The sequence below is a fragment of the Schistocerca nitens genome, chromosome 3, assembly GCF_023898315.1.
Source record: "Schistocerca nitens isolate TAMUIC-IGC-003100 chromosome 3, iqSchNite1.1, whole genome shotgun sequence".
Classification (NCBI taxonomy): Eukaryota; Metazoa; Arthropoda; class Insecta; order Orthoptera; family Acrididae; genus Schistocerca; species Schistocerca nitens.
The window spans coordinates 824,156,971-824,445,328 of NC_064616.1; the positions used below are offsets into that span (position 1 = coordinate 824,156,971).

Sequence of the window (288,358 nt, forward strand, 5' to 3'; positions counted from 1 at the left end):
AGGGAGGTAATGACAGTGGCACGTAAAGTGCCCTCCGCCACACACCGTTGGGTGGCTTGCGGAGTATAAATGTAGATGTAGATGTAGATGTAGACACTAGCGAAAATAAAGGGGGATACAATAGTTGAAGTCTGTAATGAGCTTTTGATTTCAGACGGTTCACGCCGTTCTACACGCCATCTGTCCGATGGCGCATACGAGGTGTGGCTAGAAAAAAACCGGACTAGTACTGGTGAAACAATAAAACGAATGCAATAAGGCTGAAAGTCGCGTGGTCTGTCACGTGACTCTCGCTCCGCCTACTGCTCGAGTTTCATCTGCCTCCTGCACTCAGTCTGCCCGTGGCGTCTGTTTTAAGTAGTTGACGTTTTGTCTGTGCGTCGGAAAATGTTGATTGTACAGAAAGAACAGCGTGTTAACATCAAATTTTGTTTCAAACTAGGAAAATCTGCAAGTGAAACGTTTGTAATGTTACAACAAGTGTACGGCGATGATTGTTTATCGCGAACACAAGTGTTTGAGTGGTTTAAACGATTTAAAGATGGCCGCGAAGACACCAGTGATGACACTCGCACTGGCAGACCATTGTCAGCAAAAACTGATGCAAACATTGAAAAAATCGGTAAACTTGTTCGACAAGATCGCCGTTTTACAATCAGAGCAGTGTCTGTGTAGTGGACTGACAAGGCAGCCAGTCCACAGAGACGGGTAGCCGAAAGGGCACACGTACACACACGCCGACTGGCGCGAAGTCTGGAACAGGAAACGTGATGAATGTGATAAAGAAAAGAACGTAGCTACTAGAACACTTAACTTTTATATCGTCCTTTGGTATACAGCATTCTTGATGATACAAGTGAGACTCTTGAGATACATGCAATGGTACAAATGGCGCCTTGCTAGGTCGTAGCCATTAACTTAGCTGAAGGCTATTCTGTCTATCGGCAAATGAGAGAAAGGCTTCGTCAGTGTAGTCGCTAGCAACGTCGTCGTACAACTGGGGCGAGTGCCAGTACGTCTCTCGAGACCTGCCGTGTGGTGGCGTTCAGTTGCGGTACTGCCGTGCCAATTCCAGCCGTCGTCGCCGATGAACATTAGTAGTGATGGGTGCATGAACCAGGCGTCTGCTGCTTAGGTTCTTACGCAGCAACGTTAGCTGAACGGTTATTGAAGACACAACGATGGTAGTGCTGTGGTTTATCTTGGTGGTCAGTTGCTCTATAGTTGCAAGTCTCTTCGCCCGTACGCATTTCCACAGCCTTCGTTCACCCCTGTCATCAATAGTGCAGCATAGTTGCCTCGACGTAGGTTTTGGAAAGCGCCATTTTGCCAAGCACAGTATACTTTAACCACGGCAGCTCGCGAACAGTTTACAAACTCACTGTTTCAGAAATTCTTTCACCTTTGGCTCGAAAGCCAATGGCCATACCCTTTTGGACGTCAGATAAATTGCCCCGTTTCCGCATTACGACAAGGACTACACTGTTCGCCACATCCCCGACACGCTTTATATACCCTCCACTGCTAGTGCTGCCGCGTGCCGTCTGTGAGTGCCTATTGCACGTTGCACGTTGACGTCGAAAATGGGTGGAGGTCTCAGTAATGTGACCGGACTGTGTAATTAACCCGCCATTTCTCTATTAAACGAACCCTCATACACATCTTTCTAGGCATATCGCATCTTTAATAAGAAGGTTGTCCAGAAAGTAAATTCCGATCGGTCGCGAAATGGAAATCACTGGGAAAATCCGGTAAAGGTTTGCACAGATGTGTTGGGCAATGTCTCTAGTATTCCCGTCGATCATGTCGCGTCGCTCTTTTCAGTTTTGAGTGAACGTAAATATGCGTAGGAAATAGCGTCTCCCGCCAAGTACGAGTGCCTGGTTAGAGATTTCGCCTGTGTCACGCAGCCCACATAACACAACTGTCTAGCAGTTCTTTCTTCATTCCAATTCTCGGCCGCAAAATGCAGGGGCAACGAAGACGCTCGTGCAAAGTTTCCGATGAGATGTGTTTGATCACCCACAATACAGCTCATAATTGGCTCCCCATGAGTCTCATATCTGCTCATAAGAGCCGCTGGCTATGAAGAGAAAATTTTTCCACAGACAACGAGCTGCAGACCAGTGCAGATAACTGGCCGAAAGCACAGGCGGCTGATTTCTATGACGAGGATATTGGTTAAAATGGCTCTGAGCACTATGGGACTTAACTTCTGAGGTCATCAGTCCCCTAGAACTTAGAACTACTTAAACCTAAGTAACCTAAGGACATCACACACATCCATGCCCGAGGCAGGATTCGAACCTGCGACCGTAGCGGTCGCGCAGTTCCAGACTGTAGCGCCTAGACAGCAGGCTGAGTCGACAGCAGGCTGAGTCGATCTGGGGCTGTCTTGGAGAGACTGGAACTAAGAAAAATCCTCACCCATACCCGGAGTTAAACCTGGGACTCCAGGGCCAGAGTCCAGCGTTCTACTCACTACACCACCACGACCACTAGTACATAACGTTTAATAGTGGAAAAGCAGCTATAGTTACACAATGAAATTTTTGAGCCGCGCGGGACTAGCCGAGCGGTCTCAGGCGCTGCAGTCATGGACTGTGCGGCTGGTCCCGGCGGAGGTTCGAGTCCTCCCTCGGGCATGGGTGTGTGTGTTTGTCCTTAGGATAATTTAGGTTAAGTAGTGTCCCATAAGATTTCACACACATTTGAACATTTTTGCAATTTTTGAGTGCCACGGCTGTTCGATTTGCTAAAGAAATGGGACAGGGATAAGGACAATAAACAAAGAACGTATCAAAAGAAGACACGAAGTGTATGTAATAGACAGGCATAATTATGGCAGTTTTGTTAATAAAGTCAGTGTCGATGGCAAATATTTTTATGTTTTATGCAACAAATTTTGTTAATTTCGGTTCGTTGACCATTATCAGATCATCACGACGACAACTATCTTATATAGGACGTTTCACAATTCGTGTTACTCACTTCTAGAAGTGGTAGAGGGGGTTTAGTAGATCAAGTTTTACGCAGGAAACCTTGTTCGGAAAAGTCATCCAACGACGCTACAGAGCGTCAAAGCTAAAAGTGCTTGTACAGGTAAATGTGTGTATTCAGGGGAAATGGAGAAAACCTTTCAATAAGCGTTGCGATATCGGGAAAAAATTAAGTTTTTAACCCAAGTTCTTCTTTAAACATTTCTCTTGTGTTTGTTTGTTTTGGTCCACCTTGACATCGTTACCGACGTTATGCAACCTTTGTAAAATTTTGGGTTTTTTAGTGTGTGATACGTTTGGGGTACGGTGTTGCTAGGTTGGGTGTTTATTAGGATTGCAGCGACGAAAGTTTCTCTTTACGTTTAACTACAAACGAATGAGAACGAGGAGTCTGAGTAGGTAAAACGAGAATCAAAAAAGGAAAGGTCAATTAAGGAATAGAGCACGGTGTACTGTTGACAGTGTCTCACCACAAGGAATTTATAGAGTCAGATTCAAAAGAGAGGTCCTGGTCACTAACTTAAGTGGATTTTGAGGGCACACTAGAGACATGGATCGCAGTTTATACCCACTTATGTAATCTGTTGGGACATCGTACTCCGCGTACCAAATTAACCCTAGCGTTTTGTGCGACATGTGTAAGGTTCAGACATCTTGCCAGTGACTCTGGAGAGTGCGCTTCGTTAGCCATGTGATATAAAAAGTAGACACACCTAATGAGCAAAGAGGACGTGGGTCAGCAGTAAAAGCTTTTACCTAGGAATCGTAGTTGAAAGCGCATTTGAGTTTATTGGGCATGTCTGGGCAGTACGTAGGATTAAGTTTTGCGAGAGATATGGTTTCCATTTCACTATCTGAGGGCACTCTGACCATATCTAAATTTTCCCTCCTTTCTGTATAATTTTCGGATATTATTTCAATTTTTCTGGTTCTTGGCAATACTATTAGTAATACATAATAGGGTAAACTAAGGTAAATCTGACATAGATCTGGAGTAGTGATTCATTGTTTGCCTGTATGTTATTTTTCGTGTTGCTGAATAGAGGCTTTGGTGCCACACTAGAAGATTATTTTTCTCTTATTCTGAATTACTTGATACGTGAATAATGTATTTTTTGTGATTCAGTACCGCATTCTAAGTGGAGTTAACTGTTTCTTTGATCGTTTTAATCATTGTTATGAAACTAAGACTATTGAAAATCAGAATGGTGAGAAGGGCAAAATGTTCTAACACAAGTTCTAATGTTTTGGACTGTGTAGGCAGTCAGAAACATGACACTGCTGCCAAAGATGTAGCATGTAGCATTCATAATTGTGTCCTAATTTGTAATTTTGTCTCTGTTGATCTTGAGTAGTAACATAATATTTCTTCCTCCTCAAGGTGAACGGAGTTAATAGAAACGGTTGCGGTGGTAGCAAGTAAATTCCATGTGTGTATAAGTCTGGTTGTATTTCAGAATCTGAGTTTCCTAGAAGAGTTTCTGAACCAGTGTGTTAATTGATAGATGTAAATGTTGGTTGATCAACAGCTGAGTGTATACATTTTCATGTCCTCACAGTGAAGAATTTTGCCGGCCGCGGTGGCCGTGCGGTTCTGGCGCTGCAGTCTGGAACCGCGGGACTGCTACGGTCGCAGGTTCGAATCCTGCCTCGGGCATGGGTGTGTGTGATGTCCTTAGGTTAGTTAGGTTTAAGTAGCTCTAAGTTCTAGGGGACTTATGACCTAAGATGTTGAGTCCCATAGTGCTCAGAGCCATTTTTTTTTTTTTTTTTGAAGTGAAGTATTTTTATGAGTCATTTTTATGTTCGTCATGAGCATGATCTCTGTGCTATTACCTTTCTTGTTTTTTCTGGGAATCTACATCTAAATCTACAGAATGGTGAGAAAGGAACCTATTTCTTCTATTGTCTTGTTAGTGATAGTTTATGTTTGTTTGGTTTGGTAAGATGTGGATTCAACAAGCTGGCTCATGCTAGCGATTGGTTGATAAAATCACGTACTTTTTCCTTGCATGGTTGTGAGTTTGATTATAACGAGCAGAGTTGGATATTTTTTGCGATGCCCCCTGTCTGATTTACCTTTATTGTGTTTTCTCTAATGAATTTTTGTCTTCTCTTGACGATCTGAGAGTTATGTTGTCTCGGGGAACAGTATGTTCTTCTCTTACTCGATTAATGTTTGAAGTAATGCTGGAGGGAACTGACACCATGAGTCCTGCAGGGCTGTCCATAAATCCGTAAGAGTACGAGGGGATGGAGATCTCTTCTGAATAGCACGTTGCAAGGCAGCCCAGATTTGCTCAATATGTTCATGTCTGGGGTGTGTGGTGGCCAGCGGAAGTGTTTAAACTCAGAAGAGTGTTCTTGGAGTCACTTCGTAGCTATTTTGGACGTGTGGGGTGTCGACTGTCCTGCTGGAATTGCTAAAGTCCGTCGGAATGCCCAATAGACATGAATGGATGCAGGTGATCAGACAGGATGCTTACGTACGTGTCATATGTCAGAGTCGTACTCAGACATACAGCATCAGGGGTCCCATATCACTCCAACTGCACACGCCCTACACGATTACAGATCTTCCACCACACTGAACAGTCTACTTCTGACATGCAGTGTCGGTGGATTTATGAGGTTGTCTCCATACCCGTACACGTCCATCCGTTAGATACAATTTGAAACGGAACTGGTTCGACCAGGCAACATGTTTCCAGTCATCAACACTCCAATGTCGCTGTTGACGGTCCCAGGCGAGGCGTAAGGCTTTGTGTAGTGCAGTCATCAAGGGTACACGAGTGGGCCTTCGTCTTCGAAAGCCCATATCGGTGATGTTTCGTTGAATGGTTGTCACGCTGACACTGGCCGAGCATTGAAACCTGCAGCAATTTGCAGAGGGGCTGCACTTTTGTCGCACTGAACGATTCTCTTCACTCGTCGTTGGTCCCTTTCTTGCAGAATCTCTTTCCGGGCTCAGCGATGTCGTAGATTTGATGTTTTGCGTATTCCTGATATTCACGTTTCACTCGTGAAATGTTCGTACGGCAAAATGCCAACTTCATCGCTACCTCGGAGATGCTGTGTGCCATAGCTCGTGCGCCGACTATAACACCACGTCCAAACTCACTTAAATCTTGATAACCTGCCATTGTAGCAGCAGTAACTGATGTTGCAACTTCGTCAGACACTTGTTGTCTTATATAGGCGTTGCCGACCGCAGCGCGGTATTCTGCCTGTTTACATATCTCTGTATTTGAATACGCAGGCCTATACAGGTTTCTTTGGCCTTCAGTGTATTTTATTTTATTTTTTACAAGTGTGCTATGTGGTCTAGAGACCGTGAGGATATTAATGATGGATGGCGTGAGGTGTGTTTATTTGTGACATAACAGCTGCCAAGTTAAGGTTTGTTTCGATGACGGATTTCACGAGAGAAATGAATATCCGGGATGGTTTGGTTGTCTTTAGTGGACAGTCAAATATAGACGTTGAGTATTTCAGTCAAGTCCTTGTGGATGTGCTCTAGTTTTCTTAATCCCGTATTGTATCGTGCTCCAAATTTTTAGGTTTTTGACGTCCTTAAATGGGAGGAAGAAATGAGTTACGTCGTCGTTGTTAGTGAGATGAAGCGCGGTTGAATTGTATCCATCCCGATGAGCACTTGGACCTTATCTACGTAAGAAATGTGAGAGGATTTTTGTGGTGCATTGATATCCAGTGACAAATGTTCACATGGGCCACTTATTGAGGCAGGTTAGCAATTTTTTGTGTTTTTGTTTAGGAGCTATGAATGAAAGGGGATTTGTGTTATTTGTATGCAAGTTTTCCAGCTTTAAACGGATCTGTAGGGATGGTAAAAAACTTTAACAATGCGATTCCCAATATAGGAGCATGGCTGTCAACAGCCTTTAATTAAGCCTTAGAGGAGATAGCATCAGCAGACTGCACATGAACTGACGCTAATGCAGTTTTTTCTCTCCAGTCAGCTTTATGTGGGCAACCACCATGCGGATGAGAACGGAGTCACCAGACGATAAATTTTAAAAGTGGAGGAACTTCGAGGAGTAAGTGAGTGTAAGCACAGATCGGCTATGGAGAGAGATGCTATAAATCAAATGAAGGTAAAATGTTCAAATGTGTGTGAATTCGTATCTGACCAAACTGCTGAGGTCATCGGTCCCTAGACTTACACACTACTTAAACTAACTTATGCTAAGGACAACCAACACACACACCCATGCCCGAATGAGGACTCGAACCTCCGGCGGGAGAGACTGCGTAATCACTGACATGGCGCCTCTAACCGCGCGGCAAATGAAGGTAAATGTCAATGCGAGTAAGAGCATGAATAGAGAAACTCGAGATAATGATGCATGAGTATGTGAATGAATAGGCTATAATGAGGAAAATCATCTGGTATTGATTTTGTCAACTGTGTGATTGCCAAGGTTATTAAACTGCGATGTTTATTTTTCGTCTTTCGTCAGTTTCTTGCAGGTCCAGTAACTAAAATTTTTTTATTACAATCTGAATTAGCTTGGCGTCACCAACTGGTGCTATAAAGGAAGTTGAGAGGAAGGAAACAACACGGACTGGAGAAGACTGGATAACAAGAACAAGCCTGCCCGCATCTCGTGGTCGTGCGGTAGCGTTCTCGCTTCCCACGCCCGGGTTCCCGGGTTCGATTCCCGGCGGGGTCAGGGATTTTCTCTGCCTCGTGATGGCTGGGTGTTGTGTGCTGTCCTTAGGTTAGTTAGGTTTAAGTAGTTCTAAGTTCTAGGGGACTTATGACCACAGCAGTTGAGTCCCATAGTGCTTAGAGCCATTTTTGAGAACAAGACTTTGCACAAGAGAAACGCATGCCATTCTTGATAAAATTTAGCGGTGATGTTGATAGTGTCTCTCTCTCTCTCTCTCTCTCACCCTCCTATTTTCATTGTTCCTGTAATTTGGGCATTATATTGCTTAGTTTATGCTTGACAGTAATTCTTAGAAAGCATGAATCGAGGAGATAGTAGTTTGTTTGTATTGTAACTAACACATTAACGAATCTCCTGATAACAGACTGGCCGGTTTCGAAGTCTTGACACATCTTTTATCACGCCACTCGAACAATACACTGAAGCGCCAAAGAAACCTGTATAGGCCTGCGTATCCAAATACAGAGATATGTAAACAGGCAGAATACAGCGCTGCGGTTGGCAACGCCTATAAAAGACAGCAAGTGTCTGGCGAAGTTGCAAGGTCGGTTACTGCTGCTACAGTGAAAAGTTATCAAGATTTAAGTGAGTTTGAACATGGTGTTATAGTCGGTGCACGAGCGATGGGACACAGCATCTCCGAGGTAGCGATGACGTGGACATTTTCCCGTACGACGATTTCACAAGCGCACCGTGAATATCAGGAATCCGGTGAAACATCAAATGTCCGACATCGCTGCGGTCGGAAAAAGATCCTGCAACAACGGGACCAACGACGACTGTAGAGGATCGTTCAGTATGGCAGAGGTACAACCCTTCCGCAAGTTGCTGCAGATTTCAATTCTGAGCCATCGAAAAGTGTCAGCGTGCGAACCATTCAACGATACATCATCGATATGGGCTTTCGGAGCCGAAGGCCCACTCGTGTACCCTTGATGACTGCACGACAAAAAGCTTTACACCTCGTCTGGGCCCGTCAACACTGACATTGGATTGTTGATGACTGGAAACATGTTGCCTGGTCGGACGAGTCTCGTTTCAAATTGTATCTAGCGGATGGTCGTGTACGGGTATGGAGACAACCTCATGAATCCATGGCCCCTGCATGTCAGCAGGGGACTGTTCGAGCTGGTGAAGGCTCTGCAATGCTGTGGATCGTGTGCAGTTGGAGTGATGTAGGACCCCTGATACTGTACATCTGGGTACGACTCTAACAGATGATACGTATGTAAGCACTCTGTCTGATCACCTCCATCGATTCATGTCTATTGTGCATTCTGACGGACTTGATGAATTCCAGCAGGACAATACGACACCCCACACGTCCAGAATTGCTACAGAGTGGCTCCAGGAACACTCTTTTGAATTTAAACACTTCCGCTGGCCACCAGACTCCCAGACCAGACATGAACATTATTGAGCATATCTGGAATACCTTGCAGCGTGCTGTTCAGAAGAGATCTCCACCCTCTCGTACTCTTACGAATTTAGGGACAGCCCTGTAGTATTCATGGCGTCAATTCCCTCCAGCACTACTTCAGACATTAGTCAAGGCCATGGTACGTCGTGTTGCGACACTTCTGCTTACTCGCGGGGGCCCTACAGGATATTAAACAGATGTACCAGTTTCTTTGGCTCTTCAGTGTAAGATAATCCGCCCCCGGTAGCTGAGTGGTCAACGCGGCAGAATGTCAATCCTAATGGCCCGGGTTCGATTCCCGGGCGGGTCGGAGATTCTTCCTCTTAGGGACCGGGTGTTGTGTTGTCCCAATCATCATCACTTCATCCCCATCGACGCGCAAGTCGCCGAAGTGGCGCCAAATCGAAAGACTTGCACCCGGCGAACGGTCTACCCGACGGGAGGCCCTAGTCACACGACATTTACATTTATTTTTTTGGTGTGGGGTAAGTCTTGGTTCTAGGCCCAAATTGTAATCCTCATCTGTCCCATGTTCACTTCATTGTGTGACATATTTTTAGGCCCATATGGAGAATTAAAACATTAACAGTCTGTGTTAAAGACATCATTACAGTTTTAATTCCCATTTTTTAATTTAAAAATTATTTCTTGTGTGTACATGGACTACCTAATGTGACGACTGTCGTATAGGACAGGCTAATCTTTATTTGACTACAATTTATCTCCGTTACTAAGTTTTTCTTTCGTAGTTAACTGTTATCTTTGAATTGCCATAGGTTGTTAAATCTGTATAGCAATTAGTGGCTCCCTAGGAATTTCTCTTTTTCCTCTTTTTAATGTGTAGAGCATACTTAAAACAATGTCACTAATTATTATGTTAACTTTTGTGCAGAAGGTGGAACACGGAGCGTCACGTACACGCGCGATCACTGGAGGCGTACGTCATTGGCAGAAAACTTTAGGCCAACCCAGTGCAGCAGTGTGTCACTCCACAATGGAGGCCAGACCTGCGACCAGCTGTTGCAGAACCATTTCAAAAAAATGGTTCAAATGGCTCTGAGCACTATGGGACTCAACTGCTGTGGTCATAAGTCCCCTAGAACTTAGAACTACTTAAACCTAACTAACCTAAGGACAGCACACAACACCCAGCCATCACGAGGCAGAGAAAATCCTTGACCCCGCCGGGAATCGAACCCGGGAACCCGGGCGTGGGAAGCGAGAACGCTACTGCACGACCACGAGATGCGGGCAGAAAGTAAACTTTTCACTCGAGGGAAGACTTGAACCAAGGACCTCTCGTTCCGTAGCTGCTCACGCAAACCACGGGACCACGGCGCTCCTCAGAACCATTTCCTCATCTAACAATAGCTGTGGACAGTCTACGGTACTTAGTAGAGATGCACCACAACTGACATTCCTTTTTCCGCTTTTGAGAACCATGAGCCACTCACGGATGATGAAACAGTTGCAGAAGCATAGCCTCATCTGATGACGCACACTGGTACAGTCTGCTGCGCTTGTACTCGTTCTGATATATAGAACTACAAGTTCCAGAGCATTAACGAGGAAAATGGCCACATAAGCCCGTCTTTGATTCGGTTATGGCGTCATCCACGCCGCTTCATCATGAAAATACATCGACGAGGCACTTGGGCAGCCATGCTCATAGAGAATTACTCGACACATGGACATTATGATACCGAATCCATGATACTGCAGAAGCGGACACCGGGCCGAGTTAGCCCTTCTGAACTGAACCACGCCACATTTCCATGCCAATGTGTCTGTGTTTGCAAACAATAGTGTGCGTCAAAATTCAGTACATTTGACGAGAGATGGGTCGAAGAGTGTTGAATTTCTGTTCTGTTTTCTTTTCGGCAGCCAGCGGCCTTGCCGCAGTGGTGACACTAGTTCCCGTCAGTTCACCGATGTTAAGCAGTGTCGAGCTTGGCTAGTATTTGGATGGGTGGCTGTCCGGGTCTGCGGAGTGCTGTTGGCAAGTGGGGTGCACTCAGCCCTTGTGAGGCCAGTTGAGGAGCTACTTGACTGAGAGGTAGCGACACCGGTGATGAAAAGTGACAACGGCCGGGAGGGAGCTGTATGCCCCTCTGTATCAGCATCCGGTGACGCCACAGGAGTGGGGATAACATGGCGGCCTGTCGGTACCGTTGGGCCTTCAAGGGCGGTTGTGATGGTGTTTGTTTTGTGCTCTTTTCTTTTTTCGTTTCAGTAGGCCTGTAACAGAAATGACTGTATAGAAATGTATTTGTAACTTGTATGCCTCGCTCACCTATTATTGGCTTTGACTCGAATTTATTTTGTGTAGACTTTAACTGTGACTTACTTTTATTCGTTGCTTCACATTAATGTGCGATGTTGAATTACAGTTACTGTAAATAAAGAACCTGCTTCAGGGGTAAAAGTGTGGTCTCGGTACAAGGATTTTCACCTGTATGTTGCAATTTATTCAAAAGGTCTCTATAGTGATTAGAAATAGCAATAAGTATTTAAATTTTCGATACAACTATGAAAATGTGGTTTGTGATTCTTAATCACAATGGTTTTCTGCAAATGGGCTTGCTCGAAACTTTGAAAAAACACAGTACATCCAATTTTCTGCTCCAAAACGTACAGTTCCTTCAATAAATATAACACATCAACAGAAGTCAGTAGAAAGAGTAGAGCATACGAAGTTTTTGGGTGTACAATCATGCTCAAAAGTATCCGAACGACCTGAATTGCATTTCGTCTGATTCGAATGCAACCCACATAACCCAGCTGTCTAGCAGGTCCTCTAATCGCTCCTTGGTACAGTCGTTTGACTATTGAAAATGTTTCCAACAAGTCACCACTAGAAAACACTGCTCTGTATCGCAATAACTCAAGATGTAAAGTAATACTACGATACTAAAAATATAAGGGAACACCTTATCACAGATAAGACTGTCCTTAAGGCTTGTAAGCTCACTTTTATTGCAATAAATGACATACCTGAAATGTTACCACTCTCATTACTACGTCAGGTAGGTAATGCACGTAGTACGTTCGTCGTATTCAGGATTTCCTCTCCAAAGTAACATACCGTACTTGTTATTTAGCACAAAATGACATTACAAATTTAAGTTATTCACGAGCAGCTAGTTGAGAAAATGTATGAACTTCAAATGACACGACGAACCGTCTCGTTCTGCATATGGATTCAAACCCAGGTCTGTCTCGTGTTACAACGGTTCAAGGAATCGTCAGTTCTAACCGTGGCAGGCGCCAGCGTGGGCGAAGATTTTTTCGTGGCCTATTTTATGGAGCTGCGAATTACCAGAAAAAAATACTGTAACGAAATCAAAAGAAAACCTTCACACATCAAATCCTCTTGGCAGCTAGACTCAGTAAGTTGTGTTAATGGTCACAGATCTCGGCTTACTGACTGACAAGCTGCTTCACAATACAAGCGTATCTGAAGAAATTCGAATCGACAGTCAACGATACGAAATTCAATATTGTTCTTCACTTAAGACTCACAAGCCAGGGTGATCAGTACGAAGGAAAAGAATTGATAAACAAATCGCAAGAAAATACATTCAGATCATAGTGCAATGGTGAAAAACCTACAATGCTGCACAACACGTAATGCCTCTTTCCGCTGCTGACAAACAAATTTTCGGTTTCTAGGAATACATAGCTTTATTTATGAAATGCCACATTTGCATACCTGTTGAGTATGACACAGCATACCAATTAAACACAGACCCAATCGAAATCTAAGTGAGTAATATTTTACTAATTCGTGCCGATAGAGGCACGCTCGTGTTCAGATACTCAGATTTATTAAAACAGACTTTCGTCGTAAGGTTATCGTGCGTAGTTCTATTTCATTTCTTATAATACAGTGCTCAATTTTCGTAAGGTTTCATTTAGTGTTGTTAAAACAATATTAAACGTGAGAGAGAAATTAATCATCAACGATATATGCGAATCCTCTGAGGTTATCTATAACAGTCTGACAATGCACATGCAGTTTATTGATTAATTATACTTTTGAGCATGACTGTACATATAGATGAGAATCTTAATTGGAAAATTCATATTTTGGATCTTCTAAAGCGACTAGATTCAACAACTTTTGCAATCAGAATAATTGCCAATTTTGAGGAAATAGAAATTATTAAGCTAACATACTTTGCATACTTTCACTTTCTGATGTCATACGGAATAATATTTTGGGGTAACTCAACATTTAGACAAAAAGTATTCATTGCTCAAAAGAAAGTGGTTAGAATAATGTGTTGGGTTCATAGTCGCACATCTTGTAGGTATCTGTTTACAAGATTGGGAATTCTTACAACAGCCTCACAGTACATTTACTCACTAATGAAATTTGTTCTCAACAACAGGGATCAGTTTAAAAACAATAGTGACATTCATGATTGTAATACCAGAAAAAGAAAGACTTACGTTATCCTTTACTCAACTTGTCTTTGGCACAGAAAGGGGTAAAATATGCTGCTATAGAAATTTTCGACAAATCACCAGATGAAAAAAAATGTCTGTCAGACAGCAGTAATAACTTCAAAAATAAATTGAATTTACATCTCCTTGACTACTCCTTCTATACCATAGATGTATTCTTGTATAGGAATAAATAAATCTATAAATATAGTATATGCATTTTGTGCCATTTAAGAGAATGAGGTAAATAACAGAAATATTAATCTTTAACTCTGTATTGAAATCTTGTTTCATATGTGCATTTTTTGTGCACTTGACACGTTCCACATCATAACGGCTACCGTACCGTACGATTGATCAATGGAACACGCAACCAACTACCTAACTATCTAACTGAGAACATCGAATTACACTTGTGTTACGTATCAGCTGATTAGACGATGTACATGACAATTATTATTGGACACGATCATGCTAATTGCTGGACTCCAATTTGCGGTTATGTATTTTCGAGAATGGTCCACTAAGACGACGTTCACTCCTATTTCACTTGTTCCTTACGGACTTTGCCGAACCAATCTACGGCTAATTTAAGTGCACTTCAGTGTTCCTAACGGGAAGTTCTCTCACTTTATAATTTATTGCTCACGTTAATGTGTAAATATTGTTTTCTTGATTATATGTGTGCCTATATGATTGTAATAAAATGTGCCAAGACTTTTAATTTAGTAGTTAGTTGAAACCCCCTTTTAATTATTACTTTAGGTGAAACTTCCACCCGGGACTTATTTACAAAGACCATTCTAGTCATATTGTTTATCCATTGCACAACAGAATCGCTTACATATGTAAGTTCTTGGGGACTGATCTGTTTCTCGGTCGTTCCAGCCGGTGCATATCATTATAGCAGTCAAAAGGCTTGCTAGTTCCGTTGGCATCTTACAACATTTTTTTACTTTGCTAGAAGAAATAGGCTAATAATGCACTAACGTGTGGATTTGAGACATATATGAAAATGGGTATATAATATCTTTGAGCAGCAAAGTGACTATCATAGCTCTGCAAATCCGCTTGAAAATATTTTTTTTATGGTGTAGTAACATGTCACAATGCTGGAATCAGTAAAACAGATATTAAAATAATGCAGGTGATAGTTAAGGTAGAAAATAAAGGTCTCCACTTCAGTAGTACGAGTGACATAATTAAAGAGGCACTTTTTGAAACCCCCTAATTGTCTCCCATTGCGACCGAGATGTTTGAAAATTGACTAAAAGGTGCCTACAGCCTTCTCCTGTAAGGGTGCAAAAATTTGGCGCTTTGTGACGTCACATTCGGGTTCAACGACGCTTCAAGCAGCGAAGTATCGACACATGCGAAAAATCAGTCAGAGCTCAGAAGTTCGTGTGAAGTGTGAGGTGGATTAATGATGTCACATTGACACAAAATTTCGCCACAGTTATGCTCAACGCCACAATGGACGTGTCACACAATGGGAAGGGCGTCACGCTTCCTCTTATCCACATTTCACGCTCTCCTTCGACGCCTCTGCTATGGAGATCAGAACCGCGACTCCCAACGTCGAAATGGCGCGATTTTCCTACGGGTGGCAGAGGACAACATTGTAGACACACCGTCGCTCGCAATCGACACGAAAATGCTTCAGGGGGTAGGATAAAGGGTGTCAATAAAACCACCCCTTTCATTGGGGCTTTGATTCTCACACACTTCGCGGTCGAAAACGACATTGCACACTCCGATGAACAACAGGACGGCGTACTCCAAAATATTTGACACTCTGGCACCCCCAGGCGTTCCAGCCCCACTTTACGTTCATTGAGGGGCTGCATCGCCGTTGAATGTGATCACACCCTTTGCAGTGCAGGACGACCGTAATTTTTGCTATTCCCCTTCAGAACCAATCGACGAAATTTGAACGTGGTCCGAGGCAGCAGCAGCAAATGGTGCTTATGCTTTATCAGCTCTAGTGTTGCGTCATCACCGGGGGAGAGGGGGGGGGTGACACTGACACATGTGTGAATAGAACGACGAAGTGTCCCTCTAAAAAACCCCGTTTCGGCAACACCCTCAGGGTCACCCGGCCACCTTTACTGTCAATTTTAAAAATATACCTCTAAACAGACAACCTGTTAGGTAGTCATAGGTAGGCATCTAGAATCGGAGGGGTGTCAAGGGGTTGCCTACCTTCGGGCGTGTAGGACTAATCCACGGGTTTATGTGTACAGGCACATTTTTAAAATTCTCAATAAAAGTGGGCCGGTACCATGGAGGGTGTTGCCAGTCTGTTGGGTGTTAGGGGGAACCTTCGCCGATTTATTCACAGATATATGTGTTCACCACCCCCATGCTGGTGATTACACCACAGGAGGATACGAAGTAGGGTGGTTGAAAAAGCATAAGCACCCTTAGTTGCTTCGGATCGCGTTCAAATTTTGTCCAATGGTTTTGAATGGTCCCCAGTGGTTCCAACCTGCACACGATAGCAAAAATAGCTGCCGCGCTCAATCCAAAGGTGTGCGATCACGTTCGGTGTGGGTGCAGCCCCTCAATAAACTTAGAGAAGGGTTGAAATGTCCAGGAGTGTCAACAGGGCCAAAGGTTGTTGTCCTGTTGCTTATCGCACTGTGCAATGTCGTTTCCGACTGAGTAATGTGTGGGAATCAACGCCCCAACGAAAGGGGTGATTTTTTTCACGCCCTTTATGCCACCCCCTGAAGCTTCTTCGTCTCGATTTTGAGCAGCGGTGTGCCTGCAACGTTTTCCTTGGCTGCCCATAGGAAAAAAGCGCGATTTCAACCTTCGGCGTCTCGGTTCTGACCTCCCTCGCAGAGGCGTCGAAAGATGGGGAGAAATGTGTGTAAGAGGGAATGTGACGATCTTATCTTTGTGTGATACGCCCACAGTGGCGTTGGGTTGAGCTATGGTCTTTTCTTCGCATGTGTCGACACTTCGCTGCTCGAAGCGTCATCGAACCCGAGGGTGATGTTGCAGGACGCGAAGGTTTTGTGCCTTTACGGGAGAAAGTGGTAGGCACCTTTGAGCTAAGTTTCAAACTTTTGCATTGCAATGAGACACAATTACGGAGTTCCGAAAAAGTGATCCTTTAATTGTATTGCGTAGCGTAGAAGCGAGAATCTTAAATATTACCTCATAATTTAATGTGTAAATAGAATGAAATAAGTATTTTCTTTGATAGCTGTAAATCTGCTTGTTATGAAGAATGCTTTGCTTGAAAGTTATTTGCTACAAATGGTAACTACGTGTGTAGGTGTGTAGTTGGTAAAAAGTAATGAATCACTGCGGTTCTTTTTACCTTGAAAATATGATTTTAAACTCCTGTTGTATTGTACATTACTTTTCTGCTTTTTATCCTTTCTTCAATACTTATAACCAAGCACAAACGTTCTAAAGCTATCCCCACATCGATGTAGCGTATGCACACGATTTCTACAAAGGATTCATTGCATCTTTAACTCGTAGTCTGCCCAATGAAATTTTCTCTAACGAAGCATTCTGAAACAAGGCAGCACGGTGTGAAAATCTTGGTGTCACCGAGTAGTGTACCAGACAAATTTAACGTGGGAACGTCTATACTACAATAAGTTGCTCGTTTTCGAAGTCACGTTTTGGTCATAGATTTCTGTTTGCCCTACGCGGCACTTCTATACATTACTTATAAAAATTCGTCGAGGGATATCAAACAATCAGCCTGTCATAAAGTACTGCTTAGCAAACCAGCAAGTAGCTTAAATACAGTAATATTCCCCATAATTTAGGAAATAACACTCTTGGAGCGACCGTACATGGTTGACACCCTGAGTTGTTTGCACATCAGCAGGAAATGTATTGCTTGTCGTACTGTCCGCCCGATGGGACACGTCCACCGCTATGATATCGATTGATGCCTGAGTTAGAATTGCAGTGGCCCGATCGATAGTGTTTCTCCTTAATGAATAAACATATTAAGGGGCTTCTGTTCGCAGGTCATGTTCAAAAGTACCCTGAATTCCTATTTACTTTATGTGGGACCATAATAACATTAAGTACAAAAGCAACCATTTCCTTTCGGGCTGTTAACTGCTACATAATAAATCAGGGGATTAATTCTGAAAGATAATGTTTTAGTTGGTAAACATGTTCAAGATAAACCTGTTAATTTATCAAATTACAAATAATGTAACGGATAGGGTCCAGGTAATATCGAAAAAGTTCATAGAAAGGCAGCTCGTTTTGTACTATCGCGAAAAAGGGGAGAGACTGTCACGGATATGATAAGCGAGATGGGATGACAATCATTAAAACAAAGGCGTCTTTCGTTGCGGTGAAAGTGCCCTCCGCCACACACCGTTGGGTGGCTTGCGGAGTATGAATGTAGATGTAGAAATCTTGTCATGAAATTCTAATCATCTCTCTCCCCGAAATTCCAAGATATTTTACCGACTCTCATCTGCATTGGGAGAAATGACCATTGTAATAAAATAAGAGAAATCAGAGGTTGCACGGAAAGATTTGGGTGTTCATTTTTGCCATATGCTGTTCGAGAGTGGAACGGTCGAGAAATAGTCAGAAAGTGATACTGTGAACCCTCTGCCAAGGACTTAAGAGTGAGTTGTAGACTAATCATATAGATGAAGATATAGAGGTGTAGATATAAATGTAGAACAACCCACATTACACCTGAATTAAGTATCTGTCCAAAGTGACTGAATAAATCGCGTGTCCGAAAACCCAAGGAATGAGTGAACATTTTTCCTTGTGTTATTGAACGACTCTGATCTTCTTCAACAGCCATTGCTTTGTTGAAAATTTACTGCTTTCTAAAGAAACAATACAATGTCATGGCATTGGCAACGCGTAGAAGGTGTCCGCATTGTAATAGTGGTAATAAGCCCTTTTAAGTTAATAACAGAACCACAAGTATGTCATGACAATTACGCACAATCACAAATTAATCGATGTTCTTCACAGTATGAATCAAACCGCACGGATTATTTTCACGTATTTAACTGACTAACCGAAGGATTCTCAAATCCTTAGGGTCCAAACTGTACACGTCGTAGAGAATCCTGAACAGACTAGTTTCAGATAAGTATTGTATTGTATTGTATGGAACTGAGGACCTAGAAACGACGGAGAGGCTTCGTCCCCGCCGTAGCCGGCAGTGGTACACAACCCCACAAAAGGCTAAAGCAGTCCACTCACCCCACCGCCGCCCCACACCGAACCCAGGATTATTGTGCGGTTCGGACCCCAGTGCCCCCCCCCCCCCCCCCCCCCCCCGGGAACGTCTCACACCAAACGAGTGTAATTATGGTGTACGCGTACGAGATGAAAGTGTTTGCGAGGCAATCGTCGACATAGAGTAACTGAGGCGGAATAAGGGGAACCAGACCGCATTCGCCGAGGCAGATGGAAAATCGCCTCAAAAACCATCCACAGACTGGCCGGCACACCGGACCTCGACACTAATCCGCTGGGCGGATTCGGATTCGTGTCGGGGACCGGCACGCCTTCCCGCCCGGAATTCAGATAAGTAACTAATGGTCGAAATTAAATACTTAACTTCTTATTGACGTGAACATATTACTTTATAGTAGCAATTTAGGCTCACTGCAGCTGCTCAAAGTGACGACCACCACTGTCATTGCATGCGTTACAACAACGTTCTCTCTCAGCAATCCTTGTTGTCAGCTGTAGAATGAGACAGGCAGCTAGAATTCTTCCAACCAGTTACTTCCCAGTTTCTATTTGTAGTTATACATCAACGTGTCCATGTAATGCCACAGGAAAAATTCTTAGGAGTGGGTTCCGGTAATTGGTTGAACCGGACGGTACTTCTGCGTCTACGTCCATACTCTACAAACCAATATGAAGGGCATGGCAGAGAGCACTTCCCATTGTACCAGTTACTTGGATTTCTTCCGCTTCCATTTACGCATGGAGGGCAGGAAAACTGAATCTTTCAATGCATCGATGTGTGCAGTAATTCAAAAATGGCTCTGAGCACTATGGGACTCAACTGCTGTGGTCGTAAGTCCCCTAGAACTTAGAACTACTTAAACCTAACTAACCCAAGGACAGCACACAACACCCAGCCATCACGAGGCAGAGAAAATCCCTGACCCCGCCGGGAATCGAACCCGGGAACCCGGGCGTGGGAAGCGAGAACGCTACCGCACGACCACGAGATTCGGGCGGTGCAGTAATTAATTAAATCTTATTCTAACGATCCCTACGGGAGTGATATGTAGCATGTTACAGTATATTTCGGGAATCTTCATTTTAAGCTGGTTTTATAAACTTTGTAAGTACACTTTCTCAGGATAGTTCTCATTATCTTCAGAAGTCTGCCCCAGCAATTTCTTCAGCAGCTCTGTGACACTTGTCCAATGTGAAACAAACTTGTGACTATTTGTGCTGCACTTCTCTATACATATTCAATATCCTTCGTTAGTCCTATTTGGTACGGGTTCCACATACTTGAACAGTTTTCTAGGACTGGTCGCTCTAGTGATTTGTAAGCAATCTCCTTTTATGATTGATTGCGTTTCCCTAGTACTCTACCAATGAACCGATGACTGCCATTTGCTTTACCTATGACTGATCCTATGCGATCGTTCAATTTCTTTACCCTGTCCTACTGTGTAGCCGAGCTCGCAGTCTGCCTTCGGCGGTGCTACGGCACGGACGTCTGTTTACGTCCCTGCCGGAGAAGTTCGCGCTCGCGCAGTTGTTTACCTCTTCGGCGTACTCGCGCGTTTAGACGACTCGATATAGAATGGCACATGCATACCGAAAGTCGACTCTCAAGATTAGTTTTTCGAATGAATATGCGAGACCGAAAGCCTACGAAATAGAAAGGTTCCTACGGGACGAAGTTAAACTTGACTACAACGAACTTATCGGAATCCACCTCTCCATAGTGAGCAGTGTTGTTTACGTCAAGCTGATTAACGATGCAGTATGTGACAGAATCATCCGAGATACTAAACATGGACTCAAATTTCGGCACTCTGATGGACATGTTGGAGAAGTAACTATTGATCATGCAGGACTGGGCTTACGAAACATACGTATTTTCGAACTTCCCTTCGAGGTTCCGTCTGACTTGGTCGTTGACGCCTTACGCCCATATGGAAGAGTGCTTAGCCACGTTGAGGAAAAATGGTCCAACTTCACGACTTACCACGTTCTCAATGGGGTGCGTCAAATCAGAATAGAACTGACACAACATGTACCCTCGTACTTGTTCATCGGCGGATGCAGAGCTATAGTCATATACGATGGACAACCCAAAACATGCTCAGGCTGTGGGAAAGAGGGCCACGTCCGTTCCGAATGTATGCAGCGGAGGATAGTGCAAGTTACAAACGGCGAACCCGTACCTCCGTCCACGTTGACGCCGCTGCCACTAACGTATGCGGACGCATTTCGAACGGATCCCATCCCGAAGAATGACCAGCTACCAAATCCTGACAGTTTACGGCAACCGACTGCGGCGGGGACCGCCTCCAGTGACGAAACGACGCACACCTCTGCCGCTCCGGCGCCGACGACGCACTTAACCGAGCGGAAAGGATCGGTAGGAGAAATGGAAATTGATCCTGCTGTTGTGCCGACAGCTGCTTTCGTCCCTGAGCACCGGGAGTCACTTCCGCACTCGGATACGGAGGCGCACACGCGCAAACAAGGATCGCCGAAGCGCCACAAGAAACGACGGCTAGCGCCGTCGGATACCTGCTTACTGCAGTCCACGTCAGACGGACTTGGGTGTAACGTCGATACAGTGCATCCGGATGCGCAACGGGAGGTTCTACCTCCCACACAGCAGTACGACGCGAATTATGCTACACAGGGGTTGAATACAGACACACCGGACGGAAAGCCGACGGAAGGAGTCCCTCCACCCACCGCAGCACCGCCACCGCCTTCGGTCAGCCCGGCAGGAGAGACACGACGGGAGCTGGACCTCCAGCACAGGAACTGGGCCGACGAATCCGATACTGACCCCCACACCGACGACCTACCCGCAATGGCGAGTGCTGCGTCCACAGGATGTTAACCGCGCAGAAGATGCAGACTGACGCACAGACAGCATGTCACCGGGCAGAAGCACACAAATTAACATAAGCGTTCATGTGCGCTTTACGCACTGAGGAACAGCGGCAGGCATATCGAACAGCCTCTATTAATATTAATACGATCAGAACGCCTGTCAAATTGCAATTATTACAAGACATGTTGCATGCGTCAGACGTCGACATCGTTCTGCTGCAGGAAGTATGTGTTGAGAGCTTCCCCGACCTATATGAGTACGATACGTACATTACACCTACTACCGACGGCGGCAGCGGAACAGCGATACTTCTACGTAGGGGCATAGTAGCCGAGGACGTGGTGTACCTGCCGTCAGCGCGAGGACTGGCGCTCACAGTGCTGGGAGTACGGGTCGTTAACATTTACGCACCGTCGGGGTCAGACAGACGGCGCGACCGATCCCGATTTTATGCATAGGAGATTGCAACACTATTCTTAGGTCGGTATGAACATGTCTTATTTGGAGGCGACTTCAACTGCGTGCTCGCACCAAAAGATCAACACCCACGTTATACTTCGTGCCCGGAGCTGCGGCAACTCATACAGGACATGAATCTCATTGATACATGGGAGAAGATACATGGCGACAGACGTGGATACACCCACGTCACGAGTCACTCTGCAAGTCGTCTCGATCGCATCTACGTAACACGTCGTCTCGAACCTGCGATCCTCGATGCGGAATTGTGGCCTGTCGCCTTTTCAGATCACATAGCATATATATGCACGGTCTCCTTGAGTCGTCAACAAGTGTGGAGGAGTCGCAGTGTTTGGAAACTGAATACAGCACACCTTAGGGAACCTGAGTGGAAACGCTTAGTCGAAGACACTTGGCATGTGTGTGAACGACGCCTCCCGACATATCCGACGACGTTACAGTGGTGGCTGGAATGCGTTAAGCCTGCATTGCGCCGAGCGTTAATTGCATACGGAAGGGAGCAGATGATGTGGCGGCGATACACGACGGAATTTTATTTCACGATGCTCCGCGAACTTTCTGTACAAGCACCTTCACAGGAGCGTCGTGCAGGTATAAAACGAGCACAGGCCCAAATAATTTCCATAACGCGCCGCCGACTGGAGGGTGTCGCAATCCGTGCAAGGGCCTTTGAACGAGTCCGTGGAGAATCCCCGTCGATGTATCACGTTATCAGAGAAAAACAACGTAGTCGCAGAACCTTAATACAGACGGTCGTACTGCCAGATGGTCGCCGCATGACAACGCAAAAAGACATTGCCAACGCTTTCGTGGAACACTACTGTCATCTCTATGAAGAAGCGGAACACGATCAGGCAGCCTTTCATGAGGTCCGACGAACGCTCTCCGCGTGTCTCGACGAGTCGGCCAACCTGGAGTTAACAGGTGAAATCACGGTTGACGACGTAATGGAAGCGATTGATAAGGGAGCGTCGCACAAATCGCCGGGGCCCGACGGGTTTCCGTTAGAGTTCTAGCGTACATTTAAAGATCTCATGACTCCACGATGGACTTCCATGTACTGCGAATTGATATCTCCCAACGTGCCTCTTCCGCCCACCTTCGTGGAAGGAATGATCATCCCCATCCACAAACCATCTGGCGGCACAGGGATACAGGCCTACCGGCCACTGACCCTTCTTAATTGCGACTACAAGATCTACGCCAGGATACTTGCAGCACGCTTTAAACGCGTGATACGCCAAGTGATTTCACTCGACCAAACCCAGCTAGGAGGAGCTAGCAATATACAAACGGCACTCAGCGACTACCGCGATGTTATCGCACTGGCTTCAACATGTCGTCTCCGGGGTGTATTGGTATCGATAGACTTCGATCGCGCATTTGACAGGCTGAGTCATGCTTATCTCACGGACGTGATGACGAAAATGAAGTTTCCGGAAAGTTTTGTCACCGTCGTCATGAGACTACTCCACGGAGCCGCATCCAAAGTGCTCATCAATGGACGCTTGGTGGGGTCCATCACCATCTCACGATCGGTCAGACAAGGGTGCCCGCTGTCAACGATATTGTATGCCATCGCTGTCGAGCCGCTGCTTTGCGGGCTCCGGAATCGACTCCAAGGAATGACGATAAGGCACAACAAGTTTATATGCCGAACATACGCAGATGACCTAGTGTTTTTAGCACGGTCAGGCGACGAGGCAAGAGCGGACCTGCATTGGATTAATTTGTATTGTATGGCTACGGGAAGTCGCCTGAACATGGCAAAGTCGGGAGCGATGAACATCGGGAGAGGACTCCCGACAGGAAGTGTAGCACCATTACAGCCGATCACCACGATGAAATGCCTAGGAATTATCTTCACTACAGACGTTCGACGCACGGCGGCACTGAGTTACAGACATCTTCTGCAAACAATTCGTGCGAGTGTCCGAAGTCACAGGTTAAGGGCACTGGATATGATACAACGGGTCACCTTTGCCAACACTTATCTAGCCTCTCGCATCCCCCACCTGGCACAAGTTCTTCCTATGCCGGTGGTGTTGGCCCGCCGAATCCTGGCGGCACTAGGATATTTTGTGAGCACAGGTCTGCTTTTTAAGGTAGGATACGAAACCCTCACCCTTCCTCGTAGTCGTGGAGGTCTTGGACTAGTCCACGTACGCGACCGAGCAGTGGCTATTTATGTAACCACGATGATAAAGATGTGAACACGACACCAGACAAGTCTGACGGGCAGCTTGATAGACGAACTCGCTCCACCTTCTCGTTCGGCTCCGGTAGCGGTGGCTCACATCTCACCATCGCTTGCCCATATGCGAACCTTCTTTGTGGAACACAGTTATGTACATATGGAACTACCAACTACCAGGACGGCAACGGCACGTGATATATATCACATCTTGACTCGACGACGGCCGAATAATGCCGTAGAGCGCCGCCAACCAACGGTTACGTGGTCAGTGGTATGGCGTACAGTGCACCACCCACACCTTGATACGGGAACGCGCGCACTGTGGTATCAGGTGGTCAATGGGAAATACGTGACTCGTTCCAGGTTGCATACAATTCATATGGCGGACGAGCCACTGTGTCCGCAGTGCAATGTTATAGACACTGAGGAGCATCGCCTGATATGCGGTCCTTCGGCGGACGTATGGTGTTTGGTCAAAAAAATGATCGCCTTCCTCCTTCGGGTGGGGCCGCAAACAATAGAACCACGCACACTACTTCTCCCAGATAGGACGTATTATCCCCGAACGAAGACAAACGCAGTGACTTGGATTCGAGGTTTGACTGTGCGTTATCTTTTCCGAGACGGCAGTAAGAATGTGCTTGACTTTTGGGCCTTACTACAGGAACATCACTCACAGTTTATGAGACATCCGAGATATCGATCATATTACGCAAATTTTTTAGGGAGTGCCTTGCTTGATCCCCCACCCAGTCAGTTGGGGTGTCCCGGGTAGGAGAATGTAATTATTGTCTATAAGTATCAGAACAAGAATGGACCAGGACAGTGGAGAGGATCCACAAACACACGTGAAGACGTACCCGACACCAACGCGAGGTATGACGGGATTAGCGAGGTACGCGCCTAAAAGAGGAACGTAGAACGTTTATGTTTTGTACTGACAGAAGCAGGATATTTTATTTTATTTTTTTTCACTATTATGTAAAAAAAAGTCCACTTATTTACGTTTCCCAGAAAAATTTTATTTTATAAAGTCATCGTCTTATATATTTAAAGAAAAAGTGCTAGAAGCAGTTTATGTTTCTTATTGTTACACAAAAAAAAATTGTTAGAGCAAAAAAAAAAAAAAAAAAAAAACCTCGCTAACGCACGCTTGTGTGGTGGCGCTCGACTCGTAGGTACGCCGATTCGAATCTCGGTGGTGTAATTTTTTTCAGTATTTGGTTGGCCGGGAGAGGAGAGATGGTTTCTAAAAGTGCCTCATCACCAGTCTATGCGTCAATGTCCTGGATTAAATTCAAAACTCTCCGCAATGTGTTACGATGCGAGGGCATTGCAACTGTTGCTGGTGCTCGGTCCGTCGGATGGAGACTTTAAGATCAGCGGGCCTATTGGTGCTATTCAAGAGTAGTATTATACTTGCCGACATCAGGTTTCACGCTCTGCTTTCTCTTCAACCATAAAAACACAAACCCGACAGTACACTGGAGAAGCACTTTTCACAGTCATCCAGGCGACACAGATACACACTTGACTCTTCATAATACGTCGGAGGAAGGGAGTGACAAACCACCTCGACTAGGACATTGCCCAGAGCGACGATGCAGCATTCCAGCATCGGATCCTCCTGTGTGTCTGTATTAATTGACGGATTCCAACTGTGATTCGTTGATACTGTAGTTTTCTCGTTTTGTGAAGTGCAAAAGTTAATATTTCAGAAAATTTAAAGAAAGTCGCCAATCAGTGCACCACCATGAAATCTTTGAAGATTCGACTGAGTATTTGTCCAGCTTTTTTCATACAGTACATCGCTGTAGATGACTGTACTCGTATAATCTGCGAATAGCATGAGATCATTAATACGCACTTAATACTATTAAAGTCCAGTAAATATGGTCTCTAAAGTGCATACGTTAAGAGCTATGAGCACTTATTCATCTTCGCTACTGTGAAACATATCTCTCTTCTACTGAAGAAGTGCTCATAGCTCTTAAGTAGACATTTAGAGCACGTGTTTACTACACAATACTTTCTTGTTTTAGTGCATACCACATCCTCCCAAAATATTGAAAGCAAAGAACATGCATTATAAGAGATCTACTTCACAGTGAAAAGGTATGAATTTTAGAGCCCATCTTTGCTAGGATTTTTTTTTCTTGCTTCGAATGATCGTTCCTGTCATACCCCCGAAAACTGACTGTTTCTCCAGGGACGTCCTCTATAGTTGACGCTGGGCATATATCGCCTATAACGTGAAATATATTTTCCCGGGTGACTTTATAAATCTGATCAGTTCAATTTCAGAAGGTTCTATTCATCAAACGCTGCTTCTGAGGGTAAAATCCAGTTTTTGGCTCTGTGCATTTAATCTCCTCTTTGTAAGGAAAGCCATTTATTTCAGATGATTCTTCCGTAGTGATACAGTTTCGCTGATAGTAGCACAGATGTAGTAAGTGCACCCCGCGGGCGAGGCTTTGCGGCTTCACCAATTCCGCCAACCGCCTGTACGAACTGAGGATGACCTCTGAACCCAGACGGCAGGAGTCATTGGTGCCGACATGAGCAACAATTTGCAGTCGTCTGCACCCAGTGCTCTCTATCACCGCCGGCAGGGCCTCCTCCACATCTCGGATGAGACCCCCCGGCAAGCAGACAGAGTGAACACTGGCCTTCTTCCCCGACCTTTCCGCTATTTCCCTAAGGGGTTGCATCACCCACCTAACGGTGGAGCTCCCAATAACTAATAAACCCCTCCCCCCGTGTGCCTGCTCGGACCTTGCTGAAGGAGCGGCCACATGTCCACTCACAGGCAGAGCGGGCGATGCCACACGGCCAACCTCCACATTTACCCTCCGCCTCTTGCGCCGCGAACGCCGCTGAACCCGCCACTCCCCTTGGGGAGAGGGTGGCCCATCCGCGCCCGGTACCCGCGAAGATGTATCGACAGCAGGGACAGTGGGCGAAGCATGTAACACCTGGGGTGTACTATGCGACGCACCAGACTCCCCACTGCCGCTACACTCCGAGGCAGCAGCCTGAAGACGGCTGACCGCGGCCATCAACACGTTCAGCTGTTCGCGAACAGTGGCCAGCTCCTCCTGCGTCCGTACACAGCAGTTATCATGTAGACGGCTTTTCAAAGAGTTTGGTATTCCATATATGCATGTATCACATTTTGAGGAGAATAGTGATGTCCATAGCTACACTAGATGAATAAATGACATTACTGAAGCTGTTAGTAGCTCAGAAACGACTTCAATTTTAAGGTACAAAGATCTTCGACCATTTGCCCAGTTGTATGCAACCTCTTTCAGTTATAAAGGAAATTTTAAATCTAATGTGAAATCATTCTGCGTGGACAACTATTTCATAGACGAACATTTAATGAAGTACTCGTAACATGAGCTATACCGTGGATCGAGATGTTTGTTCGCGTTGTCATATTACTGAGAGAGAACGGCAGCATGTTACTTTTAACAAAAAAAAAATTACTGTAGTCAAATCCTCATACAAATTTTTAATAACATTTAAAGAATTTAAGTGTCTTTAAATGTGCATTTGACTGCAATAAAATGTATTAGTACAAAGATGTTCACTTTGTTGAGAATTTATGTTTCACATGTAACACGATGCCAATGTCATGTTTAGTATTCTGTAAATTGGCTGCATGCAGCAACATACATAAAGAGATTGTGTATACGTAGCTTTTAAAATGACTCATTCCACGTTATTTCGATAGACACTTTGCAAAAGATCTGTAGGACATGTAACTATCTTACTGACTATGAAGTCTTGTACTTATCTTACACTGTTTCATGACACTGATTTGTCTCTGACGACACAGCAGTCGCCAAATGCGTAGGCATCGCACAACTATGTAACTAAATTCAACAGCATTACTTCCATGTTACCAAACCCTAAAATATTATTTTCTAATGAGTTTTATTTGAATTTAAGAAAAGTAAATGAGCAACAGTTACTAGATAAGATGATAATACGTCTCACGAATTTATCTCCTTGCATAGTATTGAATTTTTCTCACGTTAAAAATAGGTTGCTAGGGCGATGATTATCCAACTAGCTATTGCTAGGTATCGAATTGACTATTACGTGTTAGCTTATCTCTCTCCAGCTAAATGCTTGGCGTGTAATTTTTACAGTTTTAGTACGATGACATCGTACCTAACTGAAAGGTTTTTGTGGCCGGCCGCGGTGGCCGAGTGGTTCTAGGCGCTTCAGTCCGGAACCGCGCGACTGCTACGGTTGCAGGTTCGAATCCTGCCTCGGGCATGGATGTGTGTGATGTCCTTAGGTTAGTTAGGTTAAAGTAGTTCTAAGTTCTAGGGGACTGATGACCTCAGATGTTAAGTCCCATAGTGCTCAGAGCCATTTGAACCATTTTGAAAGGTTTTTGCGTGACAGCCATAGCAGACACACGAGCAAAGCCTTCACTGTGGGTGGGATTCGGAATGCTGGACTTCGAAGAGCGTTGACACCAAGTTGTGATTCACTTACGTTTTTCACAAATGAAATCGTCTTGGCGACGTTTATGGAGGGACGAGTTGCGGCGGTACGTGGGCGGAGGCCAGCACGGAACTAAACGAACGTGGGAAAGTGCTCGATAATTACATACGGGGTGGCCGGCGCGACGTTAATTGTCCAGCGCACAGACACAGATTTAAAGCAAGTCTTGCCGCGCGGGCAGCTGGCTTTTCATTCCAGCTTACCGCTGTCGTAACACAACTTAGTGTTTCCTTGGGGAGAGGTTCGAGTTCAGTGAACGAAAGGGCCCTGCTGCAGGTGGTGTACAGATCGGTAAGGCTGCTACTCATGTCAGATCATCGCACTGTAGACACAGTGTTCATTATTTGTGCTGTGAATATAAGAAATGTGTACAAAGAACTTAGAATACTAACTAGTGCTTCTAATTACGAGGGTAATCCCAAAAGTAAGGTCTCCTATTTTTTTTATAAACACATAGACCTGCTTATTTCTACAATGGTTTACATCAGTGTACAGCTTGAACATTTAGCTATTTTTCGACATAATCGCCATTTCTGTCGATGCATTTTTGTAGACGCTGTGGCAGTTTTTGTATGCCCATGTCATACCAGCTCACCGCCATGCTATTCAGAAAGTTATGAACCTCTTCTTTCACCTCGTCGTCGGAGCTGAATCGCTTTCCGGCCAAATGTTCTTTTAACCAGTCCAGAAAGTTGTCCTGCTCGGCTGCAAGGCGGTGAAGAAATGCGCGGGAAGCACCAACTCGTTGCCGCATGTGGTCTACAGTCAGCATGCATGGCACCCATCTTGCGAGCACCTTCTGGTAGTTCAATGTTTCCGTTAAAATTATGTGAGCGGAGCTTTGGGAAACCTCAGGAACCAACGTGCAGAGATCATCCACGGTGATCCGCCGATCTTCACGCATGCTTTGCTCAACCTTCAACACCGTCTCCACAGAAATTGACTGTCTCCCTCTCCTTTGTTCGTCGTGAATTTCGGTGCGACCAGCTGCAAACTCTCTACACCACTTACGAACATTTTTGACAACCATGCACGACTCACCATCCTCTTCCGTCAATTGGCGATGGATTTCAATCGGCGCCGTGCCATTTGCGTTCAAAAACCGAATAACTGCGCGCAATTCGCTCTTGGCGGTAACTTCCAACGGGAGCTCCATTCTCAACGGATACCAAGCCAAGACTGAGCGCCAGAGCGCGGCGTGCGCATGTTTACACTCAGCGCGTGAAGCACTCTTCATAACAGTGTGACCAACTGCCACACAAACAGAGTTCTGTACTTACAAAAAAATAGGAGACCTTACTTTTGGGATTAACCTCGTATATTTATTACTTAACGAAATTGTTTAAGACAATACGTCAGCTTTTCAAACCAATGTTTCAGTTCACAGGATCGAAAATAGCGACAAGTAAAATCAACGTAACGAATTTCATACCAGAACTAATTGATTTATGTAAAAACTAGTTGAGTACTCGGCGTTGGTTGAGTATATACAGGATGTTACAAAATGGTACGGCCAAACTTTCAGGAAACATTCCTCACACACAAAGAAAGAAAATATATTATGTGGACATGTGTCCGGAAACGCTTACTTTCCATGTTAGAGCTCATTTTATTACTTCTCTTCAAATCACATTAATCATGGAATGGAAACACACAGCAACAGAACGTACCAGCGTGACTTCAAACACTCTGTTACAGGAAATGTTCAAAATGTCCTCCGTTAGCGAGGATACATGCATCCACCCTCCGTCGCATGGAATCCCTGATGCGCTGATGCAGCCCTGGAGAATGGCGTATTGTATCACAGCCGTCCACAATACGAGCACGAAGAGTCTCTACGTTTGGTTCCGGGGCTGCGTAGACAAGAGCTTTCAAATGCCCCCATAAATGAAAGTCAAGAGGGTTGAGGTCAGGAGAGCGTGGAGACCATGGAATTGGTCCGCCTCTACCAATCCATCGGTCACCGAATCTGTTGTTGAGAAGCGTACGAACACTTCTACTGAAATGTGCAGGAGCTCCATCGTGCATGAACCACATGTTGTGTAGTACCTGTAAAGGCGTTCTAGCAGCGCCGGTAGAGTATCCCGTATGAAGTCATGGCGGTGCATCGAGGAAGTACAGTACATACTGACGAAACTAAAATGAGCTCTAACATGGAAATTAAGCGTTTCCGGACACATGTCCACGTAACATCTTTTCTTTATTTGTGTGTGAGGAATGTTTCCTGAAAGTTTGGCCGTACCAACACCCTGTATAGGGAGTCCCCCCCCCCCCAAAAAAAAAAAAAAAAGAAACCACCGACAGTGCTTAGTATGTTGTGCGGAAAGGCAAATAGATCGATTTTCGAGAAGGAACCCATATACGGAAACGAATGTCTTGGGTGCTGGAGAGCGAACGGTTGTGACGGTTTGTTACGATTCGTTTTGGTGTGTGCACACGCAAGGTATGCAACCCTTTAGCCATCTGCGGATGGACAACCGGAGCCTAATAAAAGCCCTGTGCTTGCGCTACATCCCCTCACACAGCTCTTGTGCGTGTCGTACTGCGGACCTTTTGTGGCCTACCTGTGCAGTAACGTTGTTGAAAGCAGTGCGACATGTACCAGTACACAGCTGCGGAAGAGAGATTGTATGCGGAACGTTTTCCAAATAGATGTACCCCACATAATGGCCATCGAGAGGCCCCTCAAAGAAGCCGGAAGTTGCAGGTAGGTATTTTCTACCTGGAGTGTGTTCATTGTACTGTAATGTAGTAGCACTTAGTGCTTGGTACTTGCGAGTACTATGTCCAGTCTACTATTTGTCCTTTAGTAGGTGCAGAAACGTGATGCGCGTCGTCCAAGTTCGGCTCGAACACAACAGTTGGATGAGGATGTACTAACAATGTTCGAAGAGGACCCAGCCACCAGCACTTGTCAGGTAGCACAGGTGCTGCGCATGGTCAAAAATGCCATGTGCCCAGGTGTCCGTGAACACCAGCTCCATCCAGACCATCTGCAGAAAGTCCAGGCATACTGGAGGACTGTACCTACGACGCTTGTAGTACGCGCAGTCGTACGAACAACAATCCATACTCCAGCCAAAATTCCCGAGCTTGGTGCTATTCACGGATTCATGTACGTTCACTAGAGACGGCACGCTGAACTTGTACAACATGCACGTTTGGGCGGATGAAACTCAGCGTGCGCAGATGATTCAAAATCACCAACACAGGGTCGGTTTTAACATCTGGGCCGGGAAAATTTGTGACCATATCATTGGGCCACATCTACCGCCAAACAGACTAAAAGGACCGATCTACCTTACATTTAGTAGAGATGTTTTGCTTGCCCTAATGGATGTAGCGCCACTAAATGTTCGCATAGACATGTCCCTCTGCCTATCTCTTCCTCGAGCATTCTCTGTCCATCTCTTCCTTTCTCATTCTCTTTCTCTTTTCCTTTCCTCCTCTCCCCTCTCTCTGTCCATTTCCCCCACCCGCTATCTCTGTCTGTCAACCTCCTCATCCCCCCTTCTCCCTCCACGTTATCACGTTCATCTTAATAGGATGCATGGTTCTTACTCCCACAGTACGTCTTTTCAGTTCATGACTAATATGTGTGCCAAATTTGGTTGAAATCGTCACAGGGGTTTATGGTAAGATTTTTACCCTTGACTTTGCCATCGTACGTGCATAAACTTTTTTTCATTTATCATTTTGTGGGGTTGTCAGCGAATAAAATTTCGTAGATGTCTAAAATTATGTGTAAAGTTTGTTCCATGCCACTAAGTGCTCCCATCCTCAAATATTGAGTGATTTAAGTATGACTTTTCACGTGTCGTGGGCTACACTGTTTTGTCACCACCACCCCGTTTGTAGGCAGGTAGTTCTTAGCCCCACAGCCATGATTTCCAGCCAGTAAATCATATGTGTACCGAGTGTGGTTGAAATCGGTCCAGTAGTTTAGGATGAGATTTGGAACATACATACATACATATACTGTACATGTCCATCCGTGTTTATAATACGAGGGTTGCCCAGAAAGTAATGCACCCCTTTTTTTTCCTCAGCCGGAAACAATGCTACAAATGCGAAACGTTACGTATGTATTACTTGAAGTCTCCTGAGTGAGCACGCCAAGTTTCCGTCTCTTACGACAGAAAGCGTAACTGCAGGACAGTTTCAAAATGGCTTCTGTAGGTGATGTAAGTTACAAGCAACGTACCGTCATTGAATTTCTCACTGCAGAGAAAGAAACTGTGGGGAATATTAACAAGCAATTGTGCAAAGTGTATGGATCATCTGCTGTCGACAGAAGTACAGTTAGTCGCTGGGTACGAAAGGTGAGGTCATCAGAAGCCGTTCGATGGAGCTGCACGATTTGCAGCGGTCGGGGAGACCACCCACGCTTGTCACACCTGACAGCCCTGACCTAGCACCCTAGGACTTCCTCTTGTTTGGGCCATTAAAGGATGCCATTCGTGGAAGACATTTTGGCTTGGAATACTTGGAGTACAACAGAGAGTACTGGACTGCTGCAAAAGATTCCTTATGGTACCTTGGTTCCAGACAAGCCGTCTTCCATCTCAACTAGAAGAAAGAAGCTGCTTAATTCTGACGAGTATTTGTTTATTTGGGCCTAAGTAGGCAATAACAGTTGTAAGATAAAGATTGTAGGAGAATGTATGTTGTATTATAGGCAATAAAACATCTTTAATCTATGAAATGTTTTATTTATATGACCTTGAGCCCCAAAAATAGTACACATTGATCTTGCCAAAAGCCGAGAAGCGATTCTTCTTGATGTTGTAGCTCTCAGGGGCACTCTGGGATGCACACAGTGTCTCTGGCTATCTCTTGGAGTCTCTGTGACCTTGAGCACAGTGGTGGAAATATGCTTTTTTGCTGCTTTATTGGTCGCGCCTGTAAGGCGGATCACGTGCTGGCGGCAAAGTTCCCCGCGGTTCCTACACCAGGGCAAGGATTGCTACCGAAAGGGCATACACGCCCTTGTTTCGTGCTGGAGGAAGACCGCAGAACGGGATAGAGATTACGTGGATAACTAGGGTGTCTAGATAAAACATCATTCATTCGTGTGTGTAAGTCTCATTATGTTCAATAAAGAAATTTCGAAGAAAAACAGTGCGGTGCAATGCTTTCTGGGCAACCCTCCTATGTATGGTACGGATTAATGACATCACTTAAAAGTAATTGATATATAATTTTTGGCACCTGTACATCTTAACTGCACTAACTGTCTTGATGCATTGGAAAAAATACATTATAAACTTTTCTTTCCACGATACTTGCCTAAAATATGTTACGCATGCTTCACTTGTTTATGGAAATTATTGAACAAACTAGTAAATGAAAATGTGTTCCTGTTGTGTGACTCTTTCCACATCCAATAAGAGCACATCACTTACGATATTCGCAATAAGCAGTCAATTTAAACACGTAAATTCTTGTGTAAAATACACTGACAGAAAAAATCGCAACACTAATAAAACAAATTTACGAAGGTCGTCTTGAAAGTAATGCCTGCTATATATCACGGAGGCAACAGGAGGTACATAAACCACAACAACACAGCTGAATAAAGCAATATTTCAGCTACAGACTGTCGTTTTCCACACAGTCACCACCATTCGTTATGCACTTACGCCAACGATCAACCAGAGCCTGCATGCCGCGCTTGTAAAATCGGAACTAGCTGAGGCTAGTCACTTCCTTACAGCTTTGACAACAGCGTCCGAGTCTTGAAAATGTTCGCTACGTAGTCCATCTGTCAGAGTCCGAAAGAGTTGGAAGTTTTGACCTTAGTGTTTAGCACGTCGAATATCAAAGTCGAAAGCGTCGAAAGATTTGCCGAAATACCAAAAGAACATAACAGGGTCTCTTGTTTGTCCATAGTTTGCTTTAGTTCATCACTTAATTTTATGAGAGCAGTCTTTGTGCTACTATTTTTCTGGAAACCAGACTGGTATTCATCCAGAAGGTTGTTTGATATTAAGCAGTTGGTAAGCTGTTCACGAACTACACTATGTGGTCAATAGTATCCGTACACCTGGCTGAAAATGACTTACTAGTTCGTTGCACCCTCCATCGGTAATGCTGGAATTCCATTTTCGCAGGCACACGTTCAATCAGGTGCTGGAAGGTTTCTTGGGGAATGGCAGCCCACTCTTCACGGAGTGCCGGACTGAGGAGAGGTATTAATGTCGGTCGGTGAGGCCTGGCACGAAGTCGGCGTTCCAAAACATCCCAAAGGTGTTCTATAGTATTCAGGTCAGGACTCTGTGCTGCCCAGCCCATTACAGGGATGTTACTGTAGTGTAACCATTCCATTACAGGCCGTGCTTTATGAACAGGTGCTCGATCGTGTTGAAAGATGCAATCGCCATCCCTGAATTGCTCTTCAACAGTGGGAATAAGAATGTACTTGAAACATCAATGTAGGCCTGTGCTGTGATAGTGCCACGCAAAACAACAAGGGGTGCAAGTCTTCTCCATGAAAAACACGACCACGCCATAACACCACCGTCTCCGGATTTTACTATTGGCACTACACACGCTGGCACATGACCATAAAATATGAGTTTTCTCACCTCCCACCTAAGTGTCATAGGACTTGCAGTGGATCCTGATACAGTTTGGAATTTCTGTGTAATGGTCTGGATAGATGTCTGCCTATTACACATTACGACCCTCTTCAACTGTCGGCGGTCTCAGTCAGTCGACAGACGAGGTCGGCCTGTACGCTTGTGTGCTGTACGTGTCCCTTCACGTTTCCACTTCACTATCACATCTGAAACAGAGGACCTAGGGATGTTTAGGAGTGTGGAACTCTCGCGTACAGACGTATGAGACAAGTGAGACCCAGTTACCTGACCACGTTCGAAGTCCGTGAGTTCTGCAGAACGCCCCATTCTGCCCTCTCACCATGTCTAATGACTTCGGAGGTCGCTTATATGGAGTACCTGGCTGTAGGTGACAACACATTGTACCTAATATGAAAAATGTATGTTTTTGGGTGTGTCCGGATACTTTTGATCATATAGTGTAAGTATTCTAAAAAGTTGCTCATTTGTTTTGTTTTGAAGACGAGCTTCCGTTCGTTTAGTAAGCTAGTCATTGAGGCCCCAGCTCTCCCCTAGTACAGAGCTACAGAGAGGCAAGTTAAATGTTTATATTTGCCTGTCTTTTCCTCGTAGTATGTTTTTTAAATTCATTGCGTGTACGGTTTAGACTGTGTAAGCCTGAATTTTGTAAGTGTAAATTTGGGCAGTCTGTAGCGTAGTTTTCATTTCTTCTGAACATCCAGTTACATAGCTCACTGAGGCACCAACGTCTGTAGGTGGCTCATCACGAAGATGGCAAGTTGCACATATAGTTTTCTGTCTGCTTTTATAGTTTACTTCTTCGGTTAGTCTAGCTAGGATGAACAGTATGTGTGCTTGTTGTCTGCTGACGCAGGAGCAGCTGGCTGCAGTTCGCGAACCGCTGAATGCGCTTCTGGTTACGGTCAGTCATCTTCAGACCGCAGCCTCGGGGTGTAGCAGTGGCGCAGAATCTGGCGCGTCGCTTGGGGCGCCTCAGTTGTCGCTTGTTTCTCCCACGGTCTCTGCTGCCGAGACAGCTCCTAGTGTACCCGACGCAACGTATCTGCCTTCGCAGCAGAGTGAGTGGTGGGTGATAACGCGTTCGCGTCGCTCGTGGCTGATGGCCAATGTGGAGACTGGCCGTGTAGTCTCGCCCATTCACCCTGTGAGTGAGAGGACAGGTGTCCGCTGCTTCAGCATGGTCCGGAAGGCACATTGGGGAAGGGCTTTACTACACTACTGGCCATTAAAATTGCTACACCACGAAGATGACGTGCTACAGACGCGAAATTTAACCGACAGGAAGTAGATGCTGCGATATGCAAATGATTAGCTTTTCAGAGCACTCACAAAAGGTTGGCGCCGGTGTCGACACCTACAACGTGCTTACATGAGGAAAGTTTCCAATTGGTTTCTCATACACAAACAGCAGTTGACCGGCGTTGCCTGGTGAAACATTGTTGTGATGCCTCCTGTAAGGAGGAGACATGCGTACCATCACGTTTCCGACTTTGATAAAGGTCCGATTGTAGCCTATCGCGATTGTGGTATATCGTATCGCGACATTGCTGCTCGCGTTGGTCGAGATCCAATGACTTAGCAGAATATGGAATCGGTGGGTTCAGGAGGGTAATACGGAACGCCGTGCTGGATCCCAACGGCCTCGTATCACTAGCAGACGAGATGACAGGTATCTTATCCGCATGGCTGTAACGGATCGTGCAGCCACGTCTCGGTCCCTGAGTCAGCAGATGGGGACGTCTGCAAGACAACAACCATCTGCACGAGCAGTTCGACGACGTTTGCAGCAGCATGGACTATCAGCTCGGAGACCATGGCTGGGGTTACCCTTGACGCAGCATCACAGACAGAAGCGCCTGCGATGGTGTACTCAACGACGAACCTGGGTGCACGAATGGCAAAACGCCATTTTTTCGGATGCATCCAGATTCGGTTTACAGCACCATGATGGTAGCATCCGTGTTTGGCGATATCGCGGTGAACGCACATTGGAAGCCTGTATTCGTCATCGCCATACTGGCGTATCGCCCGGCGTGATGGTATGGGGCCATTGGATACACGTCTCGGTCACCCCTTGTTCGCATTGACGGCACTTTGAACAGTGGACGTTACATTTTAGATGTGTTACGACCCGTGGCTCTACCCTTCATTCGATCCCTGCGAAACCCTACATTTCAGCGGGATAATGCACGACCACATGTTGCAGGTCCTGTACGGGTCTTTCTGGATACAGAAAATGTTCGACTGCTGCCCTGGCCAGCACATTCTCCAGATCTCTCACCAACTAAAAACGTCTGGTCAATGGTGGCCGAGCAACTGGTTCGTCACAATACGCCAGTCACTACACTTGATGAACTGTGGTATCGTGTTGAAGCAGCACGGGCTGCTGTACCTGTACACGCCATCCAAGCTCTGTTTGACTCAATGCCCAGGCGTATCAAGGCCGTTATTACGGCCAGAGGTGGTTTTTCTGGGTACTGATTTCTCAGGATCTATGCACCCAAATTGCGTGAAAATGTAATCACATGTCAATTGTAGTTTACTATATTTGTCCAATGAATACCCGTTTATCATCTGCATTTCTTCTTGGTGTAGCAATTTTAATGGCCAGTAGTGTAGTTATCTGGAGCTCCAGCGTTAGGCGCGTTATGGATCCCCTTAGACAGATAGCGTTCAGGGGTGGAAGAAAGCCAATTTGCACTCGGTGTGTCCGCCGGGAGGCCTCATGCGAGATGCGGAGGCGGCCTTGCCTGCAGCTGGGTTCAGTCGTCTGCATGCTGTGGTTCACGTCGGTAACAACGACGCCTGTCGCGTGGTTTCTGAGTTCGTCCTCAGTTCATACAGGCGGCTGCCGGAAGTGGTGAAGGCTGCTGGCCTCACGCACGGGGTGCAAGCAGATGTGCAATTTGCAACATTGTTCCCAGAGGTTATCGGGGTCTTTGGTTTGGAGCCGAGTGGAGGGTCTCAACCAAAGGATTCGTCAACGCTTTGACGGTCTTGGTTACAGATTCTCAGACCTACGTTATCGGTTGGGAATTTGTAGGAGTCCTCTTGCTACGTCAGAGATGTGCTACAGAAAGGAAGCTTCTACTCAGGTAGCAGAGTACTTGTGGAGTGCACAAGAGCATTCTTTAGGCTAGGCGATTGTTTGAGGAACTCTGATGTACACTCACCAGTTGTTAGGCAGCAAGTGAAGTCAGACCGCGTTCAGAGTAGACACTTCGATCGTCAAAATTTTATGAGTAAACTGTCGAAGTATTCGTAAACAAGTTCCCGAATTTACTGCTCTTCAGGAAAGTTCTCGCGCTGAAATTATTCTCGAGACCAAGAACTGGCTTAAAGCCGAAGTGGAAAACTCTGAGATATTTGGCGAGCCATGAAATGTAGGTCGGAAAGTCGGATTAGAGACCCTAGATGGTGAATGTTATTGCAGTTGACAAAAATATTGTCTCTATTGAGGTCGAAGTTGTGTATTACAGTGAAGTTATCTGGTCGCGCATAACAGGTCTATGTGAAACCAAGTTAATTGATGGATGTTTTTACCAGCCACCCAGTTCTGCTGTCAGTTCTACAGTAATTCAAAGAATGTCTATGGTCAGTAGTGCGTAATTACCCGTATCATGTATTACCAGTTGGAGGTGACTTTAACCTACCGACAATAGACTGGGATATCTACAGATTCATTGCAGGGAGTACAGACAGACAGTCACGCGAAGACACTTCTGAACACGTTTTCTGAAAAGTATCTTCAGCAGCTAGTTCGGCAGCCCACACGCAATTGAAATAACTTAGACGTTGTAGTACAAATAGGCAGAACCTTATCGGCAAGGTCAGTATAGAAACGGGGATTAGCAATCGTGATGTCATTATAGAAATTATGGTTAAGAAAGTTAATAAATCAGTCAAGAGGACTAGAAGAGTGTTTCTGCTAGGAAGAGCAGATAAGCAGTTGTCAGAATTTCACTTAGACATTGAACTGACATCACGTAGTTCCAGTAAGATGGAAGTAGAGGAATTATGGGTAAAGTTAAGAAGGTTGTAAATCGTGGTTTGGAGGTGAGGCCGGTGGCCGCTAGAAAGATGCAATACCGAGTCTTGCCCAGACAATCGCGGATGTAGTTTAAGTGTCTATCTACGTGGATATGAGTTTCTTGTCTACTGCGACAAATACACCACCTCCATTTATCAGTAGCATATCCTTTCCATATGCAGTTGAATTTTCGCCAAATATTTTAGTGCTCTTGGTTTTGGGCATTAACCAGCGTTTTGTACTTAGTAAAATGTGAACCCAAAATCTTTTTTAGAAGTGCTTCAGACCCTGGCACTTCATTGCAAATGATTCATCAGTTCTTTTCTAGGATTTTAATATTGCCGCCTATGGCACGCATTTCTTTGGAACTTACGCTGACAGTTCCCTATACCCTACGGTTAATGTTATCTGGACTAGATGCAACGTACCCTAATCTAAGAAGACCTTGTGTGCAACACGCACACACACAGTCAGTTTCCTGGGTATCAGCCCATGATTTTTAGTGCACATCTGGCCCATTTACGGAGACCCTACAGTTCTCAATCTTATGGTGTGAAGACAGGAAGTCGCAGCCTAACATTTTACAGAACTTTCGAAGTGTCTGGCTCAGTCCTTCCACTCGACTTAGAACCAGATCACCACGATCAATACTGGGGACAATGCTGCAAATTGTGGGCTTCATTGAAACTCCGTGAGCTTTCTAACAGTGGCTGGTGTAAAGTGACAAGTGTCTTGTCGAATTTTCACTACGAAATAAACAGACATTTACTAAACAGTGTGTTTGTGATGATTTTCTTTTTCTTTTTAGACGAATGCCATGCTTGCTCACTTCATATACAGTACGTCTAATAGACAACACATAAACTTTTAAGCAAAAAACATAAGTAACACAGTAGACATTTCAACACGCAGAGGACTTAACGATGTATTGAAAATTATTGACAGAGTACATCCGGAATATTATCTTCCGTATATGCCCCAGCCGATAAGAGACACGCTCATAAAATGTAAGGATAGGGTTTGAGTCGCCAGTTAACGCACCGTTTTAATTTGTCACAGAGTTGCGTTAAAGGACAGAGGTTATACTATTATTCCACCACTTCGGGAGTGCATCCGGGATATGATTAAATCCTGTTGCAATATTTCAGCTGACAGCCTTTCAGCCATTCTCAAGATGAGTCGCTTGCAAGAATTTTAAAGCACTTTACACTGCGTAGTAAACGCGCACGCGTCAGAGATAACACTGTTGGCAACAAGAGCGTCGGTTATAGATGACACTTTACGCGTCTAAAAATAAAACAAAGCAAGCGCAGATTCAGCGGCGAATCCACAGGACTCACCAAATATTCGGTTGATTATTATCGATGGCAAATGTTGAAATGACAGACAGTGAAGGCCTAGAACAATACTTCATCTGAGAGCGCAGAAATTAAATGAGGGGTTCCTATGATTTGGCGAGCTGGAAATCCTAGTCTAATTGTATTTCCACAGCTTCCTTGACCACTGAATCCTAGTAGGATGAGGCTGTGGCCAGTATCTTGAGATTCCCGTAATCCATTTCACGTCTGTGTTGTCAAAGGAAATATTGCTCTAAGTCTTCACTACCTGACATGCCAACATATGTCGTCCATAATAAACCAACTACTTCTTAAACACTTTGGATTCGCTGATTCTGCGCTTTCGTTCTTTTACTCTTACATATGTCAGTTTTTATCCTCGACTGGCGCTCTTGTTGGCAACTGTGTTATCTCTGACGCATGTGCGTTACTCCACAGTGTAATGTGCTGCAAATATCTTGCAAGCGAGTTACTTTGAAAATGGCTGAAAGATTGCCAGGCGAAATGTCGGAACAAGATTTAATAACGTCCGGCTGCACTCCCTGAAAATGATGGTATACTTTATTCGGCGGGAAAACATCAAGAAACACAGATATTACACTAGTTGCATACAGACTCGTACATGACGTATGTCGTCTATGATTCAAGTAGTGGTCAACTACAAATTCATATCACGATTATCAAATACGCAAAAGCGGATCCTCCAGTGAACGCAGAATCATGTTGTAAAGGGGTATAAATACACTGATAAGACAAACATAAAGTAATTCTGTAAGTAGGCTGTTTCTGTTTTCTTATTGGTAACGCCACGTAGCGCTCTGTATGAAAATCACTGGCTGTGTTGCGTGCAGTCTGTGGCTAGTTTGCATTGTTGTCTGCCATTGTAGTGTTGGGCAGCTGGATGTTAACAGCGCGTAGCGTTGCACAGTTGGAGGTGAGCCGCCAGCAGTGGTGGATGTGGGGAGAGAGATGGCGGAGTTTTGAAATTTGTAAGACTGGATGTCATGAACTGCTATATATATTATGACTATTAAGGTAAATACATTGTTTGTTCTCTATTAAAACCTTTCATTTGCTAACTATGCCTATCAGTAGTTAGTGCCTTCCGTAGTTTGAATCTTTTATTTAGCTGGCAGTAGTGGCGCTCGCTGTATTGCAGTAGTTCGAGTAACGAAGATTTTTGGTGAGGTAAGTGATTTGTGAAAGGTATAGGTTAATGTTAGTCAGGGCCATTCTTTTGTAGGGATTTTTGAAAGTCAGATTGCGTTGCGCTAAAAGTATTGTGTGTCAGTTTAAGCACAGTCATGTTTAATTTTTCAAAGGGGACGTTTCATATGTCGACCCTTAGCCGAGGATACCTCACTGGAATCTTCTGATTTTTTCTTGTAGTTTGTGTAATTAGTGGAGCCTTTGTTTATTGCTAGTGCGTAATTGTAGAGAGAATCTCCTTTGTAGTTGCAGTCTTTCATTGTTGTTGTGGCATGCATGTAAATTTGCACCAAGTATTTCGCAGCTGCGCTTGCAATTAACGAGATATTATTTTCAGTGCTATGTTAATGTGTTCTCTTATTTTACTCTTCCAATTGTGTTTTTCTGTGTTATTGTGACAATAATGGCGTGTGAAAAACGTAATACTAGGCTCCAAAGTAAGCTGAGAAATGACAGTGAAGACGAAAGCAGTGTGTTAGCGCCACCGAGCAATGAATTAACTAATGTTCAAAGTAGTAATTTGGTAATTGTGCATAGGGAAATGGAGCGGACGGCAAATAATGGTGTAGACAGTGAAACAATTAGTGAACAGGGAAGCATTATCGATCGATCGGTCAGCAACAGTTCGCCTCAGGAATCCGAAATGACAGGACACAATCTTGCAAATACTGTAGATTCAGGTTTTGGGTCCTCACCGTTTTCTCAAATAAGTCAAGATACATTTTCTGCTTGTCAAAATATGAATGTTGCCGGTGCAACTTCACTGCCGAAAAGCACTGAGGAACATGTTTCAGACACCAGTGCATTGTTATTACAGTTAATGCAACAAATGGGACAAAGGCTACAAAAGTTAGACACAACGCTTGAACAAAATGGGACAAAATCTTCAAAAGTTAGAAACAATGGAACAAAATCTTCAAACGTTAGACACAATGGAACAAAATCAGAGACAAACACAGCAAAAGCTTCAAAAGTTAGACACAATGGAACAAAATCAGAGACAAACACAGCAACACTTAGACACAATGGAACAAAATCAGAGACAAACACAGCAAAAGCTTCAAAAGTTAGACACCACACTTGAACAAACACGTGAAGATTTAACTACTGAGTTACATAACATTGAATCGAAATGTCAAAAAGTCTGTAATGACGTAAAAACACAGATTTGTGAGCATTTTCAACCTATTTTTTCGCTGCATGAAAATGCATTACAGAATCACGAAGCAGCCATAAAAGAACTGCAAACTATTGTTCATGAAAATCATGAGACCTTGCAAGCTAAATTGACTCAGTTACATCTACCGATTCGGTTACGCAACTTGCAAAAACACAAGAAAACTTAAAGGACACAGTAGATACTCTGAAAATTGGTTCAGAAAGACACATGGAGGAAATTAGTTCATTATCAGAGAAAGTAGTTGAACTTTCGGATCAGCTAAATAATTTATCTACGAAGGTAGATGATAATCTGAATGACACAAAACCGGTAGTCTTTAATGACACAAAAGAGCGCGAACAGATTAGGAAATTCAAACAAAATCAGAATCAAATTAATACGCAACACCAAAGAGAAATCCGGGAAGTACAAGATCAGCTGACACAGGTAATACAAGAATTACGTATTTGAGAGGACACTCGCGCCCCAATACGGGAAGAGGGAGATAGAAATACGGAACAGCCACAAAATAATAACACAGCGCATTTCGGAAATTATGAAAGAAATTGGCAAGGTGCACCGAATTTTGAAATGGAACCGCCGAAACGACGTAACAATGACCGATATGCGACTCGCCGACATGATGATTTTGACTATAAGCTGTTCATTACTACACGTAAATTTAAAACATTAAGAATTCTGACAACGACATTCATCCACAAGCGTGGCTCCATCAATTCTCTCATTGTTTTCCTCCAAACTGGTCATTAGAGCACAGATTAGAATTCATGTGTGGCTATTTAGAGAATGAACCAGCTGTAAGAATGCGATCGGTCATCCACGATTGCCACAGTGAAGGAGAATTTTACCATGCCTTCCTCTCAGCATATTGGTCTCAAGCTACACAAGACCGAGTAAAACTTAGCATCATGATGATGAAGCACTCTGAACAATCTGAATTTTCCAGTCTTGTCAAATATTTTGAAGACATGTTGCATAAGAATCAATATCTTTCAAACCCATACAGCCCTTCAGAACTCATCCGCATTTGCTTAATGAAATTGCCTGAACATTTAAGAAACATTGTTTTGGCAGGACATTGCAAAGACGACATTGAAGCTTTTCAGGGACTCTTACAAGAATTAGAAATTGACACAGACAGTCGCGGGATGCGAAAACAGGAAAACATTCACTACAGGTCACATCCGTCACAATTCCTTGACGAGAGAAACAATAACTGGACACGACAAGTCTATACTTACAACGCAAATCGTGACCAAAACAGACACCACCCATATGACAACCACTGGCAGAGTAATAATACACTCCTGGAAATTGAAATAAGAACACCGTGAATTCATTGTCCCAGGTAGGGGAAACTTTATTGACACATTCCTGGGGTCAGATGCATCACATGATCACACTGACAGAACCACAGGCACATAGACACAGGCAACAGAGCATGCACAATGTCGGCACTAGTACAGTGTATATCCACCCTTCGCAGCAATGCAGGCTGCTATTCTCCCATGGAGACGATCGTAGAGATGCTGGATGTAGTCCTGTGGAACGGCTTGCCATGCCATTTCCACCTGGCGCCTCAGTTGGACCAGCGTTCGTGCTGGACGTGCAGACCGCGTGAGACGACGCTTCATCCAGTCCCAAACATGCTCAATGGGGGACAGATCCGGAGATCTTGCTGGCCAGGGTAGTTGACTTACACCTTCTAGAGCACGTTGGGTGGCACGGGATACATGCGGACGTGCATTGTCATGTTGGAACAGCAAGTTCCCTTGCCGGTCTAGGAATGGTAGAACGATGGGTTCGATGACGGTTTGGATGTACCGTGCACTATTCAGTGTCCCCTCGACGATCACCAGTGGTGTACGGCCAGTGTAGGAGATCGCTCCCCACACCATGATGCCGGGTGTTGGCCCTGTGTGCCTCGGTCGTATGCAGTCCTGATTGTGGCGCTCACCTGCACGGCGCCAAACACGCATACGACCATCATTGGCACCAAGGCAGAAGCGACTCTCATCGCTCAAGACGACACGTCTCCATTCGTCCCTCCATTCACGCCTGTCGCGACACCACTGGAGGCGGGCTGCACGATGTTGGGGCGTGAGCGGAAGACGGCCTAACGTTGTGCGGGACCGTAGCCCAGCTTCATGGAGACGGTTGCGAATGGTCCTCGCCGATACCCCAGGAGCAACAGTGTCCCTAATTTGCTGGGAAGTGGCGGTGTGGTCCCCTACGGCACTGCGTAGGATCCTACGGTCTTGGCGTGCATCCGTGCGTCGCTGCGGTCCGGTCCCAGGTCGACGGGCACGTGCACCTTCCGCCGACCACTGGCGACAACATCGATGTACTGTGGTGACCTCACGCCCCACGTGTTGAGCAATTCGGCGGTACGTCCACCCGGCCTCCCGCATGCCCACTATACGCCCTCGCTCAAAGTCCGTCAACTGCACATACGGTTCACGTCCACGCTGTCGCGGCATGCTACCAGTGTTAAAGACTGCGATGGAGCTCCGTATGCCACGGCAAACTGGCTGACACTGACGGCGGCGGTGCACAAATGCTGCGCAGCTAGCGCCATTCGACGGCCAACACCGCGGTTCCTGGTGTGTCCGCTGTGCCGTGCGTGTGATCATTGCTTGTACAGCCCTCTCGCAGTGTCCGGAGCAAGTATGGTGGGTCTGACACACCGGTGTCAATGTGTTCTTTTTTCCATTTCCAGGAGTGTAGTTACAGAGAAAGATCGCATTTGCGTAGTAATGAATATGACAGATATTACCATAGAAACAGACAATATGGGAACAAAAACAATTATTATCAAGGGAGACAGAATAACTTCAGGCGCAACAGTTCAGCGTGCAGTTACGATTCCGGGAGAAATTCTCCACCACATGACCGACAAACAAGAAACAATGTAAACTACCGACAAAACGACAGACCTGAATTCCATCAGAACTGGCGGGATTCAAACAGAGCAGGGCACTCTCAACAAGGTGAATTTGTAGAAGTTAGGTCTCCTAATCCCAATAACGACGCACGCCAACAAAGAGACAGACAATGACTCGCACCGCAGGCAGCCACGTGCGCCGGCTGGCTCAGGGAAAAATAACATAGATGCTAACCTTGAGAAAAATTTTAGCATTCTTTACCGATGTACCATATACCACATGATAATTCCACTGAAGCTGAAACTCTGTGTACTAGGAAGAGTAAAGGTTTACACCACATTTCACATGTAAAACCGTGTATTGAAAGATAATCTGCTTTTTAACTTAGTCTTTGCCATAAAATTTTTCACTTTACATTACTAGTATGCTTTGTTAGACTTAGAAACTGTTAACATGCAACAATGTTTGAAGTTAACTAACCAGTCTAGAACCTAGGGAACATATTTAGACAGTATTTACAAATGCAATGTTATAGTGAACAGACGACACAGTGTTATTGTGTGTACATTCTTGCTTCTTAGTTGCACGATTACGTAACGACTATAAGGCTCACATACTTAGAACATATACCGGCTCTGCTAATGAGATTTTCATGCAACATTTTGGTTTACTTGAAAATACATTCTGGATTTAAAGTACTTTCTGTGAGATACCAGATGACGCAGTGGTTAGATTCTGCGACAGCTACACGATTTTATCACGACGCTACTAATGAGTGACAATTTACAATGTTGCTTTTGCGGTGTTTCTGTTTTATGTCTGCACAGTTTTATGTATTATTCTGGAAAGTAAAACATGTTTTAGTAGTAACTTTTGTGGTATAGCTACAATGAGACAGCCTTTTCCGCAGCACAACAATACATTACATTATGGTACTTTCTTGATCACGATAAGGTACGTAATAACTACGATATCTATACGCAAAGCATTTCACTTTCGTTTATGATGAGGTAAGTACATTGACTTCAGCAGAACTTTGTTTACAGAGGACAATAACTACGACAGTTCCACAGATTATCTTACAACAAGAAGCACAGTTTAGCACTACAGTACACGTATTTGAGTGATTAATTTTGTACTTAAAACATTTATTTTTAAAGATTTTTTAATTAAAATGATACAAAGGTTTTCCGTGATACATTTCATTCCATTGCTGTAATCTGTAACACCTGAGGGTATAATTACATTAATCCTCAGGGGGGTACACGCGTACTTTGTGTACCATGTGTTTGGCAAGCACAAGGAGCCCTAGCTAATATGGTATTTGCTTATACAACTTTACACTTTGGTACCAAATTTCTCTAACACATAAATTACACAGCTATCTGATCATTTAACTGAGAGAGACAAACTTTTTTTTTTACTATGTCAGTGACAGATGTTTACGCAATTACACAGTTGGATAACTTCACACTTAAGTAATTGTATTTTGTCTGTACTTTGTGAACTGTTCATATTTTTTCGGAACCATTGTGATACTATGAGAGCTTTGAATGATATATTTGATATGGGATCATGATTTTCATAGTACGTTTGAGATAGATGACACTATTTAAATGAGCAGAGAATTCTCCTTAGGTTTTGAAATTATTGCAGAAAGCTACGATGTTTTCAAGATTTGACTGAGGTGTTATGATGTTATTATTATGACGACGATGTGTATTATGCTGCTGAGGTATGTTTATGATCAATAAGATGATGCTACCGTATATGAGGAATTTGATTATGCTACGTATTTATTATGATGAAATATTGGAGAAGTGTCGACGAATACGTATATGAATAATGAGTAGTGGTTAGGGACTCTGATTTGTGGAAAAGGATGTTGGAAACCAAGAATCGTACTTTAAGAGTTATGAAATGTGTGTAAATGCGTGATTGTATCACAGTGCCGACGAAAACTTTTTGAACACTGTTATATTCATAGGATTTTGTTTCTACACATTTGTAATGCAAATTCTCAGCCTGTGAAATTTTTTTATATGAAACTGCCACTGTAGCGGAAACTGCTGTCGTAAATATTTCGGTAAGAAAGTTAAGTGACCACCTGCACGTAATGCGTCGTGGGCACCCAACTGCGCAACAGTCGCCTGGAAAAAAGCCATTAGTGTGTGCCTTTCAGAGGCACAGGTGGAAAAAAAAGGGCCATTATCCTCGCTATTGACATTTCTTTGCAGAAAGCATCGCAAATACGACACGCTCATTACTTGGAAACATGATTACTCGTACTTTGTGCTACTTACTGAAATGTTTATGAATTGATGGGAAATATTCGTACATCTGCACACCTGATTATGACAAGTGTCTTTCTACGAGAATTTCTACTGACTTATGAAATGCCACATAGCTGTTGAATGATGTTTTTATGCTTTGGTTTGCGTAATTGCTCATTTCATTTGATATCTGGTTTACAGCTGTCTTGCAGCATTGGTTTCATAAAATAAGATTAAATGCATTTGCTAATGTGAACACTTTCTGTCAACAGATCTATTAAAAAATTATTTTATGATCCACATTCTTCGAAAAAGGAACTCTTGGAATGGAAAGAGCAATAAGAAGGGACTAATAACAGTAACTGCATATATAATTTTCTTTTCAAGTACTTGGTAATTTTTTGTAGAATTAGTTTTTGTGGTGCACCACTTTAATTACATAGACATTACGATGTAAATATACATTTCCCTTGTCTGCATTGTTGTCTTTAGTGTAATATTTTTTTTTTTGCTTGAGCTATGTCATGTTTAGATATAAGTTATTGCATTTGCTGCTGCTGTTTGCCAGGCATAGTGCTACTAAATTTCACTTTGTATTACTCTGTTAAGCCAGTTTTACTACGAATTTATTTTTCTTGTTTGCTGCGCATTGCCTTATATTAGTTATAATATTGCATTTGCTTTGCTAATTTATGCTGCTTGCTTTGCCTTTTGTATTTTTTTATCATTGGTGTTTGTGTTAATTGTTTTGTGCTGCTGCATTGCCTCGTTCCTTAGTTTAGCATCTGAGCTAAGTATATTTAAGTTACCTCAAGATGGGGTAGGCTATATGTGAGAACGAGTTGTGATGAATTGGAAGAAATGCATTGGGAAGCTATAAGAAAAGGGTTTGGTCAAAATGAATTTTGAAAGAGGATGTGAACAGAATACAGAAAGCATGCTTGGATAGGATTTTTTTTGGTGGAAACAAATATTGAAATAAGGGGAAAGATCTACAGAACGAAGTTTTAGGTTGGACTGCAGTACCAAATGTTACACTGAAAACAAACCCTGCCCTTTCCTCTTTTGTTATTCTGCTACGTGTTTGTGTACTCTTGTATATTTGTGTTTTTCCTGTCTTTATGTGTTTAGCTGATATGAGTTATGTTGTGGAATTTTTCTAATAATATGTTATTTTCTTTGTAAAGATGTTTAGACATTATTTACTCTGTTTTGTTTTAATGCTCATGTGGGAAGTTGATGTTTCAAAAGTTATTCTGATCTTTCATATATTTACTTATGTCATAATTCCTGTAACACTGATGTATATGTCTATTTCTATTCTTTTGTAAAGCCTGTTTTACTACAAATGTTATCTGTATTGTTATGTTCTTTAATGATGTATTTCGTACCTTTGTAATTGTATTCTCATGTTATAAAATTGTAATTGACACCAGTTCATCAAATTAAGTAACTTGTAAGTTACATTTCACTGTACACGTTTCTGTTGGTCATAGTATATGGACAATATGTGAGAAGTACGGACTGATAGTGTTTGCACGTGTGTTAATAATTCAGCAAGGGACTGGATAACAGCATTGCTGGTTCTAAGGACAATTCCAGAAACTTTGTGAGTTCACAAGTGGTGGTTATGGACTTGCTATATTATCCGCAAGACTCTTCAATGGTGATTGTGCATCTGCACAGTCACAACAGATGGCTGCTGGCCATCTCTACAAGGACTACAGTGGGTCTGCATCTTTGATGACCCACCAATACGATTATTTCTACAAGGACTGCAGTGGGTCTGCACCTCTGGTGGCTCACCAATACCGTAATCTCTACCAGGACTACAGTGGGTCTGCTCTGTGATGACCTACCTACCAATATTCTTCAAAACGTCGAATGACTCTGCGGTGGGTTTGCTCTGCTGTGGCCCATTACCTGTCTGCATGTCAAGAGTCAGCACTGTCTTTCCGTTGGAAGGACAACACTACTTCTTCAAGACTGCATGGAAATCCACTACTTCCGTGTGCATTGTCTTTTACTGCTCAGACTTTGAGAAAAGAAACGGCAGTTTTACTGTGATGAATGATCAGGACTGTCTTTATGGACTGTGAGAAAATTTTAGCATTTCACCAACATTGTATCAACAAGTGTGTGCATTTGATTTCTCTGTTACTGTAACTGTGAAAATTTTTTTAACAAATATGTATTGGCCAGTGCCCAAAACAATTTGTAAAATTTTTTGTGGGGAGCATGGGGGCTATGTAAGTAGGCTGTTTCTGTTTTCTTATTGGTAACGCCACGTAGCGCTCTGTATGAAAATCACTGGCTGTGCTGTGTGCAGTCTGTGGCTAGTTTGCATTGTTGTCTGCCATTGTGGAGTTGGGCAGCTGGATGTTAACAGCGCGTAGCGTTGCACAGTTGGAGGTGAGCCGCCAGCAGTGGTGGATGTGGGGAGAGAGATGGCGGAGTTTTGAAATTTGTAAGACTGGATGTCATGAACTGCTATATATATTATGACTATTAAGGTAAATACATTGTTTGTTCTCTACTAAAATCTTTCATTTGCTAACTATGCCTATCAGTAGTTAGTGCCTTCCGTAGTTTGAATCTTTTATTTAGCTGGCAGTAGTGGCGCTCGCTGTATTGCAGTAGTTCGAGTAACGAAGATTTTTGGTGAGGTAAGTGATTTGTGAAAGGTATAGGTTAATGTTAGTCAGGGCCATTCTTTTGTAGGGATTTTTGAAAGTCAGATTGCGTTGCGCTAAAAGTATTGTGTGTCAGTTTAAGCACAGTCATGTTTAATTTTTCAAAGGGGACGTTTCAATTCGGAAGACTTATGTGCGGAAACCTGTTTGTAATTGCATGCTGATGGTCATTTGTGGATGTTGGTACCACTAAAAAGGTCCAGAAGAAGTTAGCAGTGATTTGGGTTTTCTGTCAGTTCTTAAATCGCTCAAAGAGTGTAATGAAATAATCCAATGCAAAAGAAAAATATCAATTTCTGTCTCCATCCTTGTAAAAATTTGAGAGAGATCTTAGTGTCTAATGTCTAGATTGCCCATATGACCTGAATGTCTCGTAAGCCTTCTCCTCACACGAGTAACTTAATTAATTAACGGCCACACGCTAAGTAACAGACGCGACACAATTGAATAAATGCAGTGACTTTCTGTCTTACACCGCCAAGAGAAATGATTTTGGTATTCCTTTGTTCCAAAACAAATCCAAAGTGAAATAGAAAACAAAATTCAGGTCAGCGTAGCCCGTTTGCATCTTAATTTACGCCAACGTCTTACGTGATTTTTCAGTTAGCGCCTGCAGCACTGGCAGAATGTTAGCGGCGATATGGAAGTCTGCAGGCGAGTAATTAAAGGGGGAAGACTGGGATATAATTTCCACTTCATTTATTGTATTGCAGCTCTAGTGAGTAAATGCAAGGTAATTTTCATAAGAGAATCAAAGAACTTATAGAATTCCATTATAAAATTAGCATTAAACTATCAGAGTGCTTTAGACCGTTTAAATTTTTGGGTAGATAGTGAAGAACCGATATGATAAGGAGGAAACAAGTAAAATCAGTAGTAGGGAAGGTTTACAGAATACTTAGATTTGTTCGAAGTATTCTCAGAAAGTCCAGTAAAGGAAATCACAGACAATAGGCTAACGCAAAGACATTGTATAATTTTTTATTTCGTCCGTCCCAGTTGCACTGATAAAAAATTCAGCTGTAGTGGTTACCGGTTTCTGGCTGACACGTCCATTCTCTAAGCACACAATTTTCTCTAAACTGTAAGTATTCATACAATATGGTGCCAAAAGGCATGAACAGCTTCTGTACAGCGAAGTACAGGGTGGGCAACAAGTATACAGTCATTGATCTTAGCCTATGTGTCCGTTGCAACTGATTGACACAACCAATAATTGCTTGCGTAAGGGCCGGAGGTGGACCAACGCGTTATTGACTTAAGCCAAATAATAAAGAACGATCTCATTTATAGGGTTTAAATAATTGCAAGTGCTTTGTATAAGACCTGCTGTAATTCCTGTATAGACGTAAAGAACCGAGGTAAAATATCAAGCAGTCTAGAAAAAAAAAAAAAAAAAATGACACCTAAACACGGAATGGAACTCTCGAATTCTCTGCCTCGTGATGACTGGGTGTTGTGTGACGTCCTTAGGTTAGTTAGGTTTAAGTAGTTCTAAGTTCTAGAGGACTGATGACTATAGAAGTCAAGTCCCGTAGTGCGCAGAGCCATTTGAACCATTTTTTTGAACTCTCGAAATCGAACGCTGTAATGCAAAATCCTTCCCCCTGCACTAACTGAGCAGCACAGTTACACATCATTGAAAGAAAATACTTATCGTACATGTGATTATAATGTTGCCTTCCTCTGACGTCCATTTTCTACCGAAAATGTGCATGGTGTAAAATTTTGTTAGAAACATTTTTGTACCGATGGTGAGTTGGCATTGGCGAGTTCCTGTAGAACTTCACCTGCGTTCATGTGTAGTCCCAACAGCGAAGTTTAAAGGAGGTGCTGTTACAGTATGAGGTGTTTTTCTTGGTTAGGTTGTGGTCCCCTCCTTCCACTAACAAGAACGCTAATTGTCGGATGTTATGAACACATTTTGCAGCATTTTGTACTACGCGCGGTAGAGGAACTGATTGCATCAGAATGACAACACACCCTGTCATAAAGCTGTATCTGCGGGGCAAAGTCTGTGGAAAATTCAAGAAATCGACTACCCCCCCACCGTCTCGGTCTGAACCCAATGAAACACCTTTGGTATGAGTTATAACATCGACTTTGCTCAAGATTCCAGCATCCAACATCACTACCTTGTCTGTCTCCGGCTCTTGAGCAAACTGGGCTGCTATTCCTCCACAGAGATTCATACACATCACTGAAAGTGTCCTCAACAGAGTTAAAGTTGTCATAATACCGAAGGTTGGACACATCTAGAGGTCGGTCTTTCACGAAGAGGAACGGGCCACTAAAGTGAACAGAAAGAGTTTTCCGTTTCTCTTCAGTCACAATAGGTCTCGTTCCTGGGAATGTTCGTTCACTTCGGTCATGATAGGTCTAGTTCCTGGGAGTGGTCGATCACTTCGGCAGCAGGAGGTCTCGTTCCGAGGAATAGTCATTCACTGTTCACTCCAGCCAGTCTCGTTCCTGCATCAGTCACGTTCAGCTGGTCTCATTCTTCAGTCTAGTTCCTGCGTTTCTGGTACTGCCTTGGTATCGTTCCATCGGTTTCGTTCCTTTTTGGGTAGTCACTTGTTTCTCGTTACAGTTCAGTTTATTTACAATTATCTAATTTCCATAAAAATTAGAGTCGTTTAATACATACATGTTTTTTGGGAACAAAAAGAATAATCTACTTATTTCTTCGTCGTTTTGATCAACACATATTTATTATAAGGCAAGTTTTTTTTTATTCAAGCAGAACGAGCAGCCTTTTATTATACGTTATTTACGTTTCATCTGCTTGATTTACCGACAGCATTGTAAGATACCTCTTAGTTTACACAAACTAACGATGTTCGCATATCTTCCAAAAAGAAAACATGACACTTAGGGAGGTCCTATTTTTGGAATTTGTTTGTTTCTTTGTTGGGCCCATTAGTTTGGTTTCTTTGCACAAAAAATTAATTGCGTGTGGTTTTGGTTCAGTATCAAAAGGGGAAGCGATTCCTTTACATTTGAAAAGTGATAGATTGGCGTAAAATCGTATTTACTTTTTACCTCAAAGAATATTGTTCAGACGCAGCTTGTTAATCAAATACTTTTTTACTTTCAACTTAACTATTAATACCATATTGCTACATGAACTTTAATAATACAACATGTAAATTTACTATATCTAAGCGTGTTATGACGAGAAAATCACATTTTATTTTAAGCATACTTATTCTTCCGTAAAATCTCTTTATTTGCTCTGGAACGATGCGGGAATACTCAGTCACAACCAGAAGTATATAGTTTCTGTGCCTCGTTGTTTCGTAAATTATTTATTATAGTATTCTATGAAGTTGAGGATTGTCTCAGCCGGATATTTTACAACTTTTTTTTCAGCCACTGTGAAGAAGATGTCTTAAGAAACTTGTCACACACATCAAATCTGTTTAAAGATACTGTTATTTTATTAGAAACGAACTGTTCAGCCCCCTTAGTTGTAATTTTCTTCTGTTGGTTCTGCTTCACTATTGAGTGTAGTAATTGTTTCATTTTTGATTCAGGAGATTAAGATGACAGAATAGGGGACAGGAATCAAAAATAACTTTTCAGGTTTTGTACAGCCACAGAGGGGGTATCACTATTGACGACCTTGTATAAAATTTTGAAAGAATGCTGGTATCCAAATACCGTGCTTTGACTTATAAAGCGACAAAGGACTATGCTTCGACTAACATACTGGTAAGGAAAATAAAAACAGAACAAACGGCAGGCTCTTCTTGTGGTCGTTATTCAACTTCATCACGGGACATATACTTTTTCAATAAATAAATGGCTTTCGCCATTCACTTTGCACGATGGATCCCCTTAGAGCACGGAAAAATATTCCATGAAATGGTTCGTTGGAAAGAGAGTTCGCAGTTAATTAAAAAAGACTATCAGCATAATCTTCTCGCATCTTATGCCTGGAAGGTAAATACAAGAGAACTTCTTCCAAAATGTTTTCAATCAAACACACGTACGTCTAAAAGCGTTTGTATTTTACGCTGTTTTGTTACATACGAATGATTTAAATAAAATAAGCATTCAGCGCGAGTTTCAGGGACTAGTAAGTTAAATGACCGAAATATGAGTAGAATTATCAGCAATGAGTCATTAGAGAACTTTATGTTCTTTTATTTTCACCTGCACTTGTGTTTAAAATTTATGTTTTAGGCATATCGATAGGTCTTAACTGTTAATAGCTGCCTGTGCTCGCTCAGAATTTCTCTTTCTCAAACAACTGATGATTGATTCCATGCTTTGAGCTGATGACTGATCAAAAATGTTTTTTTAATTGTAAAGATTTTCATAGTAATGATCCGTGCTATGTCGTCAAGGTTTAGAAAAAAAAAGCAGATCTAATTTATTTTCACGTATGGCGTTCGAACGCTCAGCATATTTATGTAGTTGACTTGTTGCTGATACAATGCTTCTAACTGTAGTACACGGTTTCTCAACTCCATTGTTGGAAGTTGTGATTTTACCAAATAAACCTTTACTTCCCACACAGAGGGCTCTGATGCTAACTGTAAAAGAAAAACTGTAATGTTGGTTTGACGTATGTGAGTTCCCTTTAGTGATTTCATGCTATTAATAGCCACGAAAGTATACAGGGTGTTCCAAAAGTGCTGTAACAAACTTCGAGGGGTTTTGGGGGGTGTCTTACAATGTTGTCTGTTATTAAGTGAGCGCTACTGATTGCTACGATCGCCAATGGAGAAGATGGAGCTACCTGCTGCGCAGAAAGGCTGTATCTCCTATAAATGCGATGCTTTGTTGCCTCTGTGGATGGCGGTTTCGGAGCCGTGTTTCTATTGGCAGTTCATTTTGGTCCTGGAACCCTCTAAAATCTCCAATATTTTTTGGTATACAGCAGAGAAATAAACTGCAGATGGAAATCTGTGTCCGATACCGTCATCCACCAAGGCATCAGAGTATCGCTTTCAAAGGAGAGAAAGTCTGTCTTCGCAGCAGCTAGCTACATCTTCTCCCACTGGCGATCGTGGCAGGGAGTCGTCATCACTGAATAACTAATAACAGTACGAGACGTTCCACCTGCGGTACGTCAGCGTGCAAAGTCATGTTTGCTGCCGAAGGTCTGGCCTGGTGGCAGGCGTTGGTGCCTCTAACTTTGACTTCTGTAAAGTCGTTGGGTCACGTATCTTACCGGCCGATATGGCCGAGCGGTTCTAGGCGCTTCAGTCCGGAAGCGCGCTGCTGTTAAGGTCGCAGGTTCGAATTATGCCTCGGGCATGGATGTGTGTGATGTCCTTAGGTTAGTAAGGTTTAAGTAGTTCTAAGTCTACGGGAGTGATGACCTCAGATGTTAAGTCCCATAGTGCTTAGAGCCATTTGAACAATTTTTTTTTTATGTTTCTCGACACTGGTTCCTATCGTCGATATGTTCCTCGAGACACCCTCCACAAGCCCCCGGAGATTGTCGCAACATTCCTGGTACACCCTGCACATAAGTTCCTGTAACCGAACTGTAGAGACAGTACTTGCTACTACACTCCTGGAAATGGAAAAAAGAACACATTGACACCGGTGTGTCAGACCCACCATACTTGCTCCGGACACTGCGAGAGGGCTGTACAAGCAATGATCACACGCACGGCACAGCGGACACACCAGGAACCGCGGTGTTGGCCGTCGAATGGCGCTAGCTGCGCAGCATTTGTGCACCGCCGCCGTCAGTGTCAGCCAGTTTGCCGTGGCATACGGAGCTCCATCGCAGTCTTTAACACTGGTAGCATGCCGCGACAGCGTGGACGTGAACCGTATGTGCAGTTGACGGACTTTGAGCGAGGGCGTATAGTGGGCATGCGGGAGGCCGGGTGGACGTACCGCCGAATTGCTCAACACGTGGGGCGTGAGGTCACCACAGTACATCGATGTTGTCGCCAGTGGTCGGCGGAGGGTGCACGTGCCCGTCGACCTGAGACCGGACCGCAGCGACGCACGGATGCACGCCAAGACCGTAGGATCCTACGCAGTGCCGTAGGGGACCGCACCGCCACTTCCCAGCAAATGAGGGACACTGTTGCTCCTGGGGTATCGGCGAGGACCATTCGCAACCGTCTCCATGAAGCTGGGCTACGGTCCCGCACACCGTTAGGCCGTCTTCCGCTCACGCCCCAACATCGTGCAGCCCGCCTCCAGTGGTGTCGCGACAGGCGTGAATGGAGGGACGAATGGAGACGTGTCGTCTTCAGCGATGAGAGTCGCTTCTGCCTTGGTGCCAATGATGGTCGTATGCGTGATTGGCGCCGTGCAGGTGAGCGCCACAATCAGGACTGCATACGACCGAGGCACACAGGGCCAACACCCGGCATCATGGTGTGGGGAGCGATCTCCTACACTGGCCGTACACCACTGGTGATCGTCGAGGGGACACTGAATAGTGCACGGTACATCCAAACCGTCACCGAACCCATCGTTCTACCATTCCTAGACCGGCAAGGGAACTTGCTGTTCCAACAGGACAATGCACGTCCGCATGTATCCCGTGCCACCCAACGTGCTCTAGAAGGTGTAAGTCAACTACCCTGGCCAGCAAGATCTCCGGATCTGTCCCCCATTGAGCATGTTTGGGACTGGATGAAGCGTCGTCTCACGCGGTCTGCACGTCCAGCACGAACGCTGGTCCAACTGAGGCGCCAGGTGGAAATGGCATGGCAAGCCGTTCCACAGGACTACATCCAGCATCTCTACGATCGTCTCCATGGGAGAATAGCAGCCTGCATTGCTGCGAAAGGTAGATATACACTGTACTAGTGCCGACATTGTGCATGCTCTGTTGCCTGTGTCTATGTGCCTGTGGTTCTGTCAGTGTGATCATGTGATGTATCTGACCCCAGGAATGTGTCAATAAAGTTTCCCCTTCCTGGGACAATGAATTCACGGTGTTCTTATTTCAATTTCCAGGAGTGTATTATGAGCTTCCGTCAAAAGGGGATGACGACAATGGTGGTCCACGCTGGTCGCAAACCTGTTTGATAATATGTACTTCTCCATTCAACCTGCTCTGGCCTGTCATTAACTATCTTGCGACCACTTACCCGTCAAGTCAGAAGACTAATGTTGTGGTGCTTTCTGATAAGGCATTCAGCTAATAAAATCGTAGTAAACAACCTGTCTACATTAGGTAATCATTGGATTTTTCATGCAGAAGTAATACTTCTACATCTACATCCATATTCCTCAAGCCACCTGACGGTGTGTGGCGGAGGGTACCTTGAATACCTCTATCGGTTCTCCCTTCTATTCCAGTCTCGTATTGTTCGTGGAAAGAAAGATTATCGGTATGGCTCTGTGTGGGCTCTAATCTCTCTGATTTTATCCTCATGGTCTCTTCGCGAGATATACGTAGGAGGGAGCAATATACTGCTTGACTCCTCGGTGAAGTTATGTTCTCGAAACTTCAACAAAAGCCCGTACCGAGCTACTGAGCGTCTCTCTTGCAGAGTCTTCCGCTAGAGTTTATCTTTCATCTCCGTAACGTTTTCGCGATTACTAAATGATCCTGTAACGAAGCGTGCTGCTCTCCGCTGGATCTTCTCTATCTCTTCTATGAACCCTATCTGGTAAGGATCCCACACAGGTGAGCAGTATTCAAGCATTGAGCGAACAAGTGTACTGTAACCTACTTCCTTTGTTTTCGGACTGCATTTCCTTAGGATTCCTCCAATGAATCTCAGTCTGGCATCTGCTTTACCGACGATTAATTTTATATGGTCATTCCATTTTAAATCACTCCTAATGCCTACTCCCAGATAATTTATGGAATTAACTGCTTCCAGTTGCTGACCTGCTATATCGTAGCTAAATGATAAAGGATCTTTCTTTCTATGTATTCGCAGCACATTACACTTGTCTACATTGAGATTCAATTGCCATTCCCGTCACCATGCGTCAATTCGTTGCAGATCCTCCTGCATTTCAGTACAATTTTCCATTGTTACAACCTCTCGATATATTACAGCATCATCCGTAAAAAGCCTCAGTGAACTTCCGATGTCATCCACAAGGTCATTTATATATACTGTGAATAGCAACGGTCCTACGACACTCCCCCGCGGCACTACTGAAATCACTCTTACCTCGGAAGACTTCTCTCCATTGAGAATGAGATGCAGCGTTCTGTTATTTAGGAACTCTTCAATCCGATCACACAATAGGTCTGAGAGTCCATATACTCTTACTTTGTCCATTAAACGACTGGGGAACTGTATCAAACGCCTTGCGGAAGTCAAGAAACGTGGCATCCACCTGGGAACCCGTGTCTGAGTCTCGTGGATGAATAGCACGAGCTGGGTTTCACACGTTCGTCTTTTTCGAAACCCATGTTGATTCCTACAGAGTAGATTTCTAGTCTACAGAAAAGTCATTACACTCGAAGATAACACGTGTTCTAAAATTCTACAACTGATCGACGTTAGAGATATAGGTCTATAGTTCTGCACATCTGTTCGATGTCCCTTCTTGAAAACGGGGATGACCTGTGCCCTTTTCCAATCTTTTGGAACTCTACGCTCTTCTAGAGACCTACGGTACACCGCTGCGAGAAGGGGGGCAAGTTTCTTCGAGTATTTTAATTGTTTTTCTATCCCTCTGTCATCTATTTCGATATCTACCATTTTGTCATCTGTGCAACAATCTAGAGAAGGAACTACAGTGCAGTCTTCCTCTGTGAAACAGCTGTGGAAAAAGGCATTTAGTATTTCTTCCTTTAGTCTGTCATCCTCTGTTTCAGTACCATTTTGGTGCCGGCCGCGGTGGCCGTGCGGTTCTAGGCGCTGCAGTCCGGAACCGCGGGACTGCTACGGTCGCAGGTTCGAATCCTGCCTCGGGCATGGATGTGTGTGATGTCTTTAGGTTAGTTAGGTTTAAGTAGTTCTAAGTTCTAGGGGACTGATGACCTCAGATGTTAAGTCCCATAGTGCTGAGAGCCATTTGAACCATTAGATCGAATGGAAACAGTCCGACAACAACACAAACATGCCGGTTTGTTTCCAGCCGAACCTCCTACAGGCATCGCCTTGTCGTGTGGCGCTATTCTAGCTTCCAGAGACGTAGGCATCGACTTAAACAGCGCTGCCACTTCTCTTCCCTGCTAAATGCCTTGGTATTCCACCTTGCGTATGTCTGGGACATCGTCCGGCTGCTGAGAGTCGTTTCACATTGCCAGGTAGAACGAGGATCATCACACACATCTTGTGAGCGGCCAAGTCATCGCCAAGTGTATCCATAGCTCACTGCCTCAGTGTACTTCGTCTTTAAAGCGTCCGTGAGCTTACTGCCTCGCTTGACTCTATCTTCAGTCCAACCTCGAGCAGCCCACCACTCTTCGCCGACTTCGTTTGTATAAGAACATTCCTGTGTAACATCATTGATTGAGTCAGAACCAAGTAGTACGGACTTACATCCCGAGAAACTGTGTTATTGTGGATGACTGACTTTGAGTTTGAATCAAGAAGTGTGGACTGACGTTCCAAGAAACTCTGTTGTTGTGTTTGTTATATTTAATAAAAGTACAATTTCTCCTTGGGACATCAATTGGAGCGCGTTGTTCCTCTTGGTCATGAACATTGCACACCCCATATTAATGACCACTAATAGGCGTCCAGTTGCTTTTGATCAGAGAGTATATATACTTTTCGCCTTAGAAAAGGACTTAGACAAAACATGTGTAGAACTTGGCCGGCTGCGGTGGTCGAGCGGTTTTAGGCGCTTCAGTCTGGAACCGCACGACTGCTACGGTCGCAGGTTCGAATCCTGCCTCGGGCAAGGATGTGTGTGATGTCCTTAGGTTAGTTAGGTTTAAGTAGTTCTAAGTTATAGGGGACTGATGACCTCAGAAGTTAAGTCCCATAGTGCTCAGAGCCATTTGAACCATTATTATATTTTTTTTTTGTAGAACTTGGTCAAATAGTAACAATACAGAATCGCAGCAAACCACTGTCCCGCCGTCAGGAGAAGAGGTCTATCGAACGTCTGCCCTACCGTACCAAACGTAATGAAATGTGTAACTCAGGTACGGTTTGTTCGTTTATTATTGTGACTGCCATATGAACTGCTAAAACTGTTGACCTTGAGCATTGTTGCATCCTATAAAGTATCTCGGAGAGATAAGGCAGCATGATGAATTTCATCTGGTGGTGGTGGTGGTTAGTGTTTAACGTCCCGTCGACAACGAGGTCATTAGAGACGGAGTGCAAGCTCGGATTAGGGAAGGATTGGGAAGGAAATCGGCCGTGCCCTTTCAAAGGAACCATCCAGGCATTTGCCTGAAACGATTTAGGGAAATCACGGAAAACCTAAATCAGGATGGCCGGAGACGGGATTGAACCGTCGTCCTCCCGAATGCGAGTCCAGTGTGCTAACCACTGCGCCACCTCGCTCGGTGAATTTCATCTGGACTTACTGCAGTACAGGCCTGTGTTATGTGGCATTTCATGTCTTAGGAAGTCGTTGGTGTTTCCTTGCAGACTTCATGTTTCAATCTTCCCGTTAGATAAAAGTTCAAGGGTGGTGAAGGAGCGGGCCATTTTCTGTTTCCGAACGACCGATCCAATGATCTCCAAATACAGTGTGGTTATAATTAAACTTTCGCTTCATGAGCCACGTAGAAGGAAAAATATTTACCATATGGGTGCCTATGATTCGTAGGACTGCTGTTCAGGCTGTGTGCTGCAAGATTTGTCTTGTTAGTAGTATTAGTCTCATGGCTTGCCGTTAGGCGCCGGTACTCGTATGTCGATGTAGGGGATAGAACCACAGGCACCAGTATACATTACATTTGTAAACAGTGAGTATGGGTGTGGACAAGATGAGCAGGACATTACGCGTAATGCTGTTTTATCAAAATAGCGGTAATTGTGCTTCTACTCTTCTCGAGTATCGATGCATAAAGGTGTAGGAAGAGGCCCTCTTTCCGCACCGCCATTGTAGAATATGATTCGCAGGTTCGAATGAACTGGCGATTTGGTACTTGCTCCTGGAGAGGACGACGGCCAATTGTGCTAAAAAATGTTGAAGAAGCTACTGTTTCCATGGATGAGAATGCTGGACGACATGTGCGATCTTCAAGCATTATACGGACTGTGTTACAACAGCTGAACATTCCATGGTCCACCGTTCGAGAAGTAACGAGGACAATTATGAAATGGTACCTCTAGTGCGGCTCCAGCCTGTTGTGGATGCGGATGGTCGCCATAGTGAGCAACGTTTGTAACTTAGAACGTAAACGTGGCGCGCAATTAACAGATGTTAGTTTTTACAAATGTTTCCACAAAGATTCATTGTCTTACGATCACTCATTTTTCATGCGGGCCCTCTCAAGTAGCGAAAGCTTAATTATACTGTCCATTCACATTAATGTGACAATCTGTCAAAGGCCTGAATAACCAGCTTTTGCAGCGCTGATCGTTGCGTGACGTCAATGAAGTTCTGGAAGGTACCGACAGAGGTGTGGAGCCATGCCAACTGCTGAGCTAGGTTTCTCGGCTTAGGATCCATGGCGCGAACAGCCCGATCGAGGTGGTCCCACAGATTCTCGATTTTGTTTAAATCCAGGAACATTGATGGCCAGGGGAATGCGGTAAAGAAATCCTGGTGCTCTTAGAACCGTGCACGTACACTGTCAGCTGTGTAACGTGTTGCATTGTCCTGCTGGTAGAGGCCATCGTCGCGAGGAAGAACACAATTCATGTAGGGTGGATATGGTCCCCGGGGATAGATGCTTACTTGTGTTGATCCACTGAGCCTTCCAGAATGACGAGGTCACTCAGGGAATTCCACGAAAACATTCTACAGACCATAACGTTCCCTCTCCCAGCGCAGAAACTTCCAACGACTGTTGCAGGGCCATATAAGCCAACGGCCATCTATCTAGTGCAGCATAAAACATTGTTAATCTGAAAAGGCCACCTATCGCCACTCAGGGGACGCCGTGTTGTGGTGATAGCGTGCAAATTCCAGCCTTCGTTGCCTATAACACCAGTCAGTATGTGTGTATGAATCAGGTGCCTGCAGTAGAGGCTCATACACAGTAACGGTCGCTGAACGGTCGTTGAGGAGACACTGTTGGTAACCCCTTGCTTCAAAAAAAAAATGGTTTAAATGGCTCTGAGCACTATGGGACTCAACTGCTGAGGTCATTAGTCCCCTAGAACTTAGAACTAGTTAAACCTAACTAACCTAAGGACATCACAAACGTCCATGCCCGAGGCAGGATTCGAACCTGCGACCGTAGCGGTCTTGCGGTTCCAGACTGCAGCGCCTTTAACCGCACGGCCACTTCGGCCGGCCCCTTGCTTCATGCGGACAGTCAGTTCCTCATGAGTGCCCCTAGACATTTCCGCAGCCGTCGGTCACCCTTGTCATCTATGGCCCATGGTACACCACAGTTGCGTCGGTGCCAGTTTTGGATAGCGCCAGTTTGGCATGCAGGTATATTTTAACCACGGCGGTACGTGAAAGTTTACAGTCCTAGCCATTTCGGAAATGCTTACACCCTTGGCCCGAGAGCTAATGATCATGCCCTCTGCATTACGACAACGACTGCAGTGTTTCTCCATATACCCCCGACACGTTTTGTATACCCTCCACTGCTAGTGCTGCCACCAGCCGTCTGTGAGTCTTTATGGCACGTTGACGCTGAGCAAAAGTGGTGGTCGCATTATTGTGACTGGACCACGTATAACCACCCTGAATTCCATTAAGATCTGCAATCATCTGTGCTGAATGAGCGGGACATCCGCCATGTCGGTACCATATGGATTGTTTTAAGTTCAGTGCGATGTTTTCTAGTAACTGCGGCAGCATAACTATTAGGAATTGTAAATACTTGTGGCTATTTAGAGTCTCATGTGACACGGGGATCGCATCTCGTGGTCGTGCGGTAGCGTTCTCGCTTCCCACGCCCGGGTTCCCGGGTTCGATTCCCGGCGGGGTCAGGGATTTTCTCTGCCTCGTGATGGCTGGGTGTTGTGTGCTGTCCTTAGGTTAGTTAGGTTTAAGTAGTTCTAAGTTCTAGGGGACTTATGACCACAGCAGTTGAGTCCCATAGTGCTCAGAGCCATTTGAACCATTTTTGACACGGGGATCACCGATGCGATTCATGAAAAACCGGCACCACACTCAGCGAGGTTAAGGAAGTTACTAATCTACTTCTCTCTACTGGCGTGGTTTTTAAATAGACCAGTAGTGCATATTTCGTAAATTGATTCACCTAGCTCTGTAAGCGATGCTTCATCCGTGAACAAAATCATGCACGGAGAAGCTGCATCACCTTGCAGTTTTCGTAGACAGCATTCGTAGAACCGTAACCGAATCCGAATGACACTCCTATGAAGCCATCGATGGAGCGAAATGTGGAGAGATGGAATGCCTGTGTGAGCTGACTCACTCTCTGTATACGGTTCGTCCAATATGTGCCGAGGCTGATTTTATTTCTGCCGTACGTGCGCAGTGTTTGCGGTGGCAGCTTGAACTAACAACTGTAAGGAACAGAAATGCATTCGGTCATTCAGCTGTGTGCAGGTAGTGTTAAGCAGTGGAAATACACCATAGCTTATCGAAACCGTTGTGTCACAAATCAAAATGGAGCAACATCTCTAAATCAAGTGTTTAAGACATTCTCCAGAATACTTTGAAGAAGAGAAAAGTATGTGCAAATGTTTTGAACACACCTTGACTCCCGGACAAAAACAACGAACCTGGATGCCTGCCGCTCTTGACTGAAAAGCAAAATGCGTAAAATTATTTTCTAGAAAAATATCATCACAGTTGACTAGACATGGTGTTATCGATGTGAACCTACCACAAACCTACAAAGCGCAGAAATTCACGTGAAGGGCCAACGCTTTGACGACATAGCCGACATGCATGCCAGTGTGACGCCCGAGTTGAACGACAACACCATGAAAGACTTTTCTAGCTTAAGATAGTAGTATGAATGTTCTGTACGTTGGCCCTCAAGTGAGGAGAGTCTATATAGAACATCTGAAGCATTAAAACAACCATTTCAATGTTCCACTATTTTTTTACTAATCTAGTCTCGAAACTTTATGGACTGATGTGGTACTCACCTGTGAATGAGCGTTTCGTTCGCATGGATAACAGCTGAATAGGCAAATATCCCGTAAATTATTAATTCCATTCACTCTCTTATTGTGGAAGTAATATAGGCAACATGTAACGAACTAACTAACTCTCATGTGAATTTGGCATCCGCTGTCTCAAGGCCGCCAGTAATTGCGTCTCTAAATATGCATTTGTTGCCGTAAGTTATAAGTTTTGGAAATGTTAATACAGACGTTTTGACGGAATTATTCGAATTTTAAAACAATAATGTTTCTGCTGTTATCAAAGGCTTGAAATTATGCAGACGTCTAGATTTAGAATGACAATAAGAGAGAAAAATGTATTGGGTCATTCTTTTGCAATCTGAACGACATAGATGGTAATATATCTATAAAAAATGGTCTTCTTATTTCACAATAGGGACTACACATTAGCGTAAAAGTTATTACTTTCCTTTTTGTTACGCTATGTTACCTGTTAACAAACCAAACTTATAGCTTTATTTATAATAATCTGAATTTTGAAAACGGCCTTATTATTTTTAAGGTGTTTCTATCGTAAAGAAGTTCCAGAAAGATTTATTTCCTTTTGGTACATTTGAAGCGCCAACGGCCTTGCTGCAGTGGTAAGACCGCTTCCTGTCAGATCACCGAAGTTAAGCGCTGTTCGGCTGGGCTAGCACTTGCACTTGGATGAGTGACCATCCGGTCTGCCGAGCGCTGTCGGCAAGCGAGGTGCACTCAGCCCTTGTGTGAGAAACTGAGGAGCTACTTGATTGGAAAGTAGCGGCTCCGGTCTCGTAAACTGACATACGGCCGAGAGTGCGGTGTGCTGACCACATGCCCCTCCATATACGCAGCACTGAGGATGACACTGCGGTTGGTCGGTACCGTTGGGCTTTCCAAGGCCTGTTCGGACGGAGTTTAGTTTTAGTTTACATTTGAAGAGCTGTGATAGACATTTCTCTCAGCTAAATTTAAATTCTATGTGCCTGCTTCCATAGCCGAAGCAGCTAACGTACGTTGGTGTGGTAGAAGTAGAACCAGAGGAAGGCTGTACTAATCCGGTTGGTAGAAGAGATTTTCGTCTGTAGACATTGGAGGGCAAGGAGAGGAAAGTTGCAGAGTTAGAGCTTCTAATCACCAAACTGTGATCGCGCATCGTGGTTCAAATGGCTCTGAGCACTATGGGACTCAACTTCTGAGGTCATTAGCCCCCTATAACTTAGAACTAGTTAAACCTAACTAACCTAAAGACATCACACACACCCATGCCCGAGGCAGAATTCGAACCTGCGACCGTAGCGGTCTCGCGGTGCCAGACTGCAGCGCCTAGAACCGCACGGCCACTCCGGCCGGCACGCGCATCGTGGATAACAGTCCAAACTTCTCCTAGTGTATAGGCGTATGCCAATTACAAGGCTCTACTTGCATCTTCTCCATGCTGCCTTTTCTAACAGCAACATAAAGGTGAAACTCACTGAAAAAGCGTTCAGCAAACCTCCACCAACAGTCAAAGTTGTAGCTTACAGCTACCACTCTAGGGAGTATCATGACCGATACAGGGATTAGTGACCACAAGGTCGTAGCGAGACTAATCACCACAACATCGAGATCCACGAAAAATAAACACAAAATCTATATATTTAGAAAGCAGAAAAAAATTCGCTTGACTCCATCTTAACAGATAGTCTCCACTCCTTCCCAAGTAACTATGTAAGTGTAGCCCAGACGTGACTTAAATTCAAAGAAACAGTATCTGAGTTAACTGAACGATTATACTGAATAACTTAATAAAAGATGTTATCGATCCTCCATGGTACACAAAACAAGTTAGTTCACTGTTACAGCGCGAACTTCAATGTGAGATGCTTTTAACAGCTTCCACACCGAAACTCTGTCTCGAAATCTGTCAGAAAATCCAAAGAGATTCTGATCGTACGTGACGTACACTAGCGGAAAGACGCAATCAATACCTTCACTGCGCGATAACAACGGTGACGTTAAGGATGACGGTGCGTGTAGCGAAGCAATTTAAATCACTTAATAAAGGCAAGACCTCCCGTCCAGATTGTATACCGGTCAGTTTCCTTTCAGAGTATGCTGGCACAATAGCTCCGTAGTTAGTAATCATATAGAACCGCTCGTTCGTCGATATATACGTACCTAAAAACTGGAAAGTTGCACGAGTCACACCAATACTCAAGAAAGGAAAGAAGTAATCCGCTGACTTACAGACACATATTGCTAACGTCGATTTGTAGTAGGCTTTTGGAACATGAACTGTATGCCAATGTTATGACTTGCCTCGAAGAAAACGATTTATTGACAAACTGCTAACACGGCTTCAGAAAATATCGTTCTTGTGAAAAAGAACTAGCTCTTTATTCTCACGGAGTAATGAATGCTATCGACAAGGGATTTCATATTAATTCCTTATTTCTAGATTTCCAGAGGGCTCTTGACACCCGTTCCTCGCAAGAGACTTCAAATCAAACTGAGCACCTACAGAGTATCGTCTCAGTTGTGCGACTGGTTTCGTGATTTCCTGTGAGAAAGGTCACAGTAACTGCGGAAAACAATCGAGTAAAACAGAAGTGATATCCAGCGTTCTCAAAGGAAATGTTATAGGCCCTCTGCTGCTTTTAACCTACATAAATCATTTAGGAGACAATCTGAGCAGCCCTCTTCGACTGTTTGCAGATTATCCTGAGGCAGCCTATTCTACTATGTACCTAGGAATTATCAACAACTTAAATTGGAACGATCACTTAGATAATGTTTTGGGGAAGGCAAACCAAACACTACGATTTATTGGCAGAACGTTTAGGAGATGCAACAGGTCTACTAAAGAGACTGCCTGGACTACGCTTATTCGTCCTCCGCTAGAGTAATACTTTGCTTTATGGGACCTTTGCCAAATGGGATTTATGGAGCACATCTAAAAAGTTCAAAGGAGGGCAGCCCGTTTTGTATTATCACGAATTAGTGGAGAGAGTGTCACATCTACATCTGCATCTTCATGATTACTATGCAATTCACAATTAATTGCCTGGTGGAGGGTTCATCGAAGCATCTTCAAGCTATTTTTCTACCACTCCAGTCTCGAACAGTTCGTGAGGAAAAAGTACATTTGAATCTTTCCGTGCAAGCTGTGAATTCTCTTATTTTATTATGATTATCATTTCCCCCTATTTAGATGGGGCCAATAAAATGTTTTCACACTCTGAGGAGAATGTTGGGGATTGAAATTTCGTGAGAAGATCCTGCCGCAACGAAAAACTCCCTTGTTTTAATAACTACCACCCCAATTCACGTGTCATATCCTTGGCGCTCTCTCCTCTATTTCGCGATAGTACAAAATGAGCTGCACTTCTTTGAACTTTCTCGATATCCTCCGTCGATCCTATCTGATGCGGATCTCATGTCGCACGGTAATACTCCAAAAGAGGGCGGACAGGGGTGGTGTAAGCAGTCTCTTTTGTAAACCTGTCACATTTCCTTTACGTGGTCTACCAATAAATTGCAGCCTTTCGTTTTCTTTCCCCCACAACATTATTTAAGTGATCGCTTCAATTAAGTTATTAGTAATTGTAATCCCTAAGTACTGAACTGAATTTACAGCCTTTAGATTTGTGTGCTTTATCCTGTTACCGAAATTTAGTGGATTTCTTTTGGAACTCATGTGGATGACTTCAAACTTTTCATTATTTAGAGTCGATTGACACGTTAACAACATAAAGATATCTTGTTTAAATTGTTTCGCAATTTGTTTTGATCATCTGATGACTTTATAAAAAGGAAAATGACAGCAACATCTGCAAATAATTCAAGAGTCTAAAAGAGTTACTGAGACTGTCTCCCAAATCGTTTATGCTGATGAGGATCAGCAGAGGGCCCATAACACTTCCTTGGGGAATGACATTTATTAATTTTGTTTTACTCGACGTCTTTCCGTCAGTCACTACAAACTGTGACCTTTCTGACAGCAAATCACGAATCCAGTCGCACATCTAAAAGGATACTTCATAAGTAAGTAATTTGATTATATGTCGCTTGTAAGGAACTATGTCAAAAGTATTTTGGAAACATAAAAATATAGAATCAATTTGACATCCCCTGTCCATAGAACTCATTATTTCGTGAGAATAACGAGCTAGTCGTTTTTCACAATAACGATATTTTCTGAATCCGTGTTGGCAATTTATCAATAAATTCTTTTCTTCGAGGTGGTGCTGGTGGTGGTACGTATAGGGCGTACAACAAAGATGTCATCAGCGTCTGTACTCAATTAAAAGAGTATAAACGAGGTTATGAGTTGTCAGAAGCATGGAATAAAATGTAAATTAGAAAACAGAATCCGCAGCCATCCTGGGACTGCTCCACTCACACTGTCACACAAAACAGCAAAAGTCGGATGCCTCAGAGCAGAGTGTGAGCAAAATACATATGCTACAATCACAGAACACCTAAAATAGTAGAACAAGGAACTGTGCCTACTCGATCAATTTAAAAACAAACGATGAAGCAACTATCCTAGATACTCATTAAAACCTTTTACCTAGGACAGTATAGAGAAATCAGACATCTTCTTCGCCTAGTGCAAATCGATTTTAACTATATGCGTCTGTAATTCATCGGATTGCACCTATTTCCTTTCTTGGGTATTGGCGTGACCTGTGCAACTTTCCAGTCTTTGAATACCAATCTTTCGATGAACGAGCGGTTCTATATGAGTTATTGTGTCAGCATACTCTGAAAAGAACCTGTCTTCTTTGGTGAAGGAATTTCTGAAAACTGTGTTTAGTAACTCTGCTTTAGTGGCACTGTCATCCATAGCATCACCATTGTTATCGCGCAGTGAAGGTATTTATGCATCTTTCCGCTTTTGTGTTTCACATACGACCAGAATCTCTGGATTTTCTACCAGGCTTCAAGACAGAGTTTCGTTGTAGAAATTATTAAAAGCATCTCGCACTGAAGTTCGGGCTAAATTTCTGGTTGCAGTAAAACTTCGCTAGTGTTGGAGGTTTTGCGTTCTTTTAAATTTTGCATGATTTTCCGTTGCTTCTGCAACAGTTTTCTTGTCTTTTTTGTGTACCATGGGGGATCGGTACCATATCTTATTAATTTATTTGTTACGTAACTATCAAGTGCCGTTGATACTATTTCTTTGAATTTGAAACACATCTGGTCTACACTACATAATCAGATTGGAAGTAGTGGAGACTGTCTCTTAGGAAGGTGTCAGGCGAATTTTTATCTACTTTTTTAAATAGATGTATTTGGGTTTATTTTTTGTGTGTATGGACATTATGGTATTCAGTCTCGCTACAAGAACCTTTTGGTGACTAATCCCTGTACCGATCATGATGCTCCGTATTTGCTCAGGATTATTTGTTGCAAACAGGTCAAGTATGTTTTCGGAACCATTTACACTTAGAGTCGGCTCGTGAACTACTTGTTCAAAATAATTTTCTGAGAACGCATTCAGGAAGATTTCGGGCTACTTGTTAAAGAGATTCAAGTTTTCTTTGAACCGTTAAGCAACTTTATCATTCATCTAAGTAGCGGGGGGGGGGGGGGGGTGTTCTGTAAAAGGGACCAGTTATAAATTTATTCTGGTTGTCATGTATGAGTATAACCCCTATCCATACTAATTCAATGGAACCATCTACCTCAATTACACTACAAGCTAAACTACTTCTGACAGCAATAAACACTTCACCACCAACTGTGTTTACTCTATCCTTTCAGAATACGGTTAGATCCTTTGTAAAAATTTCCGCTGAACTTATTTCCAGCTTAGCCAGATTTCCGTACCTATCAATATTTGAGCTTCAGCGACTTATAATAGCGCTTAGAGCTCTGGTTCTTTACCAACACAGCTACAACAATTTACAGCTACAATACCGATTGTTGCTAGGTCTACTTTCCTATGTGTTTCCTGTACTGATGCCCTTTCTGTCGTTTCCCGAGGCCCTCTTTCCCAAGAAACATCCCAGTCCTCTCTGCACAGCCCACACTACCCTTGTAACCGTTTCCTGTATGTATTCGACCCCTGAACTATTAAGCGGAACCCGGAAACCCACTACCCTATGGTGGAAGTCAAGGAATCTGCAGCCGACACGGTCGCAGAAACGCCTGAGCCTCTGACTTGTACGCTCCACTCGGCAGTGTACCAGAGGAGACATTCGGTTCTGTCGACGATACTACAGATGGTGAGCTCCGCCTTCATCTCGCAAGCAAGAAACGAAGTCTTTACCACTTCAGCGAGACGCCCGAAACCAGATAGAATGACTTCCGATCCAAAGCAACACATATCTATAGTTTCAACATGAGCCACCGTCTGAAGTTGACTGCACCACACCCTGCGCTCTTCATGGATCCGGAAACAGCCTTTCCACATCTGGAATGACTCTTCCCGGTATGCACAGAGAGTGCACAGTGGATTCGTTCCCCTCCGTGGCAACCATATCCCTAAGGGGCCAGTCACGGATATGATAAGCGAGTTGGGATGGCAATCATGAAAACAAAGGCGTTTCTCGCTGCGCCGAGATCTTTTCACGAAATTTCAACCGCCAACTTCCTACTCTGAATGTGAAAATATTTTTCTGTCGCCAACCTACATAGAAAGAAATGATCATCATAATAAAGTAAGAGAAATCAGGCCTCCTACAGAATGATTTTTACCACGCACTATTAGAGAGTGGCACGGTAGACAAATAGCCTGAAGGTGGTTTGATGGAGGCACTTAAGTGTGAATTGCAGAGTAGTCACGTAGATGTAGATGTAGATACAGATGAAAATTAACCCAGGGCCAATAATATTATTGCAAAATCTATACAAAAATCACACTTGTGTGTACTTCTATTCTATTGTATCTGGGTGATCTCAAATAATAATAATAAGTCTTCTGCTATATTTCCTGTTGATGCAACTGTAACCCCCTGACCTTTCTCATGAAAATCTTAAAAGAACGGCCGGCCGGAGTGGCCGAGCGGTTCTAGGCGCTACAGTCTGGAACCGCGCGACCGCTACGGTCGCAAGTTCGACTCCTTCCTCGGGCATGGATGTGTGTGATGTCCTTAGGTTAGTTAGGTTTAGGTAGTTCTAAGTTCTAGGGGACTGATGACCTCAGAAGTTAAGTCCCATAGTGCTCAGAGCTATTTGAACCATTTTTTCTTAAAAGAACTCTATGTACTGTGTGACCTGACGAATGCTGACACTTAATTTCGCGATATTTTTGACCTGATAGCCTAATCTAGCTTTAACAGTTGCCCTCCATCTCTCTCATTAGACCTACCAAGAAGAAAGATTCTTCACTTCTGCTACATTTCATTTCTGACATAGCTATAATTTCAGAATAAGGACATGCATTAAAAATGTACTCCAATTTCATGTTTATAAATTTACTCAAAACCTGGCTGTTTGAATTTCTGAAGAGTTCCGATACTAAGAAGATTATCTAAACACCAGGTAACACCATATTCTATAAAGAAACGAATTCACATGTATAAAACTGGTTAAACTTCTGATTACTTTGCAGATGAGATGATCTCTTAAATACACTGCTCAAAACAATTAGAGGGACAAGAATTTGATAGTTTGTACCATGTACACAGCCAGCGATTAAGATGTATGATGTTGCTCTTAGTCTTCCGACGTGCTTAATTAATTAGAACAATCCTCTACGATACGTGTAAAGCTGTGGCTTAGTGGCAGTATTGAAAAGTATCGTGTTATGTCAGAGAGTGAAATGGATGAACAATGTCTCACTCTGCCATCTAATGAGTGTAAGTAACGAGTGCGTCTCTGTACTCTTTGTGTACGTTTCATCAATCAACATGAGGCATCTGATTGAGTTATGACGTGCAGGGCAGTGGCATTACTGCAGGAAGGTTGGAATATTCGTGCAGTGTCTACAGAGCTTAATTTGGCTTCATTTGTTGTTTGGAAGATTTAGAAACGATTTCGTGAAGTGGTACACACACAGCAAATGAAGGGCAACTAAGAAAACGAGAAGCATCGGCCAGAGACGGCCGATGTGTGGTTAACTGTTGTCTACGCTGGCGTACTGCGACTGCCCGGGACCCACAAAATGATGTAAGAGCAGCAACTGCTTACAGTTTCCGTGACCAAACAACACGCAACGTATTCCGAGACACCGGCTTAAGACCAAGAAGACCTCATAACGTCCCTCGATTAACTGCTCGGCACATGAGAGATCGACTACGATCTGCTGAGAAACATAGACACTGGCAATTGCGCGCCACTGACGTAATGAATTGTTTTACCTCCTCCGGTTAACACGATGCGGCGGACTTATACGTGTATGTCGTCGTCATGGTGAACGTTATAATGAAGCAGCAGTCCTGGAAATGGACTGACCTGGTTGTGGCTCAGTCATGGTGTCAGGGTGGCATCACAATTCATGGGCGATTGGTTCTTCAGATACTCGGAGGCCGACTTAATGCTCGGAGGTACGTCAACGAGATTGTACTGGACCATGTTATGCCCACTGCAGTTTTAATGGGTCCCCAGTTTATCTTGAAACAAAAAATGTGAGAGCGCATTCAGCAGCAGCCACGATGGAAACGTTAAAGGAACTCGTGATTCAAAAATTAGACTTCCCTGCTCCTAGCCCTGACCTCAGTCCTATTGAGCATGTATGGTTTATAGTTGATAGCCAAGTTCGTGTCTTTCTTGCAGCACCTCAGACTCTTCAACAACTTCCGGAGGTCCTTATTGAGGAGTGGAAAAAAATTCCACATGAAAATGTTCACAGACTTGTCAGGAGCATGCCACAAAGATGTGAGGCGGTAACAGGGGCATATGGAGTGCCTACCAGATAACGATATGTCTCTTTTCGTGTCTTGTGTGACTTAAGGAGCTTTCAATTTAAATTAGGTTTTCATTTCCCGGAACAAGTTTGTTTCAGTCCAAACATTCCTGAAAAAGTAATGCAGGTACTTAAAATGTTGTTTCTCTAAGTGTTTTGACGTGCACATTTGACGTTAAGCATGTAAGTAAGAAAAAGTTTAGAAAAGGTTTGATATTATGTGTAAAGTTTGTTGTAGATCACTGAGTGCTTTCATTATTAAACACTGGATGAGTACATCCTGGACAATTTTTATCCCGTCGAAAGCAAATGCTAGTTTTTCACGCATCTGAATATTTATGACGTCTTATCTCTTGACCTATGTGTCGTAGAATGATATAATTTGGCAGGTACATTCAGCGGTATATGCGGATGCTATCCGCAATATACGAGGGCTATTCCGAAAGTAAGGTCCGATCGGTCACGAAATGGAAACGACTATGAAAATCCGATAAAGCTTTGCACAGATGTGTTGGGTAGTGTCTCTAGTATAACCCCAGTTAGCATCACGTCGCTCTTCTCATTTCTGAGCTCGCAGTGAGTGCGTAAAGATGTCTAGAAAATAGTGTCTGCCGCCAAGTACGGGGGCCTGGTGAGAAATTTCCCCTGAAGCTATGCAGCTAACATTACATAACTGTCGTGCTGTTTCGTCTTCAAGACAATTCGCAGCCGCATTCTGCAGGGGCAATGAAGATGCTCCTGCATCGTTTTCAAATGGAAATGTGAGATTACCCACAATACAGCCCGTAATTGTCTCCCTCTGAGTTTCAGCTCAGGTCACATGAACCGCTGGTTATGAAGACAACATTTCGGCACAAGACAACGAGCCGTAGGCCAGCGTAGAGAATTGGCGGAGAGCACTGGCGGCTGCCTTCTATAGCGAGGGTATGGGAAAGTTGGTACAACGCTACGATACACGTGTAAGTCGGGTCGGCGACTATGGAGATAAGTAGCTGCAAGGTGTATCTAACTGTTGCAAATAAAACATTTTTGATTTTTACCGTGGTTTCCATTTCGCGACCTATCGGACCTTACTTTCGGAATAGCCCTCGTATGTTGTGAATAGAATTCATAGTAAATAAGCAATAAATTAAAAATCAGTATTAGAGCATGAATAGCGGAATGTAGTAAGCGGTAAACCTTCTTCCCTTCATCGTTTTGTGAAGGGTGCCAGCGAGAAAAAGATTCGTAAAGATTTGAAATAATGTGTCAAGTTTGTTGTAAATGGATAAATATAACCTGGGTATTGTGCGCACTGAGTTACGCTGCCGTAAGACATACACTCACAGTTTCTATCTGTTAACTTGTATTACTAAGTTAAATCACGAAATAATGTAGATGGAAAGGTAAAAATTGACATACATACTTTAAATGACGGGTTTTGTTGCAACCAAACAAAGAGCACAAAATGACCCACAGATGGCACTTCATATGAGACAAAAGCAATAATGAGCGGAACAACTGATTTTTATCAAAGACGATGTTTTTTTACAAAAGCTTACTACGTCGGCCGTCATTCATCAGTAATACTTGTAGTCGTGGGGCAATGTCGTGAACATTACTGTACAGCGTATCAGTATTTTTGGAGAGAAATAGTCGTCAGATGGTGTCTTTTAGCATCCCTAATGAGGTCGAACTATCGCGGTAGACTTGAGACTTCGGGTAACCCCACAACCATATAATCATACGGTTTGAGATCTGGGGAGCTGGGGGGGCAGGCAAGACGGACGTTGTAGTTCAGCAGACGATTCTCACCAAATGGTATGTGCAAGAGATCTTTCACTCGTGTGGCAATATCATAAAAGACGAACCACGCCGCAGGTGTTTATCCAGCTAGGCTAGGAGAGATCCGACTCCCTCTCTCACTACTGCTCATTTTATACACGATTCGCATGCGCCACCACTGACGAGTTGCTGTCCACTGTCATCTATTGGCCAGTTTTTGCACTCGCTTTTGGTTTCAAGAAAACTTCATGTCATTTCAGGCATGTGTGTCAATTTCTATATCTCTACCTACGTTATCCCTTGAATTACACCATTTTCAAAAGTTAACGGAGTTTTGGGTCACCCTGTGGTTCAAGCCATATCTCTCCCACTGGAAACTGTGGATGTCCATATGAAAGAGTGTTGCATGAATTAATCAGTCTTTACTCAACTGACAAATTAATACACGTTTCCATAATGCCCTTATTTTTCCCATGTATTCTCATAACAATGAGTTTTCGTCAATAATATTGGCACATGCTAAGTTTGTTTTGTATGCAGATGACGCAACGTTACGATAAACAGAAAAAAGTGTATACGTTTAGAACCCCCACTACAAACAGTTGAGAATATGTAAGAAGTTTCTACCTTACATATGGATATTACTATAAAATAAATTCAATAGGGACGAACATACCGCAGAACTGGTGAAACGACTAAACAAATATTTATTCAGGAGATTTGCATTATTCAGGAACTCACAGTTTCGTAAACTTATTAGCAGTCATAAAAAAATGTTGCTGTGTACAAAATATAGATTAAGAGCAAACTAAAGATTTTATTGGCGGCTGATTCATAGTATTTCATCAATAATTTCTTAATGGAAGCGGTTCATGTGTGTATTATTAAAACCTCAAAAAACAGGAGTAACGATCAGTATGTAACTTACGCAAGTCCTCAGCGCAGTGACGAAACTGTGTAAGGTTTCCCAACGGCTTCTTTTAATTATTTTACTGCATCATTTACGATAATCGGTTGCAACAACCTTGGAATTACCTTGGGCACTGTAGCATTTACATTTTTGTGATAAGCTTCGTGAACATTTTTAATGGAATTATATAAAAAGTACTTCTTTGCACATCATTAACGGCCTTTCCCCTAGGGCATATGGAAAGAAAATTACCATATCATTGCTCTTGTAGGCACTATAAAAATGTATTATTTACTTCTGTTTCTGTGACATGTTCCACATCTTCCATTATCTTCTAATTTTGAGTTTACGGAATTAACAGTATATATAAAACAATCGAATTTAATCTAATCATATCACGCCCACAAAATCTACAGCTCCAAGGGATAAACATATGAAGTAAAATACCTCGCCAACTAGTACAGTCATTCCTGTGAAAGAAAAAACCTAAAACCTCTATATGTTCTGTTAGGCTGATTAACGTGTGATAACAGCCACGAGTATCGCACATGACGCTAGTTTTGAAACTGAAGGAAAATATCAACACACCGCAGGCACTTAAAACGCGGTTGAGGATCAGTTGCCGTTTGAAAAGGTGTGCGAGTACGAGAACCATGTTTTATCTTTCCTTTAGTACGCCGGCCGCGGTAGCCGTGCGGTTCTAGGCGCTCCAGTCCGGAGCCGCGCTGCTGCTACGGTCGCAGGTTCGAATCCTGCCTCGGGCATGGGTGTGTGTGATGTCCTTAGGTTAGTTAGGTTTAAGTAGTTCTAAGTTCTAGGGGACTGATGACCACAGCAGTTGAGTCCCATAGTGCTCAGAGCCATTTTTCCTTTAGTACAGTTCTAGTATTGGGATCCGTGTGACATCGAGTTGAAGAAGTGGACCACAGTCGTGCTGACATACTTGTTGCTTGCAAGTTCAGACAGGATGACAATATTACAGAAACGCTCTGGATCATACATAGGATTCTCTGGGGAAAACCTGACACTCTTCTTGCAAAATTATACTATGCACACTTACAGAATCAATGTTTGAGACTGCAAGATGATTCTACTTTCTACGTTTCACGTCTCGCGTGAGGACCATAGATATAAGCTGAAGGAAATCAGAGGGACTCCGGAGGATGCTTCAAGGTCGGCGGCACTCATTTCGAGCGGCAGCTGTGGCTCACGATTTTGTACGTATTACCTCAGCATTTTAAATGATGTTACACAAATTTAAACCTCTAAATAAATGCACACTATAATTGAATTTCAGCTAGTCATCATCCATTGTTGGAATATACGAGGCCTGCTCAGAAAGTAAGCTCCGATTGATTGCCAAATTGAAACCACAGTGAACATCAGAAATGTTTTACTTGTAACAATTAGCTACACCTTTCAGCTACTTCTCTACGTAGTCGCCGTTCTGACTTAGACTTTTGTCATAGCGTTGTACCAACTTTCCAATAGCCTCATCATAGAAGGCAGCCGCCAGTGCTTTCCGCCAATTCTCCACGCTGGCCTACACCTCGTTGTCTGTGTCAAAATGTTGTCTTCAAAGACAGCGGTTCATGTGACCAGAGATGAAACTCAGGGGGATACAATTGCGGACTGTATTGTGGGTAATCTCACATTTCCATTTGAAAACGATGCAGGAGCATCTTCATTGCCCCTGCAGAATGCGGCTGAGGATTGTCTTGAAGAAGAAACAGCACGACAGTTATGTAATGTTAGCTGCATAGCTTCAGGCGAAATTTCTCACCAGGCCCTCGTACTTGGTGGCAGACACTATTTTCTAGACATCTTTACGCACTCACTGCGAGCTCAGAAATGAGAAGAGCGACGTGATGCTAACTGGGGTTATACTAGAGACACTACCCAACACATCTGTGAAAAGCTTTATCGGATTTTCATAGTCGTTTCCATTTCGCGACCGATCGGAGCTTACTTTCTGAACGCCCCTCGTAAGTTTCCTCTAAACTTGTCTCCGTATTACGATATTGAGCTTTCCATCTCCAAGTATAATCCAGTTCCATACTGGTGTATTGAACTGATTTACCAGTAAGTTCATTTTGTCCACTTTCTGTCGGTTCTTGTGTCTGTGTGCCCCGCCCATTTTGTACAACACGGTCCAGTTACATTAATGTGACCACCTGTCAAAAACGTGAATAACAATCTTTTGTAGCGCGGAACGTGCAGGAAGAGCCTCAGTGAGGTTCTCAAAGGTGCCGACAGGGATGTGCAGCTGTGCCGACACCAGTGCTGTAGCCAGCTGCGGTAGGTTTCTCGGTTGACAATCTATGGAGCGAACAGCCCAATCGAGGTCGCCCCCAGATTCTCGACTGGGTTTAAATCCTGGAAGTTTGGCGGCCAGGGGAGTACGGTAAACTTATCCTGGTGCTCTTCGAACCACGCGTGTACACTTCGAGCTGTGTGACACATTGCATTGTCCTGTTGGTAAATGCCATCGTGCAGAGGAAACACAAACTGCGTAGAGCGGCGGACATGGTTCCCAGGACGGATACATACTTGTGTTTATTCATTGTGCCTTCCGGAATATCAAGATCACCCAGGGAATGCCACGAAAACATTGCCCAGACTATAAGGCTCCCTCTTTCGGCCTGGATCCTTCAGACGATTCTTGCAAGGTAGTACGCACCAATGGCCATCTGTCGCACGGAGCACCGGAAAATGGTCACCTATCGCCACTCAGTGGATGTCCACGACGGGCGTGCAAATTCCAGCCTTCGTCGCCAATAAACAGCAGTCAGCACGGGGATATGAATCAGGCGCCTGTTGTAGAGGCCCTTAAGCCGTCGTCACACAGACCGTGCTGTCGAACGTTAACGTTGAGGGTGCAAAGTTCAACGTGCTGCTGAACGCTCAGGAACGATGCGACTTGTGCATACGGTACGTGGGCCCCAAAGTGGTACACGCGATCGCAACGCACTCCAGCGGCAGTTGAGGGATGTTTCTAGTTCGTAAATCACACTGTTTACTCAACGGGCGCGCGTAAAATTCCCACGTTAGCTCTATTAAAACGCACATTTCCTCCATCGTCCACGAAAAGGAAAGTACCATGTCCAATCAATAAGGACACAGGCTTATAAAAGTTCCATTACAAACAGTTCGGTACAAATTTGGAATACTTCTCCGCATAAGATAAACATTATTTCATCATTCCCACATTTTAGTAAAACCCCAAGGTCAGTCTTACTTGATCACTGTTCCTACCCAGTATCAGAATCTTTGCAACATGTGAATTACGAAGCGTAAAAGAAAAAGGAGCAAAATATCTTTATACAAGTAGCGCAAGCTGTCCTGTAGATTAAGCCAATCGAACAAAGTCACCCCTCAAAAAAGGTGAACTTATATTTACATCAAATATTATAGCATGTACTTATACTAAACTAATAATAAAGTATCACAACCTAATAAAAACGCGAATGTTAGGAAAAATATTTGAAAGAGTCATGAGGCGAACCACTGCTCCAACAAAAACCCATTGCTGGTCAGAGATACTACTCAGTACGGTAAGCCAACAACACCCTTCTTTTAGCTAATCATATTATCTTACCCCTTACTAAAAACGTTAATCGTAGATAATTATGTTACTAATTGAAATTTAATTATAAAAAATTGTACCAAGAACAATGCGTTTTGGATGGATCTTCACTGTGTCGCTGCTTTCAAATAGCCTACTCTCATAATACGCAAGTTACAATAATTCTTTTGCCACGAATATGATGTTTATTGGAACGAATCACGCTAGTAACAACGGGTCGCACGGGAAAGCGGTCTGCGTGGCGCCACCTGGGGAAGGTGTGTTGCCTTCCGAGACTGGGTTAAAACCGCCAGGAGACCCTCTGATTCCCGGAAATCTTCAGACTGTCTGAAGTGCTCTGTGGCTCAGAGGAACCTGAGTGGGGCGGGGACCGTAATGTCCTATCCCGTGGCCTTGACGTGGTCCCGGCGCTCAGTAACCCCCCTAGATGGGGTGAAGCTAACACGGGAAGGGCCGTTCATGCATGACATTAAACGGCTAGCCCTTAACTGGGTGCAATCCTCACTGAACCGCACTGGCCCACCGTGAATTATCAAAAGCGGTGGGTGAGACATGGTCGGCCATGATCCCCCAGTACGTGTGGAGGCCCTCTGGGGAACGTAACTCGGGTTTGAGTGCCGCACCGTCTCGATGATGTCAAACTCCACAACATAAGACTCGGGCCATACCATCATTTTATCACATCATCACTCTCATAACACCTCCGGGCTGTGGAACGGTGAGGGTTGTCGTTGTGTCAAGGAAGGACGTTAAACTCCCGTCATGGTAGGACGTTAAACGCCCCCAACCCAAGGCGAAAGCGAAGGGTGCGTGGCACAGGGGGAGCTGTGTCTGAGGGACTAACCATCTGTCCCTCAACTCGCAGGGCACAAGACCAGCTGGTGCTCTGCATGCCGGCGACCTCGTTTGTCGGCGTGGGACCTCGGGGCGAGTCGGCAAGTGCGCTTCGCCGCGCCCGTGGTTAACCGGGGCGTGTTCTGCCAAACCCAGGGGGTGGTGACATCGCCTGGGCCAGGTTAGCTGGGTCCAGACCGTCGAACGAGTGGGTGACCGGCCCGCCACCTGAGTAGGAGCGGGTCCTTGGCCTGCCGGTGGGAGCTCGGGGTAGTAGGCGGCGAAGGGCGAGAAGTGCATCCGCTTCTCCGGAGTGCGGGGTGCACTTGCCGAGGAACACTGGGAGAAATCGTCGGTGACGGGGCCACTGAAGGGGACCAGGACACTGGCAACGGTGTGCTGAACTCGGCGGCTCAGAGATGCCCTTGGCCTAGGGACGAGGTTGGTGGGCGAGCTGCATCTTAGTCCCCCCCCCCCCCCCCCATGCCAGAGGAGCCGGTCCGGGGTTAGAGACGGGCTCCCAACCCCCTTTTTTTATCGCTTGTCAATCATGGCTGAACCAGAGACAAGCGAATCGTGTGCTTCCGCGAGAGCTTCGATGCTTTCTGCTCCCGACCCACCGGGGCAAATGGAGGATATTGATGAGAGTGTGACTGAGAGACACAACAGAATCACACAGCTGTTGGAGTCCAACGTCAAAACCGGGAAGATCAGCCAAACCGCTATTTTTTTTTTTAAGTAACAACGGGTTTTCCAGTGATTCTCAATTTGCTGGTGCTCAGAAACGGCATATATACATATAAGCTTGAAATGAATGCTAATATGGTGCCTCACAACTCTGTACCGAAGGGAGACGGCGTGCGTGTGACGTAGGTGACGTTGGCCATGTCATTGGTCAACGCTCAGACGCACGTTCAGAATATCTGACATGCCAGATATTGCTCTGCACGTTCGGAAAGACTCCCGAACGTGCTATTTCACGCTATGACGTCAGAAACTCGGCACGCTCAACGCTCAACGTTCGGATGCACGGTCCGTGTGCCGACGGCTTTACGCAGCAACGTTCGCTGACCGGTCGTCGAGGAGACTGTTGGTAGCCCATTGATTCATCTGGGGATGTCAGCTGCTCAACAGGTGCACTTCTATTCGCCGTTACACATCTCCGCAACCGACGTTTTCACCCCTGTCATCTATAGCCTGTGTGCACCATAGATGCCTCGGCGCCGGTTTTGGATGGCGTCATTTTGTCATGCATTATACATTCGTGCTCATAAATTAAGTATAATCCTCATACATGGTGAAACAACGCTCTGGTGGGCGGTTTGAGGGTTTAAATCACCTCGGGGTATGACCATGCGGTGCATTTGACCTGCGGTCGTCGCACGGTGGCGCTGGCAGTAGTCCACATACGCAGAAGTGTGTTGGTGTATGTCAGAGTACGGTGCAGCGAGTAAGTGTGCAGACGTTTTCAGACGTGTTAATGGTGACTGTGTGTTTAAAGTGGCTCAAAGAATACATATTGATGACGTTATGATGGGTAGAATACTAGGGCGACTGGAGGCTGGTCAAACACAGCAGGTCGTAGCACGAGCCCACCGTGTGCCACAAAGGGTGATCTCAAGATTATGGCAACGACTCCAGCAGACAGGAAACGTGTCCAGGCGCTACAGTACGGGACATCCACGGTGTACAACACCACAAGAAGACCGATATCTCACTATCAGTGCCCGCAGACGGCCACGGAGTAGGCTTGCTCGGGACCTTACTGCAGCCACTGGAACAGTTGTCTCCAGACACACAGTCTACAGACGACTGAACAGACATGGTTTATTCGCCCGGAGACCTGCAAGGTGGATTCCACTGACCCCTGGTCACAGGAGAGCCCGTAAATCCTGGTGTCAAGAACACAGTATATGGTCATTGGAACAGTGGTCCCAGGTTATGTTTACGGACGAGTCCAGGCATAGTCCGAACAATGATTCTCGCCGGGTTTTCATCTGGCGCGAACCGGGAACCAGATACCAACCCCTTAATGTCCTTGAAAGGGACCTGTATGGAGGTCGTGGTTTGATGGTGTGGGGTGGGATTATGATTGGTGCACGTACACCCATGGACGTCTTTGACAGAGGAACTGTAATAGGTCAGGTGTATCGGGACGTCATTTTGCGCCTTTTCAGGGATGGAGTGGGTCCCACCTTCCTCTTGATGGATGATAACGCACTGAGCTGCCATCATGGAGGAATACCTTGAAACAGAAGATATCAGTCGAATGGAGTGGCCTGCTTGTTCTCCAGACCTAAACCCCATGGAGCATGTCTAGGATGCTCCCGGTCGACGTATCGCTGCACGCCCAAAGCCCCTAGGACACTTCAGGAGCTCCGACAGGCACCGGTGCAAGAATGGGAGACTATACCCCAGCAACTGCTCGCCCACCTGATCCAGAATATGCCAACCTGTTGTGCGGCCTGTGTACGTGTGCATGGTGATCATGTCCCATATTGATGTCGGGGTACATGCGCAGGAAACGGTGGCATTTTATAGTACATGTGTTTCGGAATGGTTTTCTCAACTATCACCAATACGGTGGACTTACAGATCTGTGTCGTCTGTGTTCCCTATGCGCCTATGCTATTAGCGCCAGTTTTGTGTAGTGCCACGTTGTGTGGCAGCACATTCCACAATTGTGTGTGTGAAATCTTATGGGACTTAACTGCTAAGGTCACCACTCCCTAACCTTACACACTACTTAACCTAAATTATCCTAAGGACAAACACACACACCCATGCCGGAGGGAGGACTGGAACCTCCGCCGGGACCAGCCGCACAGCCCATGACTGCAGCGCCTTAGACCGCTCGATTCTGCAATTATCCTTAGCTTATGGGCATGAGTGTATATTAACCGACCACGATATAACTGCACTTGGTCTCAGGTGGCTGTTATCGGAAAATCATAGGGGGACGTTACGGTAGACAAGTACAGTGGTGACTAAGGAAAACGCATCGAACTTTGAAATATTTCAAGACAGTCGTACGTATATTATCAAGTGTTTCAGCGTGTCCTCGTGAAATATCACGATAACCCAACAGAAGCTCCCTCACTCCCAGATGCAATAACATTGTCGTCGACTAGTACTTTAACCACGGACGCACGCGAACATTTAAGAATTTAGCCGTTTCGGAAATGCTTCCAACCCAGGTACATGCTTCCAACCTTGGCCGGAATCCAATGATCGTGCCCTTTTGGACATCAGATAGATCTCTCCGTAACGACAGGGAATGGACTGTTTTCCGCGTCTCCCTCCTCCTTCTGCCCCCACCCCCCATCCCCGACACGCTTTATATACCCTCCGCTGCTAGTGCTGCCAGCTTCCGTCACAGGGTGTGTGACTGGACCGCGTATGACAGCAGTTCAAAATGGCTCTAAGCACCATGGGACTTAATATCTGAGATCATCAGTCCCCTAGACTTAGAACTACTTAAAAAAGGATATCACACACATCCATGCCCGAGGCAGGATTCGAAACTGCGTCCGTAGCAGCAGCGCGGTTCCAGACTGAAGCGCCTAGAACCGCTCGGCTATAACAACAGTCACGATGGTATCGTGAACTAAAAAATTCAAATGGCTCTGAGCACTATGGGACTTAACATCTGAGGTCATCAGTCCCCTAGAACTTAGAACTACTTAAACCTAACTAACCTAAGCACATCACACACATCCATGCCCGAGGCAGGATTCGAACCTGCGACCGTAGCAGTCACGCGGTTCCGGACTGAAGCGCCTAGAACCGCACGGCCACCGCGGCCGGCTATCGTGAACTACTTGCATTTTTATAATCTATTTATTCGTCCCGACTCGGGATCCCCTACATGTTCCTTACGTGGTTTGTTCGTCATTTCCCAGCTTTTAATCGGTTTGTGCCTGTAAGTTCCATTGTTCACAGCCATGAGTTGAGCTACCTCACTCTCCTTACGTTTCACTCATATTTATACATCTACATCAATACCCCGCAACCCACCTGACCGTGTTTGACGGAGGTTACTTTTAATACCACTAACTGATCCCCCCGTCCCAGTTACATAGAAAATGTTGTGGGGAAGGCTAACCACAGGCTGCGTTTTATTGGCAGGACACTTAGAAAATGTAACAGACCTACTAAGGAGACTGCCTACACTACGTTTGTCCGTCCTCTTTCAGTATACTGCTGCGCGGTGTGGGATCCTTACCAGATAGGACTGACGGAGTACATCGAAAAAGTCGTAAGAAAGGCAGCACGTTTCGTATTATCGCGAAATATGGGAGAGAGTGTGACAGAAATGATACAGGATTTGGGCTGAAAATCGTTAAAAGAAAGGCGTTTTTCGTTGCGACTGAATCTTGTCACGAAATTTCAATCACCAACTTTCCCCTCCGAATGCGAAAATGTTTTGTTGACGCCGACCTACATAGGGAGGAACGATCACCACGATGAAATAAGGGAAATCGGAGCTCGTACGGAAAGATATAGGTGTTTATTCTTTCCGCGCGCTATACGAGATTGGAATTATAGAGAATTGTGAAGGTGGTTCGATGAACCCTCTGCCAGGCACTTAAATGTGACTTGCAGAGTATCCATGTAGATGTAGATTCGCTAATGGCGCGTGGGAAGAATGACTGTCAGTAAGCCTCTATATCAGCACCAGTTTCTTTAATTTCCTCATTTCTAGAAATTTCGATAGCAAACTTTGCTTTTGTGCGGACTGAACGATCCCGTGACGAAACGCGCCGGTCATCGTTCGGTCGTCTCTATCTTTTCTTCCGGTCCTATCTGATGAGGGTGCCATACTGATGAAAAATACTCAATAATCGGTCGAATAAGCATCCTATAAGAGTTTCTTAGTGATTGAATTACATTTCCTTAATTCTCTTCCTATGAATCTCAGTTTGGCCTCTGCTTTTCCTACTGTTTGCTTTATGTGATCAAACTAAAAGTCCACTCCGGGCAGATACTTCTAGATAATCAACGGTATTTAATCTTTCGACAAAATGTTTGGTACAGTGTCCATTTTCCATAGCAGTTATACAAATATTAGTTTGTAACCGAACTACCATTTTCACGTTTTGTTTATCCTCCTCAGTCCTTATGTAGCATAAATATTACATGTAAGTTTTATTTTTTCCTGTTTCAGAGAACAAACTAAACTCGCTTCGCCCGACTTCAGCATATACATTACACTGTCACTAGCTTGCTGGATGTTCCCTGCAGGTGGCAGTGTCTGCCTGAAGAAAGCATTTCTTCGGGAAATAATTTACGTTTGTTTTTAGTAATTTTTGATTAGATTATGTTTAGAATTTGCTGCAATATCCCAATTTACCTTACTGTGTCGAATAAGTGACTATTCATTCCATCACGCCCAGGCAATATTTTTTTTTCAATATATCACTAGGTCTATATTCATCAACGACCTATACTTTCACATTTAAGCTGCACTGTTTTCATACCGTAATTTTTGTGTGTTTGACATCGAGTTTTATAAATATTTTACATAATTCAGCTATTTTCTAACATAAATAATATTCACTTTGATCATGTCCTAAAAATTGGTGAATCAGACCAGTTTTTAAAATTCAGTAATTTAGTTTTATTTCTTAGCAGGACAATGCACTGACCACCAATTCATAAAATCTAAGCTCAGGACTGTGGCGGTTAGGAAAGTTTTTTGTTTTCAATTTTCTCAAAGTAAATCGAAAATACTTTCATTCTACTGTTTTTTCATTCAGTGTCTATCTTCTCAAGATTTTCTATTGGCCCAAGTACGCGTATTTACCAACAGTCCCAGTTCTATCATTGGTAATCCTCACTGACTTCTTTCCTTCATACTGATTACCTATTGTTGACACAACAAACACGCTTTAATGAATCATGATGCGTTGTTTTAATGTGCATAGATTCAAATGTCACTGTGATTTAATTTTTTTTAAACTAAAGTTAAAGGGACTCATTGCAGTATTCGATTAGGGCATTTTGGTAGAGACGGTGCCTCCCGTATTTGTAAGTTGTGGCAGCTCTTGACAAATGGACAAATACTCGTACATAGTACGAGAGGACTAGAAGGCCGCGCGAGGTAGCTGTGCGGTCTAAGGCGTCTTGTCACGGTCCGTGTGGTTCCGCCCGTCGGAGGTTCTAGTCCTCCCTCGGGCATGGGTGTGTGTGTGTTTTTTCCATAGCGTAAGTTAGTTTACGTTAGCTTAAGTAGTGTGTAGGCTTAGGGACCGATGACCTAAGTAGTTTGGTCTTATAAGACCTCACCACGAGAGGACTAGAAAAAGAAAGCTACACATGTCGTCTTACGCTAAGACCATTGCGCAACAAAAATGGTGCATTGTCAGGACTGAGGACAAGTTCGGGCTTTTCTGCAGAGAGAGTTCTGTAACGAGACGGATAACAGGTGCTTCATATTGTGGGAATAAAATGGCGAGGCTACTGGAAACATACTCCAAACGCGAAGTACGGGGGACAGTGGATTCTTGTGGGCAAAATGTCGAAAGTGCGGACAGATTCACCTTGAAATACTAGCGGTGCAGGAGTAAAATGCAATGTCGCGTCCATCCGCAGCGAAATGGCGGCAACAATTTGACCAAGTCCGCGAAAGCGTGGGCGAGACAGTGCAGATCTCCACCATACGTTTTCCATCTTGATGGCAAGCTGAAAGAACATCCGGGGGAAAGAGATTTTCCAACGATGAGGACGTTCACATAGCGGTTTTCGAATGACTCCGTGACCAATGAGCGGATTCTGTCTTCGCGAAAAAGAACGATTGGTAGGACGTTCTGGCCGTTATTTACATGGACTTCGAAGCCATGAAGACTAAAGACGTGGAAATTTAATAATTTTTTTAAAAGCTTTAAGAGTTTTCACATGAAAAGCTCGAAGACATTACTTTGCAGCACGCTCTCGTTCATGATCACGCAATACATATTTATACTTGCGCATGCGCTATTACTGCAAGTTTAAAGGAGGACTCGAGATCAGCACCAGTAAGATCGATATAATGTATAATCGGTGTTATTTATTTGAATGCGACAGCATCAAAACATCCTACCACCCAGAATTACACAATGTATCTTTGCACACTACTGTCACTATAACGAAGCCAGTACAGCGTAGCACGAATAGCTATGGCGCAGTGCAACAGTCGGATGTTACGTTCAACCATTTAACATACACTCATGTACCTGTGACTCGTGGAAGTAGTCATGACATTTTGCAGGTACTAGCTAAGTATAAGTACAAAATTAGACGATATAACTAATGTGATTGACGTCCTGAAAATACTATACGCATCCTTTAATCTTTCCCTTTACAGTTGTGATGCAGATTAAATGATCAACTGCAATCATTTTCTCGCCTGTCTGTTCCATTCTAAGGTTTGTGTTAAAAGAAATAATGTTGGTTTCCTTCCTTAAACACCAAAATTTCTCCATCTCTTCTATTTCACCGCCCGCATCTCGTGGTCGTGCGGTAGCGTTCTCGCTTCCCACGCCCGGGTTCCCGGGTTCGATTCCCGGCGGGGTCAGGGATTTTCTCTGCCTCGTGATGGCTGGGTGTTGTGTGATGTCCTTAGGTTAGTTAGGTTTAAGTAGTTCTAAGTTCTAGGGGACTGATGACCATAGATGTTAAGTCCCATAGTGCTCAGAGCCATTTGAACCATTTTTCTATTTCGACGTTGGTACCTTGTAGACCTTAGAAGGACATTGAGTCCTGCGCTTATTAAACAGTTATCTAATCTTCACCCCACAGTAGTACTGTACTTGCTGGCAACCCCGTACAAGAATATGTTTACATATTCATTTCTCAACATAGTCACCATGGCGACAAACAGACGAAATTGATACCGTCACAGTAAAATGTTTGACTCTGTTGACGGAACCACAACCTCACCTCTGCTTGCATCGCTTGATCAGTACGAGTATTAAGGTTAAGTCCTTGACGGCATTCTTTAAGTTTTTGAGACAGATGAAAGAAGACTGGGACCAAGTCGGGACAGTATGTGAGATTATCGATGACAGTGAACCCAAAGCATCGGATGGTTGCAGATGTCTCAGCACTCGTGTGTGTTGTGACATGGCCACACTGAAGGAATGGGTGTTGAATGTGTGGACGAAAGCATCGATACCGGCCGGAGTGGCCGAGCGGTTGTAGGCGCTACAGTCTGGAACCGTGCGACCGCTGCTGTCGCAGGTTCGAATCCTGCCTGGGGCACGGATGTGTGTGATGTCCTTAGGTTAGTTAGGTTTAAGTCGTTCTAAGTTCTGGGGGATTGATGACCTCAGAAGTTAAGTCCCATAGTGCTCAGAGCCATTTGAACCATTTGAAAGCATCGAATTCGAAAATCGATTACAGCGCGCTGTTTCTCACGCAACAACATAGTTACGTTACGCACCGCCATATTTTGCGCTACAACTCATAGCCTTCTAGTGGCAGAGGGCTGCAAATATATAAACATGAAGATTAAATTTGTAGAAAGTAACGTTTGTTTTATCTGAAAAGCTTTAAGTGTGTTCACATAAAAAATCGGAGACATTACTTTTCAGCATGCCCTCGTAAATAAGAAACGAATGAAAAAGATAATAAGTGAATTGATGGTGCAGCAAACAGCCATGAGTGGTGACAATTCCTTCGTTTACAACCTGCGGTATTTCATATTTAGTTCGAGGAGTTTTTATGTAACCACTCTGTAGAAATAAAGAACAGGATCTTAAATACCACTCGGAGAGTACATTACGTGGAAGAAAGAGGGAAGGTTAGAGTTTCACCTCCAGTTGACATCGAGGTCGTTAGAGATAGATCAACAGTTCAAAAGAGGGAGGACGAGTATGGGAATTTGATAACGCATTGGCAAAAGAAAGATTTCCTGTAATCCACTGACGTGATTCAGAAAAAGCATGTTACATCTAAATCAGAATGGCCGACCAGGGATTTGAATTCTGTTCCTTCCAAATAGAGGTCTCGTGTGTTTACGACTTCGCCACCTCTGTCGGCGGGGAGACATTGTTCCATGAAATGGATATGGGAGGCCCTGTGGTACTCATCTGAAATAATTCGGCGGAGCTGTGGAGAATCGTAAGGCAGCTGCCAGACAGGGATTGGAACGGTAGTGACGGTGATGTGTGTGGAAAGCACGCGTTGGCGCCGGCGCTGAGGCGCTGGCGTGGACGCGCCAACAGCTGATCCGGCCCCCCCCCCCCTCAGCCCCCTCTCCACACCTAATGATAACCGTGGCCGCCGAGCTGAGCTGAAACTGCGCGAGCTCAACTGCGATTTGGAAAATTACTTATAATGAGGACAAAAGTCGTTTGGGGTCTGGGCTCGGGAGATTATACTCATTAGCCGCGCCACTGTCCGAGCTGCAAACATTGGGCTGCGCGCCTGCTCGCCGCCTAGCCGTAGCTGCTGCCATATGCCACGGAAGTTCTTTCCCTACGGGAACGTATCTTAGCAGTTTTAGTCTCATTTGCTATGCTGAGGACTGCCAGGCTTTTGACTGTTTCGCGACTAATGTTACTGTAACGGATAATACTACACCATGGACAAATAAGTGAAGAAAATGCGCAAATTCCTATAGACCGAATTTTCAATAAGTACTAGGATGACCCTACTCAAACTTGTGATTTCGTTTAAAAGCGATTATTTACCATAACACACAGTAGAGCGTTTTTTTCTACAAACGATAGAAATATCATACTTCTAATACTTCGTACACCTGTTTTTTTTTTAAATAATCATTTTGGATCGTAATGAGCGAGTATTAACTCCTCTGGTATTTCAAATACGGAGATTTTTGGCGTAGCCGTTAGAAATAACGGTCAAACTGACAGAATAAGCGGAAACTATTTCTCTGACCCGCAGTAGGAACAGGAATGAATATTATTTTAAAACTAAAAGATGCTGCAAGGAAGTATTCCCTGGTTTGCAATTGCAGAATTCATTTTACGTCTAGAATGTAGTCCAACATTTGTATCGTGTTTCTCACTTATTTACTGCATCACAAATTTCAGACCGAAAGACACTTCACTCTTTCGCAATATACCCCAAGAAACAAAAACGTACTCTGATTGCCATTTGTATTTCATTCGATTCGTACTGTCATTACATTCTACAGCTGACAAGGTCTATTTACTGATCACGCCAACGTTTTCTCGACATGCTGCACAGGTGGAAACTTGTTCTTTTTGTGCCGTAACAACAACGGCCGAGCGGCCGTTAAGTGGAAAGTGGGGCTCGGCGTGAGGCAGGAATTCCGGGAGCGGCCCATTTTACTTGCCGGAGGTCATGTCGCGGGCAAGGAGCACGCGACGGCCGCTGTTTAATTTTGCACGTGTGCAGGCCAGCGGACTGGCACCTGTTGCCGGCCCCAGCGCGCGGGGATCATGTTTTCAGGACGCTCTCTACACCACAAATTGCTGCCTATAATATCAGCCAAAAGGTACGGCATCGAGTTATTATCATTATTATTATAGTTAGTTAAAGGTTTTTGATGCCCAGTACTGCGTTCATGTTGTTCGAGTTACTTTGATCGTGATTGCACTGCCCCCCACTTTTATAAGTAATAACCGTAAGAAGATTAGACTATTACATGCATAATGGTAAAGGGGTAAAATTATGTTTTTGAAACTAAAAAAGAGAGAAAAGGCGCGTTATTTTTGTTCGGGAAGGTTTTAGCCCGAGTGTCAGTAGTGCAGGACGCAGTGCAAAGGCTCGACGTGCTCCCGCCTGGCTGTGCTTTGGCGCGGCGGCGCGTCGGTTCGACGCCCGGATGCACCATGCGGGGCTGCATATCTTCTTCTCCGGGGCTCCTTATCGACACTGGTTGTGTAAGTCTGGTAGCTGCACACTCTGCCTTCTGCGCATTCTGTGAGCTCTGTACATCTCTCAACTGTGCGCAGAAATGAGTATGTTCTCGTATAGCTAACTGGCGTCAGTGTTATAGTGACAACCTCTTCGCGGCTATTCCGTGGCGTATATAGCCTGTTAAACGAAAATAGTGCTTCTTGAAGAGGGTTCGAACTGTTGAAAAAGGGGTGGGAGTAGCTTATTGTTTCCTTAGTATCTCCCATAGGGGCGACGCAGATTCGTTAAGTAGTAGTTTTCTTATTTATTTGTCTGTAAGAAGAAAGAATGTTTTATGTTTTGGACCCTCCTGCGTAAGTTTATCTAACACTGTTGTTCGCACAGGTCTCGACATACACTGAAGGAGATAGCTAGCAGCACTTCGTTCTGATTATGGAAGTGAAGTTGGTTACTGATTCGTTTGTGGCGTTTTAGAGTTGCTACCTAGGTGCAGATTGTTAAGAGAAACAACAGCTACATTTTCATGTACCATTTCTGACGTTCTTACGGGTGAGCTATTCTATTCTTAATCCGAGCTACAGCGAAAGAAACGAAGAAAAATGTTTAAATATTTTTCAGTTGAAGAAGCATCCTACGCATAGCTTCGTACAGGCATCTACATTTATTTATTGAACCTATGTGAAATGTCCAGGAAATTTTGATCTGGCTTGTACATATAAGATCGGCATTTAATTATTTTACACAGAAATTAGAGTATTGTAGATATTGCTGCAGCGTACGGAAAATTTTTAATGAAATATTTTGTAGGAATTCGCCGCAAAAACTTAGGGAACTTCAAACAAATTTAGGATTTGCTTTTAAGCTAGCTATTAAATTACCTGGATAAAAAAGGAAATGTACGAGTACAGGTAGATACTTCTGCCTCGATATCTAGACTGAATTATGACATTCAGTATTTGTCAATCCCTTTTTAAGTCTTCCTGATGAGTTTATTTATTGTAATAATATAGTTACGGTTTTCGTAACAACACAAACTTCAACTGAGTCGATTAGTTTCTTTGCATACAACATGGCATGTAAACATGAGTGTTCTGTTAACATGCTACTCGAATATTTGTAATGTTTACGTTCTGTCGCTTTATGGTGAAACTATCGTCTATTTTAACAGGAGCTTTGGTCAATCGTACTTTCGAAAAGATACCTGATCTTTGCATTTATTATGGCAGAAAGTCTTACTTTTTTCAGACATACTCTTATGACGTAGTAAGTTTTTTGTTTTTGTTATTATTGACATTTGGCCATCGCCATAGAGCCATCCACCGTAATAACTTATTCTTGCAATTGATATTTACCGAAAAATAACGTTAATTTAGGGTCTAATAGAGATAATATGGGTAGATTTAGTGAGTAACCTCATGTTCGCGTTTTCTCCGTCTACTTTTCTTGTAGTACGAACGTCACTATGTCTTGTATCGCTAAAGAAAAAATGGCTATAGATTTTGTAACCTTGTTTACTGTAAGAGTAATCTAGAAATTTGAAACATTGCTTGTTGTCACTTTTGTCGTCTTCTGATCAAACTAACACAGTTTTTTTCATTGTTTCCAAATCTTACTCAGTATTTGTCTGGTAAAATTAGTATCAAAATAGATTTTGAATTCATCATTTTACTATAAATTTTTATAATGCACTAACGTATAAAATACAAAGTTTAAATAAATATTTACGCAGATGCTAAAGGCAGATGAATATTTCTTCAAATAGCGAGCCGGAAAAAATTACATTGAAAGAAGCTTCAAATGAAAAACACCTTGTTTTAAAGACATTGAAGGATTAAAGTCTGGAAAATATTCATACTTCAGCAGAATAGAAAAAGTGTTAATAACAAAACAGACATTTCTCGATGATAAGGTGGTTAGCAGTGTATAGGATCTGTTATTTTGAGAATTCTGTTTTGGAAAATATCGTCAAATGTGGTACCCTTATTTACGTCTTTGAGTCAATGATTCTATCCTTAAATATTGAACAAATATTAGGATCAGCCGCTTAAAATGATCTCAGGTATTCGTACATACTACAGTTGTGCTCGAGTGGCGAAATTACTTTCGGGTGAATGTAAATTACATCTACCTCAATGTATTTTTTGAAGGTGTGTCAAGATACACACAAAAATAGTTTGAATATCACTACATTCAGTGTTATAAGTAAAACTTTATTTTTAGTTTAAAATCCCGAAATAGCCACAGAATTTATGGATTCGCTTTAAGCTCGTACGTAAAATGATTTCTTCGGACTGGTTTCTGAAACATTTGTTATTAATTAGGCCTTCGGAGGAAATCGAGATTCAAAAAAAATGGCTCTGAGCACTATGGGACGCAACTGCTGAGGTCATAAGTCCCCTAGAACTTAGAACTACTTAAACCTAACTAACCTAAGGACAAAACACACATCCATGCCCGAGGCAGGATTCGAACCTGCGACCGTAGCGGTCGCGCGGTTCCAGACTGTAGCGCCAGAACCGCTCGAAATCTAGATTCCCTCAAATGTATATCAGTTTTTTCATTCTTAAATTTTACTATAAATTCTTGGAAAGAAGCGCCATTTGGAAACTATTTGGAAGTTCGAAAGGAAATATAACTCTTAAACACGTTCCGCAGCAATTTCAATGTTCTACAAGTATTATGAAATCCATGTGGAGTTCATCGTTCTGATATCATCGTAGAAAATGAACTACAATTTCAGTAGGTTATGATGAAATGAATTGAAAATTATTATAAAAGAGCCGTCACGCGAAAATGCACCCTCATATTATTGTGTAGCAATATGTAGATATATAGAGAGTTGAACTACGTGTGACCAACTAAGTTATTAATGCCTTACGAAATGATGTCATTGTGATCAGGTACGTGGGTAAGTGAATAGAAAAGCTAGCATGTTTCTCGTTGTCACAGCAACTTTAAATTTACTGTGTGGATTTAGAAATTGTAATTTATTTCCATTATTTAGCCCGTTTTATTCTTTTGTTGTGACTGTAAGCCAACAAGCTTACGTAACCGCCTTCCCACCGTCTCCGCACTAATTATCAGGTTCCATACCTCGTCGCCAGATGGCTCCTTTGGAGTTTTCCTGACCTACCTCATGGCGTTCCTGCTGCAAAGATCAATGATCTGCAAGGGAGCTGCTTCACTATGAGAAGAGAATAAAAAATCATATTACTAAATCGAAAAGATTCTCATTTTGAATTTTCATGATTACTTTTCACTGTCTGTTTCAAACGCTGAATTTAAACGCACCTGACAGGAAATTTTATGATTTTAACTCGATATATGATATCCTTTTTGTAATTTTTCACATTATCCGTTGTGTTAACCGTCGTGCCTGTAAGTGAACCGAGGGATTTTCGGACAGTGGTTGACGAAGATGTTGTATCAGTGTACCTATCTCTAGTCGTGTATGCACTCATCAAAAAATTTCACAGCAGTCTGAACGTTGTGTTGTTATTACCATGTTATTATTGCCGTTATTATCATTATTATTACCATTTGAATCTGAGATTGTTTAGACTAGTTAATTAGATAAACAAACTTTTCAATAAAAAGAGTAACTGGCTGCTGTTTCTTTGAGATAAAATTTTGATTCAGACCACACACACACACACACACACACACACACACACACACACACACACACAACGCTCATCAACATCGAGAATAAGATGAAACTAACTTCATAATTCTTTTAACTCAAATTAAGGAATATGTTGATATAATTCAACCGAACGTTAGAGAAGCAATGTGAAGTACGGACTTGTACACGTCATACATGCAGTGTAGCAAATATTTTTTGTGTGTCTTTTCGAACGCCGCAGAAAACAAATATACGTTTATTAACCTAGAGTACAGCAATAGATCTCACATTTTTTTAAACGTGCCATAAGTAGCCTCGTCTGTGTTCAGAATTTGCAATTTTGATTCGACTCCTCGACTACTGCATAAATATTGCGAAGGTGAGCAATATTCAGTTTTTGGCAGTTTCAACAAATAAATATGTAATACTGACCGAATAATACGAAATACTTCCACGTCATTTGTACGATTAGTTGTAATAATGTTGAACAAGTGATTTTACTTTCATATCACATATTCACGCGAAAATATGGCTTCTTACTGACCATTTACAAGGTTGTTTCTGCGAAGATGTGAATTAGTAATTCCTACCACCACCTTTTGCATACAACACAAATAGATATTTTTCTATAAATTGTCAAGGAGAAAATTTTTCAGTTTGTTTTCAAATGTAACGTTGCTATCTGTCATTATACATCACTGTTTTAGGGATCAAAAATTTTGTTAGTATTATTGTGCACCAATTTTTGTGCTAAATTCAGACTTAATGAGAAATTAAAGTAATTTTTCTGTTGGTTTTGTAATTATGTACATCATTGTCCCTTTTGAACTGTAGTTGTTCATTTACAACAAACTTCATGATGGAATACGTATACTATGAAGCACAAGTCAGAATACCCAACTCCTCAAACAGATGTCTACAAAATGTCTATGGATGAATAGCACGTAATATTCTTACAACACATTTTTGAGCAACAAAAACTATCGTTCTTAAACATGAGTTACCCCAGAATATTATTCCATACGTTACAGAATAAAAATAAACAAAATATGTTAACTTAATCGTCTGTCTCTCCCGAGCATTTACAATGATTCGATGTACAAATGTGCGGAATTGAGTTGTTTCCGGAGTTCAAAAATTCGTTTTGTCCAGTTTAAATTCTCATCAATATGGGCACGTCAGGATTTTGCAGTTTCCGCCCTGGTTATAATTTCCTCATCATATATTACTGTTATCGTATGTGTAGTACCTCTAGATGTACAGAAATGAATACGTTGGGTCTTTTTGTAGCTGAAAATGAGATCATTTTCAGAAAAGCACTCGATAATACTGTTGTAACGTTTCCATTGACAACACTGGACTCTAAGAAGAACCATTTAAACTGTTCGTTATACGCTCCAGCAAAGCATTTGTCTGTTGTGACCGAATTTCATTTCGGACTCGTTCGTTGCAACACGTTGCTAGTTATTTCTCTATGAGGGCTGCGCGCGTTTATTACGGAACACTCGGTGCCCGTAGAGGTTTAGCGTCAGCAGTTTATCGTGCCCGTGACGCAACGTGCATCAAATCGGTTTACGCGCCGTGACTAATTTAATACAGCCGTCAATCAGAAATATGTTACATGCATTGCTTCACAGCGGCGCGCGCATGCGTGTGGTAATTGGCCGTCCGCTGGAAGCACCGCGTCGCACGCCTTGCTGCACATCTAATATTAATTTTCTCATTGAGCGCACGATATGTAAACCGCTACCGAACGGAAATTGTAGCCGCCTCGGCGTTCCCGACCAGCATTAGCATATTTTGTCATGGCGCGCCGCTCCAGCGTGCCTTCGTGTAGAAGCAGGCATAAACTGATAATTTGAACGCAGTCAGGGGAACACTAAAAGTGTCGTGTACGGGAATGTACTTGTAAGAAGATGTCGTATACAATATAAGACTTCTGGTACTACGTCAGGGGCTGAAACGAGCTTATGCATTTGCGCTAGTATAGTACATAGTTACGCTATTACACCGCTGATTTTCCAAGTGCTTTTTCTTTATTTCATTTCCGTTGTGGTTTACTAACAGCTGCAATTAATTCTTAACACATATTAAGTTCAAAAATAATCTCTGCGCAATATTATACAGGCGACCTGTTATTTTAGATTGATTCACCAACACCCCACAAGCTACGTTCCGGTTTGTGACGTGAAGTTCACATTACCATGAACCTGCTGGAAACTGCAACAAGCGAAGTCAACTTTAGATATAGCATAATTTAATATCGCATATTTTATGTCACAAACTTTTCATGCGTTGCACTGATCTGGTAATTTAGTAAAACTCTCTGGTGCTTTCAAGCTGAACTACGTTATAGAAAGAGAACAGAAATTTTATTGGGTAGGAAGTATGCCCTGCTAATGTAGTAGTGTGCTAAAATCTATTTCATTAACTTTTATTTTCAAAAGATCAAATGAATAATTGACTCTGGACACATTTATGGCCTCTGGCAGCACCACACATGTTTCGGAGAAATTAGAACAAGATGAAAAGTGTTTCGTATGTTTATTACAACAAACTGAAAACTGACATATGATTTCCGTTATAATAATTTATAAATATGCAAATAATTTCTAGTTAAAAAGTGTATTTTTGTAGTGTTAATTTTCATTTTATGGTGTTATCAAAAGATCCGTCAGACTAAATATCGTTCACTTTTGAGAATTCTGTTCTGTATCTAGTAATTTTGAAAGCTGAAGCTGATCTCGCTCCTTCCAGTTTCCAACAGATTCCTGGCAATGTGATGTTCACTATTCAGTTATCTTTTAAGCTTTGCCTAAAATGCATTTTACCAAAAAAAAAATACCTGACTTAATGTTTTCGAGAAAAATATCCTCCACGGTTAGTTAGAACACTGGGTGAAAGGAGAGAGGGGGTGGTGGTTAGTGTTTAACGTCCCGTCGACAACGAGGTCATTAGAGACGGAGCTCATGCTCGGGTTAGGGAAGGATTGGGAAGGAAATCGGCCGTGCCCTTTCAAACGAACCATCCCAGCATTGGCCTGAAGCGATTTAGGCAAATCACGTGAAAGGAGAGAGGAATTAGTTGAGAGATAATGAACACAATAACGGCTCTAGGCCCACACACAGATGAAAACTACAGTTTGTAGTTCTGTTTGGAATACTCTAGGACATCCATCGTATGCTCCTTTTTTTATGCTAGGTGGCAGTCTGAGGCACTCTGATGAATACTCGCCAAACGCCAAGAAAATAGTAGCGAAATCAGACTGCGTTCAGAATAATGACAATTTTGTCAGTAAACTGTCGAAGTATTCGTAACAAAGTTCCCGAATTTACTGCCTTCCAGGAAAGTTCTTTTTCTCAAGTTATTCTCGGGACCGAGAGCTGGCTCTGATCACTATGGGACTTAACTTCTGAGGTCATCAGTCCCCTAGAACTTAGAACTACTTAAACCTAACTAACCTAAGGACATCACACACATCCATGCCCAAGGCAGGATTCGAACCTGCGACCGTAGCGGTGGCGCGGTTCCAGTCTGTAGCGCCTAGAACCGCTCGGTCACTTCGGCCGGCGAAAAAAACTCACTCACTATTCAGCTGCATAGATGCCCAGTCTTAACTCCACAGTCTATTCAGAGCATCAACTGTCGCGTGGGAAACACGGATAAATCGGCAGTTGGATGTCATGTACAGGGACTAAGGAACCACCAAATTCGATTCTCTGATACTACAGATTTTTCATTACTATGCTAGGATACACAGAGAGCCATTAAATTAAAAATAACATTACAACTACTTTAGATCAAAAGGAACAAGGCTGAACTCAGGAAAGTTGTGGGTTTCAATGCTAAACAAAGCAAACAGCGCCAAATGTTTTGCAGCACAAGCTCCAACCAGACGTCGGAGCGGCTCTGTAGTATTTGCCAGCTGTCGGGTAACGTCACCAACCGGCCATTGTTGTTAGGTACAAACAATTCGGCTTGGTGAGCTTGTTCAAGTACCAAAATCAACTAACGAGATCTGTACAGCCTCTGACGATATCTCCAGTATTAGGAGGCGGAACGTTAGGAACAGAAAGATGCCACTGACCAGGCCTTCCTAAATTTTTCCTCTGATGGAACATTTTGAGAATTCTGGTACTTTACTGGAACACGATAATAAAAATTTAAAACTAAGATAAACTAGTTTTTTTTTCAGTGATTACTTCAAATTTAAATCATAAGTAGTAATACAGAAATCATAATTAAATAAAATAAAAATTAATATCGTCAAAATGTTGAAAAAAGAAAACACCATGTTGTTAATAGTTTTTATTCGCGTGCCGTGCAACACCAGTGTACCACGGAACACAGTTTGGGAACCCCACCGTACACCGCAGCATGATGCTCATAAAATAAAGTCACCAACTACGCAAATACCGACCGTGGAAACCTGCATTGTATGAGAACACGCTGTCTATGTGTCACTTTCATTGGTTATAAGTAGCTCATTGTCTAGTGGTTAACGTCGCTGCCTCTACATCGCAGGATCGCGGGTTCGATTTCAGCCAGGTCGGAAATTTCCTTCGAGTGTTTGTGTTGTCGCTTCATCCCAGCGTCATCAAATTATGCGCATGTTGCCGAAGTGGCGTCAAATAAAAAGGCTTGCACCAGACGGCCAAAAAACCCGGCCATTATGAATAAAATTTTCACTCTGCAGCGGAATGTGCGCTGATATGAAACTTCCTAGGATATTAAAACTGTGTGCCGGACCGAGACTCGAATTCGGGTAGAGCTCTTGCCCGCGAACGGCATAGGTCCCGAGTTCGAGTCTCGGTCCGGTACACAGATTTAATCTGCCAGGAAGTTTCAACCCGGCCATTAGTGCCAAACGATCATTTACCTTCCATTCGTGAATTTAGTGTGGCTACCGTTTTATGAACTGTCTTTGTGAATTGGAATACGTTTCATTCAACATAGAACCCAGTTCTCGGCTCTCTGTCTGCCTAATAACATACAAGGAAAGGTATTTAACTTCTATATTACGTTGTTTCACGATATCTGTATCAATGGCTGTGAATTTCTTTGCAGCGCTTACTGGAGGCAGTGTGATACATCGTGATGCGTTAGTATTTCACAGCAGCAGTGTTTTTGATATAGGGTCACGTAGAATCCCATTTCTTAGTGTCCCCAGTACACCTCAAGATTCCAGTGTTATTTGCTGCTCCAGAATGGCACATCGTTGTTTACTGCCCGAGAATGCGTGAGATTACGTATACTACCTGCTCACCTTGTAGCGCTTGGCGAGCTGCAGACGATAAGCCTACTATAAGCAAACAACGTCTGTTCTGGTTTGGCAACGTTCATACACGCCCACCTCCCTCCCATCCCCTTGCCTTCCTTTTTTTGACCTCCCGTCACCTGTGATGGCATAACAGACCGTCATTGGACGCACGTAGCATGGAAAGAGGTCTCCTCGACAGACGAGTTGCGCAACACACCCATGACAGAGCTAACCACATGAAGCGTTGCATCACAGTTACTGTCCCGACAGGTGCTGCAGGCACTCTGATGTGTGGGGGACGGGATGTTTACATGGACGATATGGGGTTACCGGTACGTCTTCCACTGTCTTTCATCGGCTAACAACGCAGTAATGTAAAGGATTACGTGTATGTACCACAACCAGTCACAATGTTTAGTGTTATTAATCTTACGACATTAATTTATTAGTGACGCGCTCGAGCCACCAGTGCCGATAATCAGGCGTCATGGCTTACAGATCAATTATTTACGTTAACGGTACTATTTCTAGATTATCGCTAATTCCCCGAGATGCTACGGTTGCCATTAGAACCAGAACATATGCCTCTCTATACATAAAAACGGAAAGGAGTATGGTGCGTACCTTGACAAGAAACTTGCTGTCACGCGAATGTTTATAGTGTTACTATGCTGGGGACTTCCTGAATGTACTTCCACTGGTTTTTGCTGTGGCTAAGAGTCTGCCCTCGTTCTTTGAGTACTTTTTGCACTCTTTTCAGCCACTTTACGAAATGGTTTAAATATAGCACAGTGTAATACCACATAACTTCATGCATTTTTACTCCCTATGGGCGATTAGTACGCTATATTGGAACAAACCATCACAAGATAGCCGCCATATAAACGTAAGTTGCTCTGAAAGCTCAAAGGTATTGTAGACTGGCAGAGATGCTCCCCTTAGATTCCATTTGCGTCAGGGCCGTTCCTACCATTAGGCGCCGGCGGGGGTGGACGAGCGGTTCTAGGCGCTACAGTCTGGAACCGCGCGACCGCTACGGTCGCAGGTTCGAATCCTGCATCGGGCATGGATGTGTGTGATGTCCTTAGGTTAGTTAGGTTTAAGTAGTTATAAGTTCTAGGGGACTGAAGTTAAGTCCCATAGTGCTCAGAGCCATTTGAACCATTTTTTTGCCATTAGGTAAGCGTAGGCGGCCGCCTAGGGCGTTAAAATTTGAGGAGCGGTAAAGGGCGGAAAAAATTAATTTCAAATCAGACAGTGAAAAAATTCAGCAAGTGAGAAAAAATGAAAGAGAGTAAAAATTAAAACACCGAACTGTTTTCAAAAGCAAACGGAACAATTACTTAATAAGTCTTCACTTACTTTGAGGAAAGGAAACACATTGCCTACCTCGCTTAGACTACACTGCCACCGGCGCGGCTAACAAAAGTTGTAGAACCGTCTACAGAAAATGCAAACAAGTCGTCATTCATTTATTTAGTCGTAAGAAGATGGATGCTGAAAGAGGTGAGATTTATTCCTCATTCTAAAAGTATTACAATTAAAACAGATAAGAAATGACCCCACTGCTATCCAGATGACCTAGTTTAAAGTTCGGCATGTCTCCCATCAGCACAGCATAATTTCTAAATTCAAGGAAAAATTCATTCACACCAAAAAATAGTTCCAAACCTTTATTAGTCAATTTTCTTGCAATTGAATAAAATAAGTAAATGATGCCAAATTTGGTTGCACAGCTGTATTCAGTTGAGTTCTAGTTTAAAATGTTCAGCACCTTCTTCCTATTTCAATTATTTTGGGGAATTTCAAAAACTGAGGACAAAGATAAGAAATTGAGGACATATGTTGTGTCAATCAGTATGAAAGGAACTGAAGACAAAGCGTGAAAACTGAGGACTTTACCCAGAAAATGAGGACGTCTGGTTACTTTAGTTTGATGATTAAAAGTATAATAGGCGATTTGCGTTGTTGGCCGTCGGATGCTGGTGGTGGTGGAGGGGGGAATCGGAGAGACCGGTGGTGTTAAAAAAGAGGGGGCGTCATTTTTCAGTTCTCGGCAAGGGAAGCAAAACACCTAGCAATGGCCTTGATTTGCGTGACATCCGATATGGTAAGGAGTCATCCACTGCTCTATCATATGCGTCCATTTGTCCGCTTAGACCATCCTACAAGCGGCCTTAACCTTTCGCAAGACAACACACCACCTTAGCACAATGCATATTGCTTCTGACACGCAACTCTTGCAAAAGCGAAATTAATTTTATTGGCCAAACAGTCAGTGAAGTCAACTATTTTAAATTCCTACGACTGAGGCTAGATGAAGCGTTTTCTTAGAAGTATCGCGTTCAAAATACGGTGCAGAAAATTTTTGCTGCTGTCTTTAGTATAACAATGATCTCAACCATCTCTGCCATTGAAACGCGAAGGCCCGTTCACTCAACTTTCTTTCACCCTACTATCTCCTACGTCTTCGTATGCTGGGGTAACTCTGTGCACTTACCAAGAATATTCTTAGGCCAGATCTGCGGTGTCAATTCGCGAAAGTGAGGCACCAGAAGGGGTGGAGGAAACGAAATGAAACTTCATGGGTTGAAACGGCATGTGATGCTATTGCAGTGACTCCTTTTGTGTCCTCGTCGCCACTGTTGTGTCTTGTACCACATGAGTCAAGGGAGAGGATGTTGTTTGGTGGCCAGTATCCTCTCTCTACAACATACTGCACCCATGTATTAACAGGGTTCCTTATTCACTTGAACAGAAAGCTACTTATCTTTAAGAGAGTCCATGTGTTGTAGTAATAGCCCACGTTAGCCTCACTGATGCTGAAGTATAAGTCCCGCTATAAACACTACTCCACTCGCTACACACTCTCGTAGCCTGTGATGTGAATTGACAGACGCCAAATAGAATAGTGCGTCAGTGGCTGAGCTAGTGACTGAGCGAAACTGGTCATCGGCGGCGATCTAAATACTTTCCGTCGAGAGGGCGTTGGCGGTTTGTGCTTGCGAGTCTGTCTTTGGCCTCTCTCCTGATAGGCGCGCTTGATCCAGCGCCTACTATCGATCTTCTTGCTACATCTTTGCCGACCGGTGTGCTGGCGACCTCTTACGCCAGCACAAGTACAATACTGAGTCAGATTTGCAAAACACATGGCAGTATGAGTCCACTTATCAGTATGGCGTTGCATCCACTCTGATCTGGATGCAGGCACTGATTTGGCTGCAAAAGGCGTCACAAAGCCGTTCTATCCTTTCCTGAGGAAAGCTGGCCCACAACAGCTGAAACCAGTCTTTGATTTCAAGGATAGTGGCACTGTGACAGGGTTGACGTCCAAGCTGGTGCCACACGTGTTCTGTCGGAGACGGGTCTGGGATCTTGCTACCCTCGGGAATACATCGACATCACACAGACGGTTCATACGTACATGTGCCATATATGAACGAGCATTGTCCTGTTGAAAAATGGCACCACGATGCTATCGTGTGAAAGGTAACACACGAGAACGAAGGATGTCTGTGATTGAATATTGTGGCGTCAGAGTTCGCTCAAACACTGCCAGGTGTGACCTGAAGTCATACCTGACGGCTGCACACTGACGCCAGGATTATACCACTGCGCCTCTCCAAAATATTAAAAGAATGAGACCTCTCCCCAGTTTACCACCATACTTTCCGACGATGGTCAGAACCGCGATTCATTGTTGAACATAATGCGACGCCATTCATCAGCAGTCTATGCTTCCCGATCTTGGCACCACTCCAGACGTAGCCGTTTGTGTTGTGATAACGGCAGCCTGAGCATAGTCCGATAATTCCCAAGTTCAGCTCGTGTTTGGTGCAAATTATGACCATCCTCCCTTACAGTGGTCAGACATCATTGACCGGATCATTGAAGACGAGTATTCCTGTCCTCATGTCACTATACAGTCCAACATCACACCAACGTCAAATCTAAAATCTGGGTGTTGTAAGATTCGACCAGCCAGCCAAATGGAGACCGACAATGACGCTCTTTCAAACTCTGTCAGGTGCTGATAAGACTGTCTAGTGAGCGGCCTCTGCATGTCCTTCGCAGTGATCACTCAACGTCTGACGGTGTTCCTACCAGGCCTGGTAGAAACACTTAACAACACGAACAATAGAAATTCACTCTGGTGGCCATATATATACACTCCTGGAAATTGAAATAAGAACACCGTGAATTCATTGTCCCAGGAAGGGGAAACTTTATTGACACATTCCTGGGGTCAGATACATCACATGATCACACTGACAGAACCACAGGCACATAGACACAGGCAACAGAGCATGCACAATGTCGGCACTAGTACAGTGTATATCCACCTTTCGCAGCAATGCAGGCTGCTATTCTCCCATGGAGACGATCGTAGAGATGCTGGATGTAGTCCTGTGGAACGGCTTGCCATGTCATTTCCACCTGGCGCCTCAGTTGGACCAGCGTTCGTGCTGGACGTGCAGACCGCGTGAGACGACGCTTCATCCAGTCCCAAACATGCTCAATGGGGGACAGATGCGGAGATCTTGCTGGCCAGGGTAGTTGACTTACACCTTCTAGAGCACGTTGGGTGGCACGGGATACATGCGAACGTGCATTGTCCTGTTGGAACAGCAAGTTCCCTTGCCGGTCTAGGAATGGTAGAACGATGGGTTCGATGACGGTTTGGATGTACCGTGCACTATTCAGTGTCCCCTCGACGATCACCAGTGGTGTACGGCCAGTGTAGGAGATCGCTCCCCACACCATGATGCTGGGTGTTGGCCCTGTGTGCCTCGGTCGTATGCAGTCCTGATTGTGGCGCTCACCTGCACGGCGCCAAACACGCATACGACCATCATTGGCACCAAGGCAGAAGCGACTCTCATCGCTGAAGACGACACGTCTCCATTCGTCCCTCCATTCACGCCTGTCGCGACACCACTGGAGGCGGGCTGCACGATGTTGTGGCGTGAGCGGAAGACGGCCTAACGGTGTGCGGGACCGTAGCCCAGCTTCATGGAGACGGTTGCGAATGGTCCTCGCCGATACCCCAGGAGCAACAGCGTCCCTAATTTGCTGGGAAGTGGCGGTGCGGTCCCCTACGGCACTGCGTAGGATCCTACGGTCTTGGCGTGCATCCGTGCGTCGCTGCGGTCCGGTCCCAGGTCGACGGGCACGTGCACCTTCCGCCGACCACTGGCGACAACATCGATGTACTGTGGAGACCTCACGCCCCACGTGTTGAGCAATTCGGCGGTACGTCCACCGGGCCTCCCGCATGCCCACTATACGCCCTCGCTCAAAGTCCGTCAACTGCACATACGGTTCACGTCCACGCTGTCGCGGCATGCTACCAGTGTTAAAGACTGCGATGGAGCTCCGTATGCCACGGCAAACTGGCTGACACTGACGGCGGCGGTGCACAAATGCTGCGCAGCTAGCGCCATTCGACGGCCAACACCGCGGTTCCTGGTGTGTCCGCTGTGCCGTGCGTGTGATCATTGCTTGTACAGCCCTCTCGCAGTGTCAGGAGCAAGTATGGTGGGTCTGACACACCGGTGTCAATGTGTTCTTTTTTCCATTTCCAGGAGTATATATATATATATATATATATATATATATATATATATATATATATATATATATATATATATAATGTGTGTGGTGTGTGTGTAAGACGTAAAAAACTACATATATAACATTTTAGGATGTTTAGGAAAGATAAAACTAAACACTTTCTTTATGTGGAAAAACTGTCACAGGTGCACCATTTCCCAGCTGGGGGTGCACGAAGGTTTCCACGCTAGTGATGTTCAGAGACTGTATTCAAATCATTGTGTGATGAATATTGTGCTAGATTTGATACTGAAGATGCCGTCGGTTTACATTGAAGCACTATTGGCATTTTCGTGCTCGTGATTGTTTACCACGCTCAAACCAAACAAGTGTTTTACGAGTAATGGCTGCAGCGTCAGCGAAACGAGCAAGTACCTCTTCTGGATTGTCTTTCGGTAACTCGTACACCAAAAGCTGCTCCCCCCCCCCCCCCCCCAAATCCATAAGAATGAGGTCGGGAGAACGTGATGGTCACAGTACTGGCTCATTACTTCCAATTCAACAACTGGGGAAAAAAAAAAAATGGTTCAAATGGCTCTGAGCACTATGGGACTCAACTGCTGTGGTCATAAGTCCCCTAGAACTTAGAACTACTTAAACCTAACTAACCTAAGGACATCACACACATCCATGCCCGATGCAGGATTCGAACCTGCGACCGTAGCGGTCGTGCGGTTCCAGACTGTAGCGCCTTTAACCGCTCGGCCACTTCGGCCGGCAACTGGGGAAAAGATTGTCTAGATGTTCTCTTACATCAACGGCGAAGTATGGAGGGGGCACTATATGTTGGAACCGTAATCATTGACTGACTACTAACAGGACATTCCCCAAACGTTTCCAGTAGTACCTCTCGGAGAAACATCCGGTAATTTCCCGCACCGAGCTTGTTAAGCAAAAGATACGATCCAATCAGATGGTAGTGGACAACACCAGTCCACACATTTACTTTAAATCTCTGTTGATGATGAAGCACCCGAGTTACCTTAGGACTTCATAACTGCGAGACACAGCTGTTACAGCTGCTGAATATTTCTGCTCTTGTGAAGGCTGCCTCGCCAGTAAACAAAACACACATATGAAAGTCAGGGATGTTTACAATTTGGTGTAGGTACCACTGGCAGAATTCGGCTCCCAGGAGAAAGTCATCAGCTGTTACGTCTTATACTTTCTGATACTTGAATCGCTGCATGCCCGTCTCGTGCAGGACGTCCCATTCATGGTGTTCAATAATATGTAAACACGAAAAACAAGAAACACGAGACATTACCATGCTTTATACAGTGTAGGAAACCACTTGGTGTTTAAAACAGTTTCCAGTCCTCTCGCAATGGGTAAATACAGACCCTGCATGGTTTTCAAGAGAATCTCCTACCATTCTGCTTGCAAAAAATGTCAATGTCAGGTAGCGTTGATGGTGGTGGATAGCGATCACACAACCTTGTCTCCAAAGTTGACCACAAAGGCTCAGTAATATGAGACTGTCATGGCCAGCTGGAATGCTACAATTCATCCTCCCACACAAAAAACCAGTCCAGGACGATTTGTGTTGTGTCTACATCTACATAGATACTCTGTAAATCACAAGTAAGTGCCAGACAGAGGGTTCATCGAGCCGCCTTCACAATGATCCTCTATTATTCCAAACTCGAACAGCGCGCGGAAAAAAGAACACCTATATCTTTCCGTGTGACCTCTGGTTTCTCTTATTTTATTATGACGATCGTTTCTCCCTGTGTAGGTCGGTGTCAACAAAATATTTTCGCATTCGGAGGAGAAAGTTGGTGATTGAAATTTCGTGAGAAGATTCTGCCGCAACGGAAAACGCCTTTGTTTTTATTGATGTTCACCCCAAATCCTGTATCATGTCAGTAACACTCTCTCCCCCATTTCGGGATTATACAAAACGTGCTGCCCTTCTTTGAACTTTCTCGATGTACTCCGTTAATCCTACCTGGTAAGGATACCAGACCGCGCAGCAGTACTCCAAAAGAGGACGGACAAGCCTAGCGTAGGCATTCTCTTTAGTAGACATGTTATATGTTCTAAGTGTTTTGCCAAGAAAATGCAGTCTTTGGTTTGTCTTCCCCACAACATTTTCTTTCTGTTCTTTACAATTTAAGTTGTTCATAATTGTAATTCCTAGGTATTTAGTTGAATTTACGGCCCTTAGATTTGACTCATTTATAGCGTAAACGGAGTTTAACGGATTCCCTTTAGCATTCATATGAATAACCTCACACTTTTATTTCCTTAGGGTCAATTGCCAATTTTTGGACCATACAGATATCTTTTCTGAATCGTTTTACAATTAGTTTTGATCTTCTGATGACTTTACTAGACGATAAACGAAAGCATCATCTGCAGACAACCTAAGACGGCTGCTCAGATTGTCCCCTAAGTCGTTTATGAAGATAAGGAACAGCAGAGGGCCTATAACACTACCTTGTGGAATTCCAGAAATCGTTTCTATTTTACTCGATGGCTTTCTCTCAATTACTACGGACTGGCCCTGGCGTCTTTGAACACGACATCACCATTGGGGAACAAACATTATATCTCGGTATGGACCTGATCAGCCAAAAGAGTCGCATGACCCTTGGCAGTAATGCGACCTTACAGGTAACCATGGGACCTACGATATACCACAATATGGCTCCTCAAATCATCACAGAACCCCCGCCATGTTTCATTCTTGGGACGTAATTCGGCCAGACGTTGAAAACAGTATGAAACAAGGCTCATCCGAGCAAATGACTTTCTTGCATTGCCACATAGTGCAGGTTTCATGGTTTAGCCAACACGCTTTTCTGTTGAAAATATCTGCATCAGTTGTGTGTGGTTTTGGAATTACTGTTCGCCACGCAGTTAACAGCTTATGAAGCTCCCTTATTGTTGTTTCGGTGCAAGCCGGCCGGTGTGGCCGTGCGGTTCTAGGCGCTTCAAAAAAATGGTTCAAATGGCTCTGAGAACTGTGGGACTTAACATCTGTGGTCCTCAGTCCCCTAGAACTTAGAACTACTTAAACCAAACTAACCTAAGGACATCACACACATCCATGCCCGAGGCAGGATTCGAACCTGCGACCGTAGCGGTCACGCGGTTCCAGACTGAAGCGCCTAGAACCGCACGGCCACCGCGGCCGGCCTAGGCGTTTCAGTCTGGAACCGCGTGACCGCTACGGTCGCAGGTTCGAATCCTGCCTCGGGCATGGATGTGTGTGATGTCCTTAGGTTAGTTTGGTTTAAGTAGTTCTAAGTTCTAGGGGACTGAGGACCACAGATGTTAAATCCCATAGTGCTCAGAGCCATTTGAACCATTTTTTTTTTGTTTCGATGCTGAGAGTGTTCGCGAGTGCGACATTTAGTTCTGCAGTGCCTTTTACTGCTCTTCTCCTCTTACTTTTCATCATCACCATTCTCCTCTATGTCCGTCTGCTATGATCACTTCATACACACTTTCGTCCGACTTGTGATTTAGCGGATGATGTTTTTCCACTTTCCCTGTATGCTGTATAAATTTTCAGTACAGTGTCTCTTGAAACACCAAATACTTGTACTCCCTTGGTTACGGGAGCACCAACCGTACGAGCACCAACGACTAACCCACGTTCGAATACACTTAGCACTCACCACTACGCAAAACACTCTACTGACCCGACTGACACTTGCAATGTTTTGACGGCATTGCCCAGACACCGTTTGAGGTCAAATACAACAGTGCCACCTGCAGGCTCGGATGGAATCTGCATTTATGTTCAAGCACGCATTTCCTGCAGTGTTTTCATATTCTTGTCCAACCCCTGTATTTAGTTCCTTGGCTATAGATGATGTGTTGGTGATGGTTTTGTACTTAGTTTGCTATGACAAAGCTCCCTCAAACTGAACAGTTAACACACTGCCAGGTCTGCTAGTTTCCCGTCGGCTTGGTCTAAGGGATTCCGTTTCATGACGACGTTCACCAAGTTTTTTAAATACGACATGATTTGGTAATCTTTTCTCTGGAAATTGTAGCGAACGTACCCGCACTAACTGTTGCATCGTGCATCCCCACAAACAAGATGCAAGTCAGGTCACTCAGAATGCAATCAGCCGCAAAGAGCCCGTAAACATCATTAGAATCTTTCATTTAAACACAACGTAACAGAAACAATAACAAGGAAATTATTATTTTTTAAATGAGCACACCGCCATTTGACTGTATTACTGTTTAATTACGACCCATGTTTCGTCATTTTATGCCATTTTCAAGTGATTCATTGTATGTCATTAACATATATGGGAGGACATCAAGCTCAAACTTGTGCATAAATTATGAAAAACATTAGCTTCCCACGAAATGTCAGATATAAAATCATCATCTTGTACAAAGATCAGAAAATACACTCCTGGAAATGGAAAAAAGAACACATTGACACCGGTGTGTCAGACCCACCATTCTTGCTCCGGACACTGCGAGAGGGCTGTACAAGCAATGATCACACGCACGGCACAGCGGACACACCAGGAACCGCGGTGTTGGCCGTCGAATGGCGCTAGCTGCGCAGCATTTGTGCACCGCCGCCGTCAGTGTCAGCCAGTTTGCCGTGGCATACGGAGCTCCATCGCAGTCTTTAACACTGGTAGCATGCCGCGACAGCGTGGACGTGAACCGTATGTGCAGTTGACGGACTTTGAGCGAGGGCGTATAGTGGGCATGCGGGAGGCCGGGTGGACGTACCGCCGAATTGCTCAACACGAGGGGCGTGAGGTCTCCGCAGTACATCGATGTTGTCGCCAGTGGTCGGCGGAAGGTGCACGTGCCCGTCGACCTGGGACCGGACCGCAGCGACGCACGGATGCACGCCAAGACCGTAGGATCCTACGCAGTGCCGTAGAGGACCGCACCGTCACTTTCCAGCAAATTAGGGACACTGTTGCTCCTGGGGTATCGGCGAGGACCATTCGCAACCGTCTCCATGAAGCTGGGCTACGGTCACGCACACCGTTAGGCCGTCTTCCGCTCACGCCCCAACATCGTGCAGCCCGCCTCCAGTGGTGTCGCGACAGGCGTGAATGGAGGGACGAATGGAGACGTGTCGTCTTCAGCGATGAGAGTCGCTTCTGCCTTGGTGCCAATGATGGTCGTATGCGTGTTTGGCGCCGTGCAGGTGAGCGCCACAATCGGGACTGCATACGACCGAGGCACACAGGGCCAACACCCGGCATCATGGTGTGGGGAGGGGAGCGATCTCCTACACTGGCCGTACACCACTGGTGATCGTCGAGGGGACACTGAATAGTGCACGGTACATCCAAACCGTCATCGAACCCATCGTTCTACCATTCCTAGACCGGCAAGGGAACGTGCTGTTCCAACAGGACAATGCACGTCCGCATGTATCCCGTGCCACCCAACGTGCTCTAGAAGGTGTAAGTCAACTACCCTGGCCAGCAAGATCTCCGGATCTGTCCCCCATTGAGCATGTTTGGGACTGGATGAAGCGTCGTCTCACGCGGTCTGCACGTCCAGCACGAACGCTGGTCCAACTGAGGCGCCAGGTGGAAATGGCATGGCAAGCCGTTCCACAGGACAACATCCAGCATCTCTACGATCGTCTCCATGGGAGAATAGCAGCCTGCATTGCTGCGAAAGGTGGATATACACTGTACTAGTGCCGACATTGTGCATGCTCTGTTGCCTGTGTCTATGTGCCTGTGGTTCTGTCACCCATGACATTTGTGTCACATAACAAATGAGTTTCTCTTTATCTCCTCTAACGCCGCGCGGTCTCAGGCGTCTGTCACGGTCCGCGCGCCTTCCCCCTTCGGAGGTTCGAGTCTTCCCTCGGGCATGGGTGTGTGTGTCGTCCTTAGCATAAGTTAGTATAAGTTAGATTAAGCAGTGTGTAAGGTTAGGGACCGATGACCTAAGCAGCTTGGTCCCGTAAGATCTTACCACAAATTTTCAAATTTATCTCCTCTAACAGGTCTAGAAATATGTATACTTAGTTTTTTTTACACTTTGAATAATCATGCTTTTTTTGACAATGTTGACTAATTCAGAAGAACCTGAAACATTCATTCAATAAACATTATGTAGAAAAAACTATTTACATTTGGATGACACTTCCTTAATCATTGTACAGAAATATGTACGCTATTCAGGAAGTTTAATTTTCAACAAGCTTTCAGCAGAACTGAAAAAAAGTGGTAATAAACTCTAGGACTTAAAATGTAAGCTGATAGGTTTCATTTCGGTATACACGTTCTATTCTGTACAAGAATTTCTGAACTTTTGTCTATAATGAGTTACGTTTTCGATGTCGTTAAGTATTTAGTTTGTAAATTTTCTAATCAGAATTATGAAAATTATGTACTGACTCGTACCATGACCAAGTAATTTTCGTTCGAATGGTCTAACGAAATGCAATAAATGACTAGATAAACGCTCCAGAACCGTGTCAAAATACATGAAGGAACACAGTTCTGACATAAGAATGAGTTTTGGCTCCCCTCACATCCCTTCCGAGCCCCCAAGGAACAATTACACAGTTCAGAGATACCAAATATACATAGTCACCTCACACACGGGTAAGATGAAGAAGCGTGTGAATAAGAAGCCTATCCAGATAATATGACTGAACAACTTGTAAGCATCTCTCAGCGATCCTTGCCTTGTTGCACCGAATCTTGACAGATGACACATGTGATACCGTCGGGACTCGCATTTAGTATGCAATCTGGCATATAGAAAGATTAATAACAGAAGCGGTAGTAACAACTGCAATTGCTAGAAGAGAAAATTTCTAGTCATTGAATTCACTTGGTTACTTAATAACCATCGTTAACATTTGTTTGTGAAGAGGGACATAACAGATGTAATTATGTAGGTAGTTCGATTTCTGTTCTAGGCTGAAGCAGTAATGGATGTGAGGAAACAGATGAGAGGTAAATGAATGTGACGACACGGTGGAATTCAAGTATATAGTAAGAGGAAAGTTAGATTACGCATTAACGTCTCTACAACGAAAAGGTCATGAGCAGGAATCATAAGCAATGACTGGACTAGAAAGGAACCCCATCTTGAGCGATTTAGGGAAACCACGGAAAATCTAAATGTATACGACTGGACTTGGGTTTGAACCCTACTCCCCTGAAATGCGAGTTTAGGGACTTTACCACTACTGCAACTCGCTCGGCTTCTAGTAATGAAGATATGAAAAAACTAAGATTAGGTAAGTGACTGAAAAAGGAAACAAGAGGGTCTGGAAGAAGAAAAGAACACTTGCCTTATTGTTGGGCGAGACAAATAGCCATTATGTTAATTTACTGAGAGAGACATTAATAGAACACAGCATGGTGTTGGATTTTGTGAAGACTGCAGTATAATTTGTTTCAGAGACAGGCATTGGCAACTGAAGAGGAGTATGAGAATTTTTAAAATTTTTTTTTACTTTGATGGTATAGCCAATATATTAGGTAAGACAGATATTACGTTAAGATTACGATGAGACGAGAGCTATTAATACGTAAGACGAGGTCCTGAGGAGCATGAACACCGAGAAACGTATGAAACAAAGTATAGTCACATTTCTTGTCCATAGCGATCACCTAAACTGATTATAAGTTATGTGACAAATATATGGCCAAACAGCCGAATATTACACACATAAGCACTCATAGTTAGATTTAGCCGTCCAGAGTTTTCACTGGTCGTGACATGTAATATTACATCGCAACTGCGTTCAGACAGTCAGACAGGATGAGTAGTTACGTAAGTTTCAGTTTCATATCGTACGAAAATTTTTTTTCGTAAATTTGAATGGGGTAGAAGTAAGAGGAATGTTCGTCCGCGCAGCGACGTTGTTTCCTTCACAGCTGAGGTGGTCATCCACAGTTGTAACCAGAATCTTCACACGGTCTGATATAAGGTTCTGAGGTGTCATCAAGAAGAACAGGGTGCATGTGTTCGTGGAAAACAAGTCTGATTAGCTGCGACTGAGATATTAAAATTAACGGGAATTTTTGCATTTAATTTTAGGCCCAGGTTACTAGGCCATCTAAATACAGGTCGTTATTAGTCAGGATGATGACAGGACTGCAGTCCTCTAGTTTGGCAACGAAGTAAGGCAGGAGGTCATCAACATTAAGCTGATGTTTTTAGGAGGACACTACTCAGAAGATTTTTCGCAGCAGTAGAACCGTAGCGGGCATGAGACTTCGTCCAGTATCACTACTGAAGGAACTCGTTTACATGACGACTTCCTATTTCCAAATGCGACACACTGCTTCCTATTTATCAACCAGATTTCGAGTGACTTTACTGCGATATATGAAAAATATAACTGTCATATTGTTGCGATCGTGGTTGTCAAAATCGTCGGGATCATACTCTTTGCTGATGTGCAGTTATGTCAGTACGAGGGCCACAAGGTTGTCTAATGGATATTTTACGTCATGTGTTGGGTTAATTGGTGCGGTATCCATTCCATTGTGTCCGCGGAAACTATACTGACATTTATTTGGGTTATTTTGGGGGAAGAGACCAAACAGCGAGGTAATCGGTCTCATCGGATTAGGAAAGGATGGGGAAGGAAGTCGGCCGTGCCCTGTCAAAGGAACCATCTCGGCATTTGCCTGAAGCGATTTAGGGAAATCACGGAAAACCTGAATCAGGATGGTCGGACGTGGGATTGAACCGTCGTCCTCCCGAATGCGAGTCCAGTGTGCTAACCACTGCGCCACCTCGCTCGGTACTGACATTTATCGTATAGTATTTACGTAATATGTAGGCTGATGGTGGGTACTGCATTACAAGGCTTTGGATACAGACGATTTCCGGAGTACCCCAGGGAAGTGTGATAGAACCATTACTGTTTCAATGTATATAAATGATATAGTGAAAAGCGAAGTGCCTGCACCATTCATTAATCCTCTGCAGGTCATTCTCCAAATCTGTACTGTCTTGTGTCGTTGCAGCTTTCTTATAGACAAACGCGTCATGTGCGAACAGTCGTAATGAGCTTCCGTCGCTTTCTACTAGATGATCTGACCATGAACGTAAATAAATGTAACAAATTGCACATGCAAAGAAAAAGAAATTCACTACTGTACAACTACACCAACTATGATAAAATGCTGGAAAAACAGTATCTATTATAAAATATCTAGAGCGACTTTAAGCGGAATGACCGCGTAAAACAAATAGTAAGAAAAGTAGATGTCAGATTGAGATTCATAGAGCAAATCTTAAGGAAAAGTAACTCATGCACCAAGGAAGTGGCTTACAAGGCGCTTGTTCGATCGATTCTATCTGGGACCCTCACCAGGTAGGACTGACAGAAGAGATAGAGAAGATACAACGAAGAGCGGCACGTTCGTTTTGTCACGGTTTCGTTTAGTCTGAGCGAGAGCGTTACAGAGATGCCAATGAACTCCTGTGGCAGACGCTACAAGAGAGGCGTTGTATGTCACGGAGAGGTTTACCGTTGAAATTTCACTTAAGCACTTTGGTTCAAATGGCTCTGAGCACTATGGGACTTAACTTCTGAGGTCATCAGTCCCCTAGAACTAAGAACTACTTAAACCTAACTAACCTAAGGACATCACTCACATGCACGCCCGAGGCTGGATTCTAACCTGCTGCCGTATCTATATCTACATCTACATTTATACTCCGCAAGCCATCCAACGGTGTGTGGCAGAGGGCACTTTACGTGCCACTGTCATTACCTCCCTTTTCTGTTCCAGTCGCGTATGGTTCGCGGGAAGAACGACTGTCTGAAAGCCTCCGTGCGTGCTCGAATCTCTCTAATTTTACATTCGTGATCTCCTCGGGAGGTATAAGTAGGGGGAAGCAATATATTCGATACCTCATCCAGAAACGCACCTTCTCGAAACCTGGCGAGCAAGCTACACCGCGATGCTGAGCGCCTCTCTTGCAGAGTCTGCCACATCTACATCTACATCTACATGACTACTCTGCAATTCACATTTAAGTGCTTGGCAGAGGGTTCGTCGAACCACAATCGTACTATCTCTCTACCATTCCACTCCCGAACAGCGCGCGGGAAAAACGAACACCTAAACCTTTCTGTTCGAGCTCTGATTTCTCTTATTTTATTTTGATGATCATTCCTACCTATGTAGGTTGGGCTCAACAAAATATTTTCGCATTCGGAAGAGAAAGTTGGTGACTGAAATTTCGTAAATAGATCTCGCCGCGACGGAAAACGTTTTTGCTGTAATGACTTCCATCCCAATTCGCGTATCATATCTGCCACACTCTCTCCCCTACTACGTGATAATACAAAACGAGCTGCCCTTTTTTGCACCCTTTCGATGCCCTCCGTCAATCCCACCTGGTAAGGATCCCACACCGCGCAGCAATATTCTAACAGAGGACGAACGAGTGTAGTGTAAGCTGTCTCTTTAGTGGACTTGTTGCATCTTCTAAGTGTCCTGCCAATGAAACGCAATCTTTCGCTCGCCTTCCCCACAATATTATCTATGTGGTCTTTCCAACTGAAGTTGTTCGTAATTTTAGCACCCAGGTACTTAGTTGAATTGACAGCCTTGAGAATTGTACTATTTATCGAGTAATCGAATTCAAACGGATTTCTTTTGGAACTCATGTGAATCACCTCACACTTTTCGTTATTTAGCGTCAACTGCCACCTGCCACACTATACAGCAATCTTTTCTAAATCGCTTTGCAACTGATACTGGTCTTGAGTTTGCTAAACATCTCCGTAAGGCTATCACGGTTACCAAATAACCCTGTGACGAAACGCGCAGCTCTTCTTTGGATCTTCTCTATCTCCTCCGTCAACCCGATCTGGTACGGATCCCACACTGATGAGCAATACTCAAGTATAGGTCGAACGAGTGTTTTGTAAGCCACCTCCTTTGTTGATGGACTACATTTTCTAAGGACTCTCCCAATGAATCTCAACCTGGTACCCGCCTTACCAACAATTAATTTTATATGATCATTCCACTTCAAATCGTTCCGCACGCATACTCCCAGATATTTTACAGAAGGAACTGCTACCAGTGTTTGTTCCGCTATCATATAATCATACAATAAAGGATCCTTCTTTCTATGTATTCGAAATACATTACATTTGTCTATGTTAAGGGTCAGTTGCCACTCCCTGCAACAAGTGGCTATCCGCTGCAGATCTTCCTGCATTTCGCTACAATTTTCTAATCTGCAACTTCTCTGTATACTACAGCATCATCCGCGAAAAGCCGCATGGAACTACCGGTCGCGTTGTTCCAGACTGTAGCGCCTAGAGCCGCTCGGCCACCTCGGCCGGCACTTGAGCACTTTCTGGGAAGAGTCTGACAATAGTTACTTCCTCCCACATACATGTAATTTCCTTAAATCGCGCAAGACAAACGCCGGGATGGTCCCTTTGAAAGGGCACGACCGATTTCCTTCCTCGTCCTTGAAACCTTCCGAACGTGTGCTCCTTCTCTAATGACGTCGATGTCGAAAGGCGACTGCGGGTTTTCAGAGTTAGGGACATTTCGGACTCTGTTACGTTCCCATTCAGTGGGATGGACACCGCTCATAAGAGAAAAGTTAAATACCAGCTCGTCAGTCATGACTGTCCTCAACATTCTGATCTTGGTCATAACGAGACTGTTATTCCGTATCGCTTCCGCCGAGGTTCTTATGAACACTTTTCTTGTTGTGCCTATTATAGTATACGTGAAGCAGATCCCATCTGTTTAGATATACACTGAAGAGGCAAAACTTTATGACCACTGCCCGCCTGAGATTGAGTGCCGCGGGGGTACGTGACGCGGTAAGAAAAGTACGTGAGTCGAACAGAGACGAATGGGGAATCACTGTAGCGACGATACGGGCTGCAAGTGAGAAAATCCTCTGACACAAGAAACTTTGACGAAGGCAGATTGTTATGGCCTCGCGCCAGGAAACGAGCCTCGCGGAAAAGTAAAAGCCGGTGAGTTGTTCGCCCACTGTTGTTGAGCGTCTATGGAAAGTAGTTGAAGGACAGTTATTCAACGATTAGGCGACAAGATGACGGACGCCTACGTCTGGTCACAGAACGTGGAGTTCGGAGGCTTATCCATTCTGTAACGCAGGATAGGTCGCGATCTGTGGCAGATATACTGATGGCCATTAAAATTGCTACACCAAGAAGAAATGCAGATGATAAACGGGTATTCATTGGACAAATATATTATACTAGAACTGACATGTGATTACATTTTCACGCAATTTGGGTGCATAGATCCTGAGAAATCAGTACCCAGAAAAACCACCTCTGGCCGTGATAACGACCTTGATACGCCTGTGCATTGAGTCAAACAGAGCTTGGATGGCGTGTACAGGTACAGCTGCCCATGCAGCTTCAACACGATACCACAGTTCATTAAGAGTAGTGACTGGCGTTTTGTGACGAGCCACTTGCTCGGCCACCATTGACCAGACGTTTTCAATTGGTGAGAGATCTGGAGAATGTGCTGGCCAGGGCAGCAGTCGAACTTTTTCTGTATCCAGAAAGGCCCGTACAGGACCTGCAACATGCGGCCGTGCATTATCCTGCTGAAATGTAGGGTTTCACAGGGATCGAATGAAGGCTAGAGCTACGGGCCGTAACACATCTGAAATGTAACGTCCACTGTTCAAAGTGCCGTCAATGCGAACAAGAGGTGACCGAGACGTGTAACCAATGGCACCCCATATCATCACGCCGGGTGATACGCCTGTATGGCGATTGCGAATACACGCTTCCAATGTGCGTTTACCGCGATGTCGCCAAACACGGATGCGACCATCATTATGCTGTAAACAGAACCTGGATTCATCCGAAAAAATGAGGTTTTGCCATTCGTGCACCCACGTTCGTCGTTGAGTACACCATCGCAGGCGCTCCTGTCTGTGATGCAGCGTCAAGAGTAACCGCAGCCATGGTCTCCGAGCTGATAGTCCATGCTGCTGCAAACGTCGTCGAACTGTTCGTGCAGACGGTTGTTGTCTTGCAAACGTCCCCTTCTGTTGACTCAGGGATCGAGACGTGGCTGCATGATCCGTTACAGCCATGCGGATAAGATGCCTGTCATCTCGACTGCTAGTGATACGAGGCCGTTGGGATCCAGCACGGCGTTCCGTATCACCCTCCTGAACCCACCGATTCCATATTCTGCTAACAGTCATTGGATCTGGACCAACACGAGCAGCAATGTCGCGATTCGATAAACCGCAATCGTGATAGGCTACAATCCGACATTTATCAAAGTCGGGAACGTGATGGTACGCATTTCTTCTCCTTACACGAGGCATCACAACAACGTTTCACCAGGCAACGCCGGTCAACTGCTGTTTGTGTATGAGAAATCTGTTGGAAACTTTCCTCATGTCAGCACGTTGTAGGTGTCGCCACCGGCGCCAACCTTGTATGAATGCTCTGAAAAGCTAATCATTTGCATATCACAGCATCTTCTTCCTGTCGGTTAAATTTCGCGTCTGTAGCATTGTCATCTTGGTGGTGTAGCAATTTTAATGGCGAGTAGTGTATAAAGACAGAGTAAAACGCTGGTGGAGTCACAAGTGTTTCGTAGCACACCGTTCAGCGCACACAGATGAATATGGGGTTCTACAGCAAACGATTAATACCTGTTCCCATGTTGAAGAACAACATCGTTAGTTACGATTCCTGCAAATACGGGGCCATGGAGAGTCGATCAGTGGAAACGTGTCGCCCGATCGGATTAGTCATGGTTCATGTTACACCAACTCGATGGCTGTATCTTGATACACTGGCAACCAGGCGAGTGGCTGCACGGAACATGCACCGCGCCACGAAAGCATTTCTGTGGGAACAGTATTATCTTATGGGGGACATACATCCTGGCTTCCAAAGGACCTGTTGTAGTAATCGAAGGCACCATGACAGATGTGTACTACTAGGACATCATTGCTGACCACCTGCATCCCTTCATCTACATCTACGTCGACATGGATACTCTTCAAATCACATTTAAGTGCCTGGCGGAGGGTCCATAGAACTACCTTCATAATTCTCTATTACTCCAATATCGTTTAGAGTGCGGTAAGAACATACACCTACATTTTTCCATACGAGCTCTGATTTCCCTTATTTTATTTTTGATGTTTTCCCCGACGGCGATGGCAACTTATAACGGGACAATTGGCTGTGCCACAAGGTCAGAATCGTGCTACAGGGATTTGATAGTGAACTCACGTTGATGTCCACCTAATGCGAACCCAATGGAACACATCTGTCAACGCCCGCAAACTACCGACCCGTAATTTACGGGAATGGCATGACCTATGCGTTCACATCTGTTCTCACATGCCTCTGGAAACCTATCAAGCTCTTGTGGACTCCATACCACACATAATCGCTGGTTTCATGTGCTTCAAAGGTTGATCAAGACGACTTTAATCAGACAGTCGTCACAACAGGTGATTCACTACTCGGGTGGGCGATACTTTATTGCGGCATAAGAGTTAAGTTGTGCCACGAAAAAAATTATTCCAGTTGGTCAACTAAAACCGGAAAAGCAGTCGAATTTTTTTAAATTAAATTTGTAAGGCTCAGACTTAGGAGCTCCCTTCATAAATCATACAATGAAGGCTTTCACGACCGGATGTTGCAGTTGCTGAGAATTTTTCAGGGTTAACAGAAAAGAATAAGCTATGGAACTCAGTGATATATGGACTGTGGTGCAACAGAATCGATGAGAAGTTTTTGTCTTTGACGTACTATAATCGACAGTTAAAAATTTTTTGTCTTTGACAAGGTTTATCTCTGCTATCACATGAGAGTTGAGTGAAATCCAGACCACGCCACTTTCCACAGTGTATTTAGGCCGCTCTTCGACGTCCGACTCGTCAGTCGGCAAGACTCAGCAAAACCAGGAGCACCTCCTAAGATGTCCAACGTAGCCTTGGACGAAACGTCAGGGATTGAAGAGTTCCATGGACCACGACCATGCAATCCCTTCACAAAGTCACCAAGCTCTTGTACAACGCAAAGAGCATGCCTGACTTTGAACTGTGTTCGTATTGATATACCCCTTTTGGAACTTCTTAAATACACAGTGTAAAGTCCCAAGCGACTGGAAAAAAGCGCAGATAATTCCTTTATATAAGAAGGGTAAAATAAGACCCACAAATTTGCTGCAGAATGCTTTAACATTTTGTGAGTTCGAATATGGTAAACTTCATTCAGGACCAAACACTTCTATCCGCGAATAAGCACTGTTTTAGAAAGCATCGCTCGTGCGAAACTCAGCTTGCTCTTTTCTCACGTGATATACTGCGAAGTGTGGATGAAGTGCAACAGGCAAAGTCGATATTTCTAGATTTCCGAAAAGCATTTGACACGGTGCCCCACTGCAGACTGATAACGAAGGTACGAGCATATGGAATAGGGTCCCAGACATGTGAATGGTTCGAAGGCTTCTCAAAGAATAGAACTCAGTACGTAGTCCTCGACGGCAAGTGTTCATCAGAGACCAGGATATGGTCAGGAGTGTCCTAAGGATGTGTGACAGGAGCGCTATTATTTTCTATGCAGGGTGAACATTAATAGGTCCCATGAACATGTCTCTGGAAATTCATCGTTGTGGTAGATGGCGCTGACGAATCACAGTTCCTCTGATCACGTGACGTATGTTCCTTGTGTGTTGCAGGCTGTGTGAGTGACACAGCGTACTGTAAGCAGAAGAATGATCCGGTATTCATGTTGATAACAGGCCGAGACGGTATTTGTGTACGGCCAAGTAGATGGAAACGGTCGAGAAACAGCACGGCTATACCAAAACAAAACACCAACTACATCACGCAACGCCTCAAGCCCTTATACATCTACATCTACATACATACTCCGCAATCCACCATACGGTGCGTGGCGGAGGGTACCTCGTACCACAATTAGAATCTTCTCTCCCTGTTCCACTCCCAAACAGAACGAGGGAAAAATGACTGCCTATATGCCTCTGTACGAGCCCTAATGTCTCTTATCTTATCTTTGTGGTCTTTCCGCGAAATATAAGTTGGCGGCAGTAAAATTGTACTGCAGTCAGCCTCAAATGCTTGTTCTCTAAATTTCCTCAGTAGCGATTCACGAAAAGAACGCCTCCTTTCCTCCAGAGACTCCCACCCGAGTTCCTGAAACATTTCCGTAACTCTCGCGTGATGATCAAACCTACCAGTAACAAATCTAGCAGCCCACCTCTGAATTGCTTCTTTGTCCTGCCTCAATCCGACCTGATAGGGATCCCAAACGCTCGAGCAGTACTCAAGAATAGGTCGTATTAGTGTTTTATAAGCGGTCTCCTTTACAGATGAACCACATCTTCCCAAAATTCTACCAATGAACCGAAGACGACTATCCGCCTTCCCCACAACTGCCATTACATGCTTGTCCCACTTCATATCGCTCTGCAATTTTACGCCCAAATATTTAATCGACGTGACTGTGTCAAGCGCTACACTACTAATGGAGTATTCAGACATTAGGGCATTTTTATCCTATTCATCTGCATTAATTTACATTTATTTATATTTAGAGTTAGCTGCCATTCTTTACACCAACCACAAATCCTGTATCCTCCTACAGTCACTCAACGATGACACCTTCCTGTACACCACAGCATCATCAGCAAACAGCCGCACATTGCTGTCCACCCTATCTAAAAGATCATTTGTGTAGATAGAGAACAACAGCGAACCTACCACACTTCCCTGGGGCACTCCAGATGATACCCTCACCTCCGATGAACACTCACCATCGAGGACAACGTACTGGGTTCTATTACTTAAGAAGTCTTAGAGCCACCCACATATTTGGGAACCAAGGCCATATACTCGTACCTTAGTTAGGAGTCTGCAGTGGGGCACCGAGTCAAACGCTTTCCGGAAGTCAAGGAATATGGTATCCGTCTGATAGCCTTCATCCATGGTTCGCAAGATATCATGTGAAAAAAGGGCGAGTTGCGTTTCGCAGGAGCGATGCTTTCTAAAGCATGGACTGCAACTTCTCTGTCTCAAGGAAATTCATTATATTCGAACTGAGAATATGTTCGAGAATCCTGCAACAAACCGATGTTAAGGATATTGGTCTGTAATTTTGAGGATCCGTCCTTCTACCCTTAATATACAGGCGTCACCTGCGCTTTTTTCCAGTCGCTCGGGACTTTACGTTGGGCAAGAGATTCGCGATAAATACAAGCTAAGTAAGGAGCCGATGCAGTAAAACCGAATTGGAATCCCATCAGGACCTGGCGATTTATTTAATGTTCAACCCATTCAGCTGCTTCACAACCCCAGGGATGTCTATCACTATGTCCTCCATACGGGAATCTGTACGAGACTCAAACGGCGGTATGTTTGTACGATCCTCCTGCGTGAAAGATTTCTCAAATGCTAAATTTTTTGGACGTTTGTGTGATCATGGGTCATTTCAGACAGACGAACGTGCAGGGAGGCGGCCAAGTGTGCGTACACCATATATGGAGCAGCGGGGTCTACAGGATATTGAATCGAACCTGAGTACAAGCTCTAGGCAAGTGGCCCGTCAACATGGCGTAAGCCAAATTTAGGTTATGTGTATCCTGCACAACAACTGCTGCTATTCCTACCATGTGCAACTAGTGCAGGGATTATCAACAACGTATTTCCCTCTAGCAGAAGAATTTTCTCAGTGGTTTTTGCACGGGCACGTGCGAAAGAGTGCGGCAATTCATGATGGGACGTGTGAACGTGTGCATAGCGTCCCACGGAGGATGCGATGCAGCTCTGTACTGTGTTCCGGGACGATTTGTTGTCGTTGCACGCACACCTTCAGTTTCTACGCACATGTTCATATGACCTTTTTTCCTCCATTTCCAGTTAGAAGTCCGTCATTGCAGTTTGCGGTTTTATTAATAATATTCACCCTCTATACATACGTGATATGACGGACAGGGTGAGCAGCAGTCTACGGTGGTGTACGGAGGGTGTCCTTGTTGTGTGACTGTAGGAGGATGCAATATAACTTAGACAACATTTCTGGTCAGTGTGACGATGGGACCTAGCTCTAAATGTTGAAAAATGAAAGCAGGTGAGTACGAAGAACAAATCCTTAATATTCGAATACAGATTTAGTAGTGTTCTGCTTGACAAAGTCACGTCGATTAAATATATAGGTGTAACAATGCAAGGCGATATGAAATAGAACGAGCGTGTGGGGATTGTGGTACGGAAAGCGAATGGTTGACTTCAGTTCATTGGGAGAATTTTGGGAAAGTATGGTTCGACTGTAAATCGGAGCGCATGTAGGACGCTAGTGCGACCTATTCTTGAGTACTGCTCGAGTGTTTGGTATCCGCATCAGATCGGATTAACTGAAGACATGGAAATATTTCAGAGGGGTCTCATAGATTTGTTACTGGTAGGCACCAGCAAATTGCAAACATTACGGAGAAGCTTCGTGAACTGAAATGGAAATCCCTGGAAGGAAGCCGACATTATTTTCCAGGAATATGAATGATAAAATTTAGAGAACCGGCATTTGAAGCTGACTGCAGAACGACTCTAGTGCCGCCAGCCTACGTTTCGCGTAAGCACTACGAAGATAAGAGAAATCAGGGCTCGTGCAGAGGCGTTAGTGGTACACAGTACCCTTCGCCACGCCCCGTTCGGGGGCGTACAGAGTACGTATGTAGATGTAGGTTTAGATATACTTCATAGTATTTATCCGCCGGAACTGCTAGTGAACATCTGTCAGCAAAATTCCTATTCATCATTTGACAAAGCTCAGTTGACAGTCACGCCTGTCACAACGCTTCTCACTCTGACTGTACATGTTGTGACGTGTTTGTTGTAGAGATCTGTGATTATCAGTAAATTTATGAATTTTGGCACATATTGGGGTGTGTCTAAGCAGTCTACTGGTAAAGCGTGACGATCTATTTGCGGAAGGTTCCTGTAAGTTTTGTGGCTGAGAGAAGTGGAATGAAAACATGATGTTACTTGCCCACTGAACAGCACAGAAAAAGTAAGATTAGGATTTTAGGTGCCGTCGACGAAGCGGTCATTCGAGGCTGATTGGTAGCTCGCACTGGGGAATGTGGGGGAAGAAAATCGCACATGTCCTTTTAGAAGAAGCTACACCGGCATTTGCGTTAGGTAATTTAGGGAAGAAACTCAAATATGTAGGCCGGACGGGTACTTGAACAACCGTCTGTCCGAATACGAGCTCATTGTTTCATCACTGAGACTCCTAGCTCTTGATTTATTTTAACCGTGCGTGTAGGAATACTTTTACAGTAAGACGTATGAAATGATTAATTTATCTTACAGGGTGTTAATTTTAACCGAAGGCATTAAAAAATCTTGAAAACGGCACTTCACATCAAAAAAGTTATAATTCCAAATTGTTTGTCTCGGAGGGGAACATACAGTGATACCACACTCTACCCGCCACACAACCCGATGCGTGGGCTGTGGGGGGGGGGGGGGGGCAACGTTGAAATCTTCAATGGCATCACAATATTACCAATCTACGGCAAAATCTACATACGTTTTGTCTGCAGTATTTTTTTTTCCTTTTGCCACAGATGGCGCTGTAGTCTGAGGAATAGAAATGGGTACACAATCGTAACGATCCTTGAATATTCAATGGCACGTGGGACCCAACCTCCACGCTGCGAGGGTAGGACAGGCAAATATTTCATATCTTCTTATTGGAAACCCCATTCGCAACGTTGTATTCTTCCGACATACCGAACAGGGGACTACTCGACGCGCCACCGTGGCCGTGTAGCGAACTACGACGTATCATAAAAGGCGACCGGAGCTCACGTATCGTGCAGATGTAGAACAGATAGCAGCTTTACACATTACAATACTTGCGCAGTGTTTATTGCCTGCACGCTTACCTATCATTTGGAGAACAGAAGTGCAAGGGGAGGACGTATGTTGCAACAACAGAGGAAAAAACTGAAATGTTCCTGATTTATGCAGAATGAAGGAGAAATGTTGAGGTTGCCTTTGCCTTGTATGCGGAGCGTTTTCCAGAGAAAGCTCGCTCTCGTACGTTCTTTTACAAGGCTGTGAACGCCTATATGTCTGATGGCAGCGTACGGACCGGCAAAAGGAAACGAAGCAAACGAGTGGCAGGAGAAGCAAATCAAACAGCTGTACTAGCGGCAGCGCACCACAACCCACGGATAAGCGCCCGGCAATTACATCGCGATTCCGATATGTCCGGAAGCAGTATTATCACAATACTGCATCGTCATAAGTATCTCCGTAGTCCCGTGATTAGCGTGAGCAACTGCGGAATGAGAGGTCCTAGGTTCAAGTCTTCCCCCACGTGCAAAGTTTTTATTTTCAGACAATTATCCAAGTTCAGACACTCACACATAATCAACTTCGCTCTCCAAAATTCCAGGACATGTTCAGATTTGCTTGGACATATGCATGATTTGACGGACCATGTGTCACTGCATCATGAACTTCATGGCGCCAATTTCCATAACCAGGTAGTGTTTTGTGAATGGACAAGACAACAAATGCAGACGAACCCCACATTCTTTGCGAAGGTACTATTTTCCGATGCCGGCCGTGTGGCCGAGCGGTTCTAGGCGCTTCAGTCTGGAACCACGCGATCGCTATGGTCACAGTTTCGAATCCTGCCTCGGGCATGGATGTGTGTGATGTCCTTAGGTTAGTTAGGTTTAAGTAGTTCTAACTAGGGAACCTCCCCATCGCACCCCTCTCTGATTTAGTTATAAGTTGGCACAGTGGATAGGCCTTGAAAAACTGAACACTGATCTATCGAAAAAACAGGAAGAAGTTGTGCGGAACTATGAAAAAAATAAGCAAAATATACAAACTGAGTAGTATATGCGCAAGATAGGCGACATCAAGGATTAAGTGAGCTCAGGAGCGCCGTAGTCCCGTGATTAGCGTGAGCAACTGCGGAATGAGAGGTCCTAGGTTCAAGTCTTCCCCCACGTGCAAAGTTTTTATTTTCAGACAATTATCCAAGTTCAGACACTCACACATAATCAACTTCGCTCTCCAAAATTCCAGGACATGTTCAGATTTGCTTGGACATATGCATGATTTGACGGACCACACACGGAAAAATTTGAAAACGTTAAAAACATACGTTTTGACAGAGCACAGGGATAACTGTGCGACTGTGAAACTGTTGCATTCATTTGTTGCAGTTTATGTGACAAACTCTTATGTTTTCATCACTTTTTTGGGAGTTCCACACAACTTCTTCCAGTTTTCTCGATTGATCTGTGTTCAGTTTTTCAAGGCCTATCCACTGTGCCAACTTATAACTAAATCTGAGGGGAGTGCGATGCGGAGGTTCCCTTGTAAGTTCTAGGGGACTCACGACCTCAGATGTTAAGTCCCATAGTGCTCAGAGCTATTTGAACCATTTTTTTATTTTCCGATGAGTGTATATTCACTAATCATGGTAGCGCTAACCGACATAACGTGCATTATTGGAGCGTAGACAATCTCCACTGGTTGTGGCAAACTGACCATCAACGTACCTGATCGGTTAATTTATGGTGTGGCATCATGGGAAACAAACACACTGGTCCGTATTTTATCGACGGCACGTTAACTGGACTCAAATGTCGAACGTTTTTGGAACAGGAACTGCCGGCACTGCTGCAGGATGTTACCATGGACGTTCGAAAACGTATGTAGTTTCAGCTTCACGGATGCCCACCGCTTTACGCAATTGAAGCACGGGAGGTATTAGACCGAGTTTATACTGGTCGGTCAATCGGCAGAAGTGGCCCTATTAATTTTGTCACTAGGTCGTCGGATTTGACGTCTCCGGATTTCTTTCTGTGGGGATGTTTAAAAGGTAAGCTGTACCAGCAAGTGCTAATAGGCCTTGAAGACATGGTCGACCGCATCAGAAACATCTGTGCTGACATTACCGCAGATATGCTTCTGTCCTGTGTACGGTCATTTGAAAAGCGGATCACCAAATGTATTGAAGTCGACGGTACTATGTTTGAACAATATAGACTGATTCAAAAATAGCTGTACACACTTCATGGGTGTAACGTACACATCAAAAGAAGAGTAAAACGTCAAATACTGCTTCAGAGTTATGCAGTAGAGTAGGGATCACAAGTGCAACACAAACAACACAGAATTAATTCTTCACACGGAGCAATGACGCGAAGCGACCTGAAATTCAACTCAGCTTTGTACTGTACGTTTATCTCAAAACGATGTCCACGTAGACAAATACAGTGACGTGCTCGATTTCTTACTACTCTCGGAATGTTACAAGCTACGTTCATCTTATCCTACACAGTTGCACAGCTGTTTTCAGTTCACTACTGCAGTTGTGCTACAGTCGATAAGGCAACATGTCAATATGCTGGCGAACACGACACGTCAAAAGCCTGTTCTGGCCCATGATGTAATGCCTACCACAAATCACATTATGCATCATAACTCGGAAATAAAGTACTCTTATTGATCCATACATTACACGCACGAAGTGTGTACAGTTACTTTTGATTCACCTTGTGTGTGTAATATACAGGGTGGTCCATTGATAGTGACCGGGCCAAATATCTCACGAAATAAGCATCAAACGAAAAACCTAAATAGAACGAAACTCGTCTAGCTTGAAGGGGGAAACCAGATGGCGCTATGGTTGGCCCGCTACATTGCTGTGCCATAGGTCAAACGGATATCAACTGCGTTTTTTTTTTTAAACAGGAACACCCAGTTTTTATTACATATTCGTGTAGTACGTAAAGAAATATGAATGTTTTAGTTGGACCACTTTTTTCGCTTTGTGATAGATGGCGCTGAAATAGTCACAAACGTATAAGTACGTGGGTCACGTAACATTCTGCCAGTGCAGACGGTATTTGCTTCGTGATACATTACCCGTGTTAAAATGGACCGTTTAACAACTGCGGAAAATGTCGATATCGTGTTGATGTATGGCTATTGTGATCAAAATGCCCAACGGGCGTGTGCTATGTATGCTGCTCGGTATCCTGGACGACATCATCCAAGTGTCTGGACCGTTCGCCGGATAGCTACGTTACTTAAGGAAACAGGAAGAGTTCAGCCACATGTGAAACGTCAACCACGACCTGCAACAAATGATGATGTCCAAGTAGGTGTTTTAGCTGCTGTCGCGGCTAATCCGCACATCAGTAGCAGACAAATTGCGCGAGAATCGGGAATCTCAAAAACGTCGGTGTTGAGAATGATACGTCAACATCGATTGCACCCGTACCATATTTCTATGCACCAGGAATTGCATGGCGACGACTTTGAACGTCGTGTACAGTTCTGCCACTCGGCACAAGAGAAATTACGGGACGATGACAGAGTTTTTACATGCGTTCTATTTAGCGTCGAAGCGTCATTCACCAACAGCGGTAACGTAAACCGCCATAACATGCACTGTTGGGCAACGGAAAATCCACGATGGCTGCGACAACTGGAACATCAGCGACCTTGGCGGGTTAATCTATGGTGTGGCATTATGGGAGGAAGGATAATTGGCCCCCATTTTATCGATGGCAATCTAAATGGTGCAATGTATGCTGATTTCCTACGTAAGGTTCTACCGATGTTACCACAAGATGTTTCACTGCATGACAGAATGGCGATGTACTTCCAACATGATGGATGTCCGGGACATAGCTGGCGTGCGGTTGAAGCGATATTGAATAGCATATTTCATGACAGGTGGATTGGTCGTCGAAGCACGCTCACCGGATCTGACGTCCCCGGATTTCTTTCTGTGGGGAAAGTTGAATGATATTTGCTATCGTTATCCACCGACAACGTCTGACAACATGCGTCAGCGCAATGTCAATGCATGTGCGAACATTACGGAAGGCGAACTACTCGCTGTTGACAGGAATGTCGTTACACGTATTGCGAAACGCATTGAGGTTGACGGACATCATTTTGAGCATTTATTGCATTAATGTAGTATTTACAGGTAATCACGCTGTAACAGCATGCGTTCTCAGAAATGGTAAGTTCAGAAAGGTACCAAAATAAATTGTTCAAACGTACCTACGTTTTCTATTTTAATTTGAAAAACCTACCTGTTACCAACTGTTCGTCTAAAATTGTGAGCCCTATGTTTGTGACTATTACAGCGCCATCTATCACAAAGCGAAAAAACTGGTCCAACTAAAACATTCATATTTCTTTACGTACTACACGACTATGTAATAAAAATGGGGGTTCCTATTAAAAAAAAAAAACCGCAGTTGATATCCGTCTGACCTATGGCAGTGCCATCTAGTGGGCCAACCATAGCGCCATCTGGTTTCCCCCTTCAAGCTAGACAAGTTTCGTTCTTTGTAGTTTTTTCGTTTGACGCTTATTTCGTGAGACATTTGGCCCGATCACTATCACTGGACCACCCTGTATATATAAAGGACCTTGGAAAAGAGGCTTCACAAGGTGATGCTGCCTGCCGCTAGGTTCTCGTAGTCTGAACAAAGCACCTGTCCGCAACAGAAGGCAGGGGTTCGATTACCGCGGCGGCACGCCTGTTTATGTTCTGCTAGCCGCCAGCGGCACGACTGCCAACAATAGGCCACTCGTAACTGCGCTGCACCATAACCAAACTCACACGCAGCGGCATTTAACGTCTGCTTTCGCGAAGATTGATGAGACGATCTGAAGGAGCGAAACGACCGTGAGAAAAGGAAGCAGTTCCTCGGTGTTTGCTTCGACACGGGACTGTGAGACTGAAGAATTCTTTCAAATGTGAAAAAGGTGAATATTTCTTTATAGTAATTGTACCTCTACAGCTAGTGAACTGAGTCACTTCGCATGCTATATTCATAAAACAGGTGCAACGAAAGAATGTGCAAGAATTACTGTTCGCTTATGCATGAAGAAACACATCTCAACTAGCCTTTGTTACACAAAGCGGTTAAGTGTGTATCAATAGCTACACCGCTGGACTCTATCCAGAAGGAACGCGTTTAAAATCTCGATCCAGCCGTCCAAATGCTTGTTTTCCTAAACCGATCCCGGTGAACGCCTGAATGGTTCCCCATATTTGTCCGTCTGAGCTACTGAGTGAGCTGACGTAGTGGTTCAATCGAATTCTGAAGCAACATAATTCAAATTCCTGGCTAGGCCTTCCGATTTAAGCTTTCCTTAGGTTTCCTAAATAACACGAAATGAATGGCAGTATGATTCCGCCAACATGGTAATGGCTGATTTCGTGAACAGTCCCTGCACAATCGGAGCGGACGCTCTATCTCAATGTCTTCCATGACGACGGGACGTTGAAACTACTAAGCTTCTGTCCTTCATTTTTTGCCAATAGAGCTAGTGGTTCCTCTCTAATAGTGTTAAACTCTAACGTTCCTACCTTCAACATATCCACTGAGGTTGTTCGGTGGTTCACACATGGATCGACACTTGGCATCAACTGGGTTCACATCAGAAAATCTATTGCCAGTCTGTACTGGAAAGTGACTATTACGCCAGAGGTCTATGTATATACTCCGCATGCCACCTTACGGTTCGTGGCGGTAGGTATTTTGTCTAACACTGTCTGTCAGTCCTTTCACCCCTCCCCCCTCCCCACCCCAATCTGTCCTGCTTCACCGTGAATGCCGGCCGAAGTGGCCGAGCCGTTCTAGGCGCTACAGTCTGGAACCGCGTGACCGCTACGGTCGCAGGTTCGAATCCTGCCTCCGGCATATATGTGTATGCTGTCCTTAGGTTAGTTTCGTTTAAGTAGTTCTAAGTTCCAGGGGACTGATGACCTCAGAAGTTAAGTCCTATAGTGCTCAGAGCCATTTGAACCATTCTTTTTCACCGTGAATGTTTCGCAGGAAGAACGATTGTTGGTAGGCCTGCGTATGAGCTCGAGTCTAGTTTATGTTCACGCTCTTTTCGCGGATGTATTTAGGAGGAGGCAGTGTATTTGTTGACTCTTCTAGGAACATAAACTCTTGGAATTTTAACAGCAAAGGGCACCGTGTTGCAGTGCACCTCTCTCGCAGCGTCTGAAATTGCAGTTCACTGAGCATCTGTGAGTCACTCTTTCGCGCTTACGTCTCGCGGTTCCAGACTGTAGCGCCTAGAACCCCGACATATACCACTTGGATAAAAAATAAGTCTGAACATCGGATTAGTCTCAATTCTCTTGTCTCACGGTACGCACAAATACTGAACAGGGCGCTGTCGTAAGCTCTTAGTGTAATTATGTAATTATGATATCACATTCAATTAATGAAACTGCTGCGAGAAACTGGTACGTTCGCAGATCTGATAGTTGACTGTGGTACTCCACGGATGCACCGCAATGGGGCTTTGAAGAGGACGTCCTTCGTCAAGTAGAAGAGAACCGGACGACGAGTACTCGAGACACCGCCCATGCCATGGACTCCCATAGAGCACACAGGTTCATTGTCTCCGTCCTGAATGTACCGTGAAGTGGGATATTTGCAAAGTCTTCAAACTTATTTTACATCCAAACAGTAGATTTCTGGATATGGGATCCCTATTAAAACTTTATCTGTTAAGTCCCCTCTACGACTCTTAGAAGCCTGTAGTAGGAACCATGTAAAACCCTGTACATGGTAATATAACAGGGCTGTTATTGTAGACAGACCCTGTAGCACTCCCATATACAGGGCCATTATTGTTCAATACACATTTATTGTGGTGTCACCGCCAGACACCACACTTGCTAGGTGGTAGCCTTTAAATCGGCCGCGGTCCGTTAGTATACGTCGGACCCTCGTGTCGCCACTATCAGTGATTGCAGACCGAGCGCCGCCACATGGCAGGTCTAGTCTAGAGAGACTCCCTAGCACTCGCCGCAGTTGTACAGCCGACTTTGCTAGCGATGGTTCACTGTCTACATACGCTCTCATTTGCAGAGACGACAGTTTAGCATAGCCTTCAGCTACGTTATTTGCTACGACCTAGCAAGGCGCCATATTCAGTTACTATTGATATTGTGAATCATGTACCGTCAAGAGCGACGTTCATCATTAATGGATTAAAGTTAAGTATCAAACTAATTACGTCCGCTTTCTGAATTCTCATTCCTTGTCATGTTCCAGACCTCACGTCAATATAGTTCTTCCCTCCTCACGCTAGCCTGCTTGAGCTAAAACGCGTGAATTTCGGCCTCCACTTGTAACATAGTGTTGGCTCTTCTGCTAACACAAAATTAATGTCCCAAGAACATTCCCTTCTAGTACTCTCTATGTTCCATTGAAAGTCGACGATCTTACATTTTACTGTCTTCCACATACACCTCGACCACAGAGGAATGAAGAGAGGGCAGGTCCGAAGGCCGCGAGACGCGGACCACCGACGTGGGGACGCGAGCGGCGACTATCGGAGTATCGGGCGCCAGCGCGCACTCACTTTCTCCAATTAGGCGGCGCCGGGCGCCATGGGGGGGGGGGGGGGGGCGCATCCCGGCTGCTGCCGCCTGTTATTAGCAGTGGGCCACTGGCCTGTAATCAGCGGCGCCCTGTCGCCGCCGGCGCGGCCCGCTGCACTAATTTGCTGCGTACAAAGAAACGCAGCCTGCCTGCACCCGCCGGCTACAATTTGCCTCTAAGCTGCCCGCAGCGCTTCGGAATTTCTTGCGGCCGCTGCACCGGCCTCTTCGCAGTTTCCACTTTCTGGTTTCTCACAGCCGGCCCCCCGTCCGCGACCCTCCTCCCGGCTCCAACCCGCTATTTGCTAACTTACGTCCTCGAAATAGTAGCGGTACAGAGTCGTTCGTAAGCGTCTACGTGATTTTAGCGTTCCGTTACTCGACGACTGAGCACTGCCGAGAAAATATTAGTCACCTCATGGACATCACCGCATCTGGCCTTGACAATGGTCCCAATTCGGCGGCGAGGAGCGGAGTTGCATAAGATTTTCCGTATGTGTCGTATCCACTCACTGATGATTACATCCCGTAGAGTTACCAGACCATGGCTATGTTAATTGCTACGTGTCACCCGCTGTTCCAAATAGTCACACCTACGAATGCTATTCGGAAAATAAGGTCCGACCGGTTGTAAAATGCAAACTACAATGAAAATAAAAGAAAGCTTCATTTGCGACAGTTAGAGACACCTTCCAGCTGCTCCTCTACCTAGTCGCCGCTCCGACGTGGACATTCGTCTTAGCTTGCACCAAGTTCCCAATACCCTCCCCACAGAAGCCAGCCGCAAGTGCATCCCGTCAGTTCTGGTCTACCACCTCGTTGTCTGCACCAAAATGTTGTCTTCATGTGAGCAGAGAAGAAAATCAGAGGGAACCAAGTCCGGGCTGTATGGTGGGTGATCAAACAAGCCCCATCGAAAGCGCTGCAGGAGCGCCTTCATTGCCCCTGCAGTGTACGGAGGGCCGGCCGATGTGGCCGAGCGGTTCTAGGCGCTGCAGTCTGGAACCGCGCGACCGCTACGGTCGCAGGCTCGAATCCTGCCTCGGGCATGGATGTGTGTGATGTCCTTAGGTTAGTTAGGTTTAAGTAGTTCTACGTTCTAGGGGACTGATGACCTCAGATGTTAAGTCCCGTAGTGCTCAGAGCCAGTGTACGAAGGACACTTTGTCGAAGAACGAAATGCATGACCGTTACGTTATGTGGGGCTGCATGGTGTCAGGCGAAATCTCACAGTAGTCACCCATACTCGCGGGAGACATCTTTACTATACGCGCAAGAGAAGTTGACACTCCGCGCGGTGGCTGATGGGAGCGACTCTAAATGGAAAATACCTTTACGGTCGCTCCCATCAGCCACCGCGCTGATGGGAGCGACCGTAAAGGTATTCCCCATTTAGAGTCGCTCCCATCAGCCACTGCGCCGAGTGTCAACTTCGTTTGCGCGAATATTACGTGCCCACTGTGCATTCAGAAAGGGAAACAGCGTTGCGACGCGATCGACAGCCATACTAGAGACATTGTCCAACATATCTGTGCGAAGCTTTATCTCTGTGGTTTCCATTTCGCAACCGATCGGACGTGCCTAATAACGCTCGTTGTCTTTTCGGGATTAACATACAGCGATTTTACGGGCCGGCGAGGTGCGATAGCATGCCTGAATGTTCGTCAAATCAGGAATGTATGTGTGCAGCAGTGTGAAGACGGCGTTGTCATCTTGCAAGACGAGATTATCCACAGCACTCTCATCACGGAGATACAGAAGAAAGGGCAACACTTTCACATCGAGAATGTTAAAGTAAATATTCTGGTTCATTTTCATGGTAACGTGAATGAGGGGGCGTAATTCATGGTATCAAAAAATCTAAGAAAACGTCACACAACCATCTTCGGCCTGAACTGCATCGTCCACACACTGCGGATTAATCGTTTCATTAGGGCGTGAGTGTACTCGTAACCTCGCACCATCTGAAAGAGAGGGTAAATAGGGAGTCCTCGGACCACACTGCACGTCTCCAGCAAGCCAGTGTCGAGTTTCTGTGTTCTTTGGCCGACTCAGGACGGACAGCTTTATGTGCCGCTTTCAGAAATTGGCTCTTGCAAGGTACCCAATTCAAAATGTCCATTCTACGCACTTTCCTTTGCAATGTTCGCTCGGAAACCGGTTGAGATTGACCTACATCTATTCGCAGCAGAAATTTCTGTCAGTTTTAAGGCAAATTTTCACTGACAAAGCCTGATACTCGTCTCCGATCCCTGTCGGTCAAAACCCTTTTACGACCGCTGTTGTTACACTGTGTTACCTGCTGCGAGTGCTTCACAAATCCTTATAGACGCGTACGATAGCCCACGCTGATAACCAACAAATCGGGTAACTGTACTCACAGTTTGGTCGTGGACGTGTCCAAACACGCTCTTCTGCCATGTCTCCATGTCTACATCTATATAAATACTCCGCAAGTCACCGCATGGTGCGTGGCGAAGGGTACTTTGCACCACTACTAATCATTTCCTTTCCTGTTTCCTCGCAAACAGAGCGAAGTAAGAACGACTGTCTATACGCCACCGTTTGAGCCATAATTTTTCTTATCTTATCTTTGTTCTTCTAACGCGAAATGTGCGTTGAATGCAATAGAATCGTTCTGCAGGACAAGGAATTAAAATTCAGAATGCGGACGTAATTAGTTTGATACTTAACTTTAATCCATTAATGATGAACGTCGCTCTTGACGGTACATGATTCACAATATTATCTGTTCAGGATACATATTAACTGAATATGGCGCCTTGCTAGGTCGTAGCAAATGACGTAGCTGAAGGTTCAAAATGGCTCTGAGCACTATGGGACTCAACTGCTGAAGTCATAAGTCCCCTAGAACTTAGAACTACTTAAACCTAACTAACCTAAGGACAACACACACATCCATGCCCGAGGCAGGATTCGAACCTGCGACCGTAGCGGTCGCGCGGTTCCAGACTGTAGCGCCAGAACCGCTCGGCCACCAGCGGCCGGCGTAGCTGAAGGCTATGCTAAACTGTCGTCTCTGCAAATGAGAGCGTTTGTAGGCAGTGAACCATTGATAGCAAAGTCGGCTGTACATCTGGGGAGAGTGTTGACTGTTGATGCGTTAAATGCGATTCAATGCTGGGTAATACTGCGCAGTGCTGAAGGCATTATTTCAACACCCGCTCTGAATAAGCACGCAGCGAACGATCGTTGCAAATAGGAAGGGGAGAACAACAGCAGAAATGACCAGTGAAAAGCCCTAAGACGTTCGCGTGTCAAGTACATAGAATCTTCGGGTGAGGGACAGATCCCAGTCCGTCATTAGCAATGGAGGGTGAAGCTTTGACAACAACAACCAATCGTGCGGGAGAAAAGTAAGAAAAAAAGTAGAACGCCGGGGGAAGAACCTGAGACAGAGAAAACAGGCAGTATGTCAATAAGCGGCCACGGAAGCCTCAAACATTCTGTAAAATAATTAACATTCGGAAATTGAAATACAGCAGAGAATGAGTTGGACCGAAAGCTCTTTAACCGGAAGTGAACCTTGCAGAAAGCTGAGGATTTCCGTATTAGTGTTTTACTAGCCATGTTGAAGTTGGTTTGAACGTGCAGAGCTTTACGAGTAATGGTCCAACTGCCTTACTTTGATCTTTGAACAAACTTGTCGAAACACCTGTGGAGGTGGGGTGGAGAGGGGGGGGGGGGAGGCTACCAGTGGTTTAAAGTGGACTTCGAACCACGGGGCAGCTTGGCATTTTTTTACATATCCAAAGAAGATGCAATAAGTAACCTAAAAAAAAAAACTAGGACCGACTCAGGGTTGAGTTGCGCAGCGACCCGTCGCATCTTTGGATCTTTATACTGACGCGTATACATTTATCCATCCAGCTACAATGTGCAAAAGGATCTATGGAGAATTATGCTTTGTGCTAGTGTAGTATTAGTTTTTTTGCGGATGAATGTTGATTTAAAAAGGGGATAGGGCGAACTCAGGTGGCAGAAAACTAGCCCACAACACTCGGAAAGCGCCAAAGGGTTCTCTCCATGCGGATCAACTATTACAGCCATTTATACCCTCATTTCATAACACGTGGCGGAGACGTCTGGCACTGAAGGCCGCACTTGAACGTACAGTTTCGTCGTCGTAATCTGTCTCAGTGCCAAACTTTCATTTTTACATTACTGCAGTACGATGGAGTGTGGGAGTTGTACAATACCAGCACACTATTTGCAGCAGAATCTATCTCACACGAATAAATATAACTACCAGAAACAAGAAATAAAAAAAATGGTTCAAATGGCTCTGAGCACTATGGGACTTAACTTCTGAGGTCATCAGTCCCCTAGAACTTAGAACTGCTTAAACCTAACTAACCTAAGGACATCACACACATCCATGCCCGAGGCAGGATTCGAACCTGCGACCGTAGCGGTCGCGCGGTTCCAGACTGAAGCGCCTAGAACCGCTCGGCCACCCTGGCCGGCCAAGAAATAAAATAAGTAAATAATATGGTTTGTATAATACAGCCAACCAGTTGCAACAAGATATAACTTGAACTGGTTTCGACACCGACTGTGGGTGTCTTCATCAGAAAAAACAAAAACAATTACCGTACATGCAGTGATTGTTGAAAACAGGTGTACGAGGAAAATGCTCTCGTCATATAAAATTACTTCAGAAAATTGTATTTAAAACCATATAACATTTCAGATATTGGAACTGACGCAACAATGGTACTTGTCAGTAAAAGTTATAGCTACATGACGTAGCACACTGAACGCCGCTAAGGGCTGTACGAAAAAACAGCCAGTGGAGGTGGCATCAGGAATATGCCATGGCCGCGATACTTGGAGTCATTAACATGATGTTGATGATGGACAAGAGAAAGAAAAGCAGAGCGCATACTGAAGCAGACGGACATTCTATTCAGTCAGTGACTTAGGCAGAGATGCAGTCTATCAAACACTGAATAACCTTTTCTGCAGTACAGAGATGAACGTGGACAAAGTCATCCAAGTGACTCCGAAGTGTGCCACCTGGCGTAACAGTAAATTACGGACATAATTACGCGGAAAGAAAGTGCGTTGACTTCTGAGGCACAGCTTCTACCAGAAGTTTGTTTTGCAATCTAAAGGGAATACGTAATGAAGCTGCTAAAAGATAGTAGATTTATTCCGCAATGATGAAAATCTCATTAAAAAAAAGAAAAAAAAACATTTTCACGTAGGCCTAAACTGAAATATATCACGAAATACCTACATATGTTGCTCTAATTCGAATTCAACACCTGAGGAAGGAAACTCGGAAGAGGTGTTTGCAAAAGAGTTTCGACCTTAGGCGTATAGCTCAAATGTTGGGGAACGTCAAGATGTTCACCGACGCAACAGGTGGTTGCGCGTTGTTCGTAAGCACACGCAGACGTATACGGCACCATTGCAGAGGAAAAACAAGGAGTAATCCTTTAAAATTCGTACGTAATTATGAAAACTGTTCTCACTTCCTCTTTTCGCTATTTCTAGTTTCTGTTGTAGTAGCCAAAATGCTGCGTTATACATCGATTATTCAACTTTACATATTCTACAACCTTGTACCTGCTGATGTAGAGACTTTCCTAACGATTCTTCTTCCTCATTTTTGCCTTTTATTCACCTTACAACCTTTATATGCTCCCTCTACATTAGCTTGAACACTATACGGCGCAAAATCAAAAATTATCAGTCACTCTCATTCCTGCGAATGGAGTGATGGGGAAAATATTCTATCTATCCCCACAAGCCTCTTTAATCTCTCCTCAATTGTCATTGTAGTCCTTACATTATTTCTTGATTAGTAGACCTCTAAACTTGCTCAACTGTCTTTCTTCCGGAGAGTCTAACAACAGTGCAGTTGTCTTAACATCTCTGTAGCTCTTTTTCTTTACTAAACTCGTCTATTACCATTACAGTAGCACATCTCCCAGCTGCTTCTGGCTCTACATTCAAGTAGACTTGTTGAGGATATTAGTCGTTGGAACAGTTAATTAACCTGAGTAAGACACTGGAATCATATTTAGTTGGTGGCGGTTGGGGTTCAAACCTCTATACACCGGTCCTCATGGTGCAAATGGCGGCACGCTTCCTTACGCAAAAAAAGCACCAAATTTATTTCCCCCTATTCGTCCATCCGGAACTTTGGCTGCGACCCTACAGATCTCGACACCTTGGGCGCTAAACTATGCAGTCTATAGCCTTCCTTCGAACAGAATTCAAAGATATATCGCACAAGAGTTGGCATTCTTCTCATCTGCCGACGTGTTACACTTTTCCAGAGTTGTTCCAGTACAGTGATGTCTTGCAGTTGCCCTGCCGGTAACTGACATTGCATGAGCGTATAGTTACTCCGGTCGGTTCCAGTTTGTTAACTTTATCTTGAAATCATTCGTAGTTAAGATGAGTTGCAAGTCACTAAAGCCACTGTAACCATTTACCAAAATTGCGCTACGTATCCATAAAGTTAGTGAACAACGATGGTTTTCTGTAGACAGTAACATCGTCTGCAGAGTATCTAAGAATGCGGAATTATCTGTAAACCATGCAGTGAGGCACTTTTACGTCGAACTCTTACAATTACAAAAAAAGTCTTCTCTTTTTATACACATCAAACGAGTCAGCAGAGACAGGCGTTGTCTATCTGCCTCAGTTCTCTGCGTCTCCTGACACGCAGACCCCGTCATCCACAAATGGAGCTTAGAATGACTGTGGCTGAGGACTGAGATGTGCCTTATTACATCTCTCTATGTGATGCAAAAGGTTTGTCTCTGTTTTACTTTTCCTCATTTTCTTATATCTGTGTGACTTATATCTGATTATGAAATACGGTACTAGAAAAACATTTGACAAAAAAACGTTTGGGAAAATACTGATTAAAAATACACAAAAATGGCATTACACCTGGCTAACGTTCTATACTGCTACGCGTCAGTCCAGCAGGCTGATTCGAACGAGGTCTGGCTCTTCGCTTTTGTTAGGTGTCAGATAATTATTTTCGTTGATTCTTCCATAAAATCGTGGAACCGATCTCGAGTACGTATGTTCTTGAGAGGGCAGATTATTTCTTCGATAACATTTCTTAGGTATTCAGCAAGAATAAACCAGCGACCTATCTCAGTATACAGGGTGATTCAAAAAGAATACAACTTTAAAAATGTGTATTTAATGAAAGAAACATAATATAACCTTCTGTTATACATCATTACAAAGAGTATTTATAAAGGTTTTTTTTCACTCAAAAACAAGTTCAGAGATGTTCAATATGGCCCCCTCCAGACACTCGAGCAATATCAACCCGATACTCCAACTCGTTCCACACTCTCTGTAGCATATCAGGCGTAACAGTTTGGATAGCTGCTGTTATTTCTCGTTTCAAATCATCAATGGTGGCTGGGAGAGGTGGCCGAAACACCATATCCTTAACATACCCCCATAAGAAAAAATTGCAGGGGGTAAGATCAGGGCTTCTTGGAGGCCAGTGATGAAGTGCTCTGTCACGGGCTGCCTGGCGGCCGATCCATCGCCTCGGGTAGTTGACGTTCAGGTAGTTACGGACAGATAAGTGCCAATGTGGTGGCGCTCCATCCTGCTGAAATATGAATTGATGTGCTTCTTGTTCGAGCTGAGGGAACAGCCAATTCTCTAACATCTCCAGATACTGTAGTCCAGTTACAGTAGCACCTTCGAAGAAAAAGGGACCAAAAACTTTATTGGCAGAAATGGCACAGAAAACGTTCACCTTAGGCGAGTCACGTTCATACTGAGTTGTTTCCCGCGGATTCTCAGTGCCCCATATACAGACATTGTGACGGTTGACTTTCCCGTTAGTGTGGAAAGCTGTTTCATCACTAAACACAATCTTTGAAACGAAAGATTCATCTGTTTCCATTTGAGCAAGGATAAAATCACAGAAATCGATTCTTTTAATCTTATCAGCTGCAGACAGTGCTTGAACCAATTTCAGACGATAAGGTTTCATAACTAACCTTTTTCGTAGGACTCTCCATACAGTTGATTGTGGAATTTTCAGCTCTCTGCTAGCTCTGCGAGTCGATTTTCCTGGGCTGCGAACAAATGCTTGCTGGATGCGTGCTACATTTTCATCACTCGTTCTCGGCCGTCCAGAACTTTTCCCTTTGCACAAACACCCATTCTCTGTAAACTGTTTATACCAACGTTTAATACACCACCTATCAGGAGGTTTAACACCAAACTTCGTTCGAAATGCACGCTGAACAACTGTCGTCGACTCACTTCTGCCGTACTCAATAACACAAAATGCTTTCTGTTGAGCGGTCGCCATCTTAGCATCAACTGACGCTGACGCCTAGTCAACAGCGCCTCAAGCGAACAAATGTACAACTAAATGAAACTTTATAGCTCCCTTAATTCGCCGACAGATAGTGCTTAGCTCTGCCTTTTGTCGTTGCAGAGTTTTAAATTCCTAAAGTTGTGGTATTCTTTTTGAATCACCCTGTATAATTTCTATCTTACTGAATATTTTTCCAGCACAGTGTAAGTTATAATACTACAAATGACGACTGAAAAATATTTGCACCGTATTTTTCGATCCCATAAAGTACTCAATTATTAAGAAACTTGTTCTAGGTTATGTGGTTAGAGGTTATTGATTTAAGAAGCTCTTTCTTAGAGTTTGTACTACTACAGTACGTCTCTAAACAATATTAATACGGCTGAACGTGAGAAAATCCGCGTTTGGGGCCCAGTCGGTATTCTACGTACGTATTTTCTGATTACAAGGTGGCTATAATTTAACCTTCCCTAATTGTGCAAGACTAGACGTAAAACTATTTACCGTATGAGTAGCCAACTTTATAGGAATGTATTTCAGACTGTGCCCTGCAGAATTTGCGTTGTTAGTAGTGTCAGTGTCTTGACTTGCCGCCGATACGACATCGATATCGCTGCTGCTCATCGCGAGTATCTACGCATTACAGGAATACGCAGAGGTCCTCTTCTCGCACCGGGGTTGAAGAACGTAATTCAGAAGGTCGAATTAACTAGCGATTTGGGAATTGCTCCAGGGAGAGGCCGACGGCCAATTGCGTCATACGCTACTGGCCATTAAAATTGCTACACCAAGAAGAAATGCAGATGATAAACGGGTATTCATTAGACAAATATATTATGCTAGAACTGACATGTGATTACATTTTCACGCAATTTGGGTGGATAGATCCTAAGATATCAGTACCCAGAACAACCACCCCTGGCCGTAATAACGGCCTTCATACGCCTGGGCATTGAGTCAAACAGATCTTGGAAAGCGTGTACAGGTACAGCTGCCCATGCAACTCCGACACGATACCACAGTTCATCAAGAGTAGTGACTGGCGTATTCTGACGAACCAGTTGCTCGGCCACCATTGACCAGACGTTTTCAATTGGTGAGAGATCTGGAGAATGTGCTGGCCAGGGCAGCAGTCGAACATTTTCTGTATCCAGAAAGGCCCGTACAGGACTGCAACATGCGGCCGTGCATTATCCTGCTGAAATGTAGGGTTTCGCAGGTATCGAATAAAGGGTAGAGCCACGGGTCGCAACACATCTGAAATGTAACGTCCACTGTTCAAAGTGCCGTCAATGCGAACAAGAGGTGACCGAGACGTGTAACCAGTGGCAACCCATACCATCACGTCGCGTGATACGCCAGTATGGCGATGACGAATACACGCTTCCAATGTGCGTTCACCGCGATGTCGCCAAACACGGATGCGACCATCATGATGCTGTAAACAGAACCTGGATTCATCCGAAAAAATGGCGTTTTGCCATTCGTGTAGCCAGGTTCGTCGTTGATTATACCATCGCAGGCGCTCCTGTCTGTGATGCAGCGTCAAGGGTAACCGCAGCCATGGTCTCCGAGCTGATAGTCCATGCTGCTGCAAACGTCGTCGAACTGTTCGTGCAGATGGTTGTTGTCTTGCAAACGCCCCCATCTGTTGACTCAGGGATCGAGACGTGGCTGCACGATCCGTTACAGCCACGCGGATAAGATTCCTGTCATCTCGACTGCTAGTGATACGAGGCCGTTGGGATCCAGCACGGCGTTCCGTACTGCTCTGCTGAACCCGCCGAGTCCATATTCTGCTAACAGTCATTGGATCTCGACCAACGCGAGCAGCAATATCGCGATACGATAAACCGCAATCGCGATAGGCTACAACCTGACCTTTATCAAAGTCGGAAATGTGATGGTATGCGTTTCTCCTCCTTACACGATGCATCACAACAACGTTTCACTATGCAACGCCGTTCAACTGCTGTTTGTGTATGAGAAATCGGTTGGAAACTTTCCTCATGTCAGCACGTTGTAGGTGTGGCCACCGGCGCCAACCTTGTGTGAATGCTCTGAAAAGCTAATCATTTGCATATCACAGCATCTTCTTCCTGTCGGTTAAATTTCGCGTCTGTAGCACGTCAACTTCGTGGTGTAGCAATTTTAATGGCCAGTAGTGTAAATTGTTTAAGAAGTTACTGTTGCCACGGTTGAGAATGCTGGACGCAATGTGCAATCGTAAGGCAGTGCACGAACTGAGTCACGACAGCTGAACATTCCATGGTCCACCGTTCGAACACTGCTGTGAACAATCGTGAAATGGAATCTCTAGTGCGCTCCCAGGCTGTCGTGGATTTAGATAATCGTCACACTGAGCAACGTTTGTAACCTGGAATTTAAACATGGTACGCAATTAACAAATGCTAGTACTCTCTCGTGTGGACATTGAAATCTGTTTCTTTGAGCAGTTTATCTGTTATTTCTCTTCCGCGTGCCTTTACAAGTGTTTTCACAAATTTTCGTTGCCCTAGATCTCTCGTTTGTCTCGGGGCCCTCTTAAGCAACGAAATCTTAATTATAACCGCCCTGTACTTTGAGGTCTCACATGAAGGAGCCATTCTCTCACGTATGGAGCTCTCCCAGCATTTGCCAGCCGGAGTGGCCAGGCGGTTCTAGGCGCTACAGTCTGGAACCGCGCGACCGCTACGGTCGCAGGTTCGAATCCTGCCTCGGGCATGGATGTGTGTGATGTCCTTAGGTTAGTTAGGTTTAAGTAGTTCTAAGTTGTTGGGGATTGATGACCTCAGATGTTAAGTCCCATAGTGCTCAGAGCCATTTGAACCATCGCCCAACTGTACTCGTGTCAACTGTAGCATCGCCATACACTGCACACAAACTTTTATCGGTGTTCACCACGGTTTCTTTTTCTGCGCACAAGGATTCAAAACAGTACGCTACTTATAACGTAAGTCGTATGTAGACGCCATTTTGACGTTGTACTACGGCTTTGCCATCTGCCAGAACGGTTCGAAACTTCACCGGCGCACAGAACAAACATGAAATGTGAAGCACCAACAAGGACGTTTGTCTATGTATGTTAATGGCTTTTTTTAAAAAAAAATGTGGGGCATACTTATTGAACGACCTTCGTAGAACAATACTCCATAAGCTACCTGTCGATGTGTGGCGGAGCACACGTCTGGTGGCACTAACTGATCGCCTCTTCCATGTTTCATTCGCGACTGGCACGTAAGAAGAATGATTATCAGCAAACCTCTGCCTTAGCTATAATTTCTCGAATTTTCTTGTCGTGGTCATTTCACGAGACGTATGTGGGAGGAAGTAATAAGTTGTCCAGAGCCCGCCCGGTTAGCCGGTCGGTCTAACGCACTGCTTTCCGGGCGGGAAGGCGTGCCGGTCCCCGGCACGAATCCGCTTGGCGGATTGGTGTCGAGGTCCGTTGTGCCGGCGTCTGTGGATGGTTTTTAAGGCGGTTTTCCATCTGCTTCGGCAAATTCGGGCTGGTTCCCCTAATTCCGCCTCAGTTACAGTATGTCGGCGATTGCTGCGCAGCAAACATTTTCTCCACGTACGCGTACACCATAATTACTCTATCACGCAAACATTGGGGGCTACATTCGTCTGGTGTAAGACGTTCCCCGGGGTTCCACTTGGGGCCAAACCACATAATTAGTCTAGGTTCCGTGTGAGTCGGCGGAGGTGTGAGTGGACTGCTGTAGCCTGTTGTGGGGTTGTGTACCACTGAGGCTACGGCGGGGACGAAGCTTCTCCGTCGTTTCTAGGTCTCCAGTTCAATACAATACAATATGTTGTCCAACTGTTCCCAGAAAGTACTCAAGTTTGAAGAGTAAACCTCTCCGTGATGCACGGCACCTCTGTTGCAGCGTCTGCCACTAGAGTTCTGTTGAGTATCTCTGTAACGCTCTCTCGTCCAGTAAACGATCCCGCAACAATATGCGCCGCTCTTCGTTGGATCCCTCTGTGTCTTCTATCAGTCTTATCTAGTAAGAGTCTCAGAGTGATGAACTGTAATCAAGAATCGGTCCAATAATCGCCACTTCTTTCGTACATGAATTACATTTCCTTAAGATTCGGACGAATCTCAGTCTGTCATCTGCTCTTGTTTTGTGTGTCGATTCCATTCGAGGCAGTTCTGAGTAGTTACTCCTACATATTTTACAGTAAACAATTTTTGATGTTGCTGAGCAACAGCCACACAATACTTTTTATATGAACTGTATTATTGTTTATTTAATTACGACCCATGTTTCTGACTTTTATGCCGTTTTCAAGTGACTGAGTTTATGTCACTAACATAAATTGCAGGACATACGGCTAATTTTATGCTTGATGTCCTACAATATATGTTAATGACATAAAGCTCAATCACTTGAAAATGGCATAAAAGGGGAATCCTGGGTCGTAACTCAATAAACAACAATACAGTCAAATGGCGGTGGGTTCAATTAAAAAATATTTTACAGTAGATACTGTTTCGAGCAATTTGTCACGAATAATGTAGTTGTACGGTAGTGGATTTCTTTTCCTATGTTTTCGCAATATGTTGCGTTTATTTACGTTTAGGTCAATTCGTTAAACCTATGTAGGCCATTCTGCAAACCGATAATGTATTCTGGTGCTGATTTCTTGTGGACAACAGCATCATCTGCGAATAGTTTTAAAGAGCTTCCCATGCATTTCACTAGATCGGTTATGTATGTTATAAACAGTAACGGTTGTATCTCACTGCCTGGGGTACTCCGGAAATTACCTTTACATCTGTCGATTTTGTTCCGTTAACGGCGACGTGTTGACTTCTGTCTGTAAAGAAATCTTGTGTCCAGTCGCAAATCAAGCGCGATAATCGGTAAGTTCGTGTTTTTTCAGTATATGGCAGTGCGGGACGGTGTGAAATGCCTTCCTGAAGTCAAAGAACACAACGTCAGCCTGAGCAACGATGTCTACAGCGCTATGGATCTTATAGAGAAACGCAAAAAATGGTTCAAATGGCTCAGAGCGCTATGGGACTTAACACCTGAGGTCATCAGTCCCCTAAACTTAGAACTACTTAATCCTAACTAACCTAAGGACATCGCACACGTCCATGTCCGAGGCAGGATTCGAACCTGCGTCCGTAGCAGCAGCGCGATTCCAGACTGAAGCGCCTAGAACCGCTCGGTCACAACGGCCGGCAGAGAAACGCAGCGAGCTGAGTGTCGCAAGTTCTCCGTTGCGAAATCCATGTTGAATTTTGTAGAGGAGATTTTCGTTCTCCGAAAATAAAGGAGCATAAAACATGTTCCGTAATTCTACAACAAACTGACGTAAACGATATAGTCCTATCATTATGTGCATCTGTCGTACGATCCTTCTTGAAAACGGGAATGGCCTGGACTTTTTTCCAGTCGCTAGGTATCCTTCGTTGCTCCAATGAACTACGATAAACTGATACTAGAATGAGAGCAAGTTCTTTCGCATAAACTTTGTAGAATCGTACAGGTATCTCATTCGATCCTGGTGACGTTCCCCTACTAAGCTATTGTAGCTTATTTTCTATTCCGCGTTCGGTTATCACAATATTTGCCGTTTCGATGCTCGTACGACGAATCAAAGAGAGAGTGTATTACGATTTTCCGTGATGAAAAAATGGTTCAAATAGCTCTGAGGACTATGGGACTTAACTTCTGAGGTCATCAGTCCCCTAGGACTTAGAACTACTTAAACCTAACTAACCTGAGGACATCACACACATCCATGCCCGAGGCAGGATTCGAACCTGCGACCGTAGCGGTCGCGCGGTTCCAGACTGAAGCGCCTAGAACCGCTCGGCCACCCTGGCCGGCTTCCGCGATGAAACAAGTTCTGAAGACATTATTCAATATTTCCAACTTCTTTGTGTTATCTTCTGTTTCGATGCCAGTACGATCACTGAGTGACTGAATAACAGGGCTACTCGGAAAGTAAGGTCCGATCGGTTGCGAAATGGAAACTGCAATGAAAATAAAAAAAACATTTTATTTGCGACAGTTTGCTAGACCTTCCAGCTACATAGTTGCCACTTAGACTTACAAATCTGTCGTAGGTTAAAGAGGAGTGAAAACGTAGCTGTCTAACGAAGGCTGAACGAAGCGAAAATGAGAGTAAGGAGAGCAATGATAGAAGCGTTTAAGGGCTTTGAAAGTAATACTTTGTCAACCGATCCGAGTAAAAACCTAAGAGGCTTTTGGTCGTATGTAAAATCAGTAAGAGGGTCAAAATCGTCTATTCTTTTACTCAGTGACCATACTGGTACCGAAATGAAATACACTCCTGGAAATTGAAATAAGAACACCGTGAATTCATTGTCCCAGGAAGGGGAAACTTTATTGACACATTCCTGGGGTCAGATACATCACATGATCACACTGACAGAACCACAGGCACATAGACACAGGCAACAGAGCATGCACAATGTCGGCACTAGTACAGTGTATATCCACCTTTCGCAGCAATGCAGGCTGCTATTCTCCCATGGAGACGATCGTAGAGATGCTGGATGTAGTCCTGTGGAACGGCTTGCCATGCCATTTCCACCTGGCGCCTCAGTTGGACCAGCGTTCGTGCTGGACGTGCAGACCGCGTGAGACGACGCTTCATCCAGTCCCAAACATGCTCAATGGGGGACAGATCCGGAGATCTTGCTGGCCAGGGTAGTTGACTTACACCTTCTAGAGCACGTTGGGTGGCACGGGATACATGCGGACGTGCATTGTCCTGTTGGAACAGCAAGTTCCCTTGCCGGTCTAGGAATGGTAGAACGATGGGTTCGATGACGGTTTGGATGTACCGTGCACTATTCAGTGTCCCCTCGACGATCACCAGTGGTGTACGGCCAGTGTAGGAGATCGCTCCCCACACCATGATGCCGGGTGTTGGCCCTGTGTGCCTCGGTCGTATGCAGTCCTGATTGTGGCGCTCACCTGCACGGCGCCAAACACGCATACGACCATCATTGGCACCAAGGCAGAAGCGACTCTCATCGCTGAAGACGACACGTCTCCATTCGTCCCTCCATTCACGCCTGTCGCGACACCACTGGAGGCGGGCTGCACGATGTTGGGGCGTGAGCGGAAGACGGCCTAACGGTGTGCGGGACCGTAGCCCAGCTTCATGGAGACGGTTGCGAATGGTCCTCGCCGATACCCCAGGAGCAACAGTGTCCCTAATTTGCTGGGAAGTGGCGGTGCGGTCCCCTACGGCACTGCGTAGGATCCTACGGTCTTGGCGTGCATCCGTGCGTCGCTGCGGTCCGGTCCCAGGTCGACGGGCACGTGCACCTTCCGCCGACCACTGGCGACAACATCGATGTACTGTGGAGACCTCACGCCCCACGTGTTGAGCAATTCGGCGGTACGTCCACCCGGCCTCCCGCATGCCCACTATACGCCCTCGCTCAAAGTCCGTCAACTGCACATACGGTTCACGTCCACGCTGTCGCGGCATGCTACCAGTGTTAAAGACTGCGATGGAGCTCCGTATGCCACGGCAAACTGGCTGACACTGACGGCGGCGGTGCACAAATGCTGCGCAGCTAGCGCCATTCGACGGCCAACACCGCGGTTCCTGGTGTGTCCGCTGTGCCGTGCGTGTGATCATTGCTTGTACAGCCCTCTCGCAGTGTCCGGAGCAAGTATGGTGGGTCTGACACACCGGTGTCAATGTGTTCTTTTTTCCATTTCCAGGAGTGTATAACAGACGGAGGGCTGAAATACTGAATTCAGTCTTCCGAAATTGTTTCACCGCGCAAGATAGAAACACGGTCCCTCCTTTCAATCGTCTTACGATCGTCAAAATGGCAGATTTGAGATAACCGATCGCGGGACAGAAAAGCAACTAGAATAGCTTGGTAGAAGAAAGGAGTCGGAGCAGATGAGATACCTATAAGATTCTAAAGAGATTATGCGAAAAACTTGCTCCCTTTCCAGCAGTAACTTATCGTAGATCGCTTGTGCAACGAAGAGTACGTAGCGACTGGAAGAAAGCGCAAATCATTCCCGTTTTTAAGAAGGGCCGTAGTACAGATACACACAATTATAGACCTGTATCGTTGACGTCAGTCTGTTGTAGAATTATGGAGCATCTTTTATACTCCAGAATTATGACGTTTTTGGAGAAGGAAAATCTCCTCTATAAAAATCAATTTGGGTTCCCGAAACAGAGATCCTGTAAAACTCAGTTCGCTCTGTTCCTCTATGAGATCCACAGCGCCGTAGACGATGGCGCTCAGGTCAATGCTTAACGTCCTTGCACCGTCTGACACTGGTGTTGGTCGATCATTTCTGTGACGCTTTCGCTGCTACTAAATAACTCTGTAACGAAATACGCCCCTCTTCTTTGGACCTTTCGTATTTCCTCTATAAGTCCTATGTGGTACGAATCTTTCGTAAACAACGTCCTTTGTTGATGGACTTCATTTCCCGAAGATTCTTCTGATGAATCTCAGTCTGACATCTGCCTTACTCGTGATTAATTTTAAGTGGTCGTTCCATTTCAAATCGCTCACTACATATAATCCTAGGTACTTTATGGAAGTAACTTCTTCTAGTAGTTGTTCTGCAGTTGTGTTATCATAGAAGAAAGGGTTTTTTTCTCTATGTGTTCGCAATACATTACGTTTGTTTATGCTCATGGTCAATTGCCAATCCCTGTTCCAAGCGTCGATTCTCTGCAGGTGTTCCTGCATTTCGCTACAATTTTCTACCGTCGCGACTTCTCTGTATACAACAGCATGCCTCATGGAACTTCCAGCCTCATGTACTAGGTCATTTCTTCAAAGATTCGTCAGGCGCATTTTTTCTGGTGTTTCGGCAGATATTTGCTATTTACTTATTGCGTAGATAGAGTCAACCCAAACAATTACTGCTCGTCACGTCTTTCGTGCGACGTCCAGTGGCAACAGAAGCATCAGTTTCTTTCCCATTACAAGTAAAATTATTTTTGAATCGAAATGTTATGTGACCATTCGACAGAGCGCTCCAAAACTGGTCTAGTCCGATATTTTTTTCATCGACATGTATCAACAGGAAGAGTAAAACGCGAAGAATAAACACGAATACTGCACACACTCAGCAGCGCTGGATGCTTGGCGGTAGCAGGCAGAGCGGGTCAGCACTGACTGAAGTACTCGTTATTCTTCGTGTTTTACTGTCCGTGTTAATACATATCGATAAAACGAATGCCGTACTAGACTAATCTGTGAACGCTCTATCGAATGGGCACATAAAATCCCGCTTTAGAAAATATTTTGTTAGTAACGGAAACAAACCGACGCATTCCGTCGGCGCAGTGCGTCACATAAAAGATGTGATGAACACTATTTGTTAGAGCTGACTCCAAGAACACAATGCGAAAACGAAACCGCAAATATCTGCTGGAACACCAGAGAAAATGCCCCTGGTGGCTCTTTGGAGAGACACACTGTGTATATTCTGAAAATTAAAGGTCCTATAAAATTACCCTAGGGCACGGCCAAAGTTAGTTTTACGCCTCACGACTTCTACTCATTCAGAATGACATGCTGTGTACTTCGAGGTTTCTGTGGTGTTATCTTCCAGCAAGATTACGCATGACCACATGCGCATGTTGCCCTGACCTACCTCGTGTTCAGCTGTTGCTCTGCCCAGCACAGCACATTCTACTGATCTCTCACCGACGGAAAACATCTGATCGCGGGTCGCAAAGACACTGGCAGGCCATCACTCACCAGCCACTACGATTGACGAAGTGTGGTACAGAGCTGAAACAGCGTGGAATGACGTTCCCGTCTCTGTCAGCCAAGCGTAATTAGACTCATTGACCAATCAGGTAAGAGCCGTTGCTGCCGACAGAGGTGGCCGATCTGTGTTCTGAATTTCGCCCCTTGCATGCCTCCAACCACTTATACATTTAATCTTGTATTCTTCCGGATATATTGGGTACACACAATAAGTAAAATGTCGTTATTTGTTATTCTTCCAGCTGTTGCAATTTTGATGACCAACAGTGTAGTATTGTCAGGCTGTTGTTGACTGGACTATGGTTTTTCAGGTATCTCGGTACACGTATCTTTCACATTCAGTCGCAGAGTTGTGTTCGTTTTCACGCGAACCAGTGGCTGGGGAAGGTCCTGGTTATTTGTATAAAATATGTAGCGTGACAATAGTTGCGGCAGCTCCAGTTACTGGCTGATGCTATCGGGCGCCGTCCGCGCTGCACGAATGCACCGCCGAGCAGCGATCTCCGCGCGATAACATTGTCCTTTATAACTTTATTGCTCGTTCCATTGTTTATTGCCGTCGCGTCTCACTGTCCGTACGTACGCCGAATCAATTGTCCCGGAAAATAAATTAGGAGACCTCCCCAGAGTCTGAATTCCGATATTCTGGCTACCGTCTAACGGAAAGCTGTCAACGTCTGGCCTATCTTGATGGGAGTACTCTGTAAGTTGAAAGTTACGCTTTGTGGTGCGGGCAAGGGACGTATAACAATATTGGCCTTCAAGTGATACATTTTTTGTCAGATTAATACTTCCCCTGTTGAAAGGGCGCCGTGAAGTTTTTTAGGTAGTTACGGAGGACAGCAGTGTGTCTGTTGCTGAAGTTGTTTAGGTCACCGCTCTGTCCTCAGGAACTGTTTGTTGACACCACGTATAATTAGAGAAAATTCTAGATGTCAATATTGGTAATGCATTAGATGTACTTTATCCAGTAACTGAAATACAGTGCGTGGTGACCGAGTGCTTAGGACAGTAAACACGCGTTAAGAGTGTCGAATGCCGAAATTGTTTTTCAGCAAGGTCAGAGTGATTTGATTTCTACTGGTGAGCTTGTGTTTTGTTTCTAATAACCTAAATTAGGGAAGGGTGTGGAAAGGAATCGGCAGTGCCCTTTGACAGGAATCATGCCGGCGTTCGCCTCAAGCGATTTAAGTAAATCACGGAAAATCTAAATGAGGATGGCCGGTCGCGGGTTTGAATCGTCGTCCTCCTGAACGCGAATGCAGTGCGCTAACCACTGCGCCACCTCGCTCAGTCCAGAAAGAAAAGCAGTCCGTTGGAAACTGCACATCTGTGACTTTTTTTTTTTTTTTTTTTTGATAACGCTGAACACCGTGTAGCTCCACTTCGCGTGTTGTACGAGTGACATGTTTGGATCCTCCTAGGATGCTGTACACAACGTGCTCGAGCGGTTGTTGCTCCAAGCCGTCCATTCGGGGGGACGATGGTTAAAATTTGCGTCCGGCCATCCAGATTTACGTTTTACGTGATTTTCCTAAATCGGTCCTAGCAAATCCCGGTATGGTTCCTTTGAAAAGGGCAGGACCAATTTCAAGTTACATTTTTTCGTCATCCGAGCTTGTGATTAGTCTCTAATGACCACGCTGTCGACAGGACGTTAAAGTCCGATCTTCCTACTCTTTTGTTAGAGCCTGCGAACCTCCTGACCTCGCATGTCATACAGTGTGTGAGAACGGTCACTGCAAGTCTGATCTGGATCCAGACCATCCCATTCCGATGAATCTTGTTTCCTGGAGAAACGTGCTCACGGGGATGGCGCGGTGTGCTTTTAAAAGGCAAACCGATCGCTGAAATGCTGACTGTAACACTAGAGAATACGACTGAAGATTCTGTCCTGATACTGCACAGTCCTCAAATTACCTTCGATACCGGTGATAGGTGTCCGAAATCCGTTCATTATAATGAGCGACCCAAATCATGAGTGACCCTCCTTAATGCTGAACCCGTGGAACTGCATCATACCTGTGAGGTGCATTTGTACCTGACTGTCTTATCAAGCGTTAGGCAAATGTTGCGTTCGACGGGGGGGGGGGGGGGGCAACTTTCTTACGTCTGCCAGTACATATACTCTCCTGGAAATGGAAAAAAGAACACATTGACACCGGTGTGTCAGACCAACCATACTTGCTCCGGACACTGCGAGAGGGCTGTACAAGCAATGATCACACGCACGGCACAGCGGACACACCAGGAACCGCGGTGTTGGCCGTCGAATGGCGCTAGCTGCGCAGCATTTGTGCACCGCCGCCGTCAGTGTCAGCCAGTTTGCCGTGGCATACGGAGCTCCATCGCAGTCTTTAACACTGGTAGCATGCCGCGACAGCGTGGACGTGAACCGTATGTGCAGTTGACGGACTTTGAGCGAGGGCGTATAGTGGGCATGCGGGAGGCCGGGTGGACGTACCGCCGAATTGCTCAACACGTGGGGCGTGAGGTCTCCACAGTACATCGATGTTGTCGCCAGTGGTCGGCGGAAGGTGCACGTGCCCGTCGACCTGGGACCGGACCGCAGCGACGCACGGATGCACGCCAAGACCGTAGGATCCTACGCAGTGCCGTAGGGGACCGCACCGCCACTTCCCAGCAAATTAGGGACACTGTTGCTCCTGGGGTATCGGCGAGGACCATTCGCAACCGTCTCCATGAAGCTGGGCTACGGTCCCGCACACCGTTAGGCCGTCTTCCGCTCACGCCCCAACATCGTGCAGCCCGCCTCCAGTGGTGTCGCGACAGGCGTGAATGGAGGGACGAATGGAGACGTGTCGTCTTCAGCGATGAGAGTCGCTTCTGCCTTGGTGCCAATGATGGTCGTATGCGTGTTTGGCGCCGTGCAGGTGAGCGCCACAATCAGGACTGCATACGACCGAGGCACACAGGGCCAACACCCGGCATCATGGTGTGGGGAGCGATCTCCTACACTGGCCGTACACCACTGGTGATCGTCGAGGGGACACTGAATAGTGCACGGTACATCCAAACCGTCATCGAACCCATCGTTCTACCATTCCTAGACCGGCAAGGGAACTTGCTGTTCCAACAGGACAATGCACGTCTGCATGTATCCCGTGCCACCCAACGTGCTCTAGAAGGTGTAAGTCAACTACCCTGGCCAGCAAGATCTCCGGATCTGTCCCCCATTGAGCATGTTTGGGACTGGATGAAGCGTCGTCTCACGTGGTCTGCACGTCCAGCACGAACGCTGGTCCAACTGAGGCGCCAGGTGGAAATGGCATGGCAAGCCGTTCCACAGGACTACATCCAGCATCTCTACGATCGTCTCCATGGGAGAATAGCAGCCTGCATTGCTGCGAAAGGTGGATATACACTGTACTAGTGCCGACATTGTGCATGCTCTGTTGCCTGTGTCTATGTGCCTGTGGTTCTGTCAGTGTGATCATGTGATGTATCTGACCCCAGGAATGTTTCAATAAAGTTTCACCTTCCTGGGACAATGAATTCACGGTGTTCTTATTTCAATTTCCAGGAGTGTATACTCCGTTAGCCACCTTACAGTGGTGGCAGAGTGTACCTCAGATATCTCTATCATCCCCCCACCCTAACCTCTCTCTGTTCCATTAGAAAATGGTTGTCGCTAAACTTCCGTATGAGTTCTGATTTCTCTAATTTTTCGTAGCGATCATTTCGAGAGACATGCGGGAAGAAGTAGTAATTGTCCGACTCATCTTCGGACGTACACTCTCAGAATTTCAACTGTAACCTTCTCCGTGATACATAACGTCTGTCCTGTTGCGTCTGCCGTTGGAAATTCTTTGAACATTTCCGTAACGATCTCGCACTTACTAAACTATTTCGTGACGAAACTTGCCCCTCTTATTTGGATCTCTATCACTTTCGTTAATCGTAGTTGTTAAGATCATTCCTATGAATTTCAATCTGGAGTCTGATTTCTCTGCTCGTTGTAAAAGTGATCATTCCATTTTAGGTCGTGCCAGATGGTTGCTCCTATGTACTTTACATTAGTAACTGTTTTCAGTAATTTGTCACCAACAGTTTAATGGTACAACAGCGGATTCCTTAGCCTATTTATACGCCATACGTAGCATTTATTTTCGTTCAGAGTCAACTGCCAGTCCATGCACCCATTATGGACCCTTCACAGGTTTTCCTGCACTTCACTACAGTCTTCTGGCGTTGCAACCGCTCTACAGACAACAACATCGTATGGAAAAAGCTCCATAGAACTTACGACGTTATGTACTAGGTTATTTATATATATATTGTAAACAGTAATGGTCCTATATCACTGTCTTGGGGTACCCCAGAAATTACCTTTATTTCTGTGGATTGGCCGGCCGTTGTGGCCGTGCGGTTCTAGGCGCTTCAGTCTGGAACCGCGCGACCGCTACGGTCGCAGGTTCGAATCCTGCCTCGGGCATGGATGTGTGTGATGTCCTTAGGTTTGTTAGGTTTAAGTAGTTCGAAGTTCTAGGAGACTGCTGACCTCAGATATTAAGTCCCATAGTGCTCAGAGCCATTTGAACCATTTTTTTTCTGTGGATTCCTTCGCGTTAAAAATAACAGACTGAGTTATGTCGCTTATTCCTTGGTGAAATCCAGTTGAGAAATGCGGAATGTATTGTGGGACATTGTGGTTCAAATGGTTCAAATGGCTCTGAGCACTATGGGACTCAACTGCTGTGGTCATAAGTCCCCTAGAACTTAGAACTACTTAAACCTAACTAACCTAAGGACATCACACACATCCATGCCCGAGGCAGGATTCGAACCTGCGACCGTAGCGGGACATTGTGGAATAGTCCCGTTTCAGCCCCTACTGTTTCACAAAGATCCGAGAGGTGGCGCCACTATACATAGATTTCAATATGGCGCCTGTAACGGAGGTACGTTCTAAGCAGAAAGCTGTCACTAAGTTTCTTTTGGCTGAAAACGAGAGCATCATAGATATTTATAGGCGCTTCCAGAATGTCTATGGAGTCCTGGCAGTAAACAAAATCACGGCGAGTTGTTGGGCGAAGCGTCTGTCACCATCGCATCGAAGTTGCGCAAACCTGTCCGATGTCCCGTGTGCCGGCCGCCCGCACGCAACTGTTACTCCTGCAATGTTGGAACGTGCGGACACTCTCGTTCGAGGTGGACGTCTCTGTTGGTAGCGCTGACACACTCGTCCACCATTTGGGGTACGCAAAGCTGTCTGCCTGCTGGGTTCCTCTCCATCTTACAGAAGACTTCCGTCTGCTTGGCCCAACGAAGAATGCAATCCGCGGGAAGCAGTTCATGGATGATGGCGCCGACGTCAACCAGAAGAGTGGTACCATGCGGGCATACAGGCCCTCCCAGTAATGTGACGTAAGGTCGTAGCCTTAAACGTAGATTGTGCTGAAAAATAGGGTCCTGTAGCCAAAAAATAGTGGGGAATAATGTGGTGCATTGGAATCCCGAATAAAACCAAGCTGCTTTCAGAAGAAAATGTGTTGCATTACTTAGTGAACGCCCCTCGTAAATCTTCCCTCGCCCAACTACTTCGTGCGCAACAATGCTGAGGATTTTGCAGTGTTGTTCGTAGTGAACGTTTTGAGGCCATACAATTGATCATATGGTGACAGGAACATACTCTCTGGCCCGTCACAACAACACCTTACCAGACACTCACACGAGCAGCTTCCAAAATGACAGCGCGCAGTTCCACTGCATTCTCTCCAGGGTAGCTACGAGCCATAATTTGTAGGTAGCGTTCATTGTCTGGTGTTGTTGACCGAAGGCGACCCCTAAGAATTGTATCTGGAATGTTTTGTGTCTTACAGTAGTGGCTGAATGTTCGAATGACGTCGCAGTAATGTACGCCAATTTGACTGGCAACTTCCCGTGCTGAGAACCCTTATTGCCATAAAAGGACAATGAGCGTGCTGCCTAAGCTTTAAACGATCCTTCGAGGCACGTTTATAGGCAGACAAGTGTGCACAAGCCGCATTTTTCCGTTAATGGTCGGAGACGCAGTGCATTCCACTGCACAGCACTAACACTGTAGATTTACCATTACCATTAAACTTAGCGATTTCCTTTGCCCAAATTAATATCGAGAAAGAAGTTTCCGGACAATAAAATATAAGCTAAGCGATTAATGAGAGTGACACTAACATTTGTTCGAGTAATTTGTACTGAATATTGGTAAGAACAAAGAAAACGTTAATGATCTAAACATTAGTATACATGGTCTTTCGAGGACGTGGTAGGACCAGCTTCTAATTTCAGAAGAAAGGAGGAAGAGTAGGATTTTACCTCCCGCCGACAGTGGGGATATTACAGGCAAAACGCGGGCTCGCATTGGAGAAGGTTAAAAAAGGAAATGGGCCGTGTCCGTTTCAAAGGAAGAAAGTCGGGCATTTTGTTTAAGTGATTTAGGGAAAACGTAAACCTGGATGGCCGGACCTGAAACACAATTGCCATTCTCCTGAATATGAGGGCAGTGTCCAAACCATTTCGCCAACTGCGACTAACTGTCGGAGCCCAAACCAACTCGATCAGTGCTACCGTGGCAGCTTCACAGCTACTGCAGGGAAAATACGGCTGTCCGTCACTGTTTTGACTGAACGCTTCAAATATCACAGATATGCGTCAACTACAGTCTGAGATCTATTACCTATACTAAAAAAAAATATGGTTACTTTATGTGCCCTGTACTATCCCACCACCTATCTCTCAAAAAGGACGACTAAACGATGAGATGATGTTGCACTGTTTCGGACAGTAAAATACTATCGAGAGAAATTAAACGTTAGAATTTAACCACTAGTAGGCAGCGAGATCAATAGATACGAAGCAGGAACTCAAACAAAAAAATGGAAAACTGGTAGATGAAGAAATTGGTCGCCGTTTTATCAATGACCCATCGTTGCTGGGAAGGCTCTTGAACATTCAGATACGTCCATTTCTCTCATGTTGATCACTGCCATCTTCATCGACACATTTGACACAACAAAATTTGCGGTATACGTCTACTTCTTGTTTGCTTACATATTCACACATACTGGAACTCTAGGTGAAATACTGCGATCTTCATCGGATGTTAGCCGTTTTAATATGAAATCGAAACACTTGTTGCTTTGACCAAGACTTTAAAATGGACTCCACATACTAACATCGTAATTAACTACAAGTAATATATATAATGCCCAAATCTCTTTCTTTCTTTTTGTTCCTTTCAGGAGACAAGAAATGACCGTGGAAAAATAGCAAAGTAATATCTTTCAGTAGAGGCCTGTTGTTCTTACTGTTTCTTTTGCGGGGCTTCGCCTCTGCCCGCATCTCGTGGTCGTGCGGTAGCGTTCTCGCTTCCCACGCCCGGGTTCCCGGGTTCGATTCCCGGCGGGGTCAGGGATTTTCTCTGCCTCGTGATGGCTGGGTGTTGTGTGATGTCCTTAGGTTAGTTAGGTTTAAGTAGTTCTAAGTTCTAGGGGACTGATGACCATAGATGTTAAGTCCCATAGTGCTCAGAGCCATATGAGCTTCGCCTCTATCTATTTCAAAGGCACAACTGCAAGCAACTGCATTTAGAAATACTATGAAATCATCAGGAATGCTCAAAATTGGTGGTTCAAATGGCTCTAAGCACTATGCGACTTAACATCTGAGGTCATCAGTCCCCTGGACTTAGAACTAGTTAAACCTAACTAACCTAAGGACATCACACACATCCATGCCCGAGGCAGGATTCGAACCTGAGACCTTTGCAGCAGCGCGGTTCCAGACTAAATCGTGTAGAACCGCTCGGCCACAGCGGTGGTGTTCATCGGATTACATCAGGGGAAGATGACTCGCTCCTGGGACGAGCGAATAAACACTGTACAGTGTGGTCACCCTTGTCTTCCTCATGACGTCCACAAAATCGGCCTGTAACTGAGTGGTGAACCGTTATAGAATGGAAGACATTTATTTATTCACACTGTCCAGGTTTACTGCCCCAGCGTTTCCGCCTTTGGGATGAAAACAATCAGATCTGCATAAGACTCGCATGAACTCGGTAATTTGAAATATCCACTTATATGTTTATCGGCAATATTTAAATTCTACTTTAGTGTTTCGTTTACTACCGATTTAGTTGGTAAATTAACCTTTCATAACAGGCTACCCAAAATTTTCGTAAGGCCACGTTGCACGCAAGGGACATACTGGGTGACAATTATTGAACTATGTGAAAAAAAACGTAAATTAGTTAAAAACTACGGGGTGCACACACTTTATTCAAAATGTAAACGTCACTGTAGATATTCAGATTTAAGTTACGACATGTTCGATGTGCCTGCCATCATTGGAGATCATTTGGTGCAGACGAATAGCGAAATTCTGCATAACCCGTTGAAGTGTCGGAACATCAACGCTGTCGATGACCTCTTGAATGCCTATTTTCAGCTAAGCAATGGTTTAGAGATTATTGTTGTACACCTTGTCTTTAATATAGTCCCACAAAAAGGAGTCGCATGTGTTCAGTTCCGGAGAACATGGCGGCCAATCGAGACCCATGTCAGTGGCCTCTGGGTACGCCAAAGACTGAATGCGGTCCCGAAAGTGCTCCTCGATGACACAAACACTCTCCTGCTTCGATTCGGTTGAGCTCTGTCTTGCATGAATCACAGTTTGTCAAAATCAGGGTAACTTTGGACAATGGAGGTGAAATCATCTTCCAAAACCTTCACATACCGTTCGGTAGTCACCGTGCCATCAAGAAATACCGCACTGATTGTTCTGTGACTGGACATTGCACACCACACAGGACCCGTTGGGGGTGAAGAGACTTATCGATCGCAAACTGCGGATTTTCAGTACCCAAATGCGCCAATTTTACTTATTGATAACCCATCCAAATGAAAGTGGAATTCGTTGCTAAACCAAACCATACAGTCGCATGCGCATGCACGTACGAATTCCCCTCGTGCCCAGCGACCAACAGTGTAGTTTGAACGTTCTAAGGCAAACCATTCAGAAGTAATGATGAATTTATTTCATATGGTTCAATAATTGCCACACTGTATGCACTGTCTTTCACTTCATTTATATATGTTATGTTTTGACATCATCTTTCCTTTGCGGCCGTCCCAAGTGGCCGAGCGGTTCTAGGCGCTACAGTCTGGAACCGCGCTACCGCTACGGTTGCAGGTTCGAAATGTTCAAATGTGTGTTAAATGTTATGGGACTTAACTGCTAAGGTCATCAGTCCCGAAGCTTACACACTACTTAACCTAAATTATCCTAAGGACAAACACACACACCCATGCCCGAGAGGGAGGACTCGAACCTCCTCCGGGACCAGCCGGCAGGTTCGAATCCTGTCTCGGGCATGGATGTGTGTGATGTCCTTAGGTTAGTTAGGTTTAAGTAGTTCTAAGTTCTAGGGAACTATGACCTCAGAAGTTAAGTCCTATAGTACTCAGAGCCATTTGAACCATTTTTTTTCCTTTGCGCCCAAAAATCTCGGCCTTCGTGTGACTCGTATGAAACTTGTTTTATATTCTCACGATAGCGCTGAATGATACAGTGAGACCATACTTAGGCCATTCGCTTGCATTCTGCACAACACACAGTTTTCTGCGGCAATTCCAAGTATAGCCTCTACGCTTACGACCGTTTTCAGTGCGGTACACCCATCTGCTTATGACTGCATGCTGTATCTCCATCAATGATTATTAAAACGGAACTGCTGTTAGAAAGGAAAGTGGCTGAAACCCCGTTCAAATGCCACATACGTCATGTGAAAGGTTCAAATGGCTCTGAGCACTATGGGACTTATCATCTGAGGTCATCAGTCACTAGAACTTAGAACTACTTAAACCTAACTAACCTAAGGACATCACACACATCCATGCCCGAGGCAGGATTCGAACCTGCGACCGTAGCGGTCACGCGGTTCCAGACTGAAGCGCCTACAACCGCTCGGCCACACCGGCCGGCCATGTGTAAGGGATCGCTGATGGCTTCCAGTTCCATCTTTTATCGAACCAGCTTAGAAGTTGTTGCTAGTAACTGGTATATCTACGAGAAATAATACACTGTAGTTTCCTCTTGCCTTTTAATTTTCTTTGTTACAGCGCTCACAAAATAATTTTTGACAGCACTCACTTCTTAATCTGTTTCACGCACTTTAGTTCCACCTATCTTTGCCCGTGGGGTAAATATAGGAGCATTATAGATTGTACATCATCTCTGAGGGTACAGTCGTATGGATGCAATACAATACAGCCCAAATAATTCGCTACGAGGATTAATCACAACATTTTCTATATGTTAGTGTACTGGCAGCATAACGACACATTGCCAAGAAATGATTTTATGAAAGTCTTTATACATTAGACTAATTTGATAAATTTTGAGATCGACAGTCTTTCAGTCTTCTGTAAATAGACATAAAGAGGTTACTATAACGGTCTGGATAATACAACAAACCTGCAATATCTTTCGCTTCTAGTCATCCGTAACTCGTTACTCTGGCGTAAACTTACACTTTCCACATAACTACATTATATACACTACCTCATAAAAACTAGCTGGACATCTATCGGTGGACATTGATAAGGAGTTTGTCCACTCTTCTCCTTTGTAACGGGTTGAACTCTGTGGAAGACACTTTACGTGAGGTACCTGAATGTCTGCGGAGGAATGGCAGCCCGTCCTTCCGCAAGAGCCGAATATGGACAGGATAGTGATGTTTGACGCTGGGATCTGGAATGAAGTCGACGTTGTAACTAATCCCAAAGGTATTCCATTAGGTCGTGGTCGGGACTCAGGGCAAGTCAGTCGACTTCAGGAAATTTCCACAAACCGCTGCTTCACACATGCAGTTGTGTCATAATGATATATATAGTCATAGTCTCTCGCCTGTGTGTAATACACAATGCTGTAAAATGCGTTCATATCCTTACGCACTTCGCGTTTTCTTATGTGGAGGCCGCGCGGGATTAGCCGAGCGGTCTAGGGCGCTGCAGGACTGTGAGTCTGAGTCCTCCCTCGAGCATGGGTGTGTGTGTTTGTTCTTAGGATAATTTAGGTTAATTAGGCTCAAATGGCTCTGAGCACTATGGGACTTAACATCTGTGGTCATCAGTCCCCTAGAACTTAGAACTACTTAAACGTAACTAACCTAAGGACATCACATACATCCATGCCCGAGGCAGGATTCGAACCTGCGACCGTAGCGGTCACGCGGTTCCAGACTGAAGCGCCTAGAACCGCACGGCCACACCGACCGGCCTTAGGTTAATTAGTGTGTAAGCTTAGGGACTGATGACCTTAGCAGTTAAGCCCCATAAGATTTCACACACATATGAACCGCGTCGCAACATTTCCTCCTCCATACTCCACACACCTGGAAAGTAAGGTTCTCCAGGTATTTGCCAAACCCAAATCATTACATCCGATTACTACAGGGTATAAGATGGTTCGTCCCTTCAAATCACTCGTTTCCAGTCAACCAGTCTCCACTTGAGTCGCTCTTTACACGATCTGCAGCATTGTTGAGTACTGTCTACAGAAATTTGTGGCTTATAAGGAGCTGATAGACCACTGTACCCCATTATTTTTAGCTCTCTATGCATAGTCATTGTGCCATCTGGACTGCCTGTAGCACTTTGTACACTACTGGCCATTAAAATTGCTACACCAAAAAGAAATGCAGATGATAAACGGGTGACTAATATATTATACTAGAACTGACATGTGATTACATTTTCACGCAATTTGGGTGGATAGATCCTGAGAAATCAGTACCCAGAACAACCACCTCTGGCCATAATAACGGCCTTGATACGCCTGGGCATTGAGTCAAACAAAGCTTGGATGGCGTGTATAGGTACAGCTGCCCATGCTGCTTCAACACGATACCACAGTTCATAAAGAGCAGTGACTGGCGTTTTGTGACGAGCCAGTTGCTCGGCCATCATTGACCAGAAGTTTTCAATTGGTGAGAGATCTGGAGAATGTGCTGGCCAGGGCAGCAGTCGAACATTTTCTGCATCCAGAAAGGCCCGTACAGGTCCTGCAACATGCGGTCGTGCATTATCCTGCTGAAATGTAGGGTTTCGCAGGTATCGAATGAAGGATAGAGCCACGGGTCGTAACACACCTGAAATGTAACATCCACTGTTCAAAGTGCCGTCAATGCGAACAAGAGGTGACCGAGACGTGTAACCAATGGCACCCCACACCATCAGGCCGGGTGATACGCTGGTATGGCGATGACGAATACACACTTCCAATATGCGTTCACCACGATGTCGCCAAACACGGATGCAGTAAATAGAACCTGAATTCATCCGAAAAAATGAGGTTTTGCCATTCGTGTAGCCAGGTTCGTCGTTGAGTGCACCATCGCAGGCGCTCCTGTCTGTGATGCAGCGTCAAGGGTAACCGCAGCCATGGTCTCCGAGCTGATAGTCCATGCTGCTGCAAACGTCGTCGAACTGTTCGTGCAGTTGGTTGTTGTCTTGCAAACGTTCCCATCTGTTGACTCAGGGATCGAGACGGGGCTGCACGATCCGTTACAGCCATGCGGATAAGATGCCTGTCATCTCGACTGCTAGTGATACGAGACCGTTGGGATCCTGAACGGCGTTCCGTATTACCCTCCTAAAACCACCGATTCCAAATTCTGCTAACAGTCCTTGAATGTCGACCAACGCGAACAGCAATGTTGCGATACGATAAACCGCTATCGCGATAGGCTAAATTCCGACCTTTATCAAAGTCGGAAACGTGATGGTACGCATTTCTCCTCCTTACACGAGACATCACAACAACGTTTTACCAGGCAACGCCGGTCAACTGCAGTTTGTGTATGAGAAATCGGTTGGAAACTTTCCACATGCCAGCACGTTGTGGGTGTCGCCACCGGCGCCAACCTTGTGTGAATGCTCTGAAAAGCTAATCATTTGCATATCACAGCATCTTCTTCCTGTCGGTTAAATTTCGCGTCTGTAGCTCGTCATCTTCCTAGTGTAGCAATTTTAATGGCCAGTCGTGTAACTCACGAGTGATAGCTTCCGCTGGTTTCATTTGATTTTTTGTAGCCACCCACCGCAATGCTCGTCTATCCCTACCTACTACGAGGTGTGTTGTGTGGTTGTTCAAATGCGATTGCGTTTCACAGTCACATCACCAACAGTCGTCTTGGGCAGCTTAAGGAGGGTTGAAATGTCTCTGATAGATTTGTTACTCAGGTGATATCCAGTAACTAGTTCACTTTCGAAATCACTGAACTCTCCTGACCAACCCATTCTGCTATTATTACTTCTCTACTAGGTATACTATACTGTCCGCGCTTCTTCTCATACTTGCCGGTCCGCCTCTCGCGACATCTAGTGACCGATTCTACGTTACATAGGGGTGTCCGGATACTTTCGATCATGTATATTATGTTACACAGGCATATAGGTTAGTTGTAGCTAAATAGAAAAATTGTATTCATGTTTGCTTTAATGTCATTCAAGGGGCTCGCAAACAATGAAAACACAGATTTGTCGTGGTATAACATGGATATCCAGACCATCACACAGGAATTCCAAACTGCATCAGGATCCACTGCAAGTACTATGAAAGTTAGGCGGGAGATGAGAAAACTTGGATTTCATGGTCGAGGGCTGCTCATAAGCCATAAATCATGACAGTAAGTGCCAAACGACGCTTAGCTTAGTGTAAGGAGGGCAAACATTGGACGATTGAACAATGGAAAAACGTTGTGTGGAGTGATGAATCACTGTACACACTGTGGTGATTCGATGGCAGTGTGTGGGTATGGTGAATGAACGTCATCTGCCAGCGTGTGTAGTGTCAACAGTAAAATTCGCAGGCGGTGGTGTTATGGTGTGGTCGTGTTTTTCATAGAGGAGGCTTGAACCCATTGTTGTTTTGTGTGGCACTATCACAGCACAGGCCTACATTGATGTTTTAAGCACCTTCTTGCGTCGCTGAAGAGCAATTCGGGGATGGCGAATGCATGTTTCAACACGATCAAGTACGTGTTCATAATGCACGGCCTATGGGGGAGTGGTTACGCGGCAATAACATCCCTGTAATGAACTGGCCTGCACAGAGTCCGGACCTGAATCTGATATAATATCTTTGGGATGTTTTGGAATGCCGACTTCGTGCAGGGCCTCACCGACCGACATCGATTCCTCTCGTCAGTGCGGTACTCCACGAAGCGGGGTCTGCCATTCCCCAAGAAACCTTCCAGCACCTGATTGAACATATGTCTCCGAGAGTGGAAGCTGTCATCAAGGCTAAGGGTGTGCCAACACCATACTGAATTCCAGCATTACCGATGGAGGACGCCACGAACTTCTGAGTCTTTTCAGCCAGGTGTCTGGATACTTTTGATCACATAGTGTATGATCTGTTGACTCAATAATGTATCGAATGTTCTTGTGATGGTCGAATAATGATGTGATACAAGGAGGGTCGTAAATTTCCGTTGCTGTCGATTCTTTTTCCATTGTTTCTACCGTGCACGTTGACCTTTCCCTTATCCATTTTAGTGATTTGTCCTTCGATGGATGAACTCCCTCCGCTGTATGATTCTGCCGGTCTTCTACATTTCAAATGTTCCTAAGGGACCAAATTACTGAGGTCATCGGTCCCTAGACTTACAAACTACTTTCTCTAACTTACACTAACTTATGCTAAGAACAACACACACCCATGCCCGAGGGAGGACTCGAACCTCCGGCGGGAGGGGCCGCGCAATCCGTGACATGGTGCCTCAATTTGGCGGCCACTCCGCGCGGCTCTTCTATATTTGCTTACCACTATGTGCAGTTCCTAGCCTTTGTTTTCAGCGTAATTCGTTAGGTATGCCCACTTTCTTCTGCGAATCCGTGATAAATATTGCGATCTTTTGCTTTATTCCCTTTTTCCAGGACGTCGCATCTTTGTTTTTAATGCATGCTTACCTATCTTTATCGTTTCTTTTCCTTTATTTTTATACGTTATTTGTTGACTGAGTGGTTCCACATATTCTAAGCATATCCGTTGCAACCGAATTTTAGAACTGAGGTCAGGGCCCAAAATTACAACTATCGGCCGTTCCTGCTCCACCGATATGTCCGTGAAGTTTTTACTACCTAATTCTGTGTGACGATCTACGATTCATCTGTGACTCAGCTTACCAACATTCTCTCGTATCTGGCTTTGGTCACAATGTGTTATTTCTTCCCTGTAACGTGATGATTGGGTGTTGTGTGATGTCCTTAGGTTAGTTAGGTTTATGTAGTTCTAAGTTTTAGGGGACTGATGACCATAGATGTTAAGTCCCATAGTGCTCAGAGCCAATTTTTTCTTCCCTGTAAACTGCGACTGGCTAAAAATGGTTCAAATGGCTCTGAGCACTATGGGACTTAACTTCTGAGGTCATCAGTCCCCTAGAACTTAGAACAACTTAAACCTAACTATCCTAAGGACATCACACACATCCATGCCCGAGGCAGGATTCGAACCTGCGACCGTAGCAGTCGCGCGGTTCCAGACTGAAGCAGACTGGCTAAAGTGGGGTAATTCAGCCTCTAGTTTTCTATACAACACTGCATTAGACAACTCAGTTAAGAACTTAGAAACACGGATATAGCAAATGGGTGGAAATGTTTCATCATTTATATTACATCCATGTACATCTTATTTCTATATAGTTAATTGTTATTTCACATAGATTTGCTCTACGAGATCCTTTTTTCGTTGACTTATCCACTGGACGATTAAGTGGTGTGTGCATTTCATGCAGTGTGAGCTCTTTGGTTCCTCTGAATTTAGGCTTTCGATCAAAGTTTCCAAATACCCAAGTGGCGTTATTACGAGGAGCGTTCAGTAAGTAATGCAACAATTTTTTTTTTCTGAAAGCAGATTGGTTTTATTCAGGGTTCCAATACACCGTATTATTCCCCATTCTTTTGACTACAGAACACTATTTCTCAACATAATCTCTGTTAAATGCGACAGCCTTACATCACTTTACTGGGAGGGTCTGTATACCCGCATGATAGCAATCTACTGGTCGACGTGGGAGACAACGTCTTGCTGCATCAATAACCTCACCATCATCCACGTACCGCTTCCCGCGGAGTGCATCCTTCATTGGGACAAAAAGATGGAAGTCGGAAGGTGCGAGATCGAAGCTGTAGATGGATTAGGAAGAACAGTCCAATAAAGTTTGGTGAGCTTGTCTCAGGTGCGCGCACTTGAGTGGGGCTTGTATTGTCATGGAGAAGGAGAAGTTCGTTGGCATTTTTGTGGTGACGAAAGCGCTGATGGTAGCACAGTACACATCAAAGTTGATGGTTGCACCACGAGAAAAGACATCAGACAGAGTAACCCCTTCACAGTCCCAAAAGACCGTCGCCATTACTTCACCGGCTGAGGGTTCGGATTTGAACTTTTCCTTCGGAAGATAGATGGTATGGCACGACTCCATGAATTGCCGTTTTGCTTCCGGTTCGAAGTGATGAACCCTTGTTTCGTCGCCTGTGACGATGTTGGTCAAAAAATTGCCTCGATCAGCCTCGCAAACCGCAAGCAGTTCCGCACAGATAGTGCTTAGTTGCTTTTTATGGTCTTGTATTAGGCACACACTTTTGCGTACCACAGCTGGTGGACCAGTGTGTCAGCAATACCAACAGAGACGTCCTATCGAGCAGCAAGGTGTTTAATTGTGGTCCCTTCCACACCTCGAATGAGAGTGTCCGCACTTTCCAACATTGCAGGAGTCACAGCTGTGTGCGGCCGTACGGCACACGAGAGATCGGACTGGTTTTGTGCAACCTTGTGATGATGACAGACGCCTCGCCCAACGACTCATCGTGCTTTTGTTCACTGCTAGGTAACCTTAGACATTCTGCAAGCGCCTATGAATAGCTGTGATGGTCTGGTCAATGACTGGTCTCTGCTTAGCACACACCTTCGTTACAGAAGCCATTTTGAAGACTACGTATAGCGCCATCAGCAATCAGAACGTCATGAAACTATATGGGGCTGAAGCAAGAATATTTCGCGATGTTTCACAACAAATTCCTAATTTTTTTCAACCAAAATTGGCGGAGAAAAAAAAATGTGTGGCCTTATTTTCTTGGACGCCTCTCGTACTAATGCACTGGATTAGTTTTCGGTAGTAACGGGAATCAAAACCTCTTCGGGGTTTCCCTAAATCACTTAGGCACACTTTTGAACGGACGAATGTCAGGGTTCGTCGTCCAGTAGAAGACAAGGTCATCAGAGACAGAGCCCAACCCAACCCTCCAAAATACAAGTCCAGTGTCTTACCACTGCGCTACCTCGGTCGCTAGTTTTCCAACGATTCCAACAGATCATCTAAGATCGTACCATGTCTGTTATGATCACGACCACTAGGAGGCCTAAATTGTAACATACTTTGTTTGTCATCCACGGTCGCTTCATCTGACGTTTGTTCTCGGTACAGAGTTTGGTGCCATTGCCACTGCGTCAAGTGCTAATAGCGGCAACAGTTACCAATTACGTTCATTAGGGCCCCGACCGTTGCTGTCAGCGCAGCTGGTACCGCCGCTATCTGTAGTCACAGCACCTTCTGCAAGTCGTCATTGGTTGTACTAAGATCTTCCGTGATGGCAGCTTGTACGCAGTGGACTGTCGTCTTCTTGCGTACATGAGACTTGTTGCGATAATTGGCCGGCCGCTGTGACCGAGCGGTTCTTGGCGCTTCAGTCCGGAACAGCGCTGCTGCTACGGTCGCAGGTTCGAATCCTGCCTCGGGCATGGATGTGTGTGATGTCCTTAGGTTAGTTAAGTTTAAGTAGTTCTAAGTCTAGGGGACTGATGACCTCATATGTTAAGTCCCGTAATGCTTAGAGCCATTTGAACCATTTTTGCGATAATTGGCTTCGAGATTTTGAGGGCTACCTCCATTCTTTTCTTGAGGAATAAACTTACTACTGACGACGCGGTGCATTTATTCTAAAGTATGTATCATCTTTGTTGTCTTCGGGCTGTCACAACAACACTCTGTTATGAGCAGGTAGATATTTTCAAGAGAAAAACCTAACACTACTGCCTTCTCCGTGGCTGTTACTTTACTGATTAAAGATAACGTGAGGCGTACACGGCTACAGATGCAGCAGTCAGTTTCGCTCTTGACGAAGAGAGTCAACCCTCGTAACGTCGAGTCATCATTCACGAATGGGGCAGCTAGAGCAATAGGAGCGTTTTACGAATGAATGTCTCCGCAAAAAGACTTTATGTCTCGGCGAACATACAATGCGTAAAGCTGGTTCTCATAACACCTTCCTGAATAACGGTTAGGATTTTGTGGCCAAACACGGCTGTTCAGCGAAAACAGACCACCATCAAATATACCGAGTAACGACGATGTCCGCTGCATAGTCACCAGTACGGGTAGTTATGTTGATTGACAGAAAAAGGAGGATTAGGGGTTAACTTGCCGTCGACGACGAGGTCATTATAAACGCAGCACAAACGCTGGGGAAGGAATTCGGCCGTGCCCTTTCGTAGGAACCACCCCGTCATTCGCCTTAAATAACTTAGAGGAATCAAGGAAAACCTAAATCTGGCTGGCTGAATGAGTATTTTATCCCTGGTTGTCCCAAGAACGAGGCCAGTGTCTTAACACTGCACCACATCTTTCCGTAATTGTGTACTCCAGGATCGTGGCTTAAGCGATATAAAGCTATTTAAATCTCGTTATCCCGGTTAGACGAAATTTAGTGGAACAGCACAGTAACGAATTCAGTTGGAAAAAAAACTCATTTTTCTGCGTGAAGTGCTTGAATAACAGCAAATCTTTTTGGAATTGCTCAAGACAAGCATTAGTTCCAGTAAAATCAAGTCAGTGATCTACAGAAAGACAGAGACCTATAGACCTATCGAATAACGCCTGTTCGGCTGTTGAACCAACGGAGAAGTGATCCAAAATATTGATTATCCTTGGTTCAAACAGAATGTGTGGTGAGAAGCATACTTTCCTTTCTAAGATGTTTTTAAAGAAATACACAGTAAATACCTATGACTATGGCTAGAGGAAACCCGAAAGCGTTTGATTACAACTGTTTCGCCAGTTGTTCGTACAGTTCAGACCGATAGTATTACAATACTAGTGAACAACAGAACTTTGTTATTAATAGTTTATCCAATATATAATGTAAAACTAAAGTTCAGCCGTGCAATATAACTTGAATAACCGAGTGGTCTGGTGTCTTGTAAGACAACAGATTCCCGCCCGGGCATGTAAATTTAAGTTTTCCCTATTTTCCTTAATCACTTAAGGCGAATGCTGGGATAGTTCCTTTGAAAGGGCACGGTCCATTTCCTCCCATAATACGAAATTGAGCCCGGTCTCTAATGACTTCGCTGTTGACTGGACGTTATACTCTGATCTTTCTCCTTTACATTTGAATGACATAATTCGGCCTTAATAAAACCACCGTGAGTTGTTTTACGGAAATGGAAGAGGTCTTAAGACAATCAGGGAGTCTGATAAGACATGACCGAAACATCTTCTACTTTAGGTAAATCACTCTACATCTACAGCTACATACATACTCCGCAATCAACCATACGGTGCGTGGCGGAGGGTACCTCGTACCACAGCTAGCATCTTCTCTCCCTGTTCTACTCCCAAACAAAACGAGGGAAAAATTACTGCCTATATGCCTCAGTACGAGCCCTAATCATCTTATCTTTGTGGTCTTTCCGCGAAATATAAGTTGGCGGCAGTAAAACAGTGCTGCACTCAGCCTCAAATGCTGGTTCTCTAAATTTCCTCAGTAGCGATTCACGAAAAGAACGCCTCTCTAAGCTATCTCATTGAAATCTTGAAACGGCTGTTCCGATCCAAGTCACCTGGTCAGTGAACGATAACTTTACCTCACCGCCAGCGTTCGATAACCTTAGGCAGAGACTTAGAAGATAAAATAACTATCAACGACCGTCCGTTGGCATCCTTAATATAGTGGAAATTTTCTAAAGTTGTATTTCTTGAACGATTTCTTTTCTCCTGTTGCTTATCTATTAGTGTGTGTAGCACCAGAATATATTCCAGAACAGTATTAACCCAAATTAAAATTTGCAGGAGTTATATTCATAAAGAAACCGGTGATGGACACGCACCCAGTAACGCTCGTGTGCGGGAAATGAGGCTGGAGTGAAACGAAAGTTGTCGAATCGGTATTACATACGAGAAGATAGCACATTTATTAACACACTATATACATGGTGAAGCATATAGAAATGTATGCGCGGTTCCAGAATGAAATTTTCACTCACGTGTAGTGAATCTTCCTGACAGACTGAAACTATGTGACGGGCCAGAACTTAGACACAGGCCTTTGACTATGACAGACAAAGCTGTACGAAATTTGGTAACATAGACAGACTGAAGCTCTGAGCTAGACCGCGACGCTTGCACTGTTTTTCTCAGCAGCTAGAGCTCTGGCTGCGAACGGAAAAATGGTCGACCCAGTTTTAAACTGTCAAGAATGTTCATGTCTACAGTCTAACAAGCTGTCACTGTGCAATGACAGCTGTCAACGTATTATATGAATCCATAATTAGTAGCTGAACTATCTCACACAATCTCTCTCTCTCTCTCTCTCTCTCTCTCTCTCTCTCTCTCTCTCTATCTATCTCTCTTTGACACTAAGGACAACAAAACGGGACGTAGGATACCGTCAACGTACCGCTGTGCTGTAAGAATGCTACGGATGACAACCAAAGGAGTCCTAGTGTGAAATGAAATGGCACCCTAGTCCACTGTTGGGCCGTATGGCGGGCTACAATCAGATTGGTATCCAACCACTGTCCATGGCGTCTCGAGACACTTCTTCGCTGCTTATCGAGACTCAGGTCGAAGCGGGACTCATCACTGAAGACAATTATACTCCAGTTAATGAGATTCGAGACTGAATGTGCCCCACACCATGTGCAAACGGACTTGTTGGTCTACCAAGGTCAATGGCAGTAGGTGCAAGGGGTTCTGTGAGCTCAGTCCCCTTTCTGTGAACCGCATATTAATGGTCCTTATGGTGACTGAAGGACAGTTGCACTCGGGATCGATGATAATGATGAATCTGGAGCTCTGAGTGTCTCTCTAACGACTGCTTGGGCCTCACATTCTGTCGTCTCTCTATGTCGACCGCTTCCTTCTTGACGCTGTGTTCGGTCTGGTCCACGCATTCCTGCCTAAGTCGTCGAATAGTGGCATGGCTCCTATTCAAACGTCGAACGATACGCCGATTACACCAATCTGCTTCTTTGAGCCCAAGAACACGTCCTCTTTCATATGCTGACATCTCCGTATATTGATTACGCGCTTGTCTGCGCCCTGGTATCGATATATCCCCTGTTTACTATCCTTGTCAGCTGTGCTGTGAATCGCGCTGCAGAGTCACACATTCATCTATCGGCTGGCATAGTTTACATTTTACATTTTCCGTCGATACCTGTATGAATATCAATTTGTGACCAATTTGCACAACACCTTCGTGGTGCGCCATTCTTCCTTGTGTTGGAGTATATTTCATCTCAATTATATGAAGGACATCGTAGACTGCTGTAGTAGAAAGCTGCGTGAGAGGTATGTTATTATTATACACATTAAGATCACATAGATAATATTGTGGATAGAGCAAACCAAAGACTACGATTCATTGGCAGAACACTTGAAGGTGCAACAGGTCTACTAAAGAGACTGCTTACACCACGCTTGTCCGCCCTATTCTGGAGTACTGCGGTGCGGTGTGGGATTCGCATCAGGTGGGACTGACGGATGACATCGAAAAAGTACTAAGAAAGGCAGCTCGTTTTGTATTATTGCAAAATAGGAGAGACAGTGTCACAGACATGATACGTGAATTGGAGTGGCAATCATTAAAACAAAGGCGTTTTTCGTTGCGACGGGGTCTTCTCATGAAGTTTCGATCACCAGTTTTCTCGTCCGATTGCGAAAACATTCCGTTGCCACCCACCTACATAGGGAGAAATTATCATAACGATAAAATAAGAGAAATCAGGGCTCACACAGAAAAATTTAAGTGCTCGTTTTTTCCGCGTGCCGTTCAAGAGTGGAACGGTAGAGAGACAGCTTGAAGGTGGTTCATTGAACCCTCTGCCAGGCACTTTATAGTGAATAGCAGAGTAATCACGTAGATGTAGTAGATGTAGATGTAGAGAAGAAGAATACGAATCTGTCTACAACTGGAACAGCTAATAAACGTGCAAGTTCGCAATGCGCAACTGTGCCCTCATACGGCGTGTGGTCATCTCGATTAGCACGTGCGTATCGATGTTTCTTTGAGATTTTATAAGTATTTCATTGTACGAAAGGTATCCATACATGTTTCTTGTCATGGTACACGGTGAAATCCCTGTGCCAGAGTACCGTGGCGAGCCGCCAGAAGACCCAAAGCAGGATGTCGGAGCCTATCTCCACTTCATCACTGGGATGCGTCGTTTGGTTTCGACCCTCTAGCAGTGTGCTACGGTACTGTGGCGTGGGAAGTTCACTATTCAGTGGTGCAGGCATGTACCTACAAAACAAACAAAAAATTAAATTACGTAACTTTATTTTTTCGAGGTGATAATCAAAATTCTATGCCTATAGCCTCATACCATTCGTCCTGAACAGCTTCTTTTACCTCTCGAGGACTTACATGGGCTGTAAGCGTACCTGTAACGTACCTACGAAATGTATTCTAGACCTACAGACATGATCTACGAGATTTCACGCGGTGATGACACTGCCCAGTCAACTCGCGCTGTGTCCACGCCTTTCATTGTGTAATCTGCAAAGCTAACTGCTTGGGAATATGGATAGTCGTCCATAAAAAGTATTAGCCACGATACTAGTAAACATCAGAGTGAATAAGGTACAGATATGAATGTCAGCCTACAGTCAGAGCCGAAAGAGAACATCTGTGCGTGAAGTGTAACTACGTGCGTCCACTACTGGTGATGCCTGGTCCTCAGCTTTGATAATGCGCGTTCTGTAGTTATTATTAAATCTCTCTGTAGCTGAATTACATTTTCCCACTGATTCCGGCTAAGTGTTATGTCATCGTGTAAGGTACACATGCTGTGCTGTGGGGCAATTGGGCCGGCCGAAGTGGCCGTGCGGTTAAAGGCGCTGCAGTCTGGAACCGCAAAACCGCTACGGTCGCAGGTTCGAATCCTGCCTCGGGCATGGATGTTTGTGATGTCCTTAGGTTAGTTAGGTTTAACTAGTTCTAAGTTCTAGGGGACTAATGACCTCAGCAGTTGAGTCCCATAGTGCTCAGAGCCATTTTTTTTGGGGCAATTGGTGTGGTTGGAAATGAACACACTTCGTACGCTGTAATCGCAGTGTAGACACGTTTATTGTTCCAAGATGATCGGTTTCAACGGTCTTACGCTACCATCAGCTGACCTTGTAGAACTTGTTATTAGTTACAGGCGTTTACGTCTGCCTCTAGATGTAGTTCATTTTGAATCACCATTCTCCGGGTATTTTAATATCTTTATCATAGACTGAAAACTGATATAGTCGTGAGATAACGCGCTGTAAATCTTTAGTGATATCAGCTACCTCTGACGGAACACCCCCCCCCCCCCCCCCACCGTCTCTCCGATAGCTCATCAGGCTGTCGACTGCCTTAACGTCATCAGTGACGTATTAAGTCAACTAGGATATGCTCCAGAGAGAGCACTGTTCGGCTCAGAAACAGAGCAGATAAATGTTATTCGAGGCAGTTTTAAAATACCAATTTTACAGTCAGAACACATATAGACTTATAAATATTAGACTCTAGCATCACCTAAGATACCTTAGGTAAGTATCTAGGTATAGTATCCAGTTCTAGTAAACATACGGAAAGGATCCAAAATGAGAATCTGAATTTCATCCCCCCTCCTCCCCTCCCCCTCCCCATCTCCCAACACACACACACACACACACGACAGAAGAGCTCGAAAATTTGAATAAAAAACGAACGGCATGGCGTAGGCTAAATAAATATACGAACTGAACTACAACTTGTTCTCAAACGCAAATGGAGGAGAAGAAGTACATGGAAGGCCATTTGGTGCGAAGTAACTGTAGCAGTTCTGTACCTGGAAACAGTGAGCCGTCGTATCTGTGGGAGAGCATAGGGCTGGAATGAGGAAGGGCTGCATACTTCGCTATCTGATCGAAAGTGTGTGACGCGAAATTGACCACTAGATGTCACTAAAGGCGGACCCGCCGTTATAAGAGGAGGCATAGAGTATTTTGTTGTCAGTGAAGAATCAGCGACAGGAGCTTAGGTCGGTCAACAGAACTGAGTGATTTCGAACGTCAGATCTATCAGGGAGATTTCAGCCCTTATGTGGCTGCCTAAGTCGTCTGTTGGTGATGTGACTGTAAAGTGAAAACGTGAATAAACAACCACAGCTAAACAGTGGATGAATGGAAACGAGTAACTTGGAGCGATGAATCAAGCTACCCTGTGGTAATTGGACGGAAGGGTTTGGGTTTGGGGAACGCCTGGAGAACGCTACCTACCATAACGTGTAGTGCCGATAGTGAAGTACGTAGGAGGCGGTGATACGGTACGGGGTGTTTTTCGTGTTTTTTGGGAGTTGTCTCTTTCTTCCGTTTAATAAAACACTAAATGCGGAGAGACATGAACCCATTTACAGCATTGTGTACCACGTATGGAAGAGGGACAGTTGGAAGATGATGATTGTATCAACTTGAAAATGTACCCTAATATAAAGCAGCGTCTGCGAGGAAATGGTTTGTAGAGAATAAGATTCCTGAAATGTACTGGTCTCAGTGTAGCCTCGACCTGAACGCAACGGTATACCTTTGGGACGAGTCAGAGCGCCGACTTTGCTCTAGACCCCAGAATCCGACATCACTACCTTCCCAGGTTTCACCTCTTGATGAAAAATGGGCTACCATTCCTCCATAGACATTCAAATGCTTCACCGATAGTTTCCCCAACATACTTCAGGCCACAGAGGCGAATAATGGATACACGCCATATTAATGTCCACCAACAGGTGTCCGGGTACGTTTAAACAGACAACGTATTTTACGAGAAGATTTTAAAGCGTAAGTTACACATTATTGCACTACAGTCCTAAGTGACACATACTCATGATACTATTTTTCAACATACTCGCCAAGTCTCTGTCATCAACGGTCTGATCGTTCCACCAGTCGCTTAATTCCTCGACGATAGAAAATCGCTCCTTGGTCACAGAGTCATTCGAGAACTGCTGCCGAACGTCCTCGTCATTGGAAAATCTCTTTTCATGCAGATGTTCTTTCAGCCTGCCGAAAAGATGGAAATCGCATAGTACAAGATACCGACCTCATGGTCAGTATCACGGACGTCTGTACTCTCTTGGCCAAATTTTTGGCAGTATTTCTCTAGGCCTGAATGCGACATTGCATTTGTTCATATATCGCCAGAATTTCACGGTGAATCTGTGAGCAATGTTTTCCCCACAATAAACGTACTGTCCCGCTTACTAGCCTTGGAGTACATTCCCGATTGTCACGCGTTTTCAGTCGCACACTATGATGCACCCGTTATTCGTTTCGCAGAAAAACTTTGAAAGCAGGAAACCCCGAACATGCACTTTCTTCTGAAAATGTGCCATTCTTGTTGTGTTTTGATATTAGCATAGGACGACATGTGCAACTTACTTTCTGAACTCCCTTTAGTTGGACATGTTGACGCCGTTGTGAGATGGACAAACCTGTTAAAGACCAAGAAACCGACATCTACATAGGGGAAGGCCGACAGATTGATGGGGCAAAGACGTCCGGAGACTCGCTGGAATCACCGGCTGAATAACACCAGCCGGCGACAACTGCTGAAACATTCTTCGACCTGTGACTTGAAGAGTTCTCATTATTTTCTCACGGAACTGGCTGACGATGATGACATTGCTGTATAGGATCCGTGTTGATCAGTAGCTTTATATCTAGACTGTCGAAAACGACCGAGTTCTAAACGTCCTAATCCTACAGTTGTACGAACTCACTATATTCCTTGTTAGTATGTTTTCTTATAAGTTTTATTGTAGGGAAAGATAAATCAAGTAGGATCGTCATCGAATGTTGTGACCTTCAAAAGAAGTTAGCTACTCCGTTTTTCTGAGTTTACATTATCTTCTAAAGAATTGCAAATGTAGCCGCAGTACGGTATTGTTGGCAGGGAGGCGACTGTGGAATCCTACATTCACCTAGTTACAAAGATTTCCTTTCTTCGAACCGAATAGTATCTTGCTGTGAATTACATTTGTGGGTATGTTACCGTATTTCACGTAATTATTTCTGCTTTCCTATGTTATTACGCTAAGATAAACAGGTCGCCAAGTTAATGTACAAAGTGTCATTACCATGGTCATCAGTCAGAAGTTAGGTTTCAGACCAGTTCCGTACAAAGTAGCTGTTGTATCCCCGATTATAATCACCTAAATAATTTCCTATATGTAACATGTAATTAATTCATTATCTGTTGTTGTATGAAGCTCTCGTCGGACGTTTTGACTGTGTTCAGAATTCCCATTTCACTTAATTATTATTATTGCGCGGGTGACGTATTCATATAGACGAATGAATACATATGACACTATTGGTTGGAAGACTATTTGGAATGGCTTCACCAGTCAAACAAGATTTTTTTTCTGCGCACATTGATACCTTTAATAATCTAAGTGCGAATTCTCTTAAATGTAATAGTTGCAGTGCAGATGGCTGTGTCATGTGTGCGTGCAAGAGCATAGAATCGTGCTTCCGTCTGTATAATCACAGATAATTTAGCGGATCTTGTGGCGATTGCCTTTCATTTATGACAGCTTATCATTTTTTAAGCTGTAATGCAGCCATCTCGGCATGAGTTTACTCTCAAGGAAGACATCATCTTGTACCTCCATCAGTCGACAACTTAATGCGCACCACCACATACAGCGCCAACCCGGCAGACAACTAATCTGCTCCACGGATTTCTAAGCTCAGCTACATCACAGACATATAATACTAATCTGCGACGTATAATTTCATTGTTGATATCTGCAAGTAGGAGCACTACTTGAAAGTAAAACCAATAGGCTGCGACTTTCTCGGAAGCTAACTGATGGGCTTCACTGTGAATATTTGTAGAAGAAATGAACACATCTGGATGCATTTCAGAAATATGATCGAAATATCAGTTCACTGCGTAAACTTCTATACACTCAACCTGCACTGGATTTGGGAAATGAAGAGAGGCAGATACCCTATGTGTTGGGTTCGTTACCGATTGGGTACTGAATGCCCGTTGATCACCACGTATGTAATGTCCGTTTCTCTCTCTATGACATACAGATGTATCGAAAATGATTATGTGGTGCATAGTGATGGGAGTAAACGAGGGTGATCTGTGGGAAGACATTGACAGTCGCTGATGGGTCTGTGAAACGTCGGTCATGGTTACCTGCTGCGATGATCCGCGGAAAAGCGTGAATCGTAAAATGTAAGGTAACAGGTAACATCTTACTCACTTAGACTGAGAGTCCCACTCTTCCTCCATTTATCCTCACTCCATCGTGTACACAGATGTGAATTTTTAGCAAATTTCATTTCCATGTTCTGCTATTGCATTTACATACTATTTCACAACAGCAATTAAAGAAAAAATAAGAACTATTTGGAAGCAGCGTCTCAGTATGTTGCAGAACGTTGCATGTGGGTGGTAATAGTGACGTAAGCATGTGAAAAAGAATCTGAGGTTGTATCTATAATGCACAGAAGCGGATACCCATCCCTCTAGAGGATGTCGATGTAGAAACATCAGTGCATAGTGACATCGGAAAATGAATTAAGGTGTTTCTGAAAAAACGTGCTCTGAATGACAGAGTGCAGCAGACAAGTTTCTGCTTTCTAAGTGTCATTGGGCACAACTGTGGAAGCGTTGGCAATCCACAAACGGTGCCAGTAGTTTCGAAGTCGTAATGCGAATAGCAAGTGGAACCAAAAACAAATCATCTCCAGGCTGCAAACGGTACATGTTTAATTAAAGAGTTCTAAAAACGGATATGTAGTCACATATAATTTATTGAATATTAATAAGAATTTTTAGTGAAATTAGTAGATGTACGCAACTGATAATAAACTACAATAAACGTAATTACCTTCGTTATTCGCCCAATGACCACAAAAGAAGTAGTTTATCCAGCAGACATTCCTAATGCAAATATGCTTCACGATTATGTCATGGTAGCCTGAGAAAGCGTTTGACACTGTCCGGAGTTGTTTTCTAGGGTTTTTGCGAGCTTATGACCTCATAAATTGAGGCTTGTGTTGAAGCAAGCGGAAGTCATCTTGACTTCTATTATCAGTTTCTAACTTAAAACATTGGTTTAGTGCAAGAAATCCACCCTCAAGGTTGTGAAACTATTAGTGATACATCCTGTGAATAGGATACTTGTAAAAAGGAAGTAAGACAAGGAGAATACCAAAAATTTTTACGAATACAGACACTGACCCCGAGAAATGTAATGTTACATGAGCGCGTAAACAAAGAGAAAGGTCAGTTTTATTTGATTACACCACTGGAACTAGTCACAGCTATAGACTGGAGAGGGCGAGAGAGAGAGAAAAGGGTCAAAGAATTTCCGCGCACTTCGTCAGTTTTTGCGAGTACGGACAAGAAATGTTCAATAAATACCAAAAGGATGCGACAGACGAACGACACTGTGTATCATGAAAAGGGTGAATCACAAAAGTCCTTCCACAGACATCTCGCCTAAAGATTGCGACATTAAAGTAAAGCAAGTTTGTACCCTTGCGTAACCGTACCTGCAGTATTTCCTTCCGCGCAAAATCATCACAAACTGAATAGGAAGGTGGTAAAATAATAAAGATGTACTACATACGTTGTACCACAATTACTGCTGTGAACTGCGAATGTTTCACAGGGGCAACAGGAAGCTGAATCTACAGGTTTAAAACAGAATCTTTAAAAGTGCATTTGACCGACAAACTACTCCATCAGTTAATAAAAGACATTACTCATGTTAATGAGGCTGCAAGTGTACATCGTCAGAAGCAACACATTACTAGCGGGAGCTGAATGATTAAGGGACAGGTGAGAAAGTTGTCCGATTAAAATAAACAGGCGTTTCAAGGATTCTGTAGATGCTGCGAAGACGCAAATTGAAGGTAGCAGCTTGGGTTGTCGGTAATTACATTTGGACGCACGTGCTGATTGAATGGTGGTGAGGGGAGCGCCAAATGCGGAATCCCGGAAGCAATGAGGTGCGTGCATGTGGAGCCGACACTCGCTAAGTACGGGCCGTAATTTGTGGAGGCGCGCGTAACCGCTGTTTCCCACCACCATTACCTTCACAACGTTTATTAAAAATTAGTCCGTGATGAACTTGTAATAATTAGGGTCATTATACTCGTTTTTATGCGCGGGTGGTAAAATAATTCTACAACCATTTTTGTCAACACGTAAATAATTATAGTTCTTAATATCACTTTAAGCGTTATTAAATAACAGCCGGTTAAAGTTACTTTCTAATAACTATACAGTTATCCTTACTGCAGAAATAACGGCGAACAAACACACTTATATCAAATTAAGACGATAATCTCTCGAGCGCGTTTTTGTTATTTTGTCAGAAAACGTGAATGAATATTGTGATACGAGTCTTCGGTTGGCCGTTAATTCGGTGTTTATATTCCACGGTACTGATGGGCTCCGTGGCGCTACTGTTGACACATAACAAACCTAACAGCCTAATCCCTCCCCACTGCGATGACTTTAATTAAAAGCAATTATTTTTTAGAAAGCTATTACGTCAGTAATAACACATTTTTGACTGAACGAGGAAAATGAACACCCGGTGCTCACGCGAACGGCCGAACTCCCCTAGTGAACGCACACGTCACGGGGATATTCTTTCGCGAGCCTTTTTTTCTTTTTTCTTTTTGGAGAGCATTAAATCGCCTACAGTCTCCCTGCTGATTTAGGTCTGTATGAAATCAAGACCAAGAATAGATGTGATTTTTCGTGAAAACTTAAAACGCTTCTATTTCTATATTACTGAGATGTATTGAAACATGCGACCATTAAATTCAGTCCAATTGTAGACGGAAATGATGTCAGCTGAAGGTTGTTTAACGCAGTTTGCTACCGACCTAAATATAATGTGGCGCTCGCCTAGTGGAGCAGCAGATTACTACATAACGAAGTGTCGTTTTTGTACGAAATCAATTAAAGGATTACACTGAACATACCGGGAAATCCAACAGAATGGTTCGAATGGTTCGAATGGTTCTGAGCACTATGGGACTTAACAGCTATGGTCATGAGTCCCCTAGAACTTAGAACTACTTAAACCTACCTAACCTAAGGACAGCACACAACACCCAGTCATCACGAGGCAGAGAAAATCCCTGACCCCGCCGGGAATCGAACCCGGGAACCCGGGCGTGGGAAGCGAGAACGCTACCGCACGACCACGAGATGCGGACGAATCCAACAGAAACTGTAGCCTAAATTTATTACACAAAATTGTTTATTTTAGCTCGCAAACAGTAAGATCTGACAGTGGCTCGTTACTTGTTACGAAATAAGCCCTAATTTCGATATGTGACTCAACTTTTCCTTTACGAGCTTCAAATCGAGTGCAGCTGACTGATTTATAAAAGATGCAATGTGCCTACAGAAAGTTTATACTAATACGAAACAGATAAAAACGACCAGTGAGAAATGACATAATGTGTACAAAATTAGGATCACAAGATAAAATACTTCTGACTGCGCTCATTCACAAACTCAGGACCTTTTGTTTATTTTTAAATTCTATTGTCCGATCAAAATGGTTCAAATGGCTCTGAGAGCTATGGGACTTAACATCTGAGGTCATCAGTCCCCTAGAACTTAGAACTACTTAAACCTAACTAACCTAAGGACATCACACACATCCATGCCCGAGGCAGGATTCGAACCTGCGACCGTAGCGGTCACGCGGTTCCAGACTGTAGCGCCTTATTGTCCGATCCCTCTACCCCAGTTTCGATAAGTGGCTTATAACGCAAGCGAAGTATTGTGCAATTGGAAAAAGCGGTTACGTCACTTAATCCCCGAAGCGAAATAATTTTTTAACACAAATATAATGAAAGCAACATTTCGTTTTAATTTTCAGAAGCAATGTATGACCAACGAGATACGCTTTGTACGGTTAATAGCAAGTAAGGTGACAATTTTTATGGTTGCTTATTATCGGACAAGGACACGGAATCAATTCATAGATAGTTAAAAAGTACATATTTGGCAGTGAGTGGGAGACGATTACGATTTAAATGTGATAAGGTGGAAGTTTCTTCGTTACTAACGGTTATGTAAGGTGGAAAGCATTCACCATCGAAAAACTCTGCAAAATTCGTAATGGATTTGAAACAGTTTGCCCTGTCCAGAAAGTCTTGTCGAGGAGAGTAAAAGTTCTAATCAAGTCGACCCGTGTCCCTTGGTTAACACAATTATAACTTCAAAGGCGAAGATGTTTCTTGTTTGTCTGAAGTTTTTCAGGTGAAAAAAAATAGCTTTCAGCGCACAAAATTAGATAAAAATCGGAATTTCCCACAATATGTGTTAGGTATCCTAGTTAAGCAGTTTCGTAGATAAATAACGTCCATCTTAAACCCTCTAGCAAACTGATTCGTTTGTCATATAATACAAGTAAATGGATACCAGGTCTCAAATGAAAATTAGGCTCTAATGTCTTCATACCGATTTCAAATTAAGTGCATCTAACTTTTTGGCATTTTAATTCACCATTATTGGCTTAGCATACATTTTTTCCAGCTGGAAATAAGCTTGCGAGCCATAGAGTGAATACGGATCAGCTACAAGGATAATTTGATTGCTTTAATACAATAGAATAGTCCAAAGTGTACTGATAAATGTATTTGGAAATTTGTGGTAAGGTCGTATGGGACCAAACTGCTGAGGTCATCGGTCCCTAAGCTTACACACTACTTAATCTAACTTAAACTAACTTAGGCTAAGAACAACACACACACCCCCTTCGACGAGGAGGAGCCGCGCGACCGTGACAAGGCGTCCTAGACCGCTCGGCTACCCCGCGCGGCGATAAATGTATTGTAAGGACAGTGAAACAGAGTGGAATATTTTCCGACATGTAAAAACTGCTAATAAACAGAGCATATTGTCAGAAAACTACGTAAACTACCATTTGTATACAGTTATGAAAGAAACTAAAGGGTAACATAGTTCCTGAATGTTGTATATATGTGTCCTGTCTCAGAGCCGAGCAATAGGATCATGTCAATTGGTGAAAATTTTTTGCCAGTGGTTCGAGGACGTGCATAAGAACTATTTTTTGGGCTTTGTAATGTCGCCAGCAGCCCCTGTTAGAGACACGGAAGCGGATCATAGTGACTGAAATCATAGCCGTAAGACGAGGAACAGAATAAAACGTAGATCGCACACTGGACAGAAATGTTAGTACCGGCCAGGGAGCAGGGACTCGAACCAGAGTCGGTTGGTGCAGTGCGCTCACACACCAGCCGGGAGCGAGGATAATTGCGGCACGCGGAAGAGTTGTGAGCAGTCGCGGCCAAGTGCTCGTTAGCCCGTTGCGAAAGGCACGTCCCCCATCTTATCTCTCGTATTTGTCTTAAGGTCGGCGCAAACTACACGCGGGAGCTTAAGAACTGCTTTGCATTCTCTGCGATTTACTGACATCAACGTCAGCTTCTCCGAACCTTAAATATCTTCTGAAATATTTCGACAATTGCCGCGAAGAACGATGGCTCTCCCGCTTATCACACCTCAGTCTCACTTTCGGCAAATGTAAGTTGCCACCTGAGAAGTAAAATCGTGAAATAACTAAGTTTCCGCAAACTTACGTTATTCCTTTTTTGTGTTACTTGAATCGTTGCCTACTGAGTTAATGTTAAACATTTTTGGCCATAGGAGCTCATGGCCTGCCGATGCCAAATGGTTCGTGACTAGTTATTCAAAAGCGAAAAAAATCGTATATTATTGTAAATACTACTCCATCTTTGAGGCGATAACCTTTGCTAATAATTCTACCAGGTTTTCGCGATTAACTGACAGTCTTCAGACATTTAAAATGGGAAATTACAGGCACAAAGCCAAGGATAAGCCACCGCCTTACAGAATTACTAAAGCAGTGGCACATTTTCACCGTGGGCTACAGGAATGCAATTACACACACAATAGGTGAACAGACAGCTGTGGCCACAGTCCAGTAGCCGATGCGTTTCTATGACCCATGGTGAAGATACCATACGAACCCAGTAAAATTGGAAGCTAGTGGCTTATCCTCTGTCATTTACTTGTAGTTATCCAGCTTGAAAAGCCCGAAGACAGAGAATTAATCCTTCGAAACTGGTAGCATTAGTAATAAAGGACATTGTTGTAGCAGTGGAGTTTTATTTACTACCATTAATAACTACCATGGAAAGTAAGAACGTGGATAAACGTGGTATTTTATGTGTGTCATCGACAAACACCAGCTCCTGAGCACATGTACAAAACGAAGTTGGAGAAATTTGCCTGTCCGAACTCGTGAGTATTTAAAGATGCAAGACTCATGTTTTGAGCGGAATCCAAGCAATGGTTAAACCGAAATCCTCGACTACAAAATGTGTCTCACAGTAAGAAGGTATAAATGACTGTACCATTAGAAAAAAATTGGATTGTTGCCGTTAACACAGCTATTGTTGTAGCAGAAATCTTTGCGCTTTCTACCATCCTTACGAAAGTCTTTCCATATTTTTTGTTCTCCTACCGTTGTCATTGGAGGTGAAGCTACATAATTTCATCTTGCGGAAATATTTTTAAAGCTCGCTGAATTTCTTAATTCAAACGACTTCTTTTTATGACCTTTTCAGTTACTGTTGCTAATATCCTCACTTAGTGTTCAGCCCGACATCAGTTTACTCAGTGAGGTGGCACAAAACTTGTGCTCCGTCTCTAACGACCTATTCCTCAACGGGAATGTTTTCCTTTCTTCTGATAAAAAGTTCATTTTCTGTATTCGTAACCGTTGACCGGAGGCCTGTTTTCTGTAGTTTTCCTGCACTCATCCAACCCAATACATCCTGTCTGAAAAACACGTCTTACCTAAAGTTAAAAAAGAACGCAGAAAAATTTACAAAATTTTTCTTCTTACATTACGGTAAATGATTAAGTTGCTAATCCCAATGGAAAAGAGGGGGAGGGAGGGAGAGAGAGAAAGAGAGAGAGAGAGAGAGAGAGAGAGAGAGAGAGAGAGAGAGAGACAGTTCCTATCCTCTTGTGTAAATGAGACTGATTCCACCGAAAAATATGTGATGAACATGAAATTTAAAAAAAAATCTGTTTGCCTGCTGATTACACGTTACTCACTAAATTATTGTTCTAAAAATGATGGAAGTTTTGCCATATGGCGAGTGAAATAGGATTTGCGCCATACCATTATATTTACGGTACGATTAACGTCACTACGTAGAGTCCCACTTATGCGGTAGATGCTGATACTGAGCCGTGACTTTGTTAGTACTTAATTAGTTTCATATCCATCTGAGTTGATAATACATGACGCTGAGATGTTAGCGTCATGGATATGTAGGACAATAGATGCAATTCTGATTCTTTTAGTATTAACAGTCAGAAGCGTCCCGCCTATCGCAACGAAAGCAGCCGTTCTATGTTCACAACCCAAACATTTCTGGCACTGTTAATCCATCATTATTCGGAACATTTACTTATAAAGCTAAATTTTATCTTTTGTGCGTATCTGTTTAGTCTTCTGTCGTAAATTTATATAAATCATCGTGCCGCTCGCTAGTGAAATTCTCACTAGTTTCGGTGTTGGTGTATTAGGTCCCACCCTAATTCGTACTAACTGTATGTTATTCTTTTCCGGTTGGTTATTTGGTAATGGAATTTTCTTGTCTTTCTCCTGTGTTGTTTGTTTTAATTAAAAATATGTAAGAGATTGTTGACTACAAGCGCTTTAACTTTACGGCTGTGTCGTGAATAATTCGCATTATGGTTCGAGAATAACAAACATTAAAGAGAATACAGTGTAATAAAAGAATAAGAGAGTCACAGTGATTGTTACACAACAAATCTGAAACTTTTGAAATATGTTTTCGCTGTAAAAATCAAATTCTTGATTTTTTATGTTTTCAAGAACTGATTTGTTAAGCTTAGACCTTCTTAAGCAGTTCACATACACCGTGCAAGTTATCATTCCGTGATATCAGCTGTGACCGGCAATTAAATGAACTCACAGAACAGAGATGATTTAAACCTTTACGACAAATGTCAGTGAGAATAATTACTCTGTCATCAAATACTAATTTTCTTCACTGCGTCCGCATTCTTTGGTTGTCTGGTAATTTTAAATAAAAATCAGAAGTAACTACTGATTAAAAACAGTAGGGTGCTGCATTTTGCTTAGACATAAATTCTGGATAACAATAAGTTTGTGAAAAAATTTCTGCAAATATCTTATTAAAATAATAGGTGTATTTCTTATAAGTTGAGAAGCTACGCTAGTAGTGAAACTGTCCACGTGCGCACAGTGACTTTGGAAACCCACAGGAAAATATATACAGTGAAACAGGAAGGCCTAAAGAAAGATTCAGAAAAGTAGCTAAAGAGTAGTAATAGCGAGAAACCTTTCAAATCGCTTAAAAATGTGCTCCATGTGACACACTATTTTTAGCCTGCGTACATGATTTGGCTTTCACAAACATCTTAACACTTTGTTCGTCAGTGATTTGCTTTCTTCTTGTTATTAAATAAATGTTTTTAAAGTTGCTCCCTATGGAATCACAGAAAAGTTCGTTTTCATATTTTAGATTGTGTTTTTATGTCACTATACCGTTATCTGCAGGAGTCTAGGATGCTGATAATTATTAATAGTTTTCGACTGGTAATGTTTAATTTTTTCAAATAAATGCCATGGCATTCTTTCGATCTTAACCGCGACGAGGAAAGTATAAACGTGTAAATTATTTTCTTAAAACCCTGTAACATAAGCTGAATAGTTCTTGTTGTTAACACTAAATTTAATTTAATTATCAGTAAAGAAACCTTTTAAATACTGAATGTCGGTGGAAATACGTTCCATATAAGAAGTGAAATACCCCTGCGTGTGTAAAGTTTCATGTAACTTGTTACTTTCTTTGTGTCTTTCATTAGTACATGATATAAAAAGGAAACTATTTTCGCTGAGGCTTAATCGCCCCAACGTCCTGATTTTGTGACAGATATGCGGGGGCAATAGAAGTTGATGCTAAAATGTAAGTTTACACACTATAGAAGGCTAACACTACTGTCATTAGGACGCAAAAAATACAAAAATATAGACAGAATATATTCAGTGAAAACACGGTACGCTGCAAATATTTGTCTCAAATTTCCGAAATTTACTAAGACCCGTCTATTTTTTACAATTGACATTAACCTGAATTAATGTAAGTAGAAGCCTGTGAGTCTGCGGTTAGAGCGTTCTCCCGTTCGCCGTAGCTACTTTGTGAATATGTTATTATTTTCACCATAGTAACCAGGTTTACTCTTCTCTGAATTAACAATTTATGAAGGTAATAATTCATAATATTTGCATTTTCCGATGGAAATGCCTTGGCACATTCTCTTTATTCTACTCCAATAATGAAAAGCAATCGTTCATGACCTCCTTTGACATGATATTCGAATACTGTAAGTGATAAAAGTGGCAGAGGAACAAACGTGCTTGAAATCATTGAAGAGGAGTTGCAGCAGGAAGTAAATTATTCCGAACGAAGAATGCCAACACTGTGCGAAATATGAATGGAAAATTACAAACAATGGCAAAACATTTCCTCCACATGCGTTCTTTTAAATTCGACGCACAGAGTAGCACTCCTCTTAGTAATAGCTGCAGTTTCTGCCTTCAAGTTTCTAAGTGACATAAATTTTGTCGGAGATGTGTGTATTTAAAAGCATGAAGTGAGTGTACATGCATTCTTAAGAATTTTTTAAACCATATGTAATGTAATGTGTTAATAAATATGTCAGATGAAATTTATTTTATGTGTTGTGTACTAAATACCGTTTTCCATTTACATGGATTGTGAAGGGGCCTTATAGAAGTAAATAATTTTATTCCAGGCGCAATTGAATTTGTGTAGGGACGAGAATGTACGCGCGCACACCGGCCAGAAAATTCTGACGTTGATGTACGAGCGTCAGCAGACTCATCACAAAAACTGTAATTACATTTTGTTGATTATAAACTGAATCATTAATACCTGGCATATCTTAAGATGAAATTGCTTTCTCGACATGGAGCGTCTATCTAATAACTCGATTATCACAAACCTCGAACAGTGTCTCTTATTAACAAGCGGAGATGCATTTCATTTTTTGGAGATATGGCGAAATACATTTAATCATCAGGGAACGGAAGGTTCGGACAGCGACGAATAATCAGAGGCAAAAAATTCCAGGGACGTTGATATGTCAACGTGGATTAACCTAGCCATCAGTCTGGGAAATAAACAGACCCGCTATCTGGAGTTCATTTTAGCAGAGTAGTTTCCCCTAAAGCTTTGGCACGGGAGAAAAAGAGTAGATACCATTTTCATTAATTTAAAATTTATCATTAAATTATAAATTGTTTTCGTGGATGATTAAGACTATTTTAGTGACATCATGATGAAAGGGATTTTTGAAAAATAAGGTTATTTTTTTGGAAGCAACATTGTCGTTACGAAATGTCAATATTTTTGCCCTACGACTGTAAGGGATATAACGTCGAATATATTTCACGACCGTTTTCATGACGTATGTCATTCTCAAACTGTTTAAAAACGATGTAATCTGAAAGTTTTGGAGCGTTAATAATCTGAAAGGTTTATGACTGCATACTCGATCATTTCACTGAGAACATAATTTGTTCTCAGTCACAACGTAGTGTTAACACAGAACCGTTTGACAATGGCATACATTGTCATCTCCCTATGGTCGTCTGACGACAATGTCAAAATTTCGGAAAATACAATGCGACTGCAGAATCAACCAGAGTGAAGCTATTGAACACCAACGTGTCTGAACTAATGGATTCGAGGAACTGTTCCGAATACATTGGAAGCTGCAACTGTTTCATGAGCTGACTGACTGCGTCCAAGTTTTTTATTTCAAGATTAAGTCGAAACGCAAAACAAAGAAAACTCACAAAAGTCGTCCACCTCCTCTTAAGACATTTTCCAAGTCAAATTCAGCATTTTGTTAATCTAGAAATACATTTGAGGAAAACCGTCAAATGTGTGAATTGCAAACGAGAAGACCGTTTTTTTTTGTTTTTTTTTTCACGGTAATTGTAAGCTGCAGGCTGTCAAACAGTAAATAATTATTTCCAGTCGCGGTGATGTTTGAACCTGCTAACGAGAATACTACATATATTTTATCACTTTTGTGTCCTAATTCCTTGAATCCCGCTATCACAAGGACTGAAACACAGTACTTAGTACAACTCACTAACTAGTTTTAATTTTGAAGTCCAGATGAACATTTCCAAAAGAAAAACTCTGTTACACAAATCTATGGCCAGCATTTGATTGAGGATGAATTTCAGGCACGAAATTGATGTTAATCGTCATATCATGACCTTAATTAATTAGTAACTTCGAAAATTATTCCCCACAAGATTGCATAGATTTGTCACGTGTTAAGTATATTACGTGTGTGCCATAAGGAAGTTCAGTAAAACGCAATGCTCTTTATTTACTACGTGTTCACAAAAGGAAAATGCGACACAACAGAATAGAAATTATAACGATAAAATCTCGCTTATCTTAGACCGGTATGATATCGGTGTGTGATTCTTATGAGTCATTTTGTCACCTTAGTCATATCATCTGATTTGCTCAAGAATCGTCATTCCACCATGACCTTGTTACCACATAAAACTGTGGTTTACTTCATACCGCGGGAAAAACACTCTTTTTTTATGTTTCGGATTCACATTCTTTCGTCAACGTGGGTACTGTGAACGGAGTTTCTGGTTAAATTTTGATCAATTGACAATTAACCGTGTCATTCATGAATGAGAAATCCCCTCACTCGCTTGAAGTGATTCCGGGAATCCATTTAGAGCCTAAATTGTAGTGCCTTAGTCGAATGTATTTTCTCCATCGTACGAGCTCAATTCCCGTAACTATCGAAAAGTCCAAATACGCTTTTCTTGAAATAAGAATTCTACTCAAACCCTGTCATGATTGGTAAACTCTCTTAAACACGATTCAAATTAAAATTTGAATTTAATTTCATGGCCGGCCGCGGTGGCCGAGCGGTTCTAGGCGCTTCAGTCCGGAACCACGCGGCTACTACTGACGCAGGTTCGAATCCTGCCTCGGGTATGGATGTGCGTGCTGTCCTTAAGTTGGTTAGGTTTACGTAGTTCTAAGTCTAGGGGACTAATGACCTCGGATGTTAAGTCCCATAGTGCTTAGAGCCATTTGAACCATTTAATTTCATGGTATTCCATAGCGATACACAAACGGAATTTATTGCCCCATTTTTTTTCTCTTGTGACTATGTTGATCAACACATAAATACAAACGAGAGATCCTGCTGAAATGCACTTTTGAAAACTCATCTATACTACCGTCTCACTTAAAGAGAGCGACGATGAAGAACCACGTTCATTAACAAGCAACAACACGAGCCGTTTAACACAGAAATCGTCAGTGTATGCGAGACTAATGCGCGTCTTGGTATTCTAACACAGGTGCAGTGAGTAAACCAACTGGGAATTTGCTACACCGATCACATCTTTCACGAGTAGAGCACTCGTAAGAAGGAAAATACAACTTTATTTCTGCTCTTGCTTCGACAATGGAAACGGAAGGAAGATTAGGCTTTAGTGTCTCGTCGACGAAGAAGTCGTTTAGACATAACACATCATCGGACTGGGAAGGGATGCTGAGGGAAACCGGCCGTGTCCTTTTGAAATAAACTATTCCGTTATTTGTAGGCAGCACGTAAAATATAAATCTGTGTAACTGGGTGGGGATCTGAACCGTGTCCTTCAGAACATGGGTCCACTGGACAATGAAAGACTACAGACAAAAAGAGAAGCAAGTTTTCGCTTTAAAATCCTATCTAAATGGAGACACAGTAGTAGCTCAGTTGGACATAGAAGGCGTGCCAAATCTGTGTGAGTGCTCTTGGAGAACTACCCCAGCATTCGCCTGAAATGATTTACGGAAAGCAGGAAAACCACAAATTTGCATGGGAGTTCGACACGTTTTGAAAGCGAGCTCAGTGTTCCAACAACTGCACTAATAGTGAAGAAGCTCCCGAACTATCTTAAGGTTATCTAACTTGAACTTTCTTTATTTTTGCATTGCTTCCCTTGTGCAACATTTCGTGCTGCATACAGATGTAATAACAACTGCCTTACAGTTTACACGTGATTGTCTGACTGCCAGAAAAACAGTGACGGGATACTAACCTCATGTTAAGCAGACTGCTGTCTACCGTTGTGAGACGCAAGGGTCAGACTTAGAATCAACTGAATGAGATCTCTAGAGTTATTATATAAAAAATGTGCCTTATTTTTTACAGCTTCTTGTTATTTGTGAGTTGAAGACTTTGGCTTCCATAACTGTCATCTTGTCGTTACACTGGATGAGGTGGTGGATAAGCCACTGCTTAAAATTCGCCTAAGTTGTTCGTTCTGTGTTTTATAAGGAGATGTTTTATGCAACAACTCATAGATTCGAACGCGTGTTAAGTACCCGGAAAGATGGAAATTAACTCCAAGCTGCCTGTCACAGGAAAAGGAAAGGCTAGAAAGTTATGGTTGATGTTTAGTCGACGTCGGGGTTATTAGAGATGGTGCACATACTCGGAATGAGGAAGAATGGAGAATGAAATCGAGCTGGCCTTTTCAGTCGAACCATCCAGGCATTTGTGTTTGTGGTCCGGGGAAAGCATGGAAACCTCAAAAATGGATGGCCTGACGGGGATTTAACCACTGACCTCCAAAATTAGAGTCCAGTGATTAAAGTTCGAAGGAAACGTGGAGATCAGCGCCTCGTCGACATCGAAGTAATTTGAGAAAGGGCGCTAGTTCGGACTAGACAAGGTAGTGGTAAGTTCTATGGGAGCAAACTGCTGAGGTCATCGGTCCTTAGGCTTACACATTACTTAATCTAATTTAACCTAACTTACGCTAAGGATAACACACATACCCATGCCCGGGGGGGGGGGGGGGACTCGAACCTCCGACGGAGGGAGCCGCGCGAACCGTGGCAAGGCGCCCTAGACAAGGAATGGGCACAGTTTTGTAGAAGGAATCATCCCAGCATTCACCTAAAAAAGGAAAAAAAAACGCAGAAAACATAGATCAGAGCTACTACTTGGGGATCTGGACGAAGCAGAACGGAACACAATTGCGAAGTGTGAACCACTGCGCCAATTCGAGTACGTATTCGGCATTTTAGATCTCGCTACGCAGTGACGACGGTGGAGACGTAACTTTTGAGATTGGCGGGAAAGCCGAGGACCGGCGTGTGTGAGGTGCGCCGGCATCACGTGAGAGGAAGGAGAGCGGAATCAGCGGAGAGGACAAAAGGCGAGGTGTGCAGATCGGGCGCCTGGCGGCGGCGGCGCTGCCTCTGTTATTACGCCCCAAGGCCGGCGGTGCCTACCCCTGCTAATTACCGGCCACAGCCAACATAATAGTCATCGTACGGCCTTATTTTTATGTTCTTCGACTGTAGTTCTGTGTTTGGGATGTGGGGTTGGAGGAAGGGGCCCGGCGCTTTTTTACGGGCGGCGTTCACATGGCGAGTAATTCTTTTGTTGCAGCCCGCGGCCTGCCGGCGCCGGCCCGCCGTCTCGCCTGCTCGTCTCTCGTCTCGTCTCCTCTCGTCCGTCTCGTCTGGACGCCGTAACGAGCGTCACGACGCCTCTTCCACCGAGCCGGGGGTCGGCGACAGGATTCGGTGAGCTCTGCGCCGCGTCACCTCATCCGCTGCCGCGCATCGAAATATAAACTGCCCGTACCTGTTATTTAGTTTCTTTTTAGTCGACAGTAGGGCAGAATGATATGAACAACCGGCTAATAAGCCGTATTGCCACCTTTGGCGTATATTGTTTTGGTCTTCAGTCCGAAGACTGGGCTTTTTATTCTGCCTAGCCTCTCCGTGTCTGCAGATTTACTGCATCCTACATCATCACGAACCTGCCTACTGCAATCAAGCTTCGGTCTCGCTCTATAAAGTTTATATCCCACGCTTGGCTCCCAAAACCAAACTTGAGATTCCTTCATTGACCAGTTTGTGACCTATATATTTAGTCAAGTTGTGCAACTACTTCTCTCATCCCTAGTTCATTTCAATACCTCTTCATCAGTTATTCTATTTACCCATTTAATTTTCAGCATTCTCCTGTATTGCCGTATTTCAAAAGCTTGTATTCTCTCCTTGTCTGAACTACTTATCGTCCGCATTCCACTTCTGTACAAGGCTACACTTACTCTGAAGAGCCAAAGAAACTGGTACACCTGCCTTATATCGTGTAGGGCCACAGCGAGCACGCAGAAGTGCCGCAACACGATGTGTCATGGACTCGACTAATGTCTTAAGTAGTGCTGGAGTGAATTGACACCATGAATCCTGCAGGGCCGTCCATAAATTCATAAGAGTACGAAGCGGTGGAGATCTCTTCTGAACAGCACGTTGCAAGGCATCCCAGATATGTTCAATACTTTTCATGTATGGCGAGTTTGGTGGCCAGCGGAAGTGTTTAAACTCAGAAGAATGTTTCTGAAGCCACTCTGTAGCAACTCTGGACGTGCCGGGTGTCGCATTGTCCTGCTGGAATTACCCAAGTCCGTCGGAATGCACAATGGACATGAATGGATGCAGGTGATCTGACAGGATGCCGAGCGGTCTGAGGCGCTGCATTCATGGACTGTGCGGTTGGTCCCGGCGGAGGTTCGAGTCCTCCCTACGCATGTGTGTGTGTGTGTTTGTCCTTAGGATAATTTAAGTTAAGTAATGTGTAAGCTTAGGGACTGATGACCTTAGCAGTTAAGTCCCATAAGATTTCACACACATTTGAACATTTTTGACAGGATGCTTACATACGTGTCATCTGTCAGAGTCGTATCTAGACGTATCAGGGGTCCCATATCAATCCAACTGCACACGACCCACGTCATTACAGAGCCTCCATCAGCTTGAACACTCCCCTGCTGACATGTAGGGTCCATGGATTCATGAGATTGTCTCCATAGCAGTACACGTCCATCCGCTCGATACAATTTGAAACGAGACTCGTCCGATCAGGCAACATGTTTCCAGTCATCAAACGTCCAATGTCGGTGTTGACGGACCCAGGCGAGGCCTAAAGCTTTGTGTCGTGCAGTCATCAATGGCACACGAGTGGATCTTCGGCTCCGATAGCCCATATGGATGATGTTTCATTGAGTGGTTCGCACGCTGACACTTGTTGATTGGCCAGAATTGAAATCTGCAGCAGTGTGTGGAAGGGTTGCACTTCTGTCACGTTAAACGATTCCCTGCAGTCGTCGTTCGTCCCGTTCTTGCAGGATCATTTTCCGGCCTCAGCGATGTCGGAAATTTGATGTTTTATCGGATTTCTGATATTCATGGTACACTTGTGAAACGATCGTACGTGAAAATCCTCAGTTCATCGCTACCTCGGAGATTCTGTGTCCCATCGCTCGTGCGCCGACTCAAACACCATGTTCAAACTCACTTAAATCTTGATAACCTGCCATTGTAGGAGCAGTAACCGATCTGACAACTGCACCAGACAATTGTTGTCTTATATAGGCATTTCCGACTTCGGCCCCATATTCTGCTTGTTTACACATCTCTGTATTTGAATACGTATGCCTATACCAGTTTCGTTGCCGCTTAAATGTATATTTGGTGTAAACAAATCTCTCTTTTACAGCAGTGCTTTTCTTACCGTTGCCAGTCTGCATTGGCCATCATCAGTTATTTCACTGTGATCAACATTCATCGACTACTTTTAATGTCTCATTTCCCAACCTAATTCTCTCAGCATCAGCATCAGCTACATTCCATTACCCTTATTTTACTTCTGTTGACATTCATCTTATAACCTCTTTTCAAAACTATTTCCATTCTGTTAACAGCTCTTCCAAGTCTTTTTCCATCTCTGAGAGAATTACGGTGTCTTCCGCAAACTTTAAATTCTTCTCCCTGGACTTAAAAATGTCTTTCCAACTTTCTCCCTGCTTTCATTCACAGATTTTTCAATGTACAGATTGAGTAACATTGTGAATAGCTACAATCGTATCCACTCTCTTTTCAGCTATTGCTTCCCTTTCATGACCCTCGACTCTTTTAGCTGGAGATTGGTTTCTGTATAAGTTGTGGATAACGCTGCTACCTTCAAAAATTCAGCGAGAGTATTCTAGTCAATATTTTAACTTTTCTCCTACAAATGCTATAAATGTGATTTTACCTTTCTTCAACCTCTTTACTAAGATAGATCTTAAGATTAACATTGCCTCGTTCTCCAGTACCAAAACTGAGCTACCCCGACGTCGGCGTCTGCTAGTCTTGATATTCCGCTGTAAATAATTCGCGCCAATATTTTGCAGCAATGACTCATTAAACTGAAGGTTCGTTAATAATCACACCTTTCAACATGTACCCTTTTTTGGTTTTGGAATTATCGTATTTTTCGTGAAATCTAAGGGCATTTCACCTGTCTCCAGCACCTTGTATACCAGGTGAAATAGTTTTCCCACAGCCGTCTCTCCCAAGGATTGTCATAGTTATCAGGAAATATATTCTACTTCAGTGGAATTGTTTCGATTTCATATAAACTGCGTGAATATCCTTGAGAGATGATGAGGAGGTTTCTCTAGTACATATCACAATGACTGCGTACTGTTCAACTCTCGCGACTGTGGAGGTCATGAATACATATTATTTCGTCCTTCTACGCCTCGAACAAAGCTAGAATATTTATATCCGTGTGAACAGATGCAGTGTCGTCTTGGAAGACCGATGGCCACAATACAAGACCAGGACTGTTGCGTAATTAGCGACTGCTGCCATCCTAACAAGCAGACAGACTGGAGTCACGTTTCCTAGGTTATTCTGATGAATTGGAAGAAAACTATGATCGCTGCCGTAAGAGCCTTAGAGTTAGTCGGTCTGGATTACCACGACCAATCCGTCTTCCACTAAACCTAGCCTAAGATACTCTCTAAGTTGGACTTTTTTCCCCTTATTGACGGAGCCTTCCCACCGTTGCTTCCCTGAGCGCAAGTGTTGGAGTGGCATGCCAGAGTTGGCGAAGTGATTAAAAGCACCGAATCTGTGTCAGGAGTAAGACTGAAATACCTATAAGGCCATCCTGGCGAAGGTTTTCCTCGGTTTCCCTAAATTGTTTGAAGTGAAGGCCAGGACTCTCCCTTCAACAACGCCACTGCTGGTTCCTTTCCCATTGCCAGTTCGAGCTATCTATACGTCTCGAATATCCTAATCGATGTTTAATTATAACCATCCTTCTTTCGAATGGGATAAATTTAGCACATGAATCCCTGAGGTTGACGAGAGATCAGAAAACTGTATCCACTACTTCCTTTTGAAGCAGTTCCTCTGTTCTCCTCGAGAGGGTTTGATCAGTCAGAAACTCTGGCTGTCACAGGGACATTTAATGTAGCCATAAAAAAATGGTTCAAATGGCTCTGAGCACTATGGGACTTAACATCTGAGGTCATCAGTCCCCTAGAACTTAGAACTACTTAAACCTAACTAACACAACGACATCACACACATCCATGCCCGAGGCAGGATTTGAACCTGCGACCGTAGCAGTCGCGCGGTTCCGGACTGAAGCACCTAGAACCGCTCGGTCACAGCAGACGGCAATGTAGCTATATCTTTGATGTAAGCCGAGAAAAGTTCACGGAAAAGAAAGCTATTTTGCCATTTTGGTTAGTTAATTATTTCCTGATACATCTATCTCCCTGTTCTTTCAGTTTCTCGGCAGTCTCACATTAACTGATAACAACGACAGTTTGAATGAAAATCATAATCATCGCTCACGGTAATACTAGTGCATACCTTTGATTTACGTCCACACCGTACTAGTTTTCCTGCTGTTGCAGCTTTTGGTGTTGGGCCACTCTGGAAGACGTGGGTAATGTGGGTAATGTGTTCTATGTACAGTTACCAAGGATATAAGTATGCGGTATTCTATGTTTGTTCACTCAGATGTACATGTGTACTGTGGTCAGTCTTTTCAGATTAAACGTGAAACCTTGTGTGTATAAAATGCACATCTACTGTAAAAATAAATGAAATGAAGCTTCCATAATGCTGTACTTATATACATATATTTTATAATTTCTGGTGTACAACGGTATACATAAATATAGCTGAAGATAACCCAATGGCTTAAACACTTTACCGACAGCACGGCGTGTAGTTAATCCACAGACCGTTTCCACTAGGCGAATTAATGAGACCGTTCTGCTACTCAGGGCAAACTGGCTATGGTTGGTAGACGATTGTCTTATTTCTTTATACGACTGCAGTGCAGATGCCTCATTTTCGTCCGAAAACTATCTCAAGTAAACATAAAAAAATACACAGCCCTGTGAAATAGGACCCACACGTCATTACCGTTTATGCGTAAAGACGTATTATATTACATTTGAGTCAGGAAGGAGAAAATAATTGATCCTTCTGAACATATAGTACCCACTCTTGCATTTTGTCTCGGGGATAATTGCAGAATTGTTCAGAAAAGTTCTTCAAGTAATTCGACAAAGAATTTATTTCGTGAGTAAAATTAATGAACACAGAAGAGAAGTGGATTTTTGTGTAGTGAATCGTATTTATTTGGTCATAAAACTCTTTCTTCCACATATGTTCTTTGCTACAAATATAAAATTCAAAATTTCCTAATCGCGACTAAAGATAATTTATCTTCACGTTACATCTACATCATACTCCGCAAGCCACATAAGTGTGTATGGCGCAGGGCACTTTTGTTACCACTAAATGATTCCACTGGCCCTATTCCACTCGCGAATAGCGCGTGCCAAGAATGACTGTCAGTAAGCCTCTGTATTAGCTCTAATTTCTCGAATTTTGTCGCCGTGGTCGTTTCGTGAGATGTATGTGGGAGGAAGTAATATATGTTCGACTGTTCCTGGAAACTGCTCTCTCGAAATCTGACAAGTAAACCTCTCCGTGATGCATAACGCCTCTCTTGTAACGCCTGCCAGTGGAGTTTGTTGAGCATCTCTGTAACGTTCTTGCGCCGACTAAATGAACCCGTGGCGAAATGTCCTGCTTTTCTTTTGATCTTATCTAACTCTTCTATCAGTTCTACCTGGTAAGGGTCCCAGATTGATAAACACTGATTAAGAATTGATCAAATAAGGGCCTTGTAAGCCACTTTCTTCTTGGATGAGTTTCATTTCTTTCAAGAAATGAGATTCCTATGAATTTCAGTCTGTCATCCGCTGTTCCTACTATTTGTTTCAGCGGAAACACTCATAAAAACCAGTTAGTGGGAAGACAGTGGCTTTCAAAACCACAGAAAATCAATGACTCAGATATTTTTTGTTTCATGTGTCAGAGAACACGGGCTACGTATGACTTTCTTGATCGGGAAAGACTCTTTACGTACACGAAGTTGACAATGTGTTCAAGGTAACCATGTACAGCATACGTTCCCCATTTATCTGGGAGCCGGCGAACAAGATTGTACCTAGTTCGCGGGTGCTTAAACCACCTATACCCTCTATCAGAGTGGTTAGACACTGGACTCGCATTCGGGAGGACGACGGTTCAATCCCGCGTCCGGCCATCCTGATTTAGGTTTTCCGTGATTTCCCTAAATCACTCCAGGCAAATGCCGGGATGGTTCCTCTGAAAGGGCACGGCCGAATTCCTTCCCCATCCTTCCCTAATCCGATGAGACCGATGACCTCGCTGTCTGGTCTCCTTCCCCGAAACCAACCAACCAACCCTCTATCAGGCGCAATTGGCGTACGGGTCAAGATAAAACGAAACCAGTCGCAACAGTTTATATTTTCAAGTATTTCGCAAATAGATCTCAGATATTTGTGCGATATTCCACTTATCCTAGAAGCAGGTGACTTCTCACTCGAAAATTAGGACTGTGTCATGTACGTAACGACCTCGTTATCAAAATGACGCTGAAGTCTTGTAATAGTTAAGAACACCTACAATAATTTTATTTTGATATAGGGAGTTATTGTGTGCCGAACGATAGGAAATTTCAGCGAAGTAAGAACCTGTGGTAAGAAAAAGTATGGAGTTAGTGTGAGGGGCATCCCGAGTACGGACAAGCTGTGGCCGCGGAGTGACACGTACGCATTCTGTAAACTGGACAGGCCGCGGCCTAATAAGCACCGTCAGCTTTTATCAAAGATGCGGTAGAAGATAAGTGTGAGGCACAACGGTAATTACAGTTCACACGATACATCGGAAAGCTACAAGACGAAAACAACGGCCAGCGGAGAGACATAGCCGACGGGCGCGCGTGCACGCCGCGGCGCGCCGGAAACCCCGCTTCGTGAATCACGTCATTCCGGAGGCTGGCTCTGCCCGCGTACCATTCGGAAACAGCCGCCCGTTGTCAGCCTGACCTCCACGCGATGCGACACCGCCGCGTAACATATTGCATTTATGTGAGATCCCACATAGAAACGGTCGCGTCGTATTAAATGTAGAAAATGACATCTTAGGAATATCACTGCAACCTTTGTTTTCAACAGCCCACCACAGTTAGCTCATCTTCTTAAAGGGATCTCACAGCGACAGAAGTGGTCGCGAGTTCGAGTTGTACCACCAATATAGATTTAGATTTTAAATTCAATGTCTTTCGTCTGTGGAGTGCCTTTCGGCGTTTTTTGATCCCGCTACCATCAAGAGCCGACCTTCTGGCAGTGTGTAGTGTGGACTACAAAGGCACACAGTTTCATCTTGGAAAAGGGTAGGATACTGTAAAAGTAGTGAGTATAGATGTATACAGTGTTAGTTAGGTAGGAAGATAGTTACTTAGGTAGATGGTTAGGTAAGTAACGTTTAATTAGGCAGATGCTTAGATAAGCATGTGATTAAGCAAGTTGATGGATACGTAGATTATTGGACAGGTAGATGATTGGTTAGGTAGATGAGTGGTTAGATAGGTGAGTGGTTAGGTGAGTGAGTGGTTACGTGAGTGAGTGGTTACGTGAGTGAGTGGTTGCGTGAGTGAGTGGTTGCGTGAGTGAGTGGTTGCGTGAGTGAGTGTTTAGGTGAGCAAATGGTTAGGTAGGTGGATAGATAAGTAATTGGGTGGTTAAGTAGGTGGATGATTTGGTAGGTGGATGGCCTGGCAGCTGGTGGTTAGGTGTTGGTTGTTTAGGTAGGTAGCTGTTTATGTAGATGATTATTTAGGTAAGTCGTTGTTAAGATATTTGGTGACTGGTTAGATAGGCTAGTGGTTAGGCAGGTTAGTGGTTAGATAGATGGGTGGTTAGATAGGTGAGTGGCTAGGTAGGTGGGTGGTTAGGTAGGTGGGTGGTTAGGTAACTGGCTGGTTGGGTGTGTGTATGCTTGGGTGGATGGACGCATAGCTATGTGGACGGTTACATAGATGGTTGGTTAGGTAGATGAGTGGTTAAGTAAGTGAATGGTTAGGTAGGCAGATAGTTAAGTAAGTGGATGGTCGGATAGGTGGATATTTAGCGAGGTAAATGCTGAAGGAAGTGAATGGTTAGGAATATATTTAATCGACAGATAATTAAGTAGACGTACGGTTGCAGAGAAGAATGTCGGAAGTCTCATATTCACTAAGGGCTCGGAACGGTTTACCCCTGACTTGTATGTGAAGTATGAGACGTGTAACTTTACTGTATGGACGATTGAAATGAGTGCATGGGTAATATTTTGTTCATGTTTATGTTGCAGCAGATGAGTATGATATGAGCGTAAAGTGAGGGTGAAACCTTCTACCGAGACAGCCATCTTCTCTCGAGGAACACCGATGCCACGGCGCCCCGATTGAAAAGACGGAACACCGAACAATGTGCATTATAAGCTACCCTACATACTATAAGCGGGCAGAGGACTGAATCTGAAACCAATACATTTGCGGAAAATTTGCATATCAAGAAGGGAGGTAACGCTTTAATGAGTAGAGACAGTGTACTAGTCAGGTTGCACGAGGTTCTGGGTGCCTGTCAGCCATGGCATGGTTGAAATAGACATCCTGTCATTCGCTTAGAGCGATCTGGGGAAATAACAGTCATCCTAAATCAGGATAGCCACATGTAGTTTTGAACCCCATCCCTTCCGAATACGAGCTTAGTGTACTGATCGCTGCACCACCCAGATTGGTTGATTCAGCTTGATGTGGTGCCACCGGTGTCTCCTTATTGTGTCGACTCGCTTCGGAATACTATGAGTGAAGAGATTGATATAACTAGTCGTATTTACTGTAGAGACATCAATGAGGCGTAATACAAACGGTCTATTAGTGGCATGTCAAGTGTAGCGGGTACCGGTAACCCACGACGTCTTGTAGATAAACAATATTGCCATAGGCATCGACTTAGAAACATTTGATACAACACGTGGAGACATACAGAGACCCATAGATGGGACTTTCACTACGTGTACGCTCCTCAGCATGATGTGAGCGTCGCCTTATAAAAGTCTAGACTACGTAACCGGCAGCTTAATATCTTTTCCGTTGTTGCGTAGTCTACGACACGCGGATAATGTAGCGCGTCGTCTTCTCTAATGAAAGATGCTTGTTTATAGAGCGGGCTAGATGATAATTGTATCAACGTCTGCTGCCACACAGACGAATGTACGACGGTGTCTTTAACCATGGAGCACTAAAGGGGGAACAAGTTACCTAGAGTCTGCAAACCTCTGGAGTTAGGCAATAAATAACTCACCACTGTCAACAACGATGTCTGCCGTGAAGATACTCAAGTGCACGTATCGCTGACGTGTCCAATTCGGCTGGAACCGAGTAGAGATACCAACTGCTATCTGTTTTACGACTTTTACTATCCTGGATGTTTTTTAAGACGCTGAATCACACTTCGTAACTGTAGAAAAGAGATGAACTTGTTTTCTCGTGGCGACAGGTAAAGTTTCTTTCTATGAATGAAGTGTTAATCTCGTCACTGTTGAATATCAGTTACCATGCTGTGATAGCGTGATTAAGTTTTGAGTAAAAAAAAAAAAACTCGCAAGTAACAAGAAACAAAAATAAATAAGGCCTGAAGACAGAATGACGTGAGACATGCACCTCTTCAAGAAGCTGTCTTTGTAAAATCTGGTATAGTTATTTTCAAGAATTACAGGCAAAAGGTTTTTACGTTTGCAACACAGCATAGAATACATTTACTGCTGACCCTTGCCAGCTCTTGTAGCCTGATATTATTTGAAGAACATATCAAAAATTTATAATATTGACACACGAATATAGCATCCATTTTTCAGAGCTAATGACCTCGAACTTATGCATAGCTATTATCAGTACCAGTATCATTCTCTTGGTCAGAACAGAATCTGTAACTCATGCATCCCATTTGAAGAAACAAATAACAAGGTTGCATCTGTATCGAAACATCTGATGCGTTTCAGATGACGCGCGATCGAGCCATGAATGTTAAATTTCGATTGATAAATCTTAACTACGGGAGTGATTTTGATAAGAACAGCGCGAATTATTTCTAAAGGTGTCATGGGTCACTTTTCTCGCAGTAAGTAATAACAGCTGCGCTGATCGTTAAGACGCACATTCTATAATACAAACAGAGTTCACGTGCTATTGTGAAAGAACAGTAGTGCTGCGGTATGGGTAGGTGACTATAATTGGGCATTTACCGCTAATGCTGCAGTGTTGTTAGACTGGAAGGTGCCCTTATCTCGTACTTGATTTTCAACAGCCTCGGCGCAAAGGCCCTCGCTGTCGTGCCCCAAACCAGCCGTATCACCATCAGAATCATCATCCATTCTCACCAGTGCCAGCCCTACTTCTCGATTAACTTTTTGAGGTGGTCAGTGTTCTTCGTTATAGTAGCGTGACTGATATACTACGTGCCTAGCTCGCTGAAAATTCTTGACCGTCTCACTCAAGTGTCCGCGAACACTATCTGTGAAATTTACTGGCCTTCTTCACGCACAATGAACTTTGTAAGATGCGAAGATTGCAATGAAGTTCTATAGATATACTTTTGCTCGGAAGGGATCGAATTTGGAAATGTCTAATCTTACTGCAGCGCCGGCCGGTGTGGCCGAGCGGCTCTAGGCGCTTCAGTGTGGAACCGCGCGACCGGTACGGTCGCAGGTTCGAATCCTGCCTCGGGCATGGATGTGTGTGACGTCCTTAGGTTAGTTAGGTTTAAGTAGTTCTAAGTCTAGGGGACTGATGACCACAGGTGTTGAGTCCCATAGTGCTCAGAGCCATTTTGAACTTAATGCAGCGGAAAGTACCGAGTCGTCAATATTCATCAGCCTGGTCAAGTACTTAATGGGGCGTCAGGTGAAACGAGTTTGATTTTCTCTGTTTATTGCTTATCATAATTTTATTTTCTACCAGTTATTGTTTAATTTCCTATCAGACTGATGCGACTCGAGGTGAAATGAAGTAACACACGAACTAGACTTGAGCAAGAGCGATTGGTTGACAACAGTGTTCCACCGGGAGAGTTCATAAAACGGCAGTTTAGCAACGAGGAAGATATGATGAGAAAATATTTTTTTTGTTTCATGCCACGCAGGTGTCCAAGAATTTTAAATAGGAACTACTTGGCGAGAGACGCCATTGTCTCTCGAAGCGCTAATGGCAATATTCTCAGAGTTAATATCTCACTAAGTATTTGTGACTAATTCTTAACAAACGTTATATTTCTCATGTAAAGACTTCAAGGCCAAGAAATGAGAGAATGCGGTGTGTATGCTAAAGGGAAAAATCACTTCCGTGATGCTCCTTCTCCGAGCAGTACTGACAGTTGGTACCTGAAACTCACCGCCCCCATCAAGTGCCGAAGAGTAACTCAGTCGGGCGGAGGGAGATGTATATGTTTGCCAGGCTCCTTCTTAACTGATTCATGCGGTCGATATCGGCTGTCAACAAGTTGTCAAGTGGGGTGAACTGAAACAGCATAGATGAAGGGCCGTTAACTCCCGAGCGTAACGTCAAATGAATTTCCAGAAAGTGCGTTATGAATGAGTGACGGGGTATTTAGATGTATATGCATACGAAAATGTTATTGGCACTGCAGTACGGAAAAAAACTTAGTGAAAATGTTGGCCTTTTCGATAATTATTGACAGCCATTAAAGAGTTTAGTTTGTACCTGTTATGTTTCATTACCATTTTATATACTTTATTACTACTATCACAACAAATAGCTTAATGCTGACTCTAGTGTGTCTACTCCATTATTGGTAAAGTGATATTAAGAGAATTTAAAACATTGAACATTGAACATTGACTCTCTTTAAAAAAAAAAAAAAAAAAAGAAAAAAAAAAAAGAAGGAGGTTCTGCATCACCCCGGTTCCCAGAACTCCTGAAGATACACGTTGAATGTGTATTAGAGACACAGTTCCTTTGACTGTTCAGAGATGTTCACTAAACCCGTCTAAAGTTGTAAACAACCATGCATGAGCAGCGCCTATTAGACGGAGGGGGTCCGACAGCCGATCAGTTCCAGTCATTCCACCAGGAAGGATGTACACGGCTCCTCTTGTCTGTAGTTCAACCATGCCTAGACGGTCAGTACCGCAGTTCGATCGGGTCCGTATTGTCACTTTGTTCCAGGAAGGGCTCTCAACAAGGGAAGTGTCCAGGAGTGAACTAAAGCGATTTTGTTCGGGCATGGAGGAGATACAGAGAGACAGGAACTGTCGATGCCATGCCCCGCTCAGGTCGCCCAAGAGCTACTACTGCAGTGGATAACTGCTACCTACGGATTATGGTTCGGAGGAACCTGACAGCAACGCCACCATGTTGAATAATGCTTCTCGTGCAGACACAAGACGTCGTGATACGACTCAGACTGTGCGCAATAGGCTGCACAACGCGCAACTTCATTCCCGACGACCGTGGCGAGGTCCATCTTTGCAACCACGACACCATGCAGCGCGGTACAGATGGGACCAACAACATGCGGAATGTTCGCTCAGGATTGGCATCATATTCTCTTCACCGATGAGTGTCGCATATGCCTTTAACCAGACAACCATCCGAGATGTGTTTAGTGACAACCCCGTCAGGCTGAACGCCTTAGACACACTGTCCAGCGAGTGCAGCAAGGTGGAGGTTCCCTGCTGTTCTGAGGTGGCATTATGTGGGGTCGACGTACGCCGCTGGTGGTCATGGAAGGCGCCGCAACCGCTGTACGATACGCGAATGTCATCCTCCGACCGATAGTGCAACCATATCGGCAGCAGATTGCCGAGGCATTCGTCTTCATGGGCGACAATTCGCGCCACCATCGTGCACATCTTGGGAATAACTTCAGGATAACGACATCGCTCGACTAGAGTGGCCAGCATGTTCTCCAGACATGAACCCTATCGAACAAGAATGGGAGAGATTGAAAAGGGTTGTCTATGGACGAAATTATCCACCAATCACACTGAGGTATCTACGCCGAATCGCCGAATCGCCGTAAGAGAACAGATGGATGCAAACGATTGGACAATAGATATGCCGATGAGAGAAGGTGCCCGATTATCAGGTACTTCATTTCATCCCCAGCAAACAGCTCGTGCTGAATAATTATTCCACCAACACCCAGGACGTTTCCCTGTTGGCAGACGGAATGTATCGCCTCATATTTTCAGGGTAATCGTGCATTGTACGAAATTGTATCGCGCCTCATATGTCCAGTTGGCCGTTTTCTATGTTTTAAGGTTCCATCTACGGTGTTAATTCTGTGCGCTGTGACTAGAGATGGACAGGTATACACGCGTGGGGTGTTATTTTCTATACCCCAGAGAATGTGGTTCGGATCATATAGATGCTGACCGGTTCTTATTGTCCAGCACACAACTTTGAGGCAGTGCCAATGTTAGGCATGACGAAATCCTAGCCATGTGACCTGCTCAGCTACTGCATTCGCCATGGCGACATTAGCGCTCTCCTTCTATTTCAGTAACTCTCTATAACTCAGTTGCTCATGAATATTTTATTTAACAGATACGTCAACTGTCTACTATATTTTCACGTTGATTAACGGCTAGACACAACTTTCATTGATTTCTCAGGACATTATCAGTTGTACAGCTATGGAGACTTCGGCACACCTCGGACCACTGGCTTCGGACCTCGAGTTCCTGCCTTCACGACCCAGTGAGGGTAATTTAGTTACTGTCGATTGATTGATTTATGGCGCCATTTCCAACCGATATAATATATGTAGTAGATTAAAACTAAAGCAGAATTTAATTTAAAAAAGTCATTGTCATAAGAAGAGATATCACCAGTAAATCAAAAGGTGTTGGCAAAACTGTACTCTCAAGGTCTTGAAGCGTAGGCGTCGAGGTGTGAATCCAATGCTAAGGGCTGTGCAAAATTCACTATTATCTGCGCCTCTATCTGTCAGACATGAATTTTGCTGCGAATAACTCTGTTTCTTCTCCTTGTTTACGTTTAATATTGAAAAGTTCAAATGTATACACGACTGCTTCAAGAAAGTAGCTGTAGTCCAGCACCAACGATGTTCCGTCGTAGGACATTTCGAAAGTTATTCCCTCATATTTGAGGTCGGGAGAAAAAGTGTTTCACATGTTGCCAGCTTTCCGTCATCGTTGAGAGGATGAACGCAGCGACCGCAGGGTTGATATACTTCCTACTTACTTGTTTCTTGAGCTCATCTGAAAACTATACTCGGTGATATTGTGTTTTTGATTTCCGATAAAAATAAACAAATGTTACTTTCTCAGAAATAAAACAGTGCGTTCGTTCTGTGGTTATGTCCTTTCTTCTGTTTTCTTTCTCTCTCGCATTCAGACGAGAACCAGTTTCGAATGTAAGGAAGTTGCGGCGTTACCTGGTACGGTTTTAGCGAGCTCCATTCTACGCCTCTAACATGATTTTTGTACAATGATAGACGAGAATATCCTCTTGCACTCTGTTTACGTTCATTCAGTTGTGTCACGGGATCGTATGGAAGAGTAATACGCTCGCGCACTGAGATTAGGCGTATAGTTTTATGTTGACTTGAAATCGTTTCCGTTATAGATGGAGCATTTTCTGGTGCGGACAAGAATGGGGGCGAAAATTAGCTGTATACTTGCTCGAGGAATCATGCTAGCATTCATATGGAGTGATTTACGGGCACTGCAGAGACCCACGATGGGTCTGATCGCGCGGGAATAAGAACCCCGCTCCTCCTGAATTCTAGTTCATTATCGTTATGATAATGTCGGCAACGGTTTCACTCACTCTACACAGCTTGCTACACTCCAGAGACAGAGGGAACAGTACATGCTCACTCCGTTAGGAAACAGGAAGCCTAAATTTCACAGCTATGTCTTTGTTGATGCTCAAGTAACTACGCTGAGAAAAATCCATATAAGCCGGAAAACAAACTCGGCGATGCTTATCATCGGCATTCGAAGCAAGACTCATTATTTACATTCCAGAAGCTACTCAGTTGTTATCGTGGGGTAGACTAGCCCTCGCTCAGTCCTGCCGTGAAGGAAACGTCGCTGCTTTTGGCGGAAATAGAACCCATATCCCCTGGGAGGCGGTCAGACGTGAAAGTCAGTATCTATAGTTTTAACTTTAAAAGAATTTAGGGGTGTGATTTTCACAAACTTGAGCATGTAGTGAAACAAAAAGTGTAGAGCAGTTTCAGTTGTGTTGCAAATCTGAAAGTCGCCACATGTGCAGATTCCACTTCACAAGTAATGACAGATGCCAGAAATCACTTTCTCGACAGCTGCATTTTTACTGCTGGTAAAGTTCCAGTGCGTGTATGGACTACATAGCATACAATGTTTCACTATAACGATTTCATATCACTCCCATTCTGGTGCGAGCCTTTCGGTTTCCCGCCACTTCGGTGGCTTACGTGTTAGTTTCACTACTTCTGTTTACCAAGCATCTTCTCATTTGACCTCCCAAGACTGCATGGAGTCCGTTTCAGGTCTTCCTAACCACAGACTAATGTGAAGTGGTCACCAGGAATCGAACTCGGGACCATTTTGTCCGTATCCAGTAACGATAACTACTGGAGCACTCCGGCGGCCCGATATTTAGAGATGTCTGAAGCTAATCATAGCGTGTAGGCTTTCACGGCCGGCGTCTTCAGTAATTAAAACTTCCGGGCTAAGAGAAGTATTTCTACTATTGGACCACGGCCTCTTAGCCCTGAAGTTTTAATTACTGATGTCTGAAGCTGTTCGCAGACCATTTACATAGAAGTCAAGTCTCTACAAAATTGTAACGAACTGTAGGATAACTGGAAGATGATTATTACTTTTTGCAAAGACTGGTAGCTGACTTTCAACGTAAATTAATCTAACGTAATTTGTGAAAATAGGCGCAAAGTTTGATTAGACTATCGACCATTAATCACTGGAATCAGCCATAACCGTCATGTATGCAGGAATATCCGTCCGAAGCGATTTCAGACGGAATAATCGCTAAACTCTAGCGGCGGGGAAATCTGATGAGAGAACCAGATTTAGTTATAGAAGGGTAATTAACCCCTGAAAGAGACAGTTTATAAAACCCTAGATTGTCCTATTCTCGAGTTATGTTCGACAGTCTGAGACTCTTACCAAGCTACGGAAGAGAGAGAGAGAGAGAGAGAGAGAGAGAGAGAGAGAGAGAGTCATCGTGAAATCGGTTCACAGAAATGTCGAACTCCTATTGGAGATGCTGAAATAAATGCATTGTTCGTCGTGGGGAGCGTGCTATAATAAGTCTCAATGAACACCTATCTGTCTCTAAATTATCAGGAGGATGGGAATCAGAAGTTGGTACATGTACAGAGCGGGAACCACAATAAATTTTCTCGCACACCATGCACGAGACAGAAAGAAAAAGGGGGAAGGGGTACGATTCGGGTGTACCAGTACCCTGTACTAAACGCCGTGACGAATTGCTGCTTGCGAAGCTCAGTTGTAGATGCAGACTGAGATTCCTGTAAGGATGGTGATGTCATGCGTATAAAATATACTCAGAAGTACCAGAAAAGTCACCTAATCGAAGCCATTGTATGACAAAATTTACTGTACATTAAGTGGCTGTGTTTCCTGGCCTCTTATTCGCCATCTGTCCTTTACATTTCAGTATTGAATTTATTTAATACTTCTTCTTCTTTAACTCCATGAACGTAATTACATCCAAATCTACGAAAAAACCCGGGGATACACTATTAAGAACCTTATCATTTTTTTAAATTGTTAATTCAAACCGTGCCTAAACAATTCAAGGTGCATGGTATAGAACCTCATGGATGTGGTAATAGAGATTGTGAAGGACAAAGTAATGAGGAAAAAAAAAAGCCTCTTCCATCTTAAGAAGCCAAGTTTTTTACCATGTAATACACAAGTGATGGTGCAATCTGTCGCTCTTCATTTACTTTTACTTGATCTGGTGAAGAGTTCGTTCGAAACAGAAACTCTCCTCTGGAGTACAAAGGCTGAAGAATTGACACTGACCCCTTAGACTTTGATTCAAGTCGTTAGGAGAAACTACGGAATTCCCAAATCAGAATTACGAGATAAGATTGTGATCTCTCGCCTCCACGAGTGAGAATCCAGTCTCCTAAGAATCATTCGTTTAACTCTCGTCGCCGTAAGTTCTGCGAGAGTGTGTTCCGAGACAATATTTAGCGAATGTCAAGCCAAGCTGTTCGTGGAGACGAATCGCACGAATGGTTCCAAATACTCGTAGAGCGAAAGTCGAACGTCTGAGAAACGACGCGGTCGAAGTTTCCGTTCCAGTTGCGCGCCGCTGCTCGCGAGATACGTGTGCGCAGCATACTTATGGAGCAAGTCTTCGACATGATAAGTGTTGGACGACTTCAAAAATTCCCTCTCCCTTAATCGCCACAATAAGCGTGATAAATGACGTTCGGGCTGTGTTGTCGGAGTTGTGCCGAGGCCCGGGACCGGTGCAGATGGTAAGTTGCCTATCTCCCGAGCCCGTTCCGCCTAATAAATATTCATCCCGTGTTCGTTATTTTATTGCCCACGTATGTATGTGTACCGTGAATGCATATGTATTTTTGGCCTGAATATTGTTAACTAGTCTTTGCATTCGCGATCAGGCCCATTACTCACGGGAGCGGTGATGGCCGGCGCGAATAAATCCCGGCTCGTACAGTCGCCGCCGCAAGCGCTGCGCTCTCTAATTAAACTCATCAGCTCACACTTCGGGCCCCGCACAATAATGGCTATTATGTAAAATAACGCAAAATAATAAAAGATCCATTCCACATAACAGGCGCTCGCTCTGATTATTATTTAAACTGTAAAGCGACGAATGAGCTGCGCAGTGCGCTTCTCGTTTTTCGGGAGGCGGAAAGACACTTCCATCTTTGAGGCTGTTACTTTATAGTTGACTTGTTTGTACGTTTCGACTGCGCCACTGCTGATTTTTTTTCTTGTGTCAGTTTCAATGACCTGTCCATTTAGTCGTTCACGTTACGTCGAACGTCAACAAACTGAAGGATCGCGGCTTCGAGTCCTACTGTGGACATGGAGTCAGTCTACTTATCTGATGTCCTGTGTTATCTTGTAACGCGTCTGTGAGGAACGCCATTAACATAGTATCTACTGTGGTCTATAGAAAAATTTCAACTTTCCCGTAAGAGAGGGAACTGTTTAAAAGTGTGTCTTTAAGTGCAATCTTTTACTGGGATGCTTCTATTACTGGTAAAAATGCAAAAGAAAATCGTCACTATTGCTTATTAAAATAAAACACGATGCCCGTTCGACGCCAGTATACATCCTAAATTTCGGTTGCATAACGGACTTTAACACAAATCCAACAAATTTTGACAGTGATTAAGTCTTGCCTGAGCTAGAAGGAGGCCAAAATTATTCATTATTCCCGTTTTTTGTCCACCAATTTGCAGTATTATCGTTGCAGCTAGTGTGATAAATATAAAAAAGTTCCTGTTTCTAGTAGGAGCAATCTCGCTGTCACGATGAAAAAGAACACGTCCGACGGTGTGCCAGATCAAACCTACAACCTTCAAGTTCAACCTTTTTTTCGAATTTGTTTTATTCGAATTAAAATACGTTCCACTAATTATGATTTCAAATCTGATAGGTATGTAAATTAGGAGCAGCGGAAAAACAAAAATGTAGAAACAAAACGGGTTGTTTTATTTCAGAAAATAATAATCGCTCTGTTGGGTGAGAACATGGCAACCAATTATAAATAGAAGTTTGAAAAGAGGCCGCCGGCCGGATTGGCCGAGCGGTTCTAGGCGCTTCAGTCTGGAACCGCGCGACCGCTACGGTCGCAGGTTCGAATCCTGCCTCGGGTATGGATGTGTGTGATGTCCTTAGGTTAGTTAGGTTTAAGCATTTCTAAGTTCTAGGGGACTGATGACCTCAGCAGTTAGGTCCCATAGTGCTCAGAGCCATTTGAACCATTTTTTGAATATAGGCCTATGATTTGTCTTGAATCCCGAACTAAATTCAATTTCAATTTCACGTTCTAGCAACACTGCGCCCACCTTAATTACATATAGTTTAAGGATTCTAGACAAACAGTAAGTAAACAAATAAATAATTCTGAAACGTTTGCAGAGTTAGCGTCAGATCCAAGGAGAGATATTCCCTCTTATTTATTCATTTATTTTGCGAATATTCTCTTTAATCATCGAGTCTCACTGAATATTTTTCAGGCTTTTCCTGAAGGCTGCATATAATTCGACAGAAGTTACGAGCCATTTAATAATTTACAACTCGAATAACCGAACGGGAGATTTGTGCCTGCTGCCATTTAAGGCAGCTGGTGAGATAAAAAAGAGAAAACATAAAGAAATGAAAAGAACAGAATGGTAAAATAACCGCGAATGTTGTGAGCTTGCAGTTTTATTGTAAAAAATCAAATAATTTTTACCAAATCTACTCGTACAGCTTATTACGCAGCGCGCTAGTTTTCAAGACTGGTAGGTGAGAGAGACCCAGATTGAATCTGCGCGGCGGATTAACGACCGCTGGTGCGATGCACGGGCGGCCTGGTTGTGGATTTCAGGTGGTTTTCCACGCCCGTTTAGGCAAATGCTCCCTCTCAGGGAATACCATACAAAAACAGTTAAAATACGATCACACATATAACAAAGATTTCACGGTTCATAAAGAGATTCCGCACTCCATTTTTACATCTTAGGTTACATCAGGGCTTCCCAACGCTGGCATTCGGCAGGAAGTGAGTAAGTGCTCCGCGCAAAAATATTAATAACGTGACGGTTTTTTTAAGTTCTCCGCGCAGAACTACAAATAACCTGGTGTTTTTTTTTGACATTCTGACAATACTAATTTAGCGGATGTAAATTTCATAACCGACCGCTGCTGGTGCCACAAAACGTCATTTGCGCGCGATTGCCGATGACGTTAGGCATTTCTTCCAGTTTATATTCTTTATGAAAATAGCTTATACTGTCTTGCCGACTTCATATTGGTCCCTCCCTCTTACTAATAGTGGTCGTTAGAAGTTGGAAGTCGTCATTCTTGGAACAACTCCCAACCTATGCGATCTGCCAGTGTGGTTACATGCTGCCCGCCTGCTTGCCTACCTGCATGTTAAACAGATAATTACAAAATACATTTGAGATAGATAATTAATTTCTTCTTGTATTTTAAAATTTTATTACGATTTCTGTGTTATTAGTTATGGTTTAAAATCGAAATAATCACTAAACAAAATAAGTTTTTCTCATATTTTAAGAATTTATTAATTTTATTAACCTTGAAAATAAACAAGGTGTACTATTAAAGTGCCAAAATTCTCGAAGTGTTCCGTCACAGGAAAAGTTTGGGAACAACTGTGGCGACAGAATGGTTGTCCGGCGACCAAGATAAAATGAAATAAATTTGACAAATAGTTTGAAAGGGTGACCCAGTGCTACTCGGTAAACGCTAGTAAAGAGCTAAAATGGTTTTTCCAATCACAGAAAGAAGGCTAAGAGTCTCTACTCTTACAACGAACTGGCTACTTCTAGTTCAGTTAATATGATATACACGCCTTCTCTACGTAATTGTTAACAGTACGTTAGTCGGAAACAAGATGCACCAGTAAGCAGATATTCTTGATTTTTGTGGTTTGCTTGAGGAAGGATACGTTGCTAAATTAATCTTAACCGAAAAATTACCAAGGCAGCTGATGCAGCTTCGAAACGGAGGAAATTTAACAAGGATTGACTGAATTCAAATCTCAGTGGAATTATCATTGTTCAGTGTAACACCTGTTACTGTTACAAGAATGAAATGTTGTGCCGGGGAGGGAGAGGGTTACTTCTCGAGAGGTATGAACGACTGCTTTCTCCATTTTTCTTTATTTGATGCGTACTTGAAAAATTAGGTGAAACCTAAAAATTTGAAATTTCCTGGACCACATTTGGCATGTTGACGGCTCCGTATTTTATCTTCGTCAATTATCTAAATTAGATTTGAGCTTATGTCTATAATGGTACCAATGTTTATAAGAATTTAAAATCTAACAGTGAAGACAGTGAATGCCATAGAATCTGTACCAACAATGTTCATTGCGAATGGCTGCGATATCTTACGTTTTATAATTCACTGCACGTAATTTCGTATAGGAGAAAAGTAAATTTACAGCTTTCGTTAACTGTTCGACAAACACGGTGCATAAATTATCGAGATTTATTTTCTCCGTTTGCGAACTACCAAGGCATGCTAAGAAAACCACAAAAACATCAGGTTTTCTTATTCCTGTCTCATGTGCACGTTGTTCGGTTACCTGTCGATTTTTGTGGTACCATTAATAAGTGAGCTACTGTATATGCTGAATCGCGCAGTATTTATACGCGGTAAGCGGTCGACGATGTAATACCTGAAATTCAATTTATCCTGCTGCCGTAAAGATCCGTACGCCTTGCGAACCACGCGGAATGCAATTATACTGAGTTATACGAGTAGGTCGGAGGCACTAACTTTCTCGGCACAGACCCGGAACTGCGCATTAAAAGCGACAGTAGCCAGCGCTTAGTGAAATTACTGGTGCAGGTAACGCTGTGTAGAGACGAGCAGTGTATACAACCTCGAGGGGGTCATGTCGAGTTCGCTAAAAGATTAGATTGTGGAACTATCCATACCAAACACTTTTCGTACAGATAAGTTTCCGGTCTCTCCACGTGCTCACACAGTCCCCTCCTCTTGTCACGTAAAGTTGAAATACTGTATGCATATTCTGTCTCAGTGAGTCTCAAGGCTGCACCTTTCCGTTCACTTTCTACCCGGACAGGAAGTTCAAAGAATTCTGGTTAAGGGAAGTTTTGAAAATAAAACCAACGAGATATACATAAGATATTCTCATAAAGCCAGAAATCTTGGAAGAACTTCAATAGAAACAGAATCAAGTAAACTTGGAAGACGACTGCCTGAGTAGTTAAACGCACAGCGCCCTATTTATCCTGACTGGGGGACACGACCTACCCGGATCGAATTCGGGCATCGGTTTGACGGCTGGTCGTAAAATACAAGGTTAGTCAAATTTTTCGTTGAATGGCAATTGTCGTCTCCAAAAAACAACAGAAACGGTAGAAATATAAATAGACGCAGAACAAAGTAAACAGATCCACATACCTCCTTAGCGTAACAACTTTTTGGTGATAGGAAGGCTTTCGGTCACAGAATTAAAAAACAAAGTTAAGGGTCATATTATAGAATGGCGATTACCTATCATCAGCGGATGCAATAGTATGCCGCGGGAAAGGAAGAAAGACTCATAAATAAATGCATCATTTTGTAAAAATCAGCTAAACATAATTAACAGCGTCCAGTCGTAGGTCCACACTCAAATACAAAGTTATCTATCGATGATGCTCTATCAGAATGTTTCGAAATGTTTAAGAATTTGCACACTGTAATCACAGATAATTTAAATATCGAAAATAAGAATCAAATTAATTTATAATGAAAGAGTAAATTTGGAAAAGAGTAGAAATTATCCTGCAATAATAATCTAATTCTTCAACTACGACAGAAAATTGTTAAAATTTCAGCTTTACCAGTCCTCGATTCAGGATCATAAAACTTCACCGAAAAAGCAAAAAATCACATTAAGCTTTCTGAAATATGCCTGTAGTATGCAACTCATTACTGGATAATGCGTGATCCTTGAACCTAAATAATGCTGTTCTGTTCTAAATAGGCTGGAGTGCAGAAAGAATTCAGAGAACTACTTTAACCATAAAAACAATTAAAATAGTAGTCTTGGACACATGCTACACGCAACAAGTACCATTTATTAAAGCTGGAGGTAAGCTTGAAGGCAGTCATGACGATGTCCGAAGACTTCTTCGTGTTAGAACATTAAGAAATAGATTTTGGGAAGATGGAGACATCTGTTTCACAGTACAACAAACCCTTGGAGTGCCGGCCGCGGTGGCAAAGCGGTTCTGGGCGCTTCAGTCCGGAACCGTGCGACTGCTACGGTCGCAGGTTCGAATCCTGCCTCGGGCATGGATGTGTGTGATGTCCTTAGGTTAGTTAGGTTTAGGTAGTTCTGAGTTCAGGGGACTGATGGCCGCAGCTGTTAAGTCCCATAGTGCTCAGAGCCAAACGCTTGGAGTACCGAGCAAGACACAAGAAGAACAATCCAAGTGCTAATTTATTCACACCATGATAAATATACTAACGATACGATACTTGACATCATACTGATTTCATTGCACTAATGTTGATTCGTGTTGTCGTTAAAGAGTTGCTTTGCTTATGTTCAACATTCATGTATATACTTGCAGGTTCGTACCGTCGGCAGTTCAAATCGATTTGTTAGTTGCATGTCCCACTGATCACATTAGCGATAAACGTCATGATGAGAAACTGTGCAATTCGCACATAGTTAAACACATTTCGTAAAAAAATATATTAGTAGACGTATCTACTTGGAAAATCTGATTTCTTATTTCTGTTCGAGAACCAATTTATATCGTACTACTAGAAGCAGTTGACGAAGAGAGAACGTATTTGTGCAATCTGAACGGTGTTTTATTTCCCCGCGTATAATGCAAAAGAGCTTCGTAACTACCCAGTATTGTAATTGTGAACGTCACTAGAGTTACTGATTAAATTATAATTTTTTGGTTGGAGAAATTAATACACTGTGTTTTATTCGAACTGTAAGTCATTCCACACTGACGTGTATTGGATCGCTGATAGCAAATCCTCAAGTTTGTTTTTTAGTTTCTAGCCATAACAATGGGTGAAGTTATATATCTATCAACATAAATTAAAATAGTTGAACTAAGAAAAGAACTTGTATTAACTGGAAGTCATCTGTAGACGGAGTATGGGTTTCAGAACTGGTTGTGATGCACTAAAACTTTAAAACAGGTTAATTACAGCTTATAATTCATTTCAGTTGAAGCTGCCATCACTGACATGTTCAACATAAAAAAACATGATTACATTTAAGGTTATAAATGGACTGCCACCGAATTTGTAACGCGGAAGAAATTTGCTCTTACGTAAGGAAAACGTACATCACTCTGAGATGTTACAACTGTATAATATCATTAAAGGCACATATAAATAATACCTGGCAATTTGCAGAAATATAAATTACTTTCAACTGTAATTTAAATAGGATCTAGAACAGTGATAAAATTTTTGTTAACTGCAACTAATAGGAGTGTTCGGTTAACACGAGGATGGGTTCTGTCGTGACTCATTAGCACGGGTACTAACTCACGGCAAGGTCTTTGAGCCCTTGCCCTCTGCTGGAAAGCAAAATACTCCCGATACCAAACCACAAAGAGGCTAAACTGTCAAGACAAATTCACATTTTCGTTTCTAATGAGTTACAGTAACAACTGAAGCTACATTCACATTATCTGCAAAAACTGACTCAGGTTATCTTTCTATTCGTGCACGTTTCGGATTAGCAGTATTTTTCAGTATGGGAAAAGAAATGAATTAGTGTATTAGTTTTTGCTTGTATGCTGAGAAAATATTTGAATAGTCGTATCGATTGCATCTATTTCTGCGGCTTAGAATTAAATTTGCTATAAACTGCTGCATAGAAAACATGCGAGTTATTTCCGTTTTTCATGTGCAGTGTGAGCGTCGAAATTTAGCTAAGAAACCACAGCAATAAGGAAGATTCGCAGTCAGTCAATAAGAAGTATCGACGTGGACGGCTCTTCCGTTGAGGAACAACTGGCGGTCTCTCTGGAAGCAAGTATTCTTTATTAGCCACGCGTTTCGTGATTCTAATCCCAGTATATTCACAAATAAGACAATGGAGGATTCCACGTTAGCACCTATTATGACAAAATTTTTGTATAAGAAAACCGCTCATAACGTGCTGGACTACAATAAGGTACTTTTCGACCGAAATCTTCTCATTCCGTTTTTTTAAGTTACAAAATATTTTCTATGGTCTAGCATCAAAAAGCTTTTATTTAAAAATTAAAAATTTCACTATGCGTTTTGAAGACAATTAGAATGTATTTTTACAGAAAAAGAAAAGCCTGGCGTTTTATGCGAGCTTTTTCTCCCGTTCAGGAAGTGGGGATAAGACCACTGAATCATATTCGTTATACAGGGTGTATGAAACAGAATCAACCGATTTAAAGAAAAAAAAACATAACTATTATGTTATACGTGCGTGAACAAAGAACTGTTGGAAAGATCAAAGTCTGGAATTTTACACGGTTCCCGCTAGGTAGCAGCAGTGTGCTTCTGGAAGCTCGGGAATTTTTAAATCAAAAGATTACTGAACGATGGATGGGTCGTACAAGGCCATATGATTCAACTTACGTTTCTGGCCTCCAAGGTCACCGGCCCTGACTATATGTGATTATTTCTTGCGAGGGTTTATAAAAGACCCTGTTTATGTGCCTCCGTTACCAACAACAATGAATGAATTTGAACATCGCATAACAGCAGCTGTGGAAGCTGTAACTGAATACGTGATCGCTGCAGTGTGGGAACAATTAGAATACCGCAGTGGCATATGCCGTGCATCTCAAAGGGGGGGCATATTGAACACCTATGAAAAGGTGTGAAAAAAAAAAAAACTTCCTGAGTTTCCCGTTCATCAAAAAACAAATTTCATTGTATATGTTTATTAGTTTCAGATATATACACGTGCAAAATTGGATGATTCATTTTGATACAGCCTGTAGTGTAAAATTGTATATATGAATTGAACAGCTGAGGGGGAAACGAAAAATGAGCCTGTGGTAGACCTAGATGAGAAAGTAACATCTCATAAAGAACACAGTAAGTTTGACTGGACAGCTACGCTTGCCATCAAACTCGATAGAAAACGAGGATTAAAGTTGGATCACTAGATATTGTCCGCGTAAGTAAGATACTCTGGTAAAATGATCCTACAACGAGTTCACGCTTGCTCACTACTTCTGCACCCACGATCTACCATCGCTGATCCCTGTACAGCCGATAAATACATTCATCCCCACAGGTACTTTTTACGTGATCCTGCGATGGAGAAACGAGTTTCAATAATGTTGAACACATGTTCAAACTATTCTTATTTGTGGCAGAAATACGAGAACTTAGCCACCTGTATTGTACTAGTAAAGTCAGTGTGAAGAGCTTAGCGTGTAGTATGGTTGGAGGCAGCGAGAGCCGTCAGAGGCGTTGAGCGCGGGACTTTCGGGGCGGCGTGTAGGCATCAGCCATCCATCGTGGCCCGCCATCAGATAATAACAATAGCGGCCGGCCGGCGCTGCGCCTGCCTGCATTTCTCTAATATATTAAATTTCCAATCTGGCAGCCCAGCTCGCCTCACTAGCATTTTTTGGCGCTCTCGTAAATCCCGTCGTTCCGCTCTCGGGGCCTACATTCCTCGCTACACCGCAGCTACTGCTGGTCTTAGCGCCCAGCACCCGCCGCTCACAACCGTGACATCTCGGGAAAACTCGGCGAACACTGACTCCACAGCGGTATATGCCAGCACGGAATGCTGAGTTACTTTCATTGGCTGGAAGCAATCTGACACACCACCAAAGGCAAAATCTGAAACAAAGAGGGAAAGCAGGCTGGGGCTCCTTTCTGAATATCTTACTGACGAGACCCAAGCGAGATATTTCAGCGCTGTAGGACCAAACGCCAGCTATAGCGGTAGTGTTTAAGGCAGAATGATCATCACCACCATCATCATCTATCTATATTACTAAATTAAGGGGAGTAGGACGTCAAACGGGCCGACTTGGAGCAGGAGAGGCATCTCAGGACATTTTAATTTGCAGTGTCTATACTTTTACAAAGAAATTCATAAAACATTGACAGCATCACCAGGAAGGATTCAGGATTCACACCTATTGCAGTGGAAGTTCTAAAACATAACAAAATAAATATTTTTTTACGTGCGAAATTTCATTATTTTTTCACTTACTAATGGCTGCATTTGTTGCTATAGGCACACTTTTCTTCATAAGTTAGAGAGATTCTTCGATGAATTTTGCACAGCATACAAACCATACTTACAGGTGTATGAAACTCTAGAATTTTATTAATTTATGAAAAAACGAATGAGCTGTTATATTTTAAACTTCATGTTTAGAAAAAACACAAATTTTCTAGTTAATTACCTCAATTTTTACCACAGTTTTTAATAGATTTGTAAAATTCTAGAGTTTCATACACCTTTGAGTATGGTTTGTATGCTGTGCAAGATTCATCGAAGAATCTCTCTTACTTATAAAGAAAAGTGTACCTATAGCAACAAATGCTGCCATTAGTAAGCGAAAAAAATGATGAAATTTCACATGTAAAAAATAAATTATTTTGTTACGTTTTCGAACTTCCACTGCTGTGAGTGTAAATTCTGAATCCTTCCTGGTCATGCTGACAAAGTTTTATGAATTTATTTGTAAAAGTATAGACAGTGGAAATTAAAATGTCCTGTGATGCCTCTCCTGCTCCAAGTCGGCCCGTTTGACGTCCTACCCCCCTTAAAGCCCCTGCCGCGTTTTTCTGTCTGCACATGAAGTCAGATCTCAGGAATTACTGTAGGGATTTTTATTCGGTTTTCACCGGCAGACAGACTGGTTCATGAGGAAGGTTTATGTAGGCCTATACAATTTATTTCCACTGTTCCTGAGAACCCGTCCGTCAGTAGATACTTAGTGCAAAGCCGGGATAGGTCCAGTGCTGGATAAACGCCCTCTCGAGACTTTTCCATTCAGCTACATGCATCCACGTTGTTCCTGAGTTTTTCTGATCCCATCAACTCGCATTCTATTACGCCATTCTCTCGGTGCTTTCATATCTGTTGGAATCCTGAAAAGAACTTAATCCATCGAGTATCCATTCTTCTGGCTACATTTCATGTGCCCTGCAGACATAATTATGTGTTACAATCCAGTCAGTTCCTTCTTCCATCTGCTTGTTTCCAATTTCTCCTGGTAATTCCCAGCAGGCACTTCTTCATTGCTCGTTGAGTAAACCTCAGCTTTTGAATGGTTAATTAGTTAGTTACATATTCCATAGATCATTTGAACGTTTCTTTTATCGAAATGATGAAGAATGAATCAGTTTACAGGATATGTGTTCATGATTAGTTCAAATGGTTCAAATGGCTCTGAGTACTCTGGGACTTCATTTCGGAAGTCATCAGTCCCCTAGAACTTAGAACTACTTAAACCTAACTAACCTAAGGACATCACACACATCCATGCCCGAGGCAGGATTCGAACCTGCGACCGTAGCGGTCGCGCGGTTCCACACTGTAGCGCCTATAACCGCTCGGCCACTCTAGCCGGGGTACATGGTTAGTGTTAACATTAAGGAACACGTTATCATTTTATTCCTACTCATGCAATTACACTTCAAAATACTGGCTACCAGTTTTTGAGTAGAAATTCCTCAATGGAGTAGAAGAAGTTTTCCAGGAGAAATGATTTTAAATTAGATTTAAAACTTGCACGTTATGTTATTGGGAAAATGATCAAAACGAATTTGTTGCTGTATATTGAACTGCTGTCTGAGCTACTGACAGCTTTAACAGTGGATAAGAAAGATAATTTTTCCCTCTAGTGTTGTAGGTATGTACATCACTCTTCTGAAATTGTGCATAATTTTTTATGACGAATTTCAATAGCGAAAATGTGTATGAAAATTCCCAGCTCTTTGAAGAGTTATCTACATGACGTCTGTCGATGAACACCACTTATTTTTGTTACTACTCACTTTTGTGCAACCCCTACTTTCTTTCTAAGTGATGAGCTATCCCAGAAAGTTGTTGCACCCGACATTATTGAGTGGTAATATGCAAAAGATGTTAGGAGGTTGACACGTTTGTTGCCAACAATAGCAATTATACGAAGAACAAAACCAGCTGAACTTAATCTTATGAGACTCTAAGTAGTATCCTCCTTCCAGTTCACGTTTTCATCGATATGTACGCCAAAAATTCTGGAGCATTCTGTCCTCCTTATTAACTCCTGTTCAGGCGCTATACCAATTTTTTGTATAACTCTATTTGCTGTACAGAACTGAATGTACTGTATTTTTATTATTTTTTTCAAAATTTACGGAGACACTGGTTTTCATGTTCATCATCCATGACTCACTACCATAGGTCATCACTGGCGATGAATACTATTTGTAAACTTTCCTTTCCAGTTACTCAGAAAGCTCAGTTTTGAAAACTCTGTTTCATTCCCCAAAAGCGCTTCAGGCCTCTGTTACTCTTTTGTTTATTTGTTTTGTTGTCCATCCAATCGTTGCCTGCCTGAATAATTGAATATCTCAAACTACTTCTTTGACCTCATTGTTTATTTGAACTATTTTCTTTCGACTTCTTGATTTTGTATTATTTTTATCTCAATGGAGTTTATTTTCAGGTTATTATTAGACATGAAATATTGACATCTTCCATCATGGCTCAATTTTATTCGCATTAGACGTAGAGAGTTCAGCAGCACCCGCAGAAGAGACGACCTGAAAACTTCCTACTGCAGTGCTAAGAATAGTTTTCGTGATGTGATATTTCTTGACCAGACTAATCTTTCAGTTATGAATTTCTCAGTATAGAGTGATCATAATTGTTCATATATCATCATACGATAATTTTGTCACCGGGTATGATTTACGATTCATGTATTTGACACAATAATTTGTGTCAAAATAACTATTCAATTGTTCCATTTAATTAAATACATATATTATTACACACACACAGTGTTGCAATATTATTTCGTGGTATGTTATTGGCACATCTGTAGCGCTTATAGGGAATTATAATGTCTATTTTTTTTCGGAGTTCGAAAGCCTTTTGTCTATCAACGATGGAATACTTGACAGAAAGGTTGTTCACAAAGCTATGTCCTATTTTAACAAAGTCGTCCTCTTTTTTCGAAAGTCTAATACCAGGTATTTAACTGCGAAAGGTGACATTCTTAGAAACAATGCACATGGGTACGGGCATGGGCCACAAATTGGAAAAAAAAAATTGGAAAAGCGGGGAATAGTGACGAACATATCAAAGCAGAGTTAATGAGAGAAGAAGGAAGGGTAATTACGATTTAATGTTGCGTCGACGAGAAGGTCATTAGTGACGGATCACAAGCTCGGATTGGTGAAAGATAGGGAAGGAAGTCGGTCGATCCTTTTCAAAGGAATCATCCATGCGTTGCCTTTGAAATTCTAGCAAAGAACTAAAAACTTAAATGTTAACTTCCAGACAGAGATTCGAAACGCCGTCCTTCCAAAAGCGAGTCCAATGGTTTACCACTGCGCCCCCTCTCTCTGTCGTGTCGAAAAAATACGAAAATAAAAACAAAAGTAATCTGAAACTCTTTTCGTATTTAATGACACTGACTTTGTTACGAGACTCCCAGTACCAAAGTCCCTAAAATGGAATTTTTAATTTTGCACTGAGCGATTGTGGCATAGTAGTTGCGACATCTAAATGTATTTTAAAATCCTTACCCTATCCATCACACGTATGTAGTCATAGGTTTCGCTAAAATGACTACACATATTCCGGGGTGACGTCTGCACCAAATCAGTTGCTGAGTCCTTCCCTTGATTCTTATTTGTGTGTTTATTATTCCGTCTCTGACGACTTCAATGTCTTGGACGTTGGATTGTAGTCTTATTCCTTGAAAGCCGCCCTATGAAGTATCACATACAGCGCGATATTCTGCGGAGATGGTTGTAGTATGACTGTTTCCAACTTCCTTGCATGTAGAATGCAATATAACGCAGTAAACTTTCATTTTCGTTTATTCAGTTTCCCTCTGTGTTTCCCTCATCGTTAGAAAATGGGCGTATGTTTCCGTAACCAAGAGATAGCGCTTCCAGGAAAATCTCCCCTGTGGCTGCCAATTTTATCTCGTTTTTGTAATTGGTTTGAGTGATGTGACTTGCTTCCGACCCTTCTGTGTAACCACACCTCTACCTCACACGCTGTTGCATGCGAATAATAGCTTAATTCGAATGGTCTCATCTAATTTGTTCCCACACAAGCGTAATGTAACTTACAGTTTACTTTTCAGCAAGTACATAATCTAACAAACTAGTAACGTCGATAACTTGTTCGTTAAAATCGTGACAATACATCCGACGTGAGGTACCACGGATCGAATCTGACATCGGCAGTATCTCTACCAACCACCAAATGTGGTTACTTTTGACGGGCTAGTACCAGTTTCTAGATATATCTAGAAAGAAAGACTTTCTGGTTCGTAAAAGAGATCACCACTGCTTTCTTCTCTATCCGAGCTTTCCGCTTCTAACGACTTCAGAAGCGAACAGGCGGTAAACTATTCTCTTTGAGTTTCCGAAGATTAACTTTCCTCACCCTTCGTACGTCGTCCTAAGTAACTTGCAAGTTTCCAAATGCACGCGTAACATTTCTGATTATTTCATTCCTTTCGCATTTTTCGTTTTGGAGATTAAAGAAACACGCGGCGTCCTGCAAAATATGGAAAACTCTATCACTGGTAGTGGGGGGCGGTACTGACTCCCGTGCAGTGCTGACTTTTTACCTTTGCAACTTAAAGATCTATCCTTCTGTTCACCTCCCGCTTCTTCCTCGTCAGTTCTGTAATTTCAGTTAATGATATTCACAAACAACGCCAACGAACGGAATGCAGAAAAAGCACAGACTCATTCATCTTTAATGATCTTGTTTCGAAAGGCGACAGCCTGAAAATCGGAACCATTTGCTCCGCTATGTTTCACAAGCTCATCAGTAAAGCATTAGCCCGGTAGGCCTCTTCTGTCTTTTCCAGCAGCTTTCTGCCACCGGAAAAATAAACCGTGTGATTGCGGTGGAACGAACTCAGAAAAGGGATCGTAGCAGATACCCCGGAGCCTACGATAACTATTTCTTCCCTCAGCCTACTGCTTTGTAGTATCTGGACTTGGGGGCGATACAAATATTGTTACTCATATCACGTGCTCACACGTCAGTCCCGACACTTTCTACAAATCTTCACTTCCATATGTTGGCGCGGAATCGGCCATCATAGAGAAACGTGACATTTTACATCTTTCATCCGTAATGATACAATGTAACGCAAATAAAACGTTCTATCCTACTATGTTTACTGCGTGGGGTGCACTATGAAAGCAAACAGTGAGCACCGTCACAACCCAGACGGTTATCAAAAAATGGTTCAAATGGCTCTGAGCCCTATGGGACTTAACATCTGTGGTCATCAGTCCCCTAGAACTTAGAACTACTTAAACCTAACTAACCTAAGGACATCACACACATCCATGCCCGAGGCAGGATTCGAACCTGCGACCGTAACGGTCACGCGGTTCCAGACTGAAGCGCCTAGAACCTCACGGCCACACCGGCCAGCAGACGGTTATCGCTGAAACACTGGACGCTGCTAAACGTCGTACATCATACTACTAATACGATTAATAAAGTGGAAATATACAGGATGACGATGCGACCATTGAAGCATTCAGTGAGTACAATAAAATTCTGACGCAGAGTTTTATTAGTCTGTGTTTCTTAACTATTTTCCACTCATTACCATCATTATTGTTTTTGTTCATAGTATAATTCTTGTTAATACTTTTCTTCGCGGGAATTTCTGCAGACAGCTTCTAATTGGCATTTTATGTATTTCTACAAAATCAGTAAACAATTCGCTATGCCGCGCGGTCGAGGGCGTCTCGTCACGGTCCCCGCGGCTCCCACCGCCGGAGGTTCGAGCCCTTCCTCGGCAATGGGTGTGTGTGTCGTCGTTATTTTAAGTTAGATTAAGTAGTGTGTAAGCTTAGGGACCGATGACCTCAACAGTTTGGTCCCATAAGACCTTACCACAAATTTCCAATTCGTTACTGTTGTGTATATCTTCTGAAATTATATTTGTTCTCTGTTGTTTACATGTCTATGCAACTTCTCTTAGGGATTTCAGTGTAGAATATTTATTAAAATGATGTGATTGCTCTGACATCATACTTCTGTTTGTGGGCGACGACATAATTTACATAAAAATATGAAGAATATATGAATAAAACTAGGGAGAAGAAAATGAAGAAATTTAAATCTCAGGCTTGGCGAAAGACTCAGTTAAATCCATAATAAATCTCTGAGATTGAACATTGCGTTTATAAGGTGTGACAGCAGAGTGACACATTTCCCCGACGCCTGTAGCAATCAAGGATATGACGGAAAGCCTACACTTGCCTTATATCTCACAACCGCCATATGTAACCAGACGTTGCTACTATTTACAACTACAAGTACACGTTTAAGTGGAATATTAATAATTGTTACTGTAGTCACCAATCATAGAGAAAGATTTCTGTTGTAGCCTTCAGTCCTAAGACTAGCTCTCCATGCTTCTCTATCTTGTGCAAGCCTGTTTGTCTCAAATTAGCTACAACCTTCTGAATCTACTTACTGTATTTGTCTCTTGTCTTCGCTCTATGATTTTTACCCCCAACACTTCCTTCTGTTACTAAACTGATGATTGTTTAAGGCCTCAGTGTGTGATCTGTTAACCAATCCCTTCTTTCAGTCAAGTTATGCCACAAATTACTTTTTTCCCCAATTAGATTCAGGCCTCTTCAGTATTCTTCTGTAGCACCACATTTCAGAAGCTCCTATTCGCTTCTTTTCTGTACTGTTCATTGTTTACGTTTTACCTCAGAACAAGGCTACACTCCAAACTAATACCATTAGAAAAATCCTCCTAACAGTTAAATTTATATCTGACGATAGCAAATTTCTCTTTTACAGAAGCGCTTTTCTTGCTATTGCTTGTCTGCATTTTATATCCTCCGTACTTTGACCATCATCAGTTCATTTACTACCCAAACAGAAAAACCGGTCGAATGTTGTGAGTATCTCATTTCCTAATCCAACTCTATGAGCAGCACCTGATTTGATTTGGATACATGCCAGACCCACTATTTTACTTTTGTTGATGTTCATCTTATAACCTGTCCACCCGTTCAACTGCTGTTCCAAGTACTTTGCCGTCTCTGACAGAATTACAGTGTCATCGGCAAACTCAGAGTTTTCATTTCTGCTCACTATACTTTAATTCCCTTTCCAAATTTATCCTTGGTTTACTTTAGTCTTTGCTCACTGTACAGATTGAATAAAATGTGTGTCTCACACACTTCTCAATTATGCTACCGTTTCATGTCCATCGAAACTTACAGCTGCAGTCTGGTTTCTGTTGGAATTGTAGATAAATGTCAGCAGCTCATGTTCTTGTGATTAGCGACGACTATTATCGGTCATGGGGCCCAGGGTTCGGCTCGGGGATATTCTCTACACGGGATTGGATGTGTATTTTGTCGTCATCACCAACGCGCATGTCGCCGAATTAGCGTCAAATAAAAATAATTTCACCACGTGGTCGAACTCCCCAGCAGGGACAAATTCCATAACCACATTAAACGTTTTTATATGTAACTTTTCGCTCCCTGTATTTTATCCTTACCACTTTCAGATTTCCTGAGGGACAACTGAATATTTAGTTGCTCAAAATCTGGAATAAATTTTTCACCGCGGAGTTGACAGTTAGAAGGGAATAACTGTTCATCTTTTTTTCAGGTAGCAGAGATGACCCGGACGTGCGATTTGGTGACGTGGGCGTAGCGACAATGTAGCGCCGAGATACAAACGATCAGCAGGTCAGTGGTGCGAAATCTGTGTGTGAACTGTTAGAGAAGACAGAGATACGGGTTCGCTGTGACCGCTCCGACAGATCAGAATTTTCTCGGGATAGGGGACAGCCATGATGTCTCATAGCGCCCGCATTTACAAATTCATTTATAACATGTATCTTCTATAAGACACCAGCTTGCCGAACTTGCACATATATTTTTATAGAAATTTTAGCACAGAAATTGTCGTCAGTTAAGACGTTGATTGCATTAACGAAATTACACTGCATTTTATTTAGTATTATTCTTACCCAGTTTCTTCAAGTCCAGTTAGTCAGTTCGCAAGAAATATTTCGTGAGAGCGGAAAAACCCTTTTTGTCGTTAAACAGCAACAAACCTAAGTATATAGAAAGTTTCGTGATAACCTAATCTCTCGGGAAATCTGTTAGGAGAGTTTGTATACAATGTAAATCCTGCGTCATTCATCCGGGAAAACACCTGAGCTACAAGAGAAATTCTAAAAATTTATTTTTGCTTGATTTCTAACCACTAGAAAATGTAGAGCACTTATACTTAGAGGAAAACCTGCCCATGACATTTGAACACGTTATGTTTTTCCCCAATACCGAGGAAGTATTTTCTTATTTCACAGCGTAACATACTCCTTGTAGTCGTAGCAACAGTTGATGTAATATGTTACCTTTCTATATCATAGTAACAAAATTAGACAAAACAAAACAAATTTTCGTGACTACCGCATTAACTGTAATGAATAATTTTTCACACAATCGCGCTATATGGAACTGTCAGTTTTTATGCATCGTTATTCGCCAAGAAAACTGTCATCCTAACAGTTTCAGCATCCGTTGCCTTTCCTCATGGATGAATCAATCCCTACGAATTTATGTTTCCCAGATACAAATAATATCAGCTGGTAGCTGTGTGTTATATGACGAAATACGGGAACACCTACAAAACATGTAAGCTCCGTGAAATAAAATTACGAAATTTCTATAGAAGTCGTGAATAAAACTCTTCTCTTATTGCTCCCTGTGGTCTCAGTTTCAATCTATCTGATTGTAATCTGTCCTTGTTATCCTACCTTTCATGAACTCACGTAAACTTTTTTTTATACCATAACTATTACTGCTTTAAACTGTTTACAATTACTTCTAAGTGTTTTACCTCATATTAAATATAAGTCTTTTCATATTATCAGTGTCGTTACGTGAATGTAATGTAAAATATGTAGAATGCCTGGTTAGATGTAAGATGAATAAATCAATAATTTAAAGAAAACAACAACAAAAAATAATATTTTTTTAAAAACAAAGAATTGTTTTATTAAGTTTACGGACTTTTCTTTGACTAAACAATGAACGAAAATAATGTAGTATTAGACTTCGTAAAAATTTAAAGCCTGTCGAAAAAATAGGATTTTATATCTAACGTTCTGTTCGCAAAATAATAAGATGGGAAATTATTTCATTTCGTTCATTACAGAGTCCTCCAATTAATGAGATACTTGCAATGAATTATATGTGAACAAAATGTTCTGTGCATCGTTGCAATTTTGAGACATAAAATTGTATAAGGCTTTTCAGGGGATTTTATGTACGCGCCTTAGACTCCACGGTACAGCTCCTAACATCGCATGGAAGGCACGCTGACAATTTGCGAGCGATGACAGGTCGAACCTTCTTCTAAGTTAAGATAAAATGGTAGTCTGTTGTGTAGCGATGGATGAGGCTGTTTAGATTTGTTTTGCTGCAGGTGACGGCGGAAATGCGGAGGGGACGGAGAAGTTTTTCCCTGTAGCTACAGCAACTGCGTCAAATGTTCTGTCCGGATTGGGATCCTAACACATGTTTCGAATGGTGAGTTTCCTGTGATGTACCATTCCATACCCTTACTTGAAGAATAACTTAGTACTGATGATAAAGATCACACTGTCCTGTTTGTTATGAGTGGCCAACGTGCAAATATGCACTGTTTCTGACGGTTCACACAGTTTATCGTCTTAGGGAGCACACAGCTTTCATATGGTAATGCTTGTAACAGTCGCACATGATACTAGCAGTTTTTACTTATGGTGTTTATGTTTCAGTCAGCACGGAGAGAAATGAAGTTGCTTGCTACGTACGAAGATGACAAATTATATTTCACGTAGAGCGGCGGCATCCCGATGGAACAAGAATGATGCGGCAAGATATCTACTGGACGTGAAGAATGAATTACCTATTCAGGCATACTGTAATTGTTTGCTGTTCATCGTATATCGAACCAAAAATACGTAATTTGATAACTGTAAATAGAAATTTTCTACAAAACAGACTTGTATTTCATGTCACAGTAGAAAATAAATTTTTTTCAGTGAGGTATAAATTAATTCGATGTATTTAAAGCAAATAGAAGGGAAACACCCACCGTATTAAAATACATACAACAATTTTCCCACTATCCGGACTAATACAGACCCGAAACTGCCCCAATACCGAAAAATTCGGATAATCCAAAATACACATGTTTTTCACGGAAACTGTAATTTACTGTATTCAATAAACATGCTACATGCCACAGGTGAATGCCCACTTCATTACATTTACATGCTACGCGCCAGAAACTGACAACTTATTTGCAAAGTTACACTTAAAATGCACTTTTGCCATATCACTTGCTTTTAGATCACTTTCGTAAAATAGTCGTCCACTTGTTTTTGTTTTGTTTCTGTGGTTAATTCACTTTCTCCTGAAGATGGTTCTCATTTTCCGGGAGTAAAAACATCGGTTTAGTCAAATGGTTCAAATGGCTCTGAGCACTATGGGACTTAACTTCGAAGGTCATCAGTCCCCTAGAACTTAGAACAACTTAAACCTAACTAACCTAAGGACATCACACACATCCATGCCCGAGGCAGGATTCGAACCTGCGACCGTAGCGCATCGGTGTAGTCAAACGGATGTTGTGCTGTATACTCCAGTAGGAGATCAGCGTGTTTTAGTAACGCTGTATGCGTAATAAAACATGAGTGACATGCATAATATTTGTTCTAATTATAAAAGAGGACGTCTGCACATCCCACAAACCGAATAATCGAAAGGTAAGTGTATTTATGAAACATAAAGCGGTGTTGGAAACACGATAATTTAGTTGTTCCATGCAGTGAAAGAATGAGCTGGTCACATGTAACAAAATGATTTATTTTATCGACAAATTTAAAAATTCAGTGCTCGTGTACTAATATTTCTGCAGTATGTAGTCGATATGGTATCAGCAATGCATGGACTTACATTTTTATTCTGTCTATCGTTCTTCCTGGGTCCTCGAATCGTTACTGCCGCGTTGTAAACAAACTGTTCCAGGTCAGTGTGCTAAAAGTGCTGTAATGTGACAGTGCCTCTCATTTCTAAACAATGCGCAATCGGCGCTGCTCAACAGCGTATGTAGATTTTCCGCAGCGGTAGTTGTGCGAGGTCGTGTTAGTTCCTAAACGCCTCGTGTTCACGTTTTAGCAGCCTGCTGATTTAGCGACAAATTTAATTAGTGCGACGGCATCAAACCGCAAAGCTTAACGACTGGAAAATAAATATTTACATTTTGTTGTTGCCGTGGGAGTGGTGGCGCCGCGCGTGTGTGTGAGTGCGTGCGTGTGGGTGGGTGCGCGGTGTACCCCAGAGTCGGCCATGCGGCGCCACCGCGAAGGCCACGCCCCCCGGCCTGCCAGCCAACGGCGAGCGAGCCGCACCCCGCGTGCCGGCGCCAGGCCACGCCCCCTGCCGGCCCGCCGGTATAAAGTAGGGGCAGCGGCAGCGGGCGGCGATTTCCCTGGGGCGCCTCGCGGAGCGCCGGACACTTACTTTGTCACTGTCTGCGTCTCTTTCTCTCCTCTGCCGGGATTCGCTGGAGAACAGTGTAGAGGCGGAATCTGACGATAAGCCAGCAGTGCGCTGACCTATAGCGCTTGTGGTACACGTTTGTCGATAACGCGGGTCTGCACCAGCTCTGCCTTAAAAGCTAGTGAAGACGCTTCGATGACTTCTGGGAGGGAAAGAAGGGATTCAGTTCTTATTCATTTCCATATCTGTACCTTAAATCTTCTCTATACTGACCCTCTAAAAGCTATTTTTTTAAGTACCATATGTCATATGTGATTCATCAAGTCGATAAATGTAAAATGCGTACAACAAAGACTCCGATACGGCTGGTTACAATGTTGGTGGTGAACATCTCGAGCGCTTTACACCGTATAAACATTTAGAGGCAATGCTTACAAGCGATATGACATGGGACTCACACGTAAAATCAGTATTAGGGAACAATTTGGTGGAAGGGTTCTGGAAACACGCAATGCATCTGTAAAGGATTTCGCATAAAAGACGCTAGTACGACTAATTACGGAGCATTTATTCATTGTTTGGAGTGATCTAGTAGGCAGGCCAACAGACATGGAACGAACTGAAAGACGAGCTGCTAGAATCGTAACAGTACGGTATAGCCTATACCAAAGAGTAAAGAAATGCTTCGCCAAATTAAATGGGAGTCCTTGAAAAAAAGCCGACTTTGTTCTAGCGAACCACTGTTCTGTTGCTTCAGAGACTAGAAGACCGTGCCACCGTTATGACGATAGCATCGTATTTCTCGAGTAGTGAGCAAGTGAGATAAGGACACGTGCAGAGGCATATCCAACTGTCATGTTTTACTCGTTCAGTACACGAATGGAATAGGAAAGAAAATCGATAATACTGATTTGTGGTATATGTGTAGACGTAGATGAGGAACTGATTACACGATATGGCTTATCGAGGCAAGTGTTAAATGAGAACCGTGTAATGTTGACCAATGACCTGAGGTTAGACATCGGGGGTATAATCACGTATCGTATTTCAGTTTTTCGACTGATTATGTTCCATTCAACAGTTCTGCCGATGTCAGCCCACCACGTGGAGTCTCTGACTGTGGTGGAACAGTTGTTTCGTAACAGTCCTTATAAGTTTAAATTTAATAAGTAGCCCGTCATCTATTTTTAATAGATGCTAAGATTGAGCGTAGGTCTATCTTTACGCTATTCGCTTTTCAAAGAAAACAGTGCTCTATCAGGATCATAGTAATTTACGATGATTAGGTGTGCTAGTCGAAGAGGCAAGTAATTCATCTGAAGATGCGCTTTGTGCAGTCATCACGTTCTGCATCAGTTCCGACATAGGGCTGTAGCGAAATATACCTGGTAATCGCTACGAGAGCAAAAATATGTGCAGATACAGAAGTGCGAAGTTGGAGGTCGAAATCTACAGTTCCGCTACTTCACAGCTGCTGGTACGTTTTGCTGACAAAACAAAAATGGTTCAAATGGCTCTGAGCCCTATGGGACTAAACATCTATGGTCATCAGTCCCCTAGAACTTAGAACTACTTAAACCTAACTAACCTAAGGACATCACACAACACCCAGCCATCACGAGGCAGAGAAAATCCCTGACCCTGCCGGGAATCGAACCCGGGAACCCGAGCGTGGGAAGCGAGAACACTACCGCACGACCACGAGATGCGGGCGCTGACAAAACATTAACTGACGGAAACATATTATCACGTTTTCATTGTGAAAAAAAAGGACATTACTCTTGATTTCAAGCATTCATGGATGACATTTTGCTAACTTTAAATTTGTTTTAAATGTGCTAGCCACAAGTAACGGATACTCTTCGCTGGAGAGAGTGTTCGCACCACCTTTTCTTCGTCCGAAGCAGTTCTGCTTCAAAGCCGCACTAACCACGGCATACTTTGTGGGTCACAAGGCAATTAAATAGCATTACTGCCTGACGGCGAGATTCGAACAAAAAAAAAAAAATGGATTTAAAATAGCGCCCCTCGCAGAGAGCCAGGTCCTTAGGAATTAAGACAATATTTATAGCAATTTGAAATAGTTGTTTTTCGCAATACCAAAAGAACATGAGTGACTTTTGAATGGTAAATTATTATTTTTTCCTAAATTTTAGAATTGTCAACATAACATGTCGATGCGTGTCACTCACTCGCGCTTTGTGACTAAATAAAGTTTCTCTCATTATAATCTTATTGTGATGAATGCTCACGAGAGAATTAATTTTTCAGTGTGGTTATATTAGTAATTCAGTTTAAATTAAAATATAGCGTTTTACTTACATTCGACTGTCCTCTCCGAGGATATTCGTCACATAGCATCATTTGCAGGAGCGCAATAGGTGATGTAACCACATTGATCTAATACGACCTATAGATTATCCCGTATCAGGTGTGATGAATCGGTATAATAAGCAGTACCCCGTAGAGAGTAAATCCATTTAGCGTGTCTGGTATCAAAGAAATCACAATAATGCAAATGTAAATCAGCTGTTGTCAGAAGAATGTTATATATCCAGGGACATCAGATAGTAAGTTTCACACGTAGTGCCACACAGACCACTGCACAACAGGAGTGCATTGTCGGTAGAGAGTATATGTTTGCAGTTGCCTGCAGACACAGTTTTGCTGCGGTACAGGTAACAGGCCCACCACAGTGAGCGATTAAAAAGGCACGGGAACTGAATATATGCTCCGAAGTTGATGTACGTGGGACAGTGCGATTCTTGTGGGCAAAATGTCTAAACTGCACGCAGAATCGCCGTGAAATTCTGGCAGTGTATGGACCGAATGCAATGTCGGGTACAGTCGTAGTCAAATGGTTCCAACAATTAAACCAAGGCAGTGACATCAATCGGAAAGGACCTTGCAACGTGTGATTTCTATCTTTTCAGTAAGCTGAAGGACGTGGGCAGCGGGGAGTGGGGGGGGGGGAGGGGGGGAGGTATCGTTCAGCTATGAGGACGGTCTCTCAGCGGTTCTCGAATGGCTTCTACATCTACATCAACATCTCATGGCTACTCTGCAATTCACAAATGGTTCAAATGGCTCTGAGCACTATGGGACTCAACTGCTGTGGTCATCAGTCCCCTAGAACTTAGAACTACTTAAACCTAACTAACCTAAGGACATCACACACATCCATGCCCGAGGCAGGATTCGAACCTGCGACCGCAGCAGTCGCACGGTTCCGGACTGCGCGCCTAGAACCGCGAGACCACCGCGGCCGGCTGCAATTCACACTTAAGTGCCTGGCAGAGAGTTCATCGAACCATTTTCAAACTACTTCTCTAGCATTCCACTCTCGAATGGCGCGTGGGAAAAAGGAACACCTAAATCTTTCCGTTCGAGCTCTGATTTCTCTTATTTTAATATGATGATCATTTCTCCCTACGTAGGTGGGTGTCAACAAAATATTTTCGCTTTCGGAAGAGAAAGTTGGTGATTAAAATTTCGTAAATAGACCTCACCGCAAAGAAAACCGCCTTTGTTTCAGTGACTGCCACCCCAACTCGCGCATCATATCAGTGACACTCTCACTCCTATTGCGCGATAACACGAAACGAGCTGCCCTTTTTTGCACTTTTTCGATGTCCTCCGTCAATCCTACTTGGTAAGGATCCCATACCGCGCAACAATATTCCAGCAGAGGACGGACAAGTGTAATGTTGGCTGTCTCTTTAGTAGGTTGGTCGCATCGTCTAAGTGTTCTGACAACAAAGCGCAGTCTTTGTTTCGCCTTCCCTACAGTATAATCTATGTGGTCTTTCCAATTTAAGTTGCTCGTAATTGTAATTCCTAGGTATTCAGTCGACTTGACAACCCTTAGATTTGTGCGATTTATTTTATACCCAAAATTTATCGGATTTCTTTTAGTAACCATGTGGATGACCTCGCACTTTTCTTTGTTTAGTGACAATTGCCACTTTTCGCACCATTCAGAAATTCTCTCTGGATAATTTTGTAATTGGAATTGATCGTATGATGATTTTAGTAGACGATAAATTGCAGCGTCATCTGCAAACAATCTAAGGGGGCTGCTCAGATTATCACCTAGATCATTTCGTAAATCAGGAACAGCAGAGGGCCTATGACACTACCTTGCGGAACGGCAGATATAACTGCTGTTTTACTCGATGATTTACCGTCCATCACTACGAACTGTGACCTCTCTGAGGGGAAACCACGAATCCAGTCACACAACTGATACGATACTCCATATGCACGCAATTTGATTAATAGTCGCTTGTGAGGAACGCTATCAAATGGTTCAAATGGCTCTGAGCACTATGGGACTTAACATCTGAGGTCATCAGTCCCCTAGAACTTAGAACTACTTAAACCTAACTAAGCTAAGGACATCACACACATCCATGCCCGAGGCAGGATTCGAACCTGTGACCGTAACGGTCGCGCGGTTCCAGACTGAAGCGCTAGACCCGTTCGGCCACACCGGCCGGCAGAACGGTATCAAAGGCCTTCTGTAAATCTAGGAATATGGAATTGATCTGAGATCCCTTGTCGACAGCACTCATTACTTCATGGGAATAAAGAGCTAGCCGCGTTGCACAAGAACGATATTTTCTGAATCCGTGTTGGTTATGTATCAATAAGTTATTTTCTTCAAGGTGATTCATAATGTTCGAGTACAGTATCTGCTCAAAAATCCTACTGCAAATTGAGGTCAGTGATATGGATCTGTAATTCAATGGGTTACTCCTATTTCCTTTCTTGAATGTTGGTGTGACCTGTGCTACTTTCCAGTCTTTCGGAACAGACCTATCGTCAAGTGAGCGGTTGTATATGATTGCTAAGAAAGGCGCTGTTGTGTCTGCATACTCTGAAAGGAACCTGCGTGGTATACCATCTGGGCCGCAAGACTTGCCTTTCTTAAATGATCTGAGTTGTTTCGCAATACCAAGGATCGAATTTCCGTCTCTGAAGTATTGAATGATTGGTAGAACTTCCGCTCGTGGTTTACGTAGACTTCGTGACTACGTCCAAAAATAGTGTCATGTGTCTATGTCAGTTTGACGTGTATTACAGCAATCAATAAAAGTTACTTGGCTTGCTGTAACAAAGCGTAGTATACATTTTGAAGTCGACTGATAAATACAAAATGTAACTGAAATCTTATGTAAATGTAAATTAGGCGCCAAAGACATTCCAGCCTGCAGCAATAATTTATTGACTTCGTACGTGCAGTCGATATTTTGTGGAAGAAAGTCAGCTAATACGATCACATGTGGAAACCAACCGTCGTTACGCAAACGTGGGTCGCGAATTCCGAGGGGTCAGAAAAATGCGCCCTGCGTGGTCACGCACGGCTGCACACTAGACAGACGGTGGGAATCCTGTCAGGCCTGACGTTCTCCTTAGAATGCTTCACGCAGTTGTTTCGTATTTTAGACGAGCGGGGTTCAAATTCGTGGATGTACAGTGGCTGAGACTCAAGTGCCAAGCCAAGGCCTGGGGGAGGAGTCATGAATCTCCCGAACGACACCTTACTACAAACACTGAAATAAATTCGCAATTGCGAATAAGGACAACCATCTGCTGTAGAATGGAATGACGACAATGAAAATTTGTGTCGGACCGGGACTCGAACGTGACATCCAGCTAATAGCGAGCGGTTGCCTCGCCATTTGGCTATCCGTGCACGACTGACGGCCAAACCCAAGCTTCCATATGTCGTCAGCCATGCGTCTACGACCTGGACTCGTACATCCATTATGTATATTCCCATACAGATCAGACGTTTTATTTGAAAGTCGCTTGTCCGGTATCAGCAGATCCAAAGGAACGTAATCAGAATAACACAGGCACTGCATTATCGTATCCAACCACAAACGTTTATATTTTTACGTGAGCAAATTTCAAAGTTTTGGAGAATACGGTATGGTGAGAAATAAATGTCTTGAAAGTGGCGATAAAGTCTGAAAAAAAATTGCAAGTTTCGTTTAACACTGGATACTTTGAAGTTGTGTTGACTCTCGTAGACTAGTTTACTGCATGAAACGGGCGGGAAAAGGTGCCAAACCACAAGCTGGCCGTACTTGTTGGCCGCAACAAAGCTGTCACAATTCGTGAGTGCACAGGAGGAGACCGGCGAACCACTGTAAGCCGAACAGGAGGGGAAAGAGCCTCTACTAAAAAATAAAGCAAACACTCTCTTTCCCGAAACAGAAAAATACAGCATTCCTCCCATTTACCATCTGTATGCTCGCATAGCTATGGTCTGCAAACCTGTGCTCACAGTTTAGAGCTACTGAAGTACTCACAGTGTCAGTGCACACTTAAATTTTATACCGTGTAAGTTGTGTGAAAGTTTGTTGCTATTATAGGTCTTAAAACAATTGTGTGACACAGGCACTTCTCAAATTTTTGTGTAAATATTTTCCAGATGACGTATTTATCTGAACTGCAGTAACGTGGAAATTATGAAGCAATGTACTTGGCTCTGAGCACTATGGGACTCAACTGCTGTGGTCATAAGTCCCCTAGAACTTAGAACTACTTAAACCTAACTAACCTAAGGACAGCACACAACACCTAGCCATCACGAGGCAGAGAAAATCCCTGACCCCGCCGGGAATCGAACCCGGGAACCCGGGCGTGGGAAGCGAGAACGCTACCGCACGACCACGAGATGCGGGCGAAGCAATGTACTAAGAACTGATGTGTAAGGGGGCAGTCAAATGAAAACGAGACAGAGCGGAGAAAAACCAAGTCATCTGTTTATTATTTCTAAGTATTCGTCATAACTGTTAATACATTTATCCCACTGTGAGACGAGATGGTCAGAGCCGTCATGAAAAAATGTTTGCTGTTGCCTAGAGAAACACGATTGTATCCAGACATGCACCTCTTCGTCCGAAGGAAATCGACGGTCACGATTGTCTTTCTTCAGCCCGCTCTTGTGTTGCTATGGCTGTGTCGAGCACGATGCAACAGTTTCGCTGGGAAGCCCTTACACATATTCCATACAGTCCCGACCTCTGTCCATGCGATTTCCACATTTTTGGAGCCCTGAAGAAACATTCGCGCCTATATTTTTGCTTCGGTTGAACAGATGCTTGTCTGGGTACAATGATGGTGCTGTAGGAAACAGTAAACATTTTTCCATGACGGCACTGACCATATCGTCTCACAGTGGTACAAATATGTTAACTGCTATCGCAATTACTTGAGAAATAATAAGCGGACGACGTACATTCTTTCCATCTGTTTTGTTTTCATTTGACCCCCTTCCCCTTTTATCCAAATTACAGTATATACAATGTTTTAATCCAATAACAGAAATATTGTGATATTACTTTGTAATTTTTAGGCTTCTGTGGGTCGTTAAAAAGAGGATGAAGAGAGGGGGGAGGAGGAGATTACAGTAACAAGTAATTCAAGAGGTATGAGGTGATGAACATTGGGCAGGGTGAAAATGAAACTGCAGGGCGAAATTCGGTAGAGATATAGGTGACATATGTGTAAAATAGCGTGTGAGATATGGTAAATGTATGTGAAACATATTTGACATGTGCGTAAGGGAGAAAAGCTACGGGTAAGAAGCTCATCCTATATCCCTGGAATGATTTCAACCAAATTTGGTACACATATTAGTTACGAAATGGAGAGAAATACTGTGTGGGTAAGAACCACTAGCTTCGTACTGGAGTGAGTATGATAACGTGGAGAGAGAAGGAGGAAGGAGAAGATGGAGAGAGAAAGGGGTAGGAGGAAATTGACAGATGAAGGGAAGAGGAGGAGATGGGAGGAGAAAGGGGAAGAGAAAGAGTTGAACAGAGGAGGAAAAGAGGAGTAGATGAGCTGGGAGAGGGGGAGGAGGAGATGGACGAAGAGAGGGGGAGGAGGAGTTGGAAAAAGAGGAGGGAGGATAAGGTGGACAGAGGGGGAACGAGTAGATGGACAGAGAGGGGTGTGGAAGGTGAAGGACAGGACAGAGAGATGAAAGGGGGGAGACGGCAAGAGAATGGGAGAGGAGTGGAGGAGCCGAACGGGGAGAGTGGGTGGAGGAGATGGAGAGAGACGACGTGAAGGAGCAGATGGACAGAGAGAGGGGAAGCAGGAGATGGACTGGAATATATACGTTCCTGGGCAACTACTTAGGGGTAGTACTAAGAAGCCGTATAAAATGGGACGAAATGGCAATATCTGTAATGCGTAGGGTGAGTCGAAAACTTAGGTTTATTGGAGGAGTAAAGTGCAGTAAAGTGTATCTCCCAAGGACGTCACGTACGAGATGCTAGAGCGACCAATACTAGAGTAATTTAGAGGCACACTGCTAGTATAATCCGTACGAAAGCGCTATAGAGATGTTCAGCCTTCGTTAATGTCAGTCTCTGGAACTAGGGCAACACTCTTCTCGTGAATATCCGTAGAGCAAATTTAGTTTCTGTATTCTAGCTTGACTGTGCGCTCATTCTGTGGTCAACAACGCACAGTCCCGAAGGGATCATGACAATAGACTAAGAGAGATTACGGCGCTTTCAGAGGCATATAGATTGTAATTCCCCCCCCCCCCCCCACTCAGGACGCGGATTAAACAGAGCAAAAAATAACCTCGTCCACGTTTGTGCAGTGGCTTGCAGATATATATATTCATTGGACGAGCAACGACTGTAAACGTGGACCTCTTACGAACTCGATGAAACCGTTACGTTTGCCTCGTCGAAAAGTCGAGATGAAATGCATTTAGGATAGAAGGAAGTGTTCCATTCGACATCGCGTGGGCATTTGAGGAATGTGCAAATGAGGCCTCAGCCCGGTCGAGAAGACTCAGGAGGCGTAGGGTCGGCCAATTAGATATTAATCTGTGGGACCTGCGTCCTGGAAGCGGCGGAGACTTCCCGCGCTGCAGCCAGATGTTAACCTGTCTGCGCCGAACAACTTCGTACAACATCTACGTCTAAGATTCTCCAGAGCTGATACTTGCGAATTTTGATCAAGATTTAATCAAGTACATCGGTTGCAACTTTGTCTAAGGCCTTCGTTCTCCCAAAATATATTTTTCAATTCAGGATGCCAGGTCTTAAAGAAGAGCACTGATTCGAAATGGTAAATCTTATCGTATATGACACAGAAGCCAAAGAAGTATAACGTTAAGCAAGGACCATGTATCGTAACATAGACTTACTGACAGGAGTTGAGCAGGGGCTTCAGAGAAAAACTGTAGAAACAGTCTATGGAAAGCAATTAGGTCAACATTTCTACATCTAATTCATATGTGTGCTACGCAAGCCACCGTATGTTGTGTAGCAGGGAGTACTTCGCGTACTATTGACAGCAGACACATGCAAGTTCTGCTACACGTGACATGAAAATGGAATTCCATTTTCGACGTAGCATGTAGCTAAGCGCGCCATAATTTTCTGACATACTGCCATGGCAGTAATATGATCTGAAGATGGTTGCGGTGAGAAAGGAAACGGTGATACGGCGAATAGTTATGATTTTGGTTGGTTCAAATGGCTCTGAGGACTATGGGACTTAACATCCATGGTCATCAGTCCCCTAGAACTTAGAACTACTTAAACCTAACTAACCTAAGGACATCACACAACACCCAGCCATCACGAGGCACAGAAAATCCCTGACCTCGCCGGGAATCGAACCCGGGAACCCGGGCGTGGGAAGCGAGAACGCTACCGCACGTCCACGAGATGCGGGCAGTTATGATTTTGTCAGCAAACAAAAATTCTTAAAAATAACCAAATCTCCGTCGGGAAACAATTTTAAGTGTAAGCGAAAGTTACGTGTTGTATGTATGCGCCAGAATATTTCTGTACGGTTTTACTCAGAGGTACAGACAAGTCTAGACGCGCAACGCTTACAAGAGCTACATGATGGAAATTCACCAATGGAAAAAGTTCATTTATGACACTTTGCTGTTGCGCACGTCTGCTATCGTTCCACAGCCTACGAATACGTATACGTTACTTTGGATTATGTACATTATTTGACGTAACAGTAAACTGGAATTGTTGTAGCTGGCCTCCGCCGAGGAGCATACCTTTATTTTTCCACGTTTTTCCTAATGATTTCCATAGTGTCATCAGTCCCTTCATTATATTCTGTAAGTGTCGTAAGTCGTAGAGGAATTGGCACATCTGGGGTGATCTGATAATAACTAGAAATTTAAAGAAATGAAATGAAACTTTTCTTCTTTTTCTTTTTCAACGGTCTCAACGTCTATGTACTTTTTATTTTTTTCATACTGTTTTAGCCTGTCTTTGATGACCCCAAGCAAAGCAAAAATCCTTCCCACATTTTTCTACTTTCTCAAGTTCTTGAGAGTAATTTTCACGTAAATGGTCGACACTATTAAGTTTTGGAGTACATTTATAAGCACAGGCAGTTTTCCCAAAAAAGATCCGGTGTTCTAGGTGACAGATTCAACGCTTGCAGTAGTACAACCTGCAACTTTTGCTAGCGTCAGTGCACACATGGCACAATAATGTTACTGCAGGTGCTCTATCTTCCAACTAGCTTTCCCAGTCCTACTTAATTTCACAGCTAATTTTTGGCTACGGGTAACATAAGATCGGCATAGAAAACAAGGGAAAGTTGTAACCAACGGCCGGCCGGAGTGGCCGTGCGGTTCTAGGCGCTACAGTCTGGAGCCGAGCGACCGCTACGGTCGCAGGTTCGGATCCTGCCTCGGGCATGGATGTGTGTGATGTCCTTAGGTTAGTTAGGTTTAATTAGTTCTAAGTTCTAGGCGACTGATGACCTCAGAAGTTAAGTCGCATAGAGCTCAGAGCCATTTGAACCATTTTTGTAACCAACGAGCAGTTATCCTAAGGTGAGGCAGTGAAGCGAAATACGCCGTTTGTAGGAAAAATCTGTAGATTATGTTAGAATGCGTGTCGTGTTTCACTATTCCGTCAGTAGTCCAGGTGAGGCTCAGAGTGGGATTGAACTCAGCTTTCTCGTTAAGTTAGTGTGAAAAGCCGACAGCCAGTCACGCACACTGGTCGGCCCACAAATGCATCTCTCTCTGTCCAGTGACAACTCAGGGACAACATAAAAATCGAATTAGAAACGAATGTTCTATGTGCGAGCGCGGAAGTGGGAAGCTCAGAATTTAAAAGGTGAAAAAGAGATTATTGTGACTTTAAAACTATTACTAAGAGTTTTCCGTTGTATCCTAAATCACTTCACACGAATGTCGGAATAAGATGTCCAGAAGTGGGTCACAGTTCAAAGTAAGTATTATTATTATTATTATTATTATTATTAGTAGTAGTACACTGCTGGCCACCGTAAATGCAACACCCTGAAGGAAGCATCCGAATCAAGTGAAATTTACACCATGGGTTTGCAGCGATGAGATATGCAACTGATTAGAATTTCAGCGCAGACGCACATCACGCGCGCCTGTGGCGCCACCTCATAGCGCCATTTAAGACTTGGCGATTTCGACGAGTGTACGTTCGGCACGTGTGTTTACCTTGTGGTTGTTTCACAAGACGATCAGTTATGCCTCGTAGACAACAGCGATCATCGTTTGATCAAGTATCCGAGTTCGACAGAGGAAGGATAGTGGCTTACCGAGATTGTGGATTATCATACAGAGAAATCGCTAGTCGTGTTGGACGAAACCAAACAACTGTAATGCGGATATGTGACCGTTGGATGCAGGAGGGTACGACGGACCGACGTGGTCGATCGCATTCACCGCGGTGCACCACTGCACGTGCTGATAGGCAAATTGTGCGCATGGCAGTGACGGATCGCTCAGTGACATCCCGAACCATAGCACAGCACATTGCGTCTGTAACGCATCATCCAGTGTCTGCGCGTATCATTCGACGCCGTATACAGCAGAGTGGTCTGTCCGCAAGACGTCAATTGCTTCGTATACCATTGACGCAGAACCACAAACGTCTCCGTCGCCAATGGTGTGATGACAGACGGAAGTGGACGGCAGAATGGAATGACGTTGTCTTTACTGACGAGGCACGCTTCTGTCTGCAGCACCACGATGGTCGGATTCGAGTGTGGAGACACCGTGGAGAGAGGATGCTGGAACGCTGCATTATGCACCGCCACACTGGTCTTGCACCGGGTATTATGGTATGGGGCGGTATTGGATATTACTCTCGCACGCCTCTAGTACGCATTGCCGGTACTTTAAATAGCCGGCGCTACATATCCGAGGTGCTGGAGCCAGTTGTCCTTCCTTACCTTCAGGGCTCGGCCACAGCCATATTTCAGCAGGATAATGCGCAACCACACGTGGCACGCATTGTCCAAAGGTTCTTCGTCAATAACCAGATTGAAGTGCTTCCCTGGCCGGCTCGCTCTCCGGATCTTTCGCCGATAGAAAACATGTGGTCCATGGTTGCTCAACCAGTGACCCAAATTACATCCCCAGCTGCCACACCAGATGATCTGTGGCAACGTGTGGAAGCTCCTTGGGCTGCTGTACCCCAGGAACACATCCAACGTCTCTTTGACTCAATGCCGAGACGTGTGGCAGCGGTGATCTCCAACAATGGCGGCTACTCTGGCTACTGATTCTGGCAGGAACCACATGTCACAGACGTCTGTAAACGTAATCATTTGATACTTGGCCAACATGTTATCTACAAAATAAATTTTGTTGTGCTACCTCTTGTCTTTCTTGGTGTTGCATTTACGGTGGCCAGCAGTGTAGTATGCCCCTGTTATTGGATGATCTGTCTCTCGAACACAACTGAAACAGTATTTTCTGAACGCAGAACACTGTTATCGTCTAACACGGCCTGGTTAGATGCAAGAGAGGTCATGAAGGCTCTGATCGTAGGAAGTGAAGTAAATAGATAAAAAAGGTAAAGAAATAAAATGGCATCAGTTTATTTTTTCCATTTGTGTCAGACTGAGCTAGTGCACCCTCTCTAGTGGCATCAGAGTCATCGGGATCTTGAACTTACATCATCTTTCGAAGCTTTGTAACGTTGTGGTATTAACGAAACTTTCATTGTTAATAGGGTGGCGAGGTTGACTTTTTTTCAGGAGAAGAAGTTTAGTAATATTCGCTGTCAGTATCACAGACCTTAAAGATAGGCGAAGCTATCAGATGTGGTATCGTGTGTGATTGGAAGGAGACCAATTGCCATTTGAGATAAAAGATAATTTCAAAAAGTCATGATGTGAATAACTACATTTTGGATCCGCATGTTGGTCTCTAGCGCTAGTGCCCTAAGGGTGCAGTAATTTACGATGTAACATAGACATTTGATTGAACGCGGCTGCTAGCGTTTATGTTCTGAAAAGAAAAGAACGCGCTTGGATGTGGGGCCACTTATTCCAGTGTTGCCTGAATTTCGTGCTGTTGGATAAAAAAATGGCTCTGATCACTATGCGACTTAACTTCTGAGGTCATCAGTCGCCTATGACTTAGAACTAATTAAACCTAACTAACCTAAGGGCATCACACACATCGATGCCCGAGGCAGGATTCGAACCTGCGACCGTAGCGGTCGCTCGGCTCCAGACTGTAGCGCCTAGAACCGCACGTCCACTCCGGCCGGCTGTTGGATAAAATTTAGCCTCATAGTTGCTACCATTCTTCTAGGAAAAATTCTTGGCATTTTTTGTGGATTATGTAAACAGAGGGGGGTGTTACACTGGGATATAAATCTTCGAAATTTCTGTCAAAGCTTCTGTTTAATGAGAAATTCTGGAGAGCGACCGAAAGAGTAAAAGAGAAAGAGAGGAAGATCGAGCGAAACTGTAGCTTAGTGTTGACAGCTTAAGTCAAATTGTATATTTGACAAAATTAGCTACACAATTTAGTTACCAATGAGCCCATATGGCTAATATCCTTTGCTACGTTGTGGCGAAATGAGCAATAGGGGAAGGGTTACACGGATATGAAACTAGGATTCAATAATTAGAAATTCCGGATTACACTGAAGATAAATGCACCGTTTATGTGTTTATTGTTTAACGCGCTATCACAAACGTGTCCGTAGTGACTCATGTTTCAAATCAAAGTATGGGTTAATGGGTAAAACTGAATAAAATTATCTTTTATCCGACGTATACAATAAAAGTTTCTTAGAAATATCCAGATTTACTTAAAACATCAATTGACTTTCTTTAGAAGTGTCACTCAGCATAACTACACAATTCCCCTTGTCACCCCCTCAGTTGTAAGTACGTGTTACTGTGTCAGATCTTAACAGATCACCGCATAATCATGTTACTGCGAGTAAAAATGAAATGTATCGGTCGTATATGAAACGCAGTTCGAGCTGTCACGAATTACGAGCTCGCTGTAATCTGACTTTGAGTGATGCCATATTACTGTCGAATAACTCCTGCGTTACATAAATCCTGCATGTGCGGTCAATATGATTTATTGTGTGGTTGAGTTAACAGATTAAAACTGCTCTAAATAGAGTAAGGCGAATTCAGAGTCGATTCCTGTGAGTAGGTCACGGACGAATTCTATCCTGTCGATGGGAGCCTGTTCTCTTCATAAACACGGAACGCTAAACCTTAAAGATCCTCCTTTTCTTTCTGATAAGCTGCTGTCTATGTCTCTTACATTGACTTATTAATCAAATGTGAACTAAATAAAAACCGAAAAAGTGACAGGCTGAACAGAATAGCGAATGAGTGACTGTTTCGCGAATTCCTGAAAAGTTTTCAACGGTAAGTAAATGTCGCCAACGAAACAAAGCGGGCAGTTTTTGTCGAATTCTCTTGCCAATGGTTAGAATATAAGCGGCTCGCAGTTAACAAGACACAAGTATCCTTTTTCTGTTAGTGTTTATTGTCAATAACAATAGAGGCAGTAACTTTGCGCTTTAATAAGAGACTATTTCCTCACTACCCTGGAGTTACACAGGGAGACTTTATGAAACGTTTCAGGAGTCAAGGATCGCCGGCCGGTGGTGGCCGAGCGTTTCTAGGCGCCACAGTCTGGAACCGCGCGACCGCTACGGTCGCAGGTTCGAATCCTGCCTCGGGCATGGATGTGTGTGATGTCCTTAGGCTAGTTAGGTTTAAGTAGTTCTAAGTTCTAGGGGACTGATGACCTGAGATGTTAAGTCCGGTAGTGCTCAGAGCCAGCCAATCAAGAATCGTTGTTAGTCAGGGATCACTGCATAGTGTGATATAGGCTTCGTCATTGATACAATTCGTAACAAGTATAGGACACAAAAATTGGTAATAATAGTAAAATTTGTAAAAGCTACACTCACTAGTTATAAATTACATAATAATTTAGTGTAAAAGAAGTATACCAAATTATAAAATTCTTAAAAGCTTTTGTCGTTATTGATAATGGTAATGTTAATGTAGTTGGCCACTGTAGTATAATCTCATAAAATTTTTAAAAACATTGTCAGTACGTGGGATATCAGAAAACAATTTTAAATTATAATACCGATTGACTGATAACCATTTAGACTACTTCATTTTACATTTTTTATAGACGGAGATCGAGCACAGAGTCACAGTTTGTTGAAGAATGTGACTGGGTTTATTTTCTGTGAGTTTCTCGTCTTTGCTTATCCGTGCCTTGGTATATCCAAATTTGCTTTAGCTCTTGTATCACAACAGCGTATTTTTTCGTTGGCTGCACGTTCTCTGTATATATATATATATATATATATATATATATATATATATATATATATATATATATATATATATATACTGCTGAAGTATAAATATCTACGTTGACAATTGTCAGTATCCTCGGCTTTGTAAAGAAGGAAGATTTGGACTTAACGTCCCCGCCGACTAAGAGGTCATTAGAGACGGAGGACATGTTCCGTTTGGGGAAGGAAATCGGCCGTATCCTTTCAAAGGAGCCGCCCCAGACTTTGCCTCAAAAATAGGTGAGGTCTAAAACTGGATGGCCGACGGGATTTGGACCGCTTTCCGCCCGAATACGAGTCCAGTGTCTTTTACCATTGCGCTGCCACGCTCGCCCTTTGTAAAGAGAAGCGAGAGTGCTCACTTTTTACACATTAAGCAAAATAATTTTCATTTTTTATTCTCAAACTGTTAGTGATTTGAAATACGAGAATAGTTTAATGTGCGTCAGATGAAGATAACCACTGACCACTGTATTTCTTAGTTTTTATTTGATGTATGTTAGCCAGTGCATGTATTTTGACAAACATGATTGATATGTTCCTCCCAGAGCAGTTTTGGAATGACACTTGTACCTAAGAGTTTCACAGATGTAGTTTCTAAATCCAGCAAGGTGGTGTTGAGTTTTGTCTGGGTTGCAAAGGGAGCATTACACTAATCCACTGGGGAATCAAGTGAGTCCTTTGTTACCTGACCCAGAGCTGCAATTTGTTGATGTGTGATAAGCCCTGCTTTAACTCGGCGTATCGTATATCAGAGTGAGCCACACAATGTGGCAGTTTTTTAAGGGCAATAACATAAAAGGAAAGTTGGAGGGTAGAGCCATGAGAAACTCTAGTGATAATTTTAACTGAAAGAAAAGATTACCGTCGTCAGGAATTTTGAACCACTGTCCACAGAGCGAAGTGACAGATATGAGACTTACATTCGCGATGAGGCGGCTTCAAACTCCCATACAGCCATCCTCATGTTGGTTTTCTGCGCTTTGCCTAAATAATTTTAAGTGACTGTAAGGCGATTTATAAATGAAGCCACGACAGATTTCTGTCACAATTCTGGTTATATTTGAGCCTGTGTTCTGTCTTTATTAACTTCGGCGTCAGATGCTAATCTTCCTTTCTAGTGATGGCCTCTGCAGATAAGTAAAGGTCTCGACCTCCGTCTATTACCACATACTGTGCTTGCGCAAACGCAAACTAAGGCAAGATATGTGTTAATTCCATCGTACGGAGATTCGTAAGCTATAACGTCGTTGGACTCACTTTGTACTTATATATTTTTTTAATGACTTTCATGAGGTTCACTGGGTAGGCATGTTCCAGTACGGTGAGAGTGAAGAACCGCACAGATAATAATAGGAATCGTGTTTACTATAGCTACCTTCCACGATGCTTGTGTATAATTTGCTTCTTTGTTGGAGTTTTATCGTATCGCAAGTGTAGTTCTAGTGTATTCTCGTCTATTATGATAAGAGCTGTTGTCAACACCAGCCTCTCTTCATTGTCGCCAATTAAGCGCCGTCGAGCATGTAAGGATTTGATGCGCAGTTACGAGGGGCGTTCAGAAAGTAAGCTCCGATCGGTCGCGAAATGGAAACGACTATGAAAATCCGATAAAGCTTTGCACAGATGTGTTGGGTAGTGTCTCTAGTATAACCCCAGTTAGCATCACGTCGCTCTTCTCATTTCTGAGCTCGCAGTGAGTGCGTAAAGATGTCTAGAAAATAGTGTCTGCCGCCAAGTACGAGGGCCTGGTGAGAAATTTCGCCTGAAGCTATGCAGCTAACATTACATAACTGTCGTGCTGTTTCTTCTTCAAGACAATTCTCAGCCGCATTCTGCAGGGGCAATGAAGATGCTCCTGCATCGTTTTCAAATGGAAATGTGAGATTACCCACAATACAGTCCGCAATTGCCTCCCCCTGAGTTTCATCTCTGGTCACATGAACCGCTGTCTTTGAAGACAACATTTTGACACAGACAACGAGGTGTAGGCCAGCGTGGAGAATTGGCGGAAAGCGCTGGCGGCTGACTTCTATGATGAGGCTATTGAAAAGTTGGTACAACGCTATGACAAAAGTCTAAGTCAGAACGGCGACTACGTAGAGAAGTAGCTGAAAGGTGTAGCTAATTGTTACAAGTAAAACATTTCTGATGTTCACTGTGGTTTCAATTTGGCAATCAATCGGAGCTTACTTTCTGAACAGGCTTCGTAGATAAGGAACTGCCTGCCAGAAGTTGACATCAGTTGTGTTCTAAGCGACCGGACACTGTCACGAGTCAAGAACAGCCAAGGCAGGCCTGCCACGGTACAAACTGCGAGTTGCCGATGCGTTTCTTCCAGTAAGTTACAGTAAAAACTGGCTATGATCATAGCGCCTTAGGAATAGAATCCACTCACAACACTACAGTCCAATTCTAGAATACTGTGCACGAGATTTTCCTTGTCGCAAGCAATTTTCAGGTTTTATCCTCTTCTGGCTGTAACGAGTGCCTTCACTCTTGTAACTGGTGTATGGTTTCAATGACTGGATTCCACACATCTTATACCATATTCATTGAGAAGACACTTCACGAAATCATTGTATCCATTTGGGAAGTCCTACGCAGCACCCTGATCTCTTGCCCTGCTTCCTTCAATCGACCCCAGCGGCTCACTTGAACACACGCCTTTACTGATATTTCAGTCTGACATTCACGATTTCACATCTTCCATGTGAACTGTCGCTAGAAATCGAAACGCTACTACCTTCATCGTACGATACCCTGCAATCGGCCTTTCCACTAGTTGTTACTCAGTTTCGAATGTTTCACCTCTAGGTCTTGACTAACTTATCCATATAGGAAACACTGAATCTCTCATTACCTCTTCAAGGAAACGTCACAGATTTTGCAGTGAACGTCTCTGGGCGTTCACGCAATGAAAAAAAAATTAAGTCACTGTTTTTGTTTGTACAAAGTTTTAGGAAACCCTTTACCTGCAACTCATTTCAATAAGGAAAATATCCTATTGTTACCCTTAGCTTGACACATACATTTTGGGCACAATGAATTTGATGTTCTCAATAGGACTGTGATGAGAATAGAAGAGGTGGAATGTCTTCGAAGCTGTGGTAGTACAGGGGAACCTATTCATGTACGTATTATGAGGAAATAAAGTGCGATACATTTACATGCGAAAGAGAAATCTTAGCATCCATTCACATTTATATGATATCGCGTCAGTAAGTGCCCATTATGTTGCCGTCTTGGAAATGTACGAAATTAGGATTTTGCTATCTGAATGGCGAGATTGCTATCAGCACCCCTCCTGTTCCTCCCTGCCCTATACACACCTATGGAACATGACCAGAAATCACTGTATGGTCAAAATACGAGTATACGCTCTACTGGGATGGTGGAAGGGAAGGAGGTGCAGATGAGATAGTGTCTGAACTACGGTTAATGCGCTGTGTACCACCCGAGATAAAGAAATGGCTCTCTCAGTTGTAACAGTTAGTATCATTAAACGTGAATGATGCGGTTGGGTTAAATGAGATTAGAGAGAGAAATCAGGTTATCGATTTCTTTATATGAGCTACTGCTTGGCGAATTAGAGTATTATCTACAGGTCGCTAAATATGTGTACAACTTTGGATCTGCATCCATCAGACCAGGACTTCGATCCCTTGTCGGCAGGAAGGAGTTCGTTGATGTTCCACGAGGCCACAAAACGCAGAGAACGGAACTTTATATGTTATTGTCACGTTTAATTCGGTTTGAAACATACGTAAATTTTGATTTTTTTAATAAAAGTTAAGCATTTTTCTCTCTGTAGTTACTGGCGTTATTTGCCGATTCATTGTAGCAATTTTTTGTCTGAGACGATTTTTTTTGAAACATATATATAATCTGGAACTTTGAATTTAAAATATTTTCTGTGATATTTTATCTGCAATATTTTCTCAACAATGCGTGAATATTGTAGATTGTCACTGAACACATCTCTACAGAACACAACTTTCTAAAATACTGTATGAGCGTTCCTGCCTTACGTGCTCCGCTAAAACTACAGAATCATCTATAGCATAGATTGCATTGCACGGATGAGCTGTTGTTGTTATTCAGGGAACGTCCCTTTGATTTTCTTTTATCTGTGTAGAACGAGCCCTGTTATGGTGGACTCATCATGCTACTGACCGCAGCAACTGCAACGTGTATCGTTCATCGGATCAGCGTTGCTCTTAACTCTACAGAATCTGGAGGATGAAATCTATGTCTCCTAATAGCAAGCTACAACGGTGTAATCCGTAGCTTCCCAACATTACTCTGTTACGCTGATTTCCCTTTTAGTGCACCAGGTATCAACTTGCAACTAGTCGGGTTTCCTAGATGTGAGGAATTATTTGTGTTTTTCATAGCCAAAGTAGAATCCTGGGCCTTACCAAACAATTAAGTCTGGTTACAATTTTACGAATCCAGCAGTTCTTTCGCTATCCGTCATACCAGAAAAGATATAAATTGTTTTCCTATAACACTATCACTTTTGTTTTTAGAAAATGGTGGTTTGAGTAACTTTAAAGGTATAAACGCTCGTATAAAGGCAGAGTATCTCGACTCACGATAACTGAGTATTTATACGTATGTGTTTGACTACTTACTTGTGCTCCCGAGCTCGTTTATGCTGTAGAAAACGTTGCCTAAGATAAAGAGTTTCAATAAGTAACTATACAACTTCTGTTTCCTTTCAGTGTTTTACATTCGTCGGTATATTATGAAAGATATTTACAGCAGAATATTTCACTCCCTCCTGCAATACGTTACAGTCTCCACAAGGAAACTCGGACTATTTTACCTTAGCGTAATGCATCTGAGAAAGTTACTAATGTTCTCGGACTGGAATAGGTTTCCAGCAACAAATTTCGTCTGACGATAAATATACTGTGACATTATTGTTCGTATTCTCAACATTTTAAACATATACTTAAGAGATCTGCTTTTGTGAGTCCCAGATAAACATGAATTCTTTCTTTGTTAAAATTAATACTTTTGTTCCAAGTGAAGACATTCTCCAAAATATTATTCCGTAGGTTAACAAAAGTACGAAGGCGCGCTGAAAAGTAACGCCTCCGAAATTTTTATGTGAAAACCCTTAAAGCTTTTGAAATATAACAAATTTTATTAACATTCTACATCTTTATTCTTCATGTCTGCTTATTTGTTTCTCAACATAGTCACCGTGGAGATTAACACATTTTTCCCAACGAGAGACCAGTTGGTCGATACCATCACTGTAGAGTATCTGACTTTGTTGATTTCACCTCTGCTTGCACCACTTTATTATTTTCAAAGGGAAGTCCTCGAATGTTTTCCTTATGTTCTGGAAACAGATCAAAATCGGATGGGACAAGTCGGGACTGCATGGAGGATGATCGATAACAGTGAACACACCTTGTTGCAGGTGTCACACCTCTCGTGTGTGGTCTGGCATTGCCATGCTAAAAGAGAGGGTGCCCCTTGTGTGGACGAACTCATCGAATTTGAAACTCGATTACAGTACGCTGTTTCTCACGCACCGACATAGTTACATTACACACTGCCATTTTACACTCTACTATTCGGAGCCCTCTAGAGACAAGGCGCTGCAAATATGGAGACATGAAGAATAAAGATGTAAAATGTAAACAACGTTTGTTTTATTTAAAAAGCTTTAAGAGTTTTCACGCAAAAAATTTCGAGGTATTTCTTTTCAGCACGCACTCGTAAATAGATGAATACAATAACGCTTCCTTCTATCACGAGCCGCCGAGTTTTATAGTATAACTTTCACCAGTATGGAAAAAAAGAGCAGATATAAATAGGTAAAATATGTTTATTTTCTATATTCTGTGCCCTAAAAGTTGGAAATCATTCTTTTGGCATACGTAGCTAAAGCCAATCATTCTAGCAGAATCAAAATATTGTTTAAACTTCCTTTCAGATTAAAACTGTGTGCCAGAGCGAGACTCGAACTCGGGACCTTTGCCTTTCGCGGGCTAGTGCTCCTATCTGAGCTACCCAAGCATGACTCACGACCCCTCCCCCGGTCTCATAGCTTTAATTCTGCCCCAGTACCTCGTCTCCTACTTCACAAACTTCACAGCTTCAATTCTGCCAGTACCTCGTCTCCTACTTCCCAAACTTCACAGCTTCAATTCTGCCCGTACCTCGTCTCCTACTTCCCAAACTTCACACTTCTGTGAAGTTTGGAAAGTAGCAGACGAGGTACTGGCAGAACTGAAGCTGTGAGGGCAAGTCCTCAGTCGTGCTTGGGTAGCTCAGATGGTAGAACACTAGCCTGCGAAAGGCAAAGGTCTCGAGTTCGAGTCTCGGTCCGGCACACAGTTTTAATCTGCCAGGAAGTTTCATATCAGTGCACACTCCGCTGCAGTGTGAAAATCTCATTCTCAAAATATGGTTATCTTTCCTTAAAATCTCATCATTAAAAAGGCACTGAAAGTTAGAGCAACATATTCTGTTCGCTGTTTCGGAAGTGGGCGGAAGTTTTACGTCTTGGCTTGGTACCCGGATGAGATTTTATAGATACTCGTATACTAAAACTACCAGCGGCGTTATATATTTTGAATAACAAAATGGAATGACTGCATATTTTTGGAGATTAAATCAAACGCATTTTTTCGAAATCTGTCAAAATAGCTCACGTAGGTACGACGTTTTCTATTTTTGAACTCGAGGAAACCTATGGAATAAAGTGGCAAATGTTTCGCTGTAGATTACGAGCACCTCATAACGTTGGGCTGTTCAGCAATGCATCTGGTGTTTGGATCTAAGGATAGTCGACTAGCAACAGGGATAAGGTTATCAGGAAAAATATTTCTTGCCAAGCCGGGCCAAATAGCAGAGGAGCACCTCAAAATAATGAATGGACTACTCCTTCTCCGTTCTTGAGAAATCCCGCGACAGTGCAAAAGGAAACTCTGTGCATCGGACACCGTTTTTCATTTCTGGGGGACATGCATTCGTCTCCACGCGACGACGTTCATATTTTCCCTAGAGACTTGAGACTACGTTTTCCTTCATACAGCTCTGTGAAGTTACGACAATATTATTTCGTACTTAATGGCTCCTCTTGACATAACTAGTCCTTTGCGGAGAGCACGCCCTGCTTTGTAGAGGCAGCGCTAAGCTGACTTTTGCTGAAGTATTGCGGCGGCGGTTACACATTTCCTAAGTCATGTAATCTGTTCTTTATTGCAGGTGCAGCAGCCAGTAGTTGCAGGGAAGTGCCGTTAACTTTTACTGGCCGCAAGGGCTGCCGAGACTTTGCTGTCGAACACGTGTGTGGGCTCTTCCCTGAGTCACCACACTGCTACACATGCTGCCAAACACACTATCATTTTCTCGAAAAAACGTGATGACTGTGCTAGTCATTCTCATTCTCTTCATTATGAGTCAGCAACATAACTATTTTAAAGGTTGTTATTTTCAAAGACTTTCGACTGGTCTGATGCCGTCAGCTATCTTTTCCTCTCTTACTCACAACATTTCCTATAAAATGTTTTGTATTTTCTGTTCTTGGTCTAACCCAGTATTTTCCCCAACTACTGCTCTCAAACGTCAGATTATCTATTCTTGGATGTCGTAGCAGATGTCCCGGTAAGGGTGTTCTATAGACTTCTTTCCTCATCTGTTCTTTTCAGTTGTTGTTATTCTTGGGGTGGTCTCCAGTGAGAAGACTGGTTTGATGCTCTTCTCCATGCTAGTCTATTCTGTGCATCCCTCTTCACCTCCGTATAAGCGCCCCAACTTACATCCACTTGAATCTGTTTACTACTTTCAAGTCTTGGTTCCCCCCCCCCCCCCCCCTTCCCACACACGCACAAAAACTTCCATTACCAAATTGACAATTATCAATTATTTGATGTCTCAGGATGTGTCCTATTAACCGATACCTTCCGTTAGGCATATTGTGCCATAAATTTCTTTTTCTCTCAATCCGATTCAGTATCCCCACATTAGTTATTCGTTCAACCCATGTAGTCTGCAGCATTCCCCCATTCCCCTATAGCACCACATTTCAGAAACTTCTCTTCTTGTCTTAACTGCCTATTGTGAGCGTTTCATTTCCGTATAAGGCTCCACTGCAGACAAACACCTTCAGAAAAAAAAACTTCGTGACACTTGAATTTATAATTGATCTTAACAAATTCCTCTTTTCCAGAAATGCTTTTCGTGATATTGCCAGTCTGCATTGTTTATCTTTTCTGTTTCGCTATAACCAGTTATTTTGCTGCGCAAATAGCAAAGCTCATGTACTACTTTTTGTGTCTCAGTGCCTAATCCCTTCAGCATTGCCTGATTTAATTGGAGTACATTCCATAACCGTTATTGTTCAGGTTATAATCCCTTTTCAAAACACTAACCATTCCGTTCGACGGCTCTTCCAATTCCGTAGCCGCATTTGACAGATTTAAAATGTCATCGGCAAATCGCCAAATTTTTATTTCTTCTCGTTGAACTTTAATTCCATTACCATATTTATCCTTGCTTTCCTTCACGTCTTGCTCAACGGACTGAGTGAAAGACATCGGAGATAGACTACAACCCTGTCTCACTTCCTTCTCCATTATGGCTTCCCTTTCATGTCTTTCGACTCTTATAATTGCAGTCTGGGTTCGGTCCAAGTTGCAAATAGCTTTTCGATCCCTGTTATTTTATCCCAGCAACCTTCCAAATTACAAAGAGTGAAGTCAGTCTCACTTTGTTAAAAGCTTTCTCTAAATAGACAAATACAATGAACGTAGGTTTATCTTTCTTCAACCTGTCTTCTAAGATAAGTCAGAGGATCAGTACTGCCTCGGGTATTACTACATTTCTCCGAAACCCAAATTGATCTTCTCCAAAGTCGGACTCTGCCATGTTTTCCATTCTTCTGTGAATAATGTGTGTCTATATTTCCCATCCAAGACATTTTAATCAGTACTTCAATTCGTACTTCACCCCGACACTTAATTTCTTAACATTATTCGATAGGATCACATTTCAAATAGTTATAGTTTCTCTTTCTCCGTATTTGCGATTGTTCACGATTCACTTCCATACAGTGCTGTGCTTCGCATGTACTCTTCACGGACCACCTTCCTCTTTTCCACGTGAGTATCTGATATAAGTAGATCTCTTTTACTGAAGAAAGCATTCTTCATTTGTGCCGGTATAATACTGAAACATTTCTTGCTTCGACCATCCTGAGTCATCTTGCTTCCTAGACGGAAGAATTCTTTGATTTGTAGCCCACCATATCGTTCACAGTTTACACGTTAAGCAATTCGTTATTCTCCTGTCTACAACTCTCCATCTTCGACCTGTTTATACTTCAGCCATGTTCGATGTTAAGTATGTCGGCCGCTACTTTCGACAGGTCCTGTCTTCCAAGCGTGCATTACATTCGAACACAAGGGCTATGTCGTCTGTGGCTCTTAGAATTGGTATGTATTCCTCTTGAACTGTTATTCGTATTAAGAACGTTCTTTTTACTATTTTTATTGCGTCTTCGACGGAAAAGTTGAACAGCACTGGGAAGCAACAACTCTGCCTCACGCCTTTCTTACCGGCCGGTGTGGCTGTGCGGTTCTAGTCGCTTCAGTCTGGAACCGCGTGACCGCTATGGTCGCAGGTTCGAATCCTGCCTCGGGCATGGATGTGTGTGATGTCCTTAGGTTAGTTAGGTTTAAGTAGTTCTAAGTTCTAGGGGACTGATGACCACAGCAGTTAAGTCCCATAGTGCTCAGAACCATTTGAACCAACGCCTTTCTTAACACAAGTTCTCTGTTTTGACGTTCCACTTTTATTACTGGCACTGGGGTTTTCTTCACGATGTGGACTATTGTTATGTCTCTGTACCTTACTTTTAATCTTCTAACAATTGGAACATACACTGGAGAGCCAAAGAAACTGAACATCGTGTAGGGCCCCCGCGATTACGCAGAAGTGTCCTAACACGACTAATGTCTGAAGTAGTGCTGGAGGGAACTGACACCATGAATCCTGCAGGGCTGTCCATAAATCCGTAAGAGTACGAGGAGGTGGAGATCTCTTCTGAATAGCACGTAGCAAGGACTCCCAGATGTGCTCAATAATGTTATTGTCTCGTGAGTTTGGTGACCAGCGGAAGTGTTTAGCCTCAGAAAAATGTTCCTGGAGCAACTCTGTAGCAATTCTGGACGTGTGGGTTGTAGCATTGTCCTGCTGGAATTGCCCAAGTCCGTCGGAATGCACACTGGACATGAATGGATGCAGGTGACCAGACAGGATGCTTACGTACGTGTCAACTGTCACAGTCGTATCTAGACGTGTCAGGGGTCCCATAGCTCTCCAACTGCACACGTCCTACTCCATTACAGAGCGTCCACCAGCTTGAACAGTCCTCTTCTGACACGCAGGGTCTTTGGATTCATGAGATGCCTCCAAACCCGTACACGTTCATCCACTCGATACAATTTGAAACGAGACTCGTCCGACGAGGCAACATGTATGCAGTGACCAACAGTCCAATGTCGGTGTTGACGGGTCCAGGCGAGGCGTAAAGCTTTGTGTCGTGCAGTCATCAAGGGTACACGAGTAGATCTTCGGCTGCGAAAGCACATACCGATGATGTTTCGTTGAATGTTTCGCACACTGACGCATGTTGATGGCCCAGCCTTGAAATCCTCAGCAATTTGCGGAAGGGTTGCCTTACCGTCGCGTTGAACGATTCTCTTGAGTGGTCGTTAGCCCCGTTCTTGCAGGATCTTTTTCCGCCCTCAGTGATGTCGGAGATTTGATGTTTTACCGAATTTCTGAAAGTCACAGTGCATTCATGAAATGGTCGTACGGGAAAATCCCCACTTCATCGCTACCTCGGAGATTCTGTGTACCATCGCTCGTGCGTCGACTACACACCACGTTCAAACTCACTTAAATCTTGATAACTCGCCATTGTACTAGCACTAAACGAACTAACAACTGTGCTTGACACTTGTCTTGTATAAGCGTTGCCGAGCGTAGCGCCGTATGCTGCCTGTTTACATATCTCTGCATTTGAATACGCATGCATATACCAGTTTCTTTGCCGTTTCAGTGTATTATTCTGATAGATAAAATACACTGCGTGATAAAAAATGTGAATCACACCGAATGAGAAGGTGGAAATGAATTGAAACTTGACAGGTTGAGAGGGTAGATGACGTTATTTTGCTGATTTCGAAATTGAGTCAAATTTTCAAAGAACTTAGCAGTATGAGATCATAATTACAGTATGATATTGCATCACCTCTGGCCTAGGTGCACCCAGTATTTCGGTTGGGAAGGGTGTCATAAAGTCTTTGTATCGTCTCCTGAGGCAAGCTGGCCTACAACTGTTGTAACTGGTCCTTGATATCCTGGATGATGGCACTGGGCCAGAGTTGACTTCGGAGCTGGTGCTACACGTGTTCTATCGGTGACAGATCTGGGAATCTTGCTGGCCACCGGAGCACGTCAACATCACGCAGGCAGCTCATAGAGACAGGTGCCATGTGTGGACGAGCATTGTCCTGTTGGAAATGGCACCACGACACTGTTGCATGAGAAGTAACACATGAGAACGCAGGATGTCGTGACGTACTGTTGTGCCGGCAGAGTTAGCTCAACCACTACCACTACCTGAAGCCATACCAACGGCTACCCAAACTATGGTAACAGGAGTAACACCGCTTTGACTCTCCAAAACATTGGAAGTATGAGACCTCTCTCCAGGTTGCTACCACACCGGCCGAAGATTGTCACCTATGGTACTGCGGAACCGTGAGTCATCGCTGAGCACAATGGGACGCCATTCATCAGTAGTCCATGCTTTCCGGTCACGGCACTATTCCAAATGCAGCCGCTTTTGCTGCGTTCTTGACGGCAACTACGCATGGGACGGTAATTCCCTATTCAGGCTGCTGCTAGTCTCGGACTAATGATGCGAGATGACTCAGAATATAACAGGGACGGCGGGCGCAGATGTGAATGGGTTACGAAGTGGTTGCTGCACAACGCAGCGATCCTGCATTGTGGTGGTCAGACGCAGTCCAACGGAACCTTGCCGACGAGTATATTTGCCCTCGTGTTCCCATGCAGTATAACATCGGCCCACTGACACATCCAAAAGCCACAAAAATTGGATACTGGGCAATTCCACTAGCTGGCCACATGGAGACCCACAATGAGTCCACCTTCAAGCTCTGTCAGGTCCGGATAACGCTGTCTGATACGCGTACGTAGCGTCTCCGTGCTCTTCGCAATGATCATTCAACATCTGACGCTGCTCACAGCCCTATTATACCCTACCAGGACTAGTAACGACACTAAAACACTTCTGCACTCTGCTGGACGTTCTACCGCACACAAAGAACTAAACTCTCATTATTTACGTATGCACCTGTGGCGTGTACATGTACGAAGCTACATTGATATCTGAGCATGTGATATGGTGCTTCACGTTTTTATCTGACAGTTTATAAGGAGAAATTGACAATGCCATTTGTCTCTTACGCTTGTTGTACTTAATGTAAACAACGCTCAACGAGAAGTGACAGGTGAATTCAGTCAGAATACTGCCCAAATATCGCAACAGCCCTGCTAATTTCCAAAATTACGTAGGGTTCACGAGACCTCGCTAATAACATAACTCCATGCGGTTCACTGTCCGGGTGCAAATTTTTTAACTAGACGCCACATCGGCGACTTTTGTGTTCATAACCAAGCCAAGTAATCCTAATGGTTAACGGAACCTACATTTTACGTAGAATCTGAGTCACGCATAGTTGCTGGTAAAGCTTCACACCATTAAGAGGTGTAGGTTAGATTAAAGGCAGACTGAAGAGTTCCTTGGTCCGGCTGGGATTCGATCCCGCGACCTCTCTGCTTCCAGGCACGCACTTTACAGTTAGACCACCAGACCTGACAACACCTCGGTATATACAGAGGAACAACCAAGCATCTACAATAGTCTATTACCACTGAACCCTTACAGTTTTACGGCGGTAACTCCTCAGGCACCCTAATCTATGTATGTATTCCACGTCGGGAGGAAGCGAGTTTTAACGTGCTGTCGACTAAGAGATCATGAGGAACGGGGCACCAGCTGGGATTGGGGCTGGCTAGGAAAAGAAATCGGTCATGTTTTTTTCAAAGATGCCGTTACTGTATTTGCCTTTAGGGGTTAAGGGAAATCAGAAGGAGCTAAATCGAGATGACGGGATGGGAATTTGACGACCGGTCTTCCCAAATGCCAGTCCAGTGTCTCAGTTATTGTACCACCTCGGTCGGTGTTTATTGCAGAAGACATTGTAGCGAGTGTGGCGGGCGTACGTGTTACCACAATTTCTCACTCCTTTACTGGTATATCGGTCGGGATATATTTAGTTCTGTTACACTCATTCTTACATTACTATTCAAAAACTAACAAACAACAATCGTTTTACGTGGTTTCGTTTGCTGATAGGCTACACTTCGCTGTAGGTCTGACAATGAACCACAGGTGAAGTAGCAGTAGAGAGGAAGGCTGCTGAAATCCACGTCCGGTTCCCCACATTTAGGTTTTGCACTCTTTTTCCTACATCGCTGAAGGTAAATGCTGCGATTTGTAAACATTTCTATGGTTTCCGTAGACAGGAAACAAAACGCGTGTAGAGTCAGAAAAGAAGGAAACGAAAGGTCGCCACTGCGCTCACTTGCTCTGAGCTGAATCGGATATACCTGACTTGTGGCTTAAGCTACTCTGCAGTGTAGCGCCAACATTTCGTTCTGTTTGTGATTCAGAGGAATAAAAGGCACTCAAGAAATTAATAGTATTTAAATAACATTTTCGTTTCCGACGTTTCGTGCAGAACTGCATTGGACATCTTCGCAGAAGCTAATGTTTCCACACCTCTGGACGAAACATCAGGAACGACAAATTTTGAGCCGAAAGATTCGCCAGCAACTAAGACCACGTGTCGTAAGGCATTCATTGTATGAGTTAAATAACAGCCCAAGTTGCACGATGTCTGACTACTACTTGTGTCCATTGCAGATTACGGATCTTCCGCTAGTGCATTTCTAAGTTGTTATACGCTTCAGAAACTAATATAGTAGTGGGACACTAATTCTTAACACTTACAGTAAGATACGGCATCTCATGGAAACCTGATGAAGACGCGTCACCAGTTAAAACAGGTCGTAGCAATAGATCATCGTGCAAATGGAGCTGTTGTTTAATTACTATATACTTCTGTAGTTGCGGAACGCCCATGCGCCTGATAGAAGTAATGGACGAAACACTCAAGAAATTGATCCAGTTGTCAGCGTCGAGATAAAAGCAGTAATAAAACGGTAATTAAATTGAAAGCTACATTCGTTTCGACTGTCATTGCTATCCCGCTGAGTATACATCTCCGAATGTATTTGTGGTGTGTGTGTGTGTGTGTGTGTGTGTGTCTTCTGCAGACAGTTCTGACAGAGAAATGTTTCTATTTAACCAGCGTAATTTATACATTATAACGAGCACCTCATCACTCAAAACGTCAATCTACGAGACATTTCTATTTTAGTTACCTGACCTTGCACAATTATTTCTGATTATCATTTGCTATAGTACCAGGTTCTTTTCATTTTATGACCGAGTCTCTGAAAGTAGCTTAGGGCGTCACATAACCATATCATTTTTCCATTTTTTAACCTCATTACTACAAAAACTCACAATGCAGTGCTTTTTGTATAATTACTACTTCCTGCGCATCGTTACTGCAGAAAATAAATAGTTGACATCAAGCTCGTATTTGCGAAGATACACGCAATGTAAGGTAAGTAAGAACGTGGGGGATAGGAGGCGCTAGTTATGGTGATGCATCGTACAATTTTAGGGTGCGATATTCAAGGCAATCAGGCAGTAGAGGCAGACATATATCAAGACAATAAGTATTTTCAATTGGCCTGGGATTAAAAACCAGTGTCGTAAGTGTGGCTAACCTAGAATGTGGAAAATATCTTTCAGCTGCAAGACATTCTTGAGAAGATGCAATGGCCAACTAAAATGAAACTACCTACACGGGACCACACATCTGAGTTAGATCTATTGACTGAGTTAAGTGTTTTCATACAAAAGTAATTGTGGCATAAGAGAGGACAGTTACGTTTTCAATGCAGGAAACGAAATACAAGTAGAATAGAGGAGAAATTTATAAAATATAAGACACGGAGCAGTATTGACAAAAATGTGATGATCTAGAGATGTTCTTTGTAGGCACAGATTTCAGAGTGTGAAAATCACCACAGTTTGGATAACAGTTATATTCAGCATGATAAACAATTTTAAGAGTACAGCGTATAAAAGGCATTTCACTTCGTTATCCTAACTACATTTCAAACGTAGCAGATGGAACGCAGAGGTAAATGTGTACTGCTCACTCATTAGAGTAGCTGAGCTTCTTTCGTCAGAGTTTAACGTAAGGTGAAGGAGGATCCTGAAAAGAAGAATCGTAGACCAATCTTTTGTCACAAAATTTAAAAAAATACACAAACAATTAGAGTAAGCAGAAATCGTTTTATAGCAAAGTGTGGACCACGCTTTAGGATCGGAACATAGTAGAAATTAAAAAATTAATGAGGGTTTACCATGATGAAAAACATATCTTGAAGATAATATATAATCTTAATGAGGCAGCTCAGCTTCGAAAAAGAATGCTCTTGTAGAGTTATTGGGGAATAGCTGAAAACAAATTTCAGGGATCACATAGCGAGAACAACGGAGGCTTATCAAACTTTTAATGAGACCTTCCGAATGAGATCATTTTGTTACGTTACTTTATGTAAAGTAAAAATGGCGTGCAACTAAACGAAAGGTAAGCAAAAGAAATCAACAGAGTTTGCATGTAATTGCTGCTATAACGCTTCGTGGGTTCGTTGAAACATAAATAAAGTACCAAAGTGAAGCACTAACTTTGTTGTCTACTAAAATATTCATCATACGCTGCTTTGTCCATAAATGATATCCATATGTGTGGCTAACTCGGTTTCAGTCACAGACGGCAGTTGAGCATCTACTTGCGATACTTTCGAATGGAATTATTTGTTTGCTGATCGAAAGGCAATCATAGTTGTCATCCTCAACAATAATTTAGACGGGTTCATAAAAGCATTAAAAAAACTGGGGCGGAAAACATTTCTTCTCGACTCTAAAGTGAATGCCAGTGCTAAAAGATGGCGGCGCGATACACAACATAATGAAAAATATTCATCTCAATATCGTCACTAACAACTAAATTTCGTAAGAGCAATATTAATTCAGATGTGTGTATCACAGTCATTATAGCGTTAGAAGGAATTACACACATTACTGTGTAAAAAGACCAGTAACCAAAGGGGTTATTAATTGCTAGCCAAAGATTGAAGCAAACTGCGACAATAGTTCATCAATGATTAAGGAGTACTGCGTGACGTTGAGTGATCACTTATCTCTAGAGCGACAATATCGCAAAATTAACAGCTATCTCTATCTGTATCACATAACGAAGAGTGGTTCTCTTAGCTATTTCGAAGGTACAAAAGAGTCGGATACCAACGAACGTGTTAATGTTTTCAAATTACGTAACATTTAGAATGCGGTAAGTGACGCTGGAGCTGACTCCACTACGCACATGGTGGCTGATTTTGTGAGTTGTATACTTCACAGTCGTGTACATGAAGACAGAATACTAGTGAATCACTGGAGGAACACAGAAGTTACTACGATCCACCCAGTGTTTGGTTCCATAATTTATTTTGAGTATAATTAAGTTTTGCAGTCTCCAAAAGTTCTAAATATGGCATGGCATAAATTTGAGCAAGCTGGTGTTTACATCTCGTGCGAAAGGAAAAGAAGGAGACGAGCTGGACAAGGACGCCTTACGTGGTTTAGAGAAACCAGAAAAACCTGAACATGACTGGACCGGGAACTGATCCCCGCTCCTCCGGAATGCAGGTCCAGGGTATTAATTACTGCACTTCATCTGATTATTAATACTGCCAAGATTAAGGACACCACGGAATAAAAAATATAGAAGTAAAAATCTGTAAAAACTCAAATCACACAACAGAATTGCGCATTTTCTTGGGGACGTTATTCACAACGATTAATACAATCAAGTATTTGTCTGGACAACTTGCAGCCTGAGACCACTTTTCGCCACTACCATTATCAAACACGCTATTAGCTCCTGAACGTCTTGCCTGTATACGTGTGTCATTTGTCGCAATGAGCAAACGAAACAGAGTAATTACTTTTCAAATGGGCCGAAAAATTTGATTCCTTGATGTTTCTATTTTTTAGATAGCAGCTATAATTTATAACCAAGTGCTACTACGTTGTTTTCTCGTACACCATGCACTGAAGCTGTAAATGCGGGAAATATGACGTAGAAAAATGCTGTGTACGTTTTCACTTCTTTCCTTAATTTTCCGATTCTTTTTTCAATAGGAATAATTGAAAGAGCTGTCGACTTAGTGCAGGAATAGAACTTTTATAACAGTCTTATCCCATGAATGAAAGATGGCAGCTACCAGGAAAGGCAGCACAAAGAAGAAAATGTAACTATGATCTGTAAAGGAAAACTAGAATTCTACTTTGCATACTACTGTCGGGTGTGTTGGAGGGAAATACCAAAAGTAAGTTAATGAAAATTATAGCTGAACGCAGCTTATCATATGAGATTCTTTTAAAAAGATGATAACCGGCGAAGTTCGCGACTGTATCACAACAAAAGGTAAATGAAAAAAAGAGTAAGATAAAGGCATAACCAAAGAATCGAACACTATTTAATTAATTAACCAATGCGAATACCGAATGCTTAGAAAACTGATAACAACACAATTCGCTTCCCAGCGTAGCGTCTTAAAATCCAATATTACGAGAGTTTATAGTCAGTTATAATGAGAAACAGTTCGCAAACAACTGAAAACAGACGAACGATGAAACATGTTCGACGCTTTAATGCAGAAACCAAACGTACCATGAGGAGAAGCAGTTCACAAGGAAAACGAAGGAAGGAATATTAGGGTTTGAGGTCCTGTCAACGACTAGATCATTACAGACGGAGCACAAGGTGGAAGTGGGGAAGGATGGGACAGGAAATGAGTCGTGCCTCTTCAAAGGAACTATCTCGAATTTGGCTTAAGCGAATTAGGGACATAACGGAAAATCTAAATCTGAATAGCCGGACAGGGATTTGAACCGCTGACCTCCGGAGTCGATGCTCTTACGTGCCGTTTCGTGCCATTCCCCTACGAACCATCGCATCGAGCAAGCGTCAGTTCAGAGGTATATCAGAGCACTTACGGTGGAATCATACAACAATTATCGATTTGTAGCGATGTGCTGTGGGGTTCCGAAGTTCCTGGAAATGATTGCAGGCTTCAGGTGGAAAAGCTTAGTTACTTGTTTACCGTTGCTGTGTTGTCTCTTCCGATGGCTTTTTTTTTTTTTAATTTCGTGTATTTGCAAAGCATGTTTTAGCTCAGTAAAAGGGAGGAGGAGGAAGAGATGGTGGTAAGAATTTAACGTAGCAACAATATGAATTAAATTTTAAGATTGTTTTAGATATCGATCACGTTCTTTTCTTGCAAGGGTTTACCATATTTTATCAGCTTCTCACTATCGTTTCATTTTCATTCTGTAGCATTATTGGTAGTTCTCGTGCACTCTTCCGTCTTCTTCTCGGCACAGTACTTTATCCTTGTTGAAGGGCGGATTTTATCCTAAGTCACTTAATCTGTGTTACACAACAAATTCAAAGGCTGCGACTTCAGTTCCAGTTGGTGCTTGGATATATTTCGCTCTTAACATTTCTTCAGCTTTACAATATACTGTGAGTGTGTAGAAAACGTGAATTTACATGAATGATTGGATATTACGTTACGGTATAGATTCCCTATGGCTACCAACTTCAGCCAGCTTACAGTTCGGCGGAAGACATTGGCTCCAGTAGGACACATAGCGATTTTCAAATCAACCTCCGTGTTACAGAATTATTACAGAATGAAGTAATCGGTCGCCGGACAAGTGCCTCTGCGAGAGCTGAAAGCTATTTACTTGACTGAGATTCGAGGCTGTATTTTTTCCTGTCACATGCAATGCTATACCTCTCGAGACCAGATGGAGTATGAGGGAAGATTGAAGCTTTGTTAAGGCCGTGAGACTATTCAGATGGCTGAGAGTCACCCGTGCAAATGTACGGGTTCATCGCCCACCCACAAACAGAGTTCTCTACTGCCAATATATAAAACCTTAGGGTCGATGCTTGCTTCATTTTGGACAGAGAAGGTGGAAGAAATCGACCTTGACCTTCTTTTAAGGAACATCCCAGCGTTATCTGCGTTGCGCAAGACAATTACGGTGCCCAGCAGAGGGTGCAGCGGCACATTATGTAACATTTGTGTGTGCTCTTCTCCTCCTCCTTCATCCGTCACTCAGTTTAGTATCCCACCTCAGGGGCGCGCATCAGAAGCTTAACTGTCAATCCAACTCCACGGAAGGTGAAATTTCTCTAACTTCACTATCTTTATCAATACCCATCATTTATTAAGTAGGCAACTACGTTTAATTTTTTTTCTATATAAAAAGAAAGTGACGCTCGATACAGTAGCGAACCTCAGAAACTGCTGTCTTTAGCTTTGGCCACCACTTCTGATTTAGCGACAATATAGCTTTTATTGGCGTTTGTGGCCATCATACATTTACAGACTGCAGAAGTGTCCGAAAATTTAATCAGGACATAACGTGAGGAAATGCATTGGATGATACGTCAAAATGAGCGCTGCAGGGGCTTGAAAGAAGGCAGGTAGATTGATGTTTGACGCCCTATCGACAAGGAGGACATTACATTGTATCACAAGTTCGGAATGGGGAGATTATCGAAGGAAGTCGGCCGTGTTCTTTGCAGACGAACTATCGCCGTGTTTGAATTTAACGATTCAGGAACCATGGAAAATCTTGCTACGTTTTAAGACATACCACTGTACGAATAACAGAAACGGTAACCGTACCCCCAAGTCCCTTAACTACATTGGCTAGTATTTTATTGCGGATATGAAAATACTATCAACCACTTGAACCTGTTCGGTTCCTCTGGAGCTCTGACGGCAGCTTGCACCTGTCCTGAATTTTCGTCTACTGAAGTCAGTCCTCATAATTTTCATTCCATAGACTCAAATCATAGATTCTAATCATGACCACATACTGGTACAACACAGCCCGTCATATTCTTGGTACTTTCAGTAAGTTATGACTTTCTGTCATAATTACTGAAGCACAATATGTGAAATGGTCTGCAGAATATTTTCCCTACAGTGTTAAGTCGAGTTACAAGTTGCCGTCACATGTTGCATATTGTTAAATGACAGTCACATAGTCTTTTTCAAACAGATCAAAACATGCTAACTTGATACACTTACTGATGTAATAAGCATCTCGTGGTGTATTTGTAAATACGAGGTGTTTCAACAAAGCGTCACATAATTGTGCAGGAGATAGTATTGGTCAAAACTAGGAGAAAAGTTGCCGTAATGATATGTCCAGAAACGAACATCTTTTGAGATATGGTCCAATCTGTCCTCTCGTCCCCATCTGTCTGTTACGTAGAAGTATACACAACAGGCGGTGCTACATGTGGTTCCTACACATCCTGACGCTTTCTTCAGCCCTTCTTCGCAGTGAATCACATACTCCTTTCATTCGGACTGCGTCTCACGCATTGGCGAAACACTCCTGTAACGTCTGCAGATTGTTGATTGGTTGGGCAGACCCCAACACTGTTAAATGTCACCATAGGCAGAAATCCAACGGGTAGGCCACGCTATCGGAACTTCTCGAACAATGTATTTCCCATGAACTGTTGCTCTGAGGTAATGTCATATGATTCGCAGGAGACGGGGTGATGCCCTATTGTGCATAAACCACCTCCGTTGTCTTTCTGCGAGGGTAACGTTCTCCAATAGTGCTGGTAATCATCGTGGAGAAATTGGTGATATGCAGAACATGTTAATATGTTTGGTGCGGTATAGGAATCTATAAATCTGACACCGATAATTCCTGCTCATTCACCGGTACTGAAACGATCCTGATGCCTCACCTCCACGATTTCTTGGGGATTTGCATCTGCCAACAAGTTCGTATTGTAGTAATTTACTTTCTATCAATTGTGAATCCTCCCTCATCTGTAAATAAAGGGCAGACATTACTAGCCACAAATATAACAACCTATACCTCGCCAAGTATTGGTTTCCAGACATATATTTACATGAAATTTTATTCTAGTTTTGACCAACACTAACTCTTGCAGAAATATGTGAGACATTTTCTTATAAAAAAACCTTGTAAATTCAAGAGAAACGTTGATAGACTCATTGATTATATACCGAACATTATTTATGCTGTGTATGATACAAATAGGAGTCAGACGATGAATCGAAGGTTAACATGAAAGGAGTGTCCTAGAACATGCTTTCCGTTGCTTTGAGGCAGCTTTTGGCAACTGGCTAAGTATCCTCTGTTACTTGTAATCGAAACAGGAATGACTCAGACTAAAGACGACTACTAGTGGGGCAGATGCAGGATATGCGTGAAATTGTGCGGAAAACAAGGAAGATCGCCTTGCCGCCATCTTTAGTTCAATAACGATTCCAGTGTACTGCGCACTGAATCCTATATAGCGGCACTCCGACGCGAATAGGCAACGATAATGACTTAAACAAGAATAATTAATACTATACATCGCTTATATTGCTAAAAAAAGATCGTAATATTGACATTGCCCTTTAACTTTTAATTCTACGTTACTAAACCCTCGTAAACTTTTCGAATGCAGTTGGTAGTAATTCACTGTTCCTGTCAATCACGTATTGTCAGCATAGAGCGTAAGGCAGGACATTTTAAGGGTACTTATTTTGTATGTGACACACCACTGGAGACCGTATAAATGTAATTAAGTAGTGCATAAATAATAAATTATGAATTGCTTTGAATGAAATATGGAGTAGTGAAATTTACGTTGATATAGTAGCAATGTAACATCCCCCCCTTATTGTTCCAGGGTTAATCACAAAGTGTGCGGATATCCACAGATACACCAGCGGGTGCAGGCTGTTGTCTGCAGAGTCAGTATTACTGTGGATATTCGTACGTATATTGGAGGACCTGTATTTCGTAGCCGAGAAGGCTCATAAGGAAGCCAGGGAAGAGCAATGTGACGCTGTGTTGTGACAGTAAGATAAGTCTCGTAAAGCACTAATCGCTTTCAACGCGGAGACTGAGAATCCGAGCGCGAAGAGGATTCACTTTAAAAAATGCGCGCTAGATATTTGGCAGTAGGCAACGGCGGCCTGGGTTAGGCCCCCGGGGCAAAGCCGGGCCGTTTAAGATGGCGGCTCGCCAGGTAACCGGCGTGCGGCTGTGGCGCTAAAACAAAAGTGATGCTCCGGCTATAAATTGGCCGCTGAGAAATATATGATAGCGGTCAGTCACGAAGTGGGTATATAAACACGGTGGGCCGCGGCCGCGGGCAAAAAACCTGCCAGATTGCTATATGTAACGTGCACCCATCTATCAACGTCAGCTTTACTGCCTTCCTTTTTGCTTCTCCTTGCTTTTCAAACCTGCTGCGGACTCATAGCAACACACACGCACGAGCACGCACGCACGCAAGTGCGTTCGCCCGTTCGCCTGTCTTCACAACACACACACACACTCACTCACTCACACACACACACACACACACACACACACACACACCAACAACAACAAGGAACACCATTGCGAGCGCGCATAGGTCAGCGTCCAATAAACAACAGTTGTATCTGAAATTAAAAGGACGCTATGAAACGGAGATTAGCATGTTAATTGATGAATATCGCGGACGGAGGTCCTTATGCCACGAGAGCAGTTTTCAGTGGGGAGAAGGACGCAGATTTGTCGCCGCGTAAACTCTTACGCCGGACGTCCGCTCCATCCGTCTGGAGGTATGCCTTGTTTGCCACCAAATTTATCCCTCGCTGATAAGCTTCAGGAACCAGGGCTCGTCTCACAATACAGTGCAGGATTTACACATCGCCCGAAAAAGTAACTTAGAGTTTGAACGTTAAGTCGATGTCGGGGTTATTAGCGACAAGCACTAGCTCTGCTGGCCGCCAATGTTGAACGAAATCGGCCGTAGACTTCTTCACGGAGAGTCTACTCACTTAAAGTGATTTTAATGAAATTAACACAATCCTAAATTGAGACGATAACTTACTACTTCTAGAGTGAAATTTTGACTCTATAGCGGAGTGTGCGCTGATATGAAACTTCCTGGCAGATTAAAACTGTGTGCCGGACCGAGACTCGAACTCGGGACCTTTGCCTTTCGCGGACAAGTGCTCTACCAACTGAGCTACCCAAGCACGACTCACGCCCTGTCCTCTCAGCTTTAATTCCGCCAGTATCTCGTCTCCTACCTTCCAAACTTCACAGAAGCTCTCCTGCGAACATAGCAGAACTAGCACTCCTGGAAGAAAGGATATTGCGGAGACATGGCTTAGCCACAGCCTGGGGGATATTTCTAGAATGAAATTTTCACTCTACAGCGGAGTGTGCGCTGATATGAAACTTCATGGCAGATTAAAACAGTGTGCCGCACCGAGACTCGAACTCGGGACCTTTGCCTTTCGCGGACAAGTACTCTACGAACTGAGCTACCCAAGCACGACTCACGCCCTGTCCTCTCAGCTTTAATTCCGCCAGTACCTCGTCTCCTACCTTCCAAACTTCACAGAAGCTCTCCTGCGAACCTTGCAGAACTAGCACTCCTGGAAGAAAGGATATTGCGGAGACATGGCTTAGCCACAGCCTGGGGGATATTTCTAGAATGAAATTTTCACTCTACAGTGGAGTGTGCGCTGATATGAAACTTCATGGCAGATTAAAACAGTGTGCCGGACCGAGACTCGAACTCGGGACCCTTGCCTTTCGCGGGAAAGTGCTCTACCAACTGAGGTACCCAAGCACGACTCACGCCTCGTCCTCACAGCTTTAATTCCGTCAGTACCTCGTCTCCTACCTCCTACATTCATTCTAGAAATATCCCCCAGGCTGTGGCTAAGCCATGTCTCCGAAAGATCCTTTCTTCCAGGAGTGCTAGTTCTGCAAGGTTCGCAGAAGAGCTTCTGTAAAGTTTGGAAGGTAGGAGACGAGATACTGGCAGAAGTAAAGCTGTGAGTACGAGGCGTGAGTCGTGCTTCGGTAGCTCAGATGGTAGAGCACTTGTCCGCGAAAGGCAAAGGTCCTGAGTTCGAGTCTCGGTCGGGCACACAGTTTTAATCTACCAGGAAGTTTCATATCAGCGCACACTCCGCTGCAGAGTGAGAATCTCATTCTGGAAACATCCCCCAGGCTGTGGCTAAGCCATGTCTCCGCAGTATCCTTTCTTTCAGGAGTGCTAGTTCTGCAACGTTCGCAGAAGAGCTTCTGTAAAGTTTGGAAGGTAGGAGACTAGATACTGGCAGAAGTAAAGCTGTGAGTACCGGGCGTGAGTCGTGCTTCGGTAGCTCAGATGGTAGAGCACTTGTCCGCGAAAGGCAAAGGTCCCGAGTTCGAGTCTCGGTCCGGCACACAGTTGTAATCTGCCAGGAAGTTTCAACTTAGTACTTGTAACTTCCATGGCGGGTACTGAGTTGTAAATTATGAGGGAGGCAGAAAAGTAATGCACATATGCTTGTAGGACGCGACCTAAATGACCTTGAGAAACGAGCCAGTTGGCATATGGAAGGCAACTTCCCTCTTTATATGCATGCTCAGTTTTAATGCATTGCATTCATCCACTGTATTTTGAGCAGCGGAAGCATGGAGTCGTGTTCTAGTGCTATGTCAACGCAAGTCAAACAATGTGCAGTTACGAATTTTCAACTGCTGAAAAAGTGACTCCTGGTGAGATTCATCGCCGTTTAAAGTCTGTTTATGGTGACGATACTGTTGATAGGTCTATTATAAATCTATGGGTAATGAAGTGTCGCGGCTGCGAGCCTGGGAAAGCCATAATTGTTCATGAAATACGCAGCAGTCGTCCGATCACAGCCACAGACGATAAACGTCCCACTTTCGTCGATGATTTGATTCAAAATGACCGAAGAATCACCAAAAGCGTATTACAACCACACTGGAATATACAAGGAACGTGCCGGCTTCGTTATTGAACAGTTAGGATACCGTTAAATCTGTGCCCGATGGGTTCAGTCTCAGAGACCAGAACAAATAGCGTTGATTGGAATGATGCGAGTAGTTTTTGCTGTGCTACCGTGACCTAGGAGACGTCTTTCTTTTGCAAACTGTGACGGAGGACGAGGCATAGGCCATCATTACGACACAGAACAGAAAAGACAGAGCGCTGAATGTCGACATCTGTCTTCTCCTCAGGCGAAAAGTGCGAAACAAAACCATCAAAAACAAGGTCTTTCGACTGTGTTTTGGGACGCTCACCGAGCTTATGTGACTGATTATCTGGTACGAAGGTGTAATTAGGCTGTCTAGGTTTTTATGTTGGTGACTCCACGTAGCGCTCTGTATGAAAATCGCTGACTGCGCTGGGTGCAGTCTGTGGCTGGTTGGACTCATTGTCGGAATATTCGCTAGTGTAGTGTTGGGCATTTGGAGGTGAGCCTCCATCAGTGGTTGATGAGGGGAGAGAGAAGTCAGAGTTTTGAGAGGTTACTATGAGTGGACGATCTGGACGTGTGTCCGTCAGAAAAAGGAAATTTGTAGGACTGGATTTTATGAACTGATATATATATATATATATATATATATATATATATATATATATATATATATATATATATATATATAATGACTTTTGAACACTGTTAAGGTAAATTGTTTGTTCTCTATCAAAATCTTTCATTTGATAACTGTGACTATCAGTAGTTAGTGCCTTCACTAGTTAAAATCTTTTATTTAGCTGGCACTACTGGCGCTCGCTGTATTGCAGTAGTTCGAGTAACGAAAATTTTTGTGAGGTAAGTGATTCATGAAAGGTATGGATTATTGTTAGTCAGGGCCTTCCTTTTGTAGGGATTATTGAAAGTCAGATTGCGCTGCGTTAAAAATATTGTGTCTCAGTTAAGTGATGATCAGAATAAGTATAGAGAGAACAGTCTGAGTACGTTCAGTTTTACTCAGCTGTTTCAGTATCAAATAACGCAGAAGTTTACCAGCACAGTCTTTCTTTACATTCAAAGGGAAGTTTCATAGGGCAACGGAAAATTCTTCTCAGTATAAAGAGAAACACCTCCGATGTCGAGTTTGTCATGTTGGCCAGCCTGATTCCAGTAATCTTGCAACATGACAATGTTCGTCCACACACCTCACGCGCAACCTCAAGTTTAAACCGATTCTGTATCCTCCCTCGATTTTGGGCCTTACGATTTTTATTTCTTTTTCTTCTGCTCATGAGAGATTTCAAGGGTAATCATTGCACCTCGAACGATGAGATGAAGGCAGCTGTCAAGTCCTGCATTCGAGAAAAGTCGAAGGAATTTTTCAGCGAGAAAATGAAAAAAAAAGCTTGTTACACGTTGTCAGGAGTGTGTTAGTCTTAACGGTGATTATGTTGAGGTTAAGAATTGTACTTAACCGCACTTTTCGCTCGATCTTCCTAATTTTTTGTTCGCTTTCTACAAGCATGTGTGCATTACTTTTCAAACCTACTCTCGTATTTTTTTATGGAGCCCAAAGATTTTTTTGTACTAACTTTCCACTCAGTTGAGTCCGTTGTTTACATTATTTGCAATCGATGTAGAAGCAGTTTATGACTTCGTCTTCAGGCAGTCAGCCACACAGTTATCTGCATGTATGAGCAGGTATACCACAACATCTCCTGATGTGATGGATAAGATGTTTTTCTCTGTAACTTACTAAATAATAAGCGAAAGGAATATTAACTGAGAAGTCATCTGTTGTTTTCTTATTCCACGTCAGCCTCGTATGTTTGTGGATTTCGACCTTACTTATATATGGCGGTGTAAGGATTCATCCTAGAAGCTGATCAAACATGACTTTCAACATGGCATCGAGGGAGTTTGTCTCTCCATGACACCAGCAACTTTACACCTCGTAGACAAGTCGTTTAGAAGTTGCATTGGGTTGTATTTTGTGGAAAATAGGTACTCGTTTGAACATCTCAGTTAAATGAACATTCCGCCACCGAATCATTCTTGTGAACACCACAGAGCATAGCCTTCTATGCTCTGTGGTGAACACAGCCAATTATGTGCAGTATGTACACCTCATTGCCCCCATCCCTAAAACTTTGAACGTTTCTAAATACCAAATTAAAATAGATAGAAATGTGATTTAAACTGATTTGTACACAATTGATTTAATTACACCGGATACATGAGAGAAATACGTAATGTGCTCGGTTAGCTCTCTGGAAAATAACTACATTACCTGTATTCATAACTGTGTAGGAAGAAAAATGTTTCTTATGTTTACCTATCCTGTGCGGCTGGTCCCGGCGGAGGTTCGAGTCCTCCCTCGGGCAGGTGTGTGTGTGTTTGTCCTTAGGATAATTTAGGTTAAGTAGTGTGTAAGCTTAGGGACTGATGACCTTAGCAGTTAAGTCCCACAAGATATCACACACAATTGAACATTTTTTTGTTTACCTATCCAACTAAATATTCGTTCCACTTATAATTCTGTAAGTTACAGAGAAAAAGTCGTTACTTGATACTTGAAGCACCCTGTATATAGTTGTCTTGCGAGATGACCCATCGAGATAGGAGGCAGCGCAGTAGTTAATTACTGTGTATACAGGCTTTCCCTCCTAAGAATCGACAGGTGAATTTTCTCTGGGGTTTTGGCAGATATTTGCAGTTTCGTGTTTGTAGTGTACAGCTGGACGCACAGCAAACAAATACTGGCCATCACGACTTTCACGCGACAGCCAGTGCCGACAGAAAGCGTCGGTTTGTTTCCCGTTACAAACAAAATGATTTCTAAAGCGGTGTTATACATACCAGTTCGCCCCGCTAGCTGAGTGGTCAGCGTGACAGAATGTCAATCCTAAGGGCCCTGGTTCGATTCCCGGCTGGTTCGGAGATTTTCTCCGCTCAGGGACTGGGTGTTGTGTTGTCCTAATCACTTCATCCCCATCGACGCGCAAGTCGCCGAAGTGGCGTCAAATCGAAAGGCTTGCACCCAGCGAACGGTCTACCCGACGGGAGGCCCTAGTCACACCACACACACACACACACACACACACACACACACACATATATATATATATATATATATATATATATATATATATATATATATATATATATATGATAAAGCGGTCCGAAATTAGTGTGGTGTGATATTCATTTTATCGATACGTATTAACACGGACAGTAAAACACGAAGGATGATCAGAACTCCAGCACCGCCCTTCCCCGTGCTTCCTGCTACTGCCAGGCAGCAGCACTGCTCTATCGTTGCTGGGGTACTCATTATTCTTCACGTTTTACTGTCCGTGTTAGTACGTATCAGTAAAGCAGATATAGCACTAGACTAATTTGGAACCGCACTATCGAATGGGCTCTTAAAATTACATTTTAAAAATATTTTTGTTTTTAAGAGGAAGCAAATCTGTCGACACTAACGACCAGTGTTTGGGCTGACTCCAGCTACATATTGCAAAAATTAGAGGGTATTGTGGCACGACAACATAATATACTTAAGGTTGCTGTATCAGTAGCTGTGCCTAGCTACCTATGGGCGAGGCAGTAAAATACATCGAGAAAAAATCGTTCAAATGGCTCCAAGCAGTGTGGGAGTTAACATCTGAGGTCATCAGTCCCCTAGACTTAGAACTACTTAAACCTAACTAACCTAAGAACATCACACACACCCAAGCCCGAGGCAGGATTCGAACCTGCGACCGTAGCAGCAGCGCGGTTCCGGACTGAAGCGCCTAGAACCGCTCGGCAACTATAGCCTGCAAAATACATCGAAATCCACTACATATGAACTGAACAACGAACACACCTTAGTGGAAAATTATTGTGAAAACAGAATTTGTGCTCCATAACAAGGTACTTAATTGTCATAAAACGTTATTCATCAAATACTGCTTTTCAGAAATAATAGAAATATGTGTACCTGCCTCGGATTAATACACAGACAGTGATTATTGTGCATCGAAATCCTGTACTTCAGAACGCAGTTATTCGTTGTTCATCGAAAGACCTTGAGTGTTGCCGTTATATTAACAACATGATAGATGGCACCAAAAAACAGCTATTGGGGGTAGGTGTCAACAACTCTATTCTCGACCACAGGAGCTGTTGTTAACGCGAATGTCCATGCTAATGGATGGCAATACCCACATAATAGCAGAGATTTTTCTCGGTATCCGTATTCCAATCAAAATTTTGTAAAATAAATACAAATTTAGACGTATGATTTTCAATTATCTTGGTAATAAAAAACGCACAACTATCGTAGGTCAACTTGGAGCTGGTTCTACAGGTAAGAAAGGTAATTAACTGCAAGATCTGGGACAAATGCAGCTGTGGAAACAATTTATCAAGAAGTACTAATCAGTTTTAAATTTAGACACAGATAAGAATCACGCACTCTGGAGCGACAATATCGCAGGCTGGAAAAGTCTCTAAAGAAGAGTGCGCACCTCAACTATTTTCGAAACGCCTTAGAACTGAGAACCGAAGAATGTTTTGTTGTTTTCAGATTATGTAATGTGTAACACATTGTAAGTAAACCCTGGAGTTGACTACGTCTCGTTAACTGTGGTCTGATAAGCGAGTAATAAATTCTCATATTTGTGAGCTTGGAAACAGAATACTAGCGGGCAGCTAGATGAGAAACATAGAAATTATCAGCGATCTGCTCAGTTTTTCGCTACAGTCTAGTCGTTACCCCTAAGAAGTATTATCTTTTGGAGTGGAGTTACGTTTTGCAATGTCGAACGTATCATCCCTTACATGGAGATAATTTGAGCAGATTGGTAGGTACGAAAAGAATGAAATGTACGTTAGGGTGTAACATCCTATTGATGACGAGATAAATACAGACTGCCAATCATGGACTAGAAAAAGATTTGCTTTTTAATAAGAAACTATGCCAGCATCATGACTTTGGAAAATCACGAAGAAAGTAAATCTGGATAGCTGTACCGGGAGTTGAACCCCACTCCTACAGAACGTGAGGCTCGCTTCTCTTATCATCTATCAAGACAAATTACGAGAAACAAAGATCAAAACGAGATAAGATCACACAAAATAGGCAAATGAGGGCAATGCTGATTATATATAGACAGGAAAAATGTATAGTTTAAGGTACTCTAGTGAACTGCACAAGGTCGCATTTACAAGATAAAAAGTCTTGGTACGTCGAGTCATCCGTCTTTACATACGACTGTTCTCCTACAGGTTTATCCCTCGCTGATGAGCTTGTGGTATTTAGGTTTCGTCCCATAACACGTCTTTGGACGTTGCTGTACGCCGTGGTTATCAAGTCAAGGGACTTACAGTTTCAGGTGAATTACGAATCACTTTGCATTTTTCGCAGACACAAAATGTTGTCAGAGAGAAAAACTGCATGGAGTAACTTAAAACGTACTGCTACTAACTTCGAATGTGTATATGTGACACTGAACCTATGCTATTAAGACGCTATCTTCCAGGACTGATGCCTCTCAACACGTATAAATCCTGTTGTCTCCCGAAACGATAGCGAAGTAATGGGAAATAATGTCCATTTCTTTTCTTATTTTATTAATTATAAAATGGTTGTTAAAGCATGCAGCTATAAAATAATAGTTTCTCTTTTGCTGTGAAAACATTTGTCGCTGCCAGTCACAATTTACATTTGTTTAATTTTTTTGCACATGACGTGTTTCCTACTGCCAAGCGTGCCTTTTATTATTTTACAACGATTTAAATACCACTAACGTTGCAGGTTTGACAGATACATGTCATATCCCATTTCCGGAAACATTTCCTAATATGATACGAAAATTTGATGATTATCTCAGGAACTATGATATTTATAATTACAATGAATGAAAAACCATCGCTTGGACCAGTTTTTTTTTCGGTTTCCATCTGCCCTTCAGATCGAGGCTGATAATCACAAACAAAAGAAATAGTGACACTGACGGAGTTTGTTCATTCACGACGCGAGGAGTCAGCTGCGATACATTTTTACCGGTTTCTATTACAGAGAGTATTTTGGAACGTTGCCACATATCACATAGAACACGTATTACATTTAACTCTTCATTAGGTAATAAGACCGCACTTCACATTTGGCATTAGTTCCTGACATATGTGGTGCGTAAGATAAATTAAAACAATAGAAATCGTGACTGGGCACAAAAAATGTTTAGATCATAAAAACGGAAGCAACAAATAATAGGCAAAAGCTTCCGTCGGTAACTCAAAAAATGTTCAAATGTGTGTGAGTTCTTAAGAGACCAAACTGCAGAGGTCATCGGTCCCTAGACTTACACACTACTTAAACTAACTTAAACTAAACTATGCTAAGAACAACACACAAACTCATGCCCGAGGGAGGACTCGAACCTCCGGCGGGAGGCCGTCAGTAGCTCTGTTGCCAGGTAGTCAAGTAGGGATGACGAAAATTTTGTCGACTTGACTAATCTTACCTGAGTGTATCTACGTGCGCATGACTTAACGGACGTTGACCACTGTCGTCGCTTCGCCAGAGACCGTGGTAAACATTCAGAAAATGCCGACAAGACTGCGTGTAGTTAACAGATTTGTTTTATGGAAGCGGTCTGCTCGACATCGCAGTAATGCAGCATCGTGAGCTGTGTACATCGTGATAGCTTTATACTGCTTGCGTGCAGCTATTACACATCGACATAATGTTAACAGAGTTAGGTTAACGAGTTTATCTCGAGCCTTTCCATGCAGTCACGTTCGCTTACAGTCATGACACTTCAAACGCTGTTTTTGCATTATTTGCAGTCGTGCTTTCTCGTATATTATGGGAAGTGGGACATATAATATTTCAGCTTTAACCTGAAAAAATACTCGTTATATTAGATTCATCTGCAGTGTGCAGTGATACATCTGATACGCAGCAGACTGATCCTTGGAAAGCGACTGAATATCAACTTCGAGAGGAATTTTTCGAGAATAGACACTCAAAATTTTGCGTTGTTTCCAACTTTCATTAATGAAGAAAGCGCTCAGAAAATCTGAAAGGAAGGGGGGCTATCAGGATATAACGTACCGCTCAGGATAATATCATTAGAGACGGAGCACAAGCTCGGGTTAGGAAATGATGGGAACTATCCTGGCATTTACTTTAAACGATGTAGGAAAACTACGGTAAACCAAAATATAAATGGCTGCATACAAGTCCAATCAGAGTCTTGCTACTGCGCCGCCTGATTTGGTCGGAAATTCGAAGACATTCATTTTTTATTCCATCTGGGTAACTTCGATGCATAATAAACGCATCTGCCAATACACGTTTAAGTTCTCTTTTTAAAGTAATTTTTTGGATTCGAACAATTATTTTTGAAACAATCGTAACTTTTGTGATTCAGGCAAATGTATGGATGAACTCCGACTTCAGTCACAATGCTCATCTACTAGTGTTTATGGTAACGTTAGTGTTTTTGTAACTTCTATGGGTACTGTATGTAACATCAGTTTTGGTAACACCAGGCACGAGAGACAGTTAAAATGGCTTATGTGATGTTAGATTGGTTGCGGCCGGACAAGTTATATAACTATGTCTCCATCATCAGGATCTCACCCCAATACCTCGCATCTAACCATAATCGAAACACAGTGTCTCACTGATGCAGTAGCCTAGCCGTGCCCTACGCACACACAAAAAAAATATACCACAATATCTCAGTCTATACCACGATAGGTCTATTCTTTGTCATTTGATTCATCAATGCAAAGAGCACACAGTTGGAACAAATACGCGTGGCCCTTGAAATAGAGTATTCGATGAATATACATGATTCTAATGGCAGATAAAAAGCGTTCGTTTCGTTCACTTGACTTACAATGAATGGAGGACTATATAACTATGTGAAGAAAACTATGACCAGGACCTGTACCTCCCAAGTCTAGGTTGTTTACATAGAAGATGTTTCTCTTTCTCGGATGGTCCCACCAGAAGGAAACGAAAGCCGAAGTATTTGGAGTCAAAAGTTGTTTATCTGGAAACATAACACTCAAGCTACTACATAATAATCAAAATAGCTCTGCAGCTGAGAGTTAAACAATTCTTGTTTGTGATTCCTGATTTAAGAAGGTAATGATAACCAAGCAGTTCACAAAATATTGAATGAACAACTATCTTCACGGATAATTTCCTCCCTTGCATATGTACAAAAAGCGGTCACCTTTTTTATAAAAAGTTTACATTATAAAATTAGAAAGCGTTCTATAGGGGGAATGCCATGAGAATTGTCATAGTTTCCAAATGAAAACCCTTCCTTAGCAGAGTGCATAAATATTGGAAAAATAAATTTGTGAATTAAAATACAGAAAATGAGTCGAACACTGCAAACTCCATTACAACAGCCTATAAGTGAATATACCTGCAGATGATGAAGAGATTGTATTTGATGCATCAATGATATAAATTGTTGACGTACATGAACTTGCTGTAAATTTCCTGGGAATCAGTTTACTACGGCACATTTCAGGCATTTGCCTTTATCTGATTTCTGAAATTAACGGCAGCAGCATTCTCCCGACTGATTATGGAAAAGACATTTTGTTTAATTAATTTCGGCACCCTCCCGTGGAGCGAGCACTGAAAGGAACTTTCATCTGGAATAGTGTAAGGAAGATACAGATTGACAATTGTCGAACAATATGGAAAAAACGTAAATTAATTACAAACTACGGCGTACGCACTCTTTATTGAACATGTAAACGTTACTACTGATATTCGGATTTAGGTTATGACATGATCGATATGCCTGCCATCATTGGCGATGATGTGGCGCAGACGAATAGCGAAATTCTGCATGACCGGCGGAAGTGTCGGAACATCGATGCTATCGATGACCTCCTGCATGGCTGTTTTCAGCTCAGCAATGGTTTTGGGATTATTGTGTGGACCTTGTCTTTAATATAGCCGCACAAAAAGGAGGCACATGCGTTCAGATCCGGAGCATATGGCAGCCAGTCGAGGACCATGCCAGTGACCTCTGGGTACCCCAGAACCGGAATGCGGTTCCCAAAGTGCTCCTCCAGGACATCAAACACTCTCCTGCTTCGATGGAGTCGAGCTCCGTGTTGCATGAACCACATCTTTTCGAAATCAGGGTCACTTTAGATAATGAGGATGTAATCATCTTCCAAAACCTTCACGTACCATTCGGTAGTCACCGTGCCATAAGGAATATCGCACCAATTATTCTGTGAATGGACGTTGCAAGAGACTCCTCGACCGCGAAATGCGGATTCTCAGTCCCCCAAATGCGCCAGTTTTACTTATTGACGAACCCATTGTATGAAAGTGGGCTTCGTCGACGTCGCTAAAGCAAACCATGCATGCGCATACTAATTCCCATCATGCGCCGCGGCTAATCGTGCAGTTTCAACGTCCTAACGCAAACCGTTCAGAAGTAGTGACGATTTTATTTCATATAGTTCAATAATTGGCAACCTGTATTATCCCTGTTTAAAAGTGCGTGAATTAAGACCGTCATGAAATAATTATGTTTTCATACCAAGTAAGGAGTAAGAGTAAATGCATTTAACACACCTCTGTTAGGTTTTTGATCGGTTGAAGAAGCTTTGAAACGAACTTGCATTTAGGTACACAGAATAATCTTAGACACGAATTGAAATTGAAGACAGAATGTGAGGCCTATTGCTAACGCTGTGAAAAAAAAAATGTAATTAATTAGTATCATGCGAGAGTGTAGCTCTGTTATAAGATCAGGTCGGAACTGTACTCGTAAACTGTAGGCTGAACGTCGCGCTGTTGAGACTTATGTGCCAAGTAAGTGAATTAGGGATGGGAAAGACCCACCGATGTTTAATAATAAAATTCGTAAAATTCTGAGGAAAGGGAGATGATTGTACTCTCGATTAAAAAAAAAGTGCGTAAATATTCACAAGAAAGTTAGTAGAAATTCGTGCGTCTGTAAAAAGATCGATGTGTGAAGCATACAGCTTCCACTCTCATAACACAGGGATAGATCTTGGCGAGTAACCGAGAAAATTCCGATCATACATAAAATCACTTAACGGGTTGAATGCTTCATGCGCCGCGCGAGATTAGCCGAGCGGTCTAGGGCCCTGCAGTGATGGACTGTGCGGCTGGTCCCAGCGGAGGTTCGAGTCCTCCCAAGGGCATGGGTGTGTGAGTTTGTCCTTAGGATAATTTAGGTTTAGTAGTGTGTAAGCTTAGGGACTGATAACCTTAGCAGTTAAGTCCCATAGGATTTCACACACATTTTAACATTTTGCTTTTATGCAGTCACTAGTCGACCAGTCTGGAATGGCAATAGAAGACAGCAAAATGGTAGCTGAAGACTTAAATATCACGTTTAAAAAGTCATTTACGCAAGAAGTTCGTACAAACGTCGTATGACTGTCGCACAGACTCCCGCTTGGAGGACATAAAAGTAGACATCCCTGTCGTAAAGAAGTAACTGGAAGAGTAGGAAACAGAAATCAAAACATTGCATTGAAACAAGTGTTCAGTTCATAGTGCTGTGAAATGTGGGAAAAAACAGCAAATTGGCATTTATAAGAAGAAGACCAACACCAAAAATGCAACAGGAGGGTAACATGTAGGAAATCGTCCACGCAACATGCCACTGATGATGCCTTGCAGAAAATAAAGGCGAAACGAGTATGGCACTAAAATTGTGTTTTATTCAGTTGCTGTCAGACGGTCCATAAGTAAAAATTATCAGGTCATGATGGCATCCCAATTCGGTTTTACAGAGAGTATTCCGTGGTATTGACCTCTTAGTCAGCTTGCGTTTATCGTGAATTTCTCGCCCAGAGAAAAGTCGCAAGCGTCTGAAAAAAAGTATAGGCGAATACTGTGTATAAGAAAGGTAGAAGGACGGATCCGCATAATTACAGACCTGTATCCTTAATATCGGTTTGTAGTAGAATTCTTGAAAATATTTTATGGTCGAATGTAACAAATAACCTTAAGACAGAGGAGCTTCTGTCCAGAAATCAGCACGGACTTACAAAGTATCACTTGTGCGAAACTCAGCTTGACCTTCCTTCAAATGATGTCCTGCGAGCCATGGATGAAGGGAAACAGTCATATTCCATATTCCTGGATTTCCGAAAAGCGTTTGATACGGTGTGCCGCTGTAGACCGGATATGAAGGTCTGAGCGTACGGGTTAGGTTCCCAGATTTGTGATGGCTCGAGGACGTCTTAACTAACAGTACCCCCAGTACGTTGTCATCACCGGTGAGTGTCACAAACAAGGGTATCGTCAGGAGTGCCCCAGGAACGTGTGATCGGACCACTCTGATTCGCTATATACATAAGTGATCTGACGGGCAGGTTGAGCAACAATTTACGGCTGTTTGCTGATGATGTCGTGGTGTATGGGAAGGTGTCGTTGTTGAGTGACTGTAGGAGCATACAGGATGACTTTGAGTTTCTAGTTCGTGTGATGAATGGCAGCTTGCTCTAAATGTAGAAAAATTTAATTTCATGCGGATGAGTAGGAAAAACAGTCCTGTAACATTCGGATACAGTATTAGTAGTGTGATGCTCGAAAAAAGTCACATCAATTAAATATCTGGGCATAAAATTGCAAAGCGATGCGTAATTGAACGAGCACGTCAGGTTGATAGAAGGGAAGACGAATGGTCGAAAAGTATAGCTCATCTATAATGAAGACAACGTAAAAATACTAGTGCGAGCCATTCCTGAGTACTGCTCGAGTGTTTGAGATCATCACCAGGTCGAATCAAAGGAAATTAACGAAACAATTCGGAGGCGTGCTGCAAGACTTATTATCGGTAAGTCCCATCAGCACGCAAGTATTACGGAGACAATTCGTGAATGGAAATCTCTGGAGTGCAGATGACGCACTTTTCAAGAGGCACTTTTGAGGAAATTTAGAGAACCGGGGTTTGAGGCTGACTGCAGAACGGTTCTACTACCGCCAACGTACATTTAGCGTACGGACCACGAAAACAAGGTGGGAGAAATTAGGGCTCGCGCGGAGGCTTATAGATAGACGATTTTCCCTTGCTCTATTTGCGAGTGGAACAGGGAAGGAAATTACTGGTGGCGATACTTTGTACCCTCTGTCATGTACCGTACGGTGGCTTGCGGAGTATGTATGTGTATGCAGAAGTACAAATCTGTGATACGTGGGTGACGTAGACCACTGTTTTCTGAATCGCTATTTTCCTTTTGCGCTTACCGAATGAACGTGGAGAGAGAAATCAGGTACGCCATCTACACATACGTACTATCGGTTAACACTCAGACCTCCCCTAAATACTAGACGACTTGGACAATATTACAATAAGGGGTAATCAAATGAAAACGAGACAAATAGTAGAAAAGTGAGTAAACTGAAACTTCCTGGCAGATTAAAACTGTGTGCCGGACCGAGACTCGAACTCGGAAAATTTGCCTTTCGCGGGCAAGTGCTCTACCATCTGAGCTACCCAAGCACGACTTACGCCGCGTCCTCACATCTTTAATTCCGCCAGTACCTCGTCTCCTACCTTCCAAACTTCACAGCTCAGTTGGTAGAGCACTTGCCCGCGAGAGGCAAAGGTCCCAAGTTCGAGTCTCGGTCCGGCACAAAGTTTTAATCTGCCAGGAAGTTTCATATCAGCGCACACTCCGCTGTAGAGTGAAAATTTCATTCTCAGTGAGTAAACTGTTTATTATTTCAAAAGTAATCGCCATAAGAGTTAATACATCCTATGGTGAGTCAGTATGGTCTGTGCCCTCATGGGAAATGTTTGCGGTTGTCTTCGGAAGTGCGATTGTACCCAGGCGTGATCCTCTTCTTCCGAAGAGTCTTTCTTTAGGGCACCAGAAATATGGAACTCGCATAGGGAGAGATTGTAACTGTATGGAGGATGTGTAAGGGCTTCCCAGCGAAACTTCTGCAGTATACTCTAAACAACCTTGGAAACATGTGGGCGCTACAGAATTTTCGCCAACATTTTTCCAAGATTGTTTCCAGTACACTGCAGAAGCATCATTGGGAAGCCCGTACATATCCTCCATGCACGTCCAATCTCTTTCCATGCGATTTTCATATTTTTGAAGCCCTAAAGAAACACATTCGTGACCGTTGATTTGCTTAGGACGAAGATGTGCATACTTGGGTACAAACACGCTGTAGTAGGTAACCGCAAACATTTTTCCATGAAGGTATTGATCATCTTGTCTCACAGTTGGACAAATGTATTAACAGTTATGGTGCTTATGTTTGAAACAGTAAACAGTTTAATTACTGTTGTTCTGTTTGCCTCATTTTCATTTGATTGCCCTTGCAGTTGTATCGTGAAAAAAGGAAAAGACAAAATAATATGCATAAACTGAATGAAAAGACTTTGAAATTCTCTTTTACAAGATCATAGATAAACTACTCGACTCAAACACTTCTACAGATATACATCGACAGAAAACGATGATTCATTCATATAGCTTGTCGCATGGGGGCTGGCTTGTGAAACAAGGTAGACCGCACGACCTAGATAGAATGCGTCCTGCAGAATGTGGACCACTGATCTAGTACACTGGTGTGTTTAATCTTTTACAAAGATCATTGTCTCGTTTCCTTGTCTTTGCCTCGGAAGAACCCGGAACAAATCTCGATTCGAAGACAGATGGCGCACACGAACAATTTTTTTTCCATCTTGGGTGAAATGACGAAATGACGAAAGGAATAATTTATAACTAATAAGTCCATTATGACGTGCAGAAAGAAGAGATTCAAGGACTTCAAAGACATGGTGCTAAAGGTGTTACCAGTATGTTTAATACAAAAGGAAGAGTTACGAAGATGGTTATAAATTTGAACGAGAATCATAAAAAAAAACGATGCTCTTTTGGTGAAATGCTGAGAGAGGTGGTGGACTCGTTGACAAACGATAGTCACAGTCAGTTATAGCTAGAGTATATCCTCGTCAATTCAGCCACATTTAGAGTTTCCGTGGTTTCCCTAAATTGACTCAGGTTAACGCTCTTTTGAAAACAACACGTCCGACTTCCTTCTGTAAATCTGAGCTTCAAATCATTTTCTAATGATCTCGTCGCTAACGGGATGTTGCACTTTACCTCGCTTCCTTCATTTGGAATGATGTTGGGTAAATTTAATGAAAGTATTTCAGATAAACTTTAAAATAATTCTGCTAACCCCATTGTATATTCGCGTAAATACCATCAAGGTAAGGTAAGAGAACGTGAAGCGCGTTCAGATACCATAACCATTTTCCCATGCCCCATAAGCTTCTGAAACTAAGACGGAGGGTGCAGGAATCACATGTTACTCTCCACCATGTACTACACAGTGGCTCTGGAGTTCTTTTGCAGATAGGTGAAAGACAAAGTATTTTAAGTCTTTGTTTAATAAGTCTGTAATCGGCAAGCATATTTTGTGTCGCACTGGTAATTCTCACATTGATAACTTTACGATTCCGACATTATCTGCGTGCCATTTTCGTACTAACAAAAATGCCGATTAAAAAGCGTACCCTCTACGAATCAACTCTAAAGTACTGCAATCGAGCGACGCGGGCCAGGTTAAAGAGCCCAACTGCATAACTACTATCTCCGCAACGACTGCTTAAGTGCATTGCAACACACACAGTAATCAAATTCTATTGAAGTCTTGAACTCCCATAACTCTAATTTACTGCATTTGGAGCTGTTTAATGCCATTTTTCAACTGTTGCGCCGTTTGTCCGTATACTTTAGCATGGTCGCCATTATGCATCGGTTACCTTCATGTATAAGTAACGTTATTTTGCGTATTAGTGATGAGAAGTATAGTACTATTCCGTCAATACTAACGTGTACTTCGGCAGCCTTGAGCTAGTAGTACGGATCAGGAGACGACAGCTTGATAAAGACTGTGGTGTGACGCAGAAATTACTCCTCCTTCCTACCTTCCGTTACTGGTCAATGTACGTATTGTAGCGCTGCAGGAGTGTCTGTGTTACGAAACTTCGTTTAACTTGCTGTTCAGTGCATATGCATCGACAAAGAAAGAAATAAAAAGATCGTTGGAATGAAGCTTCATAAATTTCCATGATGGCTTAGAAGATAGAGAAAATAAGTAACTGTAAGACTTCGGACCGATTATAAAATTTGTGGGGGTCCGCCTCTGTTGTCTCAGCAGTGGTTTTAATACATACCATTCTTAAAAACGAAAATTCTCAAGAGAATATTACACTACTGGCCATTAACATTGCTACACCAAGAAGATGACGTGCTACAGACGCGAAATTTAACCGACAGGAAGAAGTGCTGTGATATGCAAATGA

General features: G+C 43.5%; 1 long non-coding RNA gene across 1 annotated transcript; it reads left to right on the plus strand.

Annotated features, from left to right (window-relative positions):
- The first annotated feature begins 91,804 nt into the window (after positions 1 to 91,804).
- On the plus strand, positions 91,805 to 230,716 carry LOC126249775 (uncharacterized). Its single transcript, XR_007545659.1, has 5 exons — positions 91,805 to 91,937; positions 193,865 to 194,001; positions 228,290 to 228,369; positions 230,117 to 230,220; positions 230,451 to 230,716. It is a non-coding gene; the product is annotated as an uncharacterized LOC126249775 (long non-coding RNA).
- The last annotated feature ends 57,642 nt before the right edge of the window (positions 230,717 to 288,358 follow it).